At 42.5% G+C, this 288,358-nt stretch overlaps 1 protein-coding gene across 1 annotated transcript; it reads right to left on the reverse strand.

Annotated features, from left to right (window-relative positions):
- Window positions 1-10,395: 10,395 nt before the first annotated feature.
- LRP2 (LDL receptor related protein 2) lies at window positions 10,396-205,565 on the reverse strand. Its single transcript, XM_062196314.1, has 79 exons — window positions 205,508-205,565; window positions 198,103-198,210; window positions 194,692-194,817; window positions 188,241-188,357; window positions 173,756-173,866; window positions 173,307-173,420; window positions 171,687-171,803; window positions 170,413-170,562; window positions 168,916-169,035; window positions 161,418-161,546; window positions 160,205-160,374; window positions 158,673-158,896; window positions 157,431-157,637; window positions 155,234-155,436; window positions 153,201-153,341; window positions 151,632-151,835; window positions 147,328-147,520; window positions 144,275-144,400; window positions 143,119-143,249; window positions 138,822-138,959; window positions 138,167-138,448; window positions 136,203-136,442; window positions 135,001-135,120; window positions 134,789-134,905; window positions 133,406-133,783; window positions 131,947-132,195; window positions 130,534-130,745; window positions 129,245-129,429; window positions 128,360-128,588; window positions 127,242-127,419; window positions 124,522-124,650; window positions 120,357-120,523; window positions 119,292-119,435; window positions 115,026-115,135; window positions 105,858-106,035; window positions 102,941-103,154; window positions 102,385-102,624; window positions 99,992-100,180; window positions 94,412-95,332; window positions 94,149-94,314; window positions 93,615-93,773; window positions 91,314-91,603; window positions 90,325-90,528; window positions 89,223-89,465; window positions 81,672-81,797; window positions 79,723-79,842; window positions 76,116-76,247; window positions 74,269-74,458; window positions 67,579-67,874; window positions 65,594-66,110; window positions 62,126-62,278; window positions 61,455-61,625; window positions 60,447-60,670; window positions 57,994-58,171; window positions 56,126-56,322; window positions 55,243-55,488; window positions 54,386-54,514; window positions 52,959-53,078; window positions 51,239-51,355; window positions 50,449-50,565; window positions 49,504-49,641; window positions 47,064-47,186; window positions 44,262-44,390; window positions 39,372-39,503; window positions 37,952-38,083; window positions 36,124-36,267; window positions 33,692-33,857; window positions 31,917-32,045; window positions 28,754-28,974; window positions 25,920-26,096; window positions 22,305-22,424; window positions 20,145-20,235; window positions 18,928-18,995; window positions 18,627-18,747; window positions 18,005-18,134; window positions 16,827-16,926; window positions 15,052-15,182; window positions 11,464-11,535; window positions 10,396-11,284 (listed from the first exon to the last, which is right to left on the reverse strand). Exons 1-79 carry the CDS (start codon window positions 205,563-205,565, stop codon window positions 11,114-11,116), a joined length of 13,959 nt encoding a protein of 4,652 aa, XP_062052298.1. The 3' UTR covers window positions 10,396-11,113.
- Window positions 205,566-288,358: the final 82,793 nt, after the last annotated feature.

A 288,358-nucleotide genomic window follows, 5' to 3' on the forward strand; every position in this document is an offset into this window, starting at 1 on the left:
TGAGGAACTAGAAGAAGCACCTCCCTCCCTCCCTTTTCCCTGAAGCAGTTTGAAGATCCTCACTCAAGAGGTACTCTCTCTACTTTCCAGAATAAAGGAGCCAAAGACACAGGACACAAAGAAGAATCTGAACAAACAGGTCTTGCTAAGTCTCGCTGAGTTTATCACCATTAGATCACACCCAATTATTCTCTAATTATGCTTCTCCACAACTGATCACTCTTCATCAAACCATCGAGCATAAAACTATATAAACTTAGGAGTCGGCATTGTGGTGTAGTGGTTTAAGCTGCCACCTACAATGCTGGCATCCCATATGAGATCCACTTTAGAGTCCTGACTGCTCCACTTCCAATTCAGATCACTGCCAATGTGCTAATGTGAAAGCAACAGAAGATGGCCCAGGGCTTGGGCCCCTGCCACCCATGTAGGAGACCTTGATGGAGTTCCTGGCTCCTGGATTTGGCCTGGCCCAGCCCTGACTGTTGTGACTATTTGGAGAGTGAACGAGTGGATAGAAGATCTCTCTCTCTCTAAATCTTTCCAATAAATGAAATAAATCATTTTAAAAAGAAAGAAATCGGCCGGCGCCGCGGCTCACTAGGCTAATCCTCTGCCTTGCGGCGCCGGCACACCGGGTTCTAGTCCCGGTCGGGGTGCGGGTTCTGTCCCGGCTGCCCCTCTTCCAGGCCAGCTCTCTGCTGTGGCCAGGGAGTGCAGTGGAGGATGGCCCAAGTACTTGGGCCCTGCACCCCATGGGAGACCAGGATAGGCACCTGGCTCCTGGCTTCGGATCAGCGCGGTGCGCTGGCCACAGCGTGCCAACCGCGGCGGCCATTGGAGGGTGAACCAACAGCAAAGGAAGACCTTTCTGTCTGTCTCTCTCTCACTGTCCACTCTGCCTGACAAAAAAAAAAAAAAAAAAGATCCCGGAAAAAAAAAAAAAAAAGAAAGAAATCAATGTGCCATTATTTTTCAAAAATGTGCAAGTCTGTTCCCTGGGGTCTTCATTCCTAAAGGCCCTTGAGTCATGTAAAACTTTAATCAACTGATGCACTTGCTTTTCTCTTATGAACCCATCTTTTTTTCCAGGGGCTCAGCCAGGAACCCAGCAACCTTGGAAAGAAATCTTCCCTCTCCTGTACACTATGGAGAACCTTCTCCAATGCTTCAACACCTTCTAGTGTTTTTTCTGGGCTTCATCTTCCCTCATTGTTCTGGAGACAGGTATTAAGGAGCACATTTTTTAGAAGTGGAAAGTGAGGTGCAAGGACCACAGATGACCTCCAGGGACACAGAGCACCAGGGTAACACTGCTCATCTCCCAGCCCTGTGGACTTGGCCAGCTCCTGACTGAACACACGCACCCTGTTTACTGCTGTTGACCTTTGCTCTTTTGTCCCCTCCTGCAGGTCATTGGGTCACCCCACTGCCTTGGTTCCTCCACTGGGAAGTGGACACAAAGCTTCTTTTTTCTGGCAACTCTCCTGAGACAGGGTCAGGACAAGAGTGTGGATGGGGCTGAAATGTTAATGTTAATTTAAGGATTACCTTTTGGGGCTGGTGTTGTGATGTAGGCCGGTTAAGGCACCACCTGCAAAGCCTGCATCCCATATGAGCAACAGCTTAAGTCCCAACTGCTCCACCTCCAATCCAATTCCCTGCTAATGTCACTGTGAAAGCAGCTGAAGATGGCCCAAGTACTTGGGCCTCTGCATTCATATGGAAGACCCAGATGAAGCTCCTGGCTTCGGCCTGGCCCAGCCCTGGTCCTTGTGACCATTTGGGGAGAGATCCAATAGATGGAAGATCTCACTGTCTCTGTCTTTCCTTCTCTCTGCAACTCTGCTTTTCAAATAAACAAATAAACCTCAAAAAAAAAAAAAGAATTACTTTTTAAATTCCCTAATATTATTCTTTGCCTCCACCTTCATTATTGGGAACCATTGGAACAAGTCAGTATTTTTTTTAAGATAACCCAATATTTCATCACTTACATAAAGAACTCTGATTTCCTAGAGAAATGTAGCATTTAACTTGGAACTAGAAGCTTTGCTCCAGTGAATCAATCCCCAATACCATATTTCTTTACTTTTTTTTAAAGATTATTTATTTATTTGAAATGCAGAATTACAGAGAGAGAGAGAGAAAATCTTCCATGCCCTGCTTCACTCTCCAAATGGCCACAATATCCAGGGCTGGGCTAGGCTGAAGCCAGGAGCTTCATTCGGGTCTCCTATGTGGGTGCAGGATTCTGGCACTGGAGCCATCTTGCACTGGTTTCCCAAGGACATTAACAGAGAGTTGCACTGGAAGTGGAACAACCAAGACTCAAACCAGCATTTTTACTGGATGCTGGCATCACAAGCAGTGTCTTAACCCTGCTTTCTTTGTGGTCCTCTGGCCGCAGTTCCCAGCATCCTCATTGTGGGATTGTGGGCAGAAAGACCACAAGGAGGCAGTGGAAAGTGATCTGACTGCCTTTAGGAGAAATTTTGCTAAATCAGTTTCTCGTAACAGGGAACTCACTGAATCAATTATACCTATGGGATCTGTTGGGCTTGTTAACATTTGTACCCATCTGGCCAGCTTTCTATACTGCTCCCCTCTCTCTCTCTCCCCACAGGGAAGGGGGAAAGAGACCCCAAGTTGAAATCCATAGGGTAACCGACCCTTTTCAGGGACTGCATTTCCCAAGTGTCTTTGTCCCCTAAGTGGCACCAGCCAGGAAGGTCACGTCAGGTGGGGAGAGGAGGCTGTGGGCACCAGCAGTCCTGCCTCATTCCTCCAGGGTGATCAGGTCAGTCCTGGGATGCTGACAGGTGGCTGGACCATCTTCTCCCCTTCCCCAGCTCTGACACGGCAGCACTAGTGATGAATATATCAGTCTTTGATCCAGGATACTGTCTCTCGCAAAGACAGAAATAGTGGAGACTGGTAAGTGTGCAAAGAGGAACAGAATTTACTTGGCAGTGAGGGAATCAACACCCATTCACGCGCAAGTGTGAGTCGCTCACACAAATACCCAACATGAGTGGGCCAAAGAATTGCTCATAAACGAGAAAGAAGGAGAAAAAAAAAAACGAAAACAGTACCTCTGAGTAAAAGCGGGACAGCTCGCGCCGAGACCAGGCCACGTCGGAGGGGCGTCTACGCAGGGTCCACGGCGGCGGAGGGAGAGCCTGCCCCGCCACGGCCCCTCTTTATAAGGAAGTGGGCGGTACCTCGATTGGCTACGCAAAGGGGGTGGGCTCTTAGCGCGCCCGGGTCCCGGATGTGACGGGTGCATTCTGGGAACGTCGGCGGTATCAAATTGGCGGCTAAAGAGACCGCTTCATGACGCAGGCCTCTAGAGTCCAGCTCAGCACGCCCAGCGAGCCTCCTGCCTCTTTATCCCGCATCAGCAATAGCAGGTTAAGCGCCACTCCCCCAGCACTGTAAATCTTTGATGAGCTGCCTGAAAAAGTACTTGTCTCTCAGGGTTTCCTTACCCCCACCCCCACCCCCACCCGCCGCCACACAACTTCCCTTGGCCATGGCTGCAGGGGCTGCAGTGCCTCAGGCCTCCTGGGAGCCCTGCTGCAAAGGAACACGAACCACACCTTAATGACCCCTCTGGACAGACTGCTGAAAATCAGCTGGCTTCCATCCCAGCTGGTGCACAGACACTCTTCCGGTTGGGTTCTTCCCCTGCGGGGACACTTTCTAGCGTGTCCCGGAGCTGAGTATCCTTGGCATCCATTCCTACCCTGCAGTCTATTCAAGATTTTTCTGCACTGCCTACAAGATCTAAAGGGTGCAAAGGGAACTGTCCGATCCTCCCTACCCACCTCCACTCCCATACCAAGATGGGGCCTGTTGTGCCTGGATTTCAAGAGAGGTCACAGAATAGGTTTCATTCTGAGACCTACATCATCAGTCATCTGAGAATAAATTTCGCGTGGGAACAACGTGTCACCTGGTGGCTCCACTCCTTCTCAGGCTAGCAAGAGCTCATGAAATCCAAAATGTGCATTCCCAGAATGAACGGTACTAGGCGTGGCCTCAGAGCATCCCACAATCCGGGAGGAAGAGAATACAGAGAAAAGAACAAAGGAGCCTTTTTCCTGGGCCCAGGGCCAGTCCTGGGGAAGTTAAGTGCCTGACCCAAGCCAAGGATGCTGCCCGTCTGGCCTCCTGCCAACTCCCTGATGTGCCCCTTTCACAGTATCCAATGGCCTCTCCTCGAGCGTCCCAGGAGCCCTGCTATGTGAAACTTCCCACCTAGGCCTACTAGCCCACCTCCTCAAATGGCCAAACTGCCCCGGGACTGGGCTGATCCAAAGCAAGAAACCAGGAGCTTCAACCAGGTCTCCCACATGGGTGGCAGGGGCCCAAGCGCTTGGGCCATCCTCTGCTGCTTTCCCAGGCACATTAGCAGGGAGCTGGATCAAAAGTGGAGCAGCTGGGACTCAAACCGGCCCCCATATGGGGTGCCGGAACTGCAGGTAGTGGCTTTACCTGCTACACCATAGTGTCTGCCCCCAAATAAATAAATCTTTTTTTTTTTTTAAAGCAAGCAGAATTCCACTAATGTAACGATAGACTTTTCCTCCAAGAGCTCTTGTTAAATTTTATTAGTGTTACCTGAAGGCAAGGTAGTGATAATGCAAATGGTCCAGGATTGATTTATCTGCCCTTGATAGAATGGAAGTCACTAGAAGCTTTCTTTGGACAAGAAGTTTTGATAAGAGTTATGAGCCGGCGCCGCGGCTCACTAGGCTAATCCTCTGTTTTGCGGCGCCGGCACACCGGGTTCTAGTCCCGGTCGGGGCGCCGGTTCTGTCCCGGCTGCCCCTCTTCCAGGCCAGCTCTCTGCTGTGGCCAGGGAGTGCAGTGGAGGATGGCCCAAGTCTTTGGGCCCTGCACCCCATGCAAGACCAGGATAGGCACCTGGCTCCTGCCATCGGATCAGCGCGGTGTGCAGGCCGCAGCGCGCCAGCCGCGGCGGCCATTGGAGGGTGAACCAACGGCAAAAAAGGAAGACCTTTCTCTCTGTCTCTCTCTCTCACTGTCCACTCTGCCTGTCAAAAAAAAAAAAAAAAAAAAGAGTTATGGTAGATTTTAAGACTAGGAAGCTGTTGGGCAGTTAGGGCAGAGTGGAATGGGATGGAGCAGGAGTCAGAACTGGGTGGCAGCAAATGGGACATTTCCTTGCCTATGTTAGAACTCAGTATAGCTAGGAGCGCAGAACTCAATCCAGTTCTCCCACATGGGTATCCCCAACTACTGGGGCCATCATCTGAGGCCTCCCAGGGTGTGAATTAGCAGGAAGGTGAGTCAGAAGCAGAGGTGGGATTTAAACCAGGGATGACTTAAGTGTTATGCCAAATAGCCACCCTACAGTCCGAATTTTAGAAGGACATTCAATTTCTCAGTGGTTTTCAAAGCCTTCACAGGCAGACTTCCCAAAGCCATCTTGATTAAAAACAATAACAAAACCCAGATATCAGATTCATGATTAAAAATTCAAGTTTAAAATATTTATATGCATTTTACCACTATTTAAAATGTTTAAAAGTTTAAGTGACAAAGAATAAAAAAAGTTATGATTCACTTGTTTGACTTTTGGGTTTGTTTATCCTTTAATCCAGAGCCCATTTGTGGACCCATCAGAAGGCAGCAGGATGCCATATGTTCTTCCCAGGTGGCTGCAGGCCTAGCCGGCCAGCCTCTCTGTCAAGGGTTTGTTTGTGTGCTTTAGGGAATTCAGTATGAGTCCCTCCACACAAGTCCCCCAGAGTGTTGGATCTGTAAAGGATGTTTGCAGGGGGTGGGAGGTGGGGGCTGGGGGTGCGTTCCTGCCAAAAGGAACCCTGCACAGCAATTTTCAGCCCTGAGACTGACAAGCAAGCCCTCAGATACTTCAAGAAGGGGGGGGAGGGGCATTTCTAAGATGCATCTCTCTGGGGCAGGTGCTGTAGCGTAGTGCCTCTGCCTACAGCGCCAGCACCCCATATGGCCGCCATTCAAGTCCCGGCTGCTCCTCTTCTGATCCAGCTCTCTGCTATGGCCTGGGAAAGCAGTAGAAGATGGCCCAAGTTCTTGGGTCCCTGCACCCATGTGGGAGATCTGGAAGAAGCTCATGGCTCCTGTCTTCGGTTCGGCCCAACTCCAGCTATTGTGGTCATTTGGGGAGTGAACAAGCGGATGAAAGGCCTTTCTCTTGGTCTCTCACTGTGTCTGTAAATCTGCCTGTCAAATAAATAAAAATCTTAGAAAAAAATGCATCTTTCTTAATTGGAAATAAAAAAAAACCTGGTGTTAAATTGGAAATGGCATAGAAAATTAATTAATTTTAAAAAAAATAGTATGTAGGATCTCTGTCTTTAATGTGCTGTACACTGTTATTTAATGGTATAACTAGTACTCCAACGGTAGTTTTTTCACTTTGGTTGCTATATGGGGCAAACTGTTGAAATCTTTACCTAATATATACTAAACTGATCTTCTGTATATAAAGAGAATTGAAAATGAATCTTGATGTGAATGGAAGGGGAGAGGGAGCGGGAAAGGGGAGGGTTGTGGGTGGGAGGGAAGTTTTGGGAGGGGGAAGCCATTGTAACCCATAAGCTGTACTTTGGAAATTTATATTCATTAAATAAAAGTTTAATAAATGAAAAAAATGCATCTTTCTGACAGCTCACCTAGAGAGAGAGAGATTTGAGGATGAAAATTAATATGCTATCATTCAATTTGCTTTCTTTGAAGTTGCTATAACAAGCTTAGAAGTTACTGAAACAGTTGCAGTGAGTTTGAAATGACCTAAATTCTAAATGAAGACTGGGATAGAGATAAATCATTGAACCCTAGCACTTGAAAGCTGGAGGAGGACTCAGAGAACACGTGGCCAAACCTTCTCATTTTCCATCTAACTCGACCAGGAAGTGCAACAACTTACCCAGGGTCACATGGCCAGTTTAAGCCCACTCATTCCATGAGCCATGTTACTTGTCAGTGGGACTGGAGCCTGTATACAGGGTTTTTTTTTTTTAATTAATTAATTTAAGAGGCAGAGAGAGAGAGAGAGATCACACTTGCATCTTCTGGTTCAGTCCTGCATTCTCCAAATGTCAGGGCTGGGCTGGGCTGAGGCTGAAGCTGGGTGCTGGAAACAACCCAGTCCTCCCATGTGGGTGGCAGGGACCCAATTACTTGAGCCATCACTGTTGCCACCCAGGGTCCACATTGGCTGGAAGCCAGAGCCAGCAAGTTGGAGCTAGGCATTGAAACTAGGTAAAGAGCCCATCCCTGCACAGGCAGGCTTTTTTTTTTTTTTTTAAAGATTTATTTATGTATTTATTTAAAAAAGAGTTACAGAGAGAACAGAGGCAGAGACAAAGAGAGTTTTTCCATATGCTGGTTCATTCCCCAAATGGTCACAACGGCTGGAGCCAGGCCGATCTGAAGCCAGGAGCTAGTAGCTTCTTCTGGGTCTCCAATGTGGGTGCAGGAGCCCAAGGACTTGGGACATCTGCTGCTTTCCCAGCCCATAGCAGAGAGCTGGATCAGAAGTGGAGAAGCTGGGTCTTGAACTGATGCCATTTTGGGATGTCGTCACAGCAGGTGGCAGTTTTACCCACTACACCACAGTGCCCCTGTACATGTAGTTTAAATATTGTTCTTGGCAAAGACTAAAGATAAATAAATGCACTCTCCCTTCTAAAACCAAGATACCATCTCCATAATGTGCATAATTATTGTTTTTGTTGCAAATAACCCCTGAATGAATCTGGTTCTGTTACGATTTGGGGAAATGGCTGCAAAGCACTGTGCCAAGAACAGATCAACGTTGCTTATCTTCTACAGGTTAAGTATGTGCCTCAAATACTTCATTCTTAGATAGTGCCAAAAAATAAAAACTCAATAAACAAAAACTGATAACAATACATGGATGAGGGTATTTCAAAAAGTTCATGGAAAAACTGAGTTAACAGGTAAGTTTATTTTGGTGCAAAATATTTTTGAAATCCATGCATAGGTTTTTCATAATACACAATTTCCATAAGCTATCTTTTTTAAAAAAAATTACTTTTTTATTTGAAGGGCAGAGTATAGGGAGAGAGAAAGAGGAGAGGGAGAGAGAGAGTGAGCGAGCCAAAGAGACAGAATTTTCCATCCACTGATTCACTCCCTAAATGGTCACAATGGCCAGGGGTGGGCCTGCCCGAGGCAGGAGCCAGGAGTTTCTTCCAGGTCTCCCACGTGGGAGTAGGGTCCCAAGGAGTTGAGCCATTTTCCACTGCTTTTCCAGGAGCATTAGCAAGGAGCTGGATTGGAAGCAGAGCAGTTGGAACTCAAACTGGGGACCATATGGGACGCCAGCATCACAGTTGCCTTTACCAGCTATGCCACAATGCTGGCCGCTCCACGGACTTTTTAAAGACCCATGGTAACACTGTGTTCTTGGGAACAGTGTGCATCCTTCCTGCTCTGTAGTAAACGTCTCTTCACTGTCAAGGAAGGCTCAGAACTTAACAAGTTCTACTATCCCCTTGGCTCATAGAGTTTTCTCAAGGAAATTACAGCTGCAACAGGACTCAGGGAAGCTAACATATAATCTAACTAAAGAAATGGTCTTTGCAGTTGGGTCTGGAAACTTGGAAAGGGGTGGAAGAATAAGTTCATACTTCAGCTTGTTCTCTCATTCAACAAAGGTGCTAGGTGCTAGATGCTGGGAATTCTGTGAAAGGATCTGCCCCAGGTGGTTGGAACAAGCAGTGTTGATAAGACAGGAGCCCAGGATAGGTGTACTTCAGCCATGGCTCTATCATCCATGCTGTGACCACATTCAGGCCACTTTTGCCTTCTTGGCTTTCCATCTTCCATGTATAGGAGTATTTATTCCCTTTCCTATCACTCTCAAAATACAATAAAATAATATGAAACTTTTAATCATCTTCATTGAATCCTCATTACAAACAAGGTATGTGCATCCCTTCAAAGGCCCAGATAAAATCCGATCACTTCCATAATACGCTTCATTAACAAAGACATTAAAGAAGGGTAGCCATTCCCTTTAGAACAGCAGTTCTCAACCCTGGGTATGCATCAAAATCATGTGACAGGCTTTCAGAAACCCAGACTAGCATCCACTCTCTTCCTCAAACTTCATCACACTAACGATCATGTCTTACTTTATGCCAGGCACTGGGCTACACTCTACACACATTTTTCACATTCGACTCACACAACCAACCCAGCAGAAGCAGCAGCTGAAGCTCAGAGATTAACAGCTTACAGGCTAGGAGGGCCTGGCCCTTGTGCAGAAAGTAACGGGTTGGGACACTGTGTTCTTGACAAATGACTCTAATGAGGGGAACACTGGTTATCGGAGGAACAGGAACATGTCCCTTTCCTTTCTGGTCTGCATTAGCCAGGGAGAGCACTCAGAGACTGCTGACCACTGGGCACTGGCTGGGCCAGACTCTGACATCTGTTGGTTTCTGGAGACCTGTTTGATTGCTTTGCTACCACTTACTCCAGGATATCATGGGCAAAGTAAAAATTAATACAGAGACTCATTCGTTTTCAAAGAAATGGTCTGGATTTGCTTCCAGGAATAAGTAGTACAAAACTGATGTGACAAAAAAAGCACTCAAGCTTTCTATATAGCAAAATGCAACCGACTCACAACCAGGGCTTAAGAAGCACACGGGAGACCTCTGATAAAATACACATTTATTAGAAATTTTTCAGCAGCATCATTTCCAGTTGCTTTTCTAATCAAAGTACATTTCAGAGTAATTACAATCAGCACTCAAAATACGAGCAGCAAAAAATATCTTGAGAACTCAGGGATAAAATAATCAGTAGTACATGTTTCATTCATCCATCCATCCATCCAACCACTCATTCATTGTTCAACAAATGTGCAAGATTAGCACAGAGAGCTAGGAAAGCTACGTGCTATGGAAGCTGTGTTTTCCTGCCATGGATCCCGTTATGGAGACTATACCGACTATTCCAGAGAGGGGCAGGGCTGTACAGTACATTGTGATACAAATGTACAGATTTAGGCAAAGGATATAAAAAAGGCTCAATAAGAATGACTTCCCTTTCTATTCGTGTTCAACTTTGGAAATAAATAGTCATTATAATTTTCATTTCACACACAGAAACAAAAACCCAGTTGAGGCTTCACTTAACTGGTATTTGTGTTGCACCTTACTTTATGAAGACACAGATTTGGTTTTAATAATTCAGCTACCAAGTCCCACTTACTGGAGTAAGTGACCACCTGAGTTGTCAGGCAAGGGCATAAGCGGCTGTATGGTCCACATGGGGAAAGAGCTCATTCTACTAAACACATTCTACTAAATATAGCAAGGTGTCCTTGCTCTAGGACACCTGTACTTCACGACATGACATTTCTTCAGAGATGTTACAAACACAGAAGTTGACTCAACAGCAAGAGGACACATCCCAAGTAGAGTGCTCTGGCCAGACAACACAAACATGCAGAGAGTGGAGTTGAACTGCTTTTTCTACCTGTTGTACTATCTGAGGCATCTACCATCAACCCTAAATGTCTATACAACATATCATGGCCTCTAGCAAGACACCCATTAGTCAAGTTGAAATGTAATATTGAACATTCATTAAGTGCTGGTGTGTAGAAATGGACCCGAGAATAGGGTCTGGGTTCCTTCCCTGGATACTTCCAAAGGAAATATGTGTGGGGCCTCTTTGCCAGGCATAGCTAAAGGCTGCCAAGTTAATTCCTTTCCTCATTGGATCATTTATTTTAACAATCACCAACCAATTCAACAGATACTTTTATTAGCAGATTCAATGATGTGATAATCTTTCCAAAATTTACAAATGTACAATATATTTATAGCATTACCTTCAGATAGCTTCAGTGCAAAGATATACATATAGTACATCGTGGTAATTATTTGTAAAAATAGGAAATGGCATAAGTAAAAAAAAAGACACACAAGACACTTCCAACTGTAGGCAGAGAAAAATATATTTTTATAAAGTACTGAATGTGGACTTATTTTTTCTGTTTGTAAAAAATACATGTGCAAAAATGTGTTTCTAATGATTCCCTAAACAGCTGGCATGGCTATACCTCAGAGTCTTCTTTAACAACTTTCACAAGGTTTGCGGTATCTTTAAAAGTGTCTTCTGTTGCAGTGTAGGCGGGCGTTGGGTCTCTTTTTGGAGAAATTTTATCAGGGAGAGATGGTGATGGAGGTGGGGCCCCAGCATCCCCTTCCTTTTGCTCGTTGTCCATCTGAAACCACAATGAGGCAGGAATTGGCCATTTATTCCCTTAACACAACTAGCAACAATTTGGTACAAAGGTTAATCTTGACCAGCTGACTCAGAAAAATCTGAATGCTTGTCCACTTTAGCCAAGCAAATGATCTAGAGCAAACAATGCCTGTGCTAAGGAAAATAGCTAAAAATTACCTCTGCGTAGATTGGGTTTTCAAAGTTGGTGGTTTGTTTCGGCTTTCGTTTGAAGATATTCCATCTTGTTACCTAAAGGAAAGAGGAAAACAAACCCAAAAAACTTCAGCAAAGGAATTTTTTGTGGGTTACTTTTCTCCTTGTCTAGGTTTTAAAATTTCTTCTCACTGAAAGGACCAAGCCATTTGGGACCTAGGAACGTGGGACCTGGCCCAGGAAATCACCTGTTCATCTCTTCCTGTGGCCCTGGAACCATAACTGAGACTCTGCATGGGTTTCACCTAATGATTTCAAAACACATCCTTGATTTGAAGTTCACAGTTTATAAATCTGTAGCCACTGAGTCTAGAAGCTTTGACAGGCAGCTCACTCTGGCTACTTCCATACAGATGGAACACAATAAGACCAAGACACCCAAGAGCTTGCTGGGGCTACTGGAAAATGGAAGGAAAAGGCTGAATTTAACTTTTGCTTCCTAAAACAAAGTCTTGATTCTTGTTCAGTTCAGGAATGGCCTCTCTCCCTTCATCATTTCCTCCTGTAATTATAATGACAAGAGTTCAAACAATGCACAGTCCTGAGTGCTCACTGCATGTCAGGGATTATTCTAAGAGTTCTGCAAGTGTCTGATCTAATCCTCTCAGCAGCCCTTTCAGGTGGGTGCTCTTATGATCCCTACTTTATAGAGGCTGAGGCACAGCAGGAGCAAATAGCTACACTGTAGGCGAAAGGGCAGGGAATGACCACTCAAGGGACAGCAGAAACTACCCTCGATGACAGTTGGCAGCCCTCACCTCGCTGGAAAGCTGCCAGCAACGCTGGCCACAGCTCTGGCTGCAGGATAGGAACCTGGCATGAGACCAGGGAACCCACACATTGTATGCAGTGTATTATACTCTGTGAAAGTACAGGACCCACAAGTGAAGGAGTAGCAAGCACGTGGCCATAGGCTAAGTGTAAGAGGCCATTCACGCTAGCTCCCATTTGAATGAGGTCCTGCTCTGTCCATGGTGCCTCCAAGGGGAAGATGAAGACATGGAGCCAGAGTCCTGACTCTGGAGCTTCCAGTTAAGCAGGGAAGCCCTGAACTCTGCAAAGTCATTGCTTCGGTATGGAACGGCTTCTGGAAACGAAGTGCCTCCTAACAAGAGAAACAGTGTGGGGGCTTTCGTTGATATCTCCTTGAGATGCCATGCAGATCAATGCAAATTTGGAGAACCAGGCCGGCGCCCTGGCTCAGTAGGCTAATCCTCCGCCTTGCGGCGCCGGCACACCAGGTTCTAGTCCCGGTCGGGGCACCAATCCTGTCCCGGTTGCCCCTCTTCCAGGCCAGCTCTCTGCTGTGGCCCAGGAGTGCAGTGGAGGATGGCCCAAGTGCTTGGGCCCTGCACCCCATGGGAGACCAGGATAAGCACCTGGCTCCTGCCATCGGAACAGCGCGGTGCGCCGGCCGCAGCGTGCCAACCGTGGCGGCCATTGGAGGGTGAACCAACGGCAAAAGGAAGACCTTTCTCTCTGTCTCTCTCTCTCTCTCTCACTGTCCACTCTGCCTGTCAAAAATAAAAATAAAAAATTTTTTTTGGAGAACCATGGAACTCAGTCTTAGGAGTTCATGTTCTTAACTTTGAGTCCTCAGCCTATTTACTGATGAAAGATAAATTTGTGAGACTCCTGGGCACATGAATGGCAACCTAGGGTGATCTTTTTTTTTTTTTTTTTCTTTAAGGTTTATTTATATTTGAAAGGCAGAGTAAGAAAGAGAGAGTGAAAAAGAGATTTTTCAAACTGTGGCTCACTCTCCAAATGCCTGCAACAGCTGAGGCTGGGCCAGGTCGAAGCCAGGAATCCACTTACTCCACACTTCTGACCCAGTTCCCTCCTGATGCACCTGGGAGGCAGCAGATGATGGCCCAAGGATATGAGCTCCTGCCACCCACATGGGACACCCAGATGTAGCTCCTGGTTTCTGGCCTAATCCCCCTGTTGCAGGCATTTGGGAAGTGAACCAGCAGATGAAAGCTCTCTCTCTATCTCTTCCTCTGTCACTCTGCCTTTCAAATAAATACGTAAATCTTAAAAAAATAATGTACCTTAAATAAAAAAGTTTGTTTCCTTGAAAAATATTAAATGGAAATTTTGTGTAGAAGAAAGAAGTAAAGGATTACAAAAAGGGGGACAGAGACTTAGATATAAGCTCTTCCAGTTGGCATCAGTTTAGCTAATACATTTGTATTTTGACCCAAACAAGCAGAACAGGAGCCAATGTCTGAAGTGGTTCATGGCTAAAAATATAATGAGACTTCCAAGTTAACTTTGTCAGTGCCAATTGCATTTGTGGATTGTGCAACTTAAGGAATAAAGCTTTATAAAATGATCAAGTTTCTAAATACCCTTAGGCTTTTGTTTACATTACTGACCAAAAATAGAGAACTTTAGAACTAAGACATGCCAGATCCCATTGTTTTCAACCAGGAGTGTGTACTTGTGTATGCTTGGGGAAGATGCCACTGGAATTTAGTGGACAGAGACTAGGAATACTGAAATGCCTAATTTTGTAGCAAAAATAACTGTCTCATTCAATACGCTGATAGTATCTTCAATGAGGAACACCATCGTCCAGAGGTAAAATGGTTTGTACAGAATCAAATAGCTAGATCTCGGATGGCTGCATGTATATATCCATTAAAACTAATAACATATCAGCTATTAACACAGAGTTGTATAACAAATGGACCCTACAAATTGGAAAAGGCCTAAAGTCATTCTGCAGAAACTCCACCAAGTGATAATTTTTTCTTTTAATCTCAATATCAAGCACTGTGCCTGGCACATCGAGAGCAGTAATGGTTGGTTGCATGATTGGTTGGACAATTAAGTGAATGATGGACAGATAGGATAGATGACGTGGGTATAAACCCATGCCATCTAGTGCTAAGTACAGCTAACAGCAACAACACCTTGAACAATGTGCTTTATATAAGGGAATAGACACACGACACACATTTTTCCATTCAATTATCATTTATAGCCATTGTCTATATGCTCACTAAACTAGGGTCTTTTTGCTTTTTACTTGTTAAACTTCTTATTCAGTGAAGTATTAAGCCTTTTTACTGTGATGTAATTTTAAAATATGTTATCTCAAAAACTAATTTTAAAATATTATCTCAAAAACTATAAAAAAGGGGGAAGGAAAGAGGCTAGGAGGGAGATAAGGGGAAGGAGGGAGGGAGGGAGGGAGGGAGAAAGGAATGTCATTTTCTTAGAATTGTATCCACAAATCACATTGAATCTTTTAAGGACTAATTAAAAATTAAAATTAAAAATTATAAAGCACACACAAAAAGACACATGACACATACAGCAGAAAAACTGCATTATTCACAACTCAGTGTTAGAATATAGTGCTATTTGGTGGAAAATTTCTCAATCTATGCTTTTTAAAAAATTATCTTTATTATCTGCCTACACATATTGGGATCTGTGAGCTTGCTGAGGTCTACCCAATTTACCTAGGATTTGTATCAACCCAGCAATTCCAGCATTCTTTCCAAATCTCACAAAATTTCTGGAGTCAGACATTGTTACCTGAGTCCCAGCAGCACCCGCAGACACTGGCGTTGTCTCTGGACTTGTCTCAGGGGGGTTTATGGGACTTTCATAATTCTTGGCATCCACATTTCCAGCTACCACTGCCTGCGAACACATTGAAGGCCCTTATCCAGTTTTGAAAGAATCCAGCAGTAAGTACATTACTACAGTTTGCTATCAGCTCTTTGGTTCTGTTTTCCACCAACATGGATGGACATAGTTTTTATTCTTTGAGCCGATCCTGCAGCCCAGGACTAAACACAATTCCTCCCTCCCTAACATCCTGGGCATTGGCCACTAAGTCATCTCTTGCCTTAATCCTGGAAAGCAAATGCATCTCTTATTGATCCCATTAACTTAATACTAACAATTTCTGTTGTATTCCCTATGCCTCCTTACAGCCACCAATCACCATATTTTTGAACAAATGATACTCTGGATGTATATCAGCAGCCAATTACAAGAAGAATGCCATGAATAATTCCCCAAACATAATGGTGAACTGAGAATCCCATCTTTGGATGTTAAGAGCAAAACTCTGAAATTTCAGAGGACTACTTAAAAGACATTGAATTTCTGAAGCCATAGGCATAATAGAATTAATACTTCCCTACATGCATGTTTCTGTAACATGCATGGAATTCCACAGTTCCCTCTTAAATCCAAATTTCCATGAATAAGTAATTAATAAATTATAGGGCAGATAACTCCCACATTCTCCTATACTTCTGTATTCATCAATTTGCTTTTTTCTCAAATTTGGATGTGTTTCTATACATGGCCTCATTTTATTTCAGGTGAAAATGCCAAAAGAAATATCCTACCTGTTTTAGCATGTGAGTAAATTTTTGCTATCTGCTATCAAAATACTTTCAAGATTCAAATATTTCTGCTTCTAAGAAAGCTATTTGTAGGGACAGGTGTTTGCCCCAGCAGTTAAGATGCCATTTGGGACACCCAAGTTCCAAATGGGAGCACCTGGGTTTGAATGCCAGCACTGCTTCCATTATTGGCTTCCTGCTAATGCACACCTTGGGAGGCAGCAGACGATAGCTCAAGTCGTCAAGTCCCTGCCATTGAGGTGGAAGACGCAGATGGAGGTTCAGACTCCCAGCTTTGGTCTTGCTCAGCATGGGCCATTACAAGCCTTCAGGGAGTGAAACGGCATAGATGAAAAGATTGAATCAATCAACCTCTCTCTTTCAGATAAATGAGTTTTTTAAAAAGATTTATTTATTTAATTAAAAGGCAGATTTACAGAGAGGCAGAGGCATAAAGAAAGAGAGAGAGAGAGGTCTTCCATCTGCTGGTTCACTCCCCAAATGGCCACAAAGGCCAGAGCTGTGCAAATCTGAAGCCAGAAGTTTCTTCTGGGTCTCTCACATGGGTGCAGGGGCCCAAGGACTTGGGCCATCTTCCACTGCTTCCCCAGGCCATAGCAGAGAGCTGGATTGGAAGTGGAGCAGCCGGGACTCGTACCCATATGGGATGGTGGCACTGAGTTTACCAGGCTTCTGAAGGGACTCACACACCTGCCACTCAGAATGAGTGACTCAGAGTGATGCAGAATGATCAGCCTCAGCGAGGCTGCCAAGCCTCAACAACTGAGCAGAAAAACAGGATTCCTGCTGTTTTCAGGTCAAGTGGTCAGGTCAGCCCTGCAGGTGGCAGGGCTGAGGCCTGGAACACTCCCCACTTGGAGAGGTTCAGGGACTCCGCCCAGACCCAGCAGCAGCAACCAGTGAAAGAAAGAGCTGTGTGCCGTCTCACCTGGGCAGGCAGAACCACTTTCACGGCACAGTCTCTGGTCACGTACATGGGGTTTTCGAATATTACAGGCTGTTTCCCCAGCTCCATGGCAAAGTGGTCACTCTGGTAGGGGAGGGGAAGAGAGAGAGAGAGATCACACTGTATGGATCCAGTTCGCACACACACAGGGAGGTGCCTTCCTCACCCCTGGAAGTTTTCTGGGTGCTGTGACAAAGCTACCCCAAAGATGAAAGCTTAGAGATCGTCACACATGCACAAACACTCCCATTGCAACACACACGCACCAGCAGAGACACAGGGGCCTCACATGATACATCTCTAAGGTAACATAAAGGCACTAGGTCATTAGAACAAGAAAACATAAACTCGTTTCCTATATAAACTCTCTACGGTCCTTTAATGCAAATAACTTGGGGAGTGAGTCTGGACAAAAGAGAAGAGGGTAATGTTGGAAGAAGGAAAAGAACAGGAGAGGGGGAGAGGAGAGAGAATGCATGACACTGAACTTGCAGGCACAGCTAATAATGACGGATTTGGGGGAGGGACAAAATACTCTAAGTGGCTTTCCTATAATGATTACAGAGACTTGTTGATCCCCTCACAAAATAACCCATGTGGGCCTCACACAGAGGATTACTGTACCCATCTTACAGATGGAGACAGTGAGTATGGGGGCAACCAAGCTGCACGCTATTATTACACACTTAGAAGGTGGCAGAGCCACATTTTGAATCAATACTGACTCTAAATCACTGTGTAGTCCAGCATTGGAATACACTGGTGGAAATTATATGATGCTAAGAAAAAACCAGTTCTCTTCTTACACATTGTCATCAAATAAAAACAAAATATTGTATCTCCCTCTACACCACTAAAAAATGAAAGTTTAATATTTATGACTGTTTATGATTCGAATGCAGCAGTGTGGCTTAGGGCCAAGGAAGTAGGGATGAGTTTTAACTTTATTACTAATGCAACCAATACTTTTAGACCTATTTCTGCAATAAATCTCAGGTCTCCCAACTTGATCTATGCAGCACAGACTTTACTCTGACAGTTATATGGTGTATCAAGGTATTTCAACATTCCCCAGGTTAATTTCATTCTTGATAAGAAATATTTCTTCTATAAAATAGTAAAAAATGACAACTTTGAAATAACCATCTTAAACCCCACTCACCAGTGACACTGATCCGTCAATAGCAGACTCAGGACCAAAACCAGATACGCCAATTTCCATGCTGTCATCTGCCCCTGACCTGAAGGTCACCCCATTGCCATTTTCAGAAGGTTTGACAAGACTGCTTAAGCTGGAAGAAAGTCATGGAAACAGTATCTTATTTTTTGTTCAGCCTGTTGTATCTTACTGAAATGCAGATCTTTCCTCCACGCGGCTGTATCTTGCTAAAATGCAATGCTCCGTTCCCACTCTGAGTCAAATACGAGGCTGTGTTCCCTCAGCTTCCTGGAAACGTTAAAGCACATTCCTGGATGTAGGAGATGGGGGCCTGCAGGCATGCCGCCAGCCATCACACAGCCAGCTGTGCTCTCTAGCCTGACCTGAGCAGCCAGCAGCAGGCACAGCCATTAGGACTGCAAAACTCAGGCCTCAGCAAAGCCGTTGATGGAGAAATTGTGATTTGGAATGAAAGCTTTCGACCCTTCCTAATCTTTGTTCCCGCAGAAGAGAGGAACTGCCTGCTCTACTTTTACCTTAAAAATAAAAATTTAAAAAATCAGGTTATTCACCTGATCCCATCACACAGGCTTCTAGACTTACTATCCTACATGCTGAAACCAACCTGGGCAGCTTGGGCAGAGCTGGCAGAAGAGAGCCGGTCTTCCTGTAGTGGAAAAATCCTACAGTTGCCAGGGCTCCGACGATGACGATCAAGAGAATTGTCAGCAGCACAGCCATGGCCGCTATGGAAGACACAGAAGCAGTGAGCAGGGAAAGAGCCAACAAACGTTGACCGCCGGAGAAGCTGAGGGCTACAAGCCTTCATTCTGCCAAGACTGGGCCAAATCTGATAAATCAACAAATAACAGCATTCTCCTGAGGGCCATGGGTACTTCCAGGTTGCTGATGGTCTTAAAACTTACTTGTTGCTGGAGGGATGCCCTTGGAAAACCCTATTTCGCAATACTGTCCGGTGTAGCCACTGGCACATCTGAAAGTAAAAGGAGAACCATTCACTAGCCTGCTGCCTTGCTGGGCTCTGCTGCAGTTTCATAAGCACAGCCCGAGATGCGAGAGCGCTTCGGTCAAGGACTTTACAATTAGATATGTTGGGGCCAGCGCTGTGGCGCAGCGGGTTAAAGCCCTGGCCTGAAGTGCTGGCATCCCATATGGGCGCCGGGATCTAGTCCCGGCTTCTCCTCTTCTGATCCAGCTCTCTGCTATGGCCTGGGATAGCAGCAGAAGATGGCCCAAGTCCTAGGGTCCCTGCACCTGGAAGAAGCTCCTGGCTCCTGGCTTCGGATCGGCTCATCTCCAGCCGTTGTGGCCATCTGGGGAGTGAACCAGTGGAAGGAAGACCTCTCTTTCTGTCTCTACCTCTCTCTCTAACTCTGTCTTTCAAATAAATAAAATTAAATTTAAAAAAATTAGACATGCAATGCATCCTACACAACCTGTTTTGTCAAGAGAGGACAAGAAGGATCAACAGTGGCCTGGCTGAGAAACTCACTCTAGTGGAGGAGCTATGGCATGACATGGCCAGTCCCACCAGAGCAACCTACTGGTGCCTTCTCTAATCTATGGAATTCTTTCTTACGGAGAGTGAAAAATGGAAACCACGGTTGTGTTCCTTCCTTTGATCTGCTTTCATTAAACACTTTGCAAAGGCACCTGTTTATCTCACCCCATGTCAGAGCCTTCTCAGTCGTCTGTTTGCCACATCTTCAGCCCAGGCTTTGCTCATCGTGGAGGTCTCCCCCTAAAAGCCGCTCTGTGGACAGCGTTCTCGCACAGTCCCACTGGCCTCAACGAGCCCAGGGGAGTTGGAAGATGCTCCTGCCATTTCTCTAACTCCCTACCCTCAAAACATGCTCCAGGACTTTGGGGTCACCTGGGAGCTTGTTAGAAAGGAGATCCCTATGACTGGGCATTTTAACCACATCCACAGGAGATTCTTATGCACACTGCGCTAGTTTACTGCTGCCTTCCCCAAGGGGCAAGGGGTGTGGGGCAAGCTGGTTAAAATGTGAAATTAGTGAACCAGCTAGGTTCTTGCACTTGTTTTCTTGGCTGCTTTAAGGTCTCCAATTCCCGCAGAAGAGGCAAAACCTGCAGCTCGGACCTCAACATTCAGACTTACTTGCATTTGGGCAGATCATTCTCATCAAAATAGCAACTTCCTCCGTACATACACCTGCATGGGGGGGGCATGGTGATGGGAAGTTCGATGGCTGCAGAAAGGGAAAGCCATGCATGTGTTAGTCGGCCACACTCAGCAGAGCACCCGCTCCATGCAAACCTGCCCAGGCCTGCAGTGGATACAGGGGCAGGCCAGATCAGTAGTCTCCCTGTCAACACATCACCTTCCCCCAGAGTCAAACAAATTTCCCTCCCAATAAGAAGGTCTTGGGGGTCATGTACATTTAGTGGAAAGAAAGAGGCAGTTTATAGCATTCCCCCTTAAACATGAAGAGGTGCTAGACTCCAGAGCAGGGATGAATAGTTAAAAGAACCTTGTGGTAAAGAATATCTTAACGCATTCAGGTTTCCATTTGAGTTTTCAGAATTCTCCCCCATGATCCCAGTTGAGGTCAATAATTTAGTTTAGGCACATCTTGAACCTTCAGCTAAAGAGTCTAGAGCATTGGCAATCAATCAACAGACACACAGACACTGGATAGACAGCCAGAGAGATCCTCAATTTCTTTCCTCCCAAGCTGCCCTTACACTTGGTCTCTGCTCCCAGCTCTGGCCCCACCTGCTCCCTGGATGTGCCCCATGGCCATTAGCGCTTCACAGTGCTATACTTGGAAGATTTTGTTTATGGAATTGGGACAGCTTCTTGGCTCAGTCTTTCGATTTGTGCCTCTACACAAAATTTGCTGTATCAGAGAAGCCTTCCCTGAACACTCCACCTGAAAAAGCAACCCCACTCACTTTGTATTCATTCCTCTTACCCTGCATTATTAGTTTTCTCTACCACCTGACCTATTATATATTTATTGGTTTCTCTAATTATTACACTATTAAACATAAGCTAAGGAGAGCAGAGGATTGTCTATTTTGTTCACTTCCAATATCTTCAGCACTTAAAACATTGCCTAGCACATAGTAGGCATGCAATAAATACTAACAGAACTAACTGATTAACATACCAAACCATGAATGGCTACCATCATTAATGTGTTTACTTTGATGAGAATCTTTTTAAAAATCACTTGGAAAAAATTAAAAGGTTGTAACAACTTGAACAGCAACTCTGCTACAATATGAAATTGCAATAAATGTCAGAAAGCTTCATTTATAGCACAGAACATATCTCAAAAGCTTGAACTATCATCCTGTTCGGAATATTGCTGAGAATATTGGAATACAGGCAATATTGCCCCAGTAGCAGTGGAATGAGTGTGGTGGGGAAGGAAGAAATGAGACAGGAAGTCATTTTTTTCCATCTTGAGTTCATTCTTTAAACTTGCCCACTTTGCAGTCTGCTGGGGTGAGTCAGAGGCTGGTTCCTTGTTTACCAGCATACTCCCCCTGGTGGGAGAAGGTGGTTAAACACTTTCATTTTCCCATCATGTAAAATTTGGGGAAGGCCCCAAGGATGCTTAGCCATCAAATGGGCAACTAGTGAATTACAGGATTTTCTGTACTTATAAAGCAAAGGATACTAGTTAGGGGCACATAGTTATTCCTCATGACATACTAATTCTTCAATTTAAAAGAGTCATTGATAAAAAGGTTTTGCCAAGAATGGATCATCCACAGAATTGGGGATGAGAATGGAACTGACTTCCTTATTCCAGCATTTATCTTGCAGCCACATAAAATGCTTTGCAAAACATAGCCCTTTTTTGGTTGTCTCGACTTTGAAATGAGCGGATGAGAAAAACAGTTAACATCCTCAAGCCTGGCTCACCCCTCCCACTGCAGGAACATGGTTCTCCATCTTGAGAAACTCTGTAATGGCTGAGCGGATTCTGGGGTGCCAGGAGCCCCGTGCAAACGGAAGGAAGGAGAGGTCTTACAGAAAACTCACTCTTTGAAACGTCTTTATACAACAACACAGCCACAGACTTAGGGATACTGCATCTTTATCACTGCAGATCTTAGCAAATAAATTTCAAGAATCATGGGATAGCAAGTTCTGTTTGGCCCCTTACATCCTACTCACTGTTTATGCTCCCCGTATCTCTTGTCCCTCCTTTTAGCCATCCCCACTCTACACTGAAAGGACCCAGCACACAGGGATTCTTCAGGTCCCTGAAGGCAACCTTGGCTGCCCAGGCAGTGCCCCTACCTGCGTCACACTCAGTGGTGCTCCCCTTTAAAAAGTTGGAGCCTTGGGGACAGGCACAGCTGTATCCTCCAGGTCTCAGCAAGCAGAGGTGGCTGCACACCTGTTTACAAGGGTTGGGCACTGGAAAGCACATGAAAGCAGCAGTTAGGACAAGAGAATGAATAGCCCAATCAAGCGCCATCAGCTGAGCCCCAGCGGCAGCACCCCAACACTTCCAGGCCACATGTTACCTGGCTATCACCCGCACATACACACCCATCACAGCCACCCACAGCAGAGGGACACAGTCCCTCCCTGGGCCCTCTGGCCCAGTTCTGTAACTCACATTTTCTATTGGTGCCATCCATTTCCTCTATCCCCTGGAAGGTTCAGAAAGTGAGTAACTAGCTGGTTCATTGCCCAACCACAAAATAACCCAATCAATGCTAAGCATATTGAGATGGCTCAAAGGACCAGTAAGATCTCAGTATTGTATCAAGATTTGTCTTTCCCCAAATCTAGATAGATCACAATACATGGTCTATTCAAAGCATATTATTGGGTATGATTTCCACTCCATACCTATTTTCTTTTGGGCTTCAATTTCCTTATTTCTAAGAAAAGGGAATTTAAGGGGCTGGCACTGTGGTGTAATGGATAAAGCCACTGCCTGCAGTGCTGGCATCCCATAAGGGTGCCGGTTTGAGTTCTGGCAGCTCCACTTCCAATCCAGCTCTCTGCTAAGGCCTGGGAAAGCAGGAGAAGATGGCCCAAGTCCTTAGGCCCCTATACCCAAGTGGGAGACCTGGAGGAAGCTCCAGGCTCCTGGCTTCGGATCAGTGCAGCTCCAGCCATTGCAGCCAACTGGAGAGTGAACCAGTGGATAGAAGACCTCTCTCTCTCTGCCTCTGCCTCTCCTTCTCCCTGTTTAACTCTGATTCCCAAATAAATAAATCTTTTTTAAAAAAAGGAATTTAAAGCTATGATTCATCAGAATCACCTGGGAGCTATCCACAGAAGCTCAGGTTTAAATTCCTGTGAGGAGGGGCCAGCGCTGTGGCATAGTGGGTAAAGCTACCTCCTACAGTGCCAGCATCCCATGTGGACACCAGTTTGAAACAGCTGCTCTGCTTCTGCTCCAGCTCCCTGCTAATGCACCTGGGAAAGCAGTGGAATATGGCCCAAGTGCTAGGGCCCCTGCACCCATGTGGTAGACCTGGAAGAAGCTCCAGGCTCCTGGCTTTGGATTGGCCCAGCTCCTGCCATTGTGGCCATTTGGGGAGTGAACCAGCAAATAGAAGACTCTCTGACTCTCTCTCTCTCTCTCTCTGTAACTCTGCCTTTCAAATAAATAAACAAATCTTTTTTAAAAAAAAAAAGTTCATAGAAAATGGAATTAAAAGACAAGTCATTTTTCAAAAATTTTGGGGTGGAGCTCAAGCATTATTAATAAAAGTACCTCAGGTAATTTCAGAACCTTCTGAAGTCTATCTTAGCACACATTATGATTTACCCAAGGATTACACTGCATTAGACGATCTCTAAATTCCTTCTTGGGTTAACCTTCTGTAATCCTGATTCCCCATTATCCAAAATGTAGCCATAGCCGAAGTATGGCTATAAAATTATAAGAAATCTTCCAAGAGCTTCATTCAAATGCTGCCTCATTACCATCTTGTCAGCTCTCTAGAGCAGAGCTTTTTAAACTTTGATGTGGTACAAATCACCTGGGGAGTCTTGTTAAAAATTCAGATTCTGATTCAGAGGATCTGGGGTGGGGCCCAAGAATCCACCTCACTAATCAGCTCCCATAGGATGCCGAGGCGTCTGTCCCACAGCCCACACTGTGAGTAGCAAGGGACGGGAGCCGTGCTTCTCAAAGATGATCCCTGAACCCACAGCAGCATCTGGTGACTTGTTAGAAATGCATATTCTTAGGCCACATCAGGCATGTTAAATGAACACCATAGGAGGGCCCACCAACTCATATTTAACAAGCTCCCCAAATGATTCAGATGCATGCTAAAATATGAGAGCTAGCAATCTGGGCTGGGGCTCTGGGCTCCATCTCAACCAGCACTTTCCAAAGGGGGCCCAGAGCAACCATGGGCTGAGATGCTTTTGTTTCAAGAAGTCTCCAGACTTTTCTCTGCCTTCTCCATGGAGGCTGGCGGGGGCCCCACCTGGGGCTGAGAGCTGCAGAACAAAGTGCTGCTGTGTTGGTAGATCTGGAATGCTGTGTAGAGGGGCTGAGCAGGGACAGACACTACCAGCCACAGAAGAGCCACTCCTCGGCAAAGACATTCGCCACTACTCTAATCCGGGCTTCTCAGCTCTGAGCTGCAATCTGCCGTGGCTGTCTTGGGTCTCAGAATATCAGTGGACTTAAGAGGACCTCGGGCTCTACCCTTGATTCCCAATAGAGGGATGGGAAGGCAGTTCAACCTGGAACTCAGCATGTTGACTATTGAACCAGAAAAGAAAGACACTGAGCTTGGGTTGGACAAATTTAAACTTCAGAATCATTTCTGGGGCCGGCACTGTGGTGCAGCGGGTTAATGCCCTGAACTGAAGTGCTGGCATCCCATATGGGTGCCAGTTCAAGACCTGGCTGCTCCACTTCCAATCCAGCTCTCTACTATGGCCTGGGAAAGCAGTAGAAGATGGCTCAAGTCCTTGGGCCCCTGCACCCACGTGGGAGACCCGGAAGAAGCTCCTGGCTCCTGGCTTCGGATTGGTGCAGCTCTGACTGTTGTGGCCATCTGGGGAGTGAACCATCAGATGGAAGACCTCTCTCTCTCTCTCTCTCTCTCTCTCTATCTCTTTCTCTGCCTCTCCTCTCTTTGTGTAAATCTGACTTTCAAATAAATAAATAAATCCTTAAAAAAGTCATTTCTGAGCATAAAACTCATACATTAGCTGTGCCACTTAAGTACTCAAGATATTAAATCTCTCTTAACCTCCATTTCCTTATCTGAGATGAGAATAAAATCTCTTTATAAGGTTTTGGAGATTAATTGAAGTAACAAACATATGAGTGAATATTAAAGAGAGAACCAACGTACAGAACTTGGTAAAGGGTGTTTCCTTTCCTCGTGTCAAAAACTGCCCTTCCTTTGCATTTTGCTCCAAACACTGTTAGACACAGGCAATTAGAACAGGCGGCCAGATGAAGCAGAACCCAGATCGAAGGACATGAGAAGAGGGGAGGAAGCAGAAATGTCTTTGACTGACAGTTTTGAACTCAGGTCCACATATCTCAGGTAATATGAGTAATGAGTAAGATATCTGATGTCCATGAAACCATTTTGTGACCTGTTAACTCAGCACTTTGCAGGGGCATGTTGCCTGCTGGACTCTGTGGCTCAGAAATGTATTTCCTTAACTTCAGACAACAATGAGAAAGGAAATGCTTTTGCTTTTTATCTGCTGATGGCTTGTATAATGTCATTCAACCTCCAATTTTATCTTTGTTTGGTCAAAATTGTTAAACCACACACACACACACACACACACCTTTTATGCACTAAGAAATTAGCCTATTATAATGCCACTTTCCAACAATATAGCCATTATTTTGAAGTAAGCTTTTGAGATAATCAGAAACATCTTACCCCAAAGTTGGTGACTACCTACCTGACTTGTTATATCTGAGTTGATGAAATATTCGAATCTGAGTAAGCCAGGGGTTCACGACCAGCATTTTCTCTTTCTCTCCTTGCCCAAATTTATCTTGTTTCCACACTTCTCCCTTCTCCTTAGATACCCAGTATAACTGATCTTCAAAGATATCCAGACTGTAAGGTTTCATTGCTGTTTACACAAGGAGAAAAACAAAAGAAGGTTATTGAAAAGAAAATACCCATCCCTATTTCCATGTCCGGTGTTATTCTGCTTGAATTAATCTCTAATACAAGGCCTTAAAACTCCAGCAAAAGTTGGTAAGACTTTCCTTATTCTGATCACAAAAACGTGTGCTGCAATGGGACATCGTGATAACAGAAACTAAACTAGGTTAGCACATGCTGTCCTACACCAATCATAGGGCACTAGGTCACTGTCAAGTTGATGATTATATTTCATTTTTGGAGAGCAATTTGCCAGAGATTTATTTTTCTTTTGAACATAAGATATCACTAATCAGGTAGGAAAGATGTGATGTATACTAGATCATTGCAGTTCTGCAGAACCTGGATAAGAAAACAAAAGGCCCCTCTCCTTCTACATGCTTCCAGTTGTCCATAATCAGCAAGCTGACACACTGAAAATGAACGTGTCTACAAGTGGTTAGACATGGATTAATGCCACCTCTAACAGAGCAACTTAACATGAAAATCTCAGTTATTTCATTATTTTTCAGTATTTCTTAGTATTTCAATTGCTGAGAAGCATTTTTAAAAATTACGTAAAAGGGGCCGGCGCCGTGGCTTAACAGGCTAATCCTCTGCCTTGCGGTGCTGGCACACCGGGTTCTAGTCCCGATTGGGGTGCCGGATTCTATCCTGGTTGCCCCTCTTCCAGGCCAGCTCTCTGCTATGGCCCGGGAAGGCAGTGGAGGATGGCCCAAGTGCTTGGGCCCTGCACCCGCATGGGAGACCAGGAGAAGCACCTGGCTCCTGGCTTCGGATCAGCACGATGCGCGGGTCGCAGCGGCCATTGGCGGGTGAACCAACGGCAAAAAGGAAGACCTTTCTCTCTGTCTCTCTCTCTCACTATCCACTCTGCCTGTCAAAACAAAAAAAAAAATTTGTAAAAGGGACTAAAAAGGCTTGAGTTATTGCTAATGGATTAAGTTGCATTTAATTCAGCATCTGACAGTTGGGGTGGATACAGGTATCTAAGAAACTATGGGGGGCCAGCACTGGCAGAGCAGGTAAGGCCACCACCTACAACACCAGCATCCCATATGGGTGCTAATTCAAGTCCCAGTTGCTCCACTTACAATCCACTTCCCCGCTCATGGCTTGGGAAAAGCAGTGGAAGATGGCCCACGCATTTCAGCCCCTGCCACCCATGTGGGAGACCTGGAGGAGGGTCTTGACTCCTGGCTTTGGCCTGACTCAGTCCTGGCTATTGTGGCCATATGAGGAGTGAACCAGCAGATGGAAGATTGTTCTCCCTCCTCCCCTCTCTGCAACTAACTCTGACTATCAAATACAAATCTTAAAAAAAAAAAAAAAAGAAAAGAAAAGAAAAAGAAAACTATGTGAGCCATGTCCTAAGATCAGGGTTCCTCTTGAAAAAATGGACAAGGAGGCCGGCGCCACGGCTCAATAGGCTAATCCGGCTAATCCTCCGCCTTGCAACACCGGGTTCTAGTCCCAGTCGGGGCACCAGATTCTGTCCTGGTTGCCCCTCTTCCAGGCCAGCTCTCTGCTGTGGCCAGGGAGTGCAGTGGAGGATGGCCCAAGTGCTTGGGCCCTGCACCCCATGGGAGACCAGGAGAAGCACCTGGCTCCTGCCTTTGCATCGGCGCGGTGCACCAGCCGCAGCGCGCCAGCTGCGGTGGCCATTGGAGGGTGAACCAATGGCAAAGGAAGACCTTTCTCTCTGTCTCTCTCACTGTCCACTCTGCCTGTCAAAAAAAAAAGAAAGAAAGAAAGAAAAGAAAAGAAAAAAGAAAAGAAGGAAAGAAAAAGAAAAAATGGACAAGGAGGTACCTTTCTCTGAAGGGAGGAGAGAACTTCCACTTTGACTATGACCCTATCGGAATAAGATCAAAGTCAGCGAACTCTAAAGGCTTCCATAGCCTTGGCAACTCATGACTAGAGCCTAGGGAGATTATTGACGCCATAAACAAGAGTGTCAAATTGTTAAGTCAGCAACAGGAGTCACTGTGTACTCACATCCCATGTGGGATCTGTCCTTAATAGGTTGTCTAATGTGAAGTGATGCTATAACTAGTACTGAAACAGTATTTTTACACTTTGTATTTCTGTGTGGGTACAAACTGATGAAATCTTTACTAATTATATATATATACTAATTATATATATAATATAATAATATATATATAATTGGAAATGAAAAAAACCCTGGTGTTAAATTGGAAATGGCATAGAAAATTAATTAATTTTAAAAAAATATTATGTAGGATCTCTGTCTTTAATGTGCTGTACACTGTTATTTAATGCTGTAACTAGTACTCCAACAGTATTTTTTTCACTTTGTGTTGCTATATGGGGCAAACTGTTGAAATCCTTACCTAATATATACTAAACTGATCTTCTGTATATAAAGAGAATTGAAAATGAATCATGATGTGATTGGAAGGGGAGAGGGAGCGGGAAAGGGGAGGGTTGCGGGCGGGAGGGAAGTTATGGGAGGGGGGAAGCCATTGTAACCCATAAGCTGTACTTTGGAAATTTATATTCATTAAATAAAAGTTTAATAAATGAAAAAAATGGACAAGGAAACTAGAAATCTGTTAATTAATTATGTAATACATTAAATTCTAACTCAGTCCTTACCTCCATGTGAAATGATTCTTCTGTCAGTCCCATCATATTTCATGGTTTCAATAATGTCCTCCTTCAAGTCACTCCAGTAGATCTGGTTGTTGTTCAAATAATCAATTGAAAGGCCAGTTGGCCACCCAAGGTCCTGAGAAACCAAGACGTTGCGATGTTCCCCATTCATCCAGGCAGACTCAATTTTAGGCTCTTTCCCCCAGTCAGTCCAATACATGAGCCTGCAACAGAAGGTTTCTTCATTGAAACAACTCCTCTAAGAGAGCTTCTCAGCTATGGTGGAGCATGGGGTGTTACCAACAGCGTAATCTTCTGTTTGCCCGAGAGCTGGGTCCTAAGTGGCATTGATTTTACATGAGCATGTGTGGCCTGCCATTCCTAAAGGCTACCCTTCCTTAATAAAAATTGGCCAGCCAAACATGGGCCCTCTGTGGTCTAACAGCCATGGCTTTGCATTCACCAGCCTAAACAATCATCAGGGGATCAACCCTACAATTCTATTGAGGAATGTGTGGATTTTAGACAAACTTGGGCTTTGGAAACAACATGGCCAGAGTCCTTTCTCTTTAATACGGTGTTGGTCTGAAGTCTGTCACAAAGTCTCAACAATTGGCAAATATCACTTCGTTTAGTTTTCATTAAAAAAAAGTAGACATGTGAAAGAAGGCAGTCACAAAGGCCCACATACTGTATGACTCCACTGGTAGGAAATGTATAGAGTGGGAAAATCTATAGAGACAGAACGAAGATTACTGGTTACTTAGGATTGAAGAAGGGGAACAAACAGGACTGGGGGTTGCTGGGTAAGGGATTCAGGGTCTCTCTTAAATTGATTATGGTGGTGTTTACACACCTCTGTGAATATATTAAAAGCCACTGACTGTACATTGTGAGTAAATTATATGACATGAACTGTATTTTTAAAAGGTAATAAATATCAAGAAAAAGGTCCACAGAAAGATCTTTTCCATCATGACTTTGTTTGTATTATTTACTGAGCTTAAGAACAGACTCTCACTCCTGCTGCCTGTCTGTGTGCAGGACACCCTTCCAGCTCCTACACTCGCCCCACTTCCCCAGGAAGCAGCCCCTCATCACCCTCAGTCACACCGATACTTTACCACCTGTTGCATTACTTAATGGATCCCAAGTTTCCAAGTTCAGTGCAAATGGTACTTCCTACATACACCAGGGTACTTCAGAAAGGTCATGCCAAAGTGTAAATAAAGATTATTTTGCTGCAAATATTTCTGAATTCCATGCTTAGTTTTGGGTTTGTTTTTTTTGTTTGTTTTTTTTCATAATACACATTTCCCAAGAACTTTGTGAAGCCCTCTTGAAGCATCCCAGAATCCCTGAAAGTAGCAGAACCATCACAGGGTTTCTGTGTGACAAGTTTCCTCTCCTGCCTTCTATTATAGTCAACAATTGCTGAATAAGAGGACATGATGTTATTTTATCCAGGTATGTAAATAGGAGTTGGAAAGTTAAAATTACTTTATAGGCCTTTTGTATGATATAAATGAGTTTATATACATAGAACTTTAACATAATGGCAGGCATACAGTAAGAATGTAATAAATGCTGGCTCTTTTTATGGTTTTCTTGGTATTATTATTAGTCAGCACCTTCATCATCCTATCCACTCAGAGGCAAATCATATACCATATACACCTATAAGAAGGTTTCCCATATCACAGATGCTTTATAAGAACTGTGGATTGCTAGACTCTCAAATGAGGAGGTCGTAGGAGGGCAAGCCTTGACGCTCTTGGCAATTAAATCCTTCTCTTTCTCCTTTCCTACTTCCCTTCCCTGTCAGGACTGCACTGATCCATTCCAGTGAGAAAAAGTTACAAAGAATAAAATGAGGATCTTCTACGAAAAAACAGGGGAGGGATAACAGAATGTGAGCATAATATCAAGACAGGTCTATAGATTAATTATAGCAGAAGTTAAACAGCACACAGGAACCAGTCACAGCATTCCTGCCCTAGTGTACACAGCATCTCTGCTTCTAAGATTTTATTTAGGTAAGACATAAGAAGCAATGGCTGGTGTTGAGGACAAGACCACATTATAGATTCATCTTATTAGGCAAGTATTTTTCAAATTCATACAGAGTTTCTGAGGGTATGAGTTAAATATGAAATATAATAGGCTCAAAGTAATAATAGCTTATAGTATTCCATATATAAATATTGGCATTATCTACTGAGGGCCAGACTTCTTTGGCCCAAATATAGGAAGTATTTGGGACTATTCCAAAAGAAAAATTAGAAGTGTCACTATTCTGAAGCTGAACTGAATATGTAAACCTTCATTTTATTATTCAACTAAATGCCTTGAAATGCAGAGAAAAACGACAAAACTGGTTTTCAGATTGAGGTGATGGAACATTTCTACAAATGAATAATGAGGTATTTATGCATGCTATTTTTATATATGTATATTTTGGCTATAAATATTTAATTTTTCCCCATGAAATATGACCCAATATCTTGCTGAATTTCAATGAATCAGTTACATTAAAACATACAGATGAAAGGAAAACAACTCTTCACTGAAAAAAAAGTTAAATCCACAAGGGGGGCTGGCGCCATGGCACAGTAGGTTAATTCTCCACCTGCAGCGCTGGCATCCCTTATGGGCACTGGTCTGACTCCCGGCTGCTCCACTTCCAATCCATCTCTCTGCTATGGCTTAGGAAAGCAGTGTACGATGGCCCAAGTGCTTGTGCCCCTGCAACCGCGTGGGAGACCTGGAAGAAGCTCCTGTCTCCTGGCTTCGGATCGGCTCAGCTCTGGCCATTTCATCATTTGGGGAATAAACTGGTGGATTGAAGACCTTTCTCTCTGTCTGTAAATCTACCTCTCAAATAAATAAATAAAATCTTTAAAAAAGAAAGACGCAAGGAACTTTAAAGTTCAGAGCTCTAATTTGAAAAGGAATTCATTCAGCCAGAAAGATTCTCAGGTAAGTACTTGAAGGATATCTCCACCAGAAATTATCGATCCTAATTCTTCACACACTCATGGGTGCCAGTCCAGAAATTCAAAGGACAATTTCAATACAATTAGGAAAGAAAATCATTAGAGATGTGTGATGTTATGAGAATCCAGTAGAAAAATCTAGAACATTAAAGACTCCTACAAATACTTACCCTAGTTTTGGATTCACAACAATTGCTGCTGGCTGATCCAGCTGGGCGGTAATCAGCCACTTCCGGTACCTTCCATCAAGTCTAGCCACCTCGATTCGTTGATTTACGGCATCTGACCAGTAAATATGCCTGAATTCAGAGAGACAAAGTTAAACAACAGCAAAGTCTACACTGGCCATTTCTAGAGAAAAGGCTGAGACAGACAGCTACTCTGATACCCCCAACGAGAACACAGTGTTCTTCTCTCAGGAATACCCTAAATTATCCCAGCTGCTCCTCTTCCAATCTAGCTCTCTGCTATGACCTGGGAAAGCAGCAGAAGATGGCCCTGCACCTGTATGGGAGACCCCAGAGAGGCTCCAGGCTTCTGGCTTTAGATTGGCGCAGCTCCAGCCGTTGTGGCCATTTAAGGAATGACCAGTGGATGGAAGAGCTCTCTCTGTCTCTCTGTCTCTGTCTGTAACTGTACCTCTCAAGTAAATAAATAAATCTTTTAAAAATAAATAAAAAAATTCTGACTGCCCATGAGTCTATTTCCTCCTAAGCAAAGAGCCCCCAACGGAATCAACAGGAATCTGGCATCTGCTCCAAACATGAGCAGAAACAGCCTTTCTAAATAGTCAGCAAGGCCATCCTGCTCTTATTTCCAGTTCCAAGGCTGCAGGTCTCAGTGTCTTACAAGCAGAAAGAGCTCCATCTGTTTCTTAATCCTCTCATTCATTAAGGTTGAGAAAGAGGCAAAACTTCAAACAAGAAGACACATCTGTCACTGCGGGATTGGTTTTCAGAAGAACGTATTAACGTGCAGAGTTTCAAGTCCTGACTCCCATCACAGCTCTCTGACATCCAGTTTCCTAATAGAAAATGCTGAAATGAGTCTCCTGTAAGCCTTGAAGGTACAGTGGGGACTCAACTTCTTTGGAGAAGTGTCAGCCTTTCAGGAACACCAGACAAGTTTAAAAGGTAAAAATGAGTTCACAATACAAATGAATTCTCCATCCTCCCAGAGACCAGGGAGCCCCTGAGCCTGCCATTTTGAACGTTTTCCCATTAGACGTTCATTTTCAAGAATATGAGGGATTCCATATATGCTTGAGCTCTTTTGCAAGTAAACATTTTCCAAGCACAGTCACTCCAATGCAAGCCTCCTTCCAAAAGGAGTTCAGTAACTTCCACATGTCAGTGTGCATCTCAGTCTATCTCCTGAAGATTCTACTTAAGTTTCTTATTTAGGGGTCATCCAAAATGAGGGGTTCTGGTTCCTGGGGTACTAGAGAGTCTAAAAGAACAGAGCAAAGCCAACATTTCTATTAACTCAAACTCAAAGATTCAGGAAAGTCAAATTTCCTATCTGTGTTAACAGATAGTCTGCTAAACACACAGACGTGGATTGTTCCTCCCCAAAACAATTACCATAGAGAAAATTTTCATCCCAACTCCTTCATTGAGATAATTGTGAGGCTGCTCCATTTTTTCACAAAATTAACAGTGCTGCCATAATGAATTTTAATTTTGGAATCCAGACCTCTGCTAGTCAGAATACCCTCCTAGATGTAACACAGAATCTTGACTTGGGTACTTTCCCAAACCTTTTCAACGCATACCTGGAATGTTTATGTGACACAATACAGTAAGCAGAGGTGATTGCCAGGGCTAGAGCAAACCCAGATATTGTCATATCTGGGCCCAGTTAACTCATGGGCCGTGGTGAGCAGTAGAGAGCTCTAGCTAGGAAAGTAGAATAGGCCAGAGTGGGGAATGTGTGACAAATTTACCTTCCAACCCAGTCCACTGCTAATCCGTCTGGCTGCATTACGTATTTCAGGCCCAAGTCTTCTTCATGCATGAGATTATTGCTGCCGGATTCAAAGTTGGGGATGTAGGCACGTTTGATAGCACCAAACTCAGAGCCCTGTGCCAGCACAGTATAATATACAACACCTACAGAGGAAGACACACAGGTCAGTTTCACGGCGAGAATATCAAGTAAGGGAGGATCTGGGGTCTAATCAGTTGAATTACTGTTCACTTACTGATATCTCTACCTCATTGTTTTTATAGTATGAATACCTCAATTAGATTAATACTACCAAACCTCAAAGTCTATCATACTTAAGCTATCAGCTACAAGTTGCATCTATTGTTAATTTGTTGATATTTCCTTAGTCATTTCAATTTAAGGACAATTCATTAAAATAGTTTTCTGCCAAGAGCCTATTTACTGTTATCGGGATCAAGTTCTAGATTACAGAACAGAGCATATAAATAAAATAGAGCAGATGGTGGAGAATTTGAAATCATCCTATCAGTGGCCATGTAGCTAAGAAGTCCTATTTTATGTACAGACTAAGGCATTGTGAAGAGCAGACATTTTAGGAAGACCGTGACTTTGAAATATATAGTAGGAACCTTCTGCTCTCCTAGATACACACAATTCTTGAAAATCTTACTGTATTGTGTGAATAAGTATGAAAATACAGCAATAATAAATCTTACATTGGTATGGTCATTGACAGAACACAAAACATGCATTATCTCATTCGATCTCCAAAACAACTCTCAGAGGAAGTAGGTGGAACAAGATTACTACTCACTGACCAATAAAAAAATTGAGAACTAGAAATGTTGCAATTGTTCAAGCCAAAAAGTTAGTAGATGAGGGAGCCATGTACCAGGTACTTCAAAAAGTTCATGGACAATGGAATTAAAAGTTAAAGATTATTTTGGTACAAAAAAAAGGTAATATATGTAGTTTTTTCAAAACATGTATTTTCCATGGCCCTTTTGAATACCCTTCATATGCACAGATCATTTTTCCCCATTTCTATTTTCCATGAATTTTTAGAAATACCTTGTTTAAAAGACAAGTTTTCTAATTGCAACTATACAGAGTTATGAATGGTTCAATAACAGGCACTATTCACTTTTTTCTTCATTCAACTAAACTTTTTAAAATTGCTTTATTGAAAAGGGAGAGAGACACACACACACACACACACAGAAAGAGAGAGGGTGCTTCCATCTGATGGTTAACTCTCCCAATGCTCACAACAGCAGGGGCTGGGCCAGGATGAAGCCAGGACCCAGGAACTCAATCCAGGTCTCCCACATGGATGCAGGGACAAAACCACTTGAGTCATCACTGCTGTATCACAGGGCCTGCATTAGTAGGAAGTGGGAATCAGGAGCAGGGGTTGGGCATTACACCCAGGCGCTGTACTATGGGACATGGCATCTTAACCACTAGGCCAACGCCTCCCTACCCCACCCCCCCGCCCATCAACTGAATTTCTTGAGCCTCAACCACTAAATTAGATGTTGACTCAGCTGCTAGGCATGCAGACATGAATTCGATTCGATCTCTTTCCAAAGAGCACATGGTTAGGGAGTAGGAAGAAAAATGTGTGGTCTACCAGCTGTACATATGAATCAATGTAACGTGCTTTATGAAAAGCATGTATCAAATGCTACAGACTCATGGTGAGAAATCATGGAACTGTCAAGAGGAGTTATGAAAGATGTCACAGAGGAGGTGACATTTGAACTGAGCCTTTGAGGTCTGATTAGAAATCTTCCAAATATACAATGGTACAATCTGTATGAGCAAAGACAGACACTAAAATAAGGGATGTGGGGCCGGCACTGTGGCACAGTGGGTAAAGCCCCCGCCTGCAGTGCCAGCATCCCATATGGGCGCTGGTTTGAGACCTGGCTGCTCTACTTCTGATCCAGCTCTCTGATGTGTCCTAGGAAAGCAGTAGAAGAAGGCCCAAGTCCTTGGGCCCCTGCACCTGCATGAGAGACTTGGAGGAAGCTCCTGGCTCCTGGCTTCTGATCAGCACAGCTCCAGCCATTGCGGCCATCTGGGGAGTGAATCAGTGGATGGAAAACCAATCTCTCTCTCTCTGCCTCTCCTTCTCTCTCTGTGAACTCTGCCTTTCAAAGAAATAAATAAATCTTTAAAATAGGGATGTGAGGCGGGCCAGAAAGGGTAACTCCGAGGTGGGACAAGGTTTGGAGAGAAGTCAGGAAACATTGGTTGGGACCCATGGCCAGGGTTAGGCTTCAGGTACATGCTGGGTAGGAGAGCTTCCTCTTCCATTCATGCAACAAAATTAATTCATCACAAAATAAATCCTCCAACATTCAGTATCTTAAAATTCAAAGTCAGTTAATAACAGAGACAGATGCCAACGTTTATACTCACTGAGGCCTATGCCCTCAGGGTCCCAGTCGTAGTCAACTGCTTGGATATGCTCTTCATCTTCAAGATAGTCTGAAAACTTCTCCGAGGAGAGATTGTATTTTCGAATTCGAACATTCTCAGGCAGTAGCAATAAAGGAGGGTTACCTATAAACACATGAAGGGCTATGTTACCTGTTTGAATTCTACTTGAACTTTTAAAACTATAAAGGAGGATATAAAGTGCTTAGCAGGCCACTCCCCACCCCTTTTAAAAGACATGAACTTTGATAGGAATCTGATTCTGTTCATCAGTGAAGCTATCAAACTCGGCTGCAAAACCCATGACTGCGGGCAGTCTTGTCCCCATCTCGGGTGGAAAGTTATCATTTCTGCTAGGGATACTATCAGTTCTTTCTTCTTTGTCCTCAGTGGCAGTTTAGGACAAGGCCAGAATGAAACTTTTATACCAAGTCCCCATTTTCACCGAGTTGTTTTGAATTTCTTCACTGACATTAAAAATGACAAGACTGTAGACAATCAATCTCACAGGAGAAAAACAAGATTCACAACCTTACTAATAGTTCACCAGGAAGTTCCCATTCCTCCCTCTGTACTCACAGATTTTTATGGTTCTTTCAGCAGGTAATTAGCTCCATGACTCAATTTAGCTTTTAGCTAATGAGAAAAATCCATTAAAAAAAATTGTTTAACCTAAAGGAACTATTTCAATGGTAACTCAACCCAAATGCATTGTGTAGAATTTTTAAAATGTAATTTACTTGCATAATGTCAACTGAATCCAATTTAAGTAAATCTTATATATTTCTTCTATCTTTACGTTGTTTTATATAAATATGCTATCTCAATAATCTCCTTAGTTAAAAATTTTAAATTTGCTACTTAATTAGTAAATTGTCAAATGCCTTCATTCTCAATTTTTTTCACTGTCAAAAATGTTTGGAGACTGAAATATTTAAGTGAACCAGTTTAAGGCATGCCTTTAAAAGCCTAATTCATATTAAGAAACTGAATAGTCATTTTGATCATTTTATCCTGTATTCTTACCAAGTCCCTTAACCTGTAGTAAAAACTTCAAATTCAAAATAAAGACCTATACTTCTTACTTGGCAAATGCTGACTTTGACCAGACCTCTGAAATTGAGTATAATACCACTGACATATTACATTCTTTTTCTTGTGTCATTTCTGCCTAGTATTTATTACTACTTTTTATCAGGATGTTTCTCAGACACTGGCATTAAGCTACAATGTGAAAATAATGATTGAAGTTATGAATGCTCCAGACTCCTGTCTGTCTGTGATCAGCAGTCCATGAACAATAAAAAAGAGATATGTCAGCAGAGTGGCCTTGAATGTGACTTTTTTGTGTCTCAGATTACAAGGCCTCAAACCTTGATCTCTGTGGAGTAGGAGGTAGGGAGGGGCCTTGGCAATTTCCTTCTTTTGGTAACTATCCCCAGACAAGTTGTGGCCGCGTTTGAATCTTCTGAAGGGTAGCATCTGGTCAACTTTTTGAAGTCCTTACAAGGTGGATAAGAGGCTAAATCCAGAATAACAAGTAACCCCTGGCTCTTCTTGCAATTCCTACGTATTTCCTGGGGGGGGGGGGGGGGGGGGGAGGTGAGTGGTTATTGTTTTAAGCTGTGTTATTAAGGGTTACTGTTTTAAAGAAAGGAAAAGGAAACGAAACCAGACAGGCTTTGGAAGAGAAGTAGCTGGCAAGTTACAAATAAGACCATAAGAGTCAAGAGTTTATTTCCTGGTACAGCATATTCATCACCACTTATTTCCCCAAAAGTCAACTGATCCGGACATGAACGCATCATACCATCAGCTGCACACCGTTCTCCATAGCGGACACTCATGGACCTGAAGCCATCAGCGCAGAAACACTCGTAGCTTCCTTTGGTATTTTGGCAGTTCTGAGGACAGACTCCAAATTGCTCACACTCGTTGATGTCTGAGGGCAAAATAAAAACCAACATGCATACCTGCTCCCATCCATTCCTTAGAGACCTACTGCTGCTGAAAATCCATTGTCACAAGCAAGGAGCAATGAGAAAGGAAGCAATGCTAGCAACATTTAGGGAACACTAAGTTTCAGATGCTGTCTTGTATGCTCTTCCTGGTTGTTCCTCCTCTTTAAATTAAAACACACACACACACACCCCACAATGAAGTACGGACTATTATTATTTAGGCCCAAAGTCCCAAAGTTGGTTAGCATTGGAGACGGGATTTAAACTGCAGAAGGAAGACTTGTTCAATAGCAGAGGACATTTTCTATTTCAGGGGGCACCTGTCACTGCTGTCCCCTGGTATCAAGTCCCTTCTGCTAAAGAACTTCAGGAACAACAGCCACTGGTTTTTCAGGTGAATCCTTAAGCCACAGTTTCCAGAAGATGTCTTATCATCATCTGAGTATGCCACATCATGAGGTAGAAACGGTAGATTCAAACAATAAAAAGACACCTAAAATCATACTTATCCCTTACCATCCTGATAGGCAACCTTCCACGTCCAAACTTTTGAACACATTTATGTCTGGCATAAGTATATGTATGATGCACACATGTTGTTTGACTTAAGATGAATAAAGCAAGTCTTTTGTTTATTAAATTTGATCTCACATTGGTTCAATAAGTAGCCATGATCACCAATGCACTCAAAACTCATATCAATTCCACAGATATAACTGAGCACACACTTGATGCTAAGACTTTGCTAGGCACTGGTAAGACAGCATGCACACAGAGGGAAAAAGAAATTGGCATTTTTTTTTTTGACAGGCAGAGTGGACAGAGAGAGAGAGAGACAGAGAGAAAGGTCTTCCTTTTTGCCATTGGTTCACCCTCCAATGGCCGCTGCAGCCAGTGCACCGCGCCGATGCAAAGGCAGGAGCTAGGTGCTTCTCCTGGTCTCCCATGTGGGTGCAGGGCCCAACGACTTGGGCCATCCTCCACTGCACTTCCGGGCCATAGCAGAGAGCTGGCCTGGAAGAGGGGCAACCGGGACAGAATCCGGCGCCCCGACCGGGACTAGAACCTGGTGTGCTGGCGCCGCAGGCGGAGGATTAGCCTATTGAGCTGCAGCGCCGGACGAAATTGGCATTCTTGAGCATTTTAATTACCTAGAACCATGAGTTTAGCCCCATTAAGTAAATTAAATAGTGGTTTAGTAAAGGGGAATGAATGGAGAACCTAAAAAGCATAATTTCCTGATAAGAATTGGTGGAATATATACTCTACCTTGACAGGAATTTCTGTCCAAAGTACCAGCTTTGTAGCCAGGTCTACAGGAGCAGATAAATCCTCCTCCACTTAATTCAGTACAGTTTTGTTCACATAGATTTTCAGCACATGTCCTATTTTTTCCTAGATCTGGAAAACAAAATCTCAGCATTAGAAATGAGAAGTGCAAACTAGATCAGCCCCAACTGAACAGTCGGTGGTGTATCCCATAACCTACTATGGGATATCTTGAGCAGCCCGGTCTTCATAACCTTTGAGAGGATAGGGAGGCATCAGGATTCTAACCTCTGCTAATAACCTGACAGCCATTTACACAAATGAATGTGAGGTTAGATCTCTCAGGCGACTTGCCCTTCATACACAGCACTTCCAGTCTCCTCCTCGAGAGCTATGAAGCCCATGACTCCACAACTACCGCCACTTACTCCCAGGGTGAGCAGGTTTCTTAGACAGACAGATGATAGACAGACATGTAGAGAGACAGACAGATGTATAAATAAAGGACAGTGATAGGGTTACAACAAAATTATAAATTGGCAAAATTACAAAGTTATAAGACTATAATTTGCCTAACATTTATTAATTGATTATACTTATTGGCCAGGGTACAGCAAAATGCATAGTCATAACTCATGTAACTGCTACTACTATTAGAACCATAAATTGGTATACATAGAAGGGAATTTTGTAATATGTATGCATGTATTAGGACTTTAAAATATTCAGACTCTTTTGGCCAGTTATTCTATGTTAGTGGATTTTTCCCTCAGAAAGGAATAAAAAATATGCACTATGATTTATGTTTAAGGAGCTTAAGGATTATGACATTTTTTATAGCAAGAAAAAATTGAAAACCTGAAAATATATTCAACAATAGGGAGTAAATTATGTTATCTTATATTTTATCAAATGTAATAAACCACGGACAGATACTACTTTGTGTTAACACTAAAATAGAAAGCATTGAACTTCAGTATAACATCTCATTAATTGTAAGATGTATCTTGGTTTCAGAGATGCTGAAATGTGAGAATACACATATATCTTAGAACAATGAGTTATGATTATTTACATGATGTATTGTTATATAATCATTAAAATTCATGGTTTCAAATAACAATTTGACCAGGAGATATCTATAAAAACATCAGAAAAGATTGCAGAGTTTGATATTTACCATAGAATATTCCTTAAATTTGTTTAAATATTAAGAAAGAAAAAGAACACCAAAACTTTAAGATTATTTCTCTCCTAGTGATGTGATTCAAATTATTTTCATTTTTGATTGTTGATTATTTTCTAGATTGTTTTACTTTCATAGTAAATTTTTTTAAAAAAGCCCAAGAGTTTATTTTTAGAGGACCCTTACGGGACACCCTTGTAATCCCTGCTGTTTGGGGTACAGCCTGCTCCAGGGCAGGCTTTCAACAGCTCAGACTCCACCTTTACACTTTACTGATCATCATGGCCCCAAGATCTTGTCTCTGCCAAGATCCACCCCAGCCATCTGGCTTTCATTCTTGTCATTCTTATCAGTTTGCTTCTTTCATCTTCAGCCTCCATCTACTCCTGAACCTAGATCTTACAGAGAAGCTGATGAAGATGAACGTAAATAACAAGTGAGGGGAGTGTTTATCTCCATCAGGAATTCTCAGATGGAACATCTCTTGGTCCCAAGCTTCTGAATGTATTAGCCAAACTGTGGCATCTCCTGGTTCAGTTCTTTTAAAGGAAAGTAGATTTTTATCTCTCTGTCTTCTACAGTATGCAGTAAAGTGAATTTAACCATGTTTCAGGATCCCTTAAGGTACAATGACTACATCAGTAAAACACTTAGTATCAAAAACAAAAGTAATCGGATAAAGCACAATGACATTCAATGGTATGCTGCCGTTGGAATATATACTTCAAAGCTGTACAAGAAAGTCTTAAAATAAAAGATTTAGTCTGAGCTCTTCACAATCACACATTGGTAAATAAGTATATTTAGATTTTCTATTTCTTCTTGAACCAGTTTCAGTGTTTTGTGTTTAAGAATTTTTCTACTTCACATAAGTTGTAAAATTTGTTGCCATAAGGTTTTTCATAGTATTCCTTTATAATCATTTACAATTTCTGTAAAGTTGGTAGTGATGTCCCCTCTATAACACTAGATACATATAAACTCTTAATGTGGATATTCTGAGCCAGTCACATAACCTCTGCGGGGCACATGTGCATAGTTAGACATAAAAATCTCCTAGCTTTAAAACCTAAATTTCTGGACCAAGAGCCCTTAGCAAGAGCAGAAACCACACAGAATTGTGGAATTCTTCCTCAAATTTGAGGACTTCCTTGTAACTTCTTAAAATCACTAATTAAATCTAAATAACAATTGATTGCCCCAAACTCAAACATATGACACTGTATTTTCATTTTATGAAGAAGAAATAAGAACTATTAGACAGGAAACAGAAACTTTATAATCACATAAATAATATTCACAACCTGAACATCTTTCCTTGATTTCTTAAAGGTAGTAGAAAAATGTCAAAGTCTTTCTGTTTCTGGAATAAAAGAGTGAGTTTTACAACATACACACACACGCAAATAACCATGTGAGATGATAGGTATGCTAATTTGCTTTACTACAGTAATGATTTCACTATGTATATGAAAACATGCTGTACATTTGAATAAAGAAATCAAACAAGTGTTTTAAATACCTCAGTGATCCTCTTATGAACGAGAAGGCAGGGGGAGGGCGAAAAGGAAGAGGGAGGATAAGGAGGGAAAAAAAGGCAAGTGGATCAGTAACACCCAAGAACTGATATTTTAAATAAGAATTCTATGCCTCAGTTAAATTATTAGCCCACAGCAAGAATCACGTATCCATTTAATAGCTGTCAAAAGAAGCTGCTTCCATGCCTAAATTAATATCCATACTATTCGCTTCCTTTAAGTAAATCCTGCTTCTAATTAAATGCCACTTGAATAGATATGGCTGTCGTCCATGTTAAGCCTTTTAATTGGCAAAGGCAACTAAAAGAGAGACCAGTGGTTTGACCCACGTCTAACCTGGAAATGTTCCAAACTCCTGAAACTGTTCATATTATCAGCCCCTAGATATCAGAACCCAAATCTGCCACCCCGCTTTCCAAATTCTGTCCTTTTCATGCTTTTCAAATGTTTAATCAAGTCACTTCATTATGTCAATAATGCCAAGCTCCCCCGAGAAGGTGTATGAAATGAATGGCAACCCAACTCGGGCTGCCTGGTTAGTCACACCCATCTGCAATGCACAAAGGAGAAAAAATGCCAGGAAATCCTTTGGGTGCCTCAGGGGGGAAGAAAAAAAAAACCAACAACAGATTCAAACCCAAGAATCTGGAAGCATGCAGAGCTAGCTAGGGTGATGAGGTTACAGGCTCTTGGAGTGTGAAGAGCCTTTTTCCTGTGAGGTCTGGAGAGGTCATTGTGTGCCCAAAGTGCCACAGCTGTGGGCCACCCCAAGGCCAGCTCACCTAGCCTGGAATCACCTAGTTGCTCAAATTCTGCTCTGCCATTCTATGTGACCACAAGCAAGTCACCTGAGTTATGTTATACAGGCAGATGGTCACGGTGACCCAGTGGGCCAACTTGCTGAAGAAATTAGACACTATGTAGGAAAGCACTCCATGAGGTATAAAGAGACCACAAAGGTGTGAACTACTGATCTGGCGTTCTAAGATTTCCATCAAAATACTGAACTCAAATTATCCTTTGGTTTTGTTCATCAACCTTTCCCTACATAAAATCCTCATTCTACTTTAAAAAAAAGTAAATATTCCTTACCATCTTTATCAAAGGCCCCCAAATCTTTTGTCCTAAGTGCCAAGGATCCTACAATTGTCATAAGGTGAAAAATTGTGTGCCAGTGCTGTGGTGTAGTGGGCTAAACCTCTGCCTGTGGCACTGGCATCCCATATAGGTGCCGGTTTGTGTCCTGGCTGTTCCTCTTCTGATCCAGCTCCCTGCTGATGGCCTGAGTGGAAAATGGCCCAAGTGCTTGGGCCCCTGCAATCCACGTGGGAAACCAGGAAGAAGCTCCAGGCTCCTGGCTTCGGATTGGCCCTGCTCTGGCCATTGTGGCCATTTGGGGAGTGAACAAGTGGATGGAAGACCTTTCTCTCTCTTTCCCTCTCTCTGTCTATAACTCTACCTCCTAAATAAATAAATAAATCTTTAAAACAGAAAGATGAAAAAACATACAGATCAACAAAATATATAGCTTAAGGTGCTGAGAGGCACCTAATGGGCCGGGCAGAGGATATGTTGTGCAATTCGGTAGACCAGAGTTCAAATCCTGACTGAAACCTCTCAATGACAAGAAAACCTGACCAATTTATTTAATTCCTAAAATAATTTAACTATTTGTATATTAAAAAGGAAATGATAGGGGCTGGTGCCATGGTGCAGCAGGTAAAGCCACCACCTGCAGTGCTGGCATCCCATATGGGCACCGGTTCGAGTCCTGGCTGCTCCACTTCAAATCCAGCTATCTGCTATAGCCTGGGAAAGCAGCAGGAGATGGACCAAGTCCTTGGGTCCCCACACCCACATGGGAGACCTGAAAGAAGCTCTTTGGCTTCCAGCTTCTATCGGCCCAGCTCAGGCCATTGTGGCCATTGGGGAGTGAACCAGTGGATGGAAGATGACCTCTCTCGCTCTCTCTGCCTCTGTCTCTCTGTAACATGCCTTTCAAATCATAAATAAATAAATCTTTTTTTTAAAAAGGGGGGGATGATAATACCTAACAAAGTAAACTAAAAAGAAATACTGGGTTGTTATCTTCTTTTTGTTATTGCATGCTTTAATCAGGTAAGCCCAAGTTACTACAATGGGGTAAAAAAATAAGCATTTACTTACTGCAACCTGTTTCATCTGAATGGTCACCACAGTCATCAACATTATCACACACATAGTGCTGTGAAATGCAATGTCCACTGCTACATTTAAATTCATCTTGTGTACAAGGTCTAGGTGTTGGTGGTCTACCTGTAATTTAAGAACAAGTTAGAGTCAAATCTTTTTCCTTCTGTGAAACAAGATGCTTCCCTGTGTGGCAGAGAGAGGTATTGCTCGCCAAATGAACACAGTCTTCCCGAGGTTTCCCAGACTCCCTTGCAGCTAGGTTGCAACCATGTGACTAGAACTGACCAAAGAGCTGAGGGGTAAGTGATCTATGTCTCTTGGAAGCCCGTGTGACTCCTCTGTGTCTTCTCTGTTGCTACAGCAGGTTTGAAAGCCACATGTCAGGTGGCAAAGCTACAAGATGGAAGATGGTTATGCAACCCACACTGGTTTTTAAATGAAGAAGAAACAAATCTTTGTTTTATTATACCACTGAGACTTTGGGATTTGTTGGTGGCAGCAAGTAGTATCAACTAGTATTATCCTTAATAATATAGAGTGATGAGAAAAGTAAGGTGCTTCCATAACAAAATCCTAAACTCTATGGCACTGGCTAAACAGCCAGGAAGTAGGCAATAAGGAAACTAACACTGGAAGCAGAAAAGGTGGAGACACATGTTATACAATAGCATAAAATAGGAAGGTTTGTTGAACTTCTCAACCGACAAAAAGAGATTAGAAAACAGAATGCTAGGGGCCAACATTGTGGCATAGCAGGTTAAGCTGCCACCTACAAAACCAGTATTCCATATGGGCACCAGTTCAAATCCCAGTTGCTCCACTACTGATCCAGTTCCCTGCTAATGGGCCTGGGAAAGCAGTGGAAGATGGCCCAAGTGTTTGGGCTCCTGTGACCTACATGGGAAGCCCAAATGGAGTTCCAGGCACTTGGCTTCAACCTGGACTAGTCTTTGCAATTGCAGATGGACAATTCTCTCTCCTCTCTTTCTCTTTCTCTCTTTCTCTCTATCTCTCCCCCTTTTCTCTCTGCCTTTCCCTCTCTGTAACTCTGCTTTCAAATAAATACATTTTTATTTTTAAAAAAATGGAAAATAGAATGTTAATGATGTGCATTGGTTGCCATCACCTGAGTTTGGCCAGGTAGTGCTAAAAAAGAGAGAAGCCAAAAGAAGAACTGGTTTATTCATAAGCAGAAGGAAAGAAAATAAAGTCCAGAAATGTGCAGTGCAGAAAAACCAATTACAAAACTCTAAACTTCAAAAGGCTTTGAGACACAAAGATCCAGAACCACCATTGTTGCATAAAATGATGCCCTGCTACTTTTCTGGACAACCTGAAAGTGACAATCAGTGGAGAGAGATGTGCAGGACAGAGACAGAGCAAGCAAATGAAGCAGGTTCAAGAGCTATGTCCCCAGACGAACACTGGGTCAGGGTTATTAACTTTTAGAACTGTCTGGAAGCTCCTAGATCACAAGTGGCTAGGTTCTGAGGGATCTGCCAAACACGTGACACTTCAAGGTTCTTGGGCCCTCCCCCTCCTACAAGCAGGAAGTAGGCTAAGAAGGCTGTGCAGCCCCTAGGCTGTGCAGTTCCCTGTTCTCTCTCCATCTGAAGAAGAAAACAGGCCCAGGTCCCTCTGGGACAGGAACTGTACATGAACATTTTAAGGCCACATCGACTTAAGGAAAGGAAAATGGAAAAACATGCATTTATCTAAATTTTCCAAACTAATGTAATTTTTGACCAAAAAAGGTATTATAAATTGGGAATGACTTTTTCTAGGGAAATTAAACTGCTCAAAAGTTAATCCACTCTTCCTTCCAATGGATAGATTTTATTTATTTATTTATTTATTTGGACAGGCAGAGTGGACAGTGAGAGAGAGAGACAGAGAGAAAGGTCTTCCTTTGCCGTTGGTTCACCCTCCAAAGGCCGCCGTGGCCAGCACGCTGCGGCCAGGGCACCGTGCTGATCCGAAGGCAGGAGCCAGGTGCTTCTCCTGGTCTCCCATGTGGGTGCAGGGCCCAAGCACTTGGGCCATCCTCCACTGCACTCCCGGGCCATAGCAGAGAGCTGGCCTGGAAGAGGGGCAACCGGGACAGAATCTGGCGCCCCGACCGGGACTAGAACCTGATGTGCCGGCGCCGCTAGGCGAAGGATTAGCCTGTTGAGCCACGGCGCCAGCCCAATGGATAGATATTAAAACATACTCCAAATTCAGATATTTCATTACTTAAAATATTAAATTCAACCATTTGAAATTTCTATCTTAAACCCATGCATCATTTTTTGTCTTCTGGACAATATCAGTGAGGATATTGGATAAGCCCTGTTAACACCTGCACTGTCTTACTTTGATGATCTCTTTGGGCATTGAGAAGGAATATTCATTCACATGCCTAAATTAGCAATTAGCCATTCTAGGCTAAAGTGTGGCCAAATCTCATCTCTGAAAGCAACTGCCTTAGTAATTTGAAAGTGTGGCTGAACCAGTACTTAGTGTTTGTATTTATCTTCTTACGAGAACAGAATGGGGAAACATAGTAAATGCTTAAAGACTGAAAAAAGAGATTTGCCAATATCTGGCTCAAGCAAGGTGGGAAGTGGGCAGAGTTGCATCTGAGTAATGCATGTGACGGTATGGTGTTATAAACAACTAAACCAGCGGAGAGCAGCAAACACAGGCACAACTTAGAACTACAGAAAAAACTGAAATGGTTGGCAAACTGCAGACAACTGGGCGCCCTGATTTTTTTCCTCTGCCCCACCCCCCCACCCCTGGGCTTTTACTTACAGTGTTCCTCTTTCTCATCAGTCCCATCTCCACAGTCATCCACACCATTGCACTGCCGATGACTGTATATACAGCGGCTGTTGTCACACCGGAAACGGTGTGGTGGATCGCAGGGAACACCCACTGCAAGGCAAGTTAGAAAAACGAAATTGAGAGTTTAGACTTGAACAGAAGCGTCGATGTCTAAGACCTCCATGCTGGCACCAGTCCTGTGTCATTTGTCCATTCAGTCACTCAAATGGCAAATATCTCTTGAGTATCTAGTGCACAGACAAGATCCTGTGCAGGGTACTAGACACAAGGAACAAGGAAGACACAAGGCCTGGCCTCAGGGAACTCCATTCTAGCAGTGAATCAGACTTTACAAACTTTTCCTTCAATTACCACTGTGAAGCATGTACTTGGGGCTCTGCTACCCACCAGAGGGAGGATATGTCAGAAGAGGCTCCACATGAGAAGTTTCGGAGTCAGGGAGGAGCTTGGCAGCTTTGCGGACCCCCAGAAAGTCCCTGTGGCTGCAGCACAGAGTGTGGAAGACAGCGGTGGCCATGGGGCTGGCCAGGCCTGCAGGAGGGTCCATGAGCTCGCATTTGAACAGCCCGGAGGCTGTGGTTTAGTCCTCTGACCACAGTTGTCATTGAGCATGAAGGTTTCACTGAAGTTTTACACTGTTAGGACTTTCCTTCCAGAATTCCCTCGCCTCTTACATTGAAAGTAGATATTTCACAGTCCAAGCCAGACTCACTTTGTTGTCCAGAGTAAGGCCTCTTGTCTCACTGTTTATAGAGCTGTGAAGAACCCAGGGTGGTACCCAGGTCCTTCACTTGTGCAGTACAAGGGACATGGTCTTCCATGTATGCACCAGGAATTCAATGACCTCCACACAGTCCTGTAATATATTTCTTTCACACGGAGGGTTTGGGCAGATTGATTGTCTTTCTGCCTTTGCACTACATACAGGGGTCAAGTAGAAAGATTTGGAATGAGGCTAGCTGGGGAGAAAACATCTTTAAGGGTTGGTGCTTAGAAGTATCACTGTAAAAGGCAAGTGCAACATTGCAAAACAGTGTTGGTCATTTTAAAAAATGCAGCTGTGTTGCTGTCTGTCCAAAGTTAAATTTCACTAGCTATGGGCAATTTATACTACAGAGAGAAGTGACTCAGTATGTACCTCTTCTATGAAAGTCAGACATGATTAAGATTTTTTTCTTTTAATATTCATCAAGATGAAAACAAAATTTTTAAAAAATGACTAGTTCCTATCAAGTAAGAGATGGTAAGAAAAGTACTGGAACGCCACTATGAAAATATAATGTAATATAAATTATAAAATGTGAGTAAATATAATTAACAATCTCTGGGAAGTAGGCCACTGGACTAAAACTGAGTAGTGAGAAAACCAGGGAAGGGAAGGGAAGGGAAGAAGTAAGGGGAAGGTCAGAGGCAAACTGCAGCTAAGACCGGGGAGCTGATCAGGACTTCCAGCAAGAGTGCTGCTCCTAGGGTCCCTACTCCTCTGATGGGGGTTTTCATTTACAGAAAGTCCTTAAATTTTAGCTTGCATCACAATCAACTGAAGGCTTGCCTAGATTGCCAGGGTCCTACCCGCAGACATTCAGATCGTGTAGATATGCGGTGGGACCCATGACCTTGCATTTCCAACACGTTCCCCAGTGACACTGGCATTTCTAGTCCAGGGAAGACACTTTGAACACTGTAACCATGGCATGTCTCCAGTGACTCAAAGCATAGGGCAAAATAACTGAAACAAATTCTATTTTCATTCACTTTGTTAAAATCAAGCGCTCTCCATGATGGGATTAAATTAAAAAGCTAAGGGGCCTTTTAAAATGCATATGCACCGGTCCCATCCTTGGAGATTCTGCTTTTTGGGTCTAAACTCCAAGTGAGGCCAGGGCACGTGACACTGAAACACCTCTCTCCCATTGATTCTGCCATGTACCTGAATTGAGGTTCACTGATTTAAGAAATATATATCATACAATAAGAGAAAACTAAATGGCCTTGTACTATGATGTTAAAGGGAAGTGTACTTAAGAATTAAGTGAGTCATAAAATTTCCTAAAAATGTCCCCAGTAGCAAATAGAGATTTGAAGAGGTAACATCAAGGAGTACCCCCTCCTATTTCAACCACAATAGACCTGCCTGGTCTATGCACACTGGGTTTACAAGTGAGATTTCTTTTGAAGAAATTGTTTTTAAAGGGCATAAAATGCTTTAAAAAAATAGATGTTGGTTCGACTTTCTCAGACAGAAAACTGAAGCAGGAGGGTCAAGAGAAATCACGCGAGGGTTTATCACATGTGTTGTTCTCACAAATTGCACCTCTGTCCTCCAGGATCCCACTCTACATATGAGAAAACCCAAGGTGTTGCCAGACAACACCACTCCCATTCACCCCACTCTTTTCCCTCTTACAGCACAGATGAAGTTCTTCATCAGAGCCATCGCCACAGTCGTTATCACCATCACATTTCCAAAGTGACTGGATGCAAACGTGGTTTTTACATTCAAACATAGTAGCTGGGCAGTATGTACCATTGGGAAAGCGAGTGGCTGTTGAGAGATAGGAGACATATTTGAATTATTAAATAAATTTACTCATTTTGGAAAGCTATCCCACTGCATCTCCTTTATCTCTTGCTACCAAAGCTGCTCTTCCTTATTTATCCACTGAAGCTGGTCTTCCTTATTCATCTAGAGGTATTATTGCATTACCCTGTCTAGGATTCTGATGGAACGTGTCTGGACAATTGTCCAAGCCCAGTTTTCAACAGCATGGGTAGCGCTGGACTTTGTCTCTACTGGCCAAGTCTGGCTTGACCCATAATACACTTATAAGGTCTATGAAACCAGGTGTTAAGGTGTGACAACCACACCAGCAACTACTTACGATGGACAGTCACCAGTAATGAATATTTATGTAATAATTCATAAAGACTGATATGTGAGCAATCATACTGGTTTTATATTTTTTATATTTTATATGCCAACACATAACTCAGAAAATTTAATGCTGTCTATTCAATCTGTTCAAATATCCAACCCAAGTTCTAATACTAATTCATTCATTGCTTGAATAGTCTTTTTGGCCTGAAATGTTTTTTATTCAATTAATGATTTGTATAGTTGCTAATAATACAAGATAAATAGTCTACCAGTTGAGGCTACTTAATAATTCTCTGTTTAAAATACTATTAATAAAATGCACTTGACTTGAAACTGAAATAATGGATATGATGACTCAGACTCCAGGTGAATTGATAATTATCAATGAATGCTGAATAGAGCATGTATATGGCCTTTTAATCAAAGAAGTGATAGCTGACAGATAAGCAGGACCACAGGTGTCCAGGGACTTACGACAACTAGCTTCATCAGAGGCATCCAAACAGTCGGCTCTTCCATCACATTTTATACGGTTGGGCACACAGTGTCCGCTGGTACACTGAAAATAGTCAGGATGGCAGGTCCTCATGTCTGAAGAGAGAGGATTGGCATGCCCAGGAGGCCTTGTCATTTGTAGGCAGGTATTGGTACGTGGAGTGTGGTGAGTACTCTCCTACATTCTTAACCACACGCCCAGACTGGCTCACAGGAAATGAATAAACTGTCCAAACTCACACTTTTTCCACTTAACATATGCAGGTAGAAGGACTTATCTCTCCTCTATTAAATGACCACTAGCTCTTAAAGATTTTCCGCAGAAACTCAAATTCTCCAATTTTTATAGGCTTCCTGATTTTCCTCAGAGTTAATAATCAATAAAGAGCTATAAAAATTACTTGGGGTTCAGGATTCCTGTTCCAATGCTCTGACCGTTACACTTTGCTCTGATCACAACTTTCTGTGAACATCAGGAAGATCAATGTTTTTGTTTACAAGGTCAAGGTTTGACCTAGGAAATGTTTTGGATTGTTTTTTAATTCCCTGCTATTTTCCCCTGTTATGATTGATCTAGGCTGCTACAATTTATGAATAAAGCATAGAAGATACAGAGCAGAAGATATGGTATTCCACTGTTTTACATATGACATAAATTACACAAAATTCAGTTTACTCTAAAAAGTCTAATAAATACAAATTTGAAGTTACCATGCAGTCATAGTACAAGAGTCTATGGAACCCTCCCCAAAATGCTTTTGACAATTACCACAGTCCCGCTCATCTGAGTTGTCCCCACAGTCATTGTCTTGGTCACAGATCCACAGAGAAGGAATGCATTGTTGATTGGCACATCGAAACTCACTCTCTGTGCACTCCCGGGGAACTGAAAAGGAAAGCCATGTGGCCATCAGTGTGCACCAGGAATCAAACACAGGAAACAGACTTGTAAACTGGTCAAGGCACCCTTGATGCCCAGTACCCACTTGCGTCCCACATTCCTCTAAAACTCTTCCTCTAAAACTAGACCCTCTACTTCAATTTTAAGTCTATAAAAAATGGCTTTTACAAGATGTTTATCCAAAGATTTATCACAGAGTTTGATTTTCTTCTTTTTATATTTTATTTTTTAAATTTTTAGTGATATAAAGAGAATAGGTTTCATATATTTCATAGGTACAATTCTAAGATAACAATATTTCCCTCCCCACCCTCCCTGCCCCCCGAACTTCCCTCCTTCCTTCCTATTTTTTCTTTAATTTTTGCAGAAACATAATTTCAATCCACCCTATAATCAAAGGCTTAAAATATTTTTCATGAAACTCTAGATGGTCTCTTTTTTTAAAGATTTATTTAGTTATTTGAAAGGCAGAGTTACAGAGAGGCAGAGAGAGAGAGGTCTTCCATCCGCTGGTTCACTCCCCAGACAGCAGGGGCCCAAGGACTTGGGCTACCTTCTACTGCTTTCTTAGGCCATTGCAGAGAGCTGGATTGGAAGTGGAGCAGCCAAGATCCAAATCGGCACCCATAAGGGATGCCGGCACTGTGAGCGGAGACTTTGCCCACTATGCCACAGCGCCGACTCCTAGATGATCTCTTCAAAGATTCAACATGAGTTCTTTTTAGTAAACAGTAAAATGTCTCTTGGAATGCCCCATTGTTTAAGAAGTTTGTAATTGGTTAATATTTGCAGCTGTAACCAGAATTCTAAATATTCCAATTACCTGCCATGAACAGTATTATTTCTCACTTCTAAAAGGTAGCGAAAATTAGTGTGTATTTCATATTAGCCAATTTGGAATCGACATATATCACTGCTATACACTCAGGGTGGGGCTTCATGAAAGCTGTTTTCAAAGCATGCCCAATTATTCAGGACCGGCCCTCGAGTTTGGTGTGAGTCAGACCTTTGGCATCCTTTCCTTAAACTCTGTCCAATTCCTAGTAGCCAGCACCTTCAACTGAGATGGAAGAACTAAAACCTGACCTGTCATTTGAACAACAGGCATCCTGAAACAGTCAGCTGTTCCAGGAAGGGATAACAATCCAAACTCAAGTTCTCCCTCTTCTATTAAGATCATTTGGTGGAAAGAACATAAGGAACAAGATCTTTAGGTTAACGCCTTTCCTTCCTCTACTTCTCTTAGAACAGATTTTCTATCTCTATTCTATTTATCTGATTGCATTTACACTTGGTCATAGATCACCTCCAGTTGTTTGGGGAAAAGAAGTTGGGTGGAAATAAGTTGACAGAAACAACAACAAAAAACATTCCTAAATACCCTCCTCTTCCCAAAGCTTTATTATAAGCATCTCAGAAGATGTTGGGCCTTTGGTCAAAGAGAATGTGGAACTGAATCACCCAGCAGAAATAGATATGAGAGAGCTGTTGTCCTAGCCTTTGAGGATGAATGCAGTGGACAACTGAATTAAGAACAGAGTGATCCTCACCGGGTGGCACATAGGATCATAGAACCAGAAGCACTCACCACAGTTCTCCTCATCCGAGTTATCCCCACAGTCATTGTGCCCATCACATTTCCAGCGAAGAGGGATGCAGTGGTGATTTTTACATCGGAATTCTCCCAAAGGATTGCATGTCCTGTCCTCTGCAAGGCACAGTCATTGCAAAGAGTCCATAAGCCAGTGGTCAAGAAATGCACAAAGTAGAATATATCACCATATTCTGGAAGCTCTCAGAGAGAAGAATGCCAGCAACACTTGTTGTCAGTATCCCTCGTTTGACTTAACTGAAACCTATTCCATGGCTCGAAACTAGGTCCATTCCCTTTTGTATGAATTGTTCAAAAAATGAATAGGTATCTGGTTATAATCTGCAACAAAGGTCTGATAAGGGAGGTTAAAAGGATGCCACAAGCAAACTAAAGAACATTCCCATCATCGCGTTGTCATTAGTCAATTAGACTCAATATTATAAAAACAACTCAGTATCTTCTTTTCCACTCTTCCAATTAAACCAAGCACACACTCATAGACACACTGGTTTCAAGTTAGAGTATATGCCTAATCTTGAAAATTCCCATTAATGCAGTTGGCCCTTGGTCCATAAGTTCTTCCCATGTTGCCATAGCAGCTACAGCTATCCAATGGATGAAATGGAAAGTCAGAAATACATTAGAATATGAAAATCCCCAAACAAATAATATTCTGACTTGAAAATAACATTTTGGTGATAGATGTCAATTCTTTTCTCTACTCTTCTCTCACCCAATCTGTAAGATTAGGCAAGCCACTTAAATTTTTCAAGTATGAATATTTGGGAGAAATGACTCAAGTCCCTAAAATCTCAATTATGTCTTTCCCAATTATAACATCTTTTGGGATGGAGTGTCATTTAAGATGATATAAATGAACTTTCCCCCCATAGCCCTGTATTGTGGTGGAATGAGAAGGCCATGCCAAGATGGCCACTGTTAACAGGGCCTGCCTGGCAATAGGCGGTGATTGGATGGCTTTTGAAACCACATGGCAACGGAACCTGCCTGGCAACAGGCTGTGATTGGATGGCTTTGGAAACTGCCTGGCAACAGTCTGTGATTGGTTAGGGCATAGACCGCCCCTTGACCGGATTGGTAGCCTTGGCTATATAAGCTGCTGTACCAACTGAAATAAATGAGTCTGCAGGCTGCTCGTCTCTGGCCCACTTTCACCTGGCTCCTAGGGTCTGTGTGGTTACTCCTTGCCTCTTGCCCCCACCACACTCCTCCTCTCAGAACGAATCCACCACAACACTGTACAATGCTATAAAAAGGTAACACATTATAACAACCGACAACTTACCCTTTCAAAGGTTAAAAAAAGGAAAAATGACATAGGAAATGCACACTCATCTCTTTTACAATAAATGTACTTGGCACTTAGATTTGTCCATCCCCCGCCCCCCAACCCCTCTTACCACAGCCTTGTTCATCACTGTTGTCCCTGCAGTCATCGACACCATTGCACACAGCCCACTGTGGGATGCAGCGGTAGTTGGTTTTACAGCTGAATTCCGTATGGTTGTCACAGTTATGTGCAGATGTCACTGGAAAGGCAAGAGGCAGCAAAGTCAGAACTGAGGTCTCGGTCCTGTGGGGAAAGGGTGCCCGAAGGCACCTCTCTGCTGTCACACTGGAGACATGGTGCTGATGGGTAACAAGGATCAGCAAGACACCTTGCCTGGGTCATACTGAAGTCAGTAAGCTGGGAGGTAACAATGACTGATTGCCAACAAAACCAATGCTGGCAACATATCAAGTCCATTTATAATGAGCAGAAAAGTGGTCCTAAGTCTCCTCACTATCTCAGTGCCACTCATTTGTTTTGCAGTGTAACTTTTGTGGGAGGCGGGTGTGGGTTAGAAAACCTGACTTGCAGTGTTAGCTCTGCTACTAAATGGGAATGTGACCATATATAATAGCCTAACTTTTCTTTACCTATAAAACAGGAATTGGTTAATACTCACATTCCCTTGCTCCCAGTGTTTCTCTGATGTTCAAATGAGAAAGTGTTGGATACACAAAATATAAGCTCTTATGACTATAGCCTGGATAAGCAACTAGAGGAAGTACCACCCAGTTCAGAAACACAGTCTGACTCAACTTGTAAGCAATACAGCTATCTGCTGACTTGCCGTGCCAGAGTTCACAGTGGGGGCCAAGTGGGAGCATCTCATGTGGCTGAAGAAGGGGGTTCCACATCTCTGCAAAGCCACACAGAGGTTCTCCTTGTCCCCCTGCTCTGGCCAGGCCTTACCCCACCCCAGGAACTCACGGCATTCCGGGATCGGCTCATCTGAATGGTCTCCACAGTCATTATCTACATCACACTTCCAGGACTGAGGGATGCAGCGGCCATTGTCACATTTAAACTGGCCTGGCCGGCAGGTCCTGCTGGCACAGTGGGAGCTGTCTTCGTCTGAGTTGTCCCCACAGTCGTTCACTGTGTCACACTGCCAGGCTTCCGGGATGCAGCGCTTGTTGGCACACTGCCACTCATTGGACTCACACCGGTGGGTGTCTATAAGCAGGAGCATTTGGTCGTCAGCTTAGAAGGCATCAAGGATTTAAATCTTAACGCACTAATTATCAACCAGTACTACTACAGGGGCAGTTGTTTCTTTTACCATCACTGCCTCCAAAATACTTAAATGTCTTTTTCTTGCATGTAGAATGAAGGGATAAGGACTAGATGCCCTGCTGTGCTAAGTGCACCCTCCCCCATCCATATTCCCTTTCTAGACAATGGTCTTCAAATGATTTGTATTGCTACTGTTGACTTGTCATTTTCAGGTTGGAGGATTTTTTTTTCCTTTTTCAATGGAAACACAAATGTTACAAGTAAGAGTCCTTTTTAGAAATCAGGGTGAAAAACCCTCATTTCATCCTTATTGTTAGCTCTCAGGGAGGACTGTATCCTAGCACATGGTGAACAACCACCAATTTAGACAACTTATTATCTACCTCAAGATTTCTTTAAAAAAAAAACTGTAAAAATAGATACAGGAGGGGCCTTGAGTTTTCTTACAAGGCTTGGAACTGGTTTTGCTTTATGGCATTGAGGAAATCCCCAGAGAAACATAACTGTACACAGTCAACTATAGAAGTAGGCAAAAAAAAAAAAAAATTGTAAAAAGGCAGAAAGAAACTCAACAAACCACAAAGGGCATGTTCTTCATCAGACCCATCGGGACAATCCTGGCGAGCATTGCACAAGGTCCGTGAGCTAGTGCAGTTGCCATCCTTGCACTGGAACTGTCCAAGCTGGCAGTAGCGCTGAGGGCACAGGGCTGATTCATCAGAGCCATCGGAACAGTCTCTCTGTCCATCGCATTTCCACCAAATGGGAATACACCTGCACAGAGAAAACACCGCACTTCACTAGCAAGGCCTCCGGGGCCAGAGGAGAGGGCAAGGGCTGCCTGGGGAGAAGAAATCAAACTGAATCCCAAGTAACAAAGAGCATGAGTTCTCCTGTGGACCCAGGAAAGGATTAAAGCTCAGTGACAGTGCCACAATTCCAGAGAAAACATAACTTGAACAGATGGGACTGGTTTGCTAAGACCCAAATACACACTGAAAATGTGCTCTGGGTATGATGATTAAATTCTTTCCACAACAAACAATTGAGTGGGTACTTGGAGCCATGATTTTAGAAGCAGTGATTGGTTGGGGCTGACTTAGAATACCTTTGGGTACTGGTTGGGAAGTCGAAACATACTAACAGGTGTTGAGTGCCTACATCATGATAAGTATACTGACAGAGTCTTAATCTCAGATATTGTATTTAATCACCAAAATAATCAGTTATGATATCTTAAACTCTGATTTGCATGAACAAATCTATCCACTTTGCTGTCTGACTCAGTTCCCCTATCCATCAATGTCCTGTGGCCACTGTCAGGAAAATAATCTGTGGCTATGTTTCATAGCAAGAACAATCAATCATAAACAGACTTGAATGTGTAACCCTATATCCTCTGGCACAGGATCTAAGGAGCGGGACTGACTGGGTGTGGAGAACACAGTGAAATTCTATCACACTGAGGGCTATGTTTCAGTTTACCCTTACATACACTTTGGCCCTAATGCTCTGGACATGCACTAGAAATAAGAAATATATAGTCTGCTCTCCTCTCTACAACATAAGAACCCACATACAATTTGGTTAACAAATTCCTTCTATTCAAGTAAGGAATCTTCTGAAGTTGGAGGCTTAGGGTCTTGGTATGGTCCACATGGACCAAATCTTTGTACATTAGAAAACTTCTGGGCTGGTGCCATGGTACACTAGGTTAATCCTCTGCCTGCAGTGCCAGCATCCCATATGGATGCCGGTTCTAGTCCCGGTTGCTCCTCTTCCAGTCCAGCTCTCTGCTGTGGCCTGGGAAGGCAGTGGAGGATGGCCCAAGTGCTTGGGCCCTGCACCCGCATGGGAGACCAGGAGGAAGCACCCGGCTCCTGGCTTTAGATTGGCAAAGCTCCAGCCATTGTGACCACTGGGGGAGTGGACCAACGGAAGGAAGACCTCTCCCCCCCCCCCCAATTCTCTCACTGTCTATAACTCTGCCTGTCAAATAAATAAAATAAAATCTTTTTAAAAAAAAAGAAAAGAAAAGAAAACTTCTGGAGCTGGTGCTGTGATGTAGCAGATTAAGTGATTGCCTGCAATGCCGGCACCCCTTTGGGTGACAGTTCAAGTCCAATCTGGTCCACTTCGGATCCAGTACCCTGCTAATGCTCCTGGGAAGGCAGCAAAAGACAGCCCAAGTGTGGGAGATCCAGATGAAGCTCCTGGCTCCTGGCTTTAGCCTTGCCCAGCCACAGCCATTATGGCCACGTGGGGAATGGACCTGTGGATGGAAGATCTTTCTCTTTCTCTCTATCTTTCTTTGCACCTCTGCCTTTCAAATAAATAAATTTTAAAAATCTTAAAAAAAGAAAACTTCTATCCCCTGAAGCCTTGAAGTTCCATGTGTGCTCAAGGGATGGACAGGCACTGGAGAGAAAGGAAAGAGAGCCTTACTTCTCATTGTTAGCACAGAGAAACTGGGTGCTGGAGCACATGGGCAGGCAGTGTGTGGTGCCGCCTGTGTGAAGGGTCTGGAAGTCATCAGGACACTCGCAGGTGAATCCTTTTCCTCCTGCTTTGATGAGGCAGAGATGAGAACAGCCGCCATTGTTGATGCCACAAGGATTGTTCACTAGTGAAAAAGAAAAAAAAAATGCATTTCTTCACAAAGAGTATGAAGCACGTAACACTCACTACCCATCTTGATTAACTCACCATCTCAGAGATGAAGAAAAATAATTACCCCAGTTTTATGTTTTTTCCAAAAGTTCATAAATAGGACATATAATATAGTTAGACAAGCCACAACCCTTTGCTTTGAGAAAGCTTATTTGTATACTACCAGAAGTGAGGTTCTTACTGGTGTTGGGTTTCTTCTTCTATTTCTAAAAAAAAAAATTATTTTCATTGACACTCAATAATTGTACATATTTAAGTGATGTCCAGAATCAAAGTCAAAATTTTAATTTCCAAGGGCCAGCATTGTGACACCGCAGGTTCAGTCATCACCTGCATGAGTGCCAGTTCAAGTCCCAGTTGCTCTGCTTCTGATCCAGCTCCCTGTATTGCACCTACGGAAGCAGGAGAGGATGGCCCAAATACACTTGGAAGACCATCGCGGCCATTTGGGGAGGGAACCAGTGGATGGAAGATTCTCTCTCTCTCTCTCTCTCTCTCTGTAAGTCTTCCTTTCAAATAAATAAATACATATTTTTAAAAACTCAACTTCTAGCAGATGCTCTATTCATCTCCTCATTCAAAGGACACAAGCAAGGCAAATCTGAGCAAGAACAGTGTGACTGGGTAAACGAAGCAGTGTCGTTACTAACTTTCTGGGTTAACACTTAGAGGTGAGATTGATTTCTAATGAACTAATATGAAGAATATCAACTTCCAAAAGGAAATACTGAATATTTATTTTTTGAATTCTCATTTTCCCTTACTACAAGTTTACAACAAAGCAGATCCAGAAAAAAATGGCTGTTCCCAAAGTATATTTCAGATTTTGATAGGTTATTTCTTATTTTTGAAAGACTTATTTTATTTATTTGAGAGGGAGAGGGAGAGGGAGAGGGAGAGGGAGAGGGAGAGGGAGAGGGAGAGGGAGAGGGAGAGGGAGAGGGAGTCTTCCACATGCTGGTTATCTCCCCAAATGGCCACAACGGCCAGGGCTGGGCCAGGCCGAAGCCAGGAGCCAAAAGCTTTCCCCTGGGGTCTCCCATGTTGAATGCAGGGGCCCAAGCAGTTGGGCCATCTTCTGCTGTTTCCCCTGTGCATTAGCAGGAAGCTGCATTGGAAGTGGAACAGCCAGGACTCGAACTGGCGCCCATATGGGATGCCAGTGCTTGCAGGCCATGGCTTAACTCACTATGCCATAGCTGGGCCCCTGATATATCATTTCTAAAGCATAAAATGGCTTTAACTACATGAAAACAAAAGTTCACAAGCAAATAAAAACAAATTCTCTAACTTGTGTGACATCAATATATATTGCTCTTGACATTGTCTTCAAGAAGACAAAAATAATATCTCTCATACTCAGCACCATGTCATATGTAAATAGACATTTAATAAATGTTTTATAATGATTGCAATGTTCTTTTAAGCCTTATTTTAAAGTGATTCTATCTTAGTATTAAGGAATGATTCTTAATTTCCTAGGTATCATACCTGAATTATATATGAAGGAAGCCTTTATTTCTTTTCAAATGTCATTACTTAGGAATTTAAGGGCCAAAATGTCATGACATTTTAAACTGACTTAAAAATACTTCATTCCTCCCACCAAAATAAAATAAGTAAATATGGTAAAATAACTGGTAAATTTGATCAAAACCCAAAAACAGATTTATGTTTAAGACTATGGCAAATTTTTTTTTTTTTTTAAATTTTTGACAGGCAGAGTGGACAGTGAGAGAGAGACAGAGAGAAAGGTCTTCCTTTGCCGTTGGTTCACCCTCCAATGGCCGCCGCGGTAGGTGCGCTGCGGCCAGGGCACTGCGCTGATCCGATGGCAGGAGCCAGGGGCTTCTCCTGGTCTCCCATGGGGTGCAGGGCCCAAGCACTTGGGCCATCCTCCACTGCACTCCCTGGCCACAGCAGAGAGCTGGCCTGGAAGAGGGGCAACCGGGACAGGATCGGTGCCCCGACCGGGACTAGAACCCGGTGTGCCGGTGCCGCAAGGCAGAGGATTAGCCTAGTGAGCCGCGGCGCCGGCCAGCAAATTTTTTTAAAAGAGTTGTAAGTAGCCTTTCCTGAAGTAGGACAATAATTCTAAAGATATTTCTCATACTCTCAGCTCTCAGTGTGTTTTGAAGAAAGAATGAACAAGTAACAACTGTTTGTAAATATTGATATTTATGCCTAAAGAGTCCAGAATGACAGACATATAACCTAAAGGAACTCACTAATGGGCTGCCTGTATGGGTGATACACGTGGATGTCAAAGGGTCTGTGTGTTGTGTTCACCAGCATCATCCTATTTGATCCATCGTATTTGTTTCCCTTTTCAACCGTCCTCGTGTTCCAGTCTGTCCAATAAACAGTGTCTTCAAAAACCGTGATAGCAAAGGGATGAGGTAGCGTCCCATCATACACTGTGTGTCGATTGCGGCCCTCCAAATCAGAGTACCTGCAGTCAAAGGAGGAAACGGTTACTGAGTGATAAAGACAGCTCTTCTCCAATACCTTTTGGGGTAAATGAATTAACAAATTGATAATGAAATCCTACCTACAGAGATAACTAAAATTCAGATTCTCACTAGAACTCCTAGTCTTTAATTAGAAGAAGAACTAATCTTGGAGGATTTATTTTGGCTGAATAAAAGATAAAATGTTGAAAATGTAATGCTTAAAAAATAGGAATATCTACAGGATTTACACAAGCACTAATGCCTAACCACAGCTGCTCTCCTGCAGATGCAGGTGGAACAGCAGTTGTAGAGTTATAACCTCCTTACGTTGATGTTCTCCTTTAAGCACCCTTTTTGCTATCATGGGTGAAGAGTACTCTGGTTTCATAAATCACTGGATGAAATCAAGATAGCAATATAAAAGCTGGAATCCCACCCTCTCATGAACATTTGGGAGAGAAGCTGTTCTAGGGGACATCAGGCTGTTAGTAAAACTTGAGCATGAAGTTCACTACCATAGGAGAGGGATTATGAGGCTCATTTTCTGGAAGGGAAAGTACAAGGCCATAAACTCCAATCTGCATGACTTTAGAGCTCACTCTTTCCCTGCTGTACTATAAGACTCAGTGAACTGTATGTTAACAGCTTTAGCTACAAGTAACCTCAGGGCGTCTTCCAATAAACAGGTCAGTTACAACATGCATGGGATTAACACAATGGAAACACACATTCTGGTGTTTGCAATAAACAGTTGCCCTGTTTTATTCTTTTCAATATACGTACTCAATATAACCCAGGTGAGCATCTGCCCAGTACAAGTGATCATTGGTGTAATCAATGGTGATAGCATTGGGCCATTCTAACTTGGTAGAGATGATCACAGATTTATTGGTTCCATCCATGCCTACTCTTGCAATGTACGCACGGTGACCCCAGTCTGCCCAGTAGACATGCCTGTTGGAGCAAACAGAGGGGGTCAGTGCCTGAAGCAAAAAGAAGTCAGCAGCCAAAAGACATAACTTTTCTCCACTTCTAGAGAAATGTAGTGTACGTTTTCCAGAGATTCTCAGAAAGGAAACAATATAAAAGAGGAGAAAGGAAGTGATGTATAGGAAATGCTCAAGAATAAACATGATCAATTCACTGTGGCTTTCAGTGGTTACGACATGAAGCGTCCAGTAAAGAAGTGTTTTTATACCACAGTTTTCTTTGCATGCCGTAAAAACTTGTGACTTGAAATGTGATGTCATGGCAAAGAAAACAGAATAGCTGATGAATATCATTCTAACAAGCCGTGTTTCAACCCATTATACTAAACCATTTTCCAGGTAAGAAAAGCAGCAGACAAATCCCAGCAAGATGTTGGCTTGAGATAGCTATGTGAACAGTCTTTTTGGTAACAGAGGCAGAGTAAGGGCATGAAAGAAGAGCTCAAGAGCCCAGGGAGACGATACCCATATTGAGGGTGAAGCACAAGTCCTCTGGGATTTTCAAAGCAGAAGGTGCCATTGGCATCCACACAGTGCTGGGCCAGTGTGAGGCGGTATCGACCTTCAAGGTCAGAGACGAAGAGGCAATCCAGGTGGGCATCCACCCAATAGAGCTTCCTGAAACAGCCAAGAGATACACATACAGTTAGGTTGTGAAACAGTACCTATTTAGCCACCTAATTTCCTATCCAGGCCACCTGAGAATCACACCGACAGCTGGGAGGAGGTACCTTTCCCCTGGCAAATGAGGACAGGGGAAGTTGGCCTTGCTGCGATGAGGCAATGAGAGTGCAAGAGTGCATGTGCTGCAATCCCCTCTTTAAGGCAATGTCGCAAGGGCAAGTCTGGGGACACACCGCACACCAGCATTCCGGTTCTACTTTCTTCATGTATGAGATAGCCTTGCAAGCAAAGCACAGAGAATAGTGAAGCAGAAATGGATTCTAGTTTAAATGATGGAGTCAGGGAAACAGATTCATCTATCATTGAAGTTGTACAAATAAACTCCGAATTGCACTATCCTTAATATAAAGAGAAACTTCACCCATCCCTGGCTGGCAAAATGAGTTCACTTAAAAAGCTTTAGAAAAATGTTAGAATTGGTTTAAAAACAAAAACTCCTACCTCAAGGATATTCGAGGTCTAAACATATTGCTAGTTAATAAAATCCACTTATTTGGTACAAGGCAGGCATTATGTATTAAATATATATATATTATACATACATGTATATATATACATGAAAACAATTCCCCTTTGTGTGTATATATACATATATACACATATATATGAATATATACACAAAGGGGAAATATTTTCATGTATTCCGTAGATACAGTTTTAAGAACATAATGATACTTCCAATCCTAACCTCCCTCCTCCCCTCCCTCCAACTCTCTCTCTTCCTTCCTTTCTTATTTTTGTTTTAATTTTTGCAATGACATACTTTGAATTTAATGTATAATCACACCTAGGGCCCCTAACCTGGTATCAGGGAAACCTGGGCTTTGGGCACCTGTGCACCATTTAGAATTGACAGCAAAGTATAAATGTGTAAGTGTTGTTATACAGCAGGGCTTTCGCCAGTCTTAACTATTCATAACCTTCCAAAGGGTTCAATACCCCTAGAATTGCAGGGTCACTTAGGATTTGGTAATAAATTCCAACTGGAAAGAGAATGATTTCCCTTCCAAAAAGCTTGAACGCCTCTTTCCAAGAGGTGAGCCTTCAGCCAACCAGGCTGAATGTCAGAATATTTAATTGTTAGCATTCTCGTAGGCTTGAGATTGAGGAAATGAGTGTATATAAATGCAAAGCCTTGCCAGGGTAAATCCTGACAAAGGAGGAGAATCCATAATCTTGGATTCCAATAATGCAGAGTTTAACTAGAACAATACTGTGGTGTAGAAGATTAAGCTCCGTCTGCAGGGCCAGCATCCCATATGGGCACCAGTTCAAGTCTCAGATGCTCCACTTCCTATCCAGCTCTCCACTAATGTGCCTGGGAAAGAGGGAGAAGATGGCCCAAGTGTTTGCACCCATGTGGGAGACCTGGAGGAAGCTCCTGGTTCCTGGCTCTGGCCTGGCCCATCCCTGACTGTTACAGCCATTTTGAGAGTGAACCAGCAGATAGAAGATCTCTGTCTCACTCTCTCCTTCTCTCTCTGTATCCCTGCCTTTCAAATCTTTTTAAAAACTTGCTATTTATTAAATATGTGCTAAATGCCAGGTCCTACACCAAGACTTTTAAAAGCATATTATTATTTAAGTTTACAACAACCCTGGAAAGAGAGGTTATTATTATCTCTGCTTTCCTGATGAGGCCATGGAATTGTATAATCAGTAAGTAGTAGAGCAAAAATTCAAACTTTGGCTGACTTGGCAACACCATCAGTCAACTTTCACTGTTGACCTTACTGTTTTCTAATTAATTTTTATTAATTCTACAAATAATGACCCCGTGAACAGTCTTCCAAGAGAAGAAGAGTCCAGCTCTAACGATAAGAGGAACAAAACGCCAGCACTGTCTTCCAACGTGCAATGTTATGTCAAGTTTAAGGACCCTGGAAACATGTTAGTGCTGGCAGTGAACATTTTTATTGATATTAGTTTTTTTCCTAATTTCAATGCAGTTGGTATCTCAGGAATGTACCCACCAACTTAAATGCAACTAGGCTCTACTCTTTGTTTCTGTTCTCAAGGAGCATTTAGCCTGGTTGCCCTCCTTCCCAGAGTTTTGAGAAAATACATTGTTTATTCTACTCTACTTTCACCCAGATTTTCTTGCTCCCTTTCTCAATAGTCCACCTGTACGTAGTTCTCCCTTCTGGGCAAGTACATGCTCTCTGACGGACAGGAAAGTAGCGGAAGCCCAGGGAGAAACATCATTCCACATTTTGGGGCAGAAGTAATGGGGGAAGGGCTGAATGACAGGAGCCTTGAGTCATTCAGCCTTCATTATCTGTCCCTGCGCTGGACAAATGAGAGGACAGCAGCAATACGATGGTCGCATTCTGTTCCTGCAAGGCATTCCTCATTTTGTGCATTCCTTGATGCACAAAAGACCGATTCTACGTAATATACTCTTACTCATTGTTCAGCCGTGCTTCACTCAGCAGTCAGCAAGCATTACGGAGCATCTGCAGCAAGCCAGCTACTGCTCAGGGGGAAGCAGGGAGAAAACTCTCCCTCTCCTTTCAGAATCTTCCCCTTTAAGATGGTCAAATAGGAGAGGGGGTGTAGAGAAGCCCTCTGGAGGTCTGGGCTGACAACAACAGGAATATTCATTCACAGAAGAGGCACCTGCAGCTTCATGTCTGTTCACTGCAAAGCCAATCAGTTTTGATTTGATATTCAATGGAGAACAGTGGGTGATCTGGCAAAGTTTCAGATAAAATACCAGTGGCCCGCTTTAAAGACGCTTAGCCTCTAAAAAGGCTCTCTTGAAATAAGAGTTTCAGGTTAGCCACTGTCTGTCTTACGACCAACCCTGCTTTGGAGTGGTTAGCATCAAAACCACCTGTGGGCTCTGGGAGAGCAGGGGCTCCATCTGCCTTGTTTACCCTCTCATCCCTAGTGCCTGCCACCATACCTGGCAGGTAGGAGGTACTAGGGCAGCATTTTTAAACATCTCTATGCACCAATGAATGCATGAATCAATATCCCATAACATCATCTTCAGTTAACTGGACGCTATTCTTGTAATGTTTCCTCCTCATAATAAATTCTCAAGATCACTAGATCTTAGGTTCTGTGGCATCCCATTTCAATATTAGGTACAAAGCAGAAAAGGAGATAAGCAGAAGCATTAAATGAATCCACGTAGTCATCCCAAATGAAAATCAATTCTCTTTTGAGATGAACATTTTTTTTTGCTTTTACAATTTTTCTGTTTAGTTTTGAACTTTGATAAACTGCTCATTGTTTTCTTACCTGGCAACCCAGTCGACAGCCAGGCTTTCTGCAGCTGGTAGTTTGTGACTTATAATTACCTCTCTGTTTGTCTTATTCAGAAACATTCTCTCAATGACTTGCTTCTGGATATCAATCCAATACAGTCTCTTCTCTACACGGTCAAAATCCAGTGCTACAACATTGCCCAGTCCTTGCAAAATGAGGGAGTAAAGGTGGCCATCCGTAGTTAAGTTTCTCAGATAGTAACGGTTGCTAAAAATAAGATAGGGCTCGACGTCACTGTTCTGCCGGCAAGTCTTCCCATCTGGTTCTCGGATGTAGCCTGGGGCACACTTACAGATGTAGGAGCCAATTTCATTCTCACACTTCTGGCTACAGACAAAGGGCATCTCCTTGCACTCATCAATGTCAACACAAGTCCGCTTGTCAGACATAAGCTTGTACCCAGGACGACAGGAACAATAGAAACTGGTTAGGGTGTCTGTGCAGTTGTGATCACAGCCACTGATTGAAGAGTCATGGCACTCGTTAATGCCTAGAGGTAAAAGAGGGTTATTAGGGAATGTAAAATATCAGCAACAGACCCACATCATGGCCCAGCGTCAAAGCTTCTACCAGGCAATGCCAATGCATAGTGAATCATGTAAAAGCAGAAAGCCAATGGGGATTCCCAGAGACCATGGATTATTCAAAAGTCACTATTTTTCAATTTCCAATGGGTTTAACACTAATCCAATTAACAGGCTTATATTGATTTTTAATTCAAGGCCTGTCAATCTTCTTTTAACTAATAGCTGTAAAAGAAAAATGCTGGAGTGGGTGTGGGGGCAGGGGTGCGTGGGAATCTAGCATGCTGGTGAAGAACAGAGCTGCACAGATGCACACGTCTGCCTCTCGTGAGATGGCAGGAGCCTGGCCACACGAGGGGCACCACTGGCTTGCCTTGGTTTGAAGAGTGGATGTCTAGGAAGTCTGGAATAGACTTAATGAGACCAGTTGCTCTTCAAACTAAAAATTTTAAGTTGAACCCTATACTACTGAGGATTTATTTTCTACAGTTTAGGCAAAGCAAAATGAATTAAAGCCTAATGGAAATCTATCTGAATTAGGACTAAACATACGAAAGCTTCCTATTGTTTTTGTATTAATGTATAATATATATAAGACATGCTATTTTTCTTAACTTATCAATTCTCAGCTGGTTTACTTATGGTAACTGGGGAGAGAAAGATTAAAATCTCCCCATTTGGGGGCTGGCGTTGTAGCACAGTGGGTTAAGTCATTGCCTACAGAGCTGGAATCCCAGATGGGTACCAGTGTATGTCCTGGCTGCTTCACTTTCAATCCAGTTTCCTGGGAAAGCAGTAGTAGAGGATGGCCCAAGTGCTTGAGCTCTTGTACTCATGTGGGAGACCTGGAAGAAGCTCCTGACTCCTGGCTTCTCCCTGGCCCAGTCCTGGCCATTGCAGCCATTTGGGGGAGTGAACCAGCTGATGGAAGACCTTTCTCTCTATGTTTCTCCCTCTCTCTATCTGTACTCTACCTTTCAAATAAATAAAATAAATGTTTAAAATAAAAAACCATTCAATCACTTGAGAGCTGATGAAAACAAAGGGCAAGGTAAGGGGTCCCAGCAGAGTGATGCTTCAGACAAGTCATTCCAAGTGTTCAAAGAGAATAAACAAGTTCTCGTCACTTTTGGGCCCCTTTTTATGAAAATGTCGTTTAATTCACACATAATATTTGCAGATAGTTAAGTGATGGCTGAATATTTTTTCATCTTCTCTTCTCTCCCATGACTTCCTAACCAAAGAACTAGTCCAAAGTTGTTTGTGTACATATCTCCTATGCCAAGAAACCTTTGCTTTTTGATAGCAAGCAACGGTAACATTTTGGTTTTCCACTAAGAGGACAGATGGATAAGTGCTGATAAATCATGAAGGATTGAGATTCAGCCCAAAGTCTCCCTATTTTCCTTTTTCCAGAGTCTCCCGTGTACTCACCACAGCCTTTCTCATCACTGTTGTCTGTACAGTCATCTAGGTGGTTGCAGACTTTCACCATCTCAATGCAGTGCCCATTGTCACACTTGAATTGATGAGGGGGGCATGTGGCTTCCGGGGTGTGGCACACGTGCTCAAACTCATCACTTTGGTCTCCACAGTCATTTTGCCCATCACAGAGAAACATATTATGGATACAGCGCCCATTCTGACAGGTGAACTCAAAGTCATGGCAGGTCGGGTATGAGCAGTCTCTCTCATCACTGTAGTCACCACAGTCATTGCGCCGGTCACACCTGTTTTACGACACCCGATAAAACTCTGGGAGAGGTTGACAAGTCTCAACTATCACCCATTTGGGGTTTTAGTTTCTCCTTTATCTACCTGAATACCAACTAAACCATTTCAACAAGATTATCATTTCCCCTAATCCCTTATCCCCAGAGTCTTCAACTACCCCATAAATCTCCAACTCGAAGAATCCCACATCTGGCACATCATACAATTTCCCCAGGTGTTGGTTGCTATAATGAGACATGTAGATCCAGAACTATTAAAAATAATTGCATTCATGTTTTTCTCTTATTCATAAATTTAATAATAGTTAAATACAACTATTGCAATTTTGGTAGACAATCAATTCATTCATCAGATGAGACCTCGATGGGCAATGGTGACATCCTGCAAAGCCAAAAGACAGAAGTATCCATACCCAAGTGAAAACGCATAGTTGTGAGTGCTATGCACTACAAAAGTTAAGATCATTGGAGCATCCTCCAAGAGCACATATGTTCCCATGGAAATAATGTTTGCACTGGCAGTCCTGTGCCTTCCATCTTTTTTTTTTTTTATTTGAGAGGTAGAGTTATAGACAGTGAGAGAGACAGACAGAGAGAAAGGTCTCTCTTTTGTTGGTTCACTCCCCAATGGCCGCCATGGCTGGCGCTGCACCTATCCAAAGCTTTGGTAGGACAGCGGTAAGTCAAACATGGGATTAGATAACAAAGGGAGAGTTCAGAAAGCCCAGCAAGGGGCAGTGAGATAGACTAGAGTGATCAAAATGAAGACCTGCTACAATTCTAGTCCCGTGATCCTATGCCTAGCTTTTCAGAATATATTTATTTTAAGTCTGATGGTATTAACTATTTTTTTTGTGTGTGTCAGGCAGAGTTAGACAGTGAGAGAGAGAGAGAGAGAGAGAGAGAGAGAGAGAGAAAGAGAGAAAGGTCTTCCTTCCATTGGTTCACCCCTCAAATGGCTGCTACGGCTGGCTTACTGCACCGATCCAAAGTCAGGAGCCAGGGGCTTCTCCTGGTCTCCCATGTGGGTACAGGGCCCAAGCACTTGGGCCATCCTCCACTGCACTCCCGGGCCACAGCAGAGAGCTGGACTGGAAGAGGAGCAACCAGGACAGAATCCGGCACCCCAACTGGGACTAGAACCTGGGGTGCCAGTGCCACAGGCGGAGGATTAGCCTAGTGAGCTGCAGAGCCAGCCAGTATTAACTATTTATTAAAGTCAGAGGCTCCAATTGAAGTACAATATAATAGAATTTTGAGCAGATAAGGAGACTATGGAAGATACAGGATTATTTTCTTTCACCACTGAAAATACAAGTCTACAGATTGTATCAGTTAAATAAAAACCAAAGCATGGAGCCAGCACTGTGGCATAGAAGGTTAAGCTGCCACCTGCAGTGCTGGGTACTGGTTCAGTCCTGGCTGCTTCACTTCCTATACAGCTCCCTGCTTATGTGTCTAGGAGAGCAGTGGAAGATGGCCCAAGTACTTGGGCCCCTGCACCCATGTGGGAGACCAGGAAGAAGCTCCTGGATTGGTGCAGCTCCAGCCACTGCGGCCATTCAGGGAGTGAACCAGTGGATGGAAGATGGATCTTTCTCTCTCCTTCTCTCTCTGTATCTCTGCCTTTCAAATGAATGAATGAATGAATGAATGAGCATACTGAAAAAGAACTTCACTACAAAAGGCCATAGCTCCATCTCCTGAATGTCTTCCGGCTGTCAATGCACAAACTAGCACTGTTCAGCAACGTCTACTTGGGCCTCATCAGGGATGCGTCATCCCACACAGTGCATTTCCCAGGATGGCAGTTATCTGCTTCTTTAATCACGGCCATTTGGGTCACAATGCTGAGACCTTGCACCTTTTGCCTCCTTCACAGAGTACAACTTATTCTTCTCTTCTCAGGACACCATAATGAACACACAACCCTACACCACACTGTGCTCCAGAGGGACCTCAGCACCTGCTGATGGGCTGCCTGCCTCTAAAACGTCAATGGCTCTTGTTATCAAAGAAAAAAAAAGTAAATTATCACAACAATTAAAAGAAAAACAAGAAAGGAAGTAGGAGGAAGGGTGAGACTAAGGGAGGGAGGGAAGATGGGGTGGAAGTGTCATTATGTTCTTAAAACTGTATGAGATACATGGAATTTGTTCCATTTATATAAATTTTTAAAAAAATTTTTAAAAAGTCAGTGGTCCCCAAAACTGCTGTCTGATCTTTTGCCTGCTTCTATGTTTTCTCACCTCTGCCCAGGGCAGGATATAAGCTGATAGCTCTCCTTCCTCTCAGTATACCTGTGTCTCTTTAAAACAGTTCTTAGCATAGGCAATATCTCTTCTTAATTCCAGTTCTAGGCTGGGGTTGTAGCACAGCAGGTTAAGCCTGAGCCTTTAATGCTGACATCCCAGATGAGTGCTGGTTCAAGACCCGGCTGCTCCACTTCCAATCCAGCTCCCTGCTAACATGTCTTGGAAAGCAGTAGTAGATGGCCCAAGTGCTTGAGCCCCTGCATCCTCATGGGAGGCCGAGATGGAGCTCTGGGCTCCTGGCTTTGGCCTGGCCCAGCCCCGGCCATTGCAGCCAGCTGGAGAGTGAACCAGCAGATAGAAGATCTCTCTTGCTCACTTACTCTCACTCTCTCTCATCTCTTCTCCTCCCTGTAATGCTGCCTTTCAAATAAATAAAAATATAAATCTTAAAAAAAAAAAAAAAACCTCCAGTTCCATGTATCCAAAATACCTGACACATATTTTCACCTCAGGAATTCCTACTACATCAAACTCACCTCTACCTTAAGCAAACTCCTTTCTAGGCTCCCCTATTTTTGTCAAAGCTCTTACTATTCTAGTCCATCAGGAGTGAAACAGTCATTTGATTCTTCTTATCTATTTCCCTCTATATCCAAATATTTGTCAAGTGGGGATGGTGAGAGATTGAGCATTAGAAAGTACAAACTGTTTGCAGTGCCCCATTAGAAGAGTGCTTAGAAAATCGAACAGTGTCCCCCAGGCTGTTATCTGTATCTGTTTCAACCACAGAATGTTTTAAGAATTTTAATATTTGGGGGCCGGCATTTGGCACAGCGGTTGAAACACTGCTTGAGAGACTTGAATCCCATGTCAGAGTGCCTGAGTTTGAGTCCTGGCCTCCCTTCTGAGCCAGCTTCCTGCTAATGTGCACATGGGAAGCAGCAGGTGATGGTTTAAGCACTTGGGTCCCTACTACTCATGTGGGAGACCCAGATTATTTTTTATTAAATATTTTATTTTATTTATTTGAGAGGTAGAGTTACAGACAGAGAGAGGGAGAGACAGAAAGAAAGGTCTTTCATCAGCTGGTTCATTCCCCCAAGTGGCTGCAACAGCCAGAGCTGAACTGATCTGAAGCCAGGAGCCAAGAGCTTCTTCTGGGTCTCCCACACAGGTGCAGGGGTCCAAGCACTTGGGCCATCTTCCACTGCTTTCCCAGGCCATAAGCAGGATCAGAAGAGGAACAGCCAGGACTTGAACTGATGCCCATATGAAATGCAGGTACCACACGTGGAGACTTAACCTACTATGTCACAGCATTGACCCTGGGAGACCCAGATTGAGTTCCTGGTTCCTGGCTTCAGAATGGCCCAGCCTCAGTTACTGTAGGCATTTGGGGATGAACCAGCAGGGAAATCGTTCTCTGCCTCTCTGTCTCCCTTCCTCCCTCCTTCCCTCCACCTCTCTTATAAATAAAAATAAATTTTTAAAAGAAGGAATTTTAAAAATCTAAAATTTGCTTCCTGCATTTAAGATTAGGGGCAAGCATGGGACCAGAAAGCTAGACACCAGTTAGGACACCTGCAACCATATCAGAGTACCTGGGTTCAATATCCCCTCTGGCTCCTGACCCCAGCTTCCTGCTAATGCAGCCCTAGAAAGCAGCCATGTTGATTCCAGTAATTTAGTTCTTCCCAACCATGTAGAACATCTGGATTGCTCTGCTGCTGGCTCCATGCTTTGGGTCCCCTGGATATTACAGGCATTTGAGGAGTGAACCAGCAAATTGGAATGCTCTCTACATATCTCAGTCTCTCCAAGAAATTTTAAAAATTAAAATCAGAACACTTCATGCTGTGGTTTATTTGTTTGAATCCCATGTCATAGTGCTTGGTTTGAGTCCCAGCTCCCCCTCTGACCCAGCTTCCTGCTAATGTGCACCATGGGAGGCAGCAAGTGATGGCTCAAGCAATTGGGCCCCTGCTACCCATGTGGGAGACCCAGATGGAGTCCCTGGCTCCTCCAGATGCTTATGTGAGGGTTTGGTCCCCAGGTAGCTTCCTGGGAACAGTAGAACCTTTAAGAGGTAGGAATGAGTGGAAGGCCTTTAGGTCATTGGAGGTGTGAGGTCAGTCTTGGCAACCCCTTGAGTTCTTGAAAGAGGGGCAGATGTTTGCACAATAATTAGACACCATATGGGAGAGCCTGCTCCCCAATATGGGGTTTGAGTTCCAGTTCCACTTCTGATTCCTGTTCCCTTCAAATGCAGATCTTGGGAAGCCACAGGTGATGACTTAAGTAGTTGGGTTTCAAGTACCCAAGTGGGAGACCAAGACTGGGTTTCAGGATTCTGGCTTTGGCTAGGCCCTTCCCTGGCTGTTCTGGCATTAGGGGAATTATTAACAAATAAATAAAAAAGATCAATCTCTCTCTCTCTCTCTCATAAATGTTAGCTAATTAATTAATTAAAATGTGAAGAAAGAATGCCTGGTCCCACACAGCTCTCTCTGATCCTGGTTCGAGATACAATCACTTACTTGTTTGCACAGTTCCTACCATTGCCTTTTCATGAGGGGACACAGCCAATGATTAAGCCTGCTTTAATCTGTTTGGAATTTCAATTTCAATCTCCAAAACTGAAAGCTAAAAACGAAAACAAAAACCCAACCAGAGAACAAACACACACACCTTTTGTGTGTGTGTGTGTGTGTGTGTTTTGTTTTTTGTTTTTTGTCATAGGTAGCCTATTTCAGGTATGTTTGCTAGAGTGACAAAAAAGCTGATAACTATGTAGCATATGAAAATTTCTAACTTCTCTCAAAAAAGAACATTAGAACGTCTGGCCCTCCTGGCATCCCCCATGATGCTGAACAGCATTTGCATTCTTAGTGGGAGCAAGAGTTCACACCACAGGCCTTTCCATGCTGTGCCCTTAACCCGGAGCCAAAGCACCAAGCTCCCTTGATCACTATGCTTGCATGGAGATTTTTCTTACAGCAGAGGGAGAAAAGTGAGCCATTTCTTGCACTTCTACCTATACCCCCAGAGGTAAACTAAGAGGGTAATCAGCTTGAAGGAAGAACTGTCCCATATTAAGCCCCTGTCATTTACCTTCCTGGACCATAGGGCAAGGCCAATGTTATACCTTTTATGGTCCCATGGTATTTTGCCCTCTTGGGATCCTTTTTTCTTTCTTTCTTTCTTTCTTTTTTTTTTTTTTTTTTTTTTTTGACAGGCAGAGTTAGACAGTGAGAGAGAGAGAGAGACAGAGAGAAAGGTCTTCCTTCTGTTGGTTCACCCTCCAATGGCTGCTACAGCTGGAGCACTGCGCCGATCTGAAGCCAGGCGCCAGGTGCCTCCCCCTGGTCTCCCATGTGGGTGCAGGGCCCAAGCACCTGGGCCATCCTCCACTGCCTTCCCGGGCCACAGCAGAGAGCTGGACTGGAAGAGGAGCAACCAGGACAGAATTCGGCACCCCAACTGGGACCAGAACCCAGTGTGCCGGCGCCGCAGGCAGAGGACCAGCAAAGTGATCCATGGTGCCGGTCTTGGGATCTTTTTTTCACAAAAATTTTAAAAATTATATCGGGGCCCGCTGCTTGATGTAGTAGGTTAAACTTCTACCTGCAACACCGGCATCCCATATGGTTACTGGTTCAGTCCTAGCTGCTCCACTTCTGATTCAGCTCCCTGTTACTGCACCTGGGAAGGCAGTAGAAGATGCCCAAGTTCTTGGGCCCTGCACCCATGTGGCTCCTGGCTTCGGATAGGCTCAGCTCTGGACATTGCTGCCATCTGGGGAGTGAACCAGCAGATGGAAGATTTCTCTCTCTCTCTCTCTCTCTCTCCCTCCCTCTGTCTGTAACTCTGCTTCTCAAATAAATAAATCTTTAAAAATTATATTAACTACCTCATTGGTATCAAGGCAGCTACATTCATACCACATATTAAAATATTTTCTTTGACCTAAAAGTTCTCTTGTTTTCCTTTTGATTTAAGTGGAATCCATAGGCTTTTGAGGATAACCAAAAGTGTTGAGGGCCCTAGGCCAGGTGGTCTCTGTGTCTAATGGGTGGTGACCCTGGCCTAGTGGGTACTCTTGATTTTGCTGCGAAACATTTTCATCCCCAATTCACCTGAATGACGGTCGGACACACAGCCCGTTCCTGCAGGTGAATTCATTTGCAGAGCAAGATCTCCTGGTGCAGTTCTGATTTTCATCCGCAGCATCAGCACAGTCTGCATCCCCATCACAGACCCAGACTTGGGGAATGCAGCCTGTGGGGTTGACACACATAAACTGGGAACTGGAGCAGTTTCTAGTCCCTGAAACCAAAGCACACAAGAATCAGAAACTATAGGAGAGTGCATCATAAACCATTACTCACTTTATATTCTGAGGGGTGAGCAGAAATATGAGGAAAACAGACAAATCATATTGCTATGGTAATAATAGATCAAAACATAAACACCACAAAAGGCTCCACTTTAATATCTCCAGACTTTGGATTTGGAATAAGAAATCAATATAATAAAATATCTCAGTGTTCTCCATAACAATAATATAAGATCATTTTTTTTCTTTAGGACTTAAGAAATACATCACCATTTTATTAATGGGATACCAAATGCTTTTGCATTTGGGTAACATTGTAAATTTATAACTAATAACACAAGCATGATGTGAGATGGACATTTTTATGCCAATTCTACAGATGAGAAAACCAGTGCTCTAAATGGATACCTAGGTAGCTCAAGGTCACACACCTAAAAGGAGGAAGAGTGGAGGCTTCAGACTAAGATTTTTCTTCCTCATAGCGATTTTTTTCAACTACATTATAGCTTCTGCCTCTAGTAGAATTAAGGTGGGTAGGAAAGGTGCATGTCAACAAGAAGTGACAGAAACCATGATATGGGAGGAAAGAAATGAGATGCAGAATATAGAATCATTATTATCTTCAGAATAGAAGAGTAGGTATTTTATCCAATCCCACAAAGGTGAATAGGAAACAAGAGGAGGAGGAAAAGTGTTTGCTACCATCCATGGACGTGCACTTGCCCACCACCCATTTCAGTGGTTAGAGTGCAGGTGGAGATACGGAGCACCACCAAACCCGCATTCTGTGAGGTTAGCACCAAGTGCAGGCATGGAAAGCACTGTTTTTATTGTTCTACCATAGCAAGACACCTTAGGGAAGGACTCCTTGCTCTACTGCTAATGGAAAATGGTGTTTTGTAATCCACTGAAACATAACAACTACAATCTCTCAGAAACAATTCTAAGATAATAGAGACACTGGAGACAAGGCTAATTGTGACACTGTCAGAGCTGCTATCAAGAGTGATCAAGGGGCCTGCGTTGTGGTGTAGCAGGTAAAAAGCTGCCACCTGCAATGCTGGCATTCCACATGGGTGCTGGTTTGTGTTCCAGCTGATCTACTTGCAGTCTAGCTCCCTGCTAATGGCCTGGGAAGAGCAGCAGTACTTGACCTCAGTGAGTGGGTACCTGCCACCCACATGGGAGACCTGGATGAAGTTCCTGGTTCCTAGTTCCTGATTCCTGGTTTCAGCCTCCCCCAGCCCTGGCCGTTGTGACCATCTGGGGAAGTGAGCCAAGAGATGTAAGATCAATGTTTCTCTCTGTGTGTCCATTCCTCTAACTCTGTAACTCTGATTTTCAAGATAAATAAATGGTTATTTTAAAAAAAAAGTGACTGCATTCTCTTTATGTGCTCTAGAAATATAAGCCACTATTTCTATCAGTGAAATGCAAGAGAAAAAAGTAAACATAAACATTTTTCATCATTCTAAAGGATTTAAGTGGATGACAGCAAACAATTCCAGAGTGAAAAATCAAAGGTGACATTTTGTCAGAGTGCACTCAATTAAAGACGATGGCCAATCAGCCTCCAAGCAAAGGGAAACAACTCTTCTGTGTTTTTCTGGAAGTGACTCTACAGAGGAATTAACTGGCTTCACTTACCACACTGGTGCCTTTGATCTTCATCACTCATGTCCCCACAGTCATTCGCACCATCACAGATCCAATCTTTAGGGATGCACCTCCCACTATCGCATCTGAACTCATGACTTGAACATGTTCGTGGAGGTTGTGCTGAAAAAGCTAAAAAGTACTCCCAGTGAAAAGAGTGACTTGCGGTCCAAAAGTCTTGAGAGAAGCCAACTGTAGCACGAGTGTCCTAGAACACTTGAAACAGCGCATTACCTAGGGGTAGCCAGCTAGGGTAGGTCCTCCAGGGAAAGGAGCAACAGTGACCAATGGTTTGAGGTAGAAGCAGTTGAGTGACACTGCAAACCCTGCTTAACCTGACTACTGAGATTGAACATGCACAGGTACAGTAGAAAAACAGCAGTCTTCTCCTAAGCAATGATATGAATTACCTACTATGTCATGCCTTTCCATATTAAAATCTGCATTTTGCCCAAAATTTTTTTTTTTTTGTGCACACCACCCCCTAGCATTCCCTATCCCTGTTCCTTGCTCTCATTTCCCTATTCTTGATTCTTATCACCCTTCAGCATATCATCTTTGTGGTATTTATTGCCTGTCTCCTCTGATTAGAATATAAGCTCCATATGGGTAAGGATCTTTGTCTTACAGATGCGGCTCAACAGAGCCTACAGCAAAGGTGTTCAATCAGTATCTATTGAGTTAAATCAATGTTACCCTTCTTTAAATTAGCCACCATTAACTCAAATCCTTTAATCCTAGGCCCACATCTGCCTATTCAACTTATCAAGTTGTCATTTGCCCCAAAACTCAGGAACCCCTCAAATTAGCCTAAGGCAAAAAAGAATTTAACTACTAAAGACACTGCACAATGATAATAATAAACAGATAATGATAATAATCAACAGAAACAAGACTGCTTAGGAAAGCTGGTATGGAGGAGTGTACACTGACACAGATTTTTTGAGGAGACATACATCTCTTTTGATACAGTAATACCCCTTCTAGAAACCCAGCCTATAAGAATCTTCCCAGGGATACCGTTGTGTCATAGTAGGTAAAACCGCTGCCTGCAATTCTGGCATCCAATATGGGAGCCGGTTCTAATTCCAGTTGTTACACTTCCCATCCAGCTCCCTGCTAATGTGCCTGGAAAGCAGCAGAAGATGGCCCAAGTGCTTGGGCCCCTGCGCCCATGTGGGAGACCCAGAACAAACTCCTGGCTCCTGGCTTTGGCCTAGCCCAGCCCTGGTTATTGCAGCCATTTGGGGAGTGAACCAGCAGATGGAAAACTTCTCTGCCTGTCTCTGTCTCTGTCTCTGTTTCTGTCTCTCTCTCTCTCTCTTTCTCTCTCTCTCTGTAACTCTGCATTTCAAATATAAATCCTTTTTTTAAAAAAAATCTTCCCACACATGCTAAAAGAATGTACAAGCAGCAATATTTTTCATAATAAAAAAAAAAGATGGAAAAATCTAAGTGCCCAACAGCTAGGAAAGGGATATAAACACATGGACAATCCATAGTTAGAGTATTATTCGTTAATACAAAGGAAGGAGGTAGCTTTGCATTTTCTGAAATGCTGACAAGATCTTACTGAGCTAAAAAAAAAACCATTGGAAGAAAGTCTGGATAGTAAGATCCTATCTGTGTCTGTAAAAATTACATACAAGATTTACAAAGTTAAGGAGGATTCCACCTTTAATAGTGATTATCTTTGGGAGTGAAGAGATTGGAAAAGGATGAATAAATGGAAATTTTAATTTTTTATCTCCATATTATTCTTTAAAATATACTTCTGCATATTATTACTTGATTTACTGCCTTAGGAATATAGTCACATATAGCCTCTGTGTTTATATTTTTTAAATATGTCAGACAATGGTACTGATTGCCATTACTATGATTTTAGCTCCCAAGAATAGATTTGGAAATATGTATTTATTCTTCATATATTTGAAGCAAGGGTTCATAAACATGAACCAATCTCTAGGACTATTCTACAAACTTAATAGTTAATTATTCTCTTTGCAGATCTTCAAGACTCTTTGCTTTCTATCAAACTTTGAATGTTGGGGGAAAAGAATATGGAAAAGTGCTCAGATACCAATTTGCAAACATTAGTCACAGAACTTCAGATGAAGATAAAACAGAAACAGAAAGTCTGGATTCAGCTGTAAGACTATAGTCCCCAAAAATATTCCTAAAATAAAAAGATTTATATATGATGGTACTTACTACAGTGATATTTATAGTAGAGGAAAAAACTAAAATTACTATAAATGCTTCATAACAGAGGCAGTTGAGTCAATGATAATATAACCACTCAGTGGAATATTACACAGTCACTAAAAGGAATATGAAAACTATCTTATAGAAGTGAGTTAACATTTTCTTAACCAGATAGTAAATATTTTAGGCTTATAGGCCATATGGTCTCTATTACATTTACTTGACATTGCCACTGTATCAGGAAGGCAGCCATATTTGATGTGGCTATATTCTAGTATAATTTTATCTATAAAGACTGGCCCTTAGCCATACTTTTGCTTACTCTATAGAGCAATATGATTGACAGATTTCAAAAAACCAATGCATTAGATCTTTATATTTTTACAATTTCATATGTAAAAAATGTGCATGGATACAGATTAGAATTTTCAAGACAAATGGAATGCAACTGCTTCTAGGAATGTAGGAATGGGCCCCTGGAACTTCTTAGGAAGCTCAGATGGCCCAGCAATGTCACCTCGTAAACAGGCCTGTAGAATAGAAAGAGGCTCTGTGTCCACTTCACGCCCCTCTCCTATGGTGACTCCAATCACTTTTGGATCCTCCCACGGTCTTATGGGCCAGAATTCAAATTCAGAAATCTGATAGTCAACTAAATCAATTGAGTTCTACAAGCCAGGCATTGGAGTATGTGCATCAACAACATAATCTCATTTTGTCAGTATCAGTCATGAACTTCTATATCTATTCAGCTCCCCACACAGTGTTCTGCACTAGTAGGTCTTTAATGAACATCTGCTGGTGCTGGCATTTTGATGCAATGGGCTAAGCCACCATCTGAGACTCCGGCATCTCATATGGGCATTGCTTCAACTCCTGGCTGCTCTACTTCCAATCCAGCTCCCTACTAATGCACACACCTAGGAAAGCAGAAGAGGATGGCCCAAGTACTAGGGCTCCTGCCCCTGACACCTACATGAGAGACCTAGATGGAGTTTTATGCTCCCAGCTTCAGTATGGTCCAGCCCTAGCTTTTGCAGCTATTTGAGGAGTGAACCAGCAAATGAAGATCTCTCTCTCCCTCTCTACTCTCTTCTCTCTCTGCCTCTCTCTCCCTCCCTCTCTCCCCCTCTCTCTTCCTCCCTCTCTCTCTCTTTTTCTCTCTGTGTGTATGTGTGCGTCTCCTTCTATATAACTCTTTCAAGTAAATAAAATAAATCATTTTTTTTAAACAATGAACAATGAGGGGTTTCAGCATCCCAGCTGGGAGCAGGAGCAGGGAGTGCAAGTGTTCGGCAGCCATGATCCTTGTCTGCATGTGAAGTGGGTGGACGAGACTGGGGTGGTCTAGCTACATCGTAATGCTTTTCAATCTGGTTTGGTCTCTTACCACAAGAGGCAGGTTCATCGGAGTTATCAGAACAATCTACTTCTTGATCACAGTACCAGTGTTGAGGAATACAGCGCCCAGATGTGCACTGGAATTCAGTGTTCCTGCATGTGTGAGTGGCTGCAGGAGGGAGACAAGATACAATTCAGGAGTAAAATATAAGCACGTTCCCATCAATCTTAACTCTCTGCTTTTATTTCTGAGATGGACAGTGGTTGTCAAGGAAAGCAGACTGAGGCTTGGGAAATGGGCTTGCATATAAACGTTCCATGGGGATGGAGAAACATGGGACAGAGAAAGTAGTCAACATGCCCTGGTTTGCCAGATTTTTTCCCCCAGATTAAGTGAATATAAAAAATAAAATGTGTTTTGTTTTTATGAGAACTATCTTTGTGATAATGAAATCATAAACTATATAAAATTAGCCTTGGTTTTATTATTTCTGCTAGAGTAAAATTAAATAAACCATATGGAAATAATAATTAAAAGCAAAACCAATATGAAGGTATCTGAGCTCACCCTACACACACCTTTTAGTCATGTTGGGCTATGACTCTAGAGAATTAGCAAAGCTCTAAATCTAAATGATTTTCCAAATCATTATGTGTACCAAGTCTGATAATTGTTCCAGTCTACAAAGTCCCCTTGCTTTGGCCCATGATATCAGATGATTTGCCCAGGGCAAAAATGATAGGGAAGCAGAGGTCCCCAGCAGATCAGCAATAACTGCAATCTAGCTAGCCCTGTCTGATGGCTCCAACCAAAATTCTGCCTCTACCTGCTGCTGCTGCTACCTACCACTGCAGCCCATTCCTGTTGATGGACTGAAGCCTGGCCTGATGATCAATTATTACAATACCCTGTGGTTTCCTTAGGAGGGGACCAGTGAGCAGATATACCCAGATATAACCACATATACCCATAACGGAGAAGGGCAATTACTAAATTCTTGAAATTATGAATCTACTTACACTAATTGTCGCAAAGTTATCAAGCTTAAGAAGGACCTTTAAATCTGAACTATAAATACAAGAAAATCATTTGAACCAAATTGCTAAATAAAAAATTAAGGTTTCTGAGGCCGGCGCCGCGGCTCAATAGGCTAATCCTCCGCCTTGCAGCGCTGGCACACCGGGTTCTAGTCCTGGTCGGGGCTCCGGATTCTGTCCTGGTTGCCCCTCTTCCAGGCCAGCTCTCTGCTATGGCCCGGGAGTGCAGTGGAGGATGGCCCAAGTGTTTGGGCCCTGCACCTGCATGGGAGACCAGGAGAAGCACCTGGCTCCTGGCTTTGGATCAGGGCGGTGTGCCGGCCGCAGTGGCCATTGGAGGGTGAACCAATGGCAAAAAGGAAGACCATTCTCTCTGTCTCTCTCTTTCTCACTGTCCACTCTGCCTGTCCAAAAAAAAAAAAAAAAATTAAGGTTTCTGAAATTTAAACATATTAAGGAGACATAAAAATACTTTCAGGTACTGATAGCCACAATAACCATATTAGGAATAAATAATAAAGGCTTAATGTCCAAATCCTGTCTGGAGTCCTTGAAGTCCTTCAAGAGTGGAACAAATGGCTCTTCAATTGTGGTAGGCCTCTGGAAGAAATATTTCAGATCAGGAGCATCCAGCCATGGAACAAAGAGAAGGGACTTCTCATCTCTCTTCAGTCATATCCTACTGCAACTGCCTAGCACATCCACTGAAAAAGTCAATATGAGCTCACAGCTGAAATTAGCCCAAATAGCTAGGCTATATCTATCTATCCATCTATATTCATATATATATTCATAAATATAGATGGATGAATATCTAAATATAAACATGGGTAAATATAGATGATATATATCTATAAATGTGAATAAATTAGATAGATAGATAGATCAATCGATCTTTGTATTAGCTCATGACTTACATTCCTGGAATTACAGAAAGAAAAGCAATTTTATCTTACTCACTGCAGTAAGTAGGGTTTTCATCACTCATATCTCCACAGTCATTGTCTCCATCACACAAGTAAAGTCGGGGAATACAAATATTTGTACTTTGACATTTTGTGTATCCAGGAGAGCAAGTGCGAGGAGCTTTAAAAAGATAACCAGATAAGTACTTGAAACATACCAAATACATAACATAAACCGTGTCCACGACAATAGCTCTGTTGCAGAACTCAATCCACTGGAAAGGAGGCATTTTTAAAGCTTTCAGAGAGGCATAATCAATGACACTTATATCACCTACATATTCTATGGTTGAAAGAGACATTTCCAGCTGACACCAGGGGGATTTCAGGGGAAGAGATTGCTTTGTAACTGAAATTGTCTATTTACATTGTTTCATGGTATCAACAAGAGTCCCAACTCTTGGTTAAATAAACTAACTGTGGAATAACCATAGTATGGTGTCATATGTAGCTGTAAAAAGAATGAAGATTTCTATATACTGAGCACTGATGGTACAATCCAGGATATCCTGTTCTTAGTAAGAAAGCAAAATTCTAAACAGTAGTCTGTCTTTTGTGTAAGAAAAAGTATGATAAAATTGAGTATCACTTATCCAAAAGGCTTGGGACCAAAAGTGTCTTGGATTTTTTTTTTTAATTTTGAAATATTTTTATATACATAAAGGAGATTACCTGGGTGGGCAACACATATCTAAACATAAAATTCATTTATTTTTCATAGTTATCATATAGACATAGCCTGAAGGTAATTTTGTATAATATTTTTAATAAATTTGTGAATGAGATGATGATTTCATGGTGTGAAATTTTGCACTGTGGTGCTTAAAATCTTTTGGATTTTGAGATACTTTGGAATTCAAATTTTCAGATTAAGTATGCTCAATATGTGTGTGTGTGTGTGTGTGTAGAGAGGGAGAGAGAGACGTTTACTAAGAAAGTATCCTAACGACAGATGGCATCCCACTGCATAACCCGACAGGAAGCAAGCAGCGTACAGAACAAAGATGAAAACTTCTACAAAAGCACCTAGTCACATAGCTATGTAGCTTTTAAAAAAATATTTCACTATTTATTTATCTTTTTAGAAATATTTATTTATTTATGTATTTGTTTGAAAGACAGAGGGGAGAGAGAGAGAGAAAGAGAGAGATTCCATCCACTGGTTCACTCTCCAAATAGGTGCAGCAGCCAGGGCTGGGCAAGGCTGAAACTGGAGCCAGATCCATCCTGGTCTCCTACCTGGGTGACAGGGGCAGAAGCACTTAGACCATGACATGCTACCTTCCCAGGTACATCAGCAGGAAATTGAATTGGAAGCAGAGCAGCCAGGACTTTGAGCCAGTGCTCTAATATGGGATGCTAGCATCGCAAATGGTAGCTTAACCTCACTGTGCCTCAATATCAGTCCCAGTCTTACATCTTTAACTTTGGAGCCATGTACATTATTTGTACAAATAAGAACAATGAAATAAGAATGAAAAAGAAAAGTGTTTCTTAAAATTTGGAAAGAATAACAAAAGAAGTAACCTATCAATCAAGTTGTTGGTATAACCCCACAAAGAAAACAGTTCAAATGACTTTAAAACCATTATTTTGAGTGCATATCACTGATGGGTCATAATCTAAGAACAAGAAGGACTGACCTGTAGTAAAAATATTATTAATAGTATTTTTGTGTGGTTAAAATAATTTCAAAATTATTATAGGCATTCAAAAATTATCATAGAACAAAGCAAATAAGTAACCACATTACTATCACAGAAACCAAGAATTTACTGAAAATAAATCTATCATATGACCCATCATTCCTGGGAATTCACCCAAACAAAATGAAATCAGCAAATGAAAGAGGGATCTGTAGTCCCATGTTCATTGAAGTTCAATTCACAATAGCTAAAATATGGAATCAACCCAGATGTCCATTAACTGATTACTGGATAAAGAAAATGTGGAATACATATGCTATGAAATATTACTCAGCCATATAAAAGAATGATGGGGCTGGTGTTGTGGCATAGCAGGTAAAGCTGCCACTTGCAGTGCCAGCATCCCATATGAGTGCAGGTTCAAGTCACAGCTGCTCCACTTTTGATCCAGCTCTCCACTATGACCTGGGAAAGCAGTAGAAGATGGCCCAAGTGCTTGTACCCCTGCACCCATATGGGAAACCCAGCAGAAACTCCTGGCTCCTGGCTTTGGATCAGCCCAGATCCAGCTGTTGCAGCCATTTGGGAAGTGAACCAGCGGATGGAAGATCTCTCTCTCTCTCTCTCTCTCTCTCCCCCTCTGCCTTTCAAATAAATAAATAAATCTTTTTTTTAAAAAAAAAAAAAAAAGGATGAAATCTGCTGGCACTGTGGTGTGGTGCAGTGGGTTAACGCCCTGGCCTGAAGCACTGGCATCCTGTACGGGCACCGGTTCTAGTCCCGGCTGCTCGACTTCCAATCCAGCTCTCTGCTGTGGCCTGGGAAAGCAGTAGAAGATGACCCAAGTCCTTGGGCCCCTGCACCTGTGTGGGAGACCCAGAAGAAGCTCCTGGCTCCTGGCTTCGGATCGGCACAGTTCCGGCCACTGTAGCCATCTGGGGGAGTGAACCAGAGGATGGAAAACCTCTATCTCTCTCTGCCTCTCCTGCTTTCTCTGTGTAACTTTCAAATACATAAATAAATCTTTTTTAAAAAAAAAAAAGGATGAAATCCTATCTTTTGCAACAAAATGAATGCAAATGAAAACCATTATGCTGGCCGGTGCTGCGGCTCACTAGGCTAATCCTCCGCCTTGCGGCGCTGGCACACCCGGTTCTAGTCCCGGTCGGGGCTCCGGATTCTGTCCTGGTTGCCCCTCTTCCAGGCCAGCTCTCTGCTATGGCCCGGGAAGGCAGTGGAGGATGGCCCAAGTGTTTGGGCCCTGCACCCCATGGGAGACCAGGAGAAGCACCTGGCTCCTGGCTTCGGATCAGTGCGGTGCGCTGGCCGCGGTGGCCATTGGAGGGTGAACCAATGGCAAAAAGGAAGACCTTTCTCTCTCTCTCTCTCTCTCTCTCTCTCTCTCTCTCTCACTGTCCATTCTGCCTGTCAAAAAAAAGAAAAAAGAAAAAAAGAAAAAGAAAACCATTATGCTTAGTGAAATAGGCCAGTCCCCAAAACACAAATATCATATGTTTTCTCTGATATGTGGCAGTTAATATAGAATACACATAAATGTATGGGAATGAAATGGAGGTCTTGTGATGATTGTTGTTCTGAGCCCTTGTTTATACTCCTGTGGAACTGTGTTATTCCTATTTTTCACCTGTTGAGTATTATAGTTAGTGGTGAATTATGCCTGTGAATATAGAGTGAATTAAAATTAAGTCTGCAAAAACTGATGAAAGGAAGAGATGGGGGTGGAAGGGGAATTGGGAGGGGGACAGAGGGAAGTGTGGTTGTCTTCTTAGAACTATACCTACAGAATGCATGACATCTCCTCTCTTTATATTTTTTTAAAAAGGAGGGGAGGGATTAGAAGAGGTTGGAAGGCAAGCGATTTCATCTTTGCTGTTTTGCCTAGAATCAATGTTCTCAAGCACCTCAGTGTACTTAGAGCACACTGGCATTTTGTAAATGCCAAAGAAGTTTCTAACTGAAATCCTTTGAATGCCCAAAGAAAATCTACTGGTGCCACCAGTAAAGATTGATGCCAATCTGCCCCTCTAGTACAGGTGCTGGTACATAATAACACTTACTCTGTTTTCCATGCATTCAGCAAACACAACAGCCCTCCATGTCCAAGGGTTCCAGCCCCACAGATTCAACCCAAATTTGATTTTTAAAAATCCCAGTACGCTATGGCGCAGCAGGTTAATGCCCTGGCTTGAGGCACTGACATCCTGCATGGGCGCCAGTTTGAGTCCCGGCTGCTCCACTTCCAATCCAGCTCTCTGCTGTGGCCTGGGAAAGCAGTAGAAGATGGCCCAAGTCCTTGGGCCCCTGCACCTGCATGGGAGACCCTGAAGAAGCTCCTGGCTCCTAGCTTTGGATCGCCACAGCTCCGGCTGTTGCAGCCATTTGGGGAGTGAACTGGCAGATAGAAGACCTCTCTCTCTCTGTCTCTACCTCTCTGTAACTCTTTCAAGTAAATAAAGTAAATCTTTAAAAAAAAAAATCCCAGAACAAAACTGCATCTGTATTGAGTATGTACCAATTTTTTCCTTGTCATGATTCCCTAAACTACACAGTATAATAACTATTTACATTGTTTAAATATTCTAGGTAACCTAAACAAAGAAGCCAAAAATTTCAGCATAAAAAAGAGGCATAATTATAGAATCTAGAAAGTGAATAATTTATAATCTTAAATCTAAATGGAATATCAAGGTAAATTTAATTTTTTCAATTTAAAAACTATTTCCTAGCTCTTTCTAATAAAAAGTCCTAGAATCTATAAAAACCAAATCGGGGGCCCGCACCATGGTGCAGTAGGTTAATCCACTGCCTGTTGCTTCAGCATCCCATATGGGCGCCGGTTCTAGTCCCGGCTGCTCCTCCGCCAATCCAGCTCTCTGCTATGGCCTGGGAAAGCAGTAGAAGATGGCCCAAGTCCTTGGGCCCCTGCACCCATGTGGGAGACCGGGAGGAGGCACCTGGCTCCTGGCTTTGGATCAGCACAGCTCCAGCCATTGCGGCCACTTGGGGAGTGAACCAAAGGAAGGAAGACATTTCTCTCTGTCTTTCCCTCTCACTGTCTGTAACTCTACCTCTCAAATAAATAAATAAAATCTTTTAAAAAATAGGAATGGGCATTCCAAAATGCAATTTCCTTGAATAGGCGGCTAATTCCAGGTCTGGGACAGGAAATCAGCGAGATGAGCCTGAGTATGGAAGTATGAAGCGGGTCTTCTCTAACAACAAGGTTTGCCTAAGAAAGGACAATACCAAATATGCTCAAATGTATCAAAAAGATATATTTTGGCATTATATTAAAACTCAAATATGTATCACTTCTCAGCCTTTTGGTAAAGATTAAGTGTAAAACTCAAATATGTAAATAAGCGTAAGTTCAATAACACTAAAAATTAAAATTTACTGTTCTTGGTGATTAATTCATTGTTCTGAAAACTGACAATTCTAATCAAGCACTTATCCTGCAATACCATAATAGACAACAATAGTTAATAAGAGAAATTTCTTCTTTGTAGAACTTTAGCTCACGGGCAGAAGGAATAAAAGAATTTTTAATGCCTATTTTGTAACATTTAACATGATTATGAAACAACCACCCACGGATGCTGAAACCACTGGGTGAAAAGTGGATTCAGGTTGACATTTTATAAAAGATTTATTTATTTGAAAAGTAGAATTACAGAGGGATGGAGAGACAGAGGGGGAAAGAGAGAGAGAGAGAGAGAGATATCCCAATGGTTCACTCACAAAATGGCTTCAACAGCCAGGAGCCAGCAGCTTCCTCTAGGTCTCCCGCATGGGTACAGGGGCCCAAGCACTGGGCCATCCTCTGCCACCCTCCCAGCTCACCAGCAGAGAGCTGGATCAGAAGTGGTGCAGCTGGGACCTGAACCAGTGTCCATATGGGATGCTGGCACTGCAGATGGCAGCTTTACCAGCCATGCCATGATGCTGGTAACTCAGATTGACACTTGATCCACTGATTAGGTCAACAAACTAAAGATTATGTGCCTCATGACATGATGCAGCAGCGAATACACAGCTCTACTTATGAAGTTTTCTTACCCAAAGAATTGAGTCTAGAATAATAAACCTTTAGGTCTAAATTCCAGTTCATAGGAAATAAGTAGTATAAAATAAATTAAATATATCAGTTATGCAATTAGCCAAATTGAAAATGTGAGCTATTCTATAGGACAAATCACCCATTTTTTTCTAACAAGTCAATGACAAAATAATTGAGAATTATTGAGGCATAAATGAGATTAAAGAGTTATCAACATTAAAATCAATGTGTAGACCTTGTCTGAATTCTAATATGAACAGAGTGATGGTAAAAAGGCATTTTGAGGACAAGCAACAAAATGTGAAGAAGGACTAAGGACTCGAAGTTATGTAAGTATTGCTGACTTTGCTAAGCACTGCAGTGACATGGTAGCTGACTTTCAAAATGTCTTTTTTCATAAAATGCATGTCTAGGAGTGTTCTTAAAATACTGGGGAAAAAGGTGACTGACAGGAGATAGATGAAATAAGATTGGCATTGGCTGATAATTGCTGGAGCTAGGTGAGGAGTATGTTATATTATTCTTTCTACTTTAATATATTTTTTAAATTTTCCATAAGAAACATTTTTGTATATAGCAGATTCAAATAATATTACATGTAACTCTAACTCCAAAAGCAGCAGAACAGGTAGATACATCCAAACTGAAAATACCGTGCTTGAACTCAAACTATGGTCTTTTGTTTTCCCAAGAAGCTAAGGTACAGGGGCCACCATTATGGTGTAGCAAATAAGGCCGCCAGCTGCATCCCATATGGGAGATGGTTTGTGTCCTGGCTGCTCCACTTCCAATCCAGCTCCCTGCTAACATCCTGGGAAAAGCAGCAGAAGATGGTCTAAATCATTGGGCCTCTGCCACCCACATAGGAGACTGAATGAAGTTCCTGGCTCCAGACTTCAGTCTGGCCCAGCCAGGGGCCATCTGGGGAATAAACCACCAGATGAGAAGCTCTTTCTCCATCTCTCTCTCTATATATAAAACTCTGACTTTCAAATAAATAAATAAATCTTTTTAAAAAAGTCAAAATCTCAGAAGTTTAAAAAAACAATAATTCAGAAAGCTATTTCTATTTATAATAAAAATGAAAGAGATACCATTTTAGTCAATATTGCCCTATCTAGTTTTGTGCACAACAAGCATTAACCAGCATGCATTTACCACAGATATTTTTGTCAGAAACTACTGGCAAAGACTTAAAACAATCCAAAATTTTAGTCCAGCAAGTATGCAACCATAGACAAAATATTCAAGGTTAAACTATTCAATGGTTGTATGGATCCATCAATTTAAGTGAAGAATTCAAATATTAGAGCTATTTTAAAAATTATTTAGTATAATATATTTTAAAAAAATTGGGTCGGTGCTGTGGCATAGTGGGTAAAGCTGCCGCTGCCTGCAGTGCTGGCATCCCATGTGGGCGCCGGTTCAAGACCCGGCTGCTCCACTTCCGATCCCACTCTCTGCTATGGCCTGGGAAAGCAGTAGAAGATGGCCTAAGTCCTTGGGCCCCTGCACCCACGTGGGAGACCCTGAAGAAGCTCTTGGCTCCTGGCTTCAGATCTGCACAGCTCCGGCTATTGTGGCCAATTGGGGAGTGAACCAGTGAATGGAAGACCTCTCTCTTTTTCTCTCTCTCTCTGCCTCTCCTCTCTCTGTAACTCTGACTTTCAAATAAAGTAAATCTTTAAAAAAAAAAAAAGGAAATTTATGTTCTTAGAAAAATCAGTAGTTTTTTTAAACATTTTTATGCAAAAATTTAATCTCTTGTGATCTAAGACATCAAAACCAAGGTCATAGAAAATATGGAAGATAAACTTACGGCAGTTTCTCTCATCTGAAGTGTCATTATCATGGCAGTTGTTTCTGCCATCACAGACAAAGCTTTGAGGTATGCACCTTCCATTACTGCAAGTAAACTCCGTGGTGCTGTTACAGTTCCTGAACAGGCACCCTTCCTCATCACTGTTGTCACCACAGTCATTGTAGTAATCGCAGCGGTAATGGTACTGGACACAGCGCCCGTTGGCACAGGTGAAGGCTGTTGGCGGGCAGGTGTGAAATGCTAGAAGCAGGGGAGAATCGAGGGGAAAAAAAAAAACCCTCTTGGTTAAAGCATTACCCTTATTTCTAAAAAGATACAATGAAATAAAATGAACACTTTGAGTTTACCTACATAGGCAAAAACGGCTGCCAATCAGACTGCATGCAGAGTGAGACAACACTTTAGATCATTAAGCAAAATATGTTGTACACCCTTTTGAAGCAAATGAAGTATTTTAGGCAAAAATCAGTCCCTCCATATTTCTATCTAACTGAGATATTACTATCTCAGTTTAAAAGTGTTTCTCAGTCACAGAAAGCTTTGAAAATACAGTTTATTTGGGGAAAATTAAAATTCCAAGCCTGCATGTACATGGTCTCTTAGAAAAAGATAACCAACCTCCGAAATCCCCGAGAAAGTCCACTGTGCCTTTGTCATTCTATTCACATCCAAGACCTGGGTGTCATTTCCACAGAATCATTGTATTAATGACCTTTCTGTTAGGAAAATTCATAAAATACTAACTCTATCAGAGTATGGGAAAATGGGCTTAGCATGTACCACACTCTGTGCCAAGTATTCTCTGTGGTTTCCACTTTTCACAAGAATCCTAGTGACAGCTCCGTGGTACAGATGAGATGTCTGAGGTTCAGAGAGTTTAAATAACTTCCTCAGGGGTACAGAGATTGTCAGTGGCACAGCCAGGATCTCAATCCAGTGCTTTGAGTCTTAACCACCACAGAGGTGATGGAACAGAAACACAATGTAGATGATCTGAGTTATATGTTTTGTGCCATTCACACATAGCAGGATTCTGTAGCAGACACTTGGTACAAAGATGCCGTTTGCTCCTAACAAAAGTGCTCAGAGTCCAACTTACCACAGACGCTCTGCAGCTCATCGCTGTTGTCCCCACAGTCATTGTCGTTATCGCATTTCCACTGCTCAGAGATGCAGCGCCCATTGAGGCAGGTAAACTGGGATGCATCACACCGGGAACCACTGTCCACGATGCAGTGCTTATTATTGTTGGCCAGATACCACTGGCCCTCATGCGGACACTGGCACTCAGCACCATGTGGACCTGAAGACAGGGCAAAAAGAAAAGACTGATGTAACAAGCATCCATGTTAAGTCTCCTACAGGACAAACTTGAAACAGCTTCTACATTAAATACTCTATAAGACAAGCCATGGAAAGTGTGCCCATCACCTTTCAACTATATTCTCAATCATCTGTCCATCAAGAGAAAAACAACTATCAGTCTAATAAATGTGCCAATGCATCCTACTCTTGAAACAACTACCTCTCATCTGCAACCTCCATGATTCTGTCTTTTCAGAAAAATTGGCAAAGAAATAGTATACTGGACAACAATAGTTACTGGACTTCAATGTGGATTTTTTTCTCCTGTTAGGGATGAATATTCTTTGGACCTCTTTTAGCAATGGCTATTATAAGTATTCTTTTTTTTTTTTTTTTTTTTTTTTTTTTTGACAGGCAGAGTGGACAGCGAGAGAGAGATAGAGAGAAAGGTCTTCCTTTTGCCGTTGGTTCACCCTCCAATGGCCGCCACGGTTGGCGCGCTGCGGCCAGCGCACCGCGCTGATCTGATGGCAGGAGCCAGGTGCTTCTCCTGGTCTCCCATGGGGTGCAGGGCCCAAGCACTTGGGCCATCCTCCACTGCACTCCCTGGCCACATCAGAGAGCTGGCCTGGAAGAGGGGCAACCGGGACAGGATCGGTGCCCTGACTGGGACTAGAACCCGGTGTGCTGGCGCCGCAAGGCGGAGGATTAGCCTATTGAGCCGCGGCGCCGGCCCTATTATAAGTATTCTACACCTTTGAATCTTCATGAGCAAAGTCTTACCTGGCACACAGATATGGCTGCAGCCCCCATTAAACTGATCACAGGGATTGCTACATTGCCGCTGCTGGTGTTTCACAACAGTGCAAATACCCTTAGGTCGCATGGGCAAATTCGTGGTCATCGCAATCTGTTCTGACCCATCATATTTGTTAGCCCGGTAAATTTTTTGTGTGTATAAGTCAGTCCAGTAAATATACTGATCATAGACAGTTAGGCCAAAAGCATGAAAGGCTGTGTTGACAATGACTTCCCGTCCCGTGCCTGTTAGGGTGCTGCGTTCAATCTTCCGCCTAAAATAAAGTTGGGGAAAAAATGCTGAAATCCACAAAGAATTAATTTTTCTCAACTAGAAGCCTAACTCCTGGGCCTAAATAATGTTTCAAACAAGCCTCCATCTTCCTTCCTGCCTGCCTTCCTTCCTTCCTTCCTCCCTCCCTCCCTCCCTCCCTTTCTCTCTCTCTCTCTCTCTCAAATATTTTATTTATGCATTTGAGAGAGAGAGAGGTCTTGCAGCCACTGGTTCACTCCCCAGATGGCTGCAATGGCTGGAGCTGGGCCGATTTGAAGTCAGGCGCCAGGAGCTTCTTCTAGGTCTCTTATGTGAGTGAAGGGTCCAAGCACTTGGGCCATCTTCCACTGCTCTTGGGCCACAAGCAGGGAGCTGGACCAGAAGAGGAGCAGCAGGGACATAAACTGGTGCCCATATAGGATGCTGGCACCACAGGCAGAGGCTTGGCCTATCACACAGCACTGGCCCCAAGCCTCCATCTTTCTTTCCAAGTGGGGCCCTTGGTAGTTAGGATGTATCTTCTATTGATAAGAAGTCTTATGTGCTTATCAAACAAGGACATACCAAAATTGTTGACTTTCAAATATTAATACAACCTTTTCAACTTGATATTTACTGCTTATTTTGAGGTGTTGACCTAGAATGATCCAATTTAGGATCACAAAACACTGCTGCTTGGTTTCAAATGAGAAAGTGAAGAAAATATCAGGATGCTCGGTACTTGGCATCACAAAGACCAAATCATCAAGAAGTCAGCAAGAAGAGATGACTGACATGTAGACACCAGCCACAATAAATGAAATAATTTCATCCTTTCAACTATTGCTTTAGGATGACTGCAGTGTTAGGCATTTGGGGGTTTCAGAGAAGTTACATACAAAGTTAGTATTGACAGAAATTTATAAAGCAAAAATTATGAGATTTGCTGAGAAGAAGTTTGCCAGAGAAGAAAAGTCTATTTGAGAAGATGATCAAAAGTCAAAGATTAAAAATAAATATTTTAAAAAGATACTAAATACTAAAGCCCAGGGAAAAATCAATATTAATATGCACTTAAAAGTTATTCATACTGCAGGCATTTATCCTAACATTGAAGACATGGGCTAGAGTACCTATGTCCCATATCAGAGTACCTGGACTTGATTCCCAATTCTGGCTCCTGATTCTAGCTTCCTGTTAATGCATACCCTGGGAAGCAGCAGCAATGACTCAGTAGTTGGTCCTGGGAATTGAATTCCTGGATCCAGTTTCGGCCCAACTCAGACCCAAACATTGCAGGCATTTGGGGAGTAAACTAGCAGATGGCGGAGCCTCGTCTCTCTCAAATAAATAGGAATATTTTAAAACTTTGGGGGCCAACATTATGGAACAGTGAGCTTAGCTGCCATCTGCAACACCAACACTCCATATTAGAGCATCACTTTGAGTCTCAGCTACTCCGCTGCTGATCTAGCTCCCCGCTAATGTGCCAGAGAAGGCAGCAGAGGATGGCCCAGGAACTTAGGCCCCTGACATCCATTTGGGAGACTGAGATGGAGCTCCATGTCCCTGGATTCAGCCAGGACCAGACCCAGCCATTGCAGCCATTTGGGGAGTGAACCAGCAAATAGAAAATCGATTTCCCTTTCTCTTTCTCTCTCTCTCTCCCTCCCTCTCTCTCCATATCTAGAAACAATTGAAGTGATTCACATTTTATACTAGTTGCCCACAGTCTGTTGACTATAAATTGAGCAATTATATTTCTAATTACAGTTGAAAACACAGGTGTATTAGCAACGCATCTTTAAATGTTTTTTAGTTCATAATTATTCAATCTCAAGATACAGTTAAAGTTTCACATATACAGTCAATAAGCTAGAATATATAGTTACTAATACTGTGATTCTACATTTGGCAACATCTCTCTGGCATGTTATATTTTCATCAAATTATACAAATCCCTCTTCTTTATAAGTAGCGGGGAGGGAGGAGCTCTTCTTACAACACCCACATGAGTAACCAAAGACACATACAGGCTAGCATCTGCCCAGTAGAGAAGGTCTGTCTCATAGTCCAGAGTGAGTCCATTGGGCCAAACCAGGCTAGTATTCACAATGGGTACCCGGAAGTTTCCTCCCAGTGTGGCTCTCTCAATTTTGGCATTCATGCCCCAGTCAGTCCAGTACATGTACCTAGTCAACCAAAAGGAATCATAAGTAATTCATCATAAAGAACTTCACAGTCCTTTTTACTTAAACAAATGGCAGCACTCTTTAATTGTTAGTTGACACTAATATGGCAAAAGAAACTCTACTACATTTCTACCCACACAACTTGCCCTAAAAGGATTTGCCCAGTCAGAACACTGATTACTTAGTATCTTTTTATCATCAAAAGGAATTACCTATCACACCCCCCTTCCCAGGTAAAATCACTCAATGGGATTTCACCTTTGAATCATATTTAAGTCAATAATATGCTAGCTGCCTCTGAACATAAAATATTTCAGGCCTTACTCCCTCCATAAATAAGCAGATAGAAATGCAATAAAGAAGATCATAGCCTACCCTCGGCAGGGATCTAACACAATTGCTCTTGGTTTTGAAACACGGGCTATTAGGGTGCGCTTGGATCCATCTTCAGCCATGGAATTAATCGTCTGGTTGGAGAAGTCACTGTAGTAAATTCTCCTGTTGATCCAGTCAAAGGCAATACCATCAGGGGTCCCTATATCTGGACGAGCACCAGCAAACACACATACAAAGATGTTAGAGTCTTAATATGCATAAGAAACATACCATCATTTGTGTGTGAACCTGGGGTCACTTACCTGAAGCAATGACAGTTGGAGAATGGTTCCCTGAATACAAGCTGACATAGGAAATCTGGCCAGGTCCAGAGACTACTTGTTGCGTGAAGTAGATTCTATTATTTATGTTGTCATAGTCCACAGCTATGGCATTTCTTTCCACATCTATTGCTTGGAAAGGTGGGCTGTGATTTTCAGGGTCCAAATTTAAACTTCTCACGGAATTATCCAAGGCAAAGATGAGAAAATTTTCTGTTGAAATGGCACAGCTCTTGCCATCACTTTCCAAAGTCCCAAAGGCACAGCCACATTTTGGAGTGTTTGAACCAGGCAAAGCGAAGCAAAGATGGGAGCACCCACCATTATTCTCCAAGCAAGGGTTGTTGTTGACCTCTGATGGCGACCGGGGCTGGACAGTCTCATCAAAGACAGTCACATCTCTTAGCCAGTTGATATTGTCTCTTATCACTGTTGGAGGCTCTGTGTTCGCTGGTTCCTTGCTCGCTTGGAAGACTTTTTTCAAATTCCTATCTACCCATATGATAGAATTTTGAAAAACAGTGATGCCATAGGGAGTTGGGTACCGACTACCATAACGAACCACTTCTGATCCACCACCATTAGGATGGATCCTTGCAATGATATCTAAAGAATCATCAACCCAATATATATAGCCATTGCTACGGTCCACTGCCAAGCCCCGTGGTGTGACAATGCCATCTGATACAAGCACAGTTCGATTGGTACAGTCAAGAAGAGAACGTTCAATCTTTGGTTTCTGCCCATAGTCAGCCCAGAAGAGGTATCTGTTCTTGGGGTCTACAACTATATGCCGAGGCATATCCACTGTGACTTTAAGGAGAATACGGCGATAGGTGGTATTGATCCGAAGAACTTCTATGAGTGTTTCAGACACAAAGGCATTGGTGAAATAAAGATTTCCTATAGGAAAGTGAAAGAGTATATTGATGAGTGGAAAAGCAAGAAGAAGAAAGGGAGTATCCTTTCAAATTCAGAACAAAATACAAGGGTACTCCAAAAGGTTTGTGAAAAACATGGAACTAAAAGAAGTTTATCTTGTTGCAAAAAAAAAAAAAATTGAAATCCATGTATAGCTTTTTAGTATTATGCATTTTCTATGAACTTTTTAAAGACCTCTTATAAGTGAGACAGAGGTCAGTACATTTTGTCTTTTCATATTGGTAGAAATAAAGGCCTCAGTTTACAAAACTAAATATTTACTCTCAGGAAGTAAAAACAGTGTTTCTTCAAATTTAGAGAGAATGTGCTTATGCTCATTTTCTAAAACAGATTACAATTCATAGCAAACATCATCGCTCACTATTACTGAAATATGTGTTTTCCAGAATGTTTTTCCTCTTCTACCTGAAGCATGGAATGTCTGCACACATTATCATGATATAGTCTCTACTCTAACATGAAGACAGTACCATAGAGGAGCGCCAGAGCATCTCTAGTTGTCACAGACATTATCAAATGCACTTTGTGCTTCACATGAATATGAGGTCTTTTTTCAATCTTTCTAACTAATAGAGGTGTTCTCATCCCATAGATTTTCTAAAAGCCACCAATCCAAAGTCCATTTCTCTTTGGATATTAGAGCACAATGTAAACTCTAGAATAAAAGAAATGCTATATCAAAACCTGTGGGACATAGCAGCAAAAGCCGTATTAAGAGGGAAGTTTACAGCATTAAGTGCTTGCATTAAAAAAAGAGAGAGAAATGTCTCAAATTAAAGATCTAATGATCATCTTGAAGACTTAGAAAAACAAGAACAAACCAAATCTAAAATCAGCAGGAGGGGAGAAATAATAAGGATCAGGGTAAACAAATGAAATTGAAACTAAAAGCAATATAAAAAAAAATCAACAAAACAAAAAGTTGCTATTTTGAGAAGATAAACAAAATATATAAGCCTCTAGCAAGATTAACAAAGAAAAAAGAAAGAAAACTCAAATAAGCAAAATTAGAGATGAAAAAGGATACATTACAGCCTATACCACTGACATACAATGGTTGGTAATAAACAACTATGAAGAACTCTATGCAACTAATTGGAAAACCCCAAAGAAATGGATAAATTCTTGGATTCATTTAACCTAATCATGATTAAATCAAGAACATGCAGACAACTTGAACATATCCATACAAGCAATGAGATTGAAGTAGTAATCAAAGTCTTCCATCAAGGAAATGTCAGGTCTTAATGGTTTTACCACTGAATTCTACAAAACATTCAAAGAGGAAGTAACTCCAATATTCTTCAAACCATTCCAAAATATTGAACAGGATAGAACTCTGCCAAAATCATTTTATGAGATAAGCATTACTTTGATATCAAAACCAAACTAAGATACAACACGAAAAGAAAACTACAGACTGACCTACATCCTGAGTGAACATAGATGCAAAGATTCTCAACAAAATACTAACAAATTGAATCCAAAACGAAAAGATCACACATCATGATCAACTGGGATTTATCCCAGAAATACAAGGGTGGTTCAACATTCACAAATCAATAAACATCATAAATCACATCAATAGAATGAAGAACAAAAATGATATGGTCATCTCAATAGATGTAGATAAAGTGTTTGATAAGATTCAAAACCCCTTCATGATAAAAAAAAAAAAACCTCCACAAAGTAGGCATAGAAAGAACATTCCTCAAAAATATATTATAAACCAACAGCCGAGATCACATATAGTGGGAAAAGCTGGAAGCATTTCCCCTCAGATCTAGAATAATACAAAGATGCCCACTTTCACCACTCTTATTCAATATAGTACTGGAAGTTTTAGCAAAAGCAATTAGAGAGAAGAAATGGCAACAAAATTGGAAAAGAAGAAGTCAAATTATCCATATTTGCAGATGACATGATGAGCTACATGAAAAAACCTAAACACTCACCAAAAAGCTGTTAGAACTGATAAATAGATTCAGTAAAGTTGTAGGTTACAAAATAAACATACCAAAAAGTAACTTTCTGTATGCTAATGATGAACTCACAGAAAGAGAAATCAAGAAATCCCATTCACAATAGCCACAGAAAACCAAATATTTAGGAATAGATTTAACATAAGTGAAATATCTCAGCAAATATTCTCTACAAACACTGATGAAAGAAATCATCAAGGACACAAAAAATGGAAAGATATTCTTTGCTCATGGATTGGAAGAATCAATATCATTACAATGTCTTTACTATCTAAAGCAAGCTCCAGATTCAATGTAATCTCTATCAAAATATCAATGATATTCTTTACAGAATTAGAAAAAGCAATCCTAAAATTAATATGGATGTACTACCGGCATCCCATATGGGTACCAGTTCAAGTTCCAGCTGCTCCACTTCCAATCCAGCTCTCTTCTATGGTCTGGGAAGACACTGGAGGATTGCCCAGGTCCTTGGGCCCCTGGACCTGCATGGGAGAACTGGAGGAGGCTCCTTGCTCCTAGCTTCAGCTGCTCAGGCTCTTGGGGCCGTCTGGGGAGTGAACCAGTGAATGGAAGACCTCTCTTTCTCTCTCTTTCTCTCTCTCTCTCTCTCTCTCTCTCTCTGCCTCTGTAACTCTGTCTTTCAAATAAATAAATCTTTAAAAAAAAAAAACAGCATGATACTAGCATAAAAACCAACACAGAGATCAATGGAGCAGAATAGAGAGCCCAGAAATTAATCCACATATGTACAGCCAACTGAAAAGAAAGGAAGAAAGAAGTGGAGAGTAGATGGGAGGGAGGGAGGAAGAGAATATCATAATGTTCTTAGAATTGAATCTATAAGCTACACCAAATCTATAAAAACTAATTAAAAATAAATTTATTATTATCACAAAAAAGTAGAAATGGTGTGGATATAACACAGAGTGTTATATAGTAAAACAAATAGAGTGATCCCAAGTCATTGATTTCATGTACCTGGAAGTCTATTGTTAAAGAATCTATGTGGTTATCAATACCAACATATTTTGTTCCTATATCTGACTCAAAACACCTCAATAAAAACAAGCCAATATGAAATCTGTCACTAAAATACTTCTGTCATTATCTATCTCTACTTAACACACACACACACAAGGGTACTTCAAAAATGTTTCAGGAAAATTCATGTATGTGTGTATTGATCTCCAATTCTTTAATTCAGGGTTGCCAAACTTTTCCTGTAAAGGACCAGATAGTAAATAATTTGTGCATTGCAGAACATGTTGTTTCTCTCATAATTACTGAGCTCTGTCACTATAATATGAAGGCATCCACAAAGCAATATGTAAATGAATGGATATATCTGTGTTACAATACAATTCATTTACAAAAATAAGCAGTGGGTTGTATTTGACCCTGTTTTATCAGTTTAGCTGTTGACTCTGTCTATCTATACCCTCAGAAATAGTAAACTTCTAATTAGGATTGGGATTTAAAATCTCAATTAAGGCTTTATTTAACTATAATATTATATTTTTTTTATTTTTATTTTTATTTTTATTTTTGACAGGCAGAGTGGACAGTGAGAGAGAGAGAGACAGAGAGAAAGGTCTTCCTTTGCCGTTGGTTCACCCTCCAATGGCCGCCGCGGTAGTGCGCTTCGGCCGGCGCACCGCGCTGTTCCGATGGCAGGAGCCAGGTGCTTCTCCTGGTCTCCCATGGGGTGCAGGGCCCAAGGACTTGGGCCATCCTCCACTGCACTCCCTGGCCACAGCAGAGAGCTGGCCTGGAAGAGGGGCAACCGGGACAGGATCGGTGCCCCGACCGGGACTAGAACCCGGTGTGCCGGCGCCGCAAGGCGGAGGATTAGCCTGTTGAGCCACGGCGCCGGCCTATAATATTATATTTTATATTTAAAATAAAATCTATTATGGTACCTAGATTTTTATAATTTGTTAATATTTCTAGGTGATGCCTATTTACTAAATTTGATAGTACATAATGATAGATACATATGTTAGTATTATATTCTAAAAATTATAATACATTTGTTTCCCAGTATACAGTTAAAAATAGGTGGGAAGTACATGAATCAATACAACTAAGTTAATGTAATTGTGGGTCAGGTACTTTAATACAGCTACTATCGGAGAAAGCACTTACTGGTCAAAATGATTTTTTTTTTACATTAACAAGAAGAAGAAATTAAGAATTTAGCAACTAAAATTGCTCAATTTCAAAATAAGTGAATGCCATGTTATGACATCAACTATACTTTAATAGCTCCTTTTCTTTGAAAATTTAGACATTTCTAGTTCAGAAATTAGATTTGAATCTAAGTGTGAAAAAACAAATACACGGGATTTAATATTTGCAGCCATTTTTTTGTCTACAGTTTTAATTAGGCTAAGAAAATTATATAACCAATCTGCTATGAATCTGTCAACAGAAATACATTATCATGTATTTAACACATGCATAGGTTGATCTAAATGCACAAGTCAACTTACCTTAAATGATCTCAATAATTTTACAGAAGACATAATAATGGGCTAGAAAACAAATCTTCAGCACATGTAGTTAGGCTAAACATTCTGACATAAAATAAGATGATCAAGATGCAAGCACAGAAATCACTACATGAATTACATACCTGCTACCCAATCCACTGCAATACCTCGGACTCCATTTGCTCCTATCCCATTTGTAATGATGCTTGCAAAAGAAGACCCATCTGGTTTGATCCTACGGATTGCATTGTGAGATCTCACAGAGCTGCTAAAATCGCACCAGTAAATAAAGCCAGAGGACATATCAACATCCACATGCAATGCATTTCGACCTGGAATATTTGAGAAAATGTAGTTAAACAATGCTCTACCTGAGAACTTTCGAATATCTGCCTTTCTTCTCAAACCCTCATCCCCCAACTCCCTGCTTTAACCAACTCTCTAGTACAAGATAAAACTATTTGCTTCCCAACTGCAATGAGCACACATATAAGGCAAATCTTGGTTGCTAAATATCATCTCCCTTATAAGGAGCTCAGACTCCAGGGAAAAAATGACTAATGATAGGTTTGGCCAGGGGAAGGCATGAAGTGAACCTGGAATATCTTAATATCACAAGAAGCAAGGAAGTACTCAAACACAAACAGAGCCACGTCAAAACCATTTGAGTAGTCACTTGAAGAGGCTCTCTCTGGCCAATATGAACTAATTGGAGTACAAATGAAGAATTATGGTAGTTGATTATAACACAGTGAATTTAAAAAATAAAGTCTTTGAACTTACAATAATTTTTTAAAAGATAAACTTGGTTGGGGAGAGTTTCCCTTTCTAGGAGAATACTATCTATATAAAAGAATGACAGAATAAGAAAATCACTGTTTTGCAATCCCCAATTAAATAATCATTGAAGACAAGGATCATCAATTGTTGCTAAAGGAGCTCCTGGACTCCTTTCACAAGATGTGTTTCTCCCATCCAAGCACTAACCAGGCCTGACCCCACTTAGCTTCCCAGATCAGATGAGATGGGACGTGTTCAGGGTGGTGTGGCTGTAGACCAACCACCAGATGCATTTCTATCTCTCTGACCATCTCTCCCATTGCTTCATTCCCTTCGTCCTTTTTCCTTTCCCTTCCACCCTCTATTTCTATCTTTAGCCTGTGACATACTCCTTGTGATGTTAATAAACTTCTAGTTCCTCTTGTGGCAACACAGACCTAAAAACCCTGGTTCACTTTGGAGGCATATTATTTTATACCTTCACAGTACACAAATATAAAGTATTGCAAAAAATACGGTTATGAAGGAAAGACTAATAGTGTGCCCTCTTGCTTCAGTTCACCAAATACATACTAATAAATCACTTCTGTGGACTATTCATTACTATATAGTATACTCACAGCCTCCACCTTAAACTTCCATTAACAGAAATAGGGCACTGAGGAGGGCACTGTGGTGCAGTAGGTTAAGCTGCTGCGTAGGACATCCACACCTCACATCAGAATGCTACTATGCCTCCAGTCCAGCTCCCCACTAACGTAACAGCAGATGACAACTCAAGTATCTGAGTTCCTGCCGGCCACACAGGACACCTGGATGGAGTTCCTGGCTCCTGCCTTCATCTTGGCCCAGTCCCTGCTGCAGGTATTTGAGGAATGAACCAGTGGATAAAAGACATCTCTCTCACTCTCCCTTTCCCTCTTCCTCTCCCTGTCCCTGTCTTTCTCTGTCTATCTTTCTATCCCTTTCAAATAAATAAATCTTTTAAAAAGAAAAGAAATGGGGGCCAGTGCTGCGGCTCACTTGGCTAATCCTCCGCCTGCGGCACTGGCACCCCAGGTTCTAGTCCCAGTTAGGGTGCCGGATTCTGTCCCGGTTTCTCCTCTTCCAGTCCAACTCTCTGCTGTGGCCTGGGAAGGCAGTGGAGGATGGCCCAAGTGCTTGGACCCTGCACCTGCATGGGAGACCAGGAGCAAGCACCTGGCTCCTGGCTTCGGATCGGCGCAGCGCACCGGCGGTAGTGGCCATTTGGGGAGTGAACCAACGGAAGGAAGACCTTTCTCTCTGTCTCTCTCTCTGTCTAACTCTGCCTGTCAAAAAAAAAAAAAAAAAAAAAGAAAGAAAGAAAGAAAGAAAAGAAAAGAAAAAGAAAAGAAATGGGGCACAGTTAATCTTAACACTTCTTACAAGCTCCTGCTGTATTCCACATTGCTCTAGGTCTGTGGTTCTCTGTGTGTTCCATGATGCAGCAATATCTCATGTCCTAGGAACTTTCTAGGAATGCAGATTCTCTAGCCCTACACCAGACTCCTCAAATCAGAGAAATCTGGGAACAGGACCAAACTCTGTGCTTTAAGAAGTCCTAAAAGTGATTCTGATGCACACAGAAGTTGAGAACCTCTCTCAACTGGCTCTAATCTGAAACAGTTTGTTGACAGGGAAAGATGAGCTTTATCATGTGCTGTATTCAAACAGGAAGAAATGTTTCCATGGCACCAGATGGAGTCATCGCACGCTTATACGGGAGCTGGCTTACCTTGGCCAGCCACAGGCACCATAGCTTCAGAATGATCTGACAATTCCACGCTAAAGCCTCTAATCGCAGACAGCATTGAAACAACAATGAAAGAGTTATATAGAGAGCAGGTCCGATGATCGGGATTGAGTTTAAATCCAGTGGCACAGGCACAGGAAAACAGTCCTCCTGGCACAGGCAGGCAAATCTGCTGACAGGCATTCACGTTGTTGCTACAGCCATTTGAGGACTCGGTGGTATCTAAAAGAAATCCAAATAGATTGTAACATTTGACCCTGCCTCCAACTCAATTTTTAAAATCAGGTCATCAAGTAATGCATTATAAAAATTACTAACAAAGCATACCAGCTGGGTTAACAGCTTTTAAGCTGTTATGCTTTGTTATTAATTTTTAGCCTTTGACCCTTAACCATGCCTAAGATGTGGTTATTATTTTTCAAAATACTTTGGGTAACTTCCATTTGGGACTACAGATGTGAGCCAACAGATAAAAAGTGTGTAGATGAGTGAAATTGCACGATACATTCGTGAGTGTGTTTCCACAGCAGATACTTACTGCGTCTGTGATAAACTCGAAGGCCTCTCAGATTTGGAACATTATCTCTCAGGACCACTTTGTTGGCCCCCGAGGACTTGTCCACTCTTTCAATGACCTCATACTGCTCATCAGCATAGTAAAGGAAAGACTCAAAGACTGCGATTCCCCACGGGTGAGACAGGTGGTGCACCAGGATCATTCGCTCCGTCCCGTCCACGTTTCCTCTTTCAATCTAAAGGATCCAAATTTATATTAGTTTTACAGAATCATAGTGTAATGAAAGATGATTGTAAAGCTACCATCCTCCTAATCAAAACACCTCACCTTTGTGTGGAATTCTACCCTTTGCAGAGCTTGTCATATCTAGGTTCTGTTTTGGTAATCACCACCACACTGGGCCAACATCACTGAGTCTATTGCCCCAAATATATGCTCAGAAGGCAAATCAGTCAACTTTCTCAGATGGCATGGTGAAGGAAAGGAGACTGAACCACTGCTCCCTGCATGTGAGAATCTAGCCGCAGAAGCAATGCCTCACTGTGGACCAACACGGTTGAACGTCCTGGGCAGAAGGTAGGAAAAGTGACCCATAGAATTACCAAAGTCAGCAAGCCCGCACTGGGCTGAGGGTAGTGCTGATACATTCGTATCCAGCTGCAGTCAAAATGACCTTGGCAAAGTGGAAAGAACTTCTAAGAATGAAGGGCTTAAGTGGAAATGACAAGTGGTTTGCCTCTGGAAGAAAAGCAAATGTAGATGTAGTTCATTTGATTTCATCTAAAAACCTATCCCGAGTGCCTCTGCTGTGCCAGGATCTAAGCTGGGTACTGGAGAGGGAGAAAGAAAGAAATGAGATCTGACTCAATGCCCCGCTAAACAAGGAGTCCAGCAGTTCCAAGAGTGACACATGTTCCCAGAGACTGACACATGTCCCAGTAGGCTACACGCGGAGAACAGGAGTCTGGAGGCGAGCTGCTGAGGGAGTGCTGGCCAGGGCAGGCTGGCTGAGCAAGCTCAACTCAAGTGCTGGAGCTGCTCCGCCAGGCCAGGTTCTAAGCAGAAAAGTGCTCAAACGTGTTGGTTGTGGTTTTATGAAAACAGTGTAACTCCAGCATAAAGTCAGGTCAACACAATGAGGGCTGTGACCTGGGCAAGGTCAGAGAGAAGTTGCTCCCAGTAGTGAGGTGGCAGAGAAAGACTGTACACACAGCAAGAAGCCAAGCAGGAACAGAAGGATTTTGTGTGGTGCTCGCTGAGTAGAAAGGACAGAGAGCCACATCACCCACTCAAAAGGACTGGACATGTGTGGAAATAGAAAGGGAAGACAGCTGGTAAGTCTTGGCTGGGGTGCAGTAGAAACCAGGCCAGGTGACAAGAGCTTCCTCACTGCACACATGCACCCAAGGCTGCAAAAATGCTAATCCCCAAAGTGCATCACCCGTATAAGTCTGTACTAGGGGTGAAGTCAGTAACTGTGGAACAGATAATGAACTGAAAGCCAAATCCACTGCACATGTCTTAAAGACAGCATCAGTGTCAAAGGTGTGAAACAACTATTATTTAAAAAGCAAGAAAGAGCACCTGTTCAGTTCAACATTCACAGGACTTCAATTGATCAGTAAGTATTACTGAGCATCTTCTACGTGCACAGCAGTTACGGTCAAACACTATTTCAATGAATGAGTGAAACTTTACAGTTTGTTTCTTGTTGCAATATTGGGGAACTCAATATTGGGGAAGTTTCAAATGTACATTAACCATTCAGAGCATTAAAGAAAAATGTATAGCCATGAGGGAAAGCTGAGCTCAGAAGTTTGCCATTGATAGATACAGACAGACAGACAGGCAGGCAGGCAGGCAGACGGACAGACAAAAAGAGATACACAGTCTTCCCTCAGGATTCATGGGGACACCAAAGTCTGTGGATGCTCAAGTCTCTTATATAAAATGAAGTAGTGTTTGTGTATAACCTATGTGCATCCTCCTATAAACTAAATCATCTCTAGATTACTTATAATACCAAATACAATGCAAATGCTATGTAAATAGTAGTTACACATGTTGTTTAGGGAGTAACTACAAAATAAAAAGTCTATACATATTCGGTAGAGTTGCAATTCTTTTCCAAATATTTTCTAACAATAGTTGGCTGAATCCACAGATGTGGAAGCCACAGAGGTCCAACTGTAGGTATTTCCTTTCCGTACAATTGGAGAACCTAGAGTAGTTTTAAAGGAATGCACTGACATCACTAAAGTACCAAAAGAAATGCTTTTGGATGGACCAGTAAGAAGTGACAAATGAAGCTGATTTGTCCTAAAGAAAAACAAAGATTGAGGAAAAGAACTAATACTCATTATTCTATAGAGAACAAGGCACATACCACAAAGCAGTGGACTTCAACCAGGACAAGACTGGCTTCAGAGAGACGTTATTGGGAGAAAGAGAAATAAAACACTAGTACAATTTACCAAATAAGGTGTTTTTGTTTTGTTTTGTTTTTTGTTTTTGTTTTTGTTTTTACAGGCAGAGTGGACAGTGAGAAAGAGAGACAGAGAGAAAGGTCTTCCTTCCGTTAGTTCACTCCCCAAATGGCCGCTACAGCCAGCGTGCTGCACTGATCCAAAGCAAGGAGCCAGGTACTTCTCCTGGTCTCCCATGGGGTGCAGGGCCCAAGGACTTGGGCCACCCTCCACTGCACTCCCTGGCCACAGCAGAGAGCTGGACTGGAAGAGGGGCAACCAGGACAGAATCCGGCATCCTGACTGGGATTAGAACCTAGGGTGCCGGCGCCGCAGGCGGAGGATTAGCCTAGTGAGCCACGGCACCAGCCCAAATAAGGTTGTTTTAAGAACCTCTGCCAGACAACCCAGAACACTCAATCTCAGCCATACGAGCTCAGTAATAAAGACCAAGAGAGCAAGCGTGCACATACCACTCCTCTGCTAGTGACTGCCCAGTAGAGTTTCTGCTCCTGGATGTCAAGGGTGATAAACTCCAGATGATCAAGGTTCCCAGTGAATAGAATTTTTAAAGATGTGCCATCCATATTTGCACTTGCAATCTTGGCAGGAACCCCACTGTCCATTCCCTGGTCTGACCAGTACAGTTTCCTACAACCATGAAAAAAATCAGCATTTAATGAAACAGAAGGTGAATTGGAAGGAAGCACATCTATAAATTAAATATACAATTTCAAGTATCTATTTCTTGTCTTTAAGATGCTCACAACCCATTGAAGGAAGTCTGAAACATCAATATGTATATAAAATGTGGATGAATACTTAACCAGTGTCCTATCAATATCTGTATGTTTCCTAGTTATTAAGCCATTTTAAATGGTGCTAAAACAGGAGGCTAGGATCTTCCACTGGTGGCTGGAATGTGAGCTTGGTGAGACAGGGAAGTTGACAACAAAAAAGGAACCCACATCAGCAGTCAGTCCCTCTTCAAACAATCATGTACTACCCAGCACATTGAGAAGGCCAAAACTTATGTAAAAACTTGTTAAGGATCTCCCTACTCACTTATCAGACATCTTATTTCATTTTTCTCCAAATTACCATTTACCACAACCCACTGCTTTCTTACCTAATCTGATTCTGCTAATAAAAATGCAGGATTTTGAAATTTAACACAGAAAATAGCAGAGTAAGGAACACATTTTTTGAAATAGAATCCCTTTAGCATATTGATCAAGTGATATAAATTAACTATATTGACCGGCGGCAAGATGGCGGAATAGGCAGGGAGCACACTTAGTCCGGGGGGACAGAAAGTTTAATATAAGTGGAGATACTGCAGGGTCAAGGAAGAGTAGGGGATGAAACAGCAGAGGAAACTCTTCCGGAACTAGTGATTCACAGTGGACCTGCGTGGAGAGCGTGGGAGCCCAAGTTCGGGACACCAGCGGCAGACTCAACACACCAGCGCTGGAACGCGAGGTGAGCCGAACCTCAATAGCCGGAGACACCAGCGGGCAAGCGGAAAGAGGAGGCTAGAGGGAACGAGGCTTGAAACTCCGTGGGGAAAAGTTCACCAGGCTAACTAGAAGAGAGAGAAAAAAAATAAAAAAAGTGACTGATACGGACACAAGTTTCTCTCTCTCCGCTCACCTCTCAAAGGCGAGCAAGACAGAGCAGGCGCCATTTTGGACATACGTCATAAGCAGGGCGACCTCAGGTCTGCACCAGCCCTGAGCCTAGCAGAAAAACATGACTCTGTGGGGAGAGGTGAAATAACAGGAGATTAGCATCTAACTTGGCAACCCAGTGGGAGACTGCAGGAGAATTGGAGCCCACACTGAGGGCAGCAGAGATTCCCTGTGTGGTCCTTGGGAAAGAGCTTCCGATCTCTGGCTCCTGTGGGTATATCATTTGCCTGCTAACTACCTCCAATTACGTTCAGCTGTGCGGAATTACTTCCCTTTTAAATCAAAAAAAGAAAGAGAGATTTACCACACCTAACCTGGGAGTGTCATCTTTGACACACCCTCAACCCTGAGGAACCAAACACAGCTCTCAGTCCATACTCATCTCAAGCCTCTGGGGCTCCACTGAAAGCAGACAGTCCACTTAATATAGAGCCATAGTGTAACAAGAAAAAACACCACAGTGAAGAAACCAAATATCTCCAACATGCCAAACAACAAACGCAAAAACCAAGCTAACAAGGAAGAAACTATGATGCCCCCAAATGAAAAAGACACCCCAATTCAAGATTATGAAGATGATGAGATCAAAGAAATGCAAGAAGCGGATCTCAAAAAATTGATAAGAACATTAAGAAGTTCTCAGAAACAAATTCTTGAACTACAGAAATCCTTCATGGACAAGATAGAAAATCTCTCTCGTGAAAGTGAAATATTAAGGAGGAATCAAAATGAAATGAAACAACTAGTGGAACAAGAAATTCTGATAGTGACTAGAAATCATAATGAAATGAAGAGTTCAATAGATCAAATGACAAACACATTAGAGAGCCTTAAAAACAGAATGGGCGAAGCAGAAGAGAGAATATCAGACTTAGAAGACAGAGAACAGGAAAGGAAACAGTCAAACCAAAGAAAAGAAGAAGAAATTAGAAATCTAAAAAATATTGTCGGGAATCTACAGGATACTATTAAAAAACCCAACATTCGGGTTCTAGGAGTTCCTGAAGGCATGGAGAGGGAGAAAGGATTAGAAGGCATTTTCAGTGAGATACTAGCAGAAAATTTCCCAGGTTTGGAGAAGGACAGAGGCATCTTAGTACAGGAAGCTTATAGAACCCCTAATAAACATGACCAAAAGAGATCCTCACCACGACATGTTGTAATCAAACTCAACACAGTGAAACATAAAGAAAAGATCCTAAAAGGTGCAAGAGAGAAACGTCAGATCACTCTTAGAGGATCTCCAATTAGACTCACAGCAGACTTCTCATCAGAAACCCTACAAGCTAGAAGGGAATGGCGAGACATAGCCCAGGTACTAAGAGAGAAAAACTGCCAGCCCAGAATATTATATCCTGCAAAGCTCTCATTTGTGAATGAAGGTGAAATTAAGACTTTTCATAGCAAACAGAAACTGAAAGAATTTGTTGCCACTCATCCTGCCCTGCAAAAGATGCTTAAAGATGTGTTACACACAGAAACACAGAAACATGGTCACCAATATGAAAGAAGGTAAAGGAAGGAAACCTCACAGCAAAAGATCACTGGAAGCTCAATTTCTCTTTGACATAGAATTACACTCTGATGCTCTGTTAAAGCAATGTGTTAAAGTAATCTATTATGTTCTCTTGATGTCTGTTAAATTCTAATTGTTCAAAAACAGCTGAATTTTTATTAAGAGCTATGGGTTATTTAAATATGTGCTTTTTTCAAAAATTTGAATAATCACCTTGTAACAATGATCAAATTTGGTCTATGTGATGTCATGATTTTAAGAAATCTTATTTCAACCAGATATTTTGGATTTTGAGCCTTCTTGGCATTCTTGACAGGCATTCAAAAAATCAAAGTTTCAAACAATCTGGTCTCTAAAATTTCCAGTAAATCCTGGACTTTGGTGTTTCCAGTTTGGGCCCAACTGAAAAAAATCGAAGGACCTATGTCTCTCATCTTATAGAGACACCAACTAATCAGTCTATTTGGAGTATATTAGAAGGACTGTCAAGATGTGATGTGGTACCAGACTTTAAGTTTCTATAATGGAAAATGCTATTAATACAAATGTTTGAGAATTAAAAAGTCTAATGATCTTGTGTTACTAGACATGATAGTTATCTTAATGAGAAAGCCCCAGAGGCTTAAAGGGTTAAATACTTGTAAAACCCTACAGGTGCTTTCAAAAATACTGTGAAGTAAGCAAGTGCCTCTTGTTGGTTGATGAGTTTATAATTTTAAACATGGCGACTTAAAGTCTTTTGTCATCCACAGTTATATATGATCTGCTGCTCATAAAACTAAAATGTTGTTGGGTCTGTGTTTAGCTGTCCTCCTATAGGTTCCTATGGACTTTTTCCAGCCACTTTTATTGTATTCAGTCCTTTGGGATGGCTCTGTAAACAGATGAAGCCAATAATGTATTAACAGTACCAACTGAGAGAAAGTATGGTTAACTGAGGTTACTAAAAAGAAAAAGCAATTCAAATCAATTGGCAATCTACAAAAAGAGTTAAAGATTTTAAAAGCTATTATTAAAATTGCTATATTGGTCTATTATGCTATATTATATGTGTGTACATATTGTATGTCCACATGGGGAAATTTTATTAAGAGTTTTATTTTAAATGGCTTATAGATAAGATTGTCCATAAATTTAAGCTGCTAAAATCAATCAAAGATACATTTTAATTTGTGGGACCTGAATCTGTGTATCATATGTTTTAGACTTGTTGGTAGAAAGAAACTAAAAACATTTTAGATGGTTGTGCTTAAGTTTACTGGCTAAACAAACTACACCATGTTAGATATTTAAGAGGTGTTTTCAAATACATGATTCTTAAAATTTATAGAAGGCATTGGACCTTCTGGTAAATGTTTTCTTAAGTTGTTATCTAATGGTTGAAACGGTTTGCTAAGTATTCATGTGATATTGCTATTGTCAGCAAGTGATCTAGGACTTGCTCCCTCATTTCTCTATTCTAAGCCCAACTTGTTCTTTCATTTCTCTATTCTCTTCAAGGTAGGAAACTAATTCTATTATGAAGGAATCTGTAGGATGCACAATTTAATCTTTAGACCTTATAAAAGAGATGGCTAACATTTTTCTGCAATAGCATAGCCAAAATAAGAACTTAAATAATAATCTCATAGCTAGATTCACTTCGCCATCAGCGAAGTATACAGTAAGTAGAAAAAACCTCCCTTTCAGACCAAAGGGAAAGAAAGTTTTAAAGTGAGAATATAATTTTCCTCATGGGCATTGTCTACCTTAGAAACACTACTACAGAACATGCCTGTGACTATAGACTTGTAGTTCAGGCCACCGAAGATTAGAGATGGGAAACGGGCACTCCCTTGATTTGCATCCTCTGGTCTGCTTTAACACAAACCAGGAGGAAAAGAAAGCTCGGCATCAGAAGCAATGGGTGGCAGGCCTATTAATGGCTGATCTGTACAGTGATCTGCCCTCAAGGAGACCCAACAGGCCAGTCCACTGCAGTGGCTTTCAATGTGGTAAGCCTGGGCTTCAGCAGAAGTCAGCTTGTGAAGAGCCCTGGCAGCTCTGCCAAGAGTTGGATCACTGGAAATGGACCTGCCCTGGAGTCGAAGGATGCCCAGGTCAGAGCCACAGATCTTATTGGCTCTAAGCTGAAAAGCCCTTCACTCAGCCCAACTTCCAAAGGGACCACTGCAGCTGAGGGGATGGTCAAGTAGGGTCAGCAACATTGCAGGCAGAACTGTAAATTTCTTGTTAGAGATGTCCCCTGCCTTTACCTGGCCAGCTCTCCTCCCAGGCCAGCCAAGTAATGAAAGTCAACAGAGTGCCTTCCCCTAGGAGGTTCACACCTCCCTTAGGATATACCCCATGTGAAGAGATAGATAGGTCTGGGCCTCTGAATTTACAAGGCCTAAAGCCCACCAGATTATTATCAAGCCCCTTCTATCAGGTTCTTTTTGCCTCTCAATCAGAAAACTTAATTGTAGCTTAGACAGCACCTTTCTTAGCTCCTCTAATAATGACTCTGTCCTTTGTTCTAGGCCCTGTCTAGTGCACTTGGGCCTCATTCCTTTGTAATCATAACCTCTACTCTACCACCAATGGCTCCACTCCCAACCTGTGTGTACTGATGGTCCTCTTCCCCACTTAATGCTGTATAATTGTTCAAACCTGGTAAATGCCACTCTTAGGATCATTGGTTACTATCCTCACTCTGTCTTTTATGACCTTGTCTAAACATGATCAGATTCGGCAAACTTGGAAGGCTTCCATAGCCTTGGCAACTCATGACGACAGCCTAGGATGGTTACTGGCGCCATAAACTAGAGTGTCAATTTGTTGGGTCAACCACAGGAGCCACTGTGCACTTGCTCCTCATGTGGGATCTCTGTCCTTAATGTGCTGCACATTTTGATTTAATGCTATAACTAGTACTCAAACAGTATGTTTCACTTTGTGTTTCTATGTGGGTGCAAACTGTTGAAATCTTTATACTAAATTGATCTTCTGTATATAAAGAGAATTGAAAATGAATCTTGATGCAAATGGAAGGGGAGAGGGAGTGGGAGAGGGGAGGGTTGCGGGTGGGAGGGAAGTTATGGGGGGGGGAAGCCATTGTAATCCATAAGCTGTACACTGGAAATTTATATTCATTAAATAAAAGTTAAAAAAAATTAACTATATTCAATATGCAAATACACATGAACTACAGTTGCTATGCAGCACTGTCAAGTTCATGGCATGAAATTTCATTAAAAGGTGTGAAAGGCTGCTTCTCATTTCCACTGAGGACACAACGTTTAGATTGACTCCAAGTTTTAATTCCTTTTCACCTCGTGTCCTGCTATAGCCTCAATAGACAATCTCCCTACACATTTTTCTCAGAAGTCCTCAAATCCCTTAATTCAAATAGCTTTTATTCACATACCTCTTCCACCAGCAAATTAATTATGCCCATCCAAAAACCTCATCTTCAAGTCAATTTCTCTGCCTCTAAGTTCTCAAACCTAAAATTCTCTGCTTTGATCAAACTCTTCCATCTCTTCCTTGCTCCAATTTTTATTAAACTTGTGCTTTGCCCTTAACCCCTGCCTGAGTTCCTCTTTACTTGGATTTCATAAGTAATTGTTTCATCAATGTTTATTCTAGTGAGCTTCTCCCATAGTGTCTATCTTGCTAGTTACTGCCATTTTTTCCTTCTATTCCAGACTGATAAAGTCCAAGAGACACACCACAAAACTCTAATGAATTATGAATTCACTCAAAATTAAAACTTCCTAGGGGCCCGCGCTGTGGCGTAGTGGGTAAGGCCGCCACCTGCAGTGCCAGCATCCCATATGAGTGCCAGTTCAAGTCCCAGCTGCTCCACTTCTGATCCCACTCTCTGCTATGGCCTGGGAAAGCAGTAGAAGATGGCCCAAGTCCTTGGGCCCCTGCACCCACATGGGAGACCTGGAAGAAGCTCCTGGCTCCTGGCTTTGGATCGGGGCAGCTCTGGCTGTTGCAGCAAACTGCAGAATGAACCAGCAGATGGAAGACCTCTCTCTCTCTCTGCCTCTCCTTCTCTCTCTCTATAACTCTGACTTTCAAATAAATAAATAAATCTTAAAAAAAAAAAAAACTTCCTAATCTTAGCTGAGGAATCTCATTCTCAGATGATTTTATATAATTTCCCATATTGGCTCTTTTAAGTCATGCCTGTTCACCATACATTTCTAATTCCTTCCCCTATAATGTTTATTTTCAATCAATTATGTCTTCATCATTGATCTTTCACCTCCTCCAAAAACTATGCTCACTTTTCCTAGTCTTCAAAAAGTGATGTCCTGGGGCCAGCGCTGTGGCATAGTAGTTAAGCATCCATCTGCCATGCTGGCATCCCATATGGGCACCAGTTCGAGTCCTGGATGTTCCACTTCCAATCCAGCTCTCTGCCATGGCCTGGCAAAGAAATAGCAGATGACTCAAGTCCTTGGGCTACTGCACCCATATGGGAGACCCAGAAGAACTCTGAGCTTCTGGTTTCAGATCGGCCCAGCTCTGACCGTTACAGCCACCTGGGGGAGTGAACCAGTGAATGGAAGACCTCTCTTTTTCTCTTTTTCTCTTGCTCTCTTTCTCTGAAACTCTGCCTCAAGTAAATAATCTTTTAAAAAAAATGATGTTCTCTTACATTTTGACCTATAAGTTCATCTTTCCCTAATTTTCAGTATACAACTCAGAGTAGTCACATCTCACCTTCATTTCTATATTTAACTCCTTAGTACTGGAGAACTCCTTCCTACTAAAATCTACTGATAGCTACTGAATAGCCTTTTCCAAATGTCACCACAGATCCTATAATAACCTCAATCCTTTATCCCTGATTACCCATGAAGATATTTCTCTGCAACAACTGATTCAATAACACTGACCAAAATTTTCTCAAGAGTTTTTCTTACCATCTAAGATACTGTACCCTTGAGTCTTTGACCTGTCATGTCTCCTGCCACTTCTGATGAAATTCTACGTTCTTCTAATTTCTTCCCCACCCAAATGGGCTGCTCTTGGTGACCTGATCATTCTCTCACATTTCTGCCTTTGCTCTTGACTTTCTTCCCTCATGTCATGGAAAGTAGCTTCAGAATCAATTCTGCCTGTGGAATTCTATCTACACTTTAAGATCTACTCCAAACAGCATCACATCCCTCAAGCTGAAAAGTCATTTCCCTGTAGCACTATCCGCTCCAGTTTTTTAGCCTCTCTTACAGTTCTTAGTCATATTTGCACCTGGGTTAGGGCTATTTACATACACACACCTTATCCTCCTTTCTAAATTATACATTCCTGACGTCACAAAGGTACAGCTTATTTGTTTAATTATCTTTGTAACCAGTCCCTAAATTCCCTACTTAGGTCCCTTAGCAGAGATTTCTTCCAGTCACCAATCAACATCTTCCTCTGGACTGCATGTCCTTCCTTGCAGTTATGTGTCTTCCTTGTCATGTGTCTGAATTCCATTTGAAGAAATGTGAGGAGTGGCACACACTATTTGTAAGCCTGGTCAATGAAAACCTCCCAGCACATCCTAAATGTTCTTTCTTCCACTGATCAAAGAAGTTAGCACTCAGGATGAGCTTAGAAGTCCCCTACTGAAGACAGTGGAGTCACAATCAGCCTGGGTCCTGGTACACCTGTATAGCATAGAGCTTCCTTCTTCCTCTGCCCAAATACCTTATGAAAAACAATTAAGCTTGTCTTTTCTTCAGCCCATTGTATATTTTGTAATTTATTTCCTTGACCCTTTCCACTCCAATCTTGATTGATATTTCTGAAACACGGATTTGATTTTGTCACTCCTTTTTCTCAAAATTCTCTGCTGACATCTCATTACCAAAAAATAAAATGAAATCCAACTCCTTAGCATAACAGTACAGGCCCTTTATGATTTCTCACCAAATGACCTTCACTGCTGTATCTCCCATTTGGTCAACTGGCACCTGCTCTAAGCCTCTGGTTGCAGGTCCTCTCCATATTCACACCAAATACTACTAGAGACCTGTGCCTATGCTGCTCCCTTGGCCTCAAATATCACTCCCTGGTTGCAACCTGTTCTCCACCTACAAGAAGCTTGTTCATCCTTCAAGGTCATTGCAAATGCTTTCTTTCCCTTAAGCTTCCCATGTTCATTCAAAGTCAGAATATATTATCCATTCTTATTCATGTATTTTAAAATTTCTGAAGTTCTTTCTTGGTTGGCATGAAGTTCAAGTCCATGATATCAATCTGAAGAACATGGAACAAAATATAAATCATATCCTCTATATTAAATAGAACTATTTCTCTTTTTCCATGAGATCTACAATTTGTAAATGTTGACAAGTGGAATCAGAAAGTCCTAAGTGTGAGCTCTTTCATTTGATCAAATCATGATATTAATAAGAATGGTGCTGTGCAGCAGATATGTGAACACTCACCCACGAACAGGATCAACAGTTATGCCAATTGGAAAACCAACTCCAAGAGCTGTCCCATCATTGGTAATCAGGGTTTTTCTGTATCTGGTCTCTCCCCGGAGGGTCAAAACCTATAGCACAAAATCACTTATTAGAACCGAGTTTCCTAACCAGGAATCAAAGAATGTTGAAATGAAGAAGTTACATAAATAAATTTCCAAACATGGTGAGGGAAAAATGAAAGAGGATTTATATGATATTCAGATAATCTTCAAATGCATTTCCGGTTTTGAGGAAATCAGCTCAATAGAAAATGAGAATAAGAAAATCAAAAATCATCTCCTAATTTCTAAGTTCAATTCACTTAAATTTTTAGGAAAGGATAAAAAGAAAGACTCAAATGGTGAAAAATACAGAAACACAATCTGGATAAACAAACAAACAAACAAAAAGCTCTTCAGGAAAAGCTGAGAGAAAACAAATGGAAGCCCTACAACTCTCCTGCACGCCAATGACTGGGCCAAGGCACTCAATGACCCATCATGGCAAACACAGTTGATCAAAATAGTCTGAATTCGTTCAGAGTTTAGGTGAATTCTGCTCCAAGTTGAAAACTTGAATTCAAACACAAGAGTTCAAGTCTCTGCGCTGCCAAGTCCTGACTATATGATCTGAATTTATATGCACCTTTCTTTATTTAGTTTCTTAAGCAGTAAAATGTGAATGATAGCAGTAGTTTCCTCATAGATCTCACAGAACTAAGAGATGATACATATATATGTGTAAGGCACTTTGCACAGCATCCGGCACAGCTGTGTTCCATAAATGCCTCCCTTTTTAGAGACAGACTGAGAGCTCTCATTCCCTGGGTTACTCTCCAAATTCCTGCAACATCCACAGCTAGGACAGGCTGAATCTGGAAGCCAGGAATTCAACCCAGGTCTCCTGTGAGGATGGCAGGGACCCACGTCCATGAGCCATCGCCTACTGCGTCCCCAGGTGCACAGAGCAGGAAGCTAGAATCAAAAACAGAGGCAGCACTTCAACCCAGGCACTCCAAAGTGGGATCTGGGCGTCCTAAGCAGCACCTTAACCACTAGGCTAAACACCTGCCCCATCTGGTACCTTGTGCTCCTGCTGGGACAAAGCTGATTTTTCTCTTTTCAATTTGCTTCTTATGCTGCACGCTCTCTCCTTCTCGTGGGCCTAAGGATTTCTCTGGTTCAAAGGGAAGTTTGGGTCCTTGTTTTCTGCAGTAAGAGCTCTCTATCACACAGCCTCTCTGCAAAATTCACTTTTCAACTACAAAATATCTCTTAGTGAATAAGCACACAGCTACCCCTAGTGGAAAACAATTTCCTGAAGTTTCTCTTCTCTTTTCAACTTGGAATGAAATGTGAATTATGCTGGAACAATATTATATAGGCAAAAAGCAAGAGAGTACTATTCATATTTTCTTTATTAATCTGGCATTTACCTGGAAGAATTGCTTACAATTTATATGATCTAACGGGAAATCGAAAAATCCGAAAAGGCAATTTGCCCTTTGGTCAAATAGCACTTTGCATGCACAGGATGCCTCCACGTTTTAAAGCACTTTCACTTACTGAGTTATTAACCCCATTTTACAGATAAAAAAGCAGAGGCTAAAAGTCATTTGTCCAAGGACAAATAGAGTATGAATAGAGGGAACACAGCACAAAATGCATTTTTGTATTTTAGGCTGTTTGTTCAAGTGTTTTCTCTGAATGGGATAACTCTCCCCTGCCTCTTCATTTGGCAGAAATAAACATTGATCATCCTTCAAGGCTCAGCCCACACACACCTGCTAATGGGAAGCCTGTCATTCTGTCTCCCCTCCCTGCTACCTCTGCTGCCAATCACGGGCACTTTCTATTCCATCACACCACAGCAAGGGTATTTGTATGTGTCTGTCTCTCAGATGTGTGAGCTACTTAAAAGCAAAAAAACAAAAAAAATGTTCTGTCCATCTTGGGGTAAAACCATGGGATGGATCCACTGAAAGCATTTATAAGAGTGTTTGTTGAATTAATCAATAAAATGAGGATGCAAGATGGACTCAAAGTCAGGTCTTGAGACACCAAGTCAAATTAGCTTCCTCTGTACCACACTGGGGCTCGGTTACAAACTTAGGTTTATGTGGTTAAAGTGGCCTTGTGCACGCATCACACACACACACACACACACAAAGTTATTCTTTTTTTTTTTTTTTGACAGGCAGAGTTAGACAGTGAGAGAGAGAGAAACAGAGAGAAAGGTCTTCCTTCCCTTGCTTCACCCCCAAAATGGCCGCTACGGCCGGCCGGTGTGCTGCATTGATCCGAAGCCAGGAGCCAGGTGCTTCCTCCTGGTCTCTCATGTGGGTGCAGGGCCAAGCACTTGGGCCATCCTCCACTGCCTTCCCGGGCCACAGCAGAGAGCTGGACTGGAAGGGGAGCAACCGGGACACAATCCGGTGCCCCAACTGGGACTAGAACCTGGGGTGCCAGCGCCGCAGGTAGAGGATTAGCCTAGTGAGCCGCAGCGCCGGCCAAGAGTTATTCTTAACTGATGGCCTTTACATTGTACCTAACACTGTTGGAGAAGATACGTTCCTTGCTTTCAGAAAATGACTGACTTAAAAGAGAAAAAAAGGGTGGACATTCAGGACAGTAGCTAAAACACCACTTGAGACAGCGGATAAAACATCCTTTATCAGAGTGCCCAGGCTTGAGCCCTGGCTAATGTAAACCCTGGAGAATGGCCCAGGTTGGAGACCCAGATTGAGATCCAGACTCCAGGCTCGGACCTGGCCCAGCCCCAGCTGTTGTGGGCATCTGGGGAATATATCAGCCAACAGAAGATCTCTCTGTACCTTTTCCATAAACTGAAAATAATAAATAAAATTGGAATAAATAAAATAAAGATGAAAGAGAAATATTTTGGTGTTAAGGATCTTAGGCTATAAATTCTTCCTATGTTTTGATGGGAGGGTGCTATTTTTAGTTGAGATCATAAAAAATATCTTCAACCACTGTCAAATGGGATTAAACCAGTCTTGATAACTGAAGCTGGGGTTTATAACAATGCAAAGATGAAATACTACTTGGGAATCAGCACAGTAAAACTGACCATTTAAGTTAATTTCTTAATTTCTACAGCACTCAGTCACTCAAGTGTAAAACAAGAGCCTTCAACCAGATGAGCCTCCAAGGCTCCTCTCCTGTTAATACCTGATTCCCTCTGGTTTGAGATACTCCAGGGGTTAGCTCTGGCCATATCCCCAGTTTCCCCATCATTGTGGGTGGCTCCTATACCTGTCTGCCCTCAAGTGGTGAGGATTAAATGAGATGATGCTTAAGAAAGCTCTTGCTCTGTAAAGCCTCAGTCCAGTGTGCTCTCCACCTAGCGAATCTGCTCTAGTTTAGACACCAGCTGCTGTGCGCCTTCCTCATCTTCAGCATCTATCTTTCTCAGTGCTCCACAGAACTGTCAGCTCACTGGTGGGTGCCCACCCCGAGCAGTGAGCTTTCACTCCACAGGGGTCTGCTAACCACCCCTCTCACCAAATCCTCCCCTTGCCTTAGAAGGCATCACTTCCAAACTTCTCATAAATTAATAATCCCTTACATGTTTTGTGGCTGTCCCAAAGTGGAGCAAGCCAATACTAGTCACATTACCTCAGATTTACTCCATATGATTTCATATCTGGAATTTCTTCTGGGAATTAGAGTAAAAAGAACACTTATCTCAAAGAAGAAAGTATCAAAGGAATTAGAATCAAGTTTCTTCCTTCTATGTTACTGTTAGAAAAACTGTACTGGAGCCATAGAAAGATTTTCATCTAAGCACAGAGGGAATTATGTAAATTTGGTTGAGAACTGAAATAGTATTGAAGATTAGATGAGAAAACCAAATGAAAATTCCCTACCTATTATGATTTCCCATTATGCTGGGAGCCTTAGACAATTTTTAATCTATCTTCCTATTTATTATTTTGCAAATTACCTATGATCTTTTTACAGGAACTGGGCAGTATCAACAATTTAGAGTAAATAAAATAGGGCAGTAGAAAGTCCCAAAAATTTATTTTTAAGGTAGTTTCCCTCAGAGTCAGAGACTTGGATAATTAACACTAACATCTTTTCCCTTTTGCTTTTTTTACTTGAATATAATTTCCAAATCCATGAGATTTCTTGATGAGATTTCTTGATGAGAATTCTTGAAAGTAGATTGTACATGAATCTGAAACCAGTGATTGTGTAAATAGTCCTATGGAATCATTACCTCAATAGACTGACTTCCAGGGTTGGTATAGTACATGTTTTTTGATATCCAGTCTAAAGCCAGGCTCATGGATGTTCCGCGTAGAGACAGAGGAGCGAACACGGTTCTGTTGCTACCGTTTGTCTTCACTCTGTGAATTTCACCCTGGAAGGGAACACGAGGGGACGTGAGATGCTCCCAGGCCTCAGCTTCCATGCCAGAGTGCTTTTTTCCTTGTGGCTATGGCTGGCTGCTGTGTTTGACACCCCCGCTCTGGAAGAAGAGGCAGACACAGGCTTGGAGCCCTGGCGTAGGCTCGCTGTGTGTCGTGCAAATGCCAGAGGCCTTTCTGACACACTGATTTTTAAGTATGTCATGAACTCGCACCAGGCTATGACTTAGGCGAGGTCTGATACCAGTTCCAGAGATGTTTCTTCATGATTACAGGGGAAAGAAACACAAGCCACAGACAGGAGTGTCTATCACATAAGGGTGGTGATAAAAATCAAACACAAGGCTCCTTCCTCTCACCATTGATATTCCTCTCCCCCAATCCTACAGGCCTCTTGTTGTAGGGGAAGGGAATCAGAGGAATGGTCATTCCTACCCTGGAGACAAAGATTCTGAAGGAAGGCCCCTGCACCACGTCCCAGGCTTTCCTGGAACTCCCGGAGGGAGCCACTACTTTTATTCTGATTTATGATCACTTTTACTTACTCTAGTGACTTCCACAACTTAAGCTCCCCTAGGGCAAGCCTTGTGACTATTGCTTCCTGGCATATATTCTTCCATGAGAAACAGGTAGTTCAGTGCAGGGCAAATTGTAGGCACTGACTAAATATTTGCTGAATGAATAAATAATAGCCCCCACACCTGAAGTATGTGTATTATTTTAAAGCTGAAGAGTCTTTTGTTCTTTGCTCCAAGGAAAGCTCATATTTATATCCCCCACTGAATTTATTCATAAGTTAATTTCTGGATGGTTTTCCTTTTACCCATCCAAAAAAGTTGGCCTATTAGAAGGCATCAGTGCAGGCAAGCTCTTTGGGAATAAGTGATATACTTCGAAATGTATTCAGAACTTACTGGATTCTCAGCCCAGTAGATGAATTGCTCTGAGTCATCAAATTCAACATCAAAACCATTCTGTATTCCTGATATGGGAATCATAGCATCATTGCTCTTCTCCTCAGGATTAAGAGAGATTCCGAAAATTATGCGCTGTCTTACACTTATTAAGAAAGGTTGTTCATCTGTGAAAATAGCAGAATATTAGTTAAAATTACACCCCACTCTTCCCAGACATTTAGAGTAAGGGGAAACAATGGATTACAACCATAGTACGGGCCAGGGAGCCATCGCAGCTTTGCAGCAATAGAAATAATGCACAGGAGAGACTTCCTCAGACAGTCTTGGGCCTCCCATTGGGTTTCAGTGGAAGGCTGGGTCACAAGACCTCCAAGGAAACACGCAACGCTAAAGGGGTCTTTCCAAGACAGACGAATGTTTGCCTTACTCCTCATTAATTCCTTACTTACACTGATAAACCATCCAAGTTTGATAGGCTTCACAATCAGGAAGTTCTTCCACTTCTACACAAGGACAAACCTCACTAATAGACTTTGCCAAGAAAAAAATGTAAAAGAAAACCTTTAGACTATCTTGGTGAATTAGTTTTAAGCATGTTCAGAAAATAAAAGAACACTACAAAGAATTGCCAAGTGCTTATTAGAGAATTAGTAAATAAATGAATATAATTTCTAGTCCCATGAGTTACTTGACTAATGTCTTCCCCCACTAGATCCTAACTCACAGTGGCGTTTGTGTCTGGTTTGCTCTAAACTGTGTCCCCAGGGTCTGGTGCACACATGGCATGAACTAGTTATTCGATAAAGTGTTTGCTAACCAGAGGAATGCATGGATGCATAACTGGATATGTAAATAGCATCTCCTAAAGTTCTCATTAGTAGCTATGCTTTGTAACTTAGACATCTCTGTAATATGTTCTTTAAACTGTAATTCACTTAGCCTCTTAATAAATTGTTTTCAAAAATCATTTAAATTTTATCCTGGCTGTCATCCAGCATCCATTGCGGTCATTTGGAGAGTGAAGCAGTGGATGGAAGACCTCTCTCTCTCTCTCTCACTCTACCTTTCTAACTCTTTCAAATAAATAAAATAAATCTTTTTAAAAAAATGATGTGTGCATTACTTTGATAATCTGAAGAAATTTATATTTTCAGCAACATTATTTTGACAATTTTTTTCTGATTTTCACATCTCAGCTTTTCCTTGTTCCTATCCTATTACTTTAAAAAAAAAAACTCACCATTTATTAGCCTAGTACAAATGTAAATTTTGCAACTCTTAATGCTTTATATTTTATCAAGTACTATACCCTGTAGCATTTAGTATCTGCAAGGGTCAAATGGAATTCGCAGGATCTGTGTGATGTCTGTGGGTGAACTTTTAATGGGGAATCTTCCTTTCGTTTAACTGGAATAATTCCAAACCAAAGTATTGCTTAGGATCTAAACACTGCATTTCCCACCCAACAAACGTGGGCCTGCTTGAGTCCTCCAAGGAGCTCTTCCCTTAAGCGCCACCCATCCTGCTCCTTTGTGGGGATGTGTCCCAGCACTTTATCTGGTCCCTGCTGTGTGCTTGTGGAGGTTCACCCACCATCTGTGAGCACTGGGCAATGGGGCAAAGGATGGGATGCTGCTTCACACCGCACTGGCTCCAAGTGTGGGAACTGTGATGAGGGATAACACAGGGAAGTGACCTGAGGGACAGCCGGGGGGGGGGGGGGGGGCATGAAAATGCTACACTGGAATGAAAAAAGGAAAAGCGCCTTCATGACCCTAAACACCTTTCTAAGGATCAAATGGATGAAAAACACAGGACTGGGGAAAGAGCAAAAAGGGGTACTGGGGAGCATGGCGTTCACTCACCATTTACTCAATGCCACCAAGTGCCACACGCAATGAGCATACCTCTATGAATCAGCTAAAGGCTGTGCTGCAAGGAACTTGGCATCTAGAGGTGTATGGTCCCTTACAATTCACTGTGCTGATGGCATGAAGGAGTAGGTATGGAAGCACCCAGCGCTGGATGGCAAGCAGTACAGGAGGAGGTGAGTTTACATTGTCCCAGGTTAGCGGGTCTTGGTCTTTTGAAATTAAAGGTCATTTCTTTACTTCTCCTTTTCCTATCATGAGCCCATTAAGGTCAATGTTAAAGCAGAAGAGTGAAGGAACTATACTCGGGAATGGAAAATTAATATAGTGGGCCAAACTTCCAACCTCCAAACCTAGGTCCTCGTCAAGTCACACCCTACCCAAGCTGGCCCACAGCCTGTCCTAGGGTGCAGGGAAGGGGTGTTCCCATGTAATTTTGCATATCATCACTGAAGCAGCAGTCTGTGTCCCCCGGACTGAAATCTCATTTGAATCTGAGGTGGTTTATTTTAGGCAATGCTGGGAAGATGTTTTGGCTCGAGCTTTATTTGGTTTGGCATTAGAGGGAACACATTTTCTAAAAAGTCAAAGAATATATTTCATACAGAGGAAGCTCTCATTTTAAAATTTCATAGAATTAGAGAAAAAATTAGAAATATCCCATAATTCCCCTATCCAACTATAACCACTCTTGGCACTTGTGTGTGTTTTCTTCCAAACTTTTTAGCGCATATTTTTACAAGACAGATATTAGACAGGATCTTCTATTTCACATAAAAGTGTCACACAGCACTTCCAAAGATACTCCAGACACTTGGTAAACACTATTTTAAAGGCTATTGAACAATTAATCAAGTAAAATGTTTCCACCTGTAGATGGGAACAAGTCATCTACACTTCTTATTGAAAACTAAGATGTACAATCTTTCCATCAGTTAGCATATATTGGCGCTCCATTACTCAAAGGGTTTTCAGACACCCTTGGGAAATACTGAAAAAATTCTACCTCAGTAAAAGCCCATGGGACCACCACTACTGTGATTATTTGTGAAACAAAAAAAGGTACTATTTAGAATTAACACTTAACAATCAGCATCAGATAGTAATACTGGTTACACCAATCCCCAATGCACAGTTCAACAATCTGTGTGGTGAAAGAATGCTTTGTATCTAAAATGTCTGTAACCCAGATTAATCTTTCTACTAAAACACCTGAGGACACACTAAATTAAACAATGTCAACAAGGATCAGGCACATAATAAGTCTCTGAAGAAAAATGGTGATGCCAATGCCTCTGTAAGCAGTACCAATAATTAAAATCTTTCATCATGAAAGTATCACAAGGCAATATTACATGCTGATGGAATTTTATTTTCAGTATGCCTACATCTGCATAATTTGTAAACACTATAAACTTCCTGGATTCAGCACATGCTTTCCATTTGAAAATTGAATTTCCCTTTAGATTGAGACTCATATTGTCTCTTAATTTAGGAATGCGTCATCATTAAGCATTTCATTTTAACTTACCTAACAGCAATTTTTACCAGTATCAAAGCACATTCACTTCACTTACCAATGAAAGAAAATTGGATATAAAGTAACTTTTAGGTTTTTAAGCAATGGAGATTGGTTTTTAAAGACAGTTTATCATCCAACGTATCATCCACATACTCCAGAAGAAATGCCTTTTGTAGATTACCTAAATCTTTTTTCCCCCCTTTTCTTACTCCCTAAAGTGCTTGGCATAATCCTTCACACACTAGGCAATCAACCAACTAAAATATCTCCAGGATGAGATGAAGATTAAATTGCTCAACTAGTGAAAATATTTCCTATGAGATAACTCTAATTTTTGAAGTATCAGATAGAATAAGTAAAGGCACTGAAGTTGGGGTCAAAAGACCCAGGCTATCGGTTATGAGAATAAAAATGAAAACAATGGACCTGAAAAATTAAGCTGTACACCAATGTCAAGACTTTCTAAGTGCACAATTTGGACCTCCCCATTATCTAGTTAGTCATAAAAGTCTACCTGTAGCCAGTGAAAGCATGAGTTTAACAATCATTCAATCAAATGCACAGATAACATTAACTACATATACAGACACTATTATTGCAGCTAGGCTACTCAACTAAGTCACCTCATATAGCACACACTCCACAGACACCTGTTGACCCAAAAGAAACACTGCCCATGCTCAGAGGCAGGTGATATCAGAGTTTCCACTCCTGGTCATACACTGTGGCAAGCTCCATCTCCAGACTACATTTAAAGGTCATACTGTACCTCGCACACAATTCACAGAATCATGAGAGAGACTCCATCCCGAAGGACAAGCACAGGAGTAGAAGTTGGGCCCTTGTGAGGAGAGCAGGCACAGATGGCTGCAGTGGGCAGAGGCACACGGATTCGTGGCTGTATGGGAATAGAAGAGGAGAAAGCACAGGTGAGTGGAAGAGCTCCACGTTAAGTGCACTGGTATTGTCTTCCAGGGGCCCCCAGTATCTGGAGACACCGCACTCGAGTTACTCCAGTGCTTTGTTTTGTTTCGTTTTCTCTAAAATATTTTTCTTCATTCTCAGTATAGTGCTTTCAATATAAAATAAAGAAGAGGCGCAAGAGGGAAGAGTGACATACCTAAGGTCACAGATCAATCCAGTCTAACCAGATTACAAACAGCCAATGAGTGAGAAAGAACCTGGTAGTAGAGACACGATGCTAGATAATCTGTCCCCTTGCCTAACTTAGAAGAGATTTTTTTGCCTCTAAGCAGGTTGCGTGTTTGCCATGTGACCTTGACATTTACCCTATGCTACCCAAATTTAGATGATAATCTTTTATTTTTCCATTGGTGACCTCTCTGCACCATCAGGCTCCATGAAAGAGGGACACTGTGTGCATCCAAAGCTCACAGATGTTTCCTGTATCCCAACTGTTCTTAGGACATACATTGTGCTCAATTATTACCCCATATATTTGCCAAAATAACTTAAACATTCAATACACACCAAAGGATACTACAAACATGGAGCATATATTCCAGTAAAAAAGAGACAGCACTAAGCTCATAAATTGTGTGTGTCTAATTTCACAACATGAGGGTTGAGAGTGAAAGATCTATGAAAGTAGTGGGTGTTTCAGGCAAGGGGGTCAAGGAGAGGCTCTCTGAGAAAGTGACACTTGAGCAGAATCCTGAATGACTGGATGGAGTGACTCATGCAGAGAGCTGAAGGAGAGACACTGCAGGTAAAGCCAAGAGCTAGTGCAAAAGCTCAGAGACAGGAAGTAGGCTGGTTTGCCTCTGTCCCATAGTGAGGTCCACCGTGCCAAAAGTGAGTGGAGAGGAAGCCAGGGAAGTAGCAGGTATCTATTAAGTAACTTATTTCCCCCTACCACGAGAAAGAAAACTACCAAGGCCAAAGCTTTAAATCATCTAACCTGGGGTGAGCATTCTGCATGCAAAGATGCCAGGTAGGATGCCCACACCCCATATCAGAGCACCTAGGTTCAAGTTCCAGCTCTGCTTCCAATTCCAGCCTTACACTTTGGGAGGTAGGAGATGATGGTTTAAGTAATTAGGTCCCTACCACCCATCGGGGAGGACTGGATTGAGTTCCAGGCTCCTGGCTTCAACCTGACCAGTCCTAGCTGTTGCAGGCATTTGGGAAATAAATCAGCTGATGAAAGGTCTCTGTCTGCCTGTCTCTAGCTCTCTGCCTTGCAAATAAATAAACACAATAAATAAAAACTTTAACTCACCTAACCAGTCATACTATGCATTGTAGAATGACTTGGGGTGACCACAGCAGAGCCACTATAAGGCAATGGTGCCATAATAAATGAGTCCTAACAATCAGCTGCTTTAAGCCACACAGTACAAAGATACTTCAAAAAATTCATGAAAAAATAAAGGTCCTTTACTTTGGTGCACAAAATGTATTTTTAAAAATATTTTGTCTATTTATTTGAGAGGCAGAATTATAGACAGAGAGAGAGAGAGACAGCGAGAAGGATCTTCCATCACTGGTTCACTCCCTAGATGGCTGCAATGGCTGGAGCTCAGCAAATCTGAAGCCAGGAGCCGGGAGCCTCCTCTGGGTTTCCCAAGTGGACGTAAGGGTCCAAGGAATTAGGCCATCCTGGGAAATCCAGGCCATCCAAAGAGCTAGATCAGAAAAGGAGCAGCTGGGGTCGGCGCTGTGGTGTAGCAGGTAAGGGCCACCACCTGCAGTGCTGGCATCCCAAATGGGCACCCATTCGAGTTCCAGATGCTGCCCTTCCAATCCAGCTCTCTGCTATAGCCTAGGAAAGCAGTAGAAGATGGCCCAAGTCCTTAAGCCCCTGTACCAGCATGGGGAGACCCTGAGGAAGCTCTTGGCTCCTGACTCCTGGCTTCAGATATGTGCAGCTCCGGCCACTGCAGCCAATTGGGGAGTGAGCCAGCAAATGGAAAACCTCTCTCTCTCTCTCTCTCTCTCTCTCTCTCTCTGCCTTTTTTCTTTCTGTGTAACTCTGATTTTCAAATAAATAAATAAATTTTTAAAAAAGAAGAAGAAGAGGAGCAGCTGGGACTTGAACCGGTGCCCATATTGGATTCCAACACCACAGGCAGAGGCTTAGCCCACTATGCCACAGCACAGGCCCATAGGTTTTTAATAATACACATTTTTCCATTGGCCTTTTGAAGATTCCTCATATTGTCTGGGCAACATTTGTCAGCTAAGGAAACTGAGATTCAGATAAAGGTCACAGAGGGCAGAAGCAAACTACTGAACAGAAATGACAGAATTCATACGGGCTACTGTTACAAACCAGATTTGAGTTTTCATGGCAAATAAAATTAATGGCAATATCGACCATCGAAGAGTGTGGGGTGAGTTGGTTAGCAAAGAGAAAAGGAAAACTTTGGGCCCAAATAAATAAGTCTGCAACCACATGTGTTTGGCATTCTGAGAACAAGTGATTTCCAGCTATTCCTGGGCAGGACGTTTCTCTGTATCACTTACATTCTGGTTGCTTTGAAGGATGAACCACAACGATGCCAAGGGGTTGGTGAACATTGAACATCACAACTGACTGGTTCCCTCCGTGCCACTTGTTGGCTTTCATCACCCGATGAGTAGTAACATCAGTCCAGTACACAGTATCTTCAAAGACAGAGAGGGCGTAGGGATACCGCAGAATCTATGAAGCCAAAGGGAACAGTGAGACCTCAGCCAGAAGAAAAAGTCCAGAGAAGCCAAGTAGAAGAAAAGTCCTGTTTATAAAGATGGTTTCCCTTAGCACTGAATTTTAACAAAAACAGAGAGGAGCCATTGTATAAAACAGGAAAAAAAAAAATAATGCAGCACTTGTCCTGTGTCCTACCATACCACTAAGGACATTTTCGTACACCACTGTCATTTATTCTCCATGCTTCCTCTGGATTACCACTGGACACCCATTTTACAAATGAGAACCAACTGAAGCACAGAAAGCAAGCTGACATCTCCAGATCACCTACCAGAGGTCAGATGTCACCAGAGAACCTAGTTCAAGGTCACCATCCCCTACTTCTAAGCCCACCCACCCTCATCATCACCACTCCTGCTCCATTGATGTTTCTGTTCAGTAATTCACCTCCATCAATTTCAGTTTAGGTGTCTTTTCCCTGAAGGCAGGGAATCTTCAAGTTACAGGAATTATTAACAAGGGCAATCTTAAATCAAGGTCATTAACAACTCCTTGATAAAATGTTTTCTGTATTCTTTCATTTAAATTGAAAAAATAAATTCAATAGAATTTACTCTAAAAAACTGAATAAATAACAGCCTATGATTTAATTAAGAAGTATGGATCTAAATTATTGCTTTTTGCTTAATACAGTTGTAGAAGCAATAGCAACTAAAATCAAATAAGCTATTAATCCATTCAGGACATGGCACAATCTGACCATGAACTGGAATAAAAAATATTTACCTTCCTGTGAGTGATAGAGGATGGGTTGTTCCCCCTGTTGTTGATTTTTCCTGAATTGACCTGATAATGACTATGATACAGAAATCAATCTCAGTTTTCTTGACACCCTGTTATTTATGTAGCCATTACTGTAGTTTTAACTGGGCTTCCCTCACTATCAACTTACCAAATCACCAGCTACCACCTGCCTCCGATGGTGTCCATAATAATCACAGACATCTATATAGTCGAGATAGGAATCCATGAAGTAGATCAGTCTGTTGGGGTAGTCAATAGTCAAGCCACAGGGCAAGACGATTTTGTCCTGGATAATGATAGTGCGCAAACTACCGTCCATGCTGGCTCGCTCGATACGAGGATGATGGCCCCAGTCAGACCAGAACATTAGATGGTCACTGTGAAAAGAACCGGTTATACCACTTGGAAGGCACATATGAAGAATAACTGTCATTATAATGATACCATACGCAGTTTTGGCTCTGCTTAAAATAAATCATCTCCAGATCAGAATCTATGCACAAAGCTCATTATTTCCTTGGAGTGTCACAAAGAATAACTAATCAAAATGCAATCACAAGCCATCTGGACGTTTTTATGACATTTTATAACACAGTACATTATGACACTGAAATATCTCACTGCCAATTCCTGTTTGTGTACAATCCACGTGTAGCTGATCTAGAAAAAAAAATCCATCTGTCCTTGTTGGTCTACTCTGTCATGTTTTAGAGAAGAGAATCAATCTATTCCTCCTCAGAGACTCATCGTAAATTTCACTGGTGTGTAATTAATGCTTTCCAGTATCTAGGAAGCCAGTATCACTTTGAATATTCACCATCGTGCAGAAAAGAATCTAAGTTATAGAATCTAAGTGAATTCAAGGAGGAGACCCTCAAAGATTTCTAAACACATGGGAGAAGTTCTCTTTCTTTGCTTTATGAGTAGCAGGCAAAAATGTTATTTTTCATACAACCAGAGAGCTCTGGTAAACAATGTGAAACTGAGGCAGAAACATACGGGTTTTGTTGTTGTTGTTGCTGAAAAGTCTTACCTCGTTCTGGGATCTAATGCTAGTCCCCTTGGATTTGTCACATTCTTACTGATCAGCACAGTCCTGTAGCTCCCATCTATTCTTGAGACCTCAATTGTTTCCAGGGCATAGTCTGTCCAGTAGAGATTACGACCTACCCAATCTACCGCAATAGATTGTGTCATAACAACACCACTGTCAAGTACCTAAAATAAACAAAATAGAATAGAATAAAAGGGGAATTCTAAAGAGGATAAACAAATTCAAAAGTGGAAATTATCTGATAATCTCAAGGCATGTAATTTATCCTGTGAAATTGTTTTCCTATGTAGCTATTTTTTCTAGAAAAAATACACAAGATTTCATAGCACTGAATATTCTTGTTAGATTAGTAGGTAATTGCATTTTGGTTTCAAAAGTTTTTGCAGTTAAACACTCTATCCATTCACTAAGTGGGCAATTTATGAAACTATAATATTTGTGTAACTAGGGTAATATTATTATTGATTAAGCACCAAAAATTACAAAATAAAGTTCTAAGGAGCAGGGGAAATGTAAGTATCAGAAGTCAGCAAACTTGGCCGGTGCCGCGGCTCAATAGGCTAATCCTCCGCCTTGCGGCGCCGGCACACCGGGTTCTAGTCCCGGTCGGGGCACCGATCCTGTCCCGGTTGCCCCTCTTCCAGGCCAGCTCTCTGCTGTGGCCAGGGAGTGCAGTGGAGGATGGCCCAAGTCCTTGGGCCCTGCACCCCATGGGAGACCAGGAGAAGCCCCTGGCTCCTGCCATCGGATCAGCGCGGTGCGCCAGCCGCAGCACACCTACCACGGCGGCCATTGGAGGGTGAACCAACGGCAAAAGGAAGACCTTTCTCTCTGTCTCTCTCTCTCACTGTTCACTCTGTCAAAAATAAAAAAAAAATTAAAAAATTTTAAAAAAAGAAGTCAGCAAACTGAAACTCGAGGAGGTGGACTGAGAAATTTAACTGCATTAGAGTGAGGAAAATAACCCCTGGGCTCTCTTGCACTTCCCTCTGCTCTCACTCACTGAAAAAGATTGCAAAAGGAATCTCAGAGACCCTGGGAGATCTCTACACCACGTGACCTGCAACTCACAATCACTTCTGCCTTCAGAAAGGGACCCATAGATTAGAAGTTCTGAAAAGTCAGGCCTCCTGAGTGCAATGTGCCCTACGTAGGGACTATGGGAGCCACCCAGGAGGAGGTAGGGTCTTCTCTCCCTGGCGAATAGCAGCAAACAGACCTAAGAATGGGGAATTAGTCAGGCCAAAGACCAGCAGAAATATCCTTACCACTCTTCGGTCCGTTCCATTTTGAAACACACTCCAGGTTTTACCCTGACTTGCATCAGACCAAAAGATCCGACCACTGACTGAATCAAAATCAACAGCTACAATGTTAGAACCACCTTGGACCAGTGAGTAGATATTGTGGACCTGGGAGGTGATGTTGTCAGCAACAATTCGGCTCTGACTTGCCACAAGTAGTAGCAGATTTTCAGATGCTGTCAAAATAATTTTAAAAAAAAGGGAGGGGTGAGGGGAGAAGCATAAATGTCAATGATTCTGGAAGAAAACATGATCAAAGCACTTCTTAAGTATTTGATGCAATACTTGGGCGATAGAAGGAAGATGTGACTCCAAATAATGGCAGGGGTTGGGGAGCCTCGTAAGAGTGATTTTAATCACTTCAATCTTAACCTTAAGAGTGAATTGATTTTCTAGACTCTTTCTAAAATATCTTTTTTCTTTAAATTATATTTCAGTGGGTGTCTAAATCCCAGCCTGCAGGGAAGTTTATTTATATTCTTCCTTGTGCTGGATTTATATTTGCTTATTTACCTTACTACATCATTGTCTTCATGATAGTAGGGATCATGTCTTAACTGTGTAGCAGAGAGTTAAAGCTATCTCCCACTATCCTTTCTTTCCTTTTCTTCTTTTTAGTAATAAAACCTGCCAAGTTTTAACCTGGCGCAAGATCACATTCGTCTGCCTCCACTGCCACTTACAGTGACCACAGGAGTAGGTCCTGACCACTAGGATGTGAGTAGAGATGAGGCATTCAAGTCCAAGTCATATTCTTCACAGGAAGCTGCTTACCTTCCGCTTTCTCTTTGCCTTTCCTTCTTTCTGAGCACAAGCAATACCCCTGGATCCCTACATATATGTGGACACCTCGTGAAGAGGGTCACAGACCAGCTCCACCCCCAGCACTGTCTATCATGCACACTCCTATTTGTAAAACAAAGATCTTCTATTTTGTTTCAGCTTTGTTTATTGGTCACTTTTCAAGCAGCCAAGTCAGTATCCTAATACTCAGTATAGTCATTTTCATGTTGTAGAAACTGAATTAATACAGCCTGAATTCAATTTATTAAACATATGTAAAAATATTTAAGTAAGTTATAAAATAACTTTTAAATACTATAAAACCATTTGGTACTATCTTAAATAACAAAACATCATCTTCTACCTATAAATCTTTTACCTCTATTTTGCAAAATACATCAGGATCTTTATGTTTATTACCACACTTAATCCTCACAAGAAATTAAGGTAAAGAGGTTACAAAACCTGTGTAGGATTATATTCAATCTGACCCCTAAACATTGTCAAATACCTACATGCAACCATTTGACCTTGAGCTCTGGGGTATGCTATTAACCTGGCTAGCAAAGTCTCACTTTTAAGTTCAATAATTACCTATAGCTTTGCAGGTCCTCCCATCACCTTCTAACATGTATTCGTTATCACATGAGCACCGGAAAGAACCTCTCATATTGAAACAGTGCTGGCTACAAAAGCCTGGATTATCACATTCATCTATGTCTTCACAGGTCTTAGAATCATTAGCAAGTTGGTATCCCAACGGACACAGACAACTAGCTCCAAAGGGTCCTTGAATACACTGGTGGGTACAACCACCATTGAAATCTGAGCAGCTCGCCTGGTCTGGAATAAAGAAAGAGAATCATGAAGGAGAAAGTCAGGACTCTGCCTCTTTGATTTTCATTGGTATATTATTTGTCATATAGTCCCATGCCACCTTCAATGTGATGCCTGGAGAAGAGCTAAGAGCAACATTCACTTGGATGAACTCCCCAAGCTCTCCCGTATCTACTCTGATTTGCCTAACGTTCAGCTATCATTCATATCCACTGGGCTTGAGCCACTTTTTCCACTACAATGCTCCAGTAAAACTCCATTTAGTGCAATGAAAAAACCTTGGGGAAATACTGTTGGCATCAATAAATAAAAGAGTCATTGATAAACATGCAAAGAAACCTAACATGCTTCTTGCTTTTTTCCACTGAAATTCTTCTATCTATACAGAAATGGTAGATAAGATTTAAACATTTAAGGGAGAAGGCTGGAATATCTACGAGAGGTTATAAATGGAGAGGGAAAGGTAATTGAAGCACTGGAGGGCACAGATCAACTAACACACAGGCAGTCCTTGCTCTTAAGGTCACAATGACAATGACTGAAGCCACCTAAAGATAGATCACATGCACATGCCTGGGGATGCTAATACCCACTATTTTCTTAGGTACTCTAACTTATTCCTAGGAGTTATAACACAGAACATGCAGTAGGAGAGGAAGTCAAAATAATCAGGACATGTTCAGCACAAACACAACATGTATTAAATCATAAGAATCTAAAATACTTTACAATCATACCTGGCTGAGGTTCATCTGAGAATGAGCATTGATTAAAGAGGAAAGAAAGAAAGGACAGTAATTAGGATTACATGCCAATCATAGCCTTATAATCACAGCAAACACAAAAACCCAACTTCATTTGTTTTGTGGCAGGTTCAGATTGAAATTAGAAAATATTAAAGTTAGAAAAATTCATGAGCACAATACCAACAGAATCAAATTTAACTTGATAATCTAACAGCTTCATTTGATCTCATTTCTATAAACACATAAAAAGAAGAAAAAACACATAATCAAGTGCAAAAATTTAATGAGAAATATGATCCAGGAGAGACTTATTTGGATTCAGTTATGGTTATCCCTACACGGGCCTAAACTCATAGAGAAACTAAAATCCCTCCCTAAATAGCTACACAGGGACTGTGACAATGGTGATACACACAAGATTACTGCTCAGAATGAATTTATGGCCAATAAACCATGGTCAGACAACTTACTGCAAAGTGGGGACTCATCTGTCCCATTGGGGCAGTCAAAGACGTTATCACACAGTGCACTCAGATTCACACAGATGCTATAGCCAGGGCACTGCCACTGCCAACTGGGACAGTGAAAGGGTTGAGTAGGACAGTCCTTCTCATCACTCAAATCCCTGCAGTCATTGTCCCCATCACAGAGCCAATGTTTGGGGATACAGTTTCCGTTGTCACAGTGGAATTGAGATGGAGCACAGGTCTTGGGGATGCAGCCATGGTGTTCATCAGATCCATCAATACAGTCTGAATGCCCATCACACTCCCAAACATCTGGGATGCAGTAACCATCTGCTTGGCACTGAAATTCATCTGAATGGCACATGCCAGGGGGTCTGGTTGCTAGAAGAGACGTGGAGGGAAATGGGTTTGTGAATGTAAAATATAATCCCCTTTATAGTTTAGATCCACGGGAAATGATGCTGGATCAATAACCAAGTTTATCATATGACTATGGCACAATTAATTTTAAAGGCTAAAATGATATGAAGCCTTCCCTTACACTGTGTGATACAGAAATATTTCCATGTGTCAGATTAGTGGATCTGACAACAAAGTCCAGGGTGCACAACTCTTAAACAGAAGATAAGCACCTGAGTCCAAAGAAATTCTCTGGTGCTGGAGTTGTAGAACTGGCGGTTAAGCTGCCACTAGCAATGGCATCCTGTACTGGAGCATTGGTTCAAGTCCCAGCTACTCAGTTTCTGATCCAGCTCCCAGCTAATGCACTGGCAGAAGGCAGCAAAAGATGGCCTTTATCTCTATTAGCTTTATAATTTGTAAGGTCCTTGTACCTGTCTACCTTGCTTTAATTGTTTCTTGACTGTACAATCTCTCTTACAAAGACAAAGGACAAAGGCCACACGTGACATCTGCTATATTAAACAAATAACAGCTGGAAGAAGGAATTCATTAAAGTCAATACCAAACACAGCTCCATTCCATTTCTAGACTGTGATTTGACCTCTTGATGGAGGCTTAAAAGAAAACGATAAGACATCATTATATACAGTAAACCCTCAAATGGCTGAAAACTAGTAATTAATGTCCCAAGAAAAATTAAAAGTACAAACAAAAATACTCACGACATATTTAACCTTCCCAAATTTGAAGTGCCCACTTATACAACCATTTGATTCACTAGTTACAAATCATTATTTCATAATGCCTACACAATTTTATGTTCAATATTGTATTCCTTTACGAATATATTGTGATTCAGGATGTCTTTCTCCCTGCTCTTTACAATCTCAGTTTCTTTGGGTTAGAGAAAATTTGCAGGAGTAGCAATACTGGTGAAAACGAATAATCTCTATGTCTGAAACATACTGAGTATACGGTACTTACGACAGCCTGCCTCATCGGAGTTGTCACTGCAGTGAAAAACACCATCACAACGATTTATGTTGCTAATGCAGCCATTCCCATCAGCACACTTGAATTGAGAATTTGTGCAGTTAAATACTAAGAACGAAAGAGAAATCACTTAGAAATTATCTCAGGGAGAAAATGAGGTTTTTCTAAACATTGTGAATATAAAAATAAAGCAATCCACTTACCACAACCAGCTTCATCAGATCCATCAACACAGTCCCTGTCTCCATCACAGACATATGATGGGTCAAGACATCGATGATCAGGGCAATGAAACTGACTAGGTTGACATGTCCCTGTTGAATCTAATATCATGGGAAAACAAAACTAAGTAAGTTCATGTTCATTGTGTACCATGGCCACACCAGACACACTAAGTGAGATAACTGGGTTATCTCAGTTGTACGTTGTAAGTATTCCCAGAAAGAGAACTCAAAATTAGGACAGTTTTTGGAATCAAGAATAAAAAGATGACAGGGCAGGGTCAGAAACTGTGATTATATCTTGAAAATTAGACTACATTTAGAAAATGAGCACCATGTGCTTGCAGTCAGTGGGAGTACATCTCACGACCACTATCAAGTCTGTGACTCTAGATCAAAGCTAACCAACAAAACCTGACTAAGCAACATGGCAGCACAACCTATGCCTACTAGCAACAGTGTGTAGACAGCTCATGACTAGATTTCATCCAAAGTCTAAGCAGAACAGTTCTAAACTCCAGGGTCTCACCTGGGAGTTAAGTTACAGCCTTGGAGTCAGAGATGCTGGCTGTACCATTCATAGCAGTTAGTTCTATTAAATACATACTCATTAGAGGTGAAGGCTAAAAAGGATCTCAAAGTTCATTTACTCCAGAAAGAAAGTGACTTCCCTAGTCATGCAACCAAAACTAAAACACAGTACAAGGCATTTCGCTCCACCTTAAACTATTATGGCAGACAAGAAATAAATAACATAAAGAAAATCAAAATTGCAAAGATGAAAAGCAGGTAGGTGAGATTAATGGAAATTTTAAATTTTGTGCCTCTTTATTTTGTTCCCTTTTTGCCTATGTCAAACAAAAACCAGCAGCCCAATATTTGGATATGTTTACATATTTTTTGTTTCAAATATCTGGGTAATTACTTGTTTGCTTTTCCAGTTTCTATCTGAATATTTTGCATCAGAGACAATTGGTTTGCTTCCACAGATTTCAATATTTGTAAGAGGACTCTAGCTTCATATCTTTGTTCTCATAGTCCATTGTTACAGACATTGACAGATGGAATAGCAGTGCCCAAGATGCAATGGAGATGTGTGCGCCTTAGAGGAAAGAGTGTAAGACACACTCATTCAAATCTATTTACTAAGCTAACCAAGCGAGAGGAACCAGGTCAGAACTCACGGCAGTTCTTTTCATCAGATCCATCCCCACAGTCGTTGTCTGTATCACAGACCCAGTTCCTGGGGATACACGCGTTATTATCACAGGTGTAGGCCCAGGCCGGGCAGGAGGCAGGAGTGTGGGAAGGGCAGTTGCGCTCATCACTGCCATCCACACAGTCATTGTGCTTATCGCAGCGCCAATGTGCAGGGATACACTCGCCATGGCCACAGGTGAACGCCGAGGGTGAGCAGGTGTTATCTACAACAACAAGAAACTGCTCATGAAGCCAGCTGTTTTTACAGCCGTTTACATGTGTTCTCCCTTTGTGAAGGCCCAATTTATTTTTCAATGGAAGCAAAATACAAAAATAAGGAGAAATGTGCAAGATACGAAGCCAGCAGCAGCAGCTAGCTTTGACTTAGTATTTCTTACATACCAGGTACTTTACTAAGAATATTGTTTTAACCTTCACAAGAATGCTATGAAACTAGGCTTTGAGAGAATCAGGAATCTGCCCAACATTCAAGCTCTAATTGGTTGACTCTAAGGTACATCCTTGCCTTCTAAGCTGTACTTCCTCCAATCACAATTTCTTTTTTTTTTTTTAAGGTTTATTTTATTTATTTGAAAGACAGAGAAGTAGAGCCAGTGAGAGAGAGATAGGTCTTCTATCCACTGGTTCACTCCCCAAATGACCACAAAGGCCTGAGATGAGCTGATCCGAGCCAGGAGCCAGGAGCTTCTTCCAGGTCTCCCACGTGGGTGCAGGGGCCCAAGCACTGGGGCCATCTTCTACTGCTTTCCCAGGCCACAGCAGAGAGTGGGATCAGAAGAGGAGCAGCCAGGACTCAAACTAGCACCCATATGGGATGCTGGCATTGCAGGCCAGGCCCTTAACACACTGAGCCACAGTGCCAGCCCCAGAGTTAGACAGTGAGAGAGAGACAGAGAGAAAGGTCTTCCTTCCATCGGTTCACTGCCCTAATGGCCGCCACAGCCGGCACTGTACCGATCCAAAGCCAGGAGCCAGGTGCTTCCTCCCGGTCTCCCATGGGGGTGCAGGGACCCAAGAACTTCGGCCATCTTCCACTGCCCTCCCAGGCCACAGCAGTGAGCTGGACTGGAAGAGGAGCAACCGGGACTAGAACCCAGGGTGCCGGTGCTGCAGGCGGAGGATTAGCCAAGTGAGCCATGGCACTGGCCTCCAATCACAATTTTCAAACTCACCTACAGAAGCCTTGAAAATGTATCACAAGAAAAATGCAAATAGATTGAATATTTGGGTAAAACTTTGCAAGCTTTAAAACAGGAAGATACTACACAAAAGGGCGAACGTTTTTGAAATTCAAGGAAAGCATTCAAGTGGGCACTTCTTTAAGTCTGTCACTTTTCTTTCTTCCCAAAAACACAGACTATAATTACTACCGATCTCACCTTGATAGAGACTTCTGATGCCTCAACTGTCCTCTATCTATGTTTTTAAAATTTCTAATGAAATACTTTTGCCTTTTAAAATAGCATTGATTGGGTCTCAAATCTTGTAACCATCAAAAGAAGAATATAAAGGTTTCATTCACCTCCAACTCATTTTTCTCCAAAATGAGGGAAGAAGAAATACAGTGCCTAAGATCTTCAATTGCTAGCGCCTCTTCTATGAAACGATTTACCCAGATGCTAAAGATGATGCTCAGTTTACTTTTATTCAACTTTAGCAGGAGCTTGTAAAGATGCAATAAGCCCACATTGCCCCATATGGCCAAGGTTAAAAAGAAATTTTATTGATTAGAGTCTGAATCAATGCTAGAAATCATTTGTCACATTAGGGTGTAAATGATATTGACTCCTTAGCTTCCCAAAAGTAGCTGGAATTCTAAAAGGTATCTTTTCCAAGATAGGTAACCAGTTTTTGCATACTGGTTGTTTATAGCCCACATCTCTGTCCTCGTCATCCCAGGAAATATCTTCAGTTCATAGCTACTTACTGGATGTGCCACATAGATGCTCATCACTGTTGTCATGACAGTCATTGAATCCATCACAGCGGTAGTAGCTGGGCACACATCTGCCATTGTCACAGGAGAAGGAGAAAGAGCCACACTGCTGCGTGGGTGGCTCACTGGCCTCGTTTCCCTCGCAGGTTAAGTGATTGGAAGCCAGCCTCATCCCATAGGGGCAGCCACACACCCGCTGGAAGTTGGGCACAGGGAAGCAGAAGTGGCTACAGTCCCCATTAGGATGTGTGGGTTGGCCGCAGAAGTTGGAGCCTGCAAAAAAGCAAAGTCCCACGGTAGTAACCTATGCATACTTCCACTACGTCAGTCACAGATTTGATTTGTGAAGGAAATCAAAGCGTAAAAGACATTCTTCAGACCCATCATTAAAAACTAGCTTCCTCTTGAAAATAAATCTGAAAATAAAGCATTCCATTTAAATACCAAAAAGGGCTAAGATGTGTTTTTCCCAACACCTTTAGAGTAAGCAGAGTTGAACAGAGATTTAAAGTCCTAACAGCATTAAAGCATGTGGATTGGAGGGATATAAAATCATCAGGAGCCACATTAAATAAGGACACACAGAGAAAAGAGGCCACCATATCAAAAAATACATGAGTTAAGAAATCTTGGCACTCTCACTCACCTGTCTGGATGTTGACATCGTATGATTTCACATGCATTATGTTACTGATGCCACTTCGAATAATTGTCACTTGTCTACCATCTGTTTTCCTAACTTGAATAATACCTCGGAGCATCCAGTCAGTAACAAATACAAAATCTAAGAAGAAACACAGGTGATGAGGATTTTCAGTAATAACTGACTTTAAAGCTATATCCCAGGAAAATGCCACAGGCTTCTAATGCTTCCTGCAATTGTGAGAATCTGGGAAACATTTCTGTGACCATTTTCCACGACTTCTTATCCTCTAGAAATGTTCTTTGAAAGCTTATATTTTAATAATATAAATGTTGGAGTTCAGGCAAGCATGTATAGAATTTTATGATGGCACTTAGTAGCCATCAGGTTTAGAATTCCATAGATGAAAGTAAAGAACATGGTGATCCTTCTACAGAACATGAGGTGAGGCCTTCTAAGACGGAACTTTCACCCCCCGCTAAAGCAGTAACTTGCTGAGAGCACCTAACCCAATGCCCACTGTGTGAAGTAATAGACTAGATCACCTTTAAGACCCCTACCAGGTCAAACATCCCATATCTGATGTCTTCAGGAAAAGACTTAAATTATCTTCTTTACATTCAACTTGAAGAAGAAGCTGTTGAGAAGGAAAAGTACCAATCTAATCCAAAAAGAGATGTTTGGGGGCTGGTGCTGGGGTGTAAAAGGTTAAACCTCTGCCTGCAGTTCCAGCATCCCCTATGGGCACTGGTTCAAGTCCCAGCTGCTCCACTTCTGATCCAGTTCCATGCTAATGAGCCTTGGAAAGCAGCAGAAGATGGCCCAAGCATCCATGTAGGAAAGCCAGAAGAAGCTCCTGGCTCCTGGCTTTGGCCTTGCCTGGCCCTTGCATGGCATCCATTTGGGGAGTGAACCAGTGGATGGAAGATATCTCTCTCTCAATCTCTTACTTTCTCTCTCCTTCTCTCTCTGTATTTCTGATTTTCAAATAAATAAATAAAAAGATACATTTGGTATGTATATCTGAGGATAAAAATATCAACACAAATGTGCATGCCCCTATAACCATACTGATGTTCTATGATGCTTGGTATGGTAAGAGAAAGGCAATGTAAGATTCTAAACAACCAAAATTCAATCATGTTCACTTTACACAACATACTGAGGCATAGGAGTCAACATATAGATTTTAACAGTTTTTAAAAGAAAAACTTGAATCGAAGTGGACTTTCTGTTTAACAATATTTAGTTTAACTAGAAATTCCAATTAACCAGAAAATGCTTAATATGTCATAATTTTTATCAACAGGTCAGTTCTTATTATCTGTGGCCTAATCATGACTAATTAGTCATTGGAATTCACCAAATCTTATCTTTACTGACTGGCAAGCTCAGTCCCACTGCTCACAGAGGTATCATAATATTCGTATGTAGAAGAAAAGTTCAATAAACCTTTCTGTCCTGCGTGATACACAGTCAAGAAGATCTAGCTTTTTACTAAATAAAGCTCATCATTACCATGGTGTTGCATAATAAGAGAACTTTCCAGAAGAAATTCACAACAAAAGGTACAGTTGGAAGAAATAATTATAATTAATTTCAGAATTCTGTGTTGCTCTCATGGGTAGGCATTCAAATGAAACCAAAAGGTTCGAACATTGCATTTTTATTCAATCCCAAACATTCCAGTACAGAGAGAGACAATTTAGCATTCTGATAATGTTCCTATGTGATAGCAAATAGTATGTGTCTAGTGTTTTTAGAAACAGGGAGTAAATACGTGGGGATGGTGATAGGGGATGAGTGTTTGTAACTGACTCATCTCATCAAAAAATCTCACAAAGGCATTTCAAAAATATTTTTAAATACCACACACTCCTCCACACACAAGCAGATAGCAGGATGTGATATGCAATACACTCATTGACTATTCCTTCCACATCGTGTGTGTGTGAGAAAGTCTTTGATTTATAGTGAGTGTCTACTTCTTACAGCATTTCACCTAGCAGGTAAGGTGTCTGTGTCCCATGTCCAGAAGAATGTCTGGGTTCAGTAACCACCCCAGCTCCTGACTCCAGTTCCCTAATGACATGGACCTTGATAAGCAACAGTGATGGTTCCAGTGACTGCTTACCTGCTACCCACTTGGGAGACCTACATTGAGGTCTCAGTTCTGGATTTTGGCCTCTGCCCAGGCTCAGATGCCAAGAGCATTGTGGGAGTGACAGAAGTGTGTGTATGTCTGTCTCTCAATTTTTAAAAAATTTTAATAAATAAACACCATACTAATTATTAAAGTAGGAGGTTTCAAACAGGGATAGAACCAACAAAAACACAGCAACTTTGGTAGTCCTATACAAAATGCCATCACTCTAAATGAACTCATCATGCTTTTTTTTTTTTTTTTTTTTTTTTTGACAGGCAGAGTGGACAGTGAGAGAGAGAGTCAGAGAGAAAGGTCTTCCTTTGCCGTTGGTTCACCCTCCAATGGCCGCTGTGGCTGGCACGTTGCGGCCGGCGCACCGTGCTGATCCAAATCCGTGAGCCAGGTGCTTCTCCTGGTCTCCCATGCGGGTGCAGGGCCCAAAGCACTTGGGCCATCCTCCACTGCCCTCCCGGGCCACAGCAGTGAGCTGGACTGGAAGAGGAGCAACAGGGACAGAATCTGGCGCCCCGACTGGGACTAGAACCAGGGGTGCGGGCGCCGCAAGGTGGAGGATTAGCCTAGTGAGCCGCGGCGCTGGCCCTCATTATGCTTTTAAGACAGGGAGTTGGGGGGCAGGGTGGGGCGGGGATGGTGCTGTGGTGTAGTAGATTAAGCATCCACCTGCTGCACCAGCAATCCTATAGGGAGACAGCTAGTGTCCCCACTGCTCTTCTTCAAATCCAGCTCTCTGCTTATGGTCTGGGAAAGCAGTGGAATATAGCCCAAGTGCTTGGGCCCCTGCACCCACGTGGAAGACGTGGAAGAAGCTCTTGGGTCCTGGCTTTGGATTGACTCAGCTCTGGACTTTGCAACCTTTTGAGGAGTGAACCAGTGAATGGAAGACCTTTCTCTCTGTCTCTCCCTCTCTGTCTGTAACTCTACCTGTCAAATAAATAAATAAAATCTTAAAAAAAATAGACAGGGCCGGCGCCGTGGCTCAACAGGCTAATCCTCCACCTTGCGGCGCCGGCACACCGGGTTCTAGTCCCGGTCAGGGCACCGATCCTGTCCCGGTTGCCCCTCTTCCAGGCCAGCTCTCTGCTGTGGCCAGGGAGTGCAGTGGAGGATGGCCCAAGTGTTTGGGCTCTGCACCCCATGGGAGACCAGGAGAAGCACCTGGCTCCTGCCATCGGAACAGCGCGGTGCGCCGGCCGCAGCGCGCTGCCGTGGCGGCCATTAGAGGGTGAACCAACGGCAAAAGGAAGACCTTTCTCTCTGTCTCTCTCTCTCTCACTGTCCACTCTGCCTGTCAAAAAAAAAAAAAAATAGACAGGACTTGGGTTTATTTCAGTCTTTCTGTACCCTCTTAGTCTTGCGCTCCTGTACAATGCACCAGCTAGATAACCATTCACTGAGATTCCCTTTGCAAGGCTAAACAAACCACCTGTTTCACAGTGCCAGACTATACTCTAATCATAGCAACTCAACTCATAACATAATGTCTCTGCTCAAGAGCGGAGCTAGGAGAAGCAAAGCTGAGGCATTGGCTGTGTCATGGTGGCTGTAGGGTCCTGACAATCTTTATCACTAATACGAAATTGTTTGCGAAGGTTGATGGAAAAACAATCATGTCCTGCTGTTTTTCCTAAGTCATACCCTAATGTTCCCATGTATCAGAGATGATGTTAATTAAATCCAACTTTATGTCTGAAAAGCTTTGGAGTCCTTCAGTGAGTAACCCTTGATGAATGTGTGTAATTATTTTTCTACATGGATTCTGATGAGGTTCTCAGAAATACCAGAGAACAATGAAATGCTACAGTCATTATATCAATAGCTGCTGCTATTTTATTCCCAAAAATAATAATAGCAGTAACTTAGTGTTTCCTGTGGTACTTCTATAAGTGAATATTTAGGAATTGTCGGAGTAATCTACAAGGTGCTACCCCCATATAAATTGTCAATATTGCCACCTAAATGTATCCCCAAAAAAGGACACTCTGAAAGTAAAATATTTCATCAACAAACCAAATGCTGTGTCTACATATAACAGTACCATTTCTGGAACTGTGAGAATCCCAAATAACAGTGAGTTTATTGTTAGAACTTGCAAAGTATACAAACAACACACACTTTTGTTGCTTTAAAACTTACCCTGGAAGACAGTTATTCCAAAGGGATGTGTCATCTGCTGAATACGGCTCAGTCTTTTTCTGTCTAAACCATCAAAGGTGCTGTGCTCAATTGTATCAAAAAAGGCATCTACCCAGTACAACCGTAAAGCACTAAAATAACAAAACACTTAGTTATCTGTTATCCAGAAGCTGGGTGAGCACCGGGTATGCTGAGGACATTCAGAATCAGTTATGCTCTGCGGGTATATTTCAATCAAATGTTTAAAACTTAAATTATATTTATAAAAAATTAAACAGTGTTATACTCCCCAGAAAGATACAGCTAGTTTTATGAAGGGGCTATCAATTGTCTTAGAAAACTTGAAATGTTGCTTAAAGAATTTTATTTTTCTTAAATTATTTTCTAAAATCAGCAAGTTAAGAAAAACATTGATAGCAATCCCTGCTTAAAAAGGTTAAATGCATTTTTCCCTTTTACTTGCCCATATACTACTTTGACCTTTCAGGTTCAAAAGCTTATTTATCCTATGCCTCCTCCTAAACTCTAGATAGATCAATATCTTGAGGATTGTATCATATACTTTGAAAATTCACCCAATTCACCCAAAGTATATATTAAGGAAATGTACATTTGTTGATTAATTTATTTCAAAAATCTCCCACACTCAAGATGCTCCCTATAAGAAATGACACATGATCTTATCACCAATTAATGATTCAAAAACTTCTAAGGGGCTGGACATTAGGCCTGGTGGTTAAGATACCAGTGGAGAACTTCACACCCCATATCAGAGTACCTGGATTCAACACTTGGCTCCAGCTCCTGATTCCAGCTCCCCATCAACACAGACCACGGGAGGCACTGGTGCTAGTTCAAGCAACTGGGCTTCTGTACCCTTGTGGGGAAGCTGGATCGAATTCCAAGCTCCCAGCTTCAATCCCAGGAACCATTGCAGGTATTTGAGGAATGAGCTAACAGAACAGAGTTTTCTATGTACCTTTCTCTCACTGTCTCTGTCTCTCTTTCTCTGCCTCTCTAAATAAATAAATGGGAAAATAAAAAATCCTGAGAGCAAGCAGTACCAGTTTCCTTACTCCATCTCATCACCCCAGTATGCCTCACATGTGTTTTGCAGGAAGTGGGAACTCAGTAATATAAGATGATTCCTACTTACCCCCAATCGATGGCCAATCCATTGGGCCATCCAATAGTAGTGTTTACTATAGGCACAAGGTGAGATCCATCACACCAGGCTCTCATAATTTTAGCAGGACGGAACCAATCACTGAAGAATATATACCTAGAAAAACAGGCAATACACCAAAGATGTTAATATTGGAATAAACTATATGACCTTGAGAGATTAAGCACAAACACACATTTTCCAGAGACTTGCGGCAATTCATTTCATTCTTCTTTGTATGCTATTGAGATTAGTAGATTGAATGTATAACTGATCTAAATCTTAAGGAAAAGTTCAATTATCAGCATGTCACCAAGTTACAAATACAAATGGCATTAAAATGGGCACTTAGAGCAGATAACTGCTGTCCTAGACTTTAAGACCTAAAACTATTATCACCCAACAGATTCTCTAGGAAGACATAACTCAGGTTAGTATAAAAACTCAATAGTATTGAAATAAAAAACAAACCATAGGGCCATTATTGTGGCATAGTGGGTAAAGCTGCCACCTGCGATGTCAGCATCCCATATGGGCTCCAGTTCATGTCCCAGCTGGTCCACTTCCATTCCAGCTAGTGGCCAGGGAAAGCAGAGGAAGAAAGTCTGACTATTTGGGCCCTCACACCCACATGAGAGGCCCAGTTGAAGCTGGCTCCTGGTTTTGGCCTGACTCAGCCCTGACCCAGCCCTGACCAGTGTGGCCATCTGGGGAGTGAATAAGCAGATGGAAGATCTCTCTCTTTCTACCTGCCTCTACCTCTTTGTAGCTTTTTTTTTTAAGATTTATTTATTATATTGTATTATATTTATTTATTTAAAAGAGTTACACAGAGAGGAGAGGCACAGAGAGAGAAAGAGGTCTTCTATCCGATGGTTCACTTCCCAATTGGCCACAATGGCCGGAACTGCACCAATCTGGAACCAGGAGCCAGGAGCTTCTTCTGGGTTTCCCATGCAGGTGCAGGGGCCCAAGAACTTGGTCCATCTTCTACTGCTTTCCCAGGCCATAGCAGAGAGCTGGATCAGAAGTGGACAGCCAGGGCTCAAATCAGTGCCCATATGGGATGCCGGTGCTTCAGGCCAGAGCATTAACTCACTGCACCACAGCACCAGCCCCTCTTTGTAACTCTTAATTTCTAATAAATAAATCTTAAATAATAATAATAAGCCATAGACAAGAAAAAAGATTGCAATCTCTCTACCCATCTGGATTAAACATCTAGGCTCCCCTAGATGACTCCCATAAGGCACTGACAACTTTATAGGGAACCATTTCACCTTGGATGAAGAAAGCATCCAAACCAATATAACTATTAAACCCAAGGCATATTTTTTTTATTTGAGAAAATGTATAAATCTGGGGGGAAAAAAGACTTTCCTCTTTCATATGTTCCTTAGGAATCAAAACAGTTATTTCTAAAAGGCAACTTTCTGAAATGTGATTACTTCATATAATTTTAAATGAAACATTCATTAGGAAATGAACTATCTTTCAAAACTAAATGCCAAAGACTTAGGTGAAGATAAATTCATTGGAAAATCAACTCTATTTTTTAATTTGGAATTAATTAATTTTTATTCATATGAAGGGGAAAAAAATTGCATGTATTTCATATATATAGTTAAGAATATAATGATACTTCTCACCATACCCTTACTCTCTCTCCTCCTTCCTTTTTTTCTTCAAATTTTTAAAATGACATACTTTCAATTTACTTTATAATCACAAGCTTAAGCCTCCACTAAATAAGGAATTCAACAAGTAGTAAATAGAAAAACCACTGTCCCTCAGGAGTATCAACAAGGCTATGAGCAGAGCACCAAAAAAAAGTGTAACATTTATAACATTTTGAGATTTGATTATTGAAAATCAATCTTTTCACTCTATGCAGAGATAGAATTTCATATCAATAATGCCATTAGTTTCAAAAAATGCTTCCTATATTATTTAACAACAACAACAACAAAAAGCATAAAGTAAAAACACTCTGGAGGCAGTCAGTGAACATTTTGTGAGGCACGCAAGCTTTGCATTCGGAGAAGCCCAGAGTTCGAATCCTGACTGCGGCCTGATAGCTGTGGGTCCTTCACCAGTCAGTTCATCTCACCAAGCCTCACAGTCAGTGTCTCTACCGTGGGTATTGCACTTGTATGCAGCTCCTTCACAAACTATTTCAGATGAGCTGAGATTTGGAGAACGCTCACCATGGGAGTGAGTCAAGCTTCCAGGCTTTGCAAGGCATCTTTTTTGTTATTTCACTTAAATACAATGGCATAGCTCAGACTTGTTTTAAACAAACTTACCAGCTATTACACATTTTCGAATTAGAAAGTTAGGGGCCAAGAAGGAATATTGTTATCTGGTCTGTCTTTTCTTGTCTTGACACTGCTAATCACAAAATGGCAAAACCTGAAACTGTGACCTGAAGAGCTTTGTACTCTGGAAACTACTGAATCATGACGCAAGTCTTGCTAAGCTTCCTATCAATACATTAAAGCAGGGCAAGAACGTGAGCCTTTTCTGATAATCCTGCTGTGTATCCATTCCTGCCCTAATGACTCAGCCTCTTACTGTCACACACACACACACACACACACAATTCCGTGAAGACCGGGAAAGCTGAAACTTAGAAGCAAGTTTTTGGAGGGAGATAAAGTGATTACTTAAACATGGAAAAGGGATAAAATTTAAGGTGATTTCAAATTACACAGTTCAATCTCAAGTTTGCTGAACTTGCCAAATCTCGATGGCATCACTTTTTTTTTTTTTTTTTTTGGACAGGCAGGGTTAGACAGGGTTAGACAGTGAGAGAGAGAGACAGAGAGAAAGGTCTTCCTTCTGTTGCTTCACCCCCCAAATGGCCGCTACGGCCGGCCGCTGTGCTGCGCCGATCTGAAGCCAGGAGCCAGGTGCTTCCTCCTGGTCTCTTATGCGGGTGCAGAGCCCAAGGACTTGGGCCATCCTGCACTGATAACATCACTTTTCAATGACTGTAAAAAAACCACAGCTTTAAGCTCTTAGAAAAATATGAATACACTCACCCAGAAATAGGATGGACTACGATTGCCCGTGGGTTATTTAAATGCTCAACTATTGTGCGTCTCGATTTATCAGCTAGCCTCATGACACTGACACTCTTGTAAGAAGTATCTATCCAATAGAGATTCCTTGAAATCCAGTCAAAAGCCAGACTTTCAACATTTTCCACCCTATTAGCTGTAAGGATTTCTCTTCCTGTAAATTGAAATACAGATATGGTTAAACTCAGCATATTACATAAGACATACATTTTGCTACTACTGTATATTTTGTGTCAGAGTTAGAGCATATTTCAGTAATGTGGAATTCTTGGGGGAAAAAAAAACTATAAATCGTTGAGCAACAACATGAGATAAACCTAGAATCTATCCATTCCCCAAACTGTGGGTCTCAAAGAACAGATATGATACTGATAAATAGAACCAGGAGTGGTATGGGCTGGATTTACTCCCTTGTTTAACCTTCCAGAAAAAAAATTTCTCATTTCAGAACATCTGAAGCAGAGATACCTGAGTTCACCTACTACCACCCCCAGGCAGCTCCGATAAGCTGACACTGCCAGGTACTGCCAGGGGGTAGCCCTGAGGTATTACCGCCCAACTGTATTTCTCAGCCACAAAGTTGCCAAGTTCAGAAAAGACCAGAAAGGAAATCAGAACTGGATACAGGAGAAAGGAGACCACTTTCCTCTTTGCGAATTTTTATGCCTTTTCCCTTCTTTTTTTCCATTAAAGAAAATATGAAGCAGCATAAACCATCATACTTCTTCCTTTGGTGACAGGGAAAAAATATCCTGTTTTTTCCCATTCTTCATCCATGCACTTATTCATCAAACTGTAAAAAGAAAGTGCTCTGTGTGCTAGATAAGGTATAAGATATTTAGGAAACCTGATACTGCTAATGGCTTTAATAATGACGGCTTATAGCAACGGAGCACTTCCTATGAGTCAGGAACCCGACCATGAACTTGACATGGATTCATGCATCCTCCCAGCCACTCAGTTACACAGGTGTCATTATCGTCCCTAGAGAAGTGAAGCAACTGGAAAGAAAGGCGTGCATCTCCCTGAAGGAAATTTATAATGAGGCAGTGAAAGAGGAGAAGGCAATTGGGCGAAGAGGTAAAAATAAAGGAAGGAGTCATGGATGCTGTGAGGCAGGGGTGCACAGGGTGGAAGGAGAGCCCAGCTGCCTCCTATGGGAGCATCCGGCAAGGTGGATGTGTGGAGAGGTTTCTCAAAGGAAGCAGGAAACAGGGCTGCAGGAGAGCCGAGACTTGCCAGTGAGAATGCCACACGTGATCTGGGCATGGCTGTAGATTCATGAGTCAGCAGCAGAGGCTGAAAGAGAGGGAGAAGTTCTCCATGATCACAAGCTTGTGGGGAGGGACCCCGGAGGAAGCAGCCATGCCCTTCCTCTAAGGCAAGGAAGGCTGTGAGAAGGGGTGAAGGTGTCCACTTGGACATTCGGGTTGTGAGGTGGTTATGGGATATCCACGTGAGGTCTCCAAAAGGCATTTGGTCCTATGAGTCTGAAGCTCAGGGAGAAACCTTGGATAGAGAAACCATGACAAGGGAGAGACCTTGTCATTTTCTATGGGAAGGCTTTCCCGGGTAGGAGAGAAAACACTCCATGAAAGCCCTGTCTCGAGTCTCCACACACCGACCCATAGTTGCTATAGATGATAATCAAGATGAAATGATGCAGAAAAAGAAGAGAGAAGGACCATTGTGGATCTGCAGAGAACATAGTTATTGATAAGGCAAAGGAGAAAAGACCTCCAAGGAACACTAGAAAGAACCATTACAAAACAGAAGGAAACCCAGTAGTGTGTTGTCATGTCCAGGAAACCCAGTAGTGTGTTTACGAGATGATGGCCAAGGTGCCAAAGAGAAGGACTAAGAAGCATGATTCAGTTTAGCAACAAGGAGACTGGGGCTGGGAGGGTCTCCAGAGACCTGGTGGGCAGATGTGGTAGCAGTGAGGAATCAGCAAAGTATGAAGACGGGACAGGAATGTGCAGACCAAGCTTTCAAAAGCTTGTCCATGAAACAAATGAGAGAGAGAGAGAGAGCAGTAACTAGAAAGGATCAGCAAAATGAAGAAGTTTAAAAGGAGAAATAAGGGGCCTGCCACAACAGGACAGCCAGCACAGAACAACGGCAAAAGGAAGTCAGAAGATAAGAACTGTGCACCAGGCCCACAGATTTGGGTCCCATCTGAAACAGGGGATAGAGGTCTCCAGACAGGAAGACAGTTATAGGTGATTTGCTGTTGTGGACAGGTACTTCATAGATCTCTTAGGGCATCTGGAGAAAATATGTGATAATATCCAAAAAATGCAAAATACTTTTTAACTTTAGAAAAAAAAATGGTTCAAGAGGAGCAGGTGTTTTGTGCAGCAGCTAAGATGTTAACGTGCATCCTAGGAGGCAGCAGATAATGGCTCAAGTACTTAAGGCCCTGTCATCCATGTGGGAAACCTGGATGGAATTCCAGGCTCCTGGCTTAGGCCTGGCCCACCCTCTGGCTCTTGTGAGTGAACCAGCAGATGGATGAACTCTCTGTCTTTCAATCTCTCTCTGTCTCTCTGCCTTTCAAGTAACAAATGAAAACAAATAAAAACTTTTTTTCAAAAATTATTCAAGAAATACCATCCCAAACTGCTACTTGGCTTAATAGTGATGAACTCATGATTGTATTAATAATGCAAACATCTAGTATTAATTTAAACAAAAATTGGAATCTAGCACTTCAAGGAGGAGACAATTTGGGCAGAAGGATATAAGAGAGCCGAATCCTCATTTACAATAAGGAATCAAATGTCTAACAATAAATAAAGAAACAGTCGTCCTCAGATAAGCAAAATGAAGCAATTAAAAACATGGAGGGGCCAGCGCTGTGGCATAGCGGGTAAAGCCACCACTTGCAGTGCCGGCATGCCATATGGATGCCAGTTTGAATCCTGGCTGCTCCACTTCTGATCCAGCTCTCTGCTATGGCCTGGGAAAGCAGTAGAAGATGGCCCAAGTCCTTGGGCCCCTGCACCTGTGTGGGAGACCCAGAAGAAGCTCCTGGCTCCTGGCTTCAGATTGGCACAGCTCCAGCCATTGTGGCCAACTGGGGAGTGGACCATTGAATGGAAGACCTCTCTTTCTCTTTCTCTCTCTCTCTCTCTCTCTCTCTGCCTGCTTCTCTTTCTCTTTCAGTATAACTCTTTCAAATAAATAAATAAATCTTTAAAAAAAAAACATGGAAAGAAGTAAGAGGAGAAATAGTGCAGAAGGGTAAGAATTACCTCTGGAGAGCACATCTGGGTCACAGCAGGGTAGAACAGGGTTGTTCATTGAAAAATGAAAATGAAAGCTAACATTTATCAAATTATTTATCATTTTCCAGGCATCATTCTGGATATGATGCATGTCTTGACCTAAAATCCTCTCTCAACAACCCTAGAGCCATGTAATACCTGTATTATTATTCCTATTTTACAAATTAGAAAATTGATGCGTAATGAAATTGAGTAACTTGCCTAAGATCCCACAGCTAGAAAATGTGGGAAGCCAGGATTCAAAACCAGCACTCCAGCTCCTAAGCTAGGTTTCTTAGTTGCTATATTTTATTGGGTACGAATTTTTATCAGTTACAGGTATCAACCCATTATAGGAATATAAGCTCAGTCTACTGGGTCATGTCATTATCCAATGAAGCACCCACAGTAACTTGTGACTGATTGCATTTTTCTCTTTCTTTGATGGTTATTTTAACAGAATTTCAGTCAATTAAACACTTACAGCATATCCAAACTGACATATAATTAATCTCTTTTTTAAAAAAATTATTATCTAAATCCAGTAAAGGAAGGTCATTCCATAGGCTTCATTTGGCTGCTTGGCTATGAAGAACAACTTCTAGTCAATCAGTCTCTTAATATATACTAAACTGATCTTCTGTATATAAAGAGAATTGAAAATGAATCATGATGTGATTGGAAGGGGAGAGGGAGCGGGAAAGGGGAGGGTTGTGGGTGGGAGGGAAGTTTTGGGAGGGGGAAGCCATTGTAACCCATAAGCTGTACTTTGGAAATTTATATTCATTAAATAAAAGTTTAATAAAAAAAAATAATGTTCATATACTTGACATTGCTTTTATGTTAACAATTCTCTTGTTAAAATACACTCTCATTTATAATTTGTTTTAGGCTGCTAAAAGGTGACTACAAAGTGTTACTGAGACTATTAGTCATATTTTTGGAAACAAGTAATACATATGCATACACACACACACACAAAATGTACTTTCTCACCTGTGCCATCAATCTTTTGTTTATAAATCATGTCTCTTGATGTATCTGAATAAAAGATAGTGCTCTCCTGGGCATCAAAATCAATCCCAAGAAAAAAAGAGGGACTCCCTGTTAGGGGAACCATGACGTCTTCCTGGGTAGAGATGCTGAACGGAATTCCACGAATAGCCGATTCCGATGAAAAGATCAGGAAATTCTTCACAGCTGTGGGAGGAGGGACAGGGCACAGTCAACGCATGGTCCTTGCCCCCATGAATTCCACAGAAATTACCTCTCCTCCCATCAAGGAATTCTTAAATGAATATAAAAAATTGTGGAAACAAGAGAGGAAAATTAAATAAAGGGAATAAATTATTTAGAAAGAAATAAAAATGTGAAAGAAAGAAAAGGGGAGGAATGAAGGTCATAGGTAGGAGGGAGCAATGTTTAAAATCAAAGAAAGTGAGATGAGAAATCAGGACATCAAAAAGACATGAAGGTCATATACCTAAGACAGACATAAACGTTGCACAAAGGAACTGAAAAGTAAAATTGTTAGTTAATACAAGGGGTCTTCCAAATGCTCATGGAAATTTCATGCTACTGAAAAATCTATGAATGAAGTCTACATGTTTTTGCACCAAAATAATATTTTAATTCCATTTTCCACAAACGTTTTGATGTCTTTCATACACTACTGATATACTATATATAAACACACAGGATTTTTTAAATGAAGGTTATTTTTCATCTGAGTCTAGGATCACTTAAAAATTAACAAATTTGGGTGAGACAAAGAGAAATTACAAACTAAGCCAAAAGCAGCACCATCTGAGAGCAAGGACTTGCCAAAGGCATACAAAGGAGAGTTGCAAGAGTGAAAGAAAGAGAAACAAATCATGTAGGAGGATGTTTCATCGCCAGCTGAGGTCCAGGCAAGGGCCCGACTATGAGTAGATGGAGGAAGGAGGCGTGGAGGAAGAAAGGCAGCCTTCAGCATGTGAATGAAAGCAGCGGCACAGAGGCTGAGAGAAAATGAAGGTTTGAATGGAAAGGTGAAAAACTAGAGGAGGAACTGACCCGCACCATAGCCTGGGAGTGTGCCTTGGAACAGCGCTGAAGCCAGCAGGAATGAAGATGTGGCCACCGGGCTCCGCGGAGCTCAGTGCAGCTGGTAAGTCAACGAACGTGAGAGAACATTTCCAATCAAAGTTGAAGCTAACACTCTAATGTGGAAAAGGTACGTGCACTACAGCAAAGAACTCAAGATTACGTCATGTGGAATTTGAAGACCAAGGTTAATAAAAGGAGACGAATGACCGAGGAAACAAAGGATAAAGAGAGTCCAAGAAAATCGGAGAGGAGGGATTAGAAAAAGTCCCAAAGAAGAGAAATTTACGACTTTAAGCCCAGCCCTGTGTATAAAGAAAGCAGTGCTTACCAAGGAAGACACTCTATGGTCTTCAGCAAGCTTATTCACAGTGATTAAAAACCAGACAGGAAGCTGCCCAGTCCAAGAACAGTAGGAGTCTGGGTAGAGGTGTGCACACATGTGCCTGCCAGAAAGACAGTGCGACAGAGATTTCTTACCGAAACAGTGGCGCTCATCCCGATCCAGCTGGAAGCCAAATAAGCACTTGCAGCGGTAACCCAAGCCACCATTGTCTGTCCTGTGGCTCAGGAGACAGACCTGCTCGCAGCCCCCGTTGTTACTCTCACAAGGATTGCTAGCTGGAGGGGGAGAGAAATGCCTGGGTTAATTCACAATTGGGGACGTAGCATTACCCAGCACGTGTGAAGCCACTCTGAGCCCTGCAGGTGAAACAGAGGAAGGGTTTGCCACATGCTGGGCATGTGTACTACTGCCTTGCACATCGACATCTGTTTGCACGAAGCCTCCTCCCTTCATTGCTACCCTCCCATTTACTCTCAAACTGGTGGTGGCAAAAAAACAGGACTTGTACAAATGGGTAAGGTTAGAGGGTTTTGGTTTTACAATCATTAGGTCAAAGTCTGTCTTGAGCCCTCAGTTGATTGGAAAGAATCAAAAACAACACCAAAAGTTAGTGCAGCTTCTACCATCCATAAGATACTGTTAACTGTTAGTCACTCGACGTAACTAACAACCAGTAACTCTACGAAGAGGAAACAAGACTCCGAGAGGTTAGCCAGTTTATCCAAAATTATTTAGTGACTAAATGGCTAAAGAAGGATTCAATCCAGATCTGATTCCAAACCCTACATCTGCCCCCACAAACCAGCTGGCACTTCCAAAAGCCACCATCAGGGTGGTGACCTCTGAAAACTCACTGTACACAAGGCTGCCACAGCTAAAAATGCTGTATCTGCTCCTGAGTTTATTTCACAAATATCTTTGCAGGACGGTGACTCTGAAAGTAATTCATCCGAATGTATCAGTTCTGGTGGTTGGGTTTTTATTTTGGTTTTCAGAAAGTAACCTAATTAATTTATAGCTCATCTCCATCCCAAACAGACCCTCTCTTAACATGAGAGCTATAAAGCAAACGTGCTTTTCTCTAAATTATTGTTCACCAATGTTAAGCTTTCTACCTACACAATCCACTTTATAGTATTTCTTTCTTTTTGACAAGCAGAGTTAGACAATGAGAGAGAGAGAGACAGAAAGGTCTTCCTTTTTCCATTGGTTCACCCCCCAAGTGGCCGCTACGGTCAGCACGTTGCGGCCGGCGCACTGCGCCAATCCGAAGCCAGGAGCCAGGTGTTTCCTCCTGGTCTCCCATGTAGGTGCAGGGCCCAAGGATCTGGGCCATCTTCCACTGTACTCCCGGGCCACAGCAGAAAGCTGGATTGAAAGAGGAGCAACCGGGATAAAACCGGCGCCCCAACCGGGACTAGAACTCAGGGTGCCAGCACCACAGGCAGAGGATAATCTAGTGAGCCGTGGCGCTGGCCTTTATAGTATTTCTTTTCTTTCATCCAAACACAGAAGAGCTATATGCACACATGTCAAAGCTCAATTTAAAACCTTGAAACACAAACAAAACTATTGTAAAATACAACTAAACAGGATCAGAATCAAAATTTTTCTTTCATAAGTGACCATTCAGACAGACACCAAACCCAGTTGACCCATAAAGATCTCACGCAACCCAAAGAACAGGTGCCACATATACGACAGAGCAGAAAGAAAACAATGGCTCTGTCACCACTAAAATGAGCAGTTAGACATGCCATTTTCAGAGTCCTCAACTCTATCATAAAGGGGATGGGTTTGAAAAGGTTTGAAACAAGAGATTTCTCTGAGTAGAACCAGGAGAGATATTCTAAGTTTGGTCTCTTTGCTGCTGTACCACTAGCATGTAGACAGGACCTGGTACATTGTAGGTGCCGATTAAAATCAGTTAAATGAATTTATTAAATTCCCTCTAGATTTAGCATTTTAATTGTAAAATCCTGGTTTCTCCAGAATGCCTACTATGGGTAGAGCCCATTTCAGAGAGCTTGGCTCTCTAGAATCCCTTTACAGATGTAAGAAAACAATTCAAGCCTCATGAGATCCCTAATCGTCAACTCAATAGCTTTCAGAAAACCTTTCTATGAAGCCCAATACCAGGCTTGGTTACCATCGTTCTGGGGCTTACCATTGGGCTGCCTGAGTGCATGGTAAACAGTCACTCCATAGGGCCTCAGGGAAGACTGGTGGAACACTTGAGGGTTGGTCTCCATGAACTTGTTTGCCTTCATCACAGCCATCTTTGTCCAATCAGTGTAGAACACATGACCTTCAAACAAGCTTATTCCAAAGGGATGAGGAACTAGTGAGCCTCCACGCATGACTGTTTTCCTGTTACAGGAGATAATGCACATTATACAATGCTGTGTTTGTTTTGCTTTATTTTGATTAAAGATGTCACTAGTTCAAGTCAAATGTCTAAAGAGCTGAATACCTTATTTTTAAAAATGTAGACTGCATACAAAAGAAATGTTTTTAAGATTCCTTTTGATTTCTGTCAACACTTGATAGGTTTGTCATGTTGTATTTGGACAAAAACCCTGGAGATTTAAATTCCAGTCCCAGTCAATCCTCTAGCTTGTTTTAGATTTTGGAGGCAAATTACTGTTTTTTGTTTTTGTTTTTTGTTTGTTTGTTTTTTGGCTTGCTCTTCATTCCTTGACGGTTTCCCCACATATGAAAAGCTAACATGTGAAACAGTACTTTGAATTCCACAGGTGAGAGAGAGGGCAATCCGGTGGAAGATGCCACTGACCACTTGTCAGCAATCTGGGAGCAGGACAGTGAATGGCAGAGCTCAACGCACAGCAAACATCAGAAAGGCTCCTGATGTCACTGCATCAGGACAAAAAGCAGTGCTACCACCCTCATGCAACTGCCAACTGATGGCTCCTGCCCTGGAGGCACAGGTGCCACAGCTGCTTCACGGGAAAGAAAATAGAGCAAAAGGTGCCCCACAAGGGGAGGAAACCAATAGCACCGGCAGCCGTGATTATTAGAAGCACAATAAAGTTTGAAGAAAATATTTGAAGACACCAAAGATGGAAAGAGACTAAAGGAAAGAAAGCAGAAATCTATGATGGCAAGTTAGAGTACACTTTGAAACACTCAAGGACAGGGTACACTAAATGAGAGAATGGTTTTCTTTTCAGTAGGTAAATTCCAGGACCCAGAATGCCACCTGCTGGCAAAACAAGAGGCAATGTCTTTAAGACTACAGCTGTATTAGAAGCTTTAATAGTTCTTTGATGCTTCACCACGGGCAGCAAATGGCTCAAATCTTCCTGAAGCACCACTAATTTTTTAATCTGTTAAGTCTTACTTTGACCTTAGCATAAAATTATTGAAATTATATAGTGCAATGCTCAAATATCCCACTGAAATAGAAAAACACTGGGGCAATTTCTCAATTGTTTTTATATGACTTATCCAGGTTGACTGATTTCTTTCAATAAAATGTATAGTTTCAATATAGGAACTAGCTTCAATGATAGGAAATCATAGTATTAATATCCAATCACTTTATTTAACTAAGCAAAAATGTCCTAAACCTATGCAGCAAATTATACATCACTCTTACAAAATAGAGATGCATGAGAAAACAAGACTATAATATTCTTTTCATTGAGAAAATGGTAACATGTCATTGGGAAAAAGTAAATCAGTCAGCCTATATGCTGAATCCACAAGGAATAACTTTTCCAGGACTAAAATTTGAAAAACGTGTTTTACCCAATTATTGAAAATACCAAAAGGAAAGTATCTAAAGTAGTTAAACATTTAATTAATTTATAGTTAGTTCCATCTAAACTAAGATGAAGAGAAATGCATGTCATATTCAACACTGAAATATTTAAGTATTCCATGTAAAAATACGACTCCTCCTTGAAATTTGAAGTATGTAAGAGCAAAGTAAAATCCAATTAATTCTCACTGAACAATGTTAAATAATAAAAATATTTATTTATTGAAGGAAAGTTAAAAACTAAAAGGCAGAAGGATCTTGGACAACAAAGCATAGGGGACCCAGAGAAAGATACTCAGGATTGAATGAAAATAATGTGCTTTTATCTGGACTGGGGGAGAAGGTAGAAGAAACACCAATAAACACATGCTTAGGTCATATTCCCTGAGCATTGGTATGGAACACAAGAAAAAGCAGCACAATTCATCGTAAGGGTACTTGATGCAAATGCCAGCATGAAGGTCAGTAACGCTACCACCTCAACCAACCAAGTGATCTTTTAATTTTAGTCCCTTGGTGTCTCTTCCATCATGCATGTACTTTCCCCCAAACTCATGATGCCATAGAAAATACTGCTTACCTTTGAACTCCATCGTAAGTGACCGTCTCGATGTAATCATACCGGCAGTCCACCCAGTAAATGCGCTTTGATAGCATATCCAGTGTGATTCCAGCAGGCCACCCTAGCTTTGTCTTCACCAAGTCTTTACGGTTGCTGCCATCCATGAAAGCCCTTTCCAACTTAGGTTCCCCAGAAAGGCTCGCCCAATCAGAGAAAAATAAGTAGCTGCAAAAGGAAAACAAAAAGTGAGACTGCTATTTTACAAGTATACCTGGAAAGCATTTCAATAGTGTGTTTTAAGTGATGGAAATTTCCTACAGCTGATTAACAAACCAGGGGTTATAACGCAACACAGAAATCCATATATTTTTAAAACAGACACTAAGTGCCAATCAGGACAGTTAACAACTCCAAATAGTTGCTATTAAAATGAATTAATAGGGCAGCTTAAAATCACATTCATCCTCATAAGTTTCTCCTCTGTTCCTTGGCTCTTTCACATTTCTTTCATACCGTCAAGAAAGTTTATAAGTACATTTTTAAATGAGCTGACAAGCTATCTTCTTCCTCAATTCTCCATTCTGAGCCATAGCCCAGAGAACATTCCCACCATTTTCAAGGAGGGACAGAGATGAAAAGCCACCAGTCAGCACCACTAATGTAGCCTGAATGAGAAGACAGCTATCTATCTCCCATACCTCTTCTCAAGTGGGAAAATCAGGAAAATTTGCCTTTAACCCTGAAGAGATGAAAACATTACCGTGGGCTGACTCATACAGAACAGTCTGCAATCAGGTACTAGTATCTCAACCCTGAGTTATAACAAGAAAGTGCTAAAAGGAACCTCTCTTCTCCTCTTTAAAAACTTTTAGCTAATTCATCTTAGAGTGATCATCCTAATAATCATGAAACACAGGAATGCTTAGTTGTAACAATATTATCAGAGGAAGTCAGAAAGTAGAACTCAGTCTCTTAGCCATGCAAATGTGGCAAACATCAAGAATAAGGCTCATACTTCAAAAACATCACGTATTTAGTACACCAGTAGGCGTGTTTGGATTATTTATCTTCAAATGGAATTTTATGTAGTCAACTCCTTTAGAGCTGTGGTGAATAGAGACAAAATAAACATGGATTCTAGAACACGGAACATAGGAGAAATCACAATTAATTTTCACTTAATCTAATGGCTGGTCAATGTTTAGGGGGATAAATGAAATTCTAAGACTACAGAAATCAGCAAGCTTTCACATCACTTACCCAACAGTTGGGTCTAGGGCAATTCCTCTAGGATGCCCCAAGTCCTCAGTTATGAGGGTAAACCGCTGACTTCCGTCCAAATTTACCACATCTATGCGGTTGACCTTGGTCTCCACCAGATACAGTTTATTATTAACCCAGTCCACAGCCAGATTCTCTGGAGCATCAACAGAAACATTGAGAACTTCTTGGATATTTAAACCATTAATGTCAATTGAAAAAACCTGGAAAAAAAAATCAGTGTACTTTCTAAGTATTACTAAAATGCAGACAGTTTTCTTTCTTTTTCAATTCTTATTTTTTTAAGATTTATTTATTTATTTGAAAGGCAGAGTTACAGAGAGGCAGAAGCAGAGAGAGATCTTCAATCTGCTGGTTTAATCCCCAGATGGCAGCAACGGCTGGAGCAGAGCCAATCCGAAGCCAGGAGCCAGGAGCTTCTTCCGGATCTCCCATGTGGGTGCAGGGGCCCAAGGACTTGGGCCATCTTCTACCACTTTCCCAGGCCATAGCAGAGAGCTGGATTGGAAGTGGAGCAGCCAGGACTCAAACCAATACCCATATGGGATACTGGCACTGCAGGTGTAGGCTTTACTTGCTAAGCCACAGCACCGGCCCCTAGTTTGTATGTTTTATATGAATTAATACTCTGGGCCTTTAGAAAAATCCATTGGAAGCTTGTTATTTATCTTGAGTTACTGGGAAGAAATTAGTTTCTTTAAAAGCATAAGGCATAACTGAGGAAAACCTGAGTGTTGTGTTTGTGTTTTTGGTCTTTCTTTCTAAAGCTGCATTTCCCATTTTAGCAGTTATGGAAAATTTAATTAAGATTGGACTTTTGTGTTTTGTTTTTGGTGTAATCATATCAGAATTGCTGAAAACCCAAATTCTCAATTTTTAGAAAGTTTACAGAAGTTCTTACTTAAATGATTAGAAATTTATGAAGGAAATGTAAAGAGAATTTTTAAAAATAAAATCTCATAACTCTTTAAAAGCCTCTAAAACTTATGTTTTAAAAATCCCCATTGCAATACTTACAGATGAAATTAAATCCATCATACTTTCCAAATAAGACAGTATAGTGAAACAAAATACTGTCAATATTTGTTACCCAGTCCTCAATTACAGTTCCATTTAGAAGATGTAGGTAAAAATCCGATTTTTATCATCCAGGAAAGCAGAGTATTTTTTACATTTTAAATTATCAAGTTTCAAAAATTACTACCAAATATCTATCCAGTTTTGAAAGAATGTCTACTATTTCTTTTAATTAGGCTTTTGGACTCCTTTTCGAATAAAATTAAAAGTTGCTCAAGGCTAATCCATATAATAGACTGCTTTGTTTAATAGGTCACATGTAATAGTATAGCATGGAAAAGGTGCTGATTAACATAAAATATCTCAAGGGCCTTTTTTGTTAGAAAACAAAGCAACTTTCCCTCTCTACTCCCCCCAAAAATGAAAAGCTATCAACACTTTGTGCTTGGAGTTCTATTCAACTCCCAAACTATGCCTCTGAAATTTCTGTTTACCTTATCTTGCACGGTGTCTGTCCAAAAGACTCTGCGTAGGCGATAGTGAAAATCCACACCCACGGCCACTCCACGATTTTGGGACTGTACTAGGATCTGGAGGCTCCTTCCATGAATGTCACCCATTAGCACATCCCGACCATTGGAGAAGATGATGGAGGCCTCATCAACTAAACGTGGAGAAGGAAGGCGTTACCATTCTTTTAGGTGAGCAAAGGCAGGGCAGAAGACACAACTGGTGTGCTTTTGGCTTTTCCAAATGTTTCCTTCTGGTAGCTTAGTTGATTTTACAATACATCTCTAAGGCAGACAGAGACAGCTCTCATTCTACCCCTTGTATAGAAGGGCAAATGGAGGCACAAAAATGCTTAATGAATTCCCCAAGTCAGTAAATTAGCAACAGTGTAGCAAGAACTCAAGTATCCTGACTGCAAGTGCAATGCATTTTCAACACAGAGGAGAATTTATCAGGTATTCTCAGGAATCCCTTATGATGCGGGTACTTTACCTCCACGTGCAATAACACATTGTGTTAAACATGGAGCACATTTTAAAGATTTCCAGGAAACTACTCCATGAAAAACATGTCAACAGTGGCTCTAGATCTGTTCCATCCATATGTGCACTCAAAAGGATGCAAGAGAACATAGGAATAAGGTTACTTGTAATCTTATTTGCAATGGAAAGGATAATAATAGATCCATCAATAGGGGACTAGTTAAATAAATCATGTACACACAAAAGCACGTTGGATTAGCATTTTTCCCTGTGACTTTTCTTTACATTGCATAAGTTTTAATCCAAATTTAGTCTAGAACACTTCTAAATTTTGCATGAATGACATCAAAAATGTTTCTAGATAACTGTTATCCACATTTGAGGTAATTAAATTGAATAAGAATCTAAATGTCAGATTCATTTAAATACAGGCACAAAACTTATTCCACAATTGGACCTGACATAATAGCCTGGGCCAATAAAGAAACTAATAAAAAAGATATTTATAATGATCATTAATCCAGAAACTGATCCTTAACAGACAAAGTATGAAAGGAATGTTGATCCATTCTTCCTAGCAACAGGGGACACCTCTGGTGTGTGGTGCAAAAACCTCACCACCAGCACAAACGCTAAATTTCTTTTGTCATTGACAATGGAAGGAAGACAGCAGAAGCTTATCCTTCAGGGATCCAAGGGTCCATGATTCACTTACAGGAATCATTAGCTTTGCAGTACTGCTCACGCTCCAAGATATAGCCTTCTTCACAGAGGCAACGGTGATGTCCAAATTGGTATTCACACTTCTGGTCACAAATTCCCCATATCTGGCAGTCATCAAAATCTGCCACAGGGAAAACAAACATTTGTAATCACGTTTACCAGCATTCCGCTCGCGCGCTCGCTCTCTCTCTCTCCCTCTCTCTCTCTCTTTCTCTCTGAGAGAGAGAGAAACGTTGATTTCTTGAGCACTCTGACAAAGATCCTGGGCAAACATGCCCGGAAGTGTGGTGAGGTGCCTGTTTCATCAAGTACCCTCTCAAGGGAGGCACAGGTTCCAGGCATACAATAAAACATAGGAATTTAGAGCAGGCATCTTCGTCACAGAGAAAACCAAAAAGCATTCAAGTAGTTCATAAAAATATACATGAAGGGGACAGGCATTTAGCCTGGTGGTTAAGATGCCCACATCCCACATTGGAGTGCCTAGGTTCAATTCCTGGCTCTGGCTCCTGACTCCCGCTTCCTGCTAATGTGCACCCTAGGAGCTGGCAGCTCAAGTAGCTGGAATCTTGCCACTCATATAGGACACCCAGGCTGAGTTTCTGTCTCCTGGCTTCAGCCCAACCCAGTTTGGGTAGTTTTGGGCATTTGGGGAGTGAACAATAGATGGAAGATCTCTCTCAAATAAATAAAAAATTATTAAAGATACAAATTTGTAATTGCAACAAAGCATTTGAAAAGGTCTATTTTCCCAGTTATCTTTCCTTTGATGTCAAAAAATCATAACCAAAACTAAATTAGCATTATTTTCAAAACATGGGCTCCTTGCTTTGGCCTGTTCCAACCACAGTTGATGTAGGCATTTGGGGAGTGATTCAATGGCAAGAAGAGCTCTCTCTCTCTGCCTCTTTCTGTGTGTCTCTGTTTTGTAAAACTAAAATGAAAATAAATTTAAAAGAAATTTTCCTACAGGGGCCGGTGCTGTGGCGAAGCACATAATGCTGCTGCTTGCAGTGCTAGCATCCCACATGGGTTCCAGTTCAAGACCAGGCTGCTCCATTTCTGATCCAGCTCCCCGCTATGGCTTGGACAAGCAGTAGATGGCCCAAGTGCTTGGTCCCCTGAACCTTAATGGGAAACTCAGAAGAAGCTCCTGGCTCCTGGCTTCAGATTGGCTCAGCTCTGGCCACTGTGGCCATTTGGGGAGTGAAGCAGTGGATGGACGACCTCTCTCTCTCTCTTTCTCTCTTTCTCTCTCTCTCTCTCTCTCTGCCTCTGCCTCTCTGTAGCTCTGCCTTTCAAATAAATAAATACATATAAAAAATAAATTGTCCTACAAATATCTTTTGTAAAAAAAAAAGTCTTCTATTTACTAACTTATTATTCATTTAATAAGTATTTATTTATTTTAAAGATTTATTTGTTTTACTTGAAAGTCAGAGTTTAGAGATGCAGAGGCAGAGAAAGATGTTCTTCCATCCGCTGGTTCACTCCCCAGTTGGCCACAAAGGCCAGAGATGCACCAATCTGAAGCCAGGAGCCAGGAGGTTCTTCTAGGTCTCCCACGTGGGTGCAGGGGCCCAAGGACTGGGCCATCTTCTACTGCTTTCCCAGGCTACAGCAGAGAGCTGGATCGGAAGTGGAGCAGCCAGGACTCAAACTGGCGCCCATATGAGATGCCGGCACCACAGGTGGCAGCTTTACCCTCTATGCCACGGCACCGGCCCCAGTAAGTTTTTATTTATTAAGCCCCTTACATGATAGAGCTCTGTTCGTTGCCATAGAAACCCCTGTTCTACTGTGTACAAAAACAGTTTTGGTATAACTGACATAAGCAATATAACATGGCAGTGGGGGGTAACACAACAGCATATACAAAAGATCTTTTCCTACTTTCCTAAAGATTTTAAGACAGAATTTGGTGCCAACTATCTTGCATTGGACTCTGCAAGTCTATATCCTCTTCATCATCCCACACCCTGGAAAGATGCCAACAGGATTCCTGTGTCCTTGAGCTTTCAGAAATTCTTACGTGGATTATAATTCCTGAAACCACTACACCCTCAGGTCTAGAATTCTCCAGATTTCTAAGACCTGATTACATTTGCAGCCAATGGCACAATGATGAACTGGGAGATACCACACCTGCTGGGGGGCCCACCCTCCCATGACTTCCCAACCAGAAAAAACTAAGAAGGTCCTGGGATCAAGTCCACGGTTCCATCTTTCCCTCTTGTCCAAACACAACCATGGACTAGCACATCCTTCTTGCCAAGGACAGTGACTAACTATAGGGGGTTAAAGTCAACCCAGTCTGCCCCAGACAAGGCCATACGGGTATAAAAAGTTCTCACCGATGAATCGCTGTGTCCTCACCTCAGCCCTGAGAAAGGTGCACCTGCTGCCTCGCCTCAGTGGGAAAGAAAGCACAGGACATTCCCCCTCAAACCCCAAGAACGTCATGATCTCATTTTAAATGCAAGACCCATGAACCGTTCGGGTCTGCAGTCACCCTGGAAGCAGCAGCTCAGAGTCAAACAGAAGGAAATCAAAGGTGTAGACATCATGACCAGAAATTCCTGTGCACAAATGCCCGTCCTGTCACCTATACTCCAAGGGCTTTAAAGATTGGAGTGAGTGAATAAACTTACTGCCATGTGCTTTGACTTACAGACTGTTATCCCTTAGAACACTATGAAGAAAGAAATGAAGGCTACAGAATATCCATTGTCAGCCAAATTGAAGACAAATAGAATTGAGGATTTTTGAGAAGAGCAAAACAGATGGCGACAACTTGATCAGCACTGAAATACTCCAAAGCTCCCTCAAAACTCCATTACCTCTCTCCACTTTTCTTTCCTTTTTATTCTTGTTCTCCTTCTTCCAACAACTACCACTTTGAAAATAATCCAAAATCTGCTTTTTTAGCTGAGACCCCTTGGGCACCCTCTGACCCATTTGGCTGTGTGATGCCCCACCATGCCGAATGACCTCCCTGCCCTAATGGTGCACCACGATGTCGTTCTGTCAACAAACAGCATGTCCTGTCGATCAGAAACAATGAGCCCAGTAAACTGTTTCGGCATGCCACAGAGCTTCCATGGCCAGGTCAAGACTACCAGGGGCGGATGAATAGTAAGAAGACACAAGATTTTGTGTAACGCAGTTTTATTTGCGGTTACCACCAAGGCATTCACAGGGGATCCATGTCTAAGATGCTGAATGTTGCATAGGCTCCCAACACCTGAAGCCTCTGTAGTGAGTCAGCCATGCAAAGAGTTACAACAAGTTTGTTGCACTGAAATGCTTGAGAGAGCAAACCAAAACAATTTGCTGCAAAAATTTCAGCTTAGCTGAAACAAGTGCAACCGGCTTCACAATGCCATGTCTTTAAAGAGTTCTCTGTACAAAATGCAGTCCGCTTGGAAACAAATGTGAAAGAAATGGTAAGTCAGTTCCAAAACTCAGGGGCAAATGACACCTTCCTGAAAGACAAGGAAAGTCATAGAAAAGGTTTCACAGGTGGCAGGGGCCTCCCATTGACAAGGGTCCTCTGAAGTAGGCTTTCAAGTTTATCTCCAGATGATGTCGTCTGCCCTAAAGTCCCAGAAACATACTGGGGGCATGACAAGAAGATGTCTATTGTATAACTTCAAACTAGCACCCAGCATCGGACACACCACTATGAACTGCACAGTGTTCTGTAAATTCTGAAATTTTCTCATGCACAGGATAATATTGCCACTTTCTGTATTATCTTCGTTCATATGCTAAGAGTGAAATTTTGTAACACAATGATCTTTTCATTTCTTACAGGGTTGCAAAAAAAGGGAAGTGGTCAGACATTTAAGAAGCTGCAGACACATGGAAAGATGAGCACAACCCTAGGCTCATCACAGACTTAGATATTGGAAAAGGTGGAACCTGTGCTATCTGGGGCCCTAGGGTGGAAAAAAAGAATGACTGAGGACGGGTTATGGGGCATCACAAGACTGAGCCAAGGATACTGAAAACACAGATCACTTTGGAAAGACTTCAAGGCTTATCTAGTTTCATTTGCAAAGCAGCTCGGCCCCTACTCCTCCTTGGGTGTTAAAGATGATGTAACACTGAGAAATGTGGCTTCCGGTATTTCTACTGGAATTCCTTTTCTACTGAGAGACAAGAGAAATGCCTAGAGAACTAGAAGGCTGGGAATCAGATTGGCAGCTGGGTGTCAGGAAAGGAAGGTAGGGAAGCCTGACATTTGCTAAGGACAAAGGAGCAGCCTCCCCCTCACACGGATGAGCACCACTCCAAGAACAAAGGATGCTGCCCACCCACAGGTCCATCAAAGTCAGAGGGCCCCCAACAGGTGCACACAGGCTTGTGAGAATGGCTTTAATACCTGGATTGCAGCCCCCATGTCATGATGATGGCAATGAAAATGAAACAAAAAGTGCCCTGCAGTTTCATTTAAGGGCAGTTGTGGATCATAATGTTTTGTTTCTAAAATGTTTAGAAATGATTAGAAATCTGGGGGAGGAGAGTGGTTTCATACATGATTCACAGTTCTCTCAGAGTCTTCAGGATCTCTTGGGCTGACTTGCATGAACCACTTGATCTTAGCGTGTCCTGTGGAATACAGTTACTGAAAAGGATGCTCCAAACTTTGAGACATGATCCCGATATTAAAAACCAAAAATTACCTACTTTGAGCATCACAAACACAACCACAGTCAGATTGTTTTACTATATATAAAAATCCAGTCTTTCTTGGCATATGACAGGTAAGTGAGCCACACTATTGTAGTTCTGAGGAATATACGTTCTCAAGAATTCCAGGAGGGTTAAACTTGTGATTATAAAGTAAATTGAAAGCATGTCATTTTGGGGCCAGCATTGTGGCACATGGGGTTAATCCATTATCTGCAGAGCAAGCATCCCATATGGCCACAGATTTGAGTCCTGGCTGATCCACTTCCAATCCAGCTCCCTGCTAATGTGTGTGGGAAAGCAGTAGAGAACAGCTCAAGTGCTTGGCCCCTTCACTCACATGGGAGACATGGATGAAGTGCCTGGTTCCTGACTTTGCCCTGCCCAACCCAGGCCATTGCAATCATCTGGAGAGTGGATCAGTGGATACAGGATCTCTCTCTCTCTCTCTCTCTCTCTCTCTCTCTCTCTATATATATATATATATATATATATTCTGACTTTCAAATAAATAATTTTTTTAAAAAAAAGAAGTATGTCATTTTAAAAATTGAAAAAAGAAAAGAAGGAGAGAGGGTGGGCATGAGGGAGAGACGTGAACAGGGTAGGAAGTATCATTATGCTCTTAAAACTGTATAAATGGGGGCTGGCACTGTAGCATGGCAGGTAAAGTTGCCGACTGCTGTGCCGGCATCCCATATGGGCACTGGTTCAAGTCCTGGCTGCTCCACTTCCAATCCAGCTCTCTGCTATGGCATGGGAAAGCAGTAGAAGATGACTCAACCTGGGAAAGCAGTGGAAGATGGCCCAAGTCCTCGGGCCCCTGCACCCACATGGGAGACCTGGAAGAAGCTCCTGGCTTTGGATCGGCTCCCTTCCAGCTGTTGTGGCCAATTGGGGAGTGAACCAGCGAATGGAAGATTTCTCTCCCTCTCTCTCTCTCAGTCTCTCAATCTCTCTCTCTCTCTGCCTCTCCTTCTCTCTGTGTGTAACTCAGACTTTCAAATAAATAAATAAAATCTTTTTAAAAAAATCCTGTATACATGAAATACAGGGAATTTGTTCCCTTTATATAAATTCTAAAATTTAATAAAAAAAAAATAAGGAAGACACAAATAAATGGAACTACAACTGGAAAGAAAAAACAATTCAAAGTTTAATTTGCAAACCAGAGTTTATTTCTGGTATCAAAGGGATTTCCTGGCTAGAAGTGGTTATGGAGACTCACCACATTTGATGAAGAATAATTATGTTGGAAGCCATGAGCTAAGACTAAAGATGGACTAACTTCATTAGGTTTACCCAAATTCGATTTTTTTACCAAATTATATCAATCCCTCAGAAATCTATTTCAGCAGACATTTTTTAATTTTTAAAAAAATTTTCCTTATGCATGTCATTTTTTAAAAGATATATTTTATTTATTTGAAAGACAGAATTATAGAGCAAAGCAGAGACAGATAGAGGTCTTCCATCTGCTGGTTCACTCCCCAATTGGCAACAACGGCCAGAGCTGCGCTGATCCGAAGCCAGGAGCCAGGAGCTTCTTCCCAGTCTCCCATGTGGGTGCAGGGGCCCAAGGACTTGGGCCATCTTCTACTGCTTTCCCAGGCCATAACAGAGAGCTGGATGGGAAGAAGAGCAGCTGGGACTAGAACCGGCGCCCATATGGGATGCCAGCGCTTCAGGGCGTCAACCCATTTGCCACAGCGCTGGCCCCTTATTGTTTGTTTTTAATCAGAAAGCCTTAAATAATCTCGACTTCCTAAGGGATATCAAAAGAACACAAAAACCCTTGAAAAATTCTGAATCATCAATCTTTCAGAGATTCATAAATGATGTTCAAACTTAATCTTAATACATAGTTTCCATTTCCAGATGTCTTTTACCAATACAGGAAAAAACAAAGGTTTTTTTAAAAAAAAAAATCCGTGGCCACTTTCTAATAAGATATTTGTAGTTCATGGACCAAAATTAAGAAGGAATGCAAAAGAAATCACAGCTTCAAAAATTCGTTCAAATCTGAAGGAAATGAACACTGATGATACTTGGCCATGTCTAATTCTCCCTTCATAAGGCCCTGTCCTAATAACAGTATATCCTACTCTGATAAGGCTGGCATCAGAATCAAAGATTTTTTTCCAGTGGGAGAAATCTAAATGTTTTAATTCAGATAAGAGAAATGTAAGGAAATACTTGGTACTGTGGTGTCTAGTTCCAATGTCAAGCACCAGCTGGAAGCGTCATGATAAAGAATTTTTTCATCCTGGAAGTTTATTCCAATTAGAAGTGAAAATAAATATAGTGAACAACTAGCACAGCATGGGCACTGGCCCACCAGTGTGGCCACAGGAGCAGTGACCACATGGCCCTGTGCTGTGTCAGGTGACAATGCTTTAGTTGCTGGATCCTGGGGGCATTTGTCCATCTTGGAGAAGAGGCTAGGGGAGCAGGTTGGGGGTCCCTGATGGGCTCAACACAGCAGCCATCTACCAACCGCAAGAGAGTAATTCAGGATTTAATAACCAATATGTCCTTATCAGCCCTGCTTCCAATTGCTTAGAAAGAGAACACAAAGGGACGACCTCCATCATCAGAAAATAAACAGGCTCCACAACAAAACCACCCTCTTGCCTTGAGCAGTGGCTATTTCCCAGGTTTTCTGTGAGAACTCTGTTGCTCTTTGCCATGGTGGACCATCACTCCTGTCCACAGCACAAACTCCCTGATGTCCAAGATCATGGAGCCCATCAGTGCACCCGAGGAAAGACCAGGAGCTCCTGTCTGTCACCTACCAATACAGGTACGGCTGTCATTCTGGTTGACGATAGTAGCTGGCGGACAAAAACAGCTGCCTCCGGATGGTGTCTGGTGGCACTGGTACTCACAGTTCAAGGTAGGACACTGAGTCATACCTGAAGAGAGGGGGGAAAAAAACATAAGTAAATGAATGGTGACCTCCAGGAAGACTGACTTACCTACCAGCTTCTTTGTATGCACACAGTAGAAGTACGGAAAAATCTGCCAGCATTCAAAATGTAGCACAATATTATGCAATAGAAGCTCAACCCATATTTTTAAAACTCCTTTTCAAAGCTATCATTACTGTATATACAAGCGTAAGCCATTTTAAGTGCTGTTTACAGAGAAATCTGGTCATGAGTCTATCTTTGTGTCTACAGAGTAGAAGAGACTAAGAACTTCTAAGTGACTGGGCTGCGACTGTACCCTAAAAATATTCACTGTGGCTAGCTTCCAATAGTGGGATTTTAGGGGACTCTGTTTTTTTCTTTCTGTTAATTTTTATTTTCTAGCTTCTGTTCCATGACAATATATCTCTTATTACCTTAAACTTTAAAGCTTTCAAATGAAATAAGGGGAAAAATGCCATAAAATTCTCTGCATGTTTTTATCCCATATGGGTGCCGGTTCAAGACCCAGCTGCTACACTTCCAATCCAGCTCTCTGCTATGGCCTGGGAAAGCAGTAGAAGATGGCCCAAGTCCTTGGATCCCTGCACCTGCGTGGCAGACCAGGAAGAAGCTCCTGGCTCCTGGCTTCAGATCAGCACAGCCAATTGGGAAGTAAACCAGCAGATGGAAGACCTCTCTCTCTCTCTCTCTCTCTCTCTCTCTCTCTCTCTCTCTCTCTCCCTCTCCTCTCTCTGTGTAACTCTGACTTCTGAATAAATAAATAAATCTTAAAAAGAAAAAGAAAAGAACTAAAAGTACATAGCCCAGGAAATACAAGCTTGTGTTTGTTTTGTTGTGCTTTTTTCACTTTTACTATAGCCAGACAAAACCTTTTTCCATAAGCATAACCCAAGAAATGAAATTTCCTGTATACTCTTAGAGTCATCGCAATGAACATTAAAACCAATCTTCCTCTGGGGGAAGGGAAATCACGCATTTTTGTAACTGATTTCTTTAATATATTCCATGCTTGGTCGAGTCACATGATGTGGCCACTAAGACATTAGCAAACATGCCAAAAGCAGAGCTTCGAGTGCTCGAGCCAGGGAGTTTGCTCCTTCCAAGACAATGTAAACAAGCCTGGGCTAGCCCAGGCTTTCCCTGCAACATCCTGACACATGAGTGAGCTAGTCCAGACCAGAAAAATTCCCTAGCCAACCCACAGAATTGTGAGAAACAGTAAATGTTCGCTGATTTAGGCACCACGTCTTGGGGTAGTTTGCAATGCAAAGGCCAAATGATGGACTTTGCACTTGAGAATCTGGTTTAAAACAGAAGCATCTTTACCTGAAAGTTGCCTAGATAAATTTCCATACTCACTACAAGATCTTCCATCAGCGGTACTGTTTTCATCTTCTCCTCCTGGACAATCTAAAATCCCATCACAAACTTTATTAATCGGGATGCATTGTCCAGACTGTGGGCAGGCCCACTCTCTAGGGTAACACTTATGATAACGATGACTGTTATCTGTGGGGAAAAAAAGAGAGGCATTGGTGGTTACAGACCACAGAACTGGAGCCAGCACTTTTTAAATCCATGTTTAAGTCAGACAACAGAAAGCCACAAACAGCCTATATTTAACAGCAAACTCAAAGTCTCTGTTTTATTAGCCTTTCATTAACAATCTGAATAGTGGCAAGATGGAATTATTTAAGTTTCACTTTCCCTGGGGAAGGCAGCCCCCACCCAGCTAGGTGGTAAGAGTCAAAAGCAGATATGGGCTTGAATTGTCAACCTTCCTAGAAGAAGAGTCAGACATTCAAATCTTGACTAATAGAACTCAGGGGTCATCAAGGTGACTCCCAAGATGGCTAAGTTTTGGTGCTGGCGGTTTGATTTGCTTTGTTTATTTGGTGAAATGTTGACACTGTAAGAAAAACCATTACTCAAATGTAGGAAGACCACTTCCTGGAACACTGAAACACGAAACCAATTGATGTTCCCTGAAAAGCATCACCCTATAATATCTGGGCCTGGGACAGTGAAGACAACTTGCCTCACGATACAGATGTTAGGAACCCCTGAACTGTAGAAAGTGTGGCTGCACTTCATTGGCAATTTCCTTCTCAAATAATCTTCCTTGGGTAGCAGCCTCTCCTGAACCCACCAATCCTAGCCCCATCCCACCTGTCCACTATGTGGCCTCTCTTTCACCACTGGAGGTCAGTGATTCATTTCAAAATCAGAATTCGCAAAAAAAAAAAAAAAAAAAAAACCTGAACAGAACTGTAATATGGTTCAAAGTCAGGTTTAGAAGTAGTAAGGTCTGAGACAAATCACATTTACCCCTCTTTTCCCTACTTTCCCAACCTACTGCTTAGACCTAGGAGTGATAAGCAACCTGACATGGTATATGACAGAGTGGGATATAGAAGAGGGAGACACTGTCCTATCTTTTTTGCCTTTATGATACAGATTTTAATTTATGCTGTATTTGAGTTCAGAATCATTTTAGAAAAAAAAAAAGTTTAAGTCCCCAAACAAGTTCTTAAACCCCAGGCAACCCTGAGGCTTGATAGGAAAGAAGGAAAAATAAATTCTGGAAAACACATTAAGACAATGCTTAAATAGGAACCCCTTCCTCTCCATACCACATCCATTTTCATCTCCATGATCTCCACAGTCTTGTTCTCCATCACAAACCCAATTTTGATTAATGCATTGGCCATTAGAGCAAGTGAACTGGTTGCCGCTGCAGGTCGGGTAGGCTGGAAGAAAGCAATATCTTTCACTAATCACTTGGTAAAAAGTCAAAAGTGCTCACCTCACTGCCTACACTTAGCTCCCGGAAACTGAAATTTCTATATCAGCTTAATCCCTTAAGTAGCTTGACAAATATGGGGGGAGGGGATGAGGGGGATGGGAAGGGAAAGAAGAAAAGGAGGAGATAACAGCAGCTTTGAGTCCAGGAAATGAACTGAGGTGCCAGTCTCTCTTTCTCGAGATTAAAAAACAAAATGGTATGCAACAAGGTGACATGGCACAGAGGTGGTACAGGTGTGCCAGGATGTCTGCAGACACAGCAAGTGCTAGACATCCAGTGTGCAGCATTTTCTTACTTTACCACAAGCACTGTAATTGCACACTGAGACCAAGTGATTCCGAGTCAACCATTCCATGTTGTCATATTACCTTTGATGCAGTGCTGAAATAAGCCCAGATTCCATAGAGGAAATCATACATGGTTCATAGAAAATTAAGATGCTATTGAAAATATGTAACCCCATAAGGCACCGGTACGAACCAATCAATCAGGTATGGAGAAAAATCATACATTCTAACAAACTGCTATAAAAATGCCCACTAATTGGAATTAATAAAACTCCCTTATGGAAACTTCTAACCTGATACAGTCTAATAAAGGACTCAAGAGGTGGCAATGATAAGAGAAAAGGAGTTTGTATTACAGGCAACAGCATGGAAGTAAATGTATAGTCAAAGTGGAGGCACCAAAAGGCACCTAATCCACTTGGAAGCTTTCCTAAACTCCCAACTTTAATGGAGTAGGAATTGCAAAGTAGGGGCTAGTGTTGTGGTGCAGTGGGTTAAGCCACCATCTGTGATGATCCCATCCCATCTTAGAGCTGTGGTTCAGGTCCAGGCTGCTCCACTTCTTATCCAACTCCCTGCTAACGCACTTGGGAAGGCAGTGGACTATGGCCAAGCCCTGGCTGTTGGGGCCATTGGGACAGTGAACCAGGGGATGGAAGGTCTCTCTCCCTTTCTATCTTTCCCTTTCTGTCTGTAACTCAGCCTTTCAAACAAACAAACAAATCCTTAAATAAAAAAATTAAAGAAAAGAAAGATATTTCAAAGCAGAGTCAGAACCACTGCTGTTAGGGTACTTCCTTTCCCTTTCAAGCCCTTCTCTCATTCTCTCTTCTTTCAAGGTTACAGGCCCATTCCTGAGCTATGAGTAATTTGAGAATCAGTGATACAATATACCCTGTACCCTTGTAGCCTAAGGAAAGAACGCAAACTGTCCATCAGCAACCCATCAACTACACAGATCCTTAAAAGATAAAGGAGCCCAGGTCCAACCACACACTACAGCTCAGGCCCTGGCCCCTGAATGATCTTCTGGCTCCATCTGTCATCAAGTAGAATGACTCTTTTCTTTGAAAAAAGCAGAACACTGGTTGGGGGGGAGGGTGAGAAAAACACAAAAACCACTCCAGACAACATGACCCAGCATAAGGAAATCACCGTACTGCAAGAATGTTCGTCACTGTTGTCATTGCAATCAAAGTCATGGTCACAAACAAAGGAGCGAGGGATACAGTCTCCATTGTCACACTGAAACTCGTTGTGTAGACACAGCCCAGCTGCAAAACAAGGGTAAGAAGGGAAAGAAGGAAAATTTCAATTCCACTGTATCCATTTAATCTCACAGAAGATTCAATCCCAAGTTTAAAGGGACATGTATTAGCTATCAGAATGGTGGTAAATGTTTAACAATCAGTTCTCCAGGAACTAGAAGACCCCAGTGGTACCGCTGGCCAATTTCCATGGTGTAAATACTCCAGGAAATAGCTGACTTCAAACTAACAACATGAATTCACTGAATGCAAACTTGGGAAGAGATACACAGAATTGGCCCTCCCAGGGCAGGATAAGCTGGTGTCAGCTCACCTCTGCATATCTCATGCACATTACTTACTGCAGTTGGCTTCATCCGAGGAGTCCCTGCAATCAACTTTCCCATCACACTTTTGACTTGTGTTGTAGCAGGCTCCGTTGGCACAGGTGAGCTGCTCGCATGTTGGGTATTCTATTGAAAAGAATGGAAATAGCAAACAAAGCTTAAATGAAGACATCCCTTCAGCAAACATTTCTTGAGTGACTGTGACATGCTAGGCATTAATACTGAACATATATTAGTACACAAAAGAGCCATGGCCCCTGGCTTCATGGAGATCACAGCAGGATGGGGAAGACAGACCTTAATCAGACACTGACAAGTGGCTGATGTGGAGAATAGAGAGGGCTGTGAGACCACACAGTAAGAGAATTGGCAGTTCAGGGAAGTCTCCCCTGATGGGGTGACTTTTGAGCTGAGAGCTGAAGAATGAGACAGAAATTAATTTAGTTCAGAAAAGCAACCTTGTTTCACACAATACAATGGACATCCCAGAAAACTAGTGTAGCATCACATATGCTTTGGGAAACAAAGATCATGTCTTCCATTAGAGCGTCAGAGAAAGAAGGCCGGTCTAAAGATCAGGAGGCTTGAGCCCAAAGGTCACACTCAGGAGCTACTCGCTGGCACTCAAGCCATGTGACCTCTCTCAGTCGCCACATGACCACATGTTTATCTGCACATTTGGATAATCTACTACACAGTGTAGAGGGACCTAAAAAGACAATGTCCAGTAAAGCACTAGGCAAAGCATAATGTACTCTACAAGCACAAATGATTGACGTTGCGTTGTTTATTTATGGGCACCTGACTGCTATTAACCAGAGGTTTTAACCCTGGTTTTCCAGGTTGCAGCAGAAAATCAAGACACCCCTGGCAGGAATGGCATGTCCCTCCTCTGAGCTGCTCCAGGCTGCTCCCATGGGCCCCTTACAACACCTCACTGTAAGCTTTATTCTCTTTCCCCCACAATATAATGAAACTTCCCGAGATCAAGGTTCCTCTCTTGGTTGTTTTAGAATCACCAGCCCTGAGTACAAGGACTAGGCTCTTACTCACTGTACTCAGGAAATGCTCAGTACTGCCACTGAGTTTTTTTTTATCATGGGCGGACATTTTAGCTAAATAGTGATTGAAAATAGTTTGGATGTCTGCTTTTTACAGCCTTTTTGCACTTTCTCAGAAGTGCGGTATCTTCTGAGGCTCTTAAAAAAAAAAAAAAGACTGTTTCAATAGTGATTCAATAGTGATTCTCATATCGTTTCCAGATTTCTAAGTAAGGAAAAGTTGTGAAGGAATAAGCCTAAATCTTCTCATCTCCAGGAGTTCAACACAAGTCTGTTAAGTGTCCTTAAATATCTAAATTTCCAAAGTTGCATGTAATCCATCATATATTTGAATGAAAGATATTTTAAGTTGCTAATTAAAATTTTATGAATTTGATTTTTTTAAAAATTACTTATTTATTTGAAAGGCAGAGTTACAGAGAGGCGGAGGCAAAGAGAGAGACAGAGATCTTCCATCCACTGGTTCCCTCCCTAAATGGCCACAATGGCTGCAGCTGGGCAGATCTGAAGCCAGGAGCCAGGAGCTACTTCTGGGTTTCCCATGTGGGTGCAGGGGCCCAAGGACTTGGACCATCTTCTACTGCTTTCACAGGCCATAGCAGAGAGCTGGATCAGAAAGCAGAGCAGGGGCCGGAGCTTTGACATAGAAGGTAAATCCATGGCCTGCAGTGCTGGCATCCCATACAGAGTCCCAGCAGCTCCACTTCCTATCCAGCTCTCTGCTATGGCTCCAGTCATTGCGACCATCTGGGGAGTGAACCAGTGAACAGAATCGCTCTCTCTCTCTCTCTCTCTCTACCCCCCCCCCTCTTTTTCTCTCTTTCTCTGGCTCTCCTTCTCTCTCTGTGTAACTCTGATTTTCAAATAAGTAAATAAAATCTTAAAAAAAAAAGTGGAGCAGCTGGGACTCGAACAGGTACTCATATGGGTTGCTGGAACTGCAGGTGGAGGCTTTACCTTCTTTGCCACAGTGCTGTCCCTGAATTTGATTTTTTTAAATAGTCATAAATGAGCTACTTCTTAGGATTACTGCCATCTTCTCATACTTGAGACAGAATGCATTGCTAATGTGCCTTGAAATCACTCACCCAACTCTCTTTACTAATTCTCCCTTCAAGCTGTGCAAAAGGCCAGCTGAGTGCCAGGGCGCACCTAGAGTACGTGCATCATGCCATTTCAGAGCAGCAGCTAGCAGGAGAAAAAGTCATAGAAAACCCCAGCTCTTTGCCAGAAGTCAGCTACCTGTCAGGGTGAGCCTGGATGTGGACTTGGATTGTGGCTTCCTCACTGAAGGTCATTATTGTAGATACAAGAGATCTGGGGCACCTGTGCAGGGCCGAGCTCTGCTTGGCCCTGTGCTGCTCTTTGAGAGCCAGTGCCATAAAACTGAAAGGAGGCCAGCGCCGCGGCTCACTAGGCTAATCCTCCACCTGCGGCGCCAGCACCCCGGGTTGTAGTCCCGGTCGGGGCACCGGATTCTGTCCCAGTTGCTCCTCTTCCAGTCCAGCTCTCTGCTGTGGCCCAGGAGTGCAGTGGAGGATGGCCCAAGTCCTTGGGCCTGCACCCGCATGGGAGACCAGGAAAAAGCACCCGGCTTCTGGCTTCGGATCAGCGCAGCGTGTCAGCTGTAGTGGCCATTTGGGGGGTGAACCAATGGAAGGAAGACCTTTCTCTGTTTCTCTCTCTCACTGTCTAACTCTGTCAAAAAAAAAAAAAAAAAAAAAAAAAAAAAAAAAAAAAAAAAAAAAACCTGAAAGGAAAAGAGTTACAATATTTTCCATGGACACACAAAATGCTTCCCCACAGGGTTCACTCCCTGCCACAAACAACAAGGCCAGCTTGATGTCATCAGAAAGGGAATTGTGGCCGGCGCTGCGGCTCACTAGGCTAATCCTCCGCCTTGCGGCGCCGGCACACCGGGTTCTAGTCCCGGTCGGGGCACCGATCCTGTCCCGGTTGCCCTCTTCCAGGCCAGCTCTCTGCTGTGGCCAGGGAGTGCAGTGGAGGATGGCCCAAGTTCCTGGGCCCTGCACCCCATGGGAGACCAGGAGAAGCGCCTGGCTCCTGCCGGATCAGCGCGGTGCGCCGGCCGCAGCGCACCTACCGTGGCGGCCATTGGAGGGTGAACCAACGGCAAAGGAAGACCTTTCTCTCTGTCTCTCTCTAACTATCCACTTTGCCTGTCAAAAATTAAAAAAAAAAAATTAAAAAAATAAAAATAAATAAATAAAGGGAATTGTGATGGCCAGGTCAGCAGTCCACACTCAGAATGTGGAAAAACACTTTTCTTGTCTCCATCCTCGCTGATAATGAAATTTCTCCATGAGCAGAGGATGCCCTTCAAGCCATGCACACTTCTGGTCTCTTCTGTGAATAGCCACCTAGGGAAGACGCCCACACTAACACCGTGTGGGGCTCCCTGACTGTGCTGCACACGGGAAGTGTCTGTGAGCGCTGTCCCCCTTTGGGAGACTCACAAACAGGTCCAAATGGTTCACACTGAGAAAACAAAGAAACAGATTCCACTTCCCCTGGCCCTTAGTTAATGAGTTTCAATCTACCCCCAGGAAAAAGGAAGTCACAAATGCTTTGAGCTTCCCTTTGGGAGATGTCTAAAAATTTTATTTTGGGGTTGGTTTGCTTAGCAAGCCTGAGTCTAACCTTATACACTTCCTATGAAGCAAATGCATCACGTGGTTAAAATGGCAAGATTTTAAGTATGTAGAAAGTGTACTATAAAGGGAAAATATACAAGAACACCAAAGAGGGGCCAGCATTGTAACACAGCAGGTAAAGCAACTGTCTACAACACTGGCATCCCATAAGAGTGCTAGTTTGTGTCCCGGCTGCTCTACTTCCAATCCAGCTCCCTGCTAATGACCTGAGAAAAACAGCCAAAGATGGCCCTTTGGACTCCTTCCTCCCCTGTGGGAAACCTGGGCGAAACTCCTGCCTACTGACTTCATTTTGGCCCAGCCCTAGATGTTGCAGCCATTTGGAGAGTGAACCAGTGGTTGGACTCTCTCTCTCTCTCTTTCTCTCTCTCTCCTTCTGTCCTTCCCTTCTCTCTCTCTGTAACTCTGACTTTCAAATAAATAATTAAATCTTTAGAGAAAAGAAAATGAACATAAAAGAAACTCTTCCTTCTGAATGGCTTCAATTGAAAGACTGAGCCGTAGACCTTTAAAGTTATGTGACACAAAAATGTCAGAACATTCTTCCTCATGCTAACCCCTTGCTCCTCCCATTTATTTTCTCCCAGTTCCAAATGATACATGTTCAAGTTCGTTCCCTCCAAACTGGGGACTACCCTAAAATAGACATAAAATTGGTGCTAGAAGATTTTCAAATTTTTCTCCTGTTAATCATTTGTATTAGAGCAAGAAAGTTCCATGGGAGTTTGAGGACCTCCCTGTTAGGAAATCATTTACAGCCAAGTAAGATACAAATATAAGGAGCAATTCTTTATTATCATGGTCAGGAGACTGTGAATACACTCCATTCTCACAAGCGGAAAAAAAAAACAACAGGAAAGAACATAGGAAAGAGGACAAACTGATTATAAAGGAAAAGAAGATATTGTAAAGGTAGATTAAGAGACTTAAGCCAAGATAGGAAAGAAAACAAGAGTTGCTGACACAAGTCCAGCCCAGAGACCAGGGACTTTTCAAAGTCCTACAGTCATTCTTGATAAGTTACTTGATGTTACTTATTCTGGCTCCAAGACAGGTTAATCTAGGCAAGTAATGATTTGCTAGAAAATGTTTACTAGATTGGCTGCCCATACTTAGTTGCAAGCACTACCCACAAACATAATAGCCATCCCTATGAAAAAAGTATACTGAAAACCAGCTGCCAGAAATGTACCAAACACTCAATATGTAGGAACTCATTCCATTCGTATAACCACCACATGAGGCAGATACTGTGAGTACACCTACTCTATGGATAAAGAACCTGACGCACACAGCCTAAGGAATTTGAAGGTCACGTGACTGGTAGAGCAGAAAGCCAGAATTCAAATGCAAGCAAACTCCACAACTCATGTTCCTAACCACTAACACAGATCTGGTCACCATTTACAAACTTCAGAGGAAGTAACAGGAAGAAGTGAAAAATTACAGAAGATTGAAATCAAATGAAATGAAAACAGAAAAAGAGTGTTTAAAGACTATAAAAAGAGAAAGAAGTAACTGAAGGGGGCCAGTAGAGCTTTTCTTTTCTTTCCTCCAGTCAGTTTAAGAAGTCTGGACAAGTGAGGCTGGCTCCTAGTTTCCACAACTTATGACATAGTCTGCAAAAGACTTCAATTTAATATAACCTAGGAATTCAGAGGAACCATATACTAGGAAACATAGCTTCCCAGAAAAAGATGAATGCCAGAACAGAAGTTGTAAAGTAGCAGGGACTGACATCACTCTCCCACCATCACCACAGATCAATTTCAAGTCCCAGAAGAGACAGCATCCAGGAAGCAGCGCTGGGAAGCACAGTTAAATATGCAACAGGACAACCCAGAGGGGTTCCCTGCTTCGCAAGTGGCTTTCAATAACAAGCAGACACCTAATCAGATTTATAAAATGAAATAGAAATTCAGCACCTTGGAAAGAGAAAGAAAATTACATCAAATTTGGTCCCAGTAGCTTCCAGGAAATCAAAACCAAAAAGGGGAAACACATTGTCATCTATCTAGTTTTCTTTATCCTGCCCCCTTTGTTCGTATAACGGCTGAGACTTAGCTCCAAATGTCTATCTAGTCTCTATTCACAGAGTTAACACCAAACTGCAAAGGAGATAAAGACTAATAATGCAGTTCTAAATTTCTGGAAAAGAATAAAAATCTCACACAAGCTGTAACACAGGAGCAACGATGCAAAATCACATATCAAATATTCCAAGGAACAGTGCAAACAAGTAAGGAGCCTTCTCGTGGGGGAACAAAGATTTACAACGTGCACTGTACTCAGTGGTGCTTGTTCTATAAAGAGTTACGGAGCTACATGTTTTCACTCAGGGACCACACCACACATTGGTTCTGTTCCTATCTCTTCCTTATACTTATCCAGTGATCCACTTAGGCAGAATAAACAGGTAAGGTCCAATCGAAGAAACAGGAAGACTATCTGCACGCCAAGATTATGAGAGCGACCACGTCCCAGTCGCTAGAAATGGTGCAGCTCAGCTCCACCGTCAGGAATCTGAACCCATCAGCAAATCACTGCTAGGTGAAGTCAATGTACTAGGAACCAGCTAGCATGCAGAAAGCTGCCTTCCTCTTAGTTACAATTCTGTTTTATGCGATATGTATTTTTTCATATTTGACTCTCTAGATATTATGCTAAGAATGAAGAGATAAACAAAATCGTAAGTGAAGGAGAAATGCCCACAACATTATTTTTTTTAACACTGTATTAAAAATTACTTATTGCATACTTACAGGTGTGCTAGGTACTAGAAATAAAGCAATGAAATAAAATCCCTGCTCTGAAGGAGCTTACATTGTGTTCGGGGGAATAGGAAAACAGACATTGCAGTAAATGTTACATAGGTGGGAAAAAATTGCAAAATTAGAGCACGGTAAAATGACAGAGTGACAGCAGGGCATAACTCTGATAAGGTAATATCGGAACATGAACCATTAGGTTTATTATTTTAAAAAAGATTTATTTATTTATTTGAAAGTCAGAGTTACACAAAGAGAGAAGGAGAAGCAGAGAGAGAGAGAGAGAGAGAGAGAGGTCTTCCATCCACTGGTTCACTCCCCAATTGGCCGCAATGGCCGGAGCTGTGCTGATCAGAAGCCAGGAGCCTGGAGCTTCCTCCGGGTCTCCCACATGGGTGCAGGGGCCCAAGGACTTGGGCCATCTTCCACTGCTCTCCCAGGTCATAGCAGAGAGCTGGATCAGAAGTAGAACAGCCAGGACTCAAACCAGCGCCTATGTGGGATGCCAGCACTCCAAGCAGCGGCTTTTCCAGCTACACCACAGCACCGGGCCCGAACCATTAGGTTTAGCAACATGGCAGTCACTGATGGCGCTAACAAGAATGTTTTCAGGAAGTTGGTAGGGAGGAAGGACTGTTTTCAGTGGCTTCAAGAAAGAAATAAGAATAAATGTAAAGAGACATTAAAGACAACTCTATGTAACTTTGTTGTTATAGGGAACAGGAAAATTATCCAACAGCTGGACGGGAATCTCAGGGTGTTCTCTTTTTTTTGAAAAGCAGACAGATGGAATGATAGGCAGAGAGAGATGGAGAGATCGAGAGAGAGAGGAGAGAGAGAGCACGAGCGATCCTATGCGGTGCCCAAATACCCAGTAGCCTGGGCCCAGGGCCAAAGCCAGGAGCCAGGAATTCAATCCAGATCAGCCACATGGACAGCAGGAGCGCAGTGGCTTGACCCATCACTGCTGCCTCAGAGTCTTCGTTAGCAGGAAATTAGAATCAGGAAAGGAGCCAGTACAAAACCCAAGTACTGGATGTGGAACACAGGTGTTTTAATGCTAAGCTAAACACCCACCCCGCAGGACGTTGTAAAGATCTGAGATACTTACAATATACTGGCATGGTGGGCACTAAATAAATGAGATTTTTCTATCTTTCCTCCAGGTATCAAGGCTCAGAATTCTATCTCAACCGTGAGAATGCTAAAAGGGTACAACCGTGATATGCTAGGAAAGATGGGGTCACTTGGCAAGTCTCTCGGCTGCTCCCGTCTGACCTCGAGTAGAGAGAGGCTGAGAGCAAGGCTCAGTGGGCAGCTTAAATGTGCAGCTGAGTTTGAAGAACAACATGTTCTTCGGGAGCTCTCACAGTCCACAGAATGACTTGGACCATCTTCTTTATTCCCCTCCAACTGTTTGCCCAGTTGGGAGTCTCAGCAGTTAGATACATAAAGGAAAATGTTTAAATTCTAAAGAACAGAAAGTCAATAGAAATAAAACTTCAGGAACAAAGCAGCCCCAGTTGCAGGCAGACCAAATACTGCTGATTACCAGCAAGAAAGCCTTCATTGTAACAGGGATTTTACCCATTCTTTGGCATTCCTAAGTAACAAAAGTGCTGCAAACCAGCGATAATTAGCCATAGTTTTACTCACACCAAAACCATTCTAATATGGTACTCAATAAAACAAAATAATCTTTTTACTTAACTGAAAAAAAAAAAAAACTCCTGCACTACTTTTGAGCAACTGAAAGTCACTTCAATATATTAATTGAATGGCCCATAATTGCTGCATTGTTCTGATGTTTATCTTAGACCCTGCATGAGTGGTTTTTCCTTGATGCTAATCCCATTAGAAGTAAAATGGACTGCAGTTTTGAATCTCTCTGTTCCTTAAAAAAAATTAATTGACAAGCAGCTTAACAGCAAATGCCATTTTACAGATGGTGTCATTGAATAACAAAATAACTTAGGGGGAGAAAATGAGTTTTTCCTATTTCACGGCTTTTAGTATATATGTTCTGAAGCATTTCTCAAGCAGTAAAATAATCGAAAGTTCCCACGTGTAGGAACAGAGCAGGCAAAAAGAAGCAAACACAGTAAGAACCTCTCATACCATCCTAAATGCGTTTAAAAGGCCATCTTTTGATTGGCACTTACTACTCCCACCTTTCCCACCATCGCATGCCTTCTGTGACCTCCCCTCTCCTCGCCTCCCTGGGAGGACTCTGACACACCATTCTTTGTTCTGGAAAGGAATGCCTGGAAAGGACACCAGGTACTCTAGGAGCTCAACATCTTGATTTCAGAGGCCTGTGGCGGGAGGGACTGCACCCTAGGGGTCTGCTCTGACCCCAAGGGCTGCCAGGAAAAGCCCGCTGATCTGCTCACATACTGAGGGGAGAGAGAAGGAAGTCCCACGTGAGAGTTTCCAAACATTAGGCGGTTTCTAGGTGGGTAGTGTACTAAGACCTATTCCTACAGACAACCTCATTTCTGAGAAACAGGTAAACAAGTGACATTCATAAGTTGATTCCAAGTTCGTGCACAAGGAAGGATCCCCATGCAGCACAATGCGGGAACATTGAAGTGTCCGGCTCCATGAAGACCGCTGCAGGCCAAGCCTCACTTACACCCGGATCACCTGGGAACATTTTCATTGACAGCAGCTAGTAACTGTTACATATCTGAAGTGACATCTCAAATAACCCAATACCACCACAACTAAGGGCACCTAAGCCATGATCACCAGCGGCCGCTAAAGCCACAAAGAGAGAGACAGCAAGGTGCTGTGTGCCTTCCTTCGCCTCTGCCTGCCCACTCCAGGGAAGGCTTTGCAGGTGCTCCGCCTTCTACGTTACTGGTTCTGAACTTGGAGCCGCAAAGGGTGATTTTACTCCCAGAAGACACTGCACAATGTCTAGGGACATTTTTGGTCATCACAACTGGTACATGTTACTGGTGCCTAGTGTATAGAGCCCAGGGATATTGTTTAGACACCCTGCATGGCCAAGACAACCTCATAAAGAACTACCCAGCCACAAATGGCACCCATGTGAATGGAGGAAACCCTGGGTTTGCCTACTAATTTCCAGAAAATACAGAGGACAGAGGAACTCAGGAATGCAATGAGCAGTATCCAGACTGTGGGAAACTCTGGACCTGTTTTGCTGTTGTTGCAGTTTCCAAAGTGTCAAATTGTTAAGTCAGCAACAGGAGTCACTGTGTACTTACATCCCATGGGGGATCTGTCCTTAATGTGTTGTCTAATGTGCAGTGATGCTATAACTAGTACTGAAACAGTATTTTTACACTTTGTGTTTCTGTGTGGGTACAAACTGATGAGGTCTTTACTAATTATATACTGAATCGATCTTCTGTATATAAAGATAATTGGAAATAAAAAAAAAAAAAACAACCTGGTGTTAAAATGGAAATGGCATAGAAAATTAATTAATTTGAAAAAAAAAATTATGTAGGATCTCTGTCTTTAATGTGCTGTACATTGCTATTTAATGCTATAATTAGTAATCCAATGGAAGTTTATTCACTTTACGCTGCTAGGTGGGCAAAATGTTGAAATCTTTACCTAATATATACTAAACTGATCTTCTGTATATAAAGAGAATTGAAAATGAATCTTTACATGAATGGAAGGGGAGAGGGAGCGGGAAAGGGGAGGGTTGCGGGCGGGAGGGAAGTTATGGGAGGGGGGAAGTCATTGTAACCCACAAGCTATACTTTGGAAATTTATATTCATTAAATAAAAGTTTAATAAAAAAAAATGAGTTGCAAGGGTAAAGAACAGAAATGGAAGGAAATCCTACAAATGGAAGGCTTAAGAGATACATCAACTCTAACATTAAGATTTTACTTGGATTTTAATTTGAATAGCAAATGTAAAAAATAGTAGCAAGCTAATTGGGGAAGTTAAAAAAAAAACTGACTAGGAGCCAGCATTACAGCACAGCAGGTTAGCAGCTGCCTGCAACACTAGCGTCTGATATGAGCAGCAGTTCCAGTCCTGGCGGCCCCACTTCCACTCCAGCTCCCTGCTGATGCATTTGGGAGGGCGGTGGAAGATGGCCCAAGTGACTGGGCCCTTCCACTCCATCCCTGACCTGGATGAAGCTCCTGGCCCCTGGCTTTGGCCTCCCCTAACCCCGGCCGTTGCTGTCCTCTGGAGAGTGAACCATTGGATGGAAGATCTCTGTCTCTCCCTCTCTGTTGCTCTGCCTTTAAATAAATAAATCTTTAAAAAAATAATAAAATAAAAACTGACTATATTTCTGATTATATTAAAGAATAGTTTAATTTTTATATATGACAATGGTTTTATGGTTATGTTTTAGTCCTTAAACTTTAGAGACAGTTCTGAAATTTTACAGAAAATTTAGGATGCTTGATAACTACTTCAAAATAATAGGTGAGAGATGTAGGCAACATTAACTACAAGCTGATAATTGATGTAACTGAATGCTTAGTGCAAAAGAGTTAACATTTAAAATCTTCTATAATAAAAGCTTTAAGTAGAGATTTTTTAAAAAGTAATAATAAAATAGCTAAGTAACCTTCAGGCAAAAACCCTTTATAAACTTCCATTGCTAAAGAAAAGAATTCTGAGTGCACTGGCATATTGTGTAGCCCTAGGTTAAAATTCTTGCTCCTCCACCCTTGCTGCTTGATAACCCTTAATAATCCTGCAGATCTGGGAAAATATCCCATCTGCATGGCAGGATTGATAGGAAAAGTGTAAATTAGTGATTGGTACCAGTCGAATGGCAGTTCCTTTTCCCACTTTCCACAAAGCTTGGGGAGGGGGGCAGTGGAGACAGGACCAATTCTCCTCCCCTCCCCCATCCTGGCACTGTCTAAAGACTTTGATCCAGGCCATTCGTTTCCTTCTTGTCTGCATCTAGCTGTGACCAGATCAAAGCACTAACAAGGAAGCAGGAAGATTTCTTTCTTAATTTCCTCTGACTTATGGGATTTTTTTTTACACACCTCCATAAATAAAACGTAGTAAAGAAAAAGGTAGAGGAAAATAGGAAAGAGCACCTTATTGCAAGACCCCTGCCATGTGTGAGAGTTGTTTAGGGTCACCGTGTGCCCTGAAGCATCCATGACTTGACTTGTATGTGTCCAGAAAGAGTGAGTAGAAATCTGGCTCCCTTCCCTGAGAAGTCCTTATTTCACCAGTCGCTTGCCCTTGAAAAGTATTTATTTAAAACTTCCTGCCCAGATACAGTTTATAAAGCTCACTTCCTTTCCTTCATTCTCTTTATCACAAATACTTGCATGCTCACCTCCTGCCAGGTTTATTCCAGAAGGTCCAGTGGCAAAGCTGTGATGCAACTGTACCAGTGACATTACACCTGGCTGCAGAGAGTTCACACGGAAAAGACCCAGTCTGCTGCAGCTGCCCTTGCTTTGCCCCAGAGTGGCGGTTTCCTTCAGTCCCATTGCATTTGCAATAGCGCACTCACTTTCCTCCACTTGTAAATAAGGGATATAGACACAGACTGCTGACTGGGGGCACAGGCCTCGTGCTCTCTTAAACTTGCACAAGGCAGGTCTTCCTCTTCTGTCAATAAAGTCCTCCACAAAACGCAGCCACCAGACTCGGAGCCAGAACACGGCATGAGCCCTAGCTCTGCCACACGACCTTGAACAAGCCAGTCTCCCCTTTGAAGCTTTCATTTCTTTATTCATAAGAGAGTATGAAAATGCCTGCCCTGTTATCTTCATGAGGAATCTAATTGTAACCAGAATTTCTATAATACTCCAAAATTTACAACATGGTACAAAACATAATCTGTCACTACTATTAATCACCTTTATTTGCCTCAATGAGAGACCTACCATTTGCTTTACCAACTATTAAGAGTCCTTAACTCATGAACTTACTGTTTTGTGGCAACTGGATTTACACAACCATCTCCAACTGCCACTGATGAGTCTAAATTCTCTGCATGATTTCCAAAGTGAAGGGAAATCCAAATCGGAGACAACAGTCTTTTTCAAAAGAGAACATTTACTATGGAAATTATACCAGAACAGAACTGTTGCAGGAACTCTGTCAGGAAACAGACAAAAACAAACAGCCCCCCGGGACCAGCATTGTGGTGTTAGCAGGTTAAGTGGCCACCGGGAGGCCGGTTTCCCATGTGAGCATCAGCCTCAGTGCTCCACTTCTGATCCAGCTCCCTGCTAATGTGCCTGGGAGAGCAGAAGGCGGCCCAAATGTTTTGCCTCTGCTATCTCTATAGCAGGATCTCAGATGAAATTCTAGGCTACTGGTTTCACAGCCTTTTGGGGACTGAACCAGAGGATGGAAGATCTGTCTCTCCCTCTTTCTCTGTCACTTTGCCTTTAAAATAAATAAAATAAATATTTTTTAAAAAATAGCACAGACCCTTCTCTAAAAGAAAAATAACAAGACAGGGAAGAAGTATTGAAGGGTTTTTTTTTTTTTTTTTAAACATATATTGTGACAAGGGCATGGATACAGCAAGAATCTGGACCATTTTAGGCACAAGTTTTTCCTTTTCTCTATAGCAGGGTATTTCCAAAGGTTCACAGAAAACAGAATCAAAGGATGTTAACTTTTGAGAATGTGCACTTGGCTTAGAATTAAGACCCAGTTTGCGATGTGTACATCCCAGGCGGGAGTGCTTAGAATCAATCCCCACCTCTATTCCTGATCTAAATTACTGTTTATGCACATCCTGGAAGAGGGCAGGTGATGGTTCCTGCTACTCATATGGGAACCTAGAATGAGTTTCTGGCTCCTGGCTTTACCATGGCCCAGCCCCAGTTATTGCAGGCATTTGGGTATCTCTCTTTCTCTCTCTCCCTCTGTCTCTGCATTTCAAATAAATAAATAAATAAATAAAAACAATTTTTTAAAAGACGTTGTTATGCAGTAAGAAATCTGAAATCCATCCATATAAGGATTTTCAAAAAGTTGATGAAAAATGTACATTATGAAAAATCTATGCATGGATTTCAAAACATGGATATGTAAATAAATTGCAAGAAAGTCAAGTTACTCTTTACTTATTTGTTGGTGCACAATGCACCATCATCACCCTTTCTTATTTGGATTATGGTAATATTTATATGTTATACATACTATACTGTTATTTGAACTTCCTTTCATGTTTAGTCACAGACTGATATAGATTGCTGTTATTTTAGATAGAGCCATTTGCAATATGTAACACTTTACAAAGGTAAGCCAGAAAATGTTGAGTCCAGGGCCAGCATTGTGGCGCAACAGGTTAAGCCACTGCATAAAACACCAACATCCCATATGGGAACGAGTTCCAGCTGCTCCACTTCCAATCTAGCTCCCTACTAATGCACCTGGGAAACCAGTGGAAGATGGCCCAAGTCCATGGGCCTCTGCACCTACATGAGAGACCCAGATGAAATTCCTGGCTTCTGCCTTTGGCATGGTGCAGTCCTGGCTGTTGCTGTCATTTGGGTAGTGAATCAGAAGATGGAAGATCTCTCTCTTGTTCTCGCTCTCGCTCTCATTCTCTGTAACTCTGTCTTTCAAATAAATAAAATAAATCTTCAAAAAGCAAGAAAGAGAGAAAATGTTGAGTCCACAAGAGCAGAAAAACTAATGAGAAATTTGACCCAGAAACTTACCACAGCGGTATAAAAAAGTTAAAATTAACCAAACTGGATTTTGTACTCCAGGTATTCAGTGATCCTCTTGGATGCTATGCTAATGTTAGAAGTTTCTGACTTCAAAAAACATAATAACCTGATGTGCAAAGGCAGGACACACTTAGAATGTCTTGTGAAAAACAGATTCCTATCAGAACATCACCTCTAATCCACAAAAGAATCTGCCAAGAGATTTCAATAACAACAGGCGTATTGTAGGCATTTCTGTCCATCAACAAACCTAACAAATTGATTAAAATGCCAAAGGGACAAGGGTGAAACTAAAGACAGTGCAAGGACTGAAAGGGACTCACGGCAGTTTCTCTCATCAGTTCCATCCGAGCAGTCTCTGACGCGGTCGCACCTGTACTCGCGGGGGACGCACTGACCATTGGAGCATGTCATCTGGTGACTCGAGCATGTTCTCCCAGCTGTGAAGGGGAAAAAATATTACTGCACTTTTAATACTGCCAGACACAGATTAATCTATTGATATTTCCCAAATGTTGGTGAGAGTATTGCAAAGAAAGGGCAAGTAGAGGGTATAGTTAACATAAAGTTCTTAGGAACACTAGGGATAGCAACTACTGCCAAGCCGAGCTCACAGTGCAAAAGCAGAGCTATTACGGTATCCTAATAGTATTGACACTTAAATACATTCGTGTAGTCGATTTCCTCATCAATGTGTGTTCACAACACAATATAGACTGAAAAGCAATGGTAAAGAAGATGAATGAAATAAAACTTTTGCAGATGTAAGCATTAACCAAGGATGGTTCACACTCCCCACATTGAGATCCTTCTTTTAACAAAACAAAAATATGTCAAAGAGTTAGCAATAGTTATACCTGAGCAATGACAATGAGTGCATTTTTCTTAGTCTTCTCTATTATATAAACTATCTTACATTGACCATGTGTCAATCTAAGTGAAACAAACTTATAACTAGCTTGATTTTGTCCCATTTGATTTTGTCCTGTCCTAATTAAAGTAAGTGAGAGCAAAGACATCAACAGTTTTTCGAATTTGCCTCTGGATAAATCAATAAAATCAAATGAATCAATGCCTGCAAGCAAGATGTGAAGGCTACTCTGTAAATCTGAGGCAGGAATTACCATGACTTGGGAACATTAATTTATCATGGAATTTTTAAACTGTCCACATATAAAGAAGAATCTGTAACATAGGGGCCAGCATTGTGGCAGAGCAGGTTAAGCCTCTGCCTGCGATCCTGGCATCCCACATGGGTACTAGCAAGAGTCCAGCTGCTCCATTTCCGATCCAGCTCTCTGCTAACTATCTGGAAAAGCAGCGAAAGATGGTCCAGGATCTTGGGCCCCCTGCACCCATGTGGGAGACCTAGAAGAAACTCCCGGGCCCTAGCTTTGGCCTGGCCCAGTGCTGGCTGTTGTAGCCATTTGGGGAGTGAATCAGCAGATGGAAGATCTCTCTCTCTCTTTCCCTCTCTCTCTCTCTCTGTAACTCTGCCTTTCAAATAAATAAAATAAAAATGTTTTTAAATAAAGGAAGACTATAACCCTCTAACAGAAGGAAAAGTTTTCTCCTGGAGTTTTACAGAATTTCCTATACTTCTATAGAGTAAAGACACATAGGTTCAGCAAACTTTGATCTTCTAATAAAATCTGACATCTGTTAAGAAATGTGCCATCAAAACTTAACAAGGAATATCTGTCTGAGACAAGCAGAAAATGACAGTTTTAGAGTTGTACTTGACAGTTCAAACATACATAATTAATCCCCTTTTGACACCTAATTGATTACATCCTCCTTGTCACTTTGTTCCTATATTTTCTGCTTAACCAATGAAATAGACTCATTAGGAATGTGTCATGTAACTCTTGAATAACAAACAGAAGTTCCAAGCCAGCCTATACCTGACATTTTGACAGTTTGACTCCAGCCAGCCTATACCTGACATTTTATGACTCCATATTTTCTCCCGTTAGTTTACACCTGTGGGTTAAATTTTACTGACTCTTCCAGAGGCAGTTAAATGTCTGAACTCTGCCCACAGCGAAGACATGATTTTATCTGAATAAAGTTGAGAAGGTTAATACTTCCTCACTAAATTTAAGTATAGATTGCCAATTTCCACATACAATTAAAGAGCCTTCTTATATTTATCCCTTTTCTTTATTCCTGAAAAGCAAGTCATGAGTCGTCTTATATAAAATATGAAATTAAACCAGGTGCTTTTATTTTAGTTCCCTTGCCTTTCTTCTTAAACTCTAGTCAAATATTTCTATGTCTTCTGCTTAGATTTCAAATGATTTATGAACCAGAGGTAAAAGTTCATTCAAATGTAAAGAAAGGACAAATTGAAATTACATTGTTCCACAAACATCTATTGAGGGCTGTTGTGTACCACAAAGTACACCAGCAAAGAGAATACAAAGATAAATAGGCACAACTGCCACCCTCAAGGAGCTCATTCTCCTCCGGGAGACTTGGAGAAATAATTAGAAGACAATTGTGAAAGTGGATTTATAGTACAGATGCACCACGGTGGGTGCCTAGTTCACTAACGGATAGCATCATGCACAGGGACAGTTTCTCCTGGTCTGAAGCAGATGCTAGCTACAGCAAAAAAGAAAAAGGAGCTACCTGGAACCAAGCAGTCTGGCAGCAAAAGGGTGGGCCACAAATGGACGATTCAATGGCAAGTTGTTAGACATGGAAAAGTCAACCCAGCCACATCTAGGAGGCTACTGTGAACTGTAAAAGGGATCTGGAACTTTCTCCTGGAAGTGGAGAGCTACCAAAAGTTTTAGCTAGATCTTTCCAGCATCAGTGTTGGGGGCACAGGATAGGAGACAGAGGGCCAGTTCAAAGGCTGCTGCCATCACCCAGATGAGAGAGGTTCGCAGTGGTAGCATAAATGAAAAGAAAATATACGCTTCAGAAATGTTAGGCAGGAATTGGTGACTAAATGTGGGCAATAGGCAAGAACCAAGAGCAACTTCCAAGTTTCTACCATGGGTGCCAAGGTCATCATGAAACATGTTCATGTTAATTGATTCCATCTTTCATGTCACAAAAAAACTTTTTTAAGTAATAAAATACTTTCATTATAAAGTAATTTCACAAAACTCTAGTTTAACAAGTGAAAGGGACTCAATCAGCTTTTTTCTGATAGCTGAGGATTGATTTTATACTTTCTGCTAATATCTTCTTGTGGAATACATTTTATTCCTATGAATCAAGGTAGAAACATGCAAACAAGCAAACACAGAAAGAAAAGTCAGTTCAGATGAAAAGACGATCAGTTTCAGCTGGGATATCTTGAGTTGAGTTGGATTTATAGATTTAGGTCTCACCAGTCCACAGAGCTTCACCAAAATCATGAGAATGGCAAGATCATCCTGGGATAGTGTATTGAATAGGAAGAACCACAAATGGCAGTTCTCTGAGCAGCACCAATACTCAAAGACTGAGAAGGGGAAAACAAAACTGAAAGACCAGAGCAGTTAAGAAGCGAAACAAGAGACTAGGGAGTTTCAGCAGCCAAGGCAGTGCAGTAGAAAAGTCCATTCAGTGTGGTGAGGAAGGAAAAGTGTCCACTGCATTGGCAATCAGGAGTCCTCCGATGACCTGAGTGAGCATAGCAGTGGCATATTTTGTCTGTGATTAAAGAATATCTAATAAAGAAGCTTTTTATCATTAAAATATGAGAATTACCATATGAAATCCAAACTCATTTAAAATGATTGTAACAATGCTTCTAATTTACCGCTATAAACATTATTGCCAGTCTCTTTCCCTAAGCAGTGGCTCCTAGCACCTCATATTCCCTCTGCAAAGTGTTATCACTAGTAAAGGGCCATCTATCACAAGTTGTAACCCAAAAGACAGCCCAGCGTTCTTCACACTCTATGCCTGAAGCAAGTGAAAATGAAACCAAGATGGCACATCTAGCCAAAAAGTGCATAACTCGTCATTCCTGTATTTGGTGTCTATTTATAAAGACGCTACTCTTTGGCAGACAGAATGCCAGGTCTTGGGGACATAAAGCTGAATACAGCATTATCACCACTCTGCAGACAGTCCCATTCTAGCTGCATCCTGTCCCCACTGAGCACCAGTATCTGTAGGCCACCCTCGCTCCCCAAGTCCCCAGGGCCTTTGAGAGGCCAGCCAGAGAATATCATGGTCCAGGCACACTTCTTACAAGTGAGTTCTTCCTGCTCCTTTCTGTGCCTCATGCTTTTCCCTCCTCTTCTTAGCACTTCTGAACTTCCATCTCCCATCTCCCTCTTCCAGATCTGGCCGTCCCCTTTGGCTTGTCCACCTCAATTCCTGACACACAGTTGGATCCCATCTGAACGTGGCATGCCCACTCAGCTCCTGTCCCAGTCCTTCTCAGGACGGTCCCACCACCTGAGCCCCACAGGTTGCTGGTGTCCCCTTAACCATGCCATCGCAATCATTAGCATCTCTTGGTTGCTGGCAGACCCCATGGCCGGCCTAACAGGCTATTTAATTGTATAGTCTTCATTTTCTGCATAAACCAAACCAAAACTTCTGGGTATTCTGAGAATTTTGAGGAATTCTCTTCCTCAAAAGCTCCTTGGCATTCAGTGGCCCAACTGAAAAGAATTCACACTCAATACTAAATTCTACAGACCTGGGCTAAATTTCAATCTTTTATACTGAAGGCTATGGAATCACCATTGCTAGTCACTATAAAAACTAAACAAATTCCTGGGGCTAGCGCAGTGGCTGACTTGGTTAATCCTACGCCTGCGGCACCAGCATCCCATATGGGTGCCGGGTTCTAGTCCCGGTTGCTCCTCTTCCAGTCCAGCTCTCTGCTGTGGCCCGGGAGGGCAATGGAGGATGGCCCAAGTGCTTGGGTCCCTGCACCCACATGGGAGACCAGAAGGAGGCACCTGGCTCCTGGCTTCGGATCAGTGTAGCTCTGGCCGTGGCGGCCATTTTGGGGGTGAACCAACAGAAAGAAGACATTTCACTGTCTCTCTCACTAACTCTGTGAAATAAAAAAAAAAAAAAAAACTAAACAAATTCCATATGAAGTAGTCATCAAAAACACAATGTTTCTTCTTTGATCTTTGTGGACAATGACTATGTGGAAATGCCAACTAGATCTTGACTGACGTCACCAGCATAGAATGATGACAAGTGTCCATGGTTTCTAAGACGTGCATGCAATGAGGCACAATGTGGTGAAATGAATGATGAATGCCACAAAGGGGTCAGAGCTGGACACTTCCAAATGGCAGCTGAGATGGGGCCAAGACTGTGGTGTAGGGGGTAAAGCCACCACCTGCAGTGCCAGCATTCCACATGGCCACCAGTTCAAGACACGGCTGCTCCACTTCTCTTCCAGCTCTCTGCTATGGCCTGGGAAAGCAGTGGAGCATGGCCCAAGTCCTTGGGCCCCTGCACCTGCTTGGGAGACCTGAAAGAAGCTCCTGACTCCTGGCTTCGGATTGGCACAGTTCTGCATGTTGTGGTTATTTGGGGAGTGAACCAGTGGATGGAAGACCTCTCTCTCTCTCTCTCTCTCTCTCTCTCTCTCTCTCTCTCTCTCTCTGCCTCTTTTCTCTCTGTGTAACCCTTTCAAATAAATTAATTAATTTAAAAAAAAAAAACAAAGGGCAGCTGGGGTCAAGGCCGTGAGGTGGGTCATTCCAGCCTTCTCTCCAGTCTCCATATTGGTCCAACCTAGACCTGCTGAAAGGTTTTCCAGGATTTCTTTTCTTTTCTTTTTTGAGGGGGGAGGGGGGGCGGAAGTATATAAGCCTTAAAAAAAGGGTGGGGAGGATTTTGATGTTCTTTCTTGTGGATATTGAAAGTTACATTATAGGAATCTAAATGTGAGACATTACCAACTTTCATGTAATCACAGGAAACTAAAAGAATAAATAAAACAGGGCAGAAAAGTGGGAGAAAGTAAATAATGCTATTGAGCTGGAAATTAGTCAAAACTGGAACAACCTACACTTAGGCGTCTTACTATATAGATCTCCTTTTTCTTTAAGCTGTAGCTTTCCTTCCTTGTAGGAATGAAAATGCCCACAATGCTACAATGGTGGTTTAAAATTATACAAATATCCTTAATAGACAAAGCAATGAAATGATGCACAGGAGACAAACTTCTCCCAGTTTTCCATTTTATACTTACCCAAGATAATTCTCCCACCCAAAAATATTTTCATTTGCACTAAAACACTCTTTTCCAGTTTTATTCCTGGGGAAATTAGAACTTTCTTATAGGTAATATCTCGAACCCCATCAATGCCCAGGAATCCGACTGTTTCCCAGGTCTACTTCATTGCTACTATTTTCTTTCTTGTTGCAGCCTATCCTACAGCAGCAGTTACTGTGCAACCACCAACAATGCCTCCAACAGATGCACCTGCCAACTCCCACTTCACTCAATCTCAGAGAAGGCGGTTTAATACTGAGGTAGAAGGGATGGAGAGTTCCAACGCAGAGTGCACCACAGGAGCGAAAGGACTCATCCACCTGCTAAGCACACATGCCAAGACCCTCACCCACAAATACCAATAAAAATGCTTCTTGCTTGAGTGTAACACATCCAAATTAAAGACCGGGGTTACAATTCTTCAGGCCACTCACGTTTTCACTATCATCTAACCCCTGGATGAAACAGCTGATTCGGATTCCCTCACCACTTCAGGCCTAGAGGTCACCTATGTGTGCTAGGCTAGATTTCAGATGTCCAAAAGACCCAAACAAGATTCCTCTCTAATCACTTACGGCAATGCTGCTGTTGTTCATCCGAGCCGTCCCGGCAGTCCAGATCGCTGTCACATACCCAGGAGTGTGGGATACAGGCCCCATCACTCTGACACTGGAAAAAGCCCGGATGGCAGGAGGGATGAGCTAAATCAAACAAGAAAAAAGCACTCATGAGGGCAAACAAACACCCCCATTTTACCGAAGTTGATTTAAAAAAAAAAAAATGTGTATCAGCTCCTCCAGATATCTGAAGGCAAGTGGTCAACATGCCTTAGGATAATCTGAGGACTGCAGTGACAGTTCACTGCCAAATAATCCCTGCAATGGTGTCTCAACAAAATGATGATCCAAATGAACACAGAAACATAGAACAAAGAGGCCAGACACGTGCTTACACACAAACTTAGGACAAAAGCATCTCATTAAGTTTTGAAGTAAAAGTTAACCATGAGTTATTGTTAAATTATTAAATGTTTTGTAATAGTCAATAGTTAAATACCATGAGTCCAAAACTCCATGATACTTGGAAAGGATGACCAACCCAGAATTAAATGACTATGATTTCCACAATTTACTTCCTTTAGGAGTTTTGGAAGGTTTTCTGAACTTTAATGTATGCATCATAAAATGGAGACTATTCTTATCTCATGGTTTGTTGCAAAAAAAATTGAATAATGTTCTCAACAGTGCCACATAATGTTCGTTGCTACCTCTATTGTTGGTAATGTTATGATTATCACTGTAAGGCATTGAAATATAAGAACAATCCCGGTGATTGTTGTTGATGTAACTTCTCATTTATTGTTTTATCCCAGGGACACTGTTACTTGACTTTTTGTCCCTATTGTTTAGCAAAAAATGAACTCACTAAGCCCAGAGGAGTCAAGTTGGTAGCACATGATCACATCTCCACAAATACAGCTATTTCCTTGCCCAAAGTGTGGTCTGCAGAAGAGCAGGATCAGCATCGACTGGAATCCTGGAGAAATGAACCTCAGGACCCACCACAAACACATGGAATCCAAATCTGCCCCTTAACCAGGTCCCAGGTGATCCATTTGTGTGTCAAAGTTGGACCTATTCCTCACCCTTCAAATGCATCATTTTCTGAACAATCCAGTTTCACTGGTGTGCCATAGAATGGCCAACAATTCAAAGCCAAATTAATTTTGCCATCTACTTTCTACCACCACTGGTTTTTGGATGATAGCCTTTGTCCATTTGCTTCCCAGAAAGAAGGAAATTGCAGCAGAGTGCTTGATCACCCAAGGCAGGCTGGGAAGCACCATGGACTTAACGTTGGGATTTGTGCCTGGCACTCTCCAACGCTGAGGCCTTTAGTAAATGACTTCACTTCTCTAAATCTCAGTTTCCTAATCTGAAACCTACCTGTGAAGATTGTTGATGAATTATATGCAAAAGTGATTTATAATTCATGACACCTTCGACACAATAAGTTCTGATTACAAGTCATTTAGCCAGGTGGGAGGAAGTCATCACTCTTACTATCCAGCTCAAGAATCTGCAGCATCTCTTTGTGGGCCAGGCTCCCGTCATTATCCATGTCTGCCTCTCCCTCTATGTGGAAGGACAGCTGCATTCATCCTGTTAGTTAGCTTGTTTACTATGTCGTCTTACTTTTTAATTAGAATTTTTTAAAAACTTAAAAATACACTAGCCATTTTTCTGATTTCTTTATGGTAGTTCACACAAATTACACTACATCTTTTATTCAAAAATAGGCTCCTTTGTACCAGTATTATAGCTGTCTCTTTAAAAAAAAAAAAAAGATTTATTTATTTGAAAGTTGGAGTTACACAAAGAGAGAAGGAGAGGCAGAGACAGAGAGAGAAAGAGAGAGGTTTTCCATGCACTGGTTCACTCCCCAGTTGGCTGCAATGGCCAGAGCTGCAATGATCCGCAACCAGGAGTCAGGACTTCCTCAAGGTCTCCCATGCAGGTACAGGGGCCCAAGGACTTGGGCCACCTTCTATTGCTTTCCCAGGCCATAGCAGAGAGCTGGATCGGAAGGAGAGCAGCCAGGACTCATATGGGATGCTGGCACCGCAGGCAGCAGCTCTACCCACTACATGTGGCTGTCTCTTACAACACCAGCATCCAGTACTGGAGTGCCAGTTTGACTGCCAGCTATTCTGCTTCTGATCCAGCTTCATTCTAATGTGCCTGGGAAGGCAGCAGATGATGGCCCGAGTACTTGGGCCCCTATCACCCAAATGGAGACCTGGAAGGAGATAGATATTGGCTCCTGGCCTCAGCCTGGCCCAGCCCCAGCTGTTATGGCCATTTGGAGAGTGAACCAGCAGATGGACGATCTGTGTGTGTGTGTGTGTGTGTCCCTCAATCTCTCTCTATCTCTCTGTCTGTCACTCTGATTTTCAAATAAATAAATCTTTAAAAAAATATGTGCTTCTTGGGACAAGTATTTGGAATAGTGGTAAAGATGCCGCTTGGGGATGCCTACAAACCACATCCAAGTGTCTAGGTCTGAGTTCCAGCTCTGCTCCTGCTTCCAGCTAATAGGCAGCCTTGTGAGCACTTGCCACCAAAGCGGATTTAGTTCTGTGCTTCACACTGCAACCAGGCCTGTCTGCTAATAGGCATTTAGGAATTGAACAAGCAGATGGGACACTCTCTCACTCTCATTCTCTTTCTCTCTCTCTCTCCCCCTTGCCTTTCAAATAAATAAAATAAATAAATTTGAAATGTTTAAATAAGGGGCCAGTGCTGTGGCATAGTAGGTTAAGCCTCCACCTGCGGTGCCAGCATCCCATGTGGCTGCTCCACTTCCTATACAGCTCCCTACTGATGTGCCTGGGAAAGCAGTGGAAGATAGCCCAAGTGTGTGGGCTCCTACACCTACGTGTGAGACCTGAAAGAAGCCTCTGACTCTTGGCTTCGGATTGGCCCAGCTCCAGCCATTATGGCCATCTGGGGAATGAACCAGTGGATGGAAGACCTCTCTCTCTATCTCTGTCTCTCTCTCTCTCTGTAACTCTGCCTCTCAAATAAATAAATAAAATCTTTTAAAACAATGTTTAAATAAAATGAAAAATCAACAGTAGACTCCTTGAATTACAAATTATAGTAATTTGGATAATATTATTTTTGTTGTTGTTCTTGTTGGTGCACAAAACTTCCCAAGCAAATAATCAAAATAGTCATTTTCAGGCTTCAGAAAACCACTCACAAATTTATATCTACATCAAGGAAATGATCATGGGTACGGATAAGATGGAAACTGATTAAATTGAAAGGGAGTAAAACAAGGAATAATGCCATCAGTTCCCTCTTCAACCACACAGATCTCAAAAGATCTAAACAAGCCTGGCTCTATTCCCCAAAAGCACAACTGAAATCGCCACTAACAGCCTACTCAAAACAGGGCTCAGCCTGCACCTCCCCACTTACGGCAGCCAGCTTCATCTGTGTCATCCAAGCAATCTCTGGTCCCATCACATCTCCAAGACAGAGGGATGCAACGCCCGTTTCCACAACGAAAATGCCCACTGTGACATTCTGCAACACAGCAAAAAATAGAAAGGTGGTTAAAAAAAAAAAAAAAATGAGGTCCCCACAGACTTCACTGAAGAAATACAAATTTTTTATAATAATCAAAATTACTCAACTAATCAGTTATCCAAGGAATTCAAACGGTTTATAAAAGCAGGAAAACATTTTTGAAACGATAATATAAAAATATTTTCTCGGAGGTCCTGGGGAAGACCATTTTCCTCCCCAGTTGACTGGCGTGTGCTTTGATGCGACCCATCTGGAAAGTGACTTGACAACAGGTATCTTGCCTTCAAGCAATGTTTATTCTTAAACGAGTACTTTTACTTCTCAGTATTTTGCGCTAAAGAACTAGCCAGACAACATCACAAAGATTTTTGCAAAAGAATAAAGATTTTCATTGCAAGATTATTTCTAACAAAGGAAACTTCAAACCTCAATGTCCAATAGTAAGAAAAAGATTAAATGTTTCTATTTTCTGTTTATGCATTAATTATCATTTAAAGAACTGATAAAAATGTTTATGAAGAATTTCAAAGTATTTGAGATATTTTTATAATGTAGCAAAAACAAGGAGGCAAATTTTTACCTAAAACAGTTACATATTAAAAAAAGAAAGAAAGAAAAAAAAAAGGAAAAAAAAAAAAAAAAGACCAGAATGTTAACAGTGGTTATCTCTGGTTGATAACATCATGAGTAACTTTTCATTTGCTTGGCTGTGCTTTAGTGAGTCCCCAACTCAATATTCTTCAAAGTGGCTTTTTATTACTAATCACATACAGCAGCTTTTAGACATAGATTAACATGTTGGATTTTTTAAAAAATCTAACTTGTAAGTTGTCAGCTTAATTCTGAAATATTAAAAAACAAACAAAAAGACCCAAAACCTCAAAAATCTCTGCTACCAACCACAGTGCACACATTTGGCAATGAAGGTTACCACATCCCTGAATGGCAGGGATGCTAGAAATCGAATATGACTAAAACAAGTTCATTTCATTCAACAGATACATTCTGCAATTTTCCTGGCTCTCTCCAGGGGACTTGTTTGGCAGTTGGAAATCCTCCAAGCTTCCCCAAATATCTGGCCAGTGTCCTTCCCAAGTACTCTGTGCCAAGTAGGAAAGTTTTTTAAAGAGAGCAGCCAACATCAGCCCAACTTGGAGAAGACTCAAAATTACTCTTTCACAAACCCCCAGGATAAGGGTAATTTTCGGGGTTGGAAGAATAATTGTGTTCCCCCCCAACCCCCGCTGTATTTAAGTAATCATGCTAAATTACTCATTTCAATTTTTGACTAATTCACCCAAAATTAGGTAAATATACAGATCAATTACCTGCTCCTAAAATAAATAAACAATGTGTTATCCTGACTTGTGTAAATTCAGGCATATCAACAGCATGACATAAACATAGTTAAGTGATCTATTCCTAGGGAATATAGGCTACTTTGTTCATGGAATGTTCAAATCTGATTGTCTGGTAGTGACATCCTGATTTATAATGTATGCTGCAAATGGTCAGAAACTTCCCTTGGCTAAATGGTGGTACCGAGTGGTACAGGAGTACGTACACCCAAATACCTTCTATAGACTAATGCATGATGGTGGTTGGTGGTGCAGGTCTGGGGTTGGTGGTGCAGGTCTCTTATCAACTACCTTTAAAACACAACAACCTCCCTTGCAAAAATGCCCCTAAGGAATGTACAAATTCACTCTGGAATCCCAGAACTTCTCATTGGATTTTGTTCTACAAAGCAATATTTCCATGGGAGATTAGGGGCTTTGGAGGTTTAGCTATTAACACAATATATATTAAATCACTTTTATCAATTAGGTCTATTGTTAGTAACCCAATGCAATATATTTATAAGTTTGGTACATTTGTCTCCCTCAGTATCTAATAACCTCTGATAGAAATTTTTTAACAATTATAAAGGACAGTCCACTTACAGCAAGTTTCATATTGCTGTGGGGGAAACAAGGAAAACAAAAATTTATAAATTAAGTATATAGAATAAAATTTTCACAGCAGTATGCTGCCTGCTACAAAAAGATAGATAGTTAATGCTATCTCTTCAAGTTAAACTTTGAGGACTTTGGTTGCTTTTGCTAAAATACAAAGGTAAACACACCATGAACACAGAATAGAACCAAAAGCCATTTTTAGAACACTTCATAAGAAAAATTTTAAAAAACCACTTCATAGCCAATTATTTGAAATCACACAAATAACAATGAAACTGAAGGAGAAATGGTACAATTAAGTAGTTCTTTACAGCTAGCGGTTTCCACATTTGCTCTCCCAATCGGTCCATCATATAAATTAATTTATCAAATCCAATTCATTCAATTTATCAACAGATCCATAATTCATTTGTCAAGTTTACCTTTTCAATAGTAACTTTTATCCCTGTTATAGCTCCCAAATGACTAGTGTTTGGAAATCTCTCCCCAGAAAAAACAAACTGACACTTTATCATGCTGGGTGGCCGCTCAGCAATCAGCCAAAATGCTCCACTGGTGTCAGAAGGCTGTCATTCATTCTACTATAACAGGCATACGGGTTGTTCAAAACTAAATCACTCATGAAGAAGTCTAGATTCGGACAGATAACAATTGCAGGTGCCCCTGATTTCAATGGGAACTGTATGTGCTTCATTTTCTGAGACTTTTGTCTTAAATAAGCATCCATTCTTCACAAGTCCTCCAAAGGTTACTCTTCATCCTCATAACAAGTCTATAAGAAACATATCACTATGAACATTTTACAAACAAACAAACTGTGGCACAGAGCAGTTCAGTAACTTGCTCGGGATCCAATAGCAAATACGTGCAAAGCAAGGATTTTAATCTAAAAGTTCTGCACACTGTTGCCACATATCATTGTCTTCTTATTCACCAATAAATAAATAAAATTTACTTCACTAAATTGAAGACTGAATGTAAGAAAATGATTATTTTTTGCCCCAAAGCCTCTATCAACATTTCAGTACACTAACTGGGCTGGTGTAGAAACCATAGTCATCATCTAGTTTGGTTGGAGAAGAAAAGGGTAGTCTGCTTGGTGACCAACATTGCACTAAACAGTTCATGGACATCAGAAAATTTCCAACAATCAAAACCAGTGAAGCGAATTTTGTCTAAAGCATGGTGATTCCTTCGTGAAAACTTATATTACACACGTAAGGATAAATTTGCTTTCCCACCTTGTAGCCCTGCAAATATTAAAAAAAAAAAAAAAGAGTAATCCTTTCTTCATAAGTAGCCATATCACAAACTTCCTGGTCTAAGTGTTAGACTAAAAATATGTTAAGAGAAGACATTAGAGTAACAATACACAAAGGTGAAAATAAGTCATTTGGATTCAGAGCACCACTTCTGTCACGTTTCTAGCCTCCTGCACAGTGCTGGGCACACATCGGGGAGCTAATACCTATTCATCAGGCAATGAAGCTGACTCTTTGTAAAACTGTTTGCTGATATCCTTGTATCAGGGGCTTCCAAAAGCTTGTGGAAAGATGGAATTAAAAATAAGCTTATTTTGGTGCAAAAAATGAAATTAGATGAGGGTTCTTGAAAAAGTTCATGAAAAATGCATATTATTTTTTTTTTGACAGGCAGAGTGGACAGTAGAGGGAGACAGAGAGAAAGGTCTTCCTTTTTGCCATTGGTTCACCCTCCAATGGCCGCTGTGGTAGGCGCGCCGCGGCCCGCGCACCGCGCCATTCCGATGGCAGGAGCCAGGTGCTTCTCCTGGTCTCCCATGGGGTGCAGGGCCCAAGCACCTGGGCCATCCTCCACTGCACTCCCGGGCCACAGCAGAGAGCTGGCCTGGAAGAGGGGCAACCGGGACAGGATCGGTGCCCCGCCCGGGACTAGAACCCGGTGTGCTGGTGCCGCAAGGCGGAGGATTAGCCTACTGAGCCGCGGCACCGGCCAAAATGCATATTATTTTATTTTTTTATTTTTGACAGGCAGAGTTAGACAGTGAGAGAGAGAGAGAGAGAGAGAGAAAGGTCTTCCTTCCGTTGGTTCACCCCCCAAATGGCCGCTACGGCCGGCGCTGCGCTGATCTGAAGCCAGGAGCCAGGTGCTTCCTCCTGGTCTCCCATGAGGGTGCAGGGCCCAAGCACCTGGACCATCCTCCACTGCCTTCCCGGGTCACAGCAGAGAGCTGGACTGGAAGAGGAGCAACCAGGACAGAATCCAGTGCCCCAACCGAGACTAGAACCCGGAATGCTGGCCCCGCAGGCAGAGGATTAGCCAAGTGAGCCGCGGTGCCGGCCCAAATGCATATTATTTTAAAAAGCTATACATGTATTTCAAAATTTTTCTTGCACCCAAATAAACTGATCTTTCCATACATTTTCCCATGTTTTTTAAGCACTCTCATATATCAAGGGTACGTAAAACTATCGGAGCGAAGAACGAGACTTTAAAGCAGGAATGATCTTAAATCTATAGAAAGAAAATGAAACCTGGGAGAGTTTGAAATAAGAGGAATATCCAGAAGCTTAAAAAAAGAGAGAAAAACACTGAATCATATTAATAACAGTTTCTTTCTTCTACCCTTTCCTTAAAGAATTTCTTTTCCCTTCTGTGAATACTCTTCTTAGAAGGAAAAGACAAGTGCTAGTCAATGAAACATTGTTCAAAGTTAAGAGTAGGTTAATTGCAAGGGCAGATCCTATTTCCCTTAGATTCTCTTAACACATGCTGTTCATCTCAGGGCACTTCAAAATGTTCACAGAAAAGTGGGATTAAAGCCAGCATGGCATAGTGGATAAAGTGGCATAGTGGATAAAGCCACTGCCTGCGGTGCCGGCATTCTATATGGGCGCCAGTTCATGTCCCCACCGCTCCAGTTCCGATCCAGCTCTCTGCTATGGCCTGGGAAAGCAGTAGAAGATGGCCCAAGTCCTTGGGCCCCTGCAGCCACATGGAAGACCCGAAAGAAGCTCCTGGCTTCAGATACACGCAGCTCCGGCCATTGCAGCTATTTGGGGAGTGAATCAGCGGATGGAAGACCTCTCTCTCTCTCTCTGCCTCTCCTTCTCTCTCTGTGTAACTCTTAACTTTCAAATAAATAAATAAATCTTTATAAGGAAAAAAAAGTGGGATTAAAAAATTTTCTATTGGTTCAAAAAATTTTGAAATCATGCATAATTTTTTCATAATGTTCATTATGAAAGACCTGTTTGAAGACTCCCCTCATATACATGTGCTCTTTTGGAAAATTCACATAACTAAATCATATTTTAATGTTCCTACCTTCACTCAAAGAAACAAATGAATGTACAAGGCAATTCATTAACTCATCCATAGTTTTTGTTTCACTTTTTCTGTACTTAATTTACATTCCCTTGGTATTGTTAGATATATTTCAATATTTATAAGTTGGGTGACAGATGATTACAATTCTCATACCTTATTCACACAAACAAAGCCAGTTTCCTTTTGTAGATATAGGGCCCCCTATGTATTCCCAAAATGTTACACTGTCGCCATGACAACTAAAGGGAATAGATTATGTGGAAGACCCCAACCTGCCCAATATCAATTGATGGAATAGAAAAGGATTCAGATAACCCGACTGAAACAAGACATGCACAGCAAAACCTACTACCTTCTGTGGAACACTTTAGCTGTGTGGTTTTCAGAACACATCATTAGGTAGTTGGAAGTTTTTTAATCCTGGTAACAAACCACTGAGCCAATTGTTTTCACCAAACTGTTATTTCAGATCTTTGATGCTTTTTTAGAGGAAAACAATGATTAAAATGACATTTCAAGGTATTGCATTATCATGTATATACATCATTTAACTGCAACTAAAAAAAAAAGATCAAAGAAATATATCAGAATCATTATAATCACCAAATAAATTCATGACTACCACATGTAAAACACTGTTCTCAGACTTGCAGAGGAAACAAAGAAAGATAAGATAAGGTCCTTTTTTTGGTACAGCTTCTAATTTTATTGGAGACAAAAGTCATTTATATATTATAATTAAACCACAACAGCAATGCTGCTATCTGAGTACCTACGATGTGTCAGACAACATTTAAAGATTTATGGATATTCACCGGATCCTCCTTGGGCTGTGTGAAGTGAGACTTACACTCACTTAATAGAAAGGGAAACCGCTTCAGTGCCATTCACTAACTTCTCTCCAGGGCCACAAATGTAGAAACTGTCTAGAGTCTGATGCAGACACAGGACCGGTGTGATTCCAGAGCCCGCACTCTTTTTTTTTTTTTTTTAAGAATATAAGATTTATTTATTTATTTGAAAGGCACCGTTACAGAGAGAGAGCGAGCCAGAGAGAAAGAGACAGAGACAGAGACAGAGATGGGAGATGGAGAGAGATCTTTCAAACGCTGGTTCTCACACCAAATGGCTACAACGGCCATAGCTGGGGTTAGTGGCCAGGAGCCTCTCCTGGTCTCTTACATGGGTGCAGGAGCCCAAGCACTTGGGCCATCTTTTACTGCTTTCCCAGGCCACAGCAGAGAGCTGGATCGGAAGTGGAGCCGCTGGGACTAGAACAGGCACCCTTTTGGGGTGCCAGCACTCCATGCGGCTGCTTTACCTGCTATGCCACAGCACCAGCCAAATCACTTTCCACAAAACAAATGGCAGCTCTCATTCACTCATAATTTTCCAGTAGTATTATAGGTATTTGCAATGAATTATCTTGCTTATCCTCTCAAGAATAAGATAGCACTAATAGCCCCATTTCATAGATGAGGAAACAGAGGCCTGATCCGATCTCATCATTAGTAAGTCATAGAGGGAGCACTCACACCTAGATAGATTGACTTCCAAGATCTGCCATGTAACAGTGAGAGTTTGGTCCCAAATAAACATCAGAGACAATAAAAACCAATGGGACTTGGGAAGAATAAAATAAAATAACATGACAGGCTGGAGTGATCAGAGAAGCCTTCATGACGAACAGGCCTGCACTGGGTCTTCGAGGATGAGCAGGGTTTGGGTGGGTGAAGGGGGGCCAGGCTGTGTGTGGGGGCAGGGTCAAGACAGCATGGGTGAGAGTCTAAGGAGCAGATCTCCATGGCCCCAACAGAAGGAACTTCTCAGACAGTGGTGCCAACAAGGCGGGCAAGATGGAGGAGAAAGCGCTTTGATCTCCGAGCCAAAAAGGGACAATATCAAAGGGGAGTGGGAGTGGTCGATGGTGTCAGGACTTGAGTTAGAACGACAGGTTGCTCCGAGTAGGTGCGAATGGAACTAGCACACTGGGCTCTGAGAAGGAGCTCCTGTCCCAGTGCACGAGCCCAGGAAGCAGGCTGCTGGGTTGTTCTCTAGGAGGCTACTAGCAGAGATGCGGCTCATCTTGCGGTCCCCTCCGGGTGCCCCAGGCCTGAATCAAGCCAGCTCCACTTGCCTGGCAACGTGCCAGACAGGCTCCATAAGGTGCCACCAAGGAAATCCCAATGCCCTACTGCACCATCCTCTCCACGCCGATCGCGGCTGAGGATCTAACCCACAGAACTCAGCTGTCAAGACCGTCAGGCGACCTCAAAGATGACATAAACATTTGCACAGTAATTAAAATAAAGCACCTTTTCCATGACCATAAGCCAGCAGAGTAATCAGATGCACTCTTTAGTGTCGCTTCTCCATTCTGAGAAAGGAGATACAGAAGTTGCCGCCTTTCAAAACTGAGCTACTTGTAGTCTATTTTCTTTCAAACACTCGCTACCTGCTTTTCTTCCCTTCCCACCTCCAGTCTCTTACGTCCCACTGCTTTTTCACCGGACACCTCCCACCCCCACAATCAAGATGTCAGTCAGCTCTGCAGAGCATTATAAACAAAGCAACATTTCTCAGCGGTTCCTGGGAGGGCGCTATGGGCATTCAGGATGGGACAATTACTCATCTTGCAGAACTGTCCTAGGCAAGGCAGGATGTTCAGCATCCCTACCCCCACCTGTGGAATGCCAGGAGTGCCCACCCCCATCACTGTGACAAAAAAAAAAAAAAAAACACCTATGCACATCCAAGCTCCCCTTGAGAGTGGCAGTACCACCCCCAGCGGTGAACAACTTAGAATCTCTAAGCGGCTTGGATATTCAGAGCTCAAAACGTCTTAACCCACATGAAAGAGATCATGTAAGAAACCTCCTATAATAAATTTTCCCTTTCCAAAGACAATAAAATTTCGTAAACGGCAATCCCACTGCTGCCTACCCATCCATATGAGGGACCCGGAACTGAGCAATACCGTGCTGCTGCTGCAAGTACCAGCAACTTGAAATGAACTCCCCGCAAGTGTGATAACACATCTAAGCTTCAGGGAGGCATGCTTCACCCTGGAATGCTCCACACAGCACCCACAGGCTCACCCCCTCGAGGGGAGGGAAGAAAAGAACCGTGCGTGTAAAACTCTCAGGCAGTTCTTCATTCATGTAAAGGGTTGTGGCCAGGAAAAACAAAGTCATAAACGTACCTGCTTTGTGACGCAGCCTTTTCCTGTCTGTGTAAGTATATCCCAACAAAAAAAGAATTTCTTCAACTGTCCTCTCCCCATCCCAACTACACACACTTATGAAAAATAAAAATACAACTGAACAATGACCTAAGTGCCCCAAACAATCAAAGACTCTCCCAGTTTTTACCAAGAACACTCAGCACTCAAAAAATTTCCAACAAGCCAGGACCAAAACACTGACACTGTAATTGTTTCATTCTGTACTTTCCCTGAATGATAGATAGAGTGCCTTCTCTATCAGCTAAGTCACTGTGGTTCCGGTGCAGGGGCTCCCCCTACACATGGATGCCAGAAAGAGACCTTCCTCTCCCCCAACTCACACCCTCTGCCAGGGACTAACTGGTTACTTACATCTCCAATGGCAACAGAGCTACACTTATGGGAGGTTGAAAAGAACACTATCTAAACAGAAGAATATTTAAGATGGTCTGCCTGCCCGGATAAATAAGGACTCAATGAATCAAACTACTGAAGAAAAGAGTAAAACGCCCTTCAGCACTTAATGATTTAATACACCCAGCACCAAAATTATAAATCATCCCCATTGAAGAGCTGATTTCCAATCCAAACCACCCAAAGGACTCTTACATGGTTCCTTGATTAGCAATAAAAGTTACCGGAAAATTGTTGCATGGACTCAAATGCTAAAAAATACAATATACATGAGACATAAATGGCCATACACATCTCCCAGAAGGCTGCTTTCTTGCTTATAGTTTTTAAGTGGTGCCACAGACCAGGTTTCAAAGCAAACAAAGCATTTAGAGAGCTTTAAACCAAGTGTGGAACTGTAAGTAAAACAGACACAGATGTGTTAAAGCTGCAAACATCACTATTATTTTGGTCATCTTAATAAGTGTATTGGGTCACCAGGCTGTCTAATGGACGATGGCCTGATGCTGTAAATTATGGCAACGGTGACAAGAACAGAAACTCACTCTCAACTGGTGGATATGTAAATTTTCTATAGTTGTATGCTAAGTTGCTTATAACCATTAAATAGATCTTTTGGAATGAATCATAAACACTTTGCTGTATTTCTCCTCCTTCACTCCAAGCTATTTAGTTCTTGACTATCACAATACTTACACCAATAAGCTCTAAAGACATGATAATAGAAAGAAGAAGCAGAGACAGGGACAAAAAGAGAGAAGGCAGAAGGAGAGATCTCAAGGTTAATGATCAGTGTCTAGACACTAAATTTAATGAGACCAAGCATCTTGCCCCCTAACCTTGACTTAGATGACATGTGGCATGTTGAACCTTACATTCAATTCTGTACAAAAGAGCAGCTCATCCTAACTGAACTATAGCTCAAATCCAGATTATAAATGAGTTTATAAATTACAAATAGCGTTGTAGGAACTAAATAACCTCTCATTCCGAATGTGTATATTTTCAAAATACAGAGACAAGATAAATAGATATATAGAAGGATGATAAATTCTGATATAACCAATGCCTCATCAATAAGCAACTTTTATCAGGAATGTTGATGCTTATGGTGGGGTTCATATAGCATTGTTGAAACTCTGAACTTTATTGTTTGTGCATTTGCATGAAAATAGTTGACATGTACACACACAGATGACTCAGCCTGGATGAGTAAGCTATGGGCATGTATGGCTTCTGTCAACTAAGTATTTTCTTACACTGTTAAGAAATACTATGTACCAAGAATGCAAAAAAAAAAAATCCACCAATGAGTTTTAAAAGCCTTTTCTTGGGCAATCAGCCATGATAATTAACGATGTAGTAAACTGAAGTCAACATTTTTAATAAAAATGTATGACGTCATTTCCTTTTTAAAAACTGATTTTGCTGATGTTTTGTGGAATTTGTTTGTATTTTCCCCCTTCTGGTAAAAATGTTATGACTTGGAAAGAATTTTGGGAGCAGAATTTCAAAATTTTCCCACCATGACCTGATAAATGCAAAGAGCAGAAGAGACAAAGTGACCAAAAGAAGGGTGATAGTAAGGTGACAGGAACCTAGGGTGATTCTGACACTAAATTATGGGCTGCTGAGGGCAGGCATGATTACCTCTGTGTTCCCAGTACCTAACACAGCACCTCTGAGGACCTCAACAAACAACAGATGACACATCAGAATGCATGATGATTTCCTAAAGATAATAAAAGATCTTGATGAAGTGCACATTTTTATAATAGATCTTGCTGTTTGGGGTCATTCTTTCCTTCAATCTAATCAGCAATTCAACTATCATCTTCAGCGCTGTACTGAATGAGAGGCCAGAAAGACTCTAAGAACTCAGTCACAAACTTGTAGCAGCCTATTTATAGGTTCATGTGATTCTCTGATAATTCAATTACGTATGGAGCCCTCATGTTGTACAAAACCTTGTGTTTATATCCAGTAGTATTCTAAGGTGGAGAAGAGTATGCTTCAACCCCCTCCCCCCCAAAAAAAAGGAGAGGGGAAGCTACAAGATCACATCTGATTCCGCAAGTCCAAATTTGTAATTTTTATTTTAAGTCATTTGCTAGTATAGCATAATCACAATTTTAATTTCCCTATACAGAGACAAATATAAAGCTGATTTTGTTGACTTGTGAATCCATAAAGCAGGACCTATGATATTTGCAAGGGCTCTTATGGTAGGATTATACTTACTTTCCTATGGCTTCCTGAGTGTGTTAATCTTAACAGATTACAAAACAGAATCCCAGAACATGCCTTACCAGCAGGTTATCTGTCACACTAGGAGTCTTTTGGCCCTTGTTTGCTATGTCTGGGCTCAAATAGCATTTATAGGCCTCCAAATCACTTGCAGTCTCTATAAATGTCTTCACTTTGTGTTATAATGGGACAGTGATGACTTGAAGCAGCCCAATAGCTTGTTGACACAGAATCAACATTATTATTTTGTCACCAACTGACACCCATGTGTAATGAAGTGCTATTCAGGTGTCTGCCCACATATCACAAATTTATAATGTCCCAATATGCTTAAATGAAATTGCAAGTTTACCTGCAATGATTTATCAGAAGCAGGGGAAAAGAAAGCGTGTACTTCCTAAGACTTTAAATAATCTGTATCTTAAATATCATGAGCAATTATGTAAAAATTTCCTGCCACAATTATAAATTTCTAGCCATGCATTAAAATGGAACCATAGAATGTTGGTGCTGGGAAAAAGAAAAGTTTCATAAGAAATGATACCAGAAACTACATGCAATAAAATCTCTAATAGCTGGTACACAAATAATTAAAACCATTTGCTTACTGAAATTTTATATTATACTTTGTTAAAAGACAATCAAAGAAAATATACTGAAATAGGGGATTTGGCCAAAAATAGAGTTTTCAGTGACCATCTTAATTCTGAAAATAGGTTAACTATAGCTGCAGTCTTGAATTATCCAATTAATGAATGATACTCAGAGGATGTGCCCTTAGGCATTGTAATAACTAAATAAAATTGAAATTGAGTTCTGTAAGAACTTCAGATTTTTTGATTTATTATGTTTTCTTTTTAAAATTACTAATTAACACAAAACATGTGTACACCTTTGTGGGACACAGTGCAATATTACTTTTTAAAAAAACAAGGATTTATTTATATATGTAAATGGCAGAGCAACAGAGAAAGAGATGGACACAGAGGAGAGGGACAAGAGTGGTTTTCCATCCACAAATTCACTTCCTACAATGGCTGTCACAGCCAGGGCTAGACCAGGCTGAAGCCAGGATCAGGAACCCCATCCAGGTCTCCCGAGTACTTGGGCCATCATCTGCTGCTCCCCAGGTGCAAAAGAGCTGACTTGGAAGCGGAATAGCACTCAGACGGTACTCCAATATGGGATGCTGGCATCACAAGTGGCAGCTTAACCCACTGCACCACAATGGCAGCCCCTACAGGGCACTATCTCAAGACATACATACTGAACACACCAGTTTATCAGCATCCCCACCTCCTCACCCTTCCTCAAGGCTTGGAATCTATCAGCTCTACTCCTCCATTTCTTTATATAGTACATAATACATTATTGTGACTTACACATTTTTTTAATACAAGATGAAATTTAAAAATATGTTATCAGCCTAAGAACCAAGAAACATATTTCAGTACTGGTATTAAGCACCAGTTCTGTCCCCAGATCATTCCAAACTCTAAATTCATGAGGGTGTGAACTGTTTGTCTTATTCACCATCAAACTTTGACTCAACATGTGTTGCTTAACTGAACTAGCTTGATGAATGTGGACTTAGACTGATATGCAGCTTTCTTACAAACAAAACTTTTGACTTGCAACATCAGGTCACAGCGAAGATTAAAGAGGTCTCTATTTACTGCCAGCACAGTACCTGAAGCACAGACATCCCTCTGGGTACTCCCATACCTCACCTAACTAAGAGTTGTTCCACTATCCTGAGTCAATTTGTTTGTCAGGAGGCTGAGCACTGAGGACAAGGACGTTAGTGGTTGCCTGACATCCTGCCCATAAGTATTTACTGGCCTTGTCTTGAGTCAAGGGCAGACTGAAAAAAAAATCAAGATTTATGCTAGAAAACATGTCGGGCTTGAGCCAAAACCAAGCCTATCATCGATTTCCTTATTTTCTTGTTAAGCATTTTTCTAATGTTGAGCATTTTTATTACTTTGTCCATTTTAAATCACTCTCTCTCAGGTGATCCTCTGTATTTTAAGTTTATGATTTCAAAATTGAAAAAGAAAGATAAATAGAAAGGTTTGCTCAGAATGAGCTTTAAATCATTATACTGCACATTAAACTTGGCCGAGGCGATCTTTCTAAGTCATAAAAGGATTCCTGTTGACCTCAGCTCACACTTCAACACACGGCATAGAACTGAGTGCACAAAGCAATTCAGGATTTGAATCAATTGAAGCCAAGCTAAAAAGCTTTGCATTTAGAAAGTTCAGGGATTCTCCAGGTCCTAGATTAGAAAAAAATGAAACTTCAAATTCTTTCTGAAAGTGTTAAAAATATTCATCATCCTTGTTCTCTAAATTTCCTTTTATATCTTGGGAAAATATAACAAATACAAATATGTTTGACTAAAATATGTGGTAACATTTTTACAGTACATTCAAGGGAAAATTGTATTTATTATCAATAAAAATAGATTTCCATAAACATAGACATCCAACACCTCCAAAAGGAAGAATGAAATATTCCATTGTCACCACCTCACCCCTAGAAATGAAACAGAGACCTCACCACCCTTCTAAATATACTCCACTGCCCAGAGCAAACACTCCAAACCCAGTTCTATCCAATCCAACACCCATGTACCAAAGCTGAGGTAGACCATTTGTCTGTATGGTCTTCGGGAGGCAGAGTAACAATTGTCAGAGAACAAGTCCTCTTGCCCACAATCTGCTCTCCCCAAGCAGGCCAATACAGCTAAGCCATCCCCTCCCAGACACCAAATTCTCAGCTCTTCCCTGACAAGGGTGTGTTCACTCTGTTTACTACGAGCACTCAACACTTCACTAAGTTTGGTGGGTATAGTTCCAAAGAGGGAAAAGCAACTTACACTTAAAAGGCTCTTCTGATAGTCCAGGAATGAGGCGATTAGAGCCTTATCTAGTTAGACGGTCCCACCTCTGCTTCATTCCACCACCGATGTCTAGAAATCCTTTCTTTCTCTCTCTCTTGGATCCTCGTAACACAGCCGGAGTTCTCAAGGCTCTTGACCCTGACCCCCAAAATCTGCTCTCAAGCGAACTTATTCACGGGAAGGTTTAAGTGATTTTTTAAAACTTTCCATGGATGTCTGCAATTTCAGCAGAAAATAGGGAGACTTCAAAGGAATGAATTTTCTCTAACTATGGCATTTTAGGCATTCTCTAATGCCCAAATACCTTCCGCACTAGCTTTGATGGAGCAGATTTTGGGGGAGCAAAGTATCTTATCAGAGCTCCTAATGTCATATCACATAGATTATGGTATGTGTGTAAGACCATCTTTGCAGATGCCAGAACCCTCACCAGCAGTGAGAGAGCCCAGGCCAGTTAAAACCCAAGTCAAAGGGCTTCCCGGGACAACCTGGGGACATCTCTGGGTCAGTGTAATGTGTTTTAGACTAATCTGGGCTGAAGAAAAGGGCCCTCAGAAATATGCAAAAGCAATAAATGACTCCAAAGGCCTCAAGAAAAGCAACTAACCATCTGATGATTCACTGCAATTTTGTAAGATGGGTTCTTTTGTAAAACAGAAATCCTTCACTCTGCTGTTTCTAACTCAAGGACTTCCTTCCACTGGAAACACTAGGCTCACCACTTCCACCCAGCCTGGAATATGTTCACGGATATGTACATGTGCATGCTACAAGACTTGCTGATCAAGGAATGGACTTGATATGAACTCCTAAGGCTGGGGAAATGGTGAGCATTTGCTTTGCTAGTTACAATATGGATTGGAATGCCCACACCCCATATTGGAGTGCCTGGGTTCAAGTCCCAACTCCACTCCTGATTCCAGCTTCCCATCAATCCTGAGATGCAGCATGTGATGATGGCTCAAGCAGTTGGGTCCCAGCCACCCATATGGGAAGCCTGGACTGTGTTCCTGGCTCTGGCTTTAGCCTGACCTTGACACGGAACTTGTAAGCATCTGAGCAGTGAACTGGCAGGTGAGAGTGTTCTCTGCCCCGTCTCTGTTTCTTTCTCTAACTCTCAACATTAAAAAAAAAAGAAAACATTATTAAAGAGAATCAACTAGCCGCTTAAACACAGACACTGTAATATAAAGATAATAATGATCATATTTATTGAGTCACTGAGTTACACAACCTGGGACAACTAAACCCTGATTTTAATGACATTTTGAAAAGAGCCAAGCACAGAGGAAACAGAGACATCTCACAAAAGCAGGAGTCCTGAGCTGTCCAAAGCATAAACTGCTTCATGGTGTCACTGCCACAGCAACCCCTGACTCAAGGTGATCCTTATTAGAAGACACCAGAGAACAAGCAGCATTTCTGACCTCAAAATCACAGACTCACGGAAGTATCTACGTGTGCCTCACTATGTAGAGTCAAAGGCTACAAGAGGCCTTGACATCGAATTCCAGCATTCTTCTGGAGCATTCTAGGTGCCTACAATTTTCTTCCTCTTGGAGGCATTCACAGTAAGTTTTATCCTTCTTTCCTAGGATAGATCCCTGACTCTCTGAAGAGTGACTCGGCCCTTCTTTCTCTTATTCTCTGTTCTCCAAAGAGAAACGTCCCTGGTTTTCCCATCATTCCTCCTATAACACAGTTTCTTGTACCGGCAGAGATACAGAGGAGAGAGAAAGAGGGAGAAAGAGAGAAAGAGAGAGCAAGAGAGAGAGAAAATCTTCTATTCTCTGGTTCACTCCCCAAATGGCTGCAACAGCCAGGACTGGGTCAGGCCGAAGCCAGGAGCCAGGAGCTTCTTCCAGGTCTCCCACAGGAGTGCAGGGACCCAAGGACTTGGGCCACCTTCTGCTCTCCCAGGCCATAGCAGAGAGCTGGAATGGAAGTGGAACAGCCAGGAGTCGAACCGACACCCACATGGGATGCCAGCACTAAAGGCAGAAGCTTAACCTTCTATGCCACAGTGCCAGCCCCTCTTATACTTCCAACAGCCTTTTTTTATATCCTCTAAACTCAGTTCAAATTTTCAAGTCACTCCCAAAATGTGGTACTCAAAGCTGAACAGATGCCCAGTGTCACCTGACCACCTCTAGCATACTGCAATATTCATTTCCTCTCTCCTTCTCAGTAGCAGAACCCCAATGCTTTGTTTTTTTTTTTTTTTTTTTTTTTTTTTTTTTTTACAGGCAGAGTGGATAGTGAGAGAGAGAGACAGAGAGAAAGGTCTTCCTTTTTGCCGTTGGTTCACCCTCCAATGGCCGCTGCGGCCAGCACATCTCGCTGATCCGAAACCAGGAGCCAGGTGCTTCTCCTGGTCTCCCATGTGGGTGCAGGGCCCAAGCACTTGAGCCATCCTCCACTGCCTTCCCAGGCCATAGCAGAGAGCTGGCCTGGAAGAGGGGCAACCAGGATAGAATACGGTGCCCCAACCGGGACTAGAACTCGGTGTGCTGGCGCCGCAAGGCAGAGGATTAGCCTGTTAAGCCACGGCGCCGGCCAGAATCCCAATGTTATACAAAAAAACAACATGCTCAGCTAAAGAGCTCCATTTCCCAAACTCTGGATAAATATGGTCTTGGAGCTAAGCCTCCATCAGTGATATTGAAGGTAAGCAGTAGTGTTGAATGGAAAATGTCCTCTGACAACAGAAGGCACACCTTTCTTCTTCCCCCTTCCTACCACCTAGCATGGAGAAGCAGTGGCTATGGCTGTGGCAGCCATTTTGAGCAAAGAGGTGACCTTAGGGATGGAACCTTCCAGCAGATCGTAGAGCAGGAACATAGGAGCCTCAGCTCCTGGTGATACCAAGAAATTGCCCAGCAAGACTTCTACTCTTGGTTATGGAAGTGAAAAATAAATGTTGAATTTTCTCAAGTTAAATGAAATTGTGCAACAGCAGTCCAGGGTAGAATATGCCTATCACCTCTCCTACGTAATGGGATTGCTTAATTACAACTCTTGTTGCTCTTCTAATTTTCCATTAAACAAAGATTCACTGAGTTCCTGCTTCCACATGGCACGGTGTCAGGCAGAGACCAGAGGAGACAGGCATGCCTGCCAGCATCAGTGGTCCTAATCCAGAACAAGAGGCAAAATGCACAAATAATTGTGATTCATGGTGTGATGTGAGTGGTGTGCTGTGCAACAGGTTCAGATAACATCTAACAGAGTTCAAGAATGTCCTTTAGAGAAAGGGACATTTAAGCTGCAAATATGTGGGCCCAAGGGAGGGGATGCTTCTCACATGGAATGAACCGGAACTAGCAGAGGTGGGAAAGTGCAAGGCATGTCCAAGAAAGAACCACATCCTTTGTCTGATGCCCCTGAGAATGCCTTCAAATGACGGAAGATGGTGCTTGAGAAAGTGTCCCTTTTATGTGAAGTTAAAAAAAAAGAATTGCAAAGTTTACAACACCCTCTAGAGCCACCAGGTGCCTCCATGGAGTCAACTCAATTCCCCTAGGCAATTTTTGCTTTCCTATAAAATGAGTTTCTCCCAATCCACAAAGTCACCCTAATTTTAAACAAGTGTCAGACATGTTCCACAGCTTAATAAACACCTGGAGATAATAATGTGCAGTCAGAAATGTTTCCAGTGTGTTCTGATATTTAATAAACTATAAGTGAATAAAGCAACTATAATTCCTCTTTTTGTCTTATAATTTATTTTATTAAATTGAGTGCACATTCAGTAGAAGGTGCAGAATCAAGAGAGTGAAGCATGTGGAAATAATAGAGCATTAGGGTTAACCAAGAAAAATCAAAAGCCAAACTTCCTACTCTACCTCAGTTTGCTCATTAATAAAAAGGGGGTAGTGATGGTTTTCTATTTCCCTGGACTGTCCTAAGGACTAAATGCTATACTTATAGTCCTCTCTCTATCTGCGGAGACAGGTTCGCAGTAAGAGCACTATTGGCATTTAGCCTTGGACAATTCTTTGTAGTGTGGGATGGTCCTGGGTATTACAGCTTGTTTAGCAACCCTGTCCCCTGCACTGTAAATGGTAGTAGTGATATTCAGACATTGTGACAAACAAAATATCCCCGTACATATTTCCAGATGTTTCCCTAGAGCAGAAACAGGGAATGAATGAAAAGGTCACACACTATGACCAGAGGGTCAATAAGCTAGAACCCTTCAGTCTGGAATAGTCAAGAAAACATCACTGAGTATTTATGAGTGCAATTATACATTGAAAAGATAGGTGTAATACAACTATAGAAAACATATCACTTCCCAGTGTTGCGGTTGAAGTCAAGAGCTCCTTGTCAGATTGCACAGGACCTTAAGTACTGCTTCATGCAGGCATTTTGAAAATAAAGTTCCAGAGGAAAAAAAAATTTTTTGGAGGAGATAATGGGGCCCTGGTGCATCAAGAGGTGGGTCACTGATACCCTTCTGCATAAAACCGGGAGCAATGGGTGGAGCAGCATGTGCCTTGTATCAATTGGCTCCTGTGTCAGTCAGTTGGGGCTTGATGCCAATAGTCATCCCAGCAATCACTCAATTCCCTTCAGCTGTCCTCAGACCAGGACTCTGATCAATAACTGAGCCCTTCTTTGGGGCTTAAAATCTATCGACTTGTACTAACAGCATCCATAAAGCAGCTTTTATCATGAAAAAAGAAAAAATAAAAACTTTTAAGACAAATAACAGGAATTTTTTTAAAAGAGTGATGAATAAAAGCTTCTTTACACTTCCTGCTGACTCCTTCCCCCTCTCATCCCCTTCAGGCCCACAAGTTCAGTGCAGCCCTTTTCACTTGCCACCCAGATGGTTCCAGTGTTGCTCTAACTTGGTCTGCTTTCCCTCACTGCAGCAAGTATTACCTTTGTAAAATGGAAGTCTGACCACTGTACCTCCCAGCTTGCATTTCTTCAAAGGTACCAGCCCTCTCGGCTTGACAGAGAAAATCTTCCCCAGTGCATAGTCCCAGCCCCAGCCCCTATAACACATTCCCTCATCTGAGATTCAGTTCAAATGGCAAATCTGTGGGTCCTTCTTGTCCCTTGGTCCCCTGGGGCTTACTGGACTTTATTGTCCCCTTTGCCGTGCACTCGACCTTTATCAGAACACCTCTCAAGGGCCGGCACCGTGGCGTAGTAGGCTAAGCCTCCACCTGCAGTGTTTTCACCCCAGCGTCCCGCTGCTCCACTTCCAATCCAGCTCCCTGCTAATGTGCCTGGGAAAGCAATGGAGGACGTCCCAAGTGCTCCTGGCTTTGGCCTGGCCCAGCCCTAACTGTTGTGGCCATATGAGGAGTGAACCAGTGGATGAAAGATCTCTCTCTCTCTCTCTCCTCTACCTCTGGCTCTCCTTCTCTGTAACTCTTTTAAATAAATGAATAAATCTTTAAAAAAAAAAAAAAAGTAACACCTCTCACTTTGAAATACCATTGTTTGTTTACATGCCTTGGTCATTTATGTTTACCAGTTCCTGACCCAATAAATGATTGTGGCAAAACACCAGTGGTCATTTAAACCATAATTATTAATCAAACTAGCTTGATAGCTTTCTCACCATTAAACTGTCCTTTCTGGACTTTCAAGTGTTTTATTAAATAGTAAGGAACCCCAAAAAGAGAAAACTCATTCTTGACTGAGATTCCTACGTGACCTGCTCCAAGGCTCTCACAAAGTCAAATTGGCGCATGTTCTTTCCTTTGGAAATGCTTCTCCTTGAGCAGACGATACACATGACTTCCCCTTAAACCCTTGCTTCCGTTGACCCTGTGGTTAGAGCCACAGAGACATCTGCAAACTGCATTAAACCAAGTTTCAGGATGCAGGTACAGGACCCGTGCAATGGAAACACTGAGCCCAATGAGAAGTTAGAATCTTCGACATGACACTGAGATCTGTGTCTTTAAGACCTGGGAGGTGAAGGAGCAAATGTTCCCAGGGTGAGGGAGGCAGGTTATAAGGTCTCTTTTTCTAATATTTCCTTGGCTGATAGTTGTATCTCCTTTAAAAAAAAATGTGGTTTTTTTTCCCTCCAGTAATTTCTATGGATAGAGGATCTGACAAGTGGTTTCTTTCTTTCAAAAGACCACAGCATGGTGGCTGCTCTGCAGCACTGACCTAACTAAGAGCTGGTCAACTATGAATGATTTAGCACCAGGTTCCCTGTGGGGCCAAATGTTTTCTGAATGCTCACCGAGTACCAGGATCCTGCATGTTCACAATGTTCTTTAAATATTCTCAGGAACCTGTGAGGTACCCATTGTACTCACAAGTCCAGGAAACTGAAGCTTGGGGACAATAGCCAAAGGTACTCAACTAAAAACCAGCCAAGCCAACTCTCCAAGCTCAAATTCCAGCCTGCGTCCCAGGGCCAGAATGGTTTGGGCCATAGTTAACTGTATCTGGGCAGGGTGCTGCTGAGATCTGGGGCCCTTGGGCAAGTAGAGAAGGGGCAGTTGGGGCACAGCTGGGTAATGTCTATAAAAGTAGGAGGAGCCCAGGGTTTGGCTTGGCAGGTAGAGATTTAAATTTGTATCACTGACTTCAGCTCATTCCCACAATTCAGGCTACCTTATCTTCCAGGAAACCATGGAAATTGTCTCCTTATTAAATGAGAGTGATTTTAGCATAGAAATTTATAAATATTTGCTAACTCAATGGAAGTTATTCACGATGCCACATGTTCCTTCTTGATTCAGTCCTAAACAAGCCCACATCATCCATCCTATGATACAAATCCTCTGGGTGTGTCCAGTGCCTTTCAGAGAATGCAATGGCATGTTCCAGGCTGTAGCAAATGTTCCAGTTCACAATTCATTGGCGATCAAGACAAAATAAAGTCGTGTCAGCCTGGAAGAGAATTTTCAATTGTAAACATTCTAAGTGGTGGGGGCCGGCACTGTGGCTAAGCCTCTGCCTGTAGCACTGGCATCCCATATGGGTGCCAGTTCGTGTTCCAGCTGCTCCTCTTCCTATCCAGCTCTCTGCTACAGCCTGGGAAAGCAGTGGAAGATGGCCCGAGTGCTAGGGCCCCTGCACCCATGTGGGAGACCGGAAGAAACTCCTGGCTCCTGGCTTCAGATCGGCTCAGCTCTAGCTACTGTGGCTATTTGGGCAGTGAACCAGTGGATGGAAGACCTTTCTGTCTCTCCCTCTCTCTGTAACTCTAATAAATAACTCAAATAAATAAATAAATCTTTAAAAAAAAAGATTCTATGTGGTAACAATATTTTATTTGTATATCTCCAGGGAATTTTTAACTGAATCAAGCTTTACAGATAAACACAATTAAAATGCCCCAATATGGTAATAAATTCCTTCTTAATAGAGTACCTAAGATACCCAGTAAAGTTTACATTTAGCTAAGGGTCAAACTCATTTTGTTTTATCCCTCATCCAGTTTTAACGTAGGAAAATGAAAAGAAAACATTACACGACTGAGTGGTGAAAGTTCATCCTAGAGTTAGTTCAACACTACCTGCTACCCCTATTCCTCCCTAGTGTTCCCAAGTACTCACTTACTTAACTGTTTTTCATTTCTCTAAATCATCCTTGCAAAATGTGCTGAGCTGAAGGAGCAAAGATGTCCTTAAGCCTGGCTTTTCCTTAAAACCATATATTAAGTTAGCCTGGTACATTCCTCTCAAGCTAAAACTGTCTTAAGCCCTCTCATTACTAAGAGGAAGGTTAGTAGGGAGGAAATGATATGAGAAGGGGAAAATCTCTAATTTGTCATCAATAAAATAAATCAGGAAAAAAGGCTTTAATCTTAGGAGTACAATTTACTGAGTTAGTCACTTATTTACAAAATTGATGGAAATTGTTAACAAGGAGTTAATTGATTTAAGTCACCTGATTACCACAGTTAATTAACCACACAGACTTAATCTTCTTTGAAAACATCAACTAATCATTTCCCAGGTGTCAAGGGGTAAATTGTTAAATAAAAAATAAACCTCTCTCCTCCTCTTGGAGGGATACATCTTGACTGTGTTTTCTTTACAGATTCCGATCTAGCAACAAACCAGGCTTGTGGCATACAGAGAGTCGCCATCTTCCCATGGCTTTTTTTCTTCATTATAATAAAGGAAAGCCAGGCTTGCACTCTTACCAACTGTGTCATTTTGAATGACTTCAAAAATGAGCAAGGAACACTCCTCGAATAAAAATGAACAAATGAAAGGCAATTGAGACTTTTACCTGAGAAAAGTGAGTTTTTGAAAAAGGAATTAAAAAAAAAAAAAGATCACTTTTTGGAGAGTGTGATTACAAAGAAACAATACAAGGGAATTTGATATGTGTGCAGGCAGAGTGTGACTGAACTGATATAATCCTGATTGTGGGATGGTCACACAAAATAGATGTGTTAGAATGTACAGAAATGTAGACACACACACATCAATTTTACTGTTACTTTTTAAAATACAATAAAGCACTTCATAAATACCCAAACGCAAACCCTAATACAATGAGAACTGTAACATGTTACAGACAGAAAAACTAAGGCCAACCAGTTAGCCCCACCTCAAAATAAAGGGCAGGGGACTAAAAGAACAAATATCATTGGAAAAAAGTCAGAAATCCATCAAATGTGTCTCTTGTTGATCCAGTTCTCCATTAGTGGATCCCCTGTCTCTCTTCAAGAAAAATAGAGCCAATCGCCTTTGATCTACCAGTGTGCCCGAGCGCTAGGAAAGCTCCAGGGAACCAAAGTCCCAGGTCACTGTGACAAGTCAAGCTTAGACTTCCTAGAGAAAAACAGTCCTGGCACCACAATAAAACTCCATCCTTCTTCCCTGCCCTTTCTCCTTCCTTCAATCACAGCAAAATATTTGAAAAACAAATCTGGATTACAGATTACATTCACAGTCTGCAGCCCTTAAACACCCCTTTGATTTCCTTTACAGGAAAAGTAAAAGCTATTGGATAAAAGACGCAGCCTTCTTAGCACAAGTCCTTCGTGATGCCATGTCCTCTCTCATCTGCACTGTTGGGTTTAATTATTTACAGTGAGATGCATCTAACCTTCGCTGTCTTCTAGTTAGTATGCTCAATTTTTAAACCATGCACTTTGCTTTTCGCTAGAACCTCTGCTTCCAGTGATTACTTAGCAAATTCTTTCAACACCTCACTGCACCAAAGATTAGGGGAGAAGTAAATTTTTATGTCAGAAGTGAACTAGAAAAGAAATTAAGAATTTTGTATTTAACAATCAACCATTTAACAACTGACTTGGGACTTGTATAGTTGACTTTATACATTTGCAAATTCTTTGTTACAGGCTAACTCAAAAGAAAAACATGATTTCTTATCAACAGTAATCACTATGATATAGAAAAACGATAAATGTCACATGCATTCAAAATCCAAGGGTCTTTTCTCCAACTTATCAGGCACTGATGGACCCATAAGGAATAATGGTTAGTGGCTTACAACTTTGTTCTCAGTGCCAACCTCTCTCTTTGTTGTAACAAGCCTGTTTCAATCACACTAACCAACTAGATGGAGGAAATCTGTACTAGAAGGTAAGAAGTTCTATCTTTTGGAGTCCAAGTTCTCACAGATCACAACAGAAACTTCCTGTAAAGCCGTCAGAAAAAAAGAGCAGGAGCAATAATACTAGGATGGGCATTTGGCACAGTGGTTAAAACATTACTTGGGATGCCCACATCCCACAGGAGAGTGCCTGGGTTCAGGTAGCTCTGCTTCCAATTCCAGCTTCCTGCTAACACACCCTCTGGGAGGAAACAAGGTGATGGCTCAAGTACTTGGATCCCTGCCACGCATATGGGAACCCAGACTGAATTCCTGGCTCTTGGTTTTAGTGTGGCCCAGCCCTAGATATTTGCAGGCATTTGGGAAATGAATAAGCAGATGAAAGATTTCTCTCTCCCTCTCTCAATTGAGTTTAAAAAAAAAAAAAGATTTATTTATTTATTTGAAAGTCAGAGTTACACACAGAGAGAAGGAGAGGCAGAGAGAGAGAGAGGTCTTCCATCCACTGGTTTACTCCCCAATTGGCCATAACAGTTGAAGCTGAGCCGATCTGAAGCCAGGAGCCAGGAGCTTCCTCCAGGTCTTCCCTCACATGTGCAGGGGCCCAAGGACTTGGGCCATATTCTACTGCTTTCCCAGGCCATAGAAAGCTAGACTGGAAGTGGAGCAGCCAGGTTTCAAACCGGTGCCCACGTGGGAATGCCAGCACTGCAGGGGGCAGCTTTACCAGCTATGCCACAGCCCCTCAATTAAATAAAAAACAAATTTTAAAAAGATAGTTACTTAAAAACTAAAAAGCAACAATACTTTTTTTTCCAGAAAAAGAGGTAACTTTTTTTTTCTTTTCTTTTTTTAAAATATCTATTTATTTGAAAGGCAGAGTTACAGAGAGGCAGGGGTGCAGAAAGAGAGGTCTTCTATCTACTAGTTCATTCTCCAAATGGCTGCCACAGCTGCAGCTGTGCTGATCCGAAGTCAGGAGCCAGGGGCTTCTTCCAGGTCTTCCCTCACAGGTGCAGGGGCCCAAGGACTTGGGCCATCCTCCACTGCCCTCCCAGGCCACAGCAGAGGGCCAGACTGGAAGTGGCGCAGCCAGGACTCAAACTGCTGCCCACGTGGGATACCGGCACTGCAGGCAGCAGCCCCACCCACTATGCCACAGTGCCAGCCCCGTGACTTTCTTTTAAGACTACCTCTCACATTCTAGTATCTTCTCTTTCGAAGCATACATACCAGCTTGGATCTCATTGTCCTTGAACTTCGTTCTGACCCACATTTTCTGTGCAGCACTATCTCAACCACCCTCCAAGAGCCAGTATTTCTGCAAATTCGCAGAGTTCGAGGGGAAAGCAAAGTCTTCCCCTGAAGCACTGGTTCTGGTGATGACAGGCAGACATCTGGCCACAGTAAGAGCCACTGTGGGGCTAAGAGATGCTAAACATACCCATCGCATAGGAAACGTCTCCTCCATCTTTCCAAGAGCAACTTCCTCCACGATATAAAGAAACTCAGTTCTCATTTGGTTGCTTACTTTTTTCCAGAACTTTAAATAAGAAAACTTGGGAATTTTTCCTGCACATTAAGCAATAGCAACTTTTAAAAAACCTACACATCACTGCCAGCCCTATTGAGAAGTTAGACTAGAATTCTGATTTGGAAAGATCCTTTAAATTCTAAGAGAAAAGAATGTCCCCAGATAATAGAATGGTGGTATAGGAGAAACCCAGAGGGGCCAGCACTGTGACGCAGCATATTAACGCCCTGGCCTGAAGCGCTGGCATCCACATGGATGTCAGTTCGAGTCCCAGCTGCTCCACTTCCGATCCAGCTCTCTGCTATGGCCTGGGAAAGCAGTGGAAGATGGCCCAAGTCCTTGGGCCCCTGCACCCACATGGGAGACCAGGAAGAAGCTCCTGGCTCCTGGCTTCGAATCAGAGCAGCTCCAGCTATTGCGGCCAATTGGGGAGTGAACCATCAGATGAAGGACCTCTCTTACTGTCTCTCCTCTCTCTGTGTAACTCTGAATTTCAAATAAATAAATTAATTTAAAAAAAGAAAGAAAGAAGCCCAACAGGCAGGAATCAGTGTGAGCCTAAAGAGTATAGAAGGAAGAAGAGGTTAAAGTAGAAACATACTCTGTCAACAGTAAGCTATTGCAGACACGGTCTACATGGACGGAATTGCTCTATACTTTGCACTACCCAATTATATCATGCCTAGAGAATGATAGGGTCTGAATCAACACAGTGTGAGTGAAAAAACAAACTTCTGAAAGTAGCACAACATGTCCAAAAGTTGGGTGGTAAAGGTTCAGCCTTGGACGTGAGATCACCTTATCGTAACATGAACGACTAATGAGGCTTTGTCTGGTTACATTCAGAGGAACTATTACTTTTCCAGGGTGATAACATATAAGAATGAGGCTCTGGGTTCAAATCTTGGTTCTGCCACTGGATGTCTGTGGGCAAATTACTTTGATTGTCTTTACCTTCTTAATCCATGACATTTGGGCTGTTAATTTAAAAAGCAGATAAACTAACAGACACACACATCACTTACCAACAGTGATAAATACTGAGAAATGCCCGTTAGCCAGTTTCCTTACTGTGCAAATAAAGTGTGCTTACACAAACCTAGATGGTGTAGCCTTCTATACTTCTGGGATCTCTGCTTTACAAACTGCTGCTAGGCTACAAGCCTGTACGTCCCCTTACCACACTGAATACTGCAGGCAACTGTAGCACAGTGGTAATATGTGGATCTAAACATTTCTAAACATAGAAAAGGCACAGTAAAAACACAAAGTGATAGAAATTATTCAGCCGCATTATAATCTTAAATCACTGTCACAAATGTGGGTTTGCATCGATTGAAACATCGGGATGTGGCAATACTGCACCTGTAAGACATCTAGGACCGTGCCAGGGACACAGAAAGCACTCAAAAACAAGCAGCCAGCATAATCTTAGCTCATTCTCCCAACTTCTTTACGCAGACATGCATGTAACTCAGTCATTCCGCTGCCTCTAACCAGTTTGTTACATGTGGAGTTCCCAGAAGAATGGGGACTCAGATGAGAAAGGCTGTGCCCAAAGGACCTGGCCATGCCCCCTTTTTTCAGCAGTCTGGGGCCCTCCTTGGATGGGACCATTTTTCCTTCATTCATCAGGAACAAGACCCATGAATGTCCCGCCCGGACATGTGATGTTCTTTCCACCACAGTCCAAGTCGCCTCCCCGAGTTGGGAAACCACTCCCCTCTCCAAAGAGGGCCTTTTGTCTGCTCAGGGCTGTTTTCACTGGGCTGTGGTCACAGGCAGCTTTCTTTTGTGCTCTGTTTAAATACAGAATGACAGTCCACTAACATAACGTCTAAAAACTTTGGCTTATCTTTTTGTAAAAGCTACTGTATCAAATCTGGCCCCCAAACAGCAGCATGACCCACTCTGCATGTACAGGGGAATTCTCACAGGGTGACCAAGTGTCTGGGATAGAAGTCAAAAAGACTGACGCAAAACCATCTACTCTCAAATGCACTGGGAATTACCACTGGGGCAGAGGTGGGGGGTGTGCATAGGATGGAGCAAAGGGGGGAGTCAAGTGGGGAGAAACAGCGTTGCTAAGCCACTTGCTTTGATAGAGACAGCAATTTTCTTTTTTCTCCATCAGAACCTTCAGGGGGGCCTCCAGGAGCCGGGGGAATTAAGGGCTGGCAATACTAGGGACATAGTGATGGGCTGTGGATGCCCTTTCTTAACACCCTCGTTGACAACCATCTATCCATTCATGCATTCAACTTTATTTATTTAGCCTTATTCTGGTCCCTGGGAATAAAGCAATGAATATATAAGAGGAAAATCCCTCCTGGAATTTGCATCTTAGGGAAAGGAAGAAAATAAGTATGTAAATAAGTAACTAATTAAGTTATGTACCTAATGTCAGATCTTGAAAGGTGAGAAAGGAAATCAGGAAAGAATCCAAGGAGGCCACCCTGAGAGCCTGACCTCTGAGCGAAGGCTTGTAGGAGGCCAGGAAGCGAGTCACAAACCATTGGCGAGAAGAGTGAGCAGGAAGAGCAAAGGCCTGAAGATGCTCATCGTGTTGGGCACAGGTAAGGACACCTCCGTGCCTGGAGCACTGGGAGAGGGAGCGAAGGGAAGAAGATGAGGTCACGGAGGTGACGTGGGGGCCACATGCTGGGCCCTGCAGACTGTCATTGAGGAGTCTGATTTCTCACGAGAGGGGAAGCAGCGGTGCACCTGGACGTGTGCCACTCAGATCCCCCTTCAAGGGAGGACCAGCTGCAGGAAAGGATTTTCTGCCTGAAATCAGCTCCCTTGGGGTCGGCTGCAGAGAGCCACCTGCACCTGAGGTCATGTCTTTTGCAGGAAGGCCACATCCAGTGACTGAGCGTGGCCAATTCAGCCCGCCCCAGGGCACTCCAACAGGCAGCTCTTGCTCCAGAGCTTGTCCACTGGGTTGACAGAGGCCTTGGTATAACACAGCTTCTGTCCATCCTGCTTCCTCCCTTCATGAGTATTTCTCTTTGTTAAGATCTTGTACTCCAAGTACCATCTCCATGTCTTCCTGAACAACCCAGCTGTGTGTGACAGAAACCACTGGAGCTTCTCAGTAGAAGAGTGCCTGATGTTCTAAAAGCATTGCTGTAGCTACTGCTTTGACTCTCAAAGTAGGCAGGAGGGGACAAGAGGAAGTAGAGTGACCAGCAAGGAAGTTATTGTAATAAATCAGGCAACATCAATGTGGTGGAAGTGAAGATGACTTCAAAAATCATTTTGAAAGTGATTGGACTCCAGACAAATTTTGAAAATCAAAACAATGGGATTTTCTGATGAATTAGCTATGAGGTAGAAAAGAAAAATGCCAAGTCAAAGCAGAATCTGAGATTTAGGGTTGAGCAAGAATGGAGCAGGAATCTGATTTTGGACATGACAAGTCTGAGAAGACTATTGGACAGCCACGTGGGTATGTCAATATGAGTCTGGAGTGTAGGGTCTGGATTAAATGCATAAATTTGAAAGTTGCCAGCATATAGATGCTATGAAAGCTGTGAGACAAGATGAGGCTACAAAGCAAGTAGTGCAGCTAGAGATGAAAAGAGCCTAAGCAGATAGCCAAGAAGAAGCATGCGATACCCAGAAGAGGCCAGGGAAGTGAGGAAGGAAACCAAGAGGCTGCAGGTTCTCCGGAGGAAAACAAGATACATTGTGTCCAATGCTGCTATTCTGTTAAAAAAAAATTTAAGAGGGAAGCTAAGAATCGATCATTAGATACATCAGCATGGAAGCCATCAGCAACTTTAACAAAAAGAAAAGCTGCAGGGTGGGAGAGGGAGCAAAATCCTGAATGGCATGGATTTGAGACAAAATTAGAGAGATTATAGTGCATATGGACAGTTCTGTCCAAGAATTTTGCTGTAAAGAGGGAGAGGGAAAATAGAGTGATGGCTAAGAGGGGATTGTGGGAGAAAGAGAACCCTGAAAGAGAGAGAAGACATTTGCTGAGAGGTGAGAGGAACAGGTTCTAGCACATGAATGAACTGGCTGGATCTCAAGGCACTGGGATTTTAGGAGGAAAGACGGAGCATGCAAAATGAAGTGACAGCGATGGCTGGGTCATGGGAGCACTTATCTCCTGGTTGCTTCTATTTTCACGTTTCTATAAAGCAAAATCAACCTCTGAGCAAGTGATATCAGAGGTGTGAGGAAACAGGAGGCAATGGAAGGAAGCAGGAGTATGCAGGACTAGGGAGGGAGCAAGTAGTGATCTCCAGAGTAGCTTCGTGGATTTAAAGTGAGACTGGTCAGCACAGTTCTGTGGTATTCTCCCGTCATGCTCAGCTACAGAAATGCAGATGTGAGAATAGGATTTAGTCAATTTATTAGGTTTCACAGAGCTCAAAAGAGCAGGAGAAAAAGACAAGACTGCTGAGGGTATGGTGTATGCAAGAAAGGGATTTTTGTTTTAATTTTTAATTAGTTTTTAAGATTCAGCGTGGTTTGTAGATACAATTGTTAAGAGCATAATGATATTCCCTTCCTCCCTCCCTCCCCCTCTTTCCCTCCCACCCCCTTCAAGGGAGGGATTTTAGCTGGATCATAACATAGTAACATAGAAGCTGAGGAAGTAAATAAATGAGGGATTGGAAGAACAGTGAAGAGGTGGCAGGAGCAACAGATGGGAAGTCAACAAACAGCTGAGGCTAGGATTTAAAGGAAAAGGGCTATGAAGTTTCCAACAGTCCCACTCTACCTGTGGAATAGAGGGATGCTTTAGAAGTCAGTGGACTCTATCAGAGGATGTTCTGAGATGAGCTCCTGACCAGGTAAGAAAGGTATGAAGACTTCCCACTGGGGTTGCCTCCATGGAGCCAAGGTTCTTCAAATGAAAGGAAGGGCTTCCTGGGTGTCCAGGGAAAGAATGAGGAACACACTGAAGACACAAGAATGGCACATATAAGGAGGGGAGGGGTTAAGGACCTGCCATGCCAGTCAGAATACACCCGGAACAGGGGCAAATCTTCATAATTGTCCTCAACTCAGGGGAGGAACTTTCCTTTGTGTAGCAGCTATCTTGTAAAATTCCCATCCAAAAAAGAGAAAAATTTAATAGTTTAACCACCACTGGGAGAAACTCACAAGGGCAACTCAGTTAACCTCTAAATCTCAGTTTACAAACCTAAAAGATTTTGGTGGTGGGGAGTGATTGGCAGTTGTGGTTCAGCTGATTCAGCTGTTGCTTGCCATGCTGACATTGCGTATCAGTCCCAGTTGCTCCATGTCCAATCCAGTTTCCTGCTGACACTCCTGGGAAGGCAGTAGAAGATGGCCCAATTGCTTAGGCCCCTGCCACTCTTGTGGGAGACCTGGATGGAGTTCCTGGCTCCTGACTTCAGACTGGCCCAGGTCTGGCCTAGAATGGTTATTGTGGCCATTTAGGGAATGAACCAGTGGATGGAAGATCTCTCTCTTCCTCTCTCTCTGTCACTATTTCAAATAACTAAGTTGATAAATCTTTAAAAAAATGTAAAAGACGAGAAGCATTACCTAGATCAGTTGTTCCCAATTGTTCAATCCTCAGAAATAACAGGCAATGCTTAAAAACAGATGCCTACAGCCCTGATTTGGTTAGGTACAGAGTTTTGCCTCTGTAAAGCTCACCAGCTCATTCTGGTGATACGACAAGCTTGGGGAGAGAGCCGATGTCTACCAGGGTCTTTAGAAAGTTTGACATTCTCTAAGTTATTGTGATGAAATAATGCTTTTGAGGACATACTGAAACCTCAAAACTGAACTTGCCCAGATATTGATTAAGGGAACAAGCAGCCCCATGTGCCCTGGCAGCCATTATAACCATAGGGGAAGCCAGACTGAAAGCAAAGCTGAAACCCAGAGGGGAGCCGAGTCTAGAAAAACACAAAGAATGGGAACTGGAGCCTCGATTGCACCTCACCTGAACTCCATGCTGCTGTGCGATTTTTCACTGACTTGAGCCAATAAATACCTTTTATTGTTTAGACCTGTTTGAATTAGGTTTTCTATTTCTTGTTTCTTGCAACAAAAAAGTATCCTCCACACCCTTCCCCACATCAAAATTAAACCACCATGCAAGTGCATACCAGCATTTTTCCTCTTCCCTTTATGAGATCAAAATGTGGAGAAGACTGACATTTTTCAAATAAACTATTTCCATTCTTAAATTCAATTTTATGGCCAGTGCCATGGCTCACTAGGCTAATCCTCCACCTGTGGCGTCGGCACCCCGGGTTCTAGTCCCGGTTAGGGCACCGGAATCTGTCCCGGTTGCCCCCCAGTCCAGCTCTCTGCCATGGTCCGGGAAGGCAGTGGAGGATGGCCCAGGTGCTTGGGCCCTGCACCCACATGGGAGACCAGGAGGAAGCACCTCTGTAGCGGCCATTTTGGGGGTGAACCAACGGAAGGAAGACCTTTCTCTCTGTCTCTCTCACTGTCTAATTCTGCCTGTCAAAAAAAATTCAATTTTATTGAAGGTTTCTCTATGAAATAAATGATTATGATCTTTTTTCAGTATCTATTCAGAAAACTCTGTCCATGTTGATTAGATAGAAACTGAAGAATTGGGCCCAATGTGACGTACAAGGATCCAAAAAAATCTGACATAACAGAATCATAGCTACTGTCCTCGTCTTCTTTTAAAGATTTCCTCAACACCCATTGAGCCCTCAAAACTAGGTATATTGGAGCTGGAGCTGTGGTGCAGCAGGTTAAGGCCCCTGCTTGCAGTGCTGGCATCCCATATGGGTGCTGGTTTGAGTCCTGGCTGCTCCACTTCCGATCCAGCTCCCTGCTAATACACCTGCGAAAGCAGTGGAAGATGGCCCAAGTCCTTGGGCCCCTATACCCACATGTGAGACCCAGAAAAAACTCCTGGCTCCTGGCTTCAGATCAGCTCAGCTCCAGCCATTGAAGTCATTTGGGGAGTGAAGCAATGGATGGAGGACCTCTCTCTGTAACTGTGTCTTTCAAATACATAAATTAAATCTTAAAAAAGAAAAAAAAAACTTGATACACTGTTACTTAATGTGTGAATCAGCAGATTAGTGGATAAAGGCTCATTTTCAAAGTGACTGGGGGGCCGGCACTGTGGTGCAGGTTAACACTCTGGCCTAAAGCGCCGGCATCCCATATGGGTGCTGGTTCTAGTCCCGGCTGCTCCTCTTCCGGTCCAGCTCTCTGCTGTGGTCTGGGAAAGCAGTGGAGGATGGCGCAAGTCCATCTGCACAGGAGACCCGAAGGAAGTTCCTGGCTCCTGGCTTCAGATCGGTGCAGCTCCGAGGCCAACTGGGCAGTGAACCATTAGATGGAGGACCTCTCTCTCTCTCTGCCTCTCCTCTCTCTGTGTAGCTTTCAAATAAATAAATAAATCTTTTAAAAAAAAGTGACTAGGAATCTTTATGTGTTACCAGTTGATAGTACATAAACTTAGAATATTGCCCACAAGCTTGGATCTCAAGATGCAGACAATAAACAATCCAAGATATCCTTGGTAACAGTGTCTTAACTTTTCAATGCACAGAATACTAACTATATTTCCTCCTTTCATTCATTCTTCACTGTTTCTAACAACCTTGTGGTCAGGCATGACCTGTGGGTTAACAACCAAAGGCACTGAGACTTCAACACGAAGCTTCCCATTGTCCAACCCATCATTTTCTGGGAAAGAGATTTCCTTGCATTATGTTTCAGTGCTGTCCTAAATCAGAAGTGCCCTAACTTAAAGTTAGCCATTTTACTTTAGGAGTGACTTTGCTTCCATTTTCTCAGCAATGCCATTAGAAATAAGACTCAGGGGCCAGCTTTGCGGCACATGTTGTGGTGCAGCAGGTTAGGCCACCGCCTGTGACACTGGCATCTCATTTTAGAGCTGGTTCAAATTCCAGCTGCTCCATTACTGATCCAGCCCCTTGCTAATGCACCTGGGAACTGCATGGCCCCTACACCCACATGAGAAACTTAGATGGAGCTCCAGAGCCAGAGCCAGCTGTTGTGGCCACTTGGGGAGTGAACCAGAAGATGGAAAATCTGTCTCTCCTCTCTAATTCTGCCCCTCAGACAAATACATCAATCTTTAAAAAATAAGAGTTAATTCCAACAAGTAATCATCAGCATAGAATGTACAAATCTGACATTCTGAATCACTCCAGTCAGGTGTGAAAGTTATGTGCTCTACCATTTATGGGAAAAGTCCCTAGGTTAACCTATTCCCAAAGTCATCTCTCTGCTCTCTCTCCACCTTATCCTCATAGCAGGGTCTAGTGTTTAGAAGAGACAAAGTCTTCAGACGATAAAACATGGGAGCCAATTAAGCTGGAAAAAGAGCAAGAGTCTAACATTCACAGGGGGGAAAAAAATGAAATCCTACAATAGACTTAAGAGCTCCAGTGTTCTGATCTCTCAGCTCACTTTTTAGAACTTTTCTGTCCATTATGAAGTTCTGCTCCAAATAAGAAAAATTTCAGCTCCAAATAGAAGAGGAAGTTCTATTCTCCTGTTCTGCTTCTGAACCTAAAGTTGCAACACAATCACATGAACACAGAACACCATGTCTTTTATCGTAATGTTTCAGTACTCTTTTCCCTTCAATTCATTGAGTTACTCCAGGACTGCCAGCTCTTGAGAAACTTCTAGAGCCTTTTCGAGTCTGTCTTCACACAGAAAATAAAAATGGCAGTCAGCTTTATCTGATAAGGTGTACTAGACACCTGTTGTTTTTGCAACTCGGGATCTACGCAAGATCCTCCTGATAGCCTTATCACGTATTCTCTCTGAGGCTCACCCTTAGTCTGTGACCTCAGGGACTGGGTATGTGACTTAAGCCTAAGCCCTGGGAATACTTCATGACCTGGAATACAGCGGTTGGTAGAGCCCTTGAGATACAACTGAGACTTTTACTGGGAACAGTTAAGACTAAAACTCTTGCTCTTTGCCAGGAGACATCATAACAGGATGTGACTCCACAGCTTACTGGCAACTGTTTACAGCCATGGAGTAGATGTTTAGAATGGAGTCATCTCCAAGTCAGGAGATGGAAAGAAAAACAAGACAAGGATGACATCAAGTATTATTGATTTGACTGAACAACTGAAATTACCAACATTTGATTATTTCTGCCTGGGAAAAAAAGCATTCTCATGTACTTCAACCTATTATCTGAATATTTTCAGTTATGTATTTCATTAAGTTTCCTTTTTTGTTTTAGGCAATTTAACTTAGGTATCCTTTATAAACATCAGGCACAAATAACATGGGAAGTTGTTATAAACACTAAAAGGATATATCAATGTGCACAGGTGAAACTTTCAGAGAACCATCAGCAATGAAGACATGAACATCTCTCCTCAAGCTTGGAAAAGATCAAAATCTTCTTTTTATTTTTAAGATTTATTTTAATTGAAAGGTAGAATCATGGAGAGAGACAAGAAAGGTAGAGAGATAGAGAGGTAGAGAGAGAAAGAGAGAGATAGAGAGAGAGAGAGAGAGAGAGAGAGATCTTCCATCTGCTGGTTCACTCCCCAAATGGCTGCAACAGCCAGGGGCTGGACCAGACTGAAGCTAGGGCCTTCATTTGGGTCTTCCACACGGGTGCAGAAGCCCAAGCACTTGGGCCATCCTCTGCTGTTTTCCCAGGTGCATTAGCAGGGAACTGGATCAGAAGTGGAGCAGCTGGCACTCAAACATGCACCCATGTGGGATATCAGCGCTGAAGGCAGTGGCTTAACCCACTATGCCACAGTGCTAGCTCCAGAAGATCAAATTCTTAAGAGGGCTATAATAATGGATAAAAATACACGAGGGAGAGAGCATTTGATTTAGCAGTGAGGACAATGTTTGTGACACCTGCATCCACATAGGAACGTCTTGGTTCAAGTCCTGGTTCCACTCTGATGGCAGCTTCCAGCTAATGCAAAACCATGGAGGTGGTGATGATGCAAGTAGTTAGGCCCCTGCCACACACATGGGAGACCTGCATTGACTTCTCAGCTCCCAATTTTGCCCTGACCCAGCCCCAGGCCTTAAGCCATTTGAACATTTGAATGAGCACTCTCTCCCTCCCTCCCTCCTTGCTCTCCTCTCTCCCCCTCTCTGTTCTTCTATCTCTATCTCTATCTCTGCCGTGTCTACCCCCCCTCAAATAAATATTTTTTAAAGCACCTATAAGACATTTCACACTCACAGCCTCACTTAATCTGCATAACCACCCTGTGTAGTAGATACGTGCCCATTTTACAGATAAGACTGACCCATAGCACTCACAGTAACTTGTACTGGATTTCCCAGACAGTTAGCATTAGAGCTAGGATTCAAACCCAACTCATCTAACTTCAGTAGCTGGTGATGTGGCACATCAGGTCAAGCTGTCATTTGCGACATTAGCATCTCATATCAGACTGTTGGTTTGTGTCCCAACTGCTCTACTTCCCATCTGGCTCCATGTTAATGTGTCTGGAAGGTAGCAGGAGATGGCAAGTACTTGGGTCCCTGCCACCTAAGGGACACCAAGATGGAATTCCTGGCACCTGGCTTAAGCCTGGACCAGATCCATCTGTGGCAGTCATTTGGGGAATGGACCCAGTGGGTGAAAGATTCTCCACCCACCTCCCCGCCCCCTGTAATCTCTGTATCTCTCACTCTGCCTTTCCAATAAGTAAATAATTTTTTTTAAATGATCTAACTCCAAAATCTCGAGTTCCTCCCACTTCATCTTATAATGCCCAAATCTTCAAGAAATTACTCAGGAGACAATTGCATGGACATCTATGGGACACCTGGAGTGGCAAAGGAAAGTTCCTGACATTTTGAAAACTACCAATCTAATCCTTTTCAAGAAGCGGCCTATAGCTCGAGTGAACATGCCAAATCTTTCCAATGCTACTGAGATCCTGGAACCAGTGAAAGACTGCTTAGAACCTTAAACATGAAGTTGCAGTCAACTTTAACTTTGAAATCTAGAGTATCCTTTGTCATTCTCATCCTCTTTAACCCTTCTGTAGTACAGATACCATTGATTCACCAGCACACCGCAGACACTTAACAGTAAATCTTTGTGCAATACCTCACAGCAGTCACAGTTTTCAAAAATCCCTCAAGACAATAAAGTTAGTAGCAGATGACCTATAACTCTGAGTTATACCAATGAAGGTTCCATCTAACGCATTCTCCCCATTCCAGAATAGGGCTTTCCAATTAGTTCCTTTTTTGTTGCATTACATTCATGCAGTCAACTTTGAGACTCCCATCAAGACTTAACAGGAACCCCAACACCAATATGGCAACGTGCTTCCAGCCACATAGGAAATATATCTAGGTTCTTGATACCATTGTTAAAACATGACAATAGGGGCCGGTGCTGTGGCATAGGAGGTTAATCCTCCATCTATGGCATTGGCATCCCATATGGGTGCCAGTTTGAGAACTCCTCTTCTGATCCAGCTCTCTGCTATGGCCTGAGAGGGCAGTGGAGGATGGCCCAAGTTTTTGGGCCCCTGCACCTGCATGAGAGACCTGGAAGAAGTTCCTGGCTTCTGGCTTCGGATCAGCTCAACTCCAGATGTTGTGGCCATTTGGGGAGTGAACCAGCGGATGGAAGACCTTTACCTCTATCTCTTCCTCTCACTGTCTGTAACTCTTTCTCTCAAATAAATAAATAAAATCTTTTTAAAGAATGACAATAAAAATTATAACTAAAAACATGCCAGTGTTCTTAGAATGCCTGCACAGACAACATGGACATTGGTTACCTATGACCTAACAATGTCTCTCTGCCTTTCAAGTGAAAATAGTTTGTTTTAAAAATTACCTTGAATGAGACTAAAATTTAAAAATTACTTTGAATGAGACTAAAAAGTTAGTCCTGTAGCAGCCTGCACCACAAAACTCAGGAATATCTTTAGGAATGTGCTTGATAGACCAAGAATTTGAAAAATAGTTCTAGAGGTAGGGTTTTGGGGAATTGGGACGCTGATGTGGCATAAGCTCCACACCAACCTGAAAACACATGGTCCATGGTTGTATTAACCTAGTTTAGGATTCTTCTTTGGCCTGGAACAGGTGACTAATCTTCTAATTATCTTTTTAATTAAAGCATTGTTCATTTACTTGCAAGGCAGAGAGGGAGACAGAGAACCTGCCATCTGCTGCTTTGCTCCCCAAATGGCCACAACAGCCAAGGCTGGGACAGGCTGAAGCCAGGAGTCTGGAGCTCCATCCAGGCCTTCCACATAGGTGGCAGAGGCTCAAGTACTTAGACCATCCTCTACTGTCTTCCCCCAGGCGCATGAGCAGGGTGCTGGATGGGAAGCAGAGCAGCCAGGATTCAAACCAGCACTCTGATACGGGATGCCGGTGCTGCAGGAGGCTCTGCACCACAATGCCAGTCCCTCACCAAGGTCATTTATTCCTACTTGCCCTCCTCTGAAAAATCTAGATCAACCAAAAGGAATCTACAAATCTCTTCAACCAAAGAGAGTGTGCCCATTCAGAGAAGCGGTATCTGAAAACTGAAGTGCAAACACTAGGAATGAGGAGAACAGACTCAGCCCTAGCTCGGGCCATATGACCGCAGGCAGGCACTAAACCCGTTTCACCCCTTTCAGACTCCTCCTCCTTCATCCTGAGTTAACTGTTTATCTGTAAAATAATGCAGGCAGACCAGCTGATATCCAAGTTTCTCTCCAGCTGCAAATAAATTTGTTTCCAATAAAACAAAACAGGCACGTGGTTGAAGGCGAGTTCTGGCAGAGCCATATAAACACTGGCAAAGGACGCTGAACAAAGAAAGCGTAATCAACTCCTGTAAAATAAGAGCAGGAGTGAGGAACTAGAAATGTAATGGGACAAAAATAGCACAGGTTTGTTATGGTCTCCACAAACCCTTTAAACATAAACTTCACCTGAAGATGTAATTGTCATAAGCTGATGCCAGCTCTTACGTACATTTCCAAATTTTTATTGGATTAATGAATATCATTTACTTAAGGTTAAAACTATTTTCTAAAAAATTTTTAAGATTTATTTTATTTATTTGAAAGGCAGAGTTACAGAGAGAGAGGGAGAGAGAGAGAGATCTTCCATCTGCTGGTTCATTCCCCAAATGGCTGCAGCAGCCAGGGCTGGGCCACACCAAAGCCAGGAACCAAGAGCTTTTTTAGGGTCTCCCACACGAGTACAGGGGCCCAAGTAGTTGGGCCATCTTCCACTGCTTTCCCAAGTACATTAGCAGGGAGCTGGGTTGGAAATGGAGCAGCCGGGACTCAAACCAGTGCCCATAGGGGATGCCAGCATCGCAGGCAGAGGCTTTACCTGCTCCACCACAATGCCAGCCCCTCAAAAAATTTCTAACTACATCTGGGATCTAAGAATTCATCAAAGAACTGTCCGTGAAAAATGCTTGGGACAAGCATTTGGTGTAGAAGTTAGGGTGCTGCTTAGGAAAACTGCATCCCACATGAGTGCAGGTTCCAGGCTCTCCTCTCAATTCCAGCTTCCTGTTAAATATGCAACCTGGGAGGCTACAGGTGACAGTTCAAGTGAGTAGATTCCCTAAGACCCACTTGGGAGACCTGGATGAAGTTCTTAGCTCCTAAATTTCACCTGGCCCAGCCCTGGCTGTTGCTGATATGTGCAAACTGAATTGACAGAAGAAAGCTCTCTCTCTCTCTCTCTCTCTGGACCTGGTGCTGTGATGTAGTAGGTTAAGCCTCTTTAAAAATAAAAGAAAGAAAGATCTCTCTCTTTCAAGTAAATAAAAAAAAAAATTGAAATGAGGCTGGTGTGGCATAGCAGGTGCTCCGCTTCCGATCCAGCGCTCTGCTATGGACTAGGAAGGCAATGGAAGATGGTCCAACCCCCTGGGCCTCTGCACCCTCGTGGAAGGTCCAGAAGAAGCTCCTGACTCCTGGCTTCAGATCAGTGCAGCTCCAGCCATTGCAGCCATCTGGGAGTGAACCAGTGGATGGAAGACCTCTATCTCTCTTTCTCTCTATCTCTCTATCTCTTTCTCTGTCTCTCCTTCTCTCTGTGATTCTGCCTTTCAAATAAATATTTTTTAAAAAATTGAAATGAAAAATGCTTAAAGAAGATGTTTCCCTGTACATCTGAAAATTTGAAATATAAATAGTAAGCAAAATAGCATGATACTTTAGGCATTGGGGAATAAATAAAAAGAGCTATTGGTTTATTTTCATTTTCAATATGCCTTCCACCATGCTAAGTACTTATGTGTTTTATTTCTTTTGGCTCATAGCATGCCAAGGGATAGGTTCTCTTATTATCACATCAATTTTGCAGATAAACAACCTGAGCCAGCTCCAAGGTCACCCAACTAGAAAATGGTGAAGCCACTGTTGGAAACCAGAGCACTTCACTCCAGAGAATTTGAGATCTCCCAGATTTCTTAAAAAAATTATATAAAATATGAAAAATGCAAACAATTTTAACTTGTATTTAAAAAAATAACACTAGAACACTGAGTTATTTCCTAATTTCTTGTGATGCAAAGTTTGCAGTGGGATCCTATCTAAAATGCGATGCTTCCATAAAGGCATCTACACTGTCATCATATTTTACTTCAGATGTTAAGTCAGGATGATTACAAGAGCAATCTAGAAATCTCAGCCCTCTAAGCTAAGGACATTCAGAGGCTAGATATGTTAAAATGACCAAATAGGAAGTCTAGGGATGAGGAGATTTGGGTTCAGGTCTTAGAAGTTCCTGAGGAAAAAGAGTTTTGGGGCGGGAGAGTGTCCACAGCCCTGAAGTAGCAGGTGGCTTTTACCTTATATGGCAAAGACTTGCAAAATGGCCCCACAGTTTATTTAGTAATCTCACACATGGATGGTAACTCGAGGAGCATGACATTTTTAGCACAAATGAAAAGGGATAAACAGGGAGAGCTACATACAACAGCAGTTAAATTATGGACTCTGAAATCTTGGATTTACCTCATAGCTCTGTCATTTTCTATTAGTATGACCTTGGGCAAATTAGCCAATTGCTCTGTGCCTTTATTTTTCCATCTGTAAATAAGAATAATATGAGTACTTACTCCACAAAAAGACAAAAACATAACAAATTCTGGTAAGGATGTGGACAAAAGAGAACTCTAATACATGATACTAATGGGTTTGTGGATTACTGCAGCCACTATGGAAAACAGTATGGTGATTCCTCAAAAAATGGAAAACAGGCCTATCAGGTGGTCCTACCAATAAGTACATATAAATACTGAAATCAAGATACCAAAGAGAGATCTGCACTCTCATGTTTATTGCAACACTATTCACAACAGCTAAGCTATGGGATCAACTGAGGTGTTCACTGATGGATGAAATAGATAAAGACAATGTGGTGTACATAAGGGGACTTCAGAAAGTTAGTGGAAAATAGAATTTAAAGATAAGTTTATTGGGGCCAGCATTATGACATAGCAGGTTAACTTTCATCCCATATCAGAGTGCCTGTGAGTCCCAGCTGCTCTGCTTCTAATCCAGTTTCCTGTTAATGTACTTTGGAAGTCAGTGGGAGACCAAGATGAAGTTCCTGGCTCTTGGCTTTCACCTGGTACAGACCTGGCTGTTACATCTACTTAGGGAGTAAACCAGCAGATGAAAAATCTTTCTCTGTGTACCTCCAATCTCTCTCTCTCTCTCTTTCTCTCCCTCTCTCTCTTTGTGTTTCAAATTAAATGAAATTAAGTTATTTTAAAAATAATTGTATTTTAAAAAGATAAGTTTACTTTGGTGCAAAAAATGTGAAATCCATGCATATTTTCACAACATGCATTTTCCATGAACTTTTTGAAGACTTCTTTATATATACAAAGGAATACTATTCGGTCATTAAAAGGAATGAAAATCTTGACATTTTTGGATGGAATTGGAGAACATTTGAAGTTACATGACATAAGACAGGCACAGAATGATAAATGCCACATGTTCTCTTTCATATGAAGCTTAAAAAGTTAATTTCATAAAAGTAGAGAACAGACTAGGGATTACAAGAGGCTGGGAAGGATATGAGGGAGGAGAGGCTAGAAAAACATCGGATATTGGGTACAAAACAAGTCAGAGACGTGTTGTGGGGCAGGGAGTTAAGCTGCTGCCTGTGATGCCATCATTCCATATGAGGACTGGTTCAAGTCCCAGCTGGTCCACTTCTGATCTAGTTCCTTGCTAATGCACCTGGGAGTGTAGTGGAGGGTGGCCCAAGTGCTTGAGTCTGTGCCACCCACATGGGAGACCCAGATGGAGACTTCCACCTTTGGCCTGACCCAGCCCTAACCATTACAGGCATTTGGGGAGTAAACCAGCAGATGGAAGATCTCTCTCTGTCCCTCTCTCTCTGTAACTGTGCCTTTCAAATAAATTATATATTTACATATTATATATAAGTAGATAAGAAGAATAAATTCTGATGTTCTATAGCAGTCACTATAGTTAACCATTTCTTGTATAGCTAGAAGAAAGAATTTAAATGTCACTAACATAAAGAAATGATAAATGTTTGCTAGTAGATGTGCTAATTGCCATGACCGTATCACACATTAAACATTTGTATCAAAATATCACATTGTACCCATAAATACATACAATTATTATTTGTCAATTTTAAAAATACTAAAGTTTTTAGAGATAGGCAGTAGCCTAGTAGTTAAGATACAGGTTAGGCCGGTGCCGTGGCTCACTAAGCTAATCCTCCGCCTGCAGCGCGGGTACCCCGGGTTCTAGTTTCAGTTGGGGCACAGGGTTCTAGTCCCAGTTGCTCCTCTTCCAGTATAGCTCTCTGCTGTGGCCCAGGAAGGTAGAGGAGGATGGCCCAGGTGCTTGGGCCCTGCACCCGCGTGGGAGACTAGGAGGAAGCACCTGGCTCCTGGCTTCAGATAGGCGCAGCGCGCCGGCCATAGTGGCCATTTGGGGGGTGAACTAACAGAAGGACTCTGTGTCTCTCTCTCTTTCTCACTGTCTAACTCTGCCAGTTAAAAAAAAAAAAAAGATACAGGTTAAACATTCCTGTCTTGCAGCAAGCATTTGGGTCAGTGGTTATATCCCATATCCAAGTGCCTAAATCCACCTCCAATCCAGCTTCCTGCTGATGGTGCACACTGAGAGCCAGCAGATCATAGCTTAAGTACGTGGGTCTCTAGCACCCACATAGGAGACCTGGATGGAACGCCAGGCTCCTTGGCTTCAGCCTGGTTCAGCCCTGACTGTTGCAGGCATTTGGTTCAGAATGAATCAGCAGATGGAAGATCTCTTCTCTTCTCTCTCTCTCTCTCTCTCTCTCTCTGTCTTTCCCCCTCTTCCCTTTTTTTACATTCACCCTTCTAGTAATTTTTTAAAAGATTTATTTATTTATTTATTTGAAAGGCAAAGTTACAGAGAGGGAGAGACACAGAAAGATTTTTCTATCTGCTGGTTAGCTCCTCAAAAGGCCACAATGGCAGGAGCTGGGCCCTGCTGAAGCCAGAAGCCAGGAGCTTCATGTGGGTCTCGAATGTGGGTGGCAGGGGCCCAAACCATCTTCTGCTGTTTTCCAAGGGGCATTAGCAGGGAGCTGTATCAGAAGTGGAGCAGCCAGGCCTCCAATTGCTGCTCATATGGGATGCAGGCATTGTAGGTGATGGCGCAACATGCTGTATCAACACTGGCCCTTACCTCTTTCCCTTAAAAAAATGTTTAAGCTAAAAAAAGAACTCAATTCAAAAGATATTATAATGAAAATGAGTCTATAAATGTGAAGTACTTAGAGCAGGGCATGTGACAGGCACAGGTATATGCTATGTTACTAATTATTGCCACACATAGTATTACGAAGTATTATAATAGAATGGAAAGGGATGGAAGAGTAGTACAGGCTACTTAGTGACTGAAGCACCAACCCAGGGAAGACAGCATATGTCTTGGTTGTATGGGGACATCTGTAGCTGCATCAGAGCAAGGCTCCGTTTTGGCAAGTAGAAAGGAACGCAGAGTAAATCGTATTTAGGATAGGAGATGCAGATATGGACCCCCATGCACTTTGCAAACCCTCCACGGCCGTAATAACCCCCTCTCTGTGTCCCCAACACTGAGCAAAGAGTTCAAAGGCGGTATTATTAACAGTCTCCTCCTGCCCCCCCGCCCCCTCCCTCCCTTAAGATTTTTGCAAGACCAGGGGAGTTTGTCGGCATTTCCAACCTTCTTCCCAGGAAGTCTGCACTGGGTGCTGCTAGGAGTTGCTGTATAATTACTTACTTGATTCCCTCTAAGGCGCTTACGCTAAGAATTGAGGAAAGAAAGCAGATTAACCATTTGAATACACGCCACAGCCCATCCACAAGCCCTCCCCTCCCTGCTCCCTAAATGGGGGTTTCCACAGTCCCCATCCGTCAACCCCAATATGTGATCCAGGGAAATCAATTTATTGCTCCGGCTAATCCCACAACAATGGAGGTTTCATTTTCATTGTAGGGCAATTAAGTTGTCCGACGGGCAGGGGCAGGAGGGGAAAGGGGGCACTCCCATCCCCACAGACAGATTAGCGGCCGCGAAGGCAGCCGCGTCCGCTCTGTCTGTCTGGCGGTCGGTCACACGCAGCTCCCGGCTGCTACCTAGCAACGCGAAGCCAGGCGCAGAGCTCGCGGGTTCTGCGGCCGCCTCCTCGCCCTTCCCATTCACAATCTCGCTCCCTCGCCCTCGCCCTCTCTCTCCCCGTTCTTCCCCACTCGTTTGTCTATCCCGCTCTCTTCTTCCCCTCTTGCTGTTTTTAATTCCCTCCACTCTCTTTCCCTCTCCTCTCTTTCTGTAAAAACACAAACCCTCTCCCCCAACTTGAGAGAACTTCAAAGCCACACCAGAAACTTCCCGCATTCGAGCCCCCCAAGACTCTGGCCGCGCAGACAGTCCCATTCAGCGACACAAAAGCCCCCAGCTCCCGCTCGGAAAGGAAAAACCCTTCCAGAATGCAGCCCAGGGCAGCCGGGGCTCTCTCCGCCAATCCCACCTCCCGCCCTTATCTTGACTCGTAAGTGATCCGGATCGTAAGATGCGGTCTCTTGGGGTCACCGCGGGACCGAGTTTCGCAGGAGACCGGAGGGGGTGCTCTGGCCCGCGCCGAGGGATCGCCCCGCGAGGCGCTGCTGCAGGTGGAAAACTGCGCTCGGAGCTGCGCCCAGGACCGCCCAGCCCGCAGAGGAGCCATCCGCCGCGGCTGCGAGCGTGCTGCAGACCAGCCCGGGGAGCCTCGGCCTCCCGGTTCCGAGTGCGGAACGCTCCTCAGGAGGGTTAGGGCCAACCCCTGTTGGAACAAAGCCGGGGTCCCCCGTGGGGTCCGCGCTGTCACCGAAACCGGCGGGGCTGCTTTCTCACGTTTGCGGCTGCTCAGTTCCCCAGCTGGGCGACGGAGCCGCGCTCTCGCCCGGCGCTCGCGGGGCAACCTGAGCGCCCCAGCGGGAGCAGCTTCGGCGCCGCCGCCCTACCCCGGCCCCTGCCGGGCTGCGCTCCGCTCCGCGGGCTCCCACCGTGCCACGATCGGTTAAGTCGGGTGCTTAGCCTGTGGCTCGGGCCAGCCGGTGCTTACCTTGGCCACCGACCGGCGCCGGGCAGGCGGCGAGCGCCAGGAGCAGCGCGCACGCAGCCGCCGCCGTCCCGCGCTCCATCCCCGCGACGGCCCCCGGCCTCGCCGTTCCTTTCCCCAGAGGTGGGCGCGCGACGCGCGGAGCACCGGCAGCGCTTCGGCTCGCACTCGCTCCTTTGGGTTCGCGCCTCAGCCTGCTCCTAGCGGCCGAAAGCCTGCCCCGGAGCCTGAGGCATCCCGTTTTCTACCCGCGCCAGTCCCCACCCTCCAGACAGTGCATAAAGCCCTTTAGACCCGACCGCCCCGGAACTAGCATGCGGGAATCCAGCAGGGCAGGCCCCCTGCCGCCCGGCCCGCCCCCTGCACTTTGCCGCGCGGGGAGGAGTGGACGCTCCAACACATGCGCGCTCACGCGTCCCCTCCAGGCGCACCCGCGCACACCTCAGGGTCACCCGCTCACTCACGCACACACACAGTCCTCGGGCACGCACCCCCAGACACGCTCAAACACCAACATTTACAGGCAGTCTGGGGCGCGCTCTCATGGACACACTGCCCGCGCACAAAAGCCCACCCACAGCCCACGGGGAAATCTGCTTGGACTCTAAATGAGCAGTGGGAAGAGATGGGGAGGGAGGGGAGTGTCGAGAAGAGAAAAAAACAATAGCAAGAGAAAAGCGAGACCCATAAGCAGAGAAAGACCAAGGAAGAGAAGAAGCGGAACTGGAGACGGGACAGAGAAGGGACCGAGTGAGGAAGAGCCTGCTGGAGAGACCGGTGGCCCTCATTCCCCGGGCCGGCCTCTTCAGGCTCGCTGGGACACCGGAGAAGGCTCAAGCCGTTGAGATAGAGGCGCTCTGTGGTTTTCACAGTCCAGAGTCGGGGTTGGAGCCTGGTTTAGCTTTCCTCAAGCGCCCCGTCTACAGGTGTCACAGCCAGACCGCGCTTCTTACACGTGTGCGCGTTTTGGAGCAAAATTGCAAAGAACGACCTTCTTCTCCGTGGTGCTGATGTCCTTTTATAGGGACACAGAGCCCTCCCTCTCCCCAGCGCGCACGCACGCACACACACACACACACACACTCCGCTCCCTTCTTTGGGGCCGTGCGGGACTGCAGGCGGGGGCCCGGCTCCCAATCGGCACTGCGAGCGGACCCTTCCATGCGCCTCAGAGCACCGCCCTGCGCCTGCACCGGACACCGGAGCGCACGGCAAACACACGAGCGTGAGTGCGGCTGTTCTGGGGCCTGAGGCCGTCCCCTAACCTTCTGCCCTGGCCCGCGGACCAGCTCGGCAGCGCGACCGCGGGACCGGGACGCCGTGTCCTGGCCCCTTTCCCTCAGCCTAGGGTACTGTGACGCATGGAGGCCGCGGCCCGACATCCACGTGGTCCCCGGGCAAGGCCTCGCCGCCTCCCCTCCCAGGGGCGAAAACCTGCCGGTCGCCGCCCACCCCTCCGGCCGCACCACCGGCCGCCTGGGCTTCTGCTGACCCCCATCGCCCAGCTCGCGCAGCCCCGGTGGGCTTGCGCGGCCGCAGCAGCTTTGCGGGGAAGGCGGGTCGAGGAAGGGAGAAACTAGGTGTCACTTTTGAAAGACACATGTAATGGAGAGAGAGCAAACTTAGACTTTATAAGAGTGCAGGTTGTGGATAAGGGGAAGGATCGAGTCCTCGCCTCTCTCAGAGGTTTCTGGATGCAGCAATTCAGAAATCACTGGGGCGCCGAGGAAGAGGCTGGACTGGGGACCTCCAGGGCGACCCGGAGCGGGGCCGTGGCGGGGCGGAGGGCGAGAAGGGAAGCGGCGAGGGGCACGACGCCGCGCTCCCGTCTCGGCGGGTGATTTATGCCGTGTTTCGGGCGGCCGGGCGCTGGTACGAGCCCGCGCCAGGGTCAGGCGGCCCGACGCCCTCCAGGGCCGTGCTGCATAGGCAAGGAGCGTCCCCGCACGTCCGCGTTACAAAGAGCCGCTGTGGGGGTCGGCGAGGCGCGCGCGCCGGGGCGAGCAGGTGGGAGGGAGGCGGCGCTCACGAGATGGGCCGGGCTCCCCACGTGGGCGCGCGGGCACGCGGGCGGGCGCGCGCGTGTGTCCTCTCACTGCAGCAGCCTGGACTCCAGGCATTCCTTTCTGCGCTGAAGGGTTTTCCTCATTGTTGCTGTCTTTGTGCTCCGGTGTTGCCAACTTACTGGAATTCCTGACGTGGTTGCGCAGCGGGACTCGGGCTGACCGTCCGAGCCAGCTGCGTTTGTGGACAAGGCCCACCCCGCCGTTAATCCCACAATAGCGCCGAGGCAGGAGGAAAGGAGGGAGGAGAGGCTCGTGGGGAGGCTGCAGGATGGGGGACCGCTGACAGCTCCAGCCATCTTTCCTCAGTGGGGTATGTGCACTCACATCCTTTTCCACTAGAAAAAAACCGTTGTCTCCGTGCAATCTCAAATTCGCGAGCCTTGGAAAAAACCTGCACCACATACGTGTTAATCTCTGGAATCCACACCTGAGAATGCTAGTGGCTCCATTTGGAGGCTTAAACTACAACCAGCATCTTGGAAAGCTTAGGCTAATTCAAGAAACAATAATGCAACCATAATGCAAACCACAATGCAAAAGTGGAATTTCTTTGTTTTTCACATTTCTTTCTCTATATACTAATATATATGTATTTATTTATACGTGTGTATATGACTTTACAGCAGATCACCAAGAGAAACAGGGGTAAGTGCTAAAAAGTGAAATTCATTCAAGTCAATTTATGTTAATCGACTTGCTTATCTGTATTATTATACTATTCATCTGAACACTCGATTACTGGAAATATTTTCAGAGCATTTGTTCCTATCCTGCGCCAGCTTCACCTCTCCTGCGGAGGGCATGCACATGTAAAATCCTGAGTAAAATCCAGCTTCAGTTTGCTAATGATCCAACTCAGATGTTCCTCCCAGGTGCCATAGAGTCAGCTGCCCACTGGCCAGCTCCAGTCCAGTGTCCTCAGACCTCAAACCCAACATGATGGAGACAACTTGAGTGTTCCAGGAAGGGGGACACCATCCAGCCCAGAAGCTAAGCCCAAACTTCATGTACACCTCCTTTTCTCCACCCCATATGCAATCTTGCTGGAATTCCTCAATCCATTCACCTCTCTCTCTCAAACCCACTCACTTTTCTCAACCTTCTTGCCAAAAACCAACAGTTTCTCCCACCTAATTATGGCAAGAGCCTTAAAATGAGTTCCTTGCTATCAGTTATCAACCTTATAAGAGACCCCACCCCATCTATTTTCTGTTCTGCAGCCAACTGATTCAAAGCAATATTTCTATCAGATTAGTGCCTTTTTAAATGACTTTTTAAAGAATATTTTATTATTTTTATTTGAGAGGTAGAGTTTCAGACAGTGAGAGGGAGAGACAGAGAGAAAGGTCTTCCTTCCATTGGTTCACTCCCCAAATGGCCGCTACGGCCAGAGCTGCACCAATCCAAAGCCAGGAGCAGGTGCTTCTTCCCCCATGCGGGTGCAGGGGCCCAAGGACTTGGGCATCTTCTACTGCTTTCCCAGGCCATAGCAGAGAGCTGTTTGGAAGAGGAGCAGCTGGGACTAGAACCAGCGCCCATATGGGATACCGGCACTGCAGGCAGAGGATTCCCACTGCGCCACTGCGCCACCTCCAGATTAGTGCCTTTCAACAGAAGTCATTACTCATCACAGGGCAATGGAATCAACTTGGTAGGTCACGGCAAGATTTATATTCAAGTGAAACAGAACAGACTGGAAACCAAAATAATTTTCAATAGGGAACTAGGGTGTTGGTGTGTGTGTCACGCATAATGTGCCACCTCGTAAAATATTCTCATTTGCATCTCAGTTTAAAAAAAAAGTTACAGTTTCGTTCAGCAGATTACTTGGTTTATTAAAAAGGGAAGAGTACGTAACTTTAAAGGCTGAGAAACCTGGCAAATGTCTTGATAGACTTTATTATTACTTAGGTATGGTAAGGCCAACAGATCACAAGACAATACTTTTATTGCAAGTATTGCCTATTATACTCACAGATCCTGAGAAAACACATACACATCCTGCCTCAGGGTCACTGGGAGGCAGACGCGAAGGAGGAACTGTGGGCAAGCGTCTTACTGGGATTTCCACGGGGAGGAACAGACAAGGCAGAGTAAGCAGGTTTGGAATGGACTAACTTGTATTTCAAAACAACAGGCAAGAGTCAGGAGGTCAAGGCAAAGTAATTCAGGCACATTATCAGGTTGTCCAGAACAAGGCGTGTCTGGCATCTTCCTGAAGGACAGATGGTAAAGCATTAAGTCTGCAAAAGCTAGAAGCGTGGTGAATACATCAGATACTGCATCGACCAAGGAATCAGGGTTAACACCATGATCAAAGCTATCAGGACACAAACTGACAACTTGGGCCTCCTGAAGTGCTCCACAGTGAAGGACACAGAGACACTTCTGTGGAATTACTCAAAAAAATGCATAACCTGGGGCAGGTGTTGGGCCTATCAGTACAGCTACAGGTTGGGATACTGACACCCATTCCGTCTGTCCTGGCTCCACTTCCTGCTACTGTACATCCTGGGAAACAGAAGTAGCTGGGTCCCTCACACCCATGTGAATGGAGTTCCTGAATTGAGCTTCTGCTCACTGGAGCAGGCATTTGGGGACTGAACCAGTGGATGGGAACTCAAGTATTTGTTCTCTCTCTCTCAAATAAATAAATCACTTTTAAATGTATAATCTGAATCTAATCATCAGAAGCCATCAAACAAACCAATGCTTTCTCATCTTAGAGAATGTACAAAGTGAGGAACATTCTGGAAAATAACAAATATATACTCTTCAAAAATGGCAAGATCATAAAAGGCTGAGAAACCATTTAGATGACAGCTAAATGCAAGACACAGCACTGGAGTGGGTCTTCGACAGGGGAAAAACAGCTCTAAAGGCATCACTGGGAAAATCAGGTGTGCCCTCACGGCTCTGTACTGCTCTCAGCCCTGCAATTGGCACATTTGCTGTGCTCCATGGCCTCAATGCTCCTCTCCCTCTGTAAACGGACTAATTTTTTATAGTCCGGATACAGACCACGTAACTTGTTTAACTGTAACCCTTCAATGATTTCCCCATGTTTCCTGCAATAAAATCCCTATCTTTTTTATCATGATCTATGAGCCCCTGCAGGATGGAGCCCTTCACCATCTCTCCAAGCACCCAGTCTAGACACACTGACCTCCACTTACTTTTTCAACCATTTAGTCTTCCCAGCCTTAGGAGGCCTGGGTGAGAGAAGTAGAGATTCATGGAGTCACCTAAATTCCTAACAGCAATCTGGGTTTTGATTCCTAGCATGGGATGAGACTACTTCCAAAGGTTCATGGAAAATGAAATTAAAAGATAAGTTTATTTTAGAGCAAAAATTTTTTGAAATCCACGTGCAGTTTTTCCATAATGTGCATTTCATGTGAACTTTTGGAAGATCCCTTGTATATCCTTATAGGAAGCTCCCTTGGGTTCCAGTGTTGCAACATAGCAGCTTCAGGCCCCACTGGAGATGTGTCCCAAACTGAAACACCAGTTTGAGCCCGAGCTGTTCCACATCTGACCCAGTTGCCTGCTAATGCATCTTAAAAGGCAGCAGAAGATGGCTCAAGTGCTTGGATCCCTGCCAGCCTTGTGGAGACCCAAATAGAGTTCTGAGCTCCTAGCTTTGGCCTGGCATGGTCCTGGCTATTGTAAGCATCTGGGAATTAAACCTGTGAAGAGAAAATCTGTTGTCTTTCTCTCACGCTTGCTCTGTTGCTCTGCCTTTCCAGGGATGAAAATAAGAAACCTTTAAAAAAATATAGAAATTGCAAAAGGGGGGGGGGGGAGGGAGAGAGGCACCATTGTGCTATAGCAGGTAAAGCTTCCGCCTGTAATGCCAGCATCCCATATGGGCACCGGTTCATGTTCCAGCTGCTCCACTTCTGATCCAGCTCCCTGCTAATAGCCTGGGAAAGCAGTGAAAGACAGCCCAAGTGTTTGGGCCTCTGCCACCCACATGAGAGATCTGGAAGAAGCTACTGGCTCCTGGCTTCAGCCTGGCCCAGTCCTGGCTGTTGTGACCATTTGGGGAGTGAACCAGCAAATGGAAGATATCGCCCTCTCTTTCTCTGTTCCTCTCTCTCTGTAACTCTAACTTTCAAATAAATAAATAAAACTTAAAAAAAAAAAAGCAGCTGCAGCTGGGATCAATTAAAAAGAAGAGAAAGAAATGGGAAAAATAAAATGAATATTGATGGGTTAAAACAAAGCTTTAAAAATATCTTTCCTTTTTTTTTTTTTTTTTTTTTAATGACCACTATCTTTCCTTTTTCTTCAGTGATCTCTGCTCCTTACAAAACAGAGCCAGACGGCCGGCACCACGGCTCACTGGGCTAATCCTCCGCCTTTGCTGGCACCCTGGGGTTCTGGTCCCGGTCAGGGCGCCGGATTCTGTCCCGGTTGCTCCTCTTCCTGTCCAGCTCTCTGCTGTGGCCTGGGCAGGCAGTGGAGGATGGCCCAGGTGCTTCAGCCCTGCACCCACATGGGAGACCAGGAGAAACACCTGGCTCCTGGCTTCGGATCAGTGCAGCATGCTGGCCGTAGCGGCTATTTGGGGAGTGAACTAACAGAAGGAAGACCTTTCTCTCTGTCTCTCTCTCTCTCTGTCTAATTCTGCCTGTCAAAAAAAAAAAAAAAAAAAAAACACAGAGCCAGACTACATCATCAAAAAGATATCATAAGCTATCTCACCAACTAGGCAGCTCTAGTATTTATGTTTTTTTTTTTCTCGAAGACTTTCTTTTTTAAATATTTTGGACTTGCCAGCCTCAGAACAAGTTCCTAAGCCATAAGTTAGCAGTATGATCGTGGTGGGAGCCAGGACCAGGAAAGACACTGCAAGAACTAAAAGGAAAACCATTGCGGCAGCCACACTGCCCACATCAAACTGAGACACCAAGTCTTCACGGAAATGGCCAGGAAATCCTCTTGATTTGTGGATAAACTTGTTTGAAGAGGGGCCGGAACTGTGGTGCAGCGGTTAAGCCACTGCCTGCAGCGCCAGCATTCCACAAGGGCGCCTGTTGGTGTCCTAGCTGCTCCACTTCCGATCCAGCTCTCTGCTAATGTGCCTGGGAAAGCAGCAGAGGTTGGTCCAAGTGCTTGGACCCCTACACCCACATGGGAGACCCAGATGAAGCTCCTAGCTCCTGGCTTCGGCCTGGCCCAGCCTCAGCCTCTGCCCAGCCCCAGCCATAGCAACCATTTGGGGAATAAACCATCGGATGGAAGACCTAGCACTCTCTCTCTCTCTCTCCCTCCCTCCCTCCCTCCCTCCCTTCTGTAACTCTGCCTTCCAAAAAAAATAAAATAAATTTTAAAAAAAAGGTTCTATGAAAAGTCTCAGTGAAGTTTTAAAGAAACAGAGATTCTAGCAGGCCTCAGTGGCTGGGGGGAAAAAAAGTCAAATAAAATTAGGACTCCCAGGGGAAAATGACAAACAAACAGGACTTAAAGACACCATCCCAGGAAGTCCTGGGAGACACCTGGATTGAAAGCAGGCTCACCTGTTCCAATCAGTCTGTACCAGAAGCACCAGAGACTTCACAGTGCAGAGTACAGAAGGTAGGCATACAGAAGCAGGCCACAACCGTGAACCTACCTGCTTGTAACATGCTCTCCCTATTCTACAGGCAAAGGTCAGCGGGAACATCTAGGCCTCAGGGCCAGGAGACCTGCAGCCGCTCTCTTATCTCAAAGATTGTGAAAGCAGATTGGAAGCTGGACTAAGTAGGGAATGTGATAAGACGGGAAGAAAAGACCCTTGTAAAGTCAGCATGAATCATTTAGGACCATCACCTCAAGGTACTTATACTCTGTCAGTCCAGTCTGCAGTGTTCACAGGCTTGGGGGCACGCCCAGAAATTCATCTCCCCCTCTAGGAAGCTGGGTTTCTTTGGTTCACTGCAAATTCCAACCTGATATAGAACCTGATATGTATGTGGCAGGCCCTCAATACATGTTTGGTGAGTGAATGAATTAAAGAAGCTCCGCATTTGCTCCTGACATTTGTTTTGCACAAATCAAGGTCTAAATATTGAACTTAGAAGAAACAACTTATGCCGAGGGATCTGGAGTGCCACGAGGTGCGTTCTCAGCAGGTTGCAGAGCTGTGATTTCTGCTTAGCAACACTTGCCTCTGGTGCATACAGTTAACTGTGCCATCTGAGTTGAAACAGGGCAATAGTTCTGTGCTGTCCCTAGAGGATATTTGGCCATATTTGGAGACACTTTCGGTTGTCGCAACTGGGGGCTTCGACTGTCATCTAGCCGATGTAGAGGCCAGTGATGCTGCTGAACATCCTGTGTCCAGAGGACAGGCCTCCACAAAAAGAATTATCTGCCCTCAAATCTCCATAGTGCAAGATCAAGAAACCCCGACACCGGGGCAGGCGTTTGGGACTAGCGGTTAACACATTGGTTGGAATGCCTACAACCCTTATGGAGTGCCTTGGGTCAAGTCTGATCTCTGCTATCAATTCCAGCTTTCTGCTAATGTGCACCTTGGGAAGCAGCAGGTGATGACTCAAGTAATTGGGTTCCTACTTCTCATGGGGGAGACCCCCAGCTACTGCAGGCATTTGGAGAATGAACTAGCTAATGTGAGGGGTATGTGAGAGGTGTGTGTGTGTGTGTGTATGTCTGCCTCTCAAAAAATAAACTAAAAGTATTACCTTTCAACAACAACAAAAAGCTTAAATAGAACATCAAATCTAAGATTCTGGCAATAATATCTTTAAACTGATTTTCAGACTTTTTGATCAAGGACAGAAATCATAAAATTCATTGAAAGACCACTTCTGCTAATTTCTTTTTTAATGCAAATTTTCGTTATGCATGTTTAGAAATACAATGCCTCATTTATGAGTTTGTTAATGACATGTTTAGACCACATAATATTTTTGTTATACCTGCACATTTTAATTATTTGTATTTTACATAATATATATTACTTATATAGTGGCTTTTACATTAAATATAAATAGGTAGACTGTTATAATAATTAATGTTTTATATTAAATATATTAGTATATTTAACATATTTATGGTATAGTGATTACATAGAAAGAAGCAATAAAAACAGAAGCATAAATCTTACATGTGTCCTTTCAGAGATTCATTATTCCCATGTCTGTGGTGATATTTAAGGATCCCACATTGTCTAAATAACTGAGATTGTTTTTTCAAAGTTCAAGGAGATAGAGCTTAGGATATCATTCAGAAATTTAGATTCCTTTGTGATATACATTAAATTTTTTTACAAAGTAGCATCCACAAATTTATCTAATTCTTTTTCATATTTTCTATCTCCCCTTAAAAACCAAATTATTTTAAAGCTCAATTTTGAAAGTAGTGATATGTTACATATGTGAGTTATCTTTTTAAGTACAACTTTAGGAATATAGTGATTCTTCCCACCATACACCCCCTCCTACCCACTCTCTCACCCTTCCACCTCCTCACCTCCTCCCTCTCCCATTCCCAGTCCCATTCTCCATTAAGATTCACACATTAAGATTTATACACAAAAGACCAACTCTATACTAAGTAAAGATTTCAACAATTTGTACACACATACACAAACACACAAAACTGTTTGAGAACAAGATTTATAGTTAACTCTGATAATAAAATTCATTTAGGACAAATGTCCTGCGTGGGGAGTTAGTGCATGGTGACTCCTGCTGTTAATTTAACAATTAACAACCTTATGTATGATGTCAGTGATCACCCAAGGCTCTTGCCATGAGCTGCCAAGGCTATAGAAGCCTTTTGAATCCACAAACTCTGTCTGTAGTTAAACAAGGCCATAAGCAAAGTGGAAGTTCTCTCCTCCCTTCTGAGAAAAGTACATCCTTCTTTGATTGCCACTTCTTTCTGCTGGGATCTCACTCACAGAGATGCTTTGTGTAGAACATTTTTTACCACAGTGTCTTGGCTTTCCATGCCTGAAATGCTCTCATGGGTTTTCAGACAGACCAGGATGCCTTAAAGGCTGATTCTGAGGTCAGAGTGCTATTTTGAGTGTTTTTCATTTTAAGAGTCTGCTGTGTGCAGACTCATAGAATGGCAAATGTCCTAAACAGCACTCTGGCCTCAGAATCAGCCCTTAAGGCATGTGGATCCGGCTGAAAAGCCCATGAGAGTATTTCAGGCATGGAAAGCCAAGACACTCTGTAAAAAAAAAAAAAAAATCTAAATGAAAGATCTCCACGAGTGAGAACCCAGTGGAAAGAACAGGTCATCAAAGAAGGAGGTACCTTTCTCTGAGGGGAGGAGAGAACTTCCACTTTGCATACAACCTTATTAACTATGATCAGAGTTGGTGAACTCAAAAGGCTTCCATAGCCTTAGCAACTCATGACAAGAGCCTAGGGTGGTTACTGGGGCCATAAACTAGAGTGTCAATTTGTTGGGTCAACAACAGGAGTCACTGTGCACTTACTCCTCATGTGGGATCTCTGTCCTTAACGTGCTGTACATTGTGATTTAATGCTATAACTATACTCAAACAGTATGTTTCATTTTGTGTTTCTGTGTGGGTGCAAACGGTTGAAATCTTTACTTAATATATACTAAATCAATCTTCTGTATATAAAGAGAATTGAAAATGAATCTTGATGTGAATGGAAGGGGGAGAGGGAGTGGGAAAGGGGAGGGTTGCGGGTGGGAGAGAAGTTATGAGGGGGGGAACCCATTGTAATCCATAAGCTGTACTTTGGAAATTTATATTCATTAAATAAAAGTTAAAAAAAAAAAAAAGAGTGTGCTGTGTGGACTACTTCCCATGTTGCAACATTCTCTCCTTTATAATTCTATTATTATTACCAGACACTTGATCCTATTTACATGATTACTTTAACACTTAATCCTATCTATATGTTCACTTTAACACTTAATATAATCACTTTAACTCTTAAAATGGCATTTTTACCACCCAGTTTAATGGGATTTGGGGTCCCATGGCAAATTTTTAAAAGGTACCGTTAGAAATAAGTCCGTAGTAGGGCCGGCGCTGCAGCTCACTAGGCTAATCATCTGCCTGTGGCGCCAGCACACCGGGTTCTAGTCCTGGTTAGGGCGCTGGTTCTGTCCCAGTTGCTCCTCTTCCAGGCCAGCTCTCTGCTGTGGCCCGGGAGTGCAGTGGAGGATGGCCCAAGTGCTTAGACCCTGCACCCTCCTGGATACCAGGAGGAAGCTCCTAGCTTCTGGCTTTGGATCGGTGCAGCACACTGGCCGTAGTGGCCATCTTGGGGATGAACCAACGGATGGAAGACCTTTCTCTCTGTCTCTCTCTCTCTAACTCTGCCTGTCAAAAAAAAAAAAAAAAGAAGAAGAAGTCCGTAGGAATGTATGCAGAACTATACAGCTTTACGGTTTCAAACTCCCTCCTCCCTCTCTTATTCCCACTCATTTTTCACTGAGATCTATTTTCAATTGACTTTATACACATAGGATTAACTCTATATTAAGTAATCAATAGTATGAAGAAAAAACTGTTTCTCGACAGTCAAGACAAGGGCTATTCAAGTCACTGCTTCTCAAAGTGTCAATTTCACTTCTATAGATTTCCTTTTAGGTGTTCTATTAGTTAAAACAGATCAGAGAGAACATATGGTATTTGTCCCTTTGGGACTGGCTTATTTCACTAAATATGATGCTTTCATGGGCCGGTGCCACGGCTCAATAGGCTAATCCTCCGCCTGTGGCGCCGGCACACCGGGTTCTAGTCCCGGTCGGGGCGCCGGATTCTGTCCCAGTTGCCCCTCTTCCAGTCCAGCTCTCTGCTGTGGCCTTGGAGTGCAGTGGAGGATGGCCCAAGTCCTTGGGCCCTGCACCCGCATGGGAGACCAGGAGAAGCACCTGGCTCCTGGCTTCGGATCAGCACAGTGCGCCGGCCGCAGCACGCCTGCCACAGCAGCCATTGAAGGGTGAACCAATGGAGAAGGAAGACCTTTCTCTCTGTCTCTCTCTCTCACTGTCCACTCTGCTTGTCAAAAAAAAAAAAAAAATGATGCTTTCCATATTCATCCATTTTGTTGCAAATGACCATATTTCCTTTTTTTTAATCACTGTGTAGTATTCCATAGTGTCCCATAGTATCCCATAATTTTTTTATCTAGTCTTTGGTTGCTGGACATTTAGGTTGATTCCACATTTTGGCTATTGTGAATTGGGCTGCAGTAAACATGGGGGTGCAGATAACTCTTTTATCTGCTGGTTTCATTTCCCTTGGGTAAATTCCCAAGAGTGGGATGGCTGGGTCTTATGCTAGGTCTATATTCAGTTTTCTGAGGTATCTCCATACTGTCTTCCATAGTGGATTTACCAGTTTACATTCCCACCAACAGTGGATTAGGGTACTTTTTTCCCCACATCCTCAAAAGCATTTGTTGTTTGTTGATTTCATTCTAACCAGTGAGGAGAAAGCCTCATTGTGGTTTTGATGTGCATTTCCCTGACTGCTAGTGATTCTGAACATTTTTTCATGTATCTGTTGGCCATTTGGATTTCCTCTTTTTTTTTTTTTTTTTTTTTGACAGGCAGAGTTAGATAGTGAGAAAGAGAGAGACAGAGAGAGAAAGGTTTTCTGTCCATTGGTTCACCCCCCAGATGGCGCACTGCGCTGATCCGAAGCCAGGAGTCAGGTGCTTCCTCTTGGTCTCCCATGTGGGTGCAGGGCCCAAGCACTTGGGCCATCCTCCACTGCACTCCAAGGCCACAGCAGAGAGCTGGACTGGAAGAGGAGCAACCAGGACACAATCCGGCGCCCCAACCGGGACTAGAACCTGGTGTGCTGGTGCCGCAGGCGGAGGATTAGCCAAATGAGCAGCAGCGCCAGCCTTGGATTTCCTCTTTTGAAAATGTCTGTTTAAATGACTTGATCAGCCCTTGTCCTAACTGTTGAGGAACAGCTTACTATTGCATTCTTTTTATTTTTTTTTAACTTTTATTTAATGAGTATAAATTTCCAAAGTACAACTTATGGATTACAATGGCTTCCCCCACCACCACCAATTTCCCTCCCTCTCGCACCCTCCCATCTCCCGCTCCCTCTCCCATTCCATTCACATCAAGATTCTTTTTTTTTTTTTTTTTTTTGACAGGCAGAGTGGACAGTGAGAGAGACAGAGAGAAAGGTCTTCCTTTGCTCGTTGGTTCACCCTCCAATGGCCGCTGCGGCCGGCACATCATGCTGATCCGAAGGCAGGAGCCAGGTGCTTCTCCTGGTCTCCCATGCGGGTGCAGGGCCCAAGCACTTGGGCCATCCTCCACTGCCTTCCCGGGCCATAGCAGAGAGCTGGACTGGAAGAGGGGCAACCGGGACAGAATCTAGTGCCCTAACCGTGAATCCGGTGTGCCGGTGCCGCTAGGCGGAGGATTAGCCTGTTGAGCCACGGTGCCGGCCAAGATTCATTTTCAATTATCTTTATATACAGAAGATCGATTTAGTATATATTAAGTAAAGATTTCAACAGTTTGCACCCACACAGAAACACAAAGTGAAACATACTGTTTGAGTATAGTTATAGCATTAAATCACAATGTACAGCACGTTAAGGACAGAGATCCCACATGAGGAGTAAGAGCACAGTGACTCCTGTTGTTGACCCAACAAATTGACACTCTAGTTTATGGCCCCGGTAACCACCCTAGGCTCTTGTCATGAGTTGCCAAAGCTATGGAAGCCTTCCGAGTTCGTGGACTCTGATCATAATTAGACAAGGTCATAGTCAAAGTGGAAGTTCTCCCCACCCTTCAGAGAAAGGCACCTCCCTCTTTTTTTTTTTTTTTAAGGGAAAGGGTTTATTGGGGAACACCCAACAGGCCGGAGTGAAGGGGAAGCAAAGGGAAAGAGAGAGAAAGAGAGTATAAGAGAAAAACAGAGAGGAGAGGAGCTAAAGAGAGAGGAAAGAGCACAAGGGTCCAGAGCCCCCCCCCCCCATTTCCTCTCCTCTCTGAAATGCTCTCATTACCTGGTTAATGCCACTCTTAGGATCATTGGTTACTATTCTCGCCCTGTCTTTTACACATGCTCTGTCAGCTCTTCCATCCTGCTCTCTTGGTTCTTCTCTCTTGGCCCTTCTCTCCTGCGCTCTCTTGGCCTCTCTTGGCTCCTCTCATTTCTCTTCTCTCTCCTCTCTGCTCTCTCCTCTCTATTGTATTATTTTTAGTATTTTCTTGTTCTACATAATATCACTGGTTGAACTCCTTAATTAACATACAATTGTTCTTAGGTGTTTAAATTTAACTGAAAATTGATCCCTGTTAAAAATAAGAGTGGGAATAAGAAAGGGAGGAGATGTACAGTTTGGCACACACTCACTTGGACTTACCCCTAATGGAAGTGCTAGAAATGTGCCATGGGATTCCAAATCCCATTAAGTTGGCATGTACCAATGCCATCTTACTAGTTTAAGTGATCAGTCTAAGTTCATAATTGATCATAAAGATAGGATTAAGTGTCAAAGGGATCGCATAAACAAGACCAGTGTCTGCTGATACTGATAGAATTAAAAAGGAGAGAATGATCCAACATGGGAAGCGGGATAACAGCAGATTCATAGAATGGCAGATGTCCTAAACAGCACTCTGGCCTCCGAGTCAGCCCTTAAGGCATTCAGATCTGGCTAAAAAGCCCATGGGAGTTTCTCAGGCATGGAAAGCCAAGACACTATGGCAAAAAAAAAAAAAAAAAAAAAAAAAAAAAAAACCCTAAATGAAAGATCTCTGTGCGTGAGATCCCAGCGGAAAGAACAGGCCATCCAAGAAAGAGGTACCTTTCTCTGAAGGGAGGAGAGAACTTCCACTTTGTTTATGGCTTTGTCTAAATAAGGTTACCTTTATTGCAGCCACGTATCCTTTAAAACCATACAGCCAGAAAATAAATCAACCAACAAAGTTTCACAGAGTATCTGCAGTGAGCCTACTGCTCCATCAAATGCCTGCCCTGACAACTGGAATTAGCTGAAGAAAGCACATAGTTCTAGGACCCTACAAATGATTTTTTAAAAATTTTTTATTTGTCTTTCAAAAACCTCTTATTTGTAAACTGGCTCTAACTTACTTGCCACATCATTGCATTTATTAGAAATTGATAGGGTTGGCTTATTGTAAACATTAGACATAACTTCCTCTTCATTATAATGATTAAAAAATCAGTTTTCAAGCCAGTACTCTGGCATAGCAGGTAAAGCCACCACTTGCAGTGCCAGCATCCCATATTGGTGCCAGTTCGAGTCCTGGTTGCTCCTCTTCTGATCCAGCTCTCTGCTATGGCCTGGGATAGCAGCAGAAGATGACCCAAATCCTTGGGTCCTGCACTCACATAGGAGACCCAGAAGAAGCTCTTGGCTCCTGGCTTCAGATAGGCCCAGCTCTGGCCACTGAGGCCACTTGGGGAGTGAACCAGCAGATGGAAAATCTCTTTCTCTCTCTGTCTCTGTCTCTCTGTAACTCTGACTTTCAAATAAATAAATAAATCTTTTGAAAAAATCAGCTGTCATTTATTTTAAAAAATCAGTTTGAAAAAAAGCATGAAGAATCACCATTCTATTACATCATGAATGTGTGTGTAGAAAGGTACAAAAATCAACACCAAGATTTAGCTCTGGGGCCAATGCTGTGGTGCAGTGCGCTAAAGCCCTGGCCTGCAGCGCCAGCATCCTATATAGGCACCAGTTTGAGTCCTGGATACTCCATTTCCAATCCAGTTCTCTGCTAATGGCCTGGGAAAGCTGTAGAAGATGGCCCAAGAGCTTGGGCCCCTGCACCTGTGTGGGAGACACAGAAGAAGCTCTTGGCTCCTGGCTTCAGATCTACCCAGCTCCGGCCATTGTAGCCATTTGGGGAGTGAACCAGAAGATGAAAGAACTCTCTCTGTCTATCTCTCTCTGTCACTACCTCTCTCTGTAACACTCTTTCAAATAATTAAAATAAATCTTAAAAAAAAAAAAAGCAGCTTTAAAACTTGGGAAAACTTTAAAAAAAAAAAAAAAGGATTTAGCTCAGAGCTGGTGTTGTGGCACAGTTGCTTGCAACACTAGCATCCTGTATCAGAGCACTGAATCAAGTCCTGGCTGCTCCACTTCCAATCAAGCTCCTTGCTAATGTGCCTGAGAAAGCAGCAGAAGATGACCCGAGTGCTTGAGCCCCTGCTACCCACATGAGAGACCCAGATGGGACTTCCAATCTCCTGGCTTCAGCCTGGGCCAGCTCCAGCCATTGGGAGCATTTGGGGAATGAACCAATGGATGGAAGATCTCTCTTTTTCTCTCTCTCTTCTTTGCGTCACTCTGCTTTTCAAATAACTAAAATGAATATTTTTTTAAAAATACTCTCTGAATATCCATGTGCTAGGCACTGAGGTTACAGAGAAGAATAAAAATTTGGCCTTTTTTGGTGAAACTTAGGCCTAAAAAGAAAATAAGCCCATGAGAGCATTTCAGGCATGGAAAGCCAAGACACTGTGGCAAAGAAAGAAGGAAAGAAAGAGAGAGAGAGAGAGAGAGAGAGAAAGGAAGGAAGGAAGGAAGGAAGGAAGGAAGGAAGGAAGGAAGGAAGGAAGGAAGGAAAGAGTCCTACACAAAGGATCTCTGTGAGTAAGACCCCAGTGGAAAGAAGGGGCCATCGAAGAAGGATGTACTTTTCTCTGAAGGGAGGAAAGAACTTCCACTTTGCTTATGGCCTTGTCCAAATACTGACAGAGTTTGTGGTCAGAAAAGGCTTCCAAAGCCTTGGCAGCTCATGGCAAGAGCCTCGGGTCATCACTGACGTCATAAGTAAGAATGTTACTTGTTAAATTAATAACAGGAATCACTGTGCACTTACTCCCCATGTAGGACCTCTGTCCTCAATGAGGTATACTATTGAGAATTAACTGCAAAACTTGTTCTTAAATAGTACTTTCTACTTTGTTTGGAGGGGGGAGGTACAAATTGTTGAAATCTTTACTTAGGATAGATTTTGTCTTCGTATATAAAGTTAATTTAAAAAGAATCTTAATGAAGAATGAGATGGGAGAGGGAGTAAGAGGTAGGACAGGAGTGGGGGTGGGAGGGTGGGTATTGGGGGAAGAACCACTATATTCCTAAAGTTGTACCTATGAAATTTGCTTTCATTAAATAAAAGCTTAAAAAAACTTACCTATAGCCACTGATTAGTCACTTGTAGAAAGTATAATCAATACACATACATTATATATATATATAAAAACATATACACACATATATATATATAAATACACACATCTGAGGGTACTTCAAAATGTTCATGGAAAATGGATATAAAATATTAGTTTTGTTTTATTTTGATGGAGATTATTTTGAATTCCATGCACATGAAGTGTATTCACAAAGTTCATGAAAATTGTATATTACAAAAATATGCAAGAGCTGGTGATGTGGCAAAGCAGGTAAAACTGCCACCTGTAGTGCTGGCATCCCATATGGGTGCCGGTTCGAGTCCCAGATCCTCTACTTCCAATCCAGCTCTCTGCTACGGCCTGGGAAAGCAGTAGAAGATGGCCCACATCCCTGGGCTCCTGCATCCGTGTAGGAGACCCAGAAGTTCCTGGCTCCAGGCTTTGGATAGGTCCAGCTTGGGGCATTTTGGTCATCTGGGGAATGAACCAGCAGATGGAATACCTCTCTCTCTTTCTCTGCCTCTGCCTCTCCATAACTCTGCCTTTCAAATAGATAAATACAACTTTTAAAAAATAAAAATATGCATAGATTACAAAATTTTTCTACACAAAAATAAACAAATTTAACCCCTTTTTCCATGAACATTTTGAAGTATCCTCATTCATGTGTGTATGTGTATACATCTAATGTAAATCACTGGATAATATTTTCAGAGTTCAGGGTCATGGACTTCACTATACTCTCTGGGAAAGTGGAGAGGTGGCCACTTTAGATATTAAAGAAGCTGCAAGTGTAATTAATTTCTGAACAAAGTCTTATACTGTACTATAATAGTATTTTAAATTATGCAACACTATCAAAAGCCTTCTATGATTATACTAACTTTCTTTGGTTTCTTAACTGGTTCTTATCATCTTGAAACTTCCTACAGTATGTTATTCAATTTTCACATAGAAGAATATTTTTATTAAGAATCTTAACAATACAGCTTTATTTTTTTCTGACTCTCTAATAGGCTTCTTAGTAGAATAAAGACCCTGTATTATCAGGGCTGGCATTATGGCATAGCAGCTTAAACCCCCATCTAGATGAGATACTTGCATCTCATATGAGCCTGTGAGTTCAGGTCCCCGCTGCTCTACTTTCCATCCAGCTCCATAATAAAGCACCTGGGAAAGCAGCAGTGGACAAGGACTCAGGCCCCTCAGAAGTACGTAGTAGACCTGGACAGTAATTTCGGTTTCTGGCTTCCGTTATGGCCATTTGGGTAGAAAACCAGTAGATAAAAGGGCTATTTCTCTCTATGTGTTTCCCCCCACCCCTTCTCTCTGTAATCTGCCTTGCAAATAAATAAATAATTTTTAAAAGAAAATACAGTCTGATAAATAGTATAATCAATGTGTCCACACAGATTATAATAACAACATAAAAAGGACACGCTTAACTCTTCTTTGGGAAGGAAAAAGAGTTGAAAAGAAAACTATCTACAGGCTGAATATTGAAAGATAATGATTCATATTATTGACAATGAGGAAGGAAAATAAATAGTAATCTTTCATTCAGTGCCACCTTTTGTAGTATGTATTTTCCTCTACCAAGAACCTCCGTGGCATGTATTATCTATATCCAGTTCTTATTCTGGATATGCTTTTGACCAAAAGCATAGGAATTACCCCAAAATTTTTTTCTGATAAAAGTACTTACCAGCTACTTAATAGACCCTAAAAAAGTCCAGGTCTTAGAAATTGGTAGCTATGCAAATGGACAATCCAGAAACAGCCTAAATATTTACACACTAGGCATATTACTTAGTCAAGAATCTCTCTACCTATTCAAAGGATATTTTCTAACATTTTTGGAAACATTTGAGATGTCTAAAGCAATGGATTTTATATATCATGGTCATTTTAGCTTCTAGGTGAATTTGGTAGATTTACTAGGCCTAGAAAAAAACTAAACACAATCAATGAAATGGCTATATTTCTCTCTCTCTCTCTCTCTCTCTCTCTCTCTCTTCTTTCTTTCCTTTTTTAAGGAACTAGTCCTTCTCCCAGTCTTCATTGTCATCTTTTTGAAAAAAAATTATTTATTTGAAAGGCAGAGATACACAGAAACAGAGAAAGAGAGATCTTCCATCCATTGATTCACTCCCCAGATGGCCACAACGGCCAGAGCTGGGCCAGGCAGAAGCCAGGAACCAGGAGAATCCTCCCAGGCACTCACATGGGTGCAAAGTCCCAGGCATTTGTGCCATCTTCCATTGCTTTCCCAGGCACATTAGCAGAGAGCTAAATGGGAAGTGGAGCAGGACTCCAACCTGCACCCATATAGGATGCCAGTACTGCAGGCAGAGACTTGACCTTCTAAACCACAGCACTAACCCCAAATGAATTCATTTCTAAAAGCATACAGTGTGACACTGACTGAAGATATCCTTAGTGACAATATCCTTAGTGAGTAAGGATATTGAATCGGTAATTTAAATCTTCCCAACAAAGAAAATTCCAGGACCAGAATTTCACATGTGGCTTTACTTGTGAATTATACACCAAATTATTAAAAGAACTAATACCAGTAATTTTCAAACTCTTTCCAAAAACTGAAGAAGGGGGAACATTTCTGAACTCATTCTGTAAGGCTAGCATTATCCTGATACCAAAGTTATATTAGAAAAGAACTGTAAGAAATTGTAGTCCAATATCTTCATGAATATAGATGCAGAAATTCTTAAAAAAAAAAAATAGCAAAACGAAGTCAGCAGCATACTAAAAGGATTACACATCATAACCCAGTGGGATTTATCCCCAGAATGCAAGAGTTACTTAACATACAAAAATCAATCAATGTAATATACTATGTTAATAAGATGAAGGGGAGAAAAACGCCAAGATCATCTCACTTGATGTAGAAAAAGTACTGACAAAATTTAATGGCCTTTGGTGATGACACAGTCAGTAAACTGAGAATGGTAGGGAACTTACCCAACAGGATAACGATCATATATTATACACCTAGAGCTAACATATTCAGTGCTAAAAAATTGAAAGCTTTTACCCCAAGATCAGGAAAAAGACTAAGCTGCCTACTTTCACTATTTCTATTCAACACAGTTCCGGAAATCCTAGTCAGAACAATTAAGCAAGAAAGAGTGGGAAAGAGGCATCCAAATTGGAAAGGAAGAAATAAAACTATCTATATTCAAAGGCAACATGATTTTGTATAAAAAATTAAGGAATACATTCCCCCACACATACACACTGCTAGAGCTAAAACACAAAAATTCTGCAAAGCTGTAGAATACCAAATCGACACACAAAAATCATTTGCATTTCTACACACTAGCAATCAACAATCTGAAATACAATTAAGAAAAAATTCCAGTTATAATAACATCAAAAAGAAAAAATCCTTATGAATAGACTTCACCAAGGATGCAAAAGACTTTTACACTGGAAACTTCATATTTTTAAGATGGCTACTTCCCCCAAGATAATCTTCACATTCTATATAATCCCTTTCAAAATCCCAATGGCATTTTTTGCCGACTAACCTAAAACTCATATTGCCAGAGACCCCAAATACCCAAAATAATTTTGAAAGAGAAAAAAAATTTGGAGGACTTACATTGTCTGATTTCAAAAACTTAACACAGGGGCTGGCATTTAGCCTAGCGGTTGAGACAATTGCTTATCATATCAAAGTGCCTGACCAAAACACTAGGAGATGACAGGCAGTGCTCAAGTGGTTGGGTCCCTTCTATGTTTATATGGGAGACATGGACTGAGTTCTCTGCTCCCAGAGTGGGGGCTCTCTTTCTCTGTATATGTGTCTCTCTGTGTGTGCATCTGTTTCTCAAAAAAAAAAAAAAAAAAGCTAACTAAAATTGTATAATAATCAAAAATATATATATATATAATCAAAATATCTTGTTGCCAGCATAAGTATAGACATACAATCCCATGGAAAAGAATTGGAGTCTAGAGATAAACCCATATATTTAGTTCAACCATTCAATGGAGAAAAAATAGCCATTTTCAACAAAAGTTCCCAAGACAACAGTATATGTACATGCAAAGGTATGAAGTTGAATCCCTATCTCACATTATACATCAGATGCTGTTTGAGACACCCAAATCTCCTATCAGAGAGCCCAAAATGGATCAAAGAACTAAGCTACAACTCTTAGGAGAAAACAAACAACCAAATTTTAAAATGGGCAAAGAACTTGAATACATATTTCTTCAAGGAGATACACAAATTCCAAAAAGCACATGAAAACATTCTCATTGTCATTAGTCATTAACGGAATACAAATCAAAACCACAACTTCACATGAACTAGGATGATTATTGTAAATAAAAACTAGAAAATAGTAAGTTTGTTCTAGGATACAGGAAAAACTGGAATGATGTAAAATGGTGTGGTCTCTGTGGAAACAGTTTGGTGGTTTCTCAAAACATTAAGCACAAAATTATGTTATCACCAGCAATCCCATAATTGAAAACATAGACTCAACAAATACTTGTAAGCCACAGTACATTGCAGTGTTATACACAATTACCAAAAGATGACCTTAACTTATGTCCATCAGCAGATGAATAAAAAACCAAAACATTATACATACATTATATAATGGAATATTACCCAGCATTAAAAAAGGAATGGCATTCTGATACATGCTACAACATGGATAAACCTTGAAAACATTGTGCAAGGTGAACTAGACACAAAAGGACAAATAGTGTATGATTCTACTTATATGAGATATCTACATTAGCCAAATTCATAGAGAAAGAAAATAGAATGGTGGTTGACAGAGTCTTGGGGGGGGCAGAGATGGGGTAATTATTGCTTAATTGGTGCATTTCTATTTGGGACAAGGAAAAATTCTTGAGATGGATGGTAGTAACCATTCACAACATGTAAATGTGCTGAATGCTACTGAGTTGTATATTCCATAATGGTTTAAATGATAAATTTTATGTTTAGTATACTTCACTACAATAAAAAATTCAAACAGCAACAAAAAGTAAGTCAAAAATAGTCAGCTTTACCCATTTCTTCTCACAGAAGATCTACTTGGCCATTAACATATAAAGGATTATATCTTCAAAAGAGTTCAAGAAGCTCAATAACAAACAATCCAATTAAGAAATGGACTAAGGACTTGAATGGGTATTTTCAAAGTATGAAATACAAATGGCCAACAGACATAAAAATAATCAGGATCACTAGCTATCAGGAAAATTCAAATAAAAACCATAATGAGGTTGCACTTCCCTCTAGTTAGAATGGCTATCATACAGAAATAAAAATAATAATAAATGCTGGTAAGTATGTGGAGAAATAGCTATCCTAATATATCACTGGTGGAAATGTAAACTAGTACAACAATTATAGAAGATAGTATGGAGATTCCTCAGAAACCTGGAAATAGACCTACTATATGATTCAGCCATTCCACACCTGGGAATTTACCTGGACAAAATGAAATAAGCATATGAAAGTAATTTGTACCCCTATGTTTATTGCAGCTCAATTCACAATAGCTAAGATATGGAATCAACCCAACTGTCCATCAACTAATAACTGGATAAAGAAAATGTATATATAGTATGGAATAGTAATAGTATAGTATAGTATGACTACTCAGTCATAAAAAAGAATGAAGTCCTATCTTTTGCAACAAAATGGATGTAACTGGAAACCATTATGCTTAGTGAAGTAAGTCAGTCCCAAAAACAACTATCACATGTTTTCTCTGACGTATGGTAGTTAATATAGAATACAAAAATAATGTTTAGGAGTGAAATGGACATCTTGGGATTTGATTGTTATTTTTAGCCCTTGTTTATATTCTTGTAGAACTGTGTTCTTTATACTTTTTACCTGTTGAATATTATGATCAGTGGTGCATTAAACCTGTGATTTAATGATATTGTTGCAAAAATTAAAGAAAGAAAAGGAAGGAAGGAGGGGATTTGAGGGAGGGAAAAAAGGATAGAGGGAAGTATGGTTATCTTCTTAGAATTGTACCTATGAAAAACATGAAATCTGTTCTCTTTGTATTGATAAAAAGTTTTAAGTACCTTCAAACTCCCTATGTTTATGTACTCCTTAGGAGCTTCAGAGTTTCTTGCTCTTATTCCACAAGACATACTGTTACTCATCCAATTTTGGTTTTGTTTTATTACCCACTTTCCAAAAACAAATGTGTGAATTAGATTGTTTTACTCCAGATGAACTCAGGAGGATTTTGATAAACCTCCAAGTGAGGGATGGCTGCATTATTCAATTAGGCTCTTAACATGGCCATGGTGTTTCAATGTGTTGATTCTGTTGACATAATATAGCAGAAATAAAATCCATCACTTTTTTCACTTCCTTGAACTTCTTTGTAATTAAGAAAAATAAAGAATACATGAAATGGTCGTAAACCACTCAAACTTTCTAATTTTTTTTCCAGAAACCTTTTATTTAAGGAATACAAACTTCAGGCTTTTCATAAATATGACATTAGGAATATAATGATTCTTCCCACCATACCTGTCCTCCCACTCACACTCCCACCCCTCTTCCTCTTGCCTCTCCTATTTCCATTCTTATTTTTTACTAAGATCTATTTTCAATTAACTTTATGCACATATGATTAACGCTTTCTTTCATAGTGATGACCATGCATCTGTGTTTCTGTTTGTAGCACATCCTTAAGCATCTTTTGTAAGACTGGATGAGTGGTGACAAATTCTTTCAATTTCTGTTTGTTGTGGAAGATCTTTACTTCACTTTCATTCATAAATGAGAGCTTTGCAGGGTACAGTATTCTGGGTTGACAGCTTTTTTTTTTCTTGGACTTGGAATATATCTTGCCATTCTCTCTTAGCCTGTAGGATTTCAGAGGAGAAGTCAGCTGTGAGCCTAACTGGAGATCCTCTGAAAGTAATCTGGCATTTCTCTCGTGCACATTTTAGAATCTTTTCTTTATGTTTTACTGTGGCTTCAGGGTGTCATGATGAAGATCTTTTCCAGTCATGTCTATCAGGAGTTCTATGTGCTTCCTCTACTTGGATGTCCCTTTCGTTCTCCAAATTATGGAATTTTTCTGTAATTATTTCACTAAAAAGGCCTTCTAGTCCATTCTCTCTTTCCATGTCTTCAGGAACTACTAAGATATTAGATATTATTTGATAGTATCCCATATATCTCCAACATTGGTTTTTAGTTTTTTTATTTCTTTTTTTTTTTTTGGGGGGGGGGGGGAGATCTGGCCATAAAATTCCCAGAGATTTGTCTTCTAACTTGGATAGTCTTTCTTCTGCCTCACAGTCTGCTCTTAAGTTTTCCACCATACTTTTTACTTGTTCTATTGAATTTTTTATTTCCAATATTTCATTTTGATTTCTTTTTAAAAATCTCAATTTCCTGGGAAAAATTTCATTTATGTCATGTACAGATTTCTTTAGTTCATTAATTTGCTTCTGATTACTTCTAAGTAATCCTACAATCAATTTTTTGAATTCCATTTCTGGCATTTCATCAATCTCTTCATCTTCACATTCTAATACTGAAGTGTGTTCTTTTGGGGGCATCATGTTGTCTTCCTTATTCTTGTTTATTGAATTGCTACATTTATTATTGGGCATTTGTGGTGATACTTACTGGTTTGTTTTTCCCTGTGATGGCTTTTATCTTTAAACTATGCCTCTGTGGCTTAGTCGTGGAGTGTCTGCTCTTTCAGTGAATACCCAGAGGTGTGTGTTGGGTGTGGTCAGGGAGCTCTGTTCAGTGCTCCAGGGTGAGAGGAGTGCCTAAGGTGGCACCTAAGTTGGGCATGGCAAATCTCCTTTTTTTTTTTTAATCAGAAGGGAGGTTTGTTCAGATCTGTTGGCATAGTATCAAGCTCACCTCTCCTCAAAGGAGACCAATGCCTGGGTGCTAGCCCCAGTGGGTACAATTTTCATCTGCACTGCTATAAGAATCACACAAAAGACTTGTGCAGTCTTCAGTATGAGCACAGATGCCACAGCAATGACCATCACCAGTGTATGGGGAGCCCCAAGCATGTGGAGCTGCCCACAGTGACTGCCCAAAGCTACATCCAGAACCCTCACACACAGCCACAGTATTTTCACAGTCCCAGCACACAAGGCTCCCACAGTCATGAGCTCCCAGCCCCCTGTCAGTGCTCCCAGCCAGACTCAGGTGTCTCCTCTCAGCTGGTTGTTGGGCGTGCAGACACGTGCTGTCACAGCTGTTGCATATGTCCAAAATGGCACCCACACTCTCTCGGCTAGTTACAGGGCACTGGTGCCAGGTGTTTGAGGAGAAATAAATGTGGCCCCTTTTTTTCCCTCTAGGTTGGCAGGAACACTGTCCCCCACAGGGCTCCAAGCCAGACTTCCCCCAGGCTCTTCCTGCAGCTTTATCTCCAGTGGCCTGGGCTGCTGCAGTCTGCTCTCACCTCACTCCAAAGCTGGTGCTGAGGCTCTCAGCTGCTGGGGTCCTGAGCTGTGCACGTCCACACCCTCCATGTTGGTTCACAGTGTCCCTCTAATTTGTGAGAAGTTTCCTCAGCCTTTTTCTTCCTAACTCTCCCCTGAGACTTCCTTAATGTTCTCAATATCAATTCAACAAATAATGATTGATTGTGACAGGAAAGATTTATGACAAGTATTGTATAAAGCAGACATTGAGTAGTCTAACACATGGTTTTTGCCTTCCCAAAGGATTCAATCTTATACAGTTCTGTGAATTATAGGCCCAAACCACCAACGGTTTTGTAGAGCCCAGGAGTGAAGTATACTTTTTATAATTTTTTTTTCGACAGGCAGAGTGGATAGTGAGAGAGAGACAGAGAGAAAGGTCTTCCGTTTTGCCGTTGGTTCCCCTTCCAATGGCCGCTGCGGCCGGCGCATCTCGCTGATCCAAAGCCAGGAGCCAGGCGCTTCTCCTGGTCTCCCATGCGGGTGCAGGGCCCAAGGACTTGGGCCATCCTCCACTGCCTTCCCGGGCCATAGCAGAGAGCTGGCCTGGAAGAGGGACAACCGGGACAGAATCCGGCGCCCCAACCGGTACTAGAACCCGGTGTGCCGGCGCCGCAAGGTGGAGGATTAGCCTGTTAAGCCACGGCGCTGGCCTACTTTTTATAATTCTACACAAGAATGTTATTTCATGGCATGTGAATGCTATGTGGAACTCAATTAGGGGTAGGCGTTTGGCACAGCAGTTAAAATGCCCACATCCCCTATCAGAGTGCCCACTTTTGAGAAGTTCCAGTTCTAATTCCAGCTTCTTGCTAATGCCCACTCTGGTAGGCAACAGGCGATGGCTCTAGTACTTGGGTCCCTGCCACCCATGTGGGAGCCGCAGATTGAGCTCTAGGTTGCTGGCTTCTCAGCCTTGGCTTCTGCAGGCTTTGGGGGAGTAAATCAGCAGATGAAAGAGCTTTCTCTCTCTCTCTCTCTCTCTCTCTCTCTCTTCTCTATCAAGTAAATAAATTTCAAAAAAATTTAAGCAAAATAAAAATCAACAATTTTAGAGCACAGTTGCACCAATTCATTCACATACCTCCTGTGGCTCCTTTCAAGCTCCAACAGACTAGATGGGCCAAACAGCCTGAGGCAATTTACAGAAAAAATTGCCAACCATTGATCTGGAAGGTGAAGTGAAAGGCATATGTTAATCACTGGACTCCCACTCCCATGCCTAGTGTACAGGGATCCTGAATAAGAACAAAATGATCAAAGTGATCAAAGGAGGTATCCTGAAGCTGGTCCTGGAAGGACAGCAAGTGTTGCAATAGGTGATGATTCAGAAGTGAAAATCCTAAACCAAAGGAGAGATTTTGCACAGAGGAAGAAGGAAAAGTATAAACCAGGAAGGGCTTTGGATATAAGACACCCCAACCCTACAGTCAAAAGAAACTTCTGGGAGAAAGAATGTGAATGGTCCAGCTGTAACACCCTCTTTATTGCATGGTAGAAAACATTAATAATCACAAACACTAGATTTTACCTTTTTTATTTTTTACTCAAAAAGTTCTAATTTTCACTCAGCACTACTATCTGGAATTAGATGTATTCTATAAACTATTAGAGAAAACTGTGTTGAAAAATGTGTAATCTGAAAGATAGATGCACTCAGATTAGACTTGTCAATAGCCACACAATTGGTGATTGAGCAAAATGGATATGCATTTCTACAATTCTACTGTTTAGATGTACCACTCCAACAGCTGTCACCGAATGCCCAACATTTTATAATTGCATTTTTATAAGATTTTATTTATTTATTTGAGAGGTAGAGTTACAGACAGTGAGAGGGAAAGACAACAGCCAGAGCTGAGCTGAAGCCAGGAGCCAGGAGTTTCTTCCTGGTCTCCCACGCCATCTTCCACTGCTTCCACAGGCCATGGCAGAGAGCTGGATCAGAAGAGGAGCAGCTGAGGCTAGAAGCGGCGCCCATACGGGATGCTGGTGCTGCAGGCAGAGGATTAACCTACTGCGTCACAGCGCCAGCCCCTGTAATTGCATTTTGGTATTTCAGGTCTGTATCTGCATGTTTGGTCGCTTACAAGGCAGTTAATAAAAATGTCCCTGCAAATCCTATAAGACTGTCAAAGCAGATGAACTGTGTCAGTAATCCAAAGGTCAAAGGCCTCCCAGCTTGATGGTAACCAAGTAGTCAATTTTTCACCCTTTTGTCTCAATGTTTTCTTCCCTAGTAACCTTCCCAGAAAACATCTGCTAGGAAAAAGCAAAGTCCCAATCTTTGGACTCTGACATGATTCAGGTAACTGTTTTACTTTATAAACCATCAAGGAGATTACAAAAGAAAATGTTTAGCTCGTGCTGTCGCTGCTTTCAAATGCACTAAAAGTGCATGGGGCTCTGCGGGCAGGCTTGGTGGTGCAGCTCTGCCAGTCACAGGGCTGGGCAGGACTTCACAAGGGAGAATTTTACAGAAAGATGGTATCTTCAGTAAGGACTCCCCCTCCAATCCTCTCAATAAGAAAACCAATTAGCCTATCACAGACAACCATCACTACGTAGAGCTACCCAGCCTAGTGCAAATCCATACTCTGCTCCCCACCCCAGCTGTGTAACCTTGGCAACATAATCTGGTTTATAACCTCCCTGAGACTCAGTCTCATCATCTGCAAAATGGGACCAATAACAGAGCCTGCCCCACAGGAGTTCTGTGACAGTTCGTGTTCAGTTGTTATTTTGATGATCGTTAGTACTCTACTATTATTCTGATGGTTCCAAGATAAGCATTGCCCAGAAAATCAAGATACCCGCTTTTCTCTTCCTGTCAGCCCTCAGTCTTCCCTGGGATCCACTATTAATGACTGCGAATTCATACCATGTAGTGTAGCCTTCCATTTCTGTGCACTTTCTTTGCTTACCACCATTAAGAGGCCCTTTGTGGACTTTAATTACTCCAGCCTCAGAAAAGTCTTAACTTGCAAGGACGAACAGGCCAGCCCTCTAGCATCAGAGTTACCCCCTCTTCTTGTGCTCTCTGATAGGAGATGTGTGTATCTCCAACATATGAACAATGGCACCAAATATCCACCCCCTGATTTTGGCAAATTGGAATTCATAAATAGATTCAATCTTATTTTGAAAAATCAAAACATGTGACAGGTCATTATGGAAAAATTCATGCCTGTTATAGATTCTTTCACTTCTCCATTAAATAGGAATAATACTAACATACACTTCAAAATCTATTGGGATGGGGGGGCCGGTGTGGGGCAAGCACATGAAGCTGCTGCTGGCAACCCCAGCATCCCATATCAGAGTGCTGGTTTGAGTTCTGGCTGCCCCATTTCTGATCCAGCTTCCTGTGAATGTGCCTTGGAGAGAGGCAGAGGAGACCAGGATGGAGTTCCAGTTTCCTGGCTTTGGCCTGGCCTGGCCCTGATTGTTGCAGCCATTTGGAGAGTGAACCAGTGAATAGAAGATACCTGTCTCTCCCTTTATCTCTCTCTCTCTCTCTCTCTCTCTCTCTCTCTCTCTCTCTCTCATGCTTTGCCATAAAAAAAAGAGAGAGAGAGAGAGAGAGAGAGAGAGAGAAAAGGAAAAAAAGAAATAAGTAAATAAATCTTTTTGTACATGCTTTTGGGGTGGCAAAATGGGATACACTGTGTAAAGTATAAAGAGCCCTTCAAGTGTCCCTTCCACTCTTACAGGTCCCCACACATTTACTGGGGGCTCCCCTTCCCTTGCCAGAATGTTGACTAACCACTTGCCCCTACATCCATTGCTGGCATTTACATTGAAGGCCCAGTGCACCGCAGTCAGAAGAATTAGCATTCTACGAATGTCAGGAACAAGAGACAGACCTACCACCACACAAACAAGCAGTACTAGCATAAAGCCATGCACCAAAAGCTTATGTTGTCAGCCAGGCTCCATAGTAAACCAACTAATTCAGAGTCTCTGAGAGGAAGGACTAGGCTAATTTCTTCAATCTTCCAGGTGATTACAATGTACAGCAAGATTGAAAACCCTGACTTTGGGAATGGTATTGCTTAGACAACTTAAAAAAACTTTCATTAACTAAAGTGCAGACAAGATAATTAAGGATTTGAAGCAGACTGAATTTTCAGTCAATTATTTTAAGATTCCTATTGAATTTGTTGTGAGTTTCATTTATAAAATAGGTACCTAGGAAAGGGTTTTCTAGGTCAAGTCCATTTTTTAGTACAGAGAAACTGATCTAACACTGTTCTTGCACCCAGAAATAAAGGAGGTGGTTCTTAATCCTTCCCCTCTGGCTTCTGTTTTTGTTTCTAATATTTCTCTTTGTATCCATTCTAGGGATGACCTCTGATGATAGTGACTTTTTTTTTTTTTTTTGACAGGCAGAGTGGACAGTGAGAGAGAGACAGAGAGAAAGGTCTTCCTTTTGCCGTTGGTTCACCCTCCAATGGCCGCCGCGGTAGGCGCGCTGCGGCTGGCGCACCGCGCTGATCCGATGGCAGGAGCCAGGTGTTTCTCCTGGTCTCCCATGGGGTGCAGGGCCCAAGCACTTGGGCCATACTCCACTGCACTCCCTGGCCACAGCAGAGAGCTGGCCTGGAAGAGGGGCAACCGGGACAGGATCGGTGCCCCGACCAGGACTAGAACCCGGTGTGCTGGCGCCACAAGGCGGAGGATTAGCCTAGTGAGCCACGGCGCCGGCCTAAGCAAACTTTTTATAGACCGTTCTCTAAAATTCTGATCAGAGAGGTATATTTGCATAGTTTAGGCAGTCATCTAGATACTAACTATAATATCTGATTAGCACCAATCTTGTCCCGGTTGCCCCTCTTCCAGGCCAGCTCTCTGCTGTGGCCAGGGAGTGCAGTGGAGGATGGCCCAAGTGCTTGGGCCCTGCACCCCATAGGAGACCAGGAGAAGCACCTGGCTCCTGCCATCGGATCAGTGCGGTGCGCCGGCAGCAGCGCGCCTACCGCGGCGGCCATTGGAGGGTGAACCAACGGCAAAAGGAAGACCTTTCTCTCTGTCTCTCTCTCACTGTCCACTCTGCCTGTCAAAAAAAAAAAAAAATTTTTGCTTAAGCAGCTTCAGCGTTTCTTATTTAGCGAAAATTTTTGTACTGGAAATAATCATGGATTTAACACACCACCTCTCTGAGGGAGCCGTTGCACAAGAGGAAGCAGCTTAAGAACATTTACGCAATTTACCCCATGTTTTAAACCATAGGAAATGGCAAAACAGGAATTGGAGCCCAGGTTCATCTGATCCAAGTCTAGATTCTTGACCATGAAGCTCTAGGATCGCTATATCTTTCTGAACAACAGCACCAAAAATCTTTTTCTGCCTTCCAAATCTTATCTGGCCCAATCCAATCCCTGCCTCAAACAGGAATCAGACACTCAAATGCCTACGGGGACCAAACTATTACACAAATGAGTTAATACAGGTCATAATCAAGTAGAAAACCCACATTGTTCTACTGTGTGACTTGGCTACCACTCAGTTTCAGCCAATTATTGTCCTGGGAGAAGTTAGTATTATCAGTTCCCTTAAATTTTGTAAAAGAAACCAGAAATCTGGATTTTTGTGAGAACCATTTCAATTTTTAAATATTAACTATAAATGTACTTGTTTTTCAAAAAAGTATTACATGGGACAATGCTGATCAGGTTAAGCTCTACGAGCTGTAGTTTGGAAGGAAGAATATGAGGCTCTTTCTGTAGTCTCATCTTTTGGTTTCTGATAGAGATTAATTGGTTTGGGTACAAGTAAATTACTTGCCAGACAACATGGCAGAGAAAGGGGCAAATGTCTACAGTCCTCAGAAGAAAAACAAGTCAACTCATGAACTCATCAGATTCTCACTGATAACATATACATATACATACACATACACATATATACATACACCATGAAAGACAGCCTTTGATGTTCTTAAATAAAATTTGTGCCTTGATGACAAAATTGAGCATGTAAAAACACTATGTACCAGGGTGGGCACTGTGGCATAGCAGGTAAAGCCACTTCCTGGGGCACTAGTATCTCATATGGGCACCGATTTGAGTCCTGGGTGCTCTACTTCCAATCCAGCTCCCTGCTAATGTTCCTGGGAAAGCAGCAGAGAATGGTCCAAGTCCTTGCGCCCCTGCACCCATGTGGAAGACCTGGAAGAAGCTCCTGGCTCCTGGCTTTGGACCGGCCCAGCTCGGCCATTGCGGCCATTTGGGGAGTGAACCAGTGGATGCCTCTCCCTCTCTCTGTAACTCTGCCTTTCAAATAAATAAATAAATATTTTTAAAAATACTGCATATCAGTTCTTGCAAATATTGATATTATATGAAATTTACACACATCTCTGACAATAAGTTCACCAGAGTAACTTCAAGCCAAATTAAAACCAACTCACTCCTTTCAGGCAAAAGCTTTCTTATCTGCTGCTGACCAAGGAACAATTATCAGGTTTAGAGGTGGTTTTTTTTTTTTTTTTTTCTCTCCCAGGAATGACAACTTAAATGGAAAGCCCTCAGGTTGAATTACAGCAAAAAGAAAAAATTCCTATTTTCTAAAATCTCTCTTTAACTCTGGCTCTCAGATCTCTGAACTAGAGATAGGGCTGGAATGTGGCTGTAGACTGGGAGTAACAGTGCCGGAAACTATTCAATGGATGTGTCTAAGCATACAATTTTTAAAAGAGGTTTCCCAGTAGCCTTCAATGCAAAAAGGATTTGTTATTTAACCTACTGGACCTTCAAATAAGTATTGAGTCAGTACTTCTGTCTCTGTTTCATTCACATTAAGTAACTCTAGTATTTTCATTTGTCTCTTTTTGTTTTCTCTTCCTGGCCACATACAGTTTTTTTGTTTTTTTTTTTTTGTTTTTTGTTTTTTTTTTTAATTTTTGACAGACAGAGTGGACAGTGAGAGAGAGAGATAGAGAGAAAGGTCTTCCTTTTGCCGTTGGTTCACCCTCCAATGGCCGCCGCGGTAGGCGCGCTGCGGCCGGCGCACCGCGCCGGTCCGATGGCAGGAGCCAGGTGCTTCTCCTGGTCTCCCATGGGGTGCAGGGCCCAAGCACTTGGGCCATCCTCCACTGCACTCCCTGGCCACAGCAGAGAGCTGGCCTGGAAGAGGGGCAACCAGGATAGGATCGGTGCCCCGACCGGGACTAGAACCCGGTGTGCCGGCGCCGCAAGGCGGAGGATTAGCCTATTGAGCCGCGGCGCCGGCCCACATACAGTTTTTAAAACCATAGTTGTATTAGAGTTTTATAAAATGTAAATTATTTTGCATGCATCACTGCATTTGTAAAGACGTGGCTTTCAGGTATGTACTGAAGGAATAAAAGAGCGAAAGTGTAGAACAGAAATGCCTGGGAGACCCATTTTCTCCTTGAATTTACATTCAATACAAAGATTTCAATCTCAAATTAAGAAGGGATTACTCCCCTTCTATCCAAATGCATCTTCAAAATGATTACTTTGTGTAATGTTCAACACAGAACTTGATGTGGAATGAATAGACCATGAATAGCAAGTGCAAGATGGCAATTTCTTGTAAAAACCTGAATTTTAGGAGCCAGTGGTATAGCACAGCAGGTTAAGCTGCCACTTGCAATGCCAACATCCCATGTTACACCAGTTCAAATTCCAGCTTCTCTGCTTCCAATCCAACTGCCAGCTAATGTGCCTGGGAAAGCAGCAGAAGATGGCCCAAGCGCTTGGGCCCCTGCACTCACATGGGATACCAAGATGGAGCACCTGACTGTCGGCTTCAGCAAGGCCTACCCCTGCCATTGCAGCCATTTGGATTCTAAACCAGCATATGGAAGATCTCTTTGTCCCTCCCTCCCTCTCTCTGTCTCACTCTGCCTTTCAAACAAATAAATATTTCTTTCCTTAAAAAACCTGAATCTTAAACAGTATTCAGTGCAAATGTTTGTTGTTTGATGGTCTGTCTCATTTGATTTAATTTCAGATGTCTTTGGTCTGCCTTGGAATACACAGAGCTAGGACCTAGGAGTTCCAGCACACCTTTGATAAGGAGCCCAAGGCAGAGAATGGCTATACGAACCAAATAAAAATGTGGACCAGGACTTTCATTACTTCTCAATGTTTCCATTATTTAAGGAGAACTCCTTCCATTCCTAAAATCAGCCTGTATATTAAAAAGAAGTGGCTGGCATTGTGGCACAGCAGATTAAACTGCTACTTGTGACGTCAGTGTCCCAGGGCTCCTCTGTGTCAGATCCAGCTCCCTGCTAATGTAACTCGGAAGACAGTGGAAGATGAACCAAGTGCTTGGGTCTCTGCACCCATGTGGGAGTCTAGGGTGAAATTCCTGACTCCTGGCTTTGGCCTGGCCTAGACCTGGCTGGTACAGACATTTGAGGAATGAATCAGGAGATGAAAGATATCTCTCTCTCTCTCTGCCACTCAAAGACATAAATAAATAAATAAATCTTTAAAAGTGTTTTTCTTATTCCAACCAGAAAAAGGAAAGAAAAATTGAAGGAATTTCAAATATACTTCAAAAGTATTCTTGAACAACCCTGCATTAAAAAAAAGGCTTTATGTGGTGAGCTGTCTGATTTTTGTAGTCAATGAATGGGATGTAGAACTCTAAAACAACTATCACGATATTTTTAGAAATCTAATAGCCACTTTCAACATAAGATGGCCTAGATGTCCCATAATTCCTTAAGATTTTTAAAATCTATTAACTGCAAGGGCTATATTTACTCTGGTGGGCCTATAAGGATGCCAAAGCCTCAAATGAAGCTCTTAAAGGTGGAAATCACAGCAAAAAAAAAAAAATCAAAGAATGAGAAATAGGTGGTAGGCTGTGGTCAGTTCCACATCAATAGCATGCAGCCGCTGCCTCCTCCTATTCCTTGATAAAAACCCATTAATTCCCACTCCCTTCGATGCTAACATTCATTTCAGGAAAAATATGTTTGGGCCTGCCTAGCACCTACATGCCTGTCACACTGCAAGGAGTAGAAGTGTAGAAACATGCTGGACATCTGAAACAGTTCTCGACTCAGCCATTCCATCTGGCACCTCTGGCCCTCCTCCATCTACCTATGAATTCTTGCAAGTCCAGGATGAGGAGTTGTCATCCCCTTTACTGCCTGGGGTAGAAATAAGATCAGATAAGGGCACATAAAAAGGGGACCAAACAGGGTACAAGCTTTTCTAACCCTGGGCTCCTGGCAATAGCCAGACACCCACAAGCACCCCGGCTAAGTTTCCATATGGTTTGAGCAAAGGATTACTATTATCTGTTACATTTCTTAAACCAGTTTGCTGCTTTGGGAGAATGGATTTCTAGTAAAAGAAAGAACCAAGATTCAGGATGAAATATGACCACTATAAAATAGAAGCCTCAGTCATACCTCTACTTGTTTTCAATCCTTCCCTTACTGTGAATAAAATACAGCAACTCAAGGTCTTACATACAGGTGGCGCCTACTCAATATAAATATATATAAGAGAACTTCAAAAAGTTGGTGGAAAAGTAGAATTAAAAGATAAGATGATTTTGGTGCCAAAAAAAAAATTAAATCTCTGCATACCAGTATTTTTATGTATGTAAACTTTTTTTTTTTTTTTGACAGGCAGAGTGGACAGTGAGAGAGAGAGAGACAGACAGAGAGAAAGGTCTTCCTTTGCCGTTGGTTCACCCTCCAATGGCCGCCACGGTAGGCGCGCTGCGGCCGGCGCACCGCGCTGATCCGATGGCAGGAGCCAGGTGCTTCTCCTGGTCTCCCATGCGGGTGCAGGGTCCAAGCACTTGGGCCATCCTCCACTGCACTCCCTGGCCACAGCAGAGAGCTGGCCTGGAAGAGGGGCAACCGGGATAGGATCGGTGCCCCGACCGGGACTAGAACCCGGTGTGCCGGCGCCGCAAGGCGGAGGATTAGCCTATTGAGCCGTGGTGCCGGCCGTAAACTTTTAAAATTAAAGAGTAATGGGGCTGGCGCTGTGGCATTGTAGGTAAAGCCACCACCTGCAGTGCAGGCATCCCATATGGGTACCTGTTTGAGTCCCAGCTGCTCCTCTTCTGATTCAGCTCTCAGATATGGCCTGGAAAAATAATGGAGGATGGGCCAAGTCCTTGGGCCCCTGCACCCACGTGGGAGACCCAGAGAAAGCTCCTGGATCCTGGCTTCGGATCGGCACAGCTCTGGCTGTTGCAGCCAATTAGGGAGTGAACCAGCGGATGGAAGCCGCCCCCCCCCCCCCTGCCTCTCCTTCTCTCTTTAAGTCTGCCTTTCAAATAAATAAATAAATCTTGAAAAAAAATTATAAAGTACAATCACATATTGCTGACAGGGACGTGTCCTGAGAAACGTGTTGGGCAATTTTGTCACTGTGTGGATGATATACACTGTATTCACACAAACCTAGATGTTATAACCCACCACACACCCAAGTCATATGACATACATAAAAGGTGCTGTGTGTTGTACCTAGTGCCATGATGAACAAAACAACATGAAATTAAATCAAATGCAAGAGAAAATGATGTGATCAAAGAGAGTAGAAATGAGAGGTATGACACTATCGTCAGGGCTACATGACACACTGTTTTGCAACAGACTTCTTTAATATCTAGAAAGAGTACAGTCTGGGACTGTGCATACACAATTCACTAAATGGTATATAGTTAGATGAATTTTTCACCAATTAATTCTTGGAGTTAACACTAGGTCAAGAAACAGAGTATCACCAATATCCCCAAAAACGTCTTTATGATCATTTTGGTCTTCCGTCAACGGCATCCAATATTTTCATTCCTTTTTTCTTTATTTGAAAGGCAGAGGGAGGGAGGAAGGAAGGGAGGGAGGGAGGGAGAGGAGAGAGAGAGAGAGAGAGAGAGAGAGGTCTTCTATCTGTTGGTTGACTAGCCAAATGGCCACAATGGCCAGGGGCTGGTCCAGGCCAAAGCTAGGAACTAGGAATTCCATCCGGGTCCACCACACAGGTGGCAGGGGCCCATCTCCCACTGCTTTCCAAGGCATATTAGCAAGGACCTGGATTGGAAGCAGAACAACCCCGACTCAAACTAGCATTCCCATGTGTGATGCCGGCATTGAGAGCAACAGCTTAACCCTCTGCACAACTCCAGCCCCCTGCCTTCAAACCACAAAGATTCATTTTAGGAAATATATTTTAATGCAATTGAATTGTGTCTTTTTGTGTTCTTGGTTCCAGATAAACTCTACAGTTATGTATTGACTCACCCTAAGTTGTCCCAGACATTCATTATGTGACTATTTGCTATGCTGAGTACCACAAAGGAGATATCATGTTGCAACAAGAAAGAAAAGCAGACTTAGCCCTGCTTTGCCACTAATTAGACGTGAGATCTACAGGAAGTCACTTCCTCATGTTCATCTTTATACTTCTTCTTTGTAAAATAAGTACATTTAAATAAAAAAGCTACAAGTTCTTTTTTATATTGAAAAATATACTCATCATAATGGAAATATTAAGGCCATATACTCCCAGCTATACATCACCCTCAACTACATTTATAAAATGCTGTACCTGTTTACCTTCCTTTGATGACAAACCTTTATTAAGGCATCTAAAAGCAGTAATACGAGCAAATCTGGGGTTCCTGCCCTCATTCTGTTTCCAGTATTGTTCTATCAAACTTAATGAATGGTTAAAACTAAAGAGAGGGAACCAGAGTACTAAATATATATGAGTTATTAGATGGCACTTCCTCCGAAAGGAACACAAATCCAAGGAAATAAAAAATATTTATCATGCCGCCGCTGTGGTGTAGCAGGTAAAGCCACTGCCTGCAGTACCAGCATCCCATATAAGCACCTGTTCGAGTCCTGGCTGCTCCACTTCAGTAGCAGATGGCCCAAGTCCGTGGGCCTCTGCACCTGTGTGAGAGACCCGGAAGAAGCTCCTGGCTCCTGGCTTTGGATCAGCTCAGCTCTGGCCATTGCAGCCAATTGGGGAGTAAAACAGCAGATGAAAGAGATCTCTCTCTCTCTCTCTCTCTCTCTCTCTCTCTCTCTTTCTCAGTGTAACTCTGACTCTCAAATAAATAAATAAATCTTCAAAAAATATATTTATCTATTCATTTGAAAGGCGAAGTGACAGAGATCATTCGTCTCCTGGTTCACTCCTCAGATGCCCACAACAGCCAAGGCTAGGCCAGGCCAAAGCCAGGAGCCAGGGAACTCCACCTAAGTCTCCCATGGGTGGCAGGAACCCAAGCACTTGGACCATCATCTACTGTCTCCCAGAAGCATTAGCAAGGAGCTGGATCAGAGGCATGGAATAGCCGGGACTCCAATCCAGCACCCTGAGATGGGATACGGGTACCACAAGCAGCAGATCCACCTACTGCACCACAGTCTCCACCCCAAGACATTTTGATTTTAAGGAATGAATCTCTAGCTGGAGAATTTCACGCATCAGAGTCAAGAGAATAGACCCTCTTTTAGACAAGGAATAACTAATATCATCCTATGCAGGTAGTCATGAAAGCAACCTTCTCTCCTATTTATTGGGCACTTACTATGGGCCAACATTGAGCCAAGCTCCTTACCTACATCACCTCATTTTTTTCCACAAGCAGTAGAATTCTTATCGTCTTTGTTTCACAGAAAAACTATCAGTATTTGGCCCAAGGAGACAGAAAAAAAATGGCACTAATCCCATTTTTGCCCTTTTGAGAGGCTAATCTGATCCTGGGTTTAGTAACAGTCATCAGCCAAGGCCAAAACAGACACTAGAGGTCAAAGTTCCATAGAGCAGTCCCAGGAGAGGAACTCGTGCTTCTGGGCCGTCGGTGGTGGAGGTCTGGGAGGCAGGGAGACACAGTCACCCTGCTTTGTGTTGCCCACCCCTCCACCCACCTCCTCCGCAGCGCACCCCTTCTGATGCTGCTTTAATGTTCTCCAGGCCCTGATAAAGTTAAACAGCGGCCAGGCTCTCAAGGTGCATTGAAAGAGTGCCCCAAAAGGCTTACAGAGCAACCTGCCAGACGGGTTGACTTAAAGGCCTTCCTAGCTAAGATAGCAGTAAAGCTTCTGAGGCCAGCAGGGACTGTAGCTGCAAATCAAGGAAAGCTTCTCGACATCCTAACAGGGTAGGCAACAGCCAACACTCCCCTCTGGACACAAACAGGAACTATTTCTCCAGAGCCCATTTTATATCATTTCTAGAATTATAAAGCCCTCAGGCTTTCGGATGGTCCATTTGCTGGCCAAGAGTTCTAACCACTGGGCTGAGAAAGGGAAAAGAGCTTGGTAACAGGTATCCTTGACACTTATCCTGGGTATATCTGGTGATCCCCAGCATAGGAAGTAATACTCTGCAAGTGGTCAAAGCCAAATGGGTTCGAATCCTAGGTACAGCCCCTCACCCAGAGCTTGAGATGGAAAGGGCCATGGAACCCCTCAGCTGAGGGCAGCACCTCCAGAGAGGCAGGCATCATCAGCTTCCTGTTGAAGCTGCATCTCAACACATGGTCATCGCATTGGATTTAGAGAGATTTCCTGGCACTTTGTCCAGGACAGCTTCAATGTCAACCCAACACAATGGAAGGGTGAATGTGAGGCCACAGCGGCCCACAATGATCAGGGACTCATTTGGAACAGCCCTGTTTATGGGATGAGAAATTTAAGTCTGCACCTACTAAATTTGAGAAAGGGAAACTATGCTCAATCCGGTTAAGCAGCTCAGAAATGACTGAAATCGAGCTGCACTGCTTTAATCGAATGACAGGGTATTTAAGTTGATTTGCAAATACCTGGCTTTTTTTTATGGTTTGTTTTCCTCTGGGTCCATGCAAGGCTGGGGTGTGTCTTGGGGGCCATGATACGGCTGTGACTTGGCTTAAGTGGACCACCAGCTTCTAAGGAGATTTATCAGCAAGTGTAAGATAAACAGAAGTCAGGGGTATGTTCCAGATCGTGGAGGGGGTTTGGAAGGAGGAGGAGGAGAAGGGGCATCAAAGACTTGGAGACCATCAGAGGTGAGGCCGTCCGGCCTCTCTGCGTTCCATTTCCTCTAATCGGGATTGGCATGCCTGTCCAAATTCCTGCCTTTTGTGCCATTTTCCCAATCCTAAAAGATGAGAACGTCAGAGCACTGTTCAATACCTTTAGAAAAGTATGGTCTTCGTTCAGAATGAGGCTGATACAAAGCAACATCCAAGATACTTTATTAAACATTAAAAAGCATTTAAAAAATTTTTCAGAATGGCATGTATCCTCGTGTATAAAAAAATGAAGATAGATGTACGCAAGTGCTTCTGTATTCAGAGTACAAGGATACTCCAAAAAGTTCAGAGGAAACTGAATTAAAAGGCAAGTTCCTTTGGGTGCAAAATCTTTCAAAATCCATGCATAGGTTTTCCATAATACACATTTTCCATGAACTTTTTGAAGTTCCCACAAATATATAGATTCTAGAAGGATACACACTAACAGGAGATAATGAGAAGAACACCATGAGTCTGAGAAGTCCCCCTCTGTTATGCAATATTTCGTGCTTATGCCTCTTTCTTAGTTTGAAAAGGTAATCATAAACAAACATGCACACTGCCATCAAGAGAGCTGGTTTTTCCAGACAAGTATGTGACCTGTGAGACTTTGAAGGCTTACTTGCAACACTGTGCAGACATAAAGTGACCCAGTGATGTCTCACACAGCAGGTCACGCTCAACTCAGGATGATTTTAGAGTACAAATGTCAGCTTGTGTCTGTTCAAGGTGCTTCTGCTCCTGCTGTTTAATGCCAGTCTTGTTTCCCTCCTTAGATTTTCTGAAGATTATAATATTCGCAGTGGTGAAAAAGAAGTGATGAAGACTTTAAAAGAGAAAGTGTATCCTCTGGGTTCTTAAATAAAATCACTCTTGGGAGACACAACAATGAAGAAAAGCTGGAGTTAGTCCTGAGTGTCAACTACTTGTGAACATGGATCGAGATTGACACCCAGTGGCCAAATTCCATCCCTTTTCCACTGAATTTCCTTGCTGTGTAATTAGTCACTTTTTAAAATTTCCCTTCATTTGTTTTGGATGGAAAAATACTATCTAAATCTAGAATTGTTTCCTGAAAGTGAACTGTCTCTTATTTTTAGATTTTCTGTGTTTTCATTTTTTACCTTACATTAAGAAGGAACTTACCTTCATTGAAAAAATAATGTATTCAATCACCACAATGTCCGCTCTGATAATTAAAGGTTTTAATAATTGGTGTTGTAAAGTCTTGAGGGTATTATAATTGTTCACAAAATATGCTAACTACTGGGGCCAGCGTTGTGGCACAGCAGGTGAGCCACCATCTGGGACACCCACATCCCACATCAGAGCAAGGGTCTGAGTCCCAGCTGCTCTGCTTCCAATCAGCTCCCTGCTGGTGCACTAGGGAAAGCAGCAGAAGATGGGCCAGTGCTTGGGCCCATTCCACGCATGTGATAGCCCAGAAAGGAGTTCTGGTTTCCTGATTTTGCCCTGGCCATGTCTGGCCATTGCAGTCATGTGGGGAATGAACCAGCAGATGGAAAAGCATACCTCTCTTTCTCCATCTCTCTCGCAGTCATTCTGTCTCTCAAATAAATAAATAAAACTTTAAAAACTGCTAATTAGGGAATCCTATCAGAGTTGAATTTTACTCTGTTTAAAAAGAAGAAAAAAAGGCCGGCGCCGTGGCTCAATAGGCTAATCCTCCGCCTTGTGGCGCCGGCACACTGGGTTCTAGTCCCGGTCGGGGCGCCGGATTCTGTCCCAGTTGCCCCTCTTCCAGGCCAGCTCTCTGCTATGGCCAGGGAGTGCAGTGGAGGATGGCCCAAGTGCTTGGACCCTGCACCCCATGGGAGACCAGGAGAAGCACCTGGCTCCTGCCTTCGGATCAGCGTGGTGCACCGGCCGCAGCGCGCCTACCGCGGCGGCCATTGGAGGGTGAACCAACAGCAAAGGAAGACCTTTCTCTCTGTCTCTCTCTCTCACTGTCCACTCTGCCTGTCAAAAAAAAGAAAAGAAAAAAGAAAAAAGAAGAAGAAAGCAATAAAATCTATACAATTTTGTAGAACAACTTCTACATGAGCATTTTGAAAGTTTTGTGATACAGTTAAATGAAATGTGTATTTTGGTATCATTTTGAAGAGTGTGAAAGAAGAGAAAGAATTAAAACTTTGTTTTTGATGAAATTAGTGCTTTAGCAAATACGTCCAAAATGTTGAACATCAATTTCTAAACAGAAAAACAGTGAATTTAAGAGATGGGCAGATTAAAGTCCGAATTCTTTATGAATAATCTTGGGCAAGTTTCTGAATTTTATTAAAACTCAATTCCCTTGCCATGGTGAAGGTCAAATGAGACACAAAAACTTATGGTACCCATGAGTTTGTATTATTCAATATTTTAATAGCTTCTTTACTTTCACAATCACTTTTTTTTGCTAAAAATTATATTGAAATCCAAAGTTTGCCAAACTCTTTGTCAAAGAGGGGGAAAAGAAAGTATAGTGCGTATTCTCTATATGTGATATAAGTAAATTTATTTATAAGTCATACATATATATATACTATTACACTACTTACTATGTATATTGTGAGATATACATAGTAAGTAGGGCCTCTGTCTTTAATGAGTTGTACTGTGAGAATCAACGGTGGGGCCGGCATTGTGGCATAGCAGGTGAAGCGCCGCTTGCAGTGCCAGCATCCCATGTGCGTGCCATTTCATGTCCCGGCTGCTCCACTTCTGATCCAGCTCTCTGCTATGGCCTGGGAAAGCAATGGAAGATGGCCCAAGTGCTAGGACACCTGCACCCGTGTGGGAGATCTGGAAGAAGTTCCTGTCTCTTGGCTTCAGATAGGCACAGCTCTGGCCCCCAAATATAATTTTTTTAAAATGATAAATATAAATATTGGAGGCAGTTTTCTTTGATTCCCCCAATGGAATATTCTATGCATGCCAAAAGAGAGTGTCCTGACTCTGGAGGCTGGCACCCTACCTGTTCTCTAACTCTCTCCAGTTAGGGGAGACAGACAAACTGATTGCTGGGTCTGCCACAGTGGCACAGCCAGAGTTTGATGAGCCCAACGCTACATTTCAGAACTGCTCTTCCATTTGTGGCTTGCGTGGCCATGGCCATGGTCCTAATTTTGTTGAGCCTTAGAGTCCTCTTCCATCAATGAAAGGTGATTATACTCACATCAGCAAATGATACTGTCCATAAATCATGGTACCCAGAGACGAGTGTGACTGATACTTAAAGCTAAAAGAAGCTTTGAAAGATCACTCAGGACACTAGGGCTAGAAAGAAACAATTCCCTAGATTTTGAAAACTGGGAGATTTGCCAAAAATCAGACCTGGTTACTGACAAATCCAGAATCACCCTGGTCTCTACTGAGCTGCAGGATGCAGTTTCCCTGGGACTGGGAATATAAATCCCACCACAACATTTCTCATATGCAGGCTTACTCCATGTGTAAACTACACAGAGGTACAATTAAAAGTCACCCACATTGGCCAGTATTGTGGCACAGCAAGTTAATGCTTACAGCCTTTGACTGCAACACCAGCATCCCACACGAGCACCAGTGTGAGCCCTGGCTGCCCCACTTCTGATCCAGCTCCCTGCTAATGTGCCTGGGAAAGCAGCAGAAGATGTCTCCAGTGCTTGGGCCTCTGCCATCACGTGGGAGACCCAGATGGAGTTTCAGGCTCCTAGCTTTAGGCTACTTGGGGAGTGAACCAGCGAATAAGGGACATCTCTCTGTGTCTCTCTCTAACTCTGCCTCTCTTTTTTTAGAAAGCTTTTATTTAATAAATAAAAATTTCATAGATACAGCTTTAGGAATATAGTAGTTCTTACCCCCCAACCCGCCCTTCTACCCCGACTCCTGTCCCACCTCCTACTCTCTCTCTCATCCCATTCTTCATTAAGATTCATTTTTAATTATCTTTATATACAGATCAACTCTATACTAAGTAAAGATTTCAACAGTTTGCACCCACACAGACACACAAGGGTATAAAGTAATGTTTGAAGACAGGTTTTACCGTTAATTCTCTCTCTTTTTTTTTTTAAGATTTATTTTATTTTATTTTAAAGAGTTACAGAGAGAAGTAGAGTCAGAGAGAGAGAGAGAGAGAGGTCTTGCATCCGCTGGTTCACTCCCCAACTGGCAGCAACGGCTGGAGCTGTGCCTATCTGAAGCCAGGAGTCAATAACTTCTTCCAGATCTCCCACACGGGTGCAGGAGCCCAAGGACTTAGGCCATCTTCCACTGCTTTCCCAGGCCATAGCAGAGAGCTGGATCAGAAGTGGAGCAGCTGGGACACGAACCGGTACCCATATGGGATGCTGGCACTGCAAGCGGCGCTTCACCTGCTATGCCACAAAGCTGGCCCCGCCGTTAATTTTCATAGTACAACTCGTTAAAGACAGAGGCCCCACATGGGGAATAAGTGCACAGTGACTCCTGTTATTGATTTTAACAATTGACACTCTCATTTATGACATCAGTGATCACTTGAAGCTCTTGTCATGAGCTGCCAAGGCTATGGAAGCCTTTTGATTCTATAAACTCCACCAGTATTTAGACAGGGCCATATGTTACCCACATATTGTTGTCAATAAATGATTTAAACACACACACACAAACCACAGCAAAAAAAAATCCTACTACAATACTAAAAATTCCAATAAACCTCATTTTTATATCTATACAATGTGAAAAGCTATGGTGTATAAGGAATGTTACCTAAATTCCAGTCCCTGTTGGTGACACGGACAAGTCATATGACCACTCTAAGCCTTCTTTTCCTCCCATCTTCAAAGTAAATGATAGGAGCTACACTACTGCAAGGATAGCATGCAACTAATGATTAGTGTAAAATTGTACAAATAACAATCATTATTGCTAATACACCTTCAACAATAGTAAAATTACACAACCCATACATGCACACACACAGACACACACACACCTGAGAATTCAGTATCCTCCCAGTCCAGCCCCAAAGGCCTGGTCCCTACTATAGAGAGGAGACCAAGTAACGCACCAGTAGGCCACAGGCAGTCTCACCAACGAGAAAGCACTGACATTTTCTGTCTTCGCTGACCCTATGAGAAACTGGCCCCAGGCCTAGGCCCATTATGAACCATCCCTTATCAGCAGCCCCAGGGCTTCTGGCCTGCAGCCCAGGTAGACGGTTGGCTCAGGATGAGCCTTGGAATTCCAGGTAGCCAGGTCACAACACTTCCTATCTGACCTCTCCTTCACCAAAGAGAACCATGACTTTGAGTCACGGGTTTTGGGCTGTAGTCCTTTACTAGGCCTGAAAAACAGACTCTATATTATGGGTCTACTACTATGCTGGCTATTTTACATAACACTATTTCTACTTCTTACCACAGCCTGTGATGAATACTCTACTTTTATGTTACGGAAACTGGGAGTTAAGATGGTTACATGACTTCCCAAAGCCACACAGCTAGGGGAAATGCTAGGATGACCAGCTCAGCCTTGCTCCAAATCACATGCTCTTTGCAAAAACTTTCCCATTCTGATTTCCACCTAGTTTTAGTCTAACCAGCCCCACATTCTATATCTCATCTCCTTTACCCTTCCAGGGCCCTGTGAGGATCAACTGGACGGGCAGCATCATCCCTTCCTGCTCCCAGACTTGTCTACTCAGCTGAGCACAGGATGGAGCCCACCAGAGTGTTCTCCTCCTCACGCATATGCCT

Source organism: Lepus europaeus, chromosome 1 (assembly GCF_033115175.1).
Source record: "Lepus europaeus isolate LE1 chromosome 1, mLepTim1.pri, whole genome shotgun sequence".
NCBI classification, from domain to species: Eukaryota; Metazoa; Chordata; class Mammalia; order Lagomorpha; family Leporidae; genus Lepus; species Lepus europaeus.

Excerpts from the sequence above, each read along its gene's own strand:
- LRP2 (XM_062196314.1), bottom strand. The coding sequence starts at position 205,565 with ATGAGCCGCATCTCTGCTAGTAGCCTCCTAGAGAACAACCCAGCAGCC. Across the intron at positions 158,897-160,204 it reads CAGACACCGTGCAAGATAAG|GTTTTTTCAATTGACATTAA; the intron begins GTAAACAGAAAT and ends TTTTTTTTCCAG. Across the intron at positions 51,356-52,958 it reads CTCGGATGAGGAGAACTGTG|TTCCCCGGGAGTGCACAGAG; the intron begins GTGAGTGCTTCT and ends TTTCCTTTTCAG.